This window comes from Corvus cornix, chromosome 1A, assembly GCF_000738735.6.
Source record: "Corvus cornix cornix isolate S_Up_H32 chromosome 1A, ASM73873v5, whole genome shotgun sequence".
NCBI lineage: Eukaryota > Metazoa > Chordata > Aves > Passeriformes > Corvidae > Corvus > Corvus cornix.
This window is the reverse complement of record NC_047057.1, coordinates 42471525-42682894: the sequence shown is the minus strand read 5'-3', so window position 1 is coordinate 42682894 and position 211370 is coordinate 42471525. Positions and strand designations below refer to the sequence as shown.

The 211370-nt window shown below is 39.0% G+C and overlaps 3 protein-coding genes across 13 annotated transcripts; all 3 read left to right on the top strand.

Annotated features, from left to right (window-relative positions):
- Positions 1 to 64060: 64060 nt before the first annotated feature.
- On the top strand, positions 64061 to 124934 carry ATP2B1 (ATPase plasma membrane Ca2+ transporting 1). Of its 8 annotated transcripts, none has more exons than XM_039570225.1 (22): positions 64061 to 64078; positions 90057 to 90468; positions 95302 to 95499; positions 96362 to 96616; positions 96697 to 96822; positions 97185 to 97328; positions 100160 to 100198; positions 100547 to 100708; positions 102059 to 102273; positions 103451 to 103693; positions 106037 to 106278; positions 108823 to 109060; positions 109944 to 110123; positions 110210 to 110297; positions 110591 to 110697; positions 112589 to 112780; positions 112974 to 113187; positions 113320 to 113531; positions 115315 to 115422; positions 117258 to 117440; positions 117671 to 117829; positions 122023 to 124934. In XM_039570225.1, the coding sequence occupies exons 2-22, from the start codon at positions 90264 to 90266 to the stop codon at positions 122332 to 122334; spliced, it is 3822 nt and encodes a 1273-aa protein (XP_039426159.1). In that variant the 5' UTR covers positions 64061 to 64078; positions 90057 to 90263; the 3' UTR covers positions 122335 to 124934. The 8 variants fall into 8 exon arrangements, with proteins under 8 accessions (XP_039426159.1, XP_039426157.1, XP_039426160.1 ...); XM_039570223.1 differs by lacking the exon at positions 64061 to 64078 and adding an exon at positions 64094 to 64182; XM_039570226.1 differs by lacking the exon at positions 64061 to 64078 and adding an exon at positions 64431 to 64515 and having other exon boundaries at positions 117743 to 117829.
- A 14578-nt stretch (positions 124935 to 139512) lies between these two features.
- On the top strand, positions 139513 to 191770 carry POC1B (POC1 centriolar protein B). Of its 4 annotated transcripts, none has more exons than XM_039571056.1 (12): positions 139513 to 139636; positions 139866 to 139950; positions 148646 to 148817; positions 149582 to 149761; positions 151022 to 151129; positions 152000 to 152115; positions 152474 to 152607; positions 153356 to 153424; positions 157516 to 157668; positions 164598 to 164684; positions 186442 to 186624; positions 187830 to 191770. In XM_039571056.1, the coding sequence occupies exons 1-12, from the start codon at positions 139622 to 139624 to the stop codon at positions 187932 to 187934; spliced, it is 1407 nt and encodes a 468-aa protein (XP_039426990.1). In that variant the 5' UTR covers positions 139513 to 139621; the 3' UTR covers positions 187935 to 191770. The 4 variants fall into 4 exon arrangements, 3 of the variants coding, with proteins under 3 accessions (XP_039426990.1, XP_039426988.1, XP_039426989.1); XR_005604489.1 differs by lacking the exon at positions 187830 to 191770 and adding an exon at positions 170812 to 171003 and having other exon boundaries at positions 139527 to 139636; positions 186442 to 186524; XM_039571054.1 differs by lacking the exon at positions 164598 to 164684 and having other exon boundaries at positions 139527 to 139636.
- Positions 140421 to 145068, top strand: GALNT4 (polypeptide N-acetylgalactosaminyltransferase 4). The gene has a single exon (XM_010413803.4). The coding sequence runs from the start codon at positions 140438 to 140440 to the stop codon at positions 142187 to 142189; it is 1752 nt and encodes a 583-aa protein (XP_010412105.1). The 5' UTR covers positions 140421 to 140437; the 3' UTR covers positions 142190 to 145068.
- Positions 191771 to 211370: the final 19600 nt, after the last annotated feature.

Below are 211370 nucleotides of genomic sequence, written 5' to 3'. Positions count from 1 at the left end.
AGCTAATTTTTCTCTTTAAAATGAGCAGCACTAGAGTGTTTCCTTTCTTCACAGGTATGCCATGATTTGGGTGATAGAAATAGCAGTAGCCATGCTAGAAAAACAGGAGGCCAGGTGGGTTGATTTTTCTCAGGAAGAAATTGTGGGAAACAAAGAGATCTAAAAAAATAAGTAGTAGTGTTGCCATAGAAAATGACAAGCTAATAGAAAGTTAAGCATAAATCATAACATGGCACAGAGTGCTTTACGTTTACAGTTGCAGGGGTGCAATGCAGCCCTTGCAGACACACCTAGTGTAAATTTTAAATTTTATTTCAGGTCCTGATCTCAGCGGTAGAAGAGGCAGTCACCAGCTCAAAGGAAGCTGCAAAATATGCCCCAGAAGCAGACCAATACAAGGGCAGCTAACTTGAGCCGTCATGATGATGATAGCAGGTCCTGAATTAGCCAGCTTACAGGAAGATCAGTTGTTTGGCCACAGCAACTATATCTGAGCATTTGAAAAGGCCAATGCAGCTGTGACTCAAAGCCCACCAGGCTACAAAACAATTCCTCTCTCAACTAAGTACTGTTTTTACGTTTTGTTCAGCTGTTGGGTTTTCATAATGTTATGTATGAGGAAAAGGGAATAAAAAAAGTCAACTTGAGGAAGTAACCAGTTATGAAGGATTAAAGACCTGATACTGTAACGTTTTAAGTCAAAAATGTTTGCTTCTTTGGGTTTCAATAAGTAGCAGCTCCTAGGCACATGAGTCAGCATGTACCTTTGCCTTGTGCAGTCCTGTATTTCAGTGTCCCCAGGATAAATGGCAGAACAACGGCAAGGCGAATGATCTGCAACTATTCCATAGGTTGTACCAGGCACAAGAATCCAAAGCAGAGTTTCAATGTGATACAGTATGGCAATGCCAGAATTTCTGCATCTTCTAAGCCCTACATCAGATCTGGGCCAGCATGATTTGCAAGAAAAAGCAGCTGCAGAATATGTGCTCTCCTACACTGTTAAGTTTATTCTGAAAAATACTCTATTCTTTTTTTTTCCCAAAATGAAAAACAGCAACAACAAAAAAAAACCACCAAAAAACCAAAAAATCAATCAAACAAACAAACAAAAAACATCACAAAGTGGTGAGGTATAGGAAGAGAACATGCATGTCTCAGGAATGATCAGTTTACAAACAGGAAGAACAAAGAACCAGTCTTACTTATACAGCTTTAACAAGCAGACTCCAATTCACATAGTTAATCTAGACTTGTCAGTGTACTTTAATTCTTGAATAGAAGTCTCAGCTCTCTAGAATCACAGGTCCTGACTTAGTGGGTTTGAAAATTAACACTAAAGCACTCAGCTAACCTTCTTTTCCCTGTTTTTAAGAAACTTTCAGTTCTACATCTCCAGGAAATGTGACCAGATATCTTGAAATGAACATAATTCTTAATTATTGCACTGACAAGTTGCCATTTTTAATGAGTTTGATATTTCATTTCCATGAGCCTGATGTGCTGAGAGAGGCTATGTCTTGTCTTTATTTCAGAGAGCAGGGGTCATCATCCAATCACCAATACATCCCACACATAGTTAAATAAGTCCACCACAGATCTTTCTCCTATAATTATAATGCAAGGTAACTATGGTAACGATAGTTGGCAAATCTTGCCTTTTAAATGGCTTCTGTTGCACAGGTTTTTATATCTTCTTCCCCCTCCCCCTTCCTACACACATTTTCTTATTATAACAAGAAGATATGGGTAACTATTATGAGATCTATGGATTCCTGTCCTCAGCACTACTGAAGATCATGGCTTCATCAAGATTGACAATTGCATTGAACCCAGTCAGCTTAGATTGCTTTCATATTTTCTGTATTCAAAATTCCTACATCTAAGATTCCTGCTTATTAATACCTTCACTACATCAATTTGTATTCCCCTTTTTTACCAAGTTCTAACATTACTGAGCTGAATCAGCTTCAAAAAAGATTAAAATCATGACATTTCATGAATGTTTGGCATCTCCATTTAGAATTAGAATGCATAGAAATTTTCCTCTTTATGTAATTATGGGTGCTCATACTCTGTCTGAGCTAAGAAGAACTTAAAAGAAGGCTACTCAGATTCTGTAGAGAGTGTTGTCACTTACTAGTATTTTGACCTGAAGGGAAGACTGTGGTAAAACGCTGCTGCACCCAAAGGTCTGTGTTGCCTGTGAGCTCACTGGCTGCATCTCCTGTCTTAAACTTTTTTCCACTGACTCACCTTTGATTTTTGGCAGATTCTGAACACACTATTCATTATAACACTGGTGATGTGATCATAGTATATACAGCACTACTTGCTTTTTAGAACAAAAGAGTACTTTGTTCTTCTGACTAGTTTAAGATGCATTATGCTTCTTCTATCCATCAAATCACTTCATTTTAAACCTGTACATGATGTCAAATTGTGCTTAAAAATTTTGGCTGCACGTTACTTGTAGTCAAAAGTACAAAAATTCAAGGGCAGACTTAAAGGGCTAAGAAGAAAGCCATTGATCTTCTAATTATAAAATGCATTGCTATCAGTTATCAGTACAATGTTATCAGTTCCCTGATTATTGGAGGAGTAAAGCTGAAAAACATAAAAATAAAACTAGAGCTCCAGTGTGAGAAGAGATATGGAAAAAAACATAGGTACACAACCTGATCTATTAAATTATCTCTATATTTGGGGTTTTAAAAGGCTTAAAATTACAATGATAAAATTCCAGTGGGTTAAAAAATGAAATCTATGGACTAAATTCAGCTGTGATATAAATCTAGAGTAATTCAACTGTAAGCAGTGGTGATGTTCCAGATTTACACCAGTGTAATTGAAACCAGAATCAGCATCATTTATTAAACTCTAGAGGCCATGTTCGTCTCTCAGTATGTTTATTTAAGTCTCATTAGCTACTGAGAAGGAACAGTATACCTAATGGCATGCAATGGATAGCAGACATAGAAGCAGGGAAGGCAGAGGGATTTTCAGGGCTCAAGAAAGGCGGTCTGTTCCCCAGGAAAGGGATAGTTGTCCCTCTCTAATTCAGTCATGTTATTTATTGCCATGGTTTTGTTTGGAGTAGAGTTAAAGCTGGTAGAGTGTGGTGATTTGGATTTAGTATGAGAATAATATTGATAACACAGTGATGTTTTTAGTTTTTGCCAAGCAGTGTTTAGACTAAGTCAAGGACTGTTCAGCTTCTCACGCTCTGCCAGTAAGAAGCTGGAGGGGCACAAGAAGCTGGGAGGGGACATGGCCAGGACAGGTGACCCAAACTGGCCAAAGGGATATTCCATATCATATGGCATCATGCTCACCATATAAACTGGGGGAAAAGCTGCATTGTGCATCACTAGTTTTATATATTACTATTATTATTAATTTTATCAATATTTTATCTTCTTCCTGTTCTGTCCCTTTAAACTATCTTTACCTCAATCCACAGTTTTTCTCACTTTTGCTCTGCCACTTCTCTCCCCCATCTCACTGGGGAGGGCAATGACTGAGTAGCTGTTTGGGGATTATTTGTCAACTGGGCTTAAACCACAACATTTACAGAGCCATAGAAAAATAGCAATGACAACATACAGGGAGATAATAAAGTTACAATTATTATATCTGCATCTATCACATTAAAGTGTAGCTAAAGAGTTCTAGTTTACTTTGATAGAACACTGCCAGTGAAAAGTGCAGCCTTTTGAGAGGATTTTGGTCTCTTCTCCTACCTATGCCTCTTTTATTCAGACCTGTAGACACCTATGTTTGAGGGCCTATGTTGAGAACAGGTTCTTCTGGGAACGGGACAAAAGATGCAATTTAACAGTTGCTAGATAGGCTCTGTGCTCTTGGATCTTGCTGCTAGAATCATCGCTCTCAATAAAAGAAATAGAAATCATTTGATATCTGTACTAGTTACAAATACAGCTACAGTAAAAAGTAGAGAACCCAAGAAAAGAAGAGAGAACCCAGGGAAATGCAAAATTAACAAGCCTATGTGGCTAAAGAAAGACTCAAATTTATCATAAGAAATATTTCACAGCAATTCCAGAGTTTCTTATTTTATGGACTCAGAGACTTCAATTCCTGTATTTCTGAAGTAGATCTCCCTACATTGAAAATCATTCTCTCTGAATTTTGTAAATATGCACACATTTTATAGCACAATCTGAGCACTAAATTGGAGAAATAGAGAAGCCTTACATACCCATCTCCTTCATCCTGGGATTGTCTTGTCAGTCTGAGTTAACCTAAAGATACCCTGATGTTGTTGCAGAAGATAGTTCAGCCTTGCTCTTTCTATTACACTAGCCAAAAGATCACTCTTATCTGAAGATTTGGAAACCTCTGAGGTCTAAGTTTTTCATTTGTTTTATGTGAAACTCCATGCTTCATTGTAACAAAAATCACAATAGATGTGTCTCAGCAATGCACTTTCCTTTCCTTGGCTTAGGTTACTTTCACCTTCCTAGTACTAGCCATTCAAGAAGACCCCTAGTTTATTTTACTCTTAAGTCATAATTTGCAGCACCAAACTGAGGGTTTTAGTATATATTCCTTGAGCACATATAATTCCTTATGCATGAAAATTACATGCAGTCACAGAAACTAAAATGTAGTCTTGCAGATGTAAATTCCTTAAGGAAGGCATTTTACTTTGCTTTTTGTACAGGCCAGAAAGTAAAGCCCTAGTTCTTCTATGAACCACTCATATTGGTGAAAGGTCTCAGAAATTACAAAATATATACATAAAAAGGTATTTTAAATCTTTCCTTCCCTCCACCCTCTCTAAAAATTATGTTTCTGAGCAGTTAAATCTTGTTGGCCAATGGTGGAAGAGCTGCATTTTGAGTTGCCTTCTGGCAAGGCCCAATGAGCAGAGAAGTTCTAGAAAGACCATCTTAATTGGCCCAGCTCAGGAGAGCCTTTGGTTCATTTTAATCCTGAGATCAATGGAAAACTTTTCTTATTTCAGTTTCTGCAACAAGTATAATTCAGCTAAAATGAGAGTCTGGCCAAGCAAGAAAAATAAAGGCTTAAAAGTACAATTCCTCTGCCACATTGTTTGTCAGAGAAAAATCATTTTATAGGAGATTCAAAATCAGCATCATGCTTAATCCAAGGTTCTTTCTAGATTTTTAAAAGCTGAAATAATATATAACAAAGAGAAAGACTATGGATCTCTGTACAACATGTAAAAATGTCAAAGCTGGTATTTTGGTTTTGAAATAACAGCATATCTTAGCATAAAGCTGGTGAGTTATCCACATGCTAAGCATTTGGAAAGTCCAGATGCTCTTGAGAAATTTGTTTTTAATAACAGGAAAGATTTTGATTCCTTTAATTTTTTTAGAAGTGGAAATAAGAATTATTCCTTCTACTCCATGTTCTGAACCTGGTTCACTGAGTTGCTATTTTTTTCTGAGGTATCCTAAGCACCTTCTTCCAACACTTGAGCAGAAACTGAAGCCATACTAAAGTCTGCCTACGAAATGGATTTTTTCACACTCACTTTGACAAGAATAACGTCAGCAACCAGATTGAACTAGAACAACATAATTATTTTGCTGTTCTTTAGACAGTATTCCCACTTAATAATAGGGAGTCCTAAAGATAAAATTATTCCTGGGGAATGTATCTTCTGGTGCTACGTGCAGCACTCTTACTTCAGCAATCACATTGATGACTTACATACATCTTTTCATTGCCAAAAATGCAATTGGAATATTGCAGGACTCATGGGTTTTGGATTATACTCACCCAATTTTTGATTTGGCAGTTTATCCAAGTAATAACAGAGATGTACAGATAAGGGATGGTGAGAAATAAGATAAACTTGTTAACCTCAGTACCTACACTGTACTTCTGTTACGTTGATCATTAATTATTTCCACCTTCATTAATTAATTACTTGAGACAGAAACATAACATCCAGTGTTTCTGGTGTGTAGGCTTCATGCAGGAAGGTAGGCACAGCCTCCCAGGGCTCTGCTCAAGGCCTTACACAACCAGCCCAAGGCTTCCTCAAGCAACTCCCATTCTGCTGCATGGCACAACACTATACCATGTTCCATGGCTGGTGTGTGCCTGGCACTGCCAGGAAGATAAATAGATTTGGAATTTAAACATTTTCCTATTGCATTTATCGTGGAAAGTTTATCGTCTCTAGGATAAACTATTTCTTAGATTACAAGAAAGTAGAAAATAATCAAGGAAGGAGATACCTTCTGAGTGGCATGGACACAGAACACAAGTTGTCTGGATTAAGGAGGTATATCGAGTTGTTATTCAGGCACATTTTTCACTCACTCATAACCAAGCCTTGATTAACATTAACTTTTAAAATGGATGCCTTGCAGCCATAGGTCCGAGAAATGCTTCAAATTGTATGTCAGGATTTACAGTCATTTTATACTATTGGAGAACTCACATACAGCACATGAAGACTTCCTCCAATCCATTTGGAAAAAAAATGCACCGGTCTTTCAAATAACAGTTATACTTTCTCAGATTCTAACAACTATTTTGGTTAATGCTCCAGGACTTAACTCAGCCACCTATTCATTAAGAAGTCAAGCCAAAATTTTCTACTAATGGTAGATGAATGAACAACTTTCAGAATTTCATCACCATTCACCTTTTGCATTACCAAATTAAAAGAGATCACCATTTTTGTACAGTGTTTTTTGACTTAGCATCTCCAAATGCCAAAGATGAAAATGAAACCTTATCTCCCAGAATACACAGTAAAATATTTCAGTATCTCTCCTGTACCTTTAGGATACAGATAGAGGGAATTGTTTTCCCTGCTAAGTATGAAACACAGTAAAGGTTAAATTGGCTAGTGGCTTGAGGTGACACATTTTTCAGATGTTCTGGATGAGATCGTCCCTGAAATTCTATTCTAGAGGTCAAAGTCCTTTTTTTGCTCATGGTAAATAGGCAGTGACTAACTGAAGAACAAGGATAACGCTCAGGTTTATTAGGTGTTCCACAACTACTTGGAAAATGTTTACATCTTTACTTTAAGTGAGTTTGATGGTGACTGAAGCCAGTGATCAAGCAGAGGGTTTGGTAATGCAGAGTGCACTCTGAAAGAAGAGCAGCACTGACTGGAACATAAGTGATCGCTTGTGATTCTAGCAGAGGAACTGCAGTCATCATTTAGTCAATGATGTTTATTATTAACTGTGAAGAATGAGCTTTAGGCAGCAGAGTGGGAAATCACTGTGGGTGCAGTGGAAGTAAATGAAGATTTTTGTCCACTCAAGATAGGTTCTTAGATATTTCTGTTAGATATTGATTTTAAGCCTGAATAGAATAAATTATGTTAAATTCACCCTGGCTTCCTATAAATATCATAGCTGCTGTATGGTTCTGTTCCTTTCTTCTACCAGCCCTTTATTGCTCACAAACCTACATGCAAAATAGCATTGATAAATGAAGTATAGCAATTATGAAACAGTAAAATGGGAAAAATTTTCCTGAATGTTACTGTTAAGATAAGAGAACACAAGACGGTCTCTGCTTTGGTGACACTGTCAGCAATTTACTGTAGGATAAATAAGTTTTGGGAAGGTACCATAGTTTTTTACATCTTTCTTAAGCCATATACTATTTACATCTAATCCACTCAAGTGCATTCCATGAGTGCTGGGAGACTTCTAGATGACTCCAGCAGGTAAAAGCAAACCAACAAAGATGATGTTATGTACTTTCCTTGAGCTTCTGTCCTTAGGAAGCATGAAAGTCAACTTGTGCCTGTGCCTCGTTCAGAATCATTTTTCTTTTATGCTCCACTGTACTCTCAGCAATTTCAGTTATAATGTGATACATTTTCTCAAAGTCAAGGTGACATAAAACAGTAAGTGTGTTTCATAACAGATAATTCCTGTCCACTGTAATGTCATATTAACATTTTGGTTATCTACCTGAAGTTCAGGGACCCATTTAAATTGAAATGATCCACCTAACAAGATATTAATCAGTGGAGAAGAGATACCAGGGTCTAATATCATTCCAATGATTTTATGTTATAGCAGCTTTATTACAAGAAATATTTTAACTGTAAATGTTATGCTCTCAACTAAAATTTTGTAGAAAAGCTTTTCTGTTTATATTTCAAACATTATAAATAAATAAACATTATAAACAATATAACTCATTTTACAACAAAAGTGATTGATAGCATTATAGCTTCACAATTACTAAACTGCCATGGTGGCAGATACTCTAGAGATATATAAAACCCACAGAAATGTAAAAAATTATAAGATTCAGCCTTAGTATTTCTCAATTATTCATCAAAAAATCAAAGCTACCTCCTCTTCAGGTTTGTGTAAAGAAATACTGCCCTAACAGGAGTCACGGAGTTTGCTGTGGAGCACTGTAAGTGTACCTTAAAACAGATGGCTTCTATAAGTTGCTCCCAAAATCATATGAGTTCTCATGCTGGCATGTGATTCTCTCACAAAAGAACAAAGCTGGATATTTATACAAAACTTGGGAATTACTTAAGGCTACAGTCTCAGGACTTAACAAATCTCAATCATTATACCAAACACATGATCCAAATAAAAATATATCAGATGTTTCTTAAGCACATGGTTGGCAGGCACCATATGGGAAGTGGGCTTGCCCATGTTCCCATTAGTTTCAATGGGCGTTTTGTCCCTTGGTTTCAACTGCAGCAGGGGGAGAGCCTGCTCCAACCAGCATGAGGAGCACAGACACAGCACATGTCCTTGGGACACTTGTTGGTGCTGCCTGGAGTTAGGAAACAGTGACCCCAAAGTGATGTCTAAAGCAGGAGCCTGAGGTTTCTCAGCCACTGCAGCTGCACATGAAGTGCCACAGCGAAGTAATGACGGTAAGCCATGACAGCGTCTGGCAGACATGTCTCACTTCACACACTGCACAAGTTTTGTGACTGACTCCTGCCTAGCAGCATGATCTGCACTGCTCCATTTATGCAGCACAAAGCCAAGGTCTCTGTCCCACTCCATCACTCTGTGCCGCTGCAGGTCAGTCTAGTCTGCAGCAGCTGACCAGCTGCTGGCATCACTGAGCAGAAGCAGATGTGCTGACCTGTTTAGTACATGCATACTTAGGAAATCAACAAGGTCAAGTGCAAGCCCCTGCATGTGAGTTGGGACAACCCCAAGCACAAATACAGGCTGGGTTGACAATGGATTGAGACCAGAAGAGAAGGACTTGTTGATGTTGGTGCATCAATGAGAAGCTCAGACCTGTCAATGTGCACTGGCAGCCCGGAAAGCCAACCATGTCCTGGCCAGGTAGCAAAAGAATTGTAACCAGCAGTTTGAGGGAGGTGTTTTTCACCTTCTACTTCGCTCCCATGAGTCCCTACTTGGAATACTACATCCAGCTCTGTGGCCTCCAACATAAGAAAGACATCAACCTGCTGGAGTAAGTCCAGAAGAGGGCCATGAAGATAATCAGAGGGCTGGAGCACCTCTCCTATGAAAACAGGTTGGAAGAGTTGGGGTTCCAACCCCTGGAACAGGGGTTGCTCAGTCTGGAGAGGAATAGGCTCCAAGATAACCTCATAGCAGCATTACAGCACCTGAAGGAGGCCTACAAGAAGGCTGGAGAAGGGCGTTTGACAAGCATGTAGTAACAAGACAAAGGGAAATGGCTTTACACTGAAAGAAGGCAGGTTTAGATCAGGTATTAGACATTCTCGACTTTCTGAGGATGGTGAGACACTGGTTGCCCAGAGGAACTGTGGATGCCCCATCCCTGGAAGTGCTCAAGCCAAGTTGAAAGGGGTTTTGAGCAACCTGGGCCTGTGGCAGCATTCCTGCCCATGGCAGAGGGGCTGGAACTAAGTGATCCTTGAAGTCCTTTCCAACCCAAACCATTCTATGATTCTGTGCCTGGACACCTGTGCAGAGTGTGGATGCCACCTTACCTGTGGCTGCCCATTTAATATGCAGCTGAGGTTTTCCATACCATTGAGGCAGAACCAGGTTTTTTTCCAGGATGTACCAGTGTGGCAAGAGCCCTGGATGCAAACTCTTGAAATGTGCCTTGAAATGCCAGCTTTCACTTCATCCGTCAAAACAGTACATATAAACAACTTCATGATTGCTCAAGATGCATAGCTGCAATAAGCAGAACTTGCTCGATTTGCCAGGAAACAGCTCAAAGCAATGAGAGCAAATGTGACAAAATATGTTTGGCACAAAGAGCAAAGTCAAAGACTAGAGACCCTATAACAGACCTACCCCTTTTTCTCAAAGTGAGAAAAACACTTTGAGTTCTTGTTTGAGAGTTGTAAAACACTTTGCCTTGTTTTATAAATTCATTCAAGTATCAGAAATGTTTTTCCTTTCCAGAAACAATGCTGTTGAACATATAGCCGTCGAGCATGTTTTGCCTTCAGTATGGTTTCTGAGAAATATTGCTTTAAATATGAGGGCTAGACTAAAAAGACAGGCATTTGTATAGGCAGCTATTGCTTCTCTCCATCTTTTGAAGAATTGCCTGTTGAAAATACATTGGGCCTCTATTTGCTTGCACCTTGAGTCATCATAGAGGAAGCTCAAGTTTTATTGGGCAGGTTCATGTAGGAAATATGTTGGCACAACAGAGGTAGAAGGTGATAGTAGGAAAGGGACAGATTTTATAGCATTTTAAGAGAACTGAGACAGACAGTGAATATCAGAGACTTCTACTGGTGGGTTAATTTCCATCTTTGCCAGCTCAGGTTGTTAAAAGCCCTTCTGAAGCTGAACTCCCTCAGCTTCTGACCTGCCCTTCTATTCTCCTTTCTTGATGTCATACGAATGTGATACCTGGTGAGGGGATGTTGGCCTACAGGCTGTTCTGACATATCTGACTGAGATGAGTCAAGGCACATGGGCCAGACAGCAGCCACGCCACTCTTCAACCTCATCTGAGTTTTACTTGGAGTAGTGTACTGAGGGCAAGGCACAGCAAATAGAGCTTCTGCTCATCAACAGTTGTCTGCATGCCATGCGGCTTCAAGGCTGAAGCAGGAGAAAAAAAGCTTATATAAACCTTTCTGGGTTTGGTCCCTTCTTAAGAATACTGAGGTAGGTACCACCATGGTCCACAGGAGCTGATCTCTTCAGCACAGGGAGATTCCTCAGGAGACTGATAGCAGTGATTCTTGCCAGCATATTTTTCATTCACAACATGTGGTATCTTCACAACACACACGTGTACATCTCATGCTTCACTGGTTTAAATAATTTTTTTTTTTTTTTTTTTACCATTTGGCATTAATGTACAATGTCTACCCTCAGAAGTCCTCATAGGGCTGGAAGAAAATCTTTAACCAGATGGCAAACTCTGTGGGTAGCAGACAAGCAGTTACAGTGAAAAGGAGGTTTCTAGAAGGCTGCCAGCAAAATAACACTGAAGCTTCTTCCTCGGCATGTGCTTAGATTTGCTTCCCACAAGGCAGTACAAGCAGTGGTGGAGTGGGCTGGATTAAGAATGAGCAACAGTGAGTCACTAATCATTGTCAATTCACTGATAATCACCAGAGCACCACTCCACAATGACAACCTGGCACTGCCATTGATGTCTTACTGTTGTTGAGGGGATCCTTCACAGGACTGCAAGCAGGTTTACTGCAAAAATCAGGTAGCTGCATAGTAAGATTAAAAAAAAGACCGGCACTTTTTCTAGCCAAATACAATTCAATTATAATGAGTTCACTTTGTGTGTCATTGCTAAAGGAAGGAACAGTCTGCAATGTGACACGTGCTGTATCCTACTTAGCAGCCTAAAATTTCTGGCTAGTCTTCCCTTCTGATTTTTTTTCCTGTTGTTTACTCTGGTTTTACAGTAAGTGCATGATGAATATACCCCCAATTAAGTACTTTTTAACTGCCCCACAAAAAATTAACCACTCTTTAAAAAAGATTTTCCTGGAATCCTAGCCTTTATCCATTCTGAATTTAACATAAACACCAGTATCTCTGATGTCATCTTCTAAACAGTGTCAGACTGGGGCAATGCTTTAGTGAGAAACTTCCAAGAAAAATCTAAGCGCTGCAGTGACTCATTCTCTTCCCTCTGACTCAGTACTAGATTGCTTTCCTAAGATGCTCTCCTGGAGGTGTTATCTTTCAGATGAGATAAAAAACTCAGAATCTGACCACATACAGGATTTTTTTTTAAATAGGGGGAGGAGATGTATGCTGCATTTTGCTATATATCCCCCATATCCCAACGGAAATTAACTCAGAAACTGTCTGGAGTGGATAAGGCACTAACACTCCCACCTCAGATGTTTGTTCCCACTCTCCCGTTGGAGGGTTAGAGGACAGAGGGATAGCGCACATACTGCTTAATCTCCTTCAGCCAGAGGCAATTTTAAAAAACAAGAGTAGGTGATTGTTAGCTATTCCAGCTTCCTTCGGGTGAGTCAGATAGGGAGAGAATTCACAAGTCCTCCCACAAAGAGAGACCGGGGCAGGATGACCCTCAGTGCTACTGAGCACTGATAATGGTGCAGAACAGTGATGTGAGAATGAATGTCACTCTGGAGTCTCCTGGATGTATCCCAGAGGAGAGTTTCTATTATTTTTGATTTCTTTGTGATAGTACGTCACACCATTCACATAATTTCTTTCCACAGGCAATCAGGGAGTGAGGAGTTGCCTGATCAGCTAAATCATAATAACTAAATAGATTTCATTTTTACCTTCTCAACCCATATGCCTTTCTTCCTTACCATTTCTAATTTGCTTTTTACCCAAGCCCCCACAAAGTATCTTGCTATGAGCTTAAGGCTTCCAGACGATACCTAATGAGCCAGATCACAAAACATCAATGAGCTGCAGTTCAATGAAGATTCCATTCCATGGTCCCAGATATTTTCCAAAAAAAAAAAAAAAAAATCACAAACAACCTTTTCTCCTCCACCATCCCAGAGAAACTGAATAAACCTCCAGCCCTCTGAATTATGGAAAAAAAAACCCTCATGGTCATTTTAGAAGTCAACTGATAAAGTGATACCTTTAATTGCTGCTAATAGGCTGAAAAAAAACCCACTCTGAAAATGGAATTAGCTACTCAAGCTGTGACAATAGGTGATGATGATGATGATAATGTCTTGACTTTTCAGTCTGTGTTTGCTAATCATTGTACATGCATGTACATGGGAAGAAAAAAAGAAAAAAACAAACCCCAGAGGTGTGCACAGGTTTTGGCACTTCCCAGAATTTTTCTGCTTGGGCAAGCACTACTATTTTCCTTTACTGCCTCAAAATTTTACCCAGGACAGCAATGCAAGAGGAGACCCTGGTTCACGGGTGCTGCAGCACCCTAGAGAAGGGAACAGTGCTGACGAATCCCCTTCCCCGTCAGTGCCTCAGGGATCAGTCTCTGCCCTACTGAAAAGCAGCCAGAGTATCTATTCACCCCGCTGCGTGTGACTCCTCAAACAGGCAGAAAAGAAAGAACAAGCAGAGTTTGGCAGGGTAACCTTGCCATTTGCACCTCTCCCAGTTCAAACTTAGTAACTATGAAGGCTGCATTTCTGCAATGAGTAAGGAAGACTGTGCTGTACACGATGATTCATTTCTTAAGTCTGCCTGCAACTTTGAAGTCTTTCATTAACTATGTAATATGCATTCAACAGATTAGCTAAATGATCTAAGTATTATATAATTAATCAGCAGGGTGCAGGATTCCCCATCTGACATTTAGTTGGGAGCATAGAGGTGCTTGTACTTTATGGCCTTGTACAGGCAACTCAAAGCAAATATTCACTAAGTGAATAAAATACCTTGCCTAATTAAAACAGCTCTGGTAGAACTCCTAATGTACCACATTGCATCAGTCTGATGTCAGGCACAAGGCTAATGTGATGTAATGGTATGCCACGGAACACCTTAGGTGCAAAATAATTAATTGTATCCAAGGCAAATAATAGGAATACTTTCAGATAAATACAGCTACACTGTGTGGGTAGGCAGAACCCTTTTCCAGTTCTGCATTAAAGCAAGCTACTAGCAGCTTCACTGGTCTCCAAGGAGCCTGGAGGAAAAGTGTTTCTCTCATCTGCCTCCAGTTTTTCTAAGTACAATTTTATGAATAATGGCCTTTTAGGTTTCATGAAAAAGATTGGTTCAGACTGGTTCAGAAAGCAAATATGTTTATGTTCTTGTTTGTGGAATCTCTTTTCTTTGAGTAAAAAAATCTTTAAAATAAAATAATTGCAAAATGTAAAGATTTCCTGACTAGAAAGGTATACATAATTCTTTAACTATTGAAACAAGTATTTTGGGCTTTTCTGTCCCCTCTGAGACTCTTCTGTGAATTTGACCCATAATTTAATTCCCACCAACATTCCCATAGTGTTTTTTCCTTGTCATAGAGTACAAAAAAGTAATAATTCCTCTCCTGCATTAGTTTTGTGAGGCTTAACACGACCTCTTAAAAATATATATATATATATAAAAAATATAATCCTTAATATTCACTATTATATTATATTCAGGCATCTTTGAGAGAGTGAAAGAGAGATTGAGGAAAAAGAGAACCATGAAGGATTTACTCTTCACAAGGAGCAAGTGGCAGTCAGAAATTAACTCTTCCCATAACCCTCAAGCCACATCCCACCTCCTGAGATTAGTTATTGAAATGACAGGAAGGCCTTTAAGTACAATTAAGTTTCTGACGGAAGCAAATTCCTTCACCGTATTTTGTTCCCTCTGTTCCTAAGGGAGGCAGATGCCTACTTGTACTACCTTCTACTAATTGCTACTTATCACAGTCTTTCAAGTAAGTGGCAAATAAAAACTACAACTGGACAGATGAACAAGGAAAGAGGATTTATCCCTGAGAACACCTGGTCTGGAAGCAGGTGTTCCTTGTTTTTTTCTTGGGTCAAAGCTAGCTCATGTCAGAGACACCAGAAGCAGCAACCAGCAGAGGTGTCAGAAAGGCCACAGGCTCAGAGCATGGATTCCCTGTGCCAGAGGGCTGGAGACCAGGCTGCCTGCTGCAGCCAAGGGAGGTGTCACAGGATGGGGTGACAGCTGACAGGAGTGAAATGGTGAGACAATTAAGCCAAGTCCTCTAAATTTTCTGACCCTGCCTTGTTCCTTCTTGTGCTGCAGACCCTGCTCTGACTGTTCTTCCCATTACACAGAAATTTTCAGTTTTGCCTCAAACTCAGAAGCTGTGGTCCAAGTGCCCAGCTCTGGTCCAAGCCTGGCACACAGAAGGAGCAATTTATGCATATTGAGTGAGGCCTTTCAGAAGGTGCATTTTCTTCAATCCTTACAGACCTGACACTAAAAAATAGGACGGAGTTGACAAAATGCAAATATCTATAATATGCACATCTCCATCTGTAAGAGACGGTCCGAAAATCCCTCATCTGCCTCACGATCATCGCCGAAGACAGAGACTGAACACAGCAGTCCTGGCCTGGCTGAGGTGGGATTGTCTGCCAAGTGTGGCCTACAGGTGTGCCCACTGGGAACTGGTACGCATTCCTGAGGAAAATTAGTGCAGGTCACAATGGACTGCGCCGTTCTTGCTGCCCAGGCGGGAAGGACTGCGCCGAAGCGGAAAGGAACGACCTGTCCTATACACCTCTCCGGTACACCTGTCTTGTACGTCTGTCCTGTACCTGTTTCCCAAAGCAACGGACCCCATAACAATGGCTGTAGATTTCCCAACCTCTTGGCCAGTTGCCCCTCGCTTCTGAAAAGGACTATAAAGGGACCTTCTGAAATAACCGAGTCGGAGATCTCCCCACGGAAAGAAGACGAATCTATTGGCGGAAGACCACGAGGACTTCGTCTCATCCGTTGGTAGCTATTGCCCCTCTTTTTCCCCCTCTCTACTTTGTTTTTCTCTCTCTCTCTCTCTCTTACTCTTACTCTCTTCTATTGCATTACTGTGTTGTGGGCACTTAATAAAGGTGCACTGTTTTGATTAAAACTGAAATCTCTTGTGTCCTTTTACACTCTGAGATCGATAAACGAACCATCACGACCCCCGCTTGCATTAGCGGATCGTGACACCATCTGAGCTTGTAGGCTAAATGGGCTCTAGAGTTAAGAAGGAGAAACAGGCACTTACAGGGCATAATCTCTCCCGTCTGAAAGAAAATGGCTAAAATAGGGCAGTTCTTTTCATTGACTATAAAAGGAGTAGCATAACTTGGTCAAAGGAGATATCTACAGCGTGGGTGTTTACAGTTAGGTGAGATGTCTCATATCTCCATCTAATAAAGAAAGATAGCAGAGTAGCATTGATTTTAGCTGCAAAAATCATCCACACTTACATTCCCTTTCCATGTGAATGAGTATTCTAGCATTTCAAATTTATGTGTTTCTCTAATGGTGTTGCCCAGGCTAAAGATTTCCACAAAAAAATTTACAGTCAGGAGAACAGTAGCAACCTACTGGTATATGCACCAAAAAACAAAAATCTTCTCTGACATCTCCCAGCCCATATAAAACCCTTAGAAAAAGCTGTTATTGCTGTATGAAAGTAGTGTCCCATGTAAAGACAGAAAAGTAGATGCTAAAAAGAATGAAAACAAACAAACAAACAAACAACAACAAAAAATGGCAAAAAAACCACAGAAAAATTAACTACCTTGCCTCCAGAAAGTTACATTGTAAATTTGTAGTATTCTGTTTTTAAACTATTCCTTCATGTGATATGTCATCTCAAACATTAATCTAATTGTTTGATATGCTTCTTTTGTCATTTCTGTCATGAGTCCTGCAAGGGCACAACTTGCCACATTAGAATGATACTTTTTGCTTGGTTTCATGACGATATTTAGCTCTTGTTAAAAAGGTATATTTTGTAAGGAAAATAAGTGGGTGGTAGACAGCAGAAAGCAATGAAATAGCAGGACTGTGCTGAAGCATTGTTCGTAATGAGTGTTCTGGTCTCTCTTTGCTTTGTTTGTGTTGGTAGGACCCAGGAAAGACAATCTCTCATTAAGAACAGGCACATTTTTACAATACTGCACTTAATTGGAATGCCTTTCTTATTATGGTAATGCCTGAGGACAAACCAAGATTAAGTCTCCATTATTTGTACAGCACTTAGCTGAAAACACTGCTCACAGTGTACGGTCCAAGTAGACAATACAAAGGAGAGGAAAAGCATGAGGTATGTAAGCAGAGTTAGCAGCAGTACCAACATCAGGCCAGGTGTTTGGTTTTTTTTTTAATTTTTTCCTTTTTTCCTTTTTTTCTTTTTTCCTTTTTCTTTTGTGGTAATGATAAACAAAATGAAAATTTATTCAAGAACTGAAGAGACCAAGGAAATATGGCAGGTCAAGAAGGAAAAAGTGAGGACTGCGAGGATAATAGTCGGGGAAGTTTGGATCACAACATCTTTCAGCACAGGGCACAGCAGGACAAGGTCTCAGCAAGCCTTCAGCTTCCTTCTTCAATTGCTCCTCCTGCACATTGCTGGTATCTAGAGTACTCTGCCTTCACATTTCCATCTGAGGCTTTACTGTCAGGGGGACCCTAGTGCCGCTGATGGTGAAGGGAGGGATGGACTTGAACTGAGTAACCCTTCCACATCTAATGGAGTGGTTGCTGCTTTAATTGTTTCTGAGCAACTCCAGCAGGTTAAACATACCTATTTAACCAGGTGCCTGTTGGCAGGTTCGAATACTTTAGCAAGCATAAATTAGCATAACCTTAATGACATTAACAAGATGGGACTGATTTACAGTCACTAAGGAGTCTCAGCTTTGTATCCAAGTAGCCAGTAACACTCCTGCACCTTTCCATAGGAAAAGAAAGCTTCTCTGCAGGAACTCCTTCAGACAGCATTTGTCAGTAAAGAATTGTTTTGAATGTTAAAAAGTCTAATTTGTTGTTCAGGGCTGCAGGGAAGAGTGATTAATCAAGGAGATGTACAGCATTTTTTTAATTCTCATTGTTCTGTTGTCTCACTTTGTATAAAATATGTAGGTGATGGGGTTACAATATCTCCATTGTCATGTGGGTTTGAATTAAAGATACTTCCATTTTTTTCCAAACATATGACTCTTTTTTCATAAATTTTGTGAACACTCTAAAAACAATAGCAATTTCTGTCCCTCCGCTCACCCTCTCACCATACATTTAGCACAGAGAAGAGCTGGAGCATGTCTCTGCCCGTGCGCTTATTTCAACAGATGAAGTGTAATAACAGGCCAGTTGCACAGCAAATTTACTATTGCCAGGATAAATGCAATGCTTTCAGAACCATCAGATGGTGAGGCTCAACGAGCAAGTAGCCATCTATAGGTACAATACAAGGGGAGTTGTACAAGCACCCCTATGCTCACCTGCAGTAGCCTCCCAACGTGGACTAGGCAGCAATGTCTCTGGAAGGAGAAAAACACCATCAGACAAGGAGTCCCTTCTTGCATTTTGCACAGGTATGAAGTTTGTGTGGGTGTGTATGCCACTTAGTAGTTTGCAAGTCCCAGAGATAAGCTAAAGCCAGGACATTTTAGAATCTACTGCTATTATTGTGTCATTGTTTTTTATTTGACAGTCACAGCAGTTTCCTATCTCTCTGTCAATTAGTAGTTAGCATCTGAAAACTCTTGAACACTGAGTCTGAGTGTCTGTATGATTCTGAAGAGACAGGAACAAGACTGTCATTGACAGACTCTGGTTCCTCTTAATTCATTCCTGGGAGCTGATGGATTCCTGTGGTTATGGATAGGAGAGGTTAGCATTAAAGTTATGGCAGCCACTGTGTGTGTCAGAGCCCACCTTGTGCCTCTGTGCTGCCGGTTTTCAGTCTAGCCTGTAATCATTTGGCACTTTAATCACAGCACACATGAGTTCCTCTCACTTTGGAGTCCATTCAAGTTATCTAAGGGTGCTCGGTGCTACGGATGCACATGTGCTTCTCGGTCTCACACGGCTTCAGTTTTATCTCTGGTACTTTGAGACACATTTTATATGTGAGCACAAAAGGGATCAGAGCAGCCCTGCAAGTGAAGCACAAAATTCAGTGGTTCACACATACCTCAAGCACATTGCTGCTCGGAGGTCTTGGCAGCCAGCCGGCTCCTTCCACGGCAGTCCCATGTCATGCAGCTGCCTTCACTCCTGACATCTGCCATTCAGGACTTGTCTTATCTCACTTGTGTGAGCTTGGCCAGCCACTGCAGAGTCTTAGCCAAGAGTGCTGCTTGAGAAAAGGCATTCATGATAATAGGATATTCATGCAGGAATAAATGAAATTCTTTTACCAGACCTTCATCATTAAACAAGGTCTATGCAAACATGACATTTCATGGCCTGTAACAAAGTAGATGCATGAGCATTTTGGTTTGTGGTCAGTAGCCTAAAGTAGTGTTGGAAAGCTCAATCAGTTCACTGGCTGGGTTTGTAAAATACTCCCTTATTGATTTACTTACAAAAAAAAAGGGAGAGTTTCTTTTCCACTTCCATCCCTTTAGCCCTTGCCACTTTCTCTGTAATGATGAGCATTTTATACATATATGTAAAATATATAATTTCTTTCTTCCTACATATAGAATAAATTATTCTTGTATGTTTGTACTTCCTAAAGGACATTTTTACATATTTTAGGACACTTCTGCAGTTAAGACTCCTGAACCATATAGAACTTATTGCCAGAAACCTGTAAATGGTCAGTCAGTACTCACTCGACTGCATCTAGAATGCAAGGTGCTTGTGATTTCTTGCTTCAGCCATTGCATTATTTGAAATTTTTGCAGCCCACATTAGTCAAACAAAACTGTGTACCCATACAATTTGAAATTAAAGGGGGAACTGTATTTAAGGCTGCCATTATTTTATCTGATTGGGATAAACCATGGAAACTTCTTATCTCTATATATCAACGTTCTCCAGTAGACTGATAACATTATACAGCCACAACAAACTGGCAAGTTAGCAGTAAAGGAGAAGACTGACAATTTATATCAGCCCACAACATTTTGGTTCATTAGAGGATCCTTGACTACACAGTCCTGAGTGATGGATTTTGAAGAATCATTTTGTCCATCTGCTCATCACCTTTTTTTAAGGTGTTCATTGAGGGGAAAATAGCTTTCGGTGACCTGGAACATTATAAGCAGAGTTCTCAGCTATCACTTTGCTAACAGCAAAGGGAAAGTACTTATCTCCTAGGCTATTCCAGGCTATCCCAGGTGAATTGTGATTACAGTTCACACACTTCCATGACATTATTAACAATGATGTCTCTGTATCTAGAAGGCCTCAGTCTTTCCTATGTGAAGTGATCTAGCCCGATGAAGTGTCAACCCATGATCTTCCCTACCCTCCAGATCCATCTTGTCTGGAAGAGTGTCAGGGGTACCTGTACTTCATGTGAGAATCCCAAAAGCAGTTTTCTATTACCTCTTTCACTAAAAAAAAACTTCTAACATCACATGGTCAGACGTTGATTATTTGCTACTCCAAGAGCTTGATGCCTGTGAATGAAGTCCAGCATAGGACACAGGATGAAATTTCAGTAAGATGCCTAGTAGATATCTAAAATCTACTTTACTGCCAGCTTTCAGTGTCACAGGTTGTAATTTGGTTGTAATAAGGACTAGGAAATACCTTGTTGCCAAAATCAAGTTTGATTTGTTCATTCATTTTATAGCAGTGACTATCTTTTGGAACAAGCTGCACAGCACTGCAAACTGAAAAGCCAGCAAAGATCTCTAGCTTCAAAGCCAGCTAATGAAGGAAGAAAAGCATGGTTTAGAAAGGAATTTTGTCTGGATAAAGTCTAGGAAAGTTTGTAACCTTCCAGATCTATCATCCTCCTTAATTGCTTATCTTCTGACTTGATTACAAATGGATCCATTATCTACAGGTTTTAGCTCCCAGACTCACTGTCAGGGATTGCAGTTGTGGTTTGCAGACATTGAGGCAAAAGGTATATTAGTAATTTTGGCTTTCAAAGTGTGTGCTTTATCAGAAATATAGTTTGATTGACTGATTTCAATACCGTCATCACATAAACTCATGAAAATAAGATTCCCAAGATTTCACTTCATGTCCCTGGAGTTCTTCAGTAGGCTCTTAGTGGCCCAAAATCCAAGTCTGATTTTCATAAATTACAGTAAAATGAAGATCATTTAATTCCAATAAGATTATAAAAGACGTGTTTCTAACTCCAGCATCCATCTGACATCCATCCTTGACTATAAGTCTCAGGTATGCAACAGGTACTAAGAGCATTGGTGCACCACTGGTCTCACCTTGGAAGGAGAAATGAACAAGTCACTTTGTAGACCTAGATAGGAAGCTTTTGGACCATTCCTCATGAAAGCACACCAATTAACACTACCTAATCTTCAAATGGTACAAGAAAATTCTTCTTCTTAACCACTTGGTGTTGGTTAAATGGCTCTTTCCTTTTAGCTGTACTTAAACTTTATTTATGGAATAAGACCTCAAAAGGTAACCAATCCCTAGTCACACTAGATCAGCACAGATGTTGAAATCCTGGCATATCATTCAACAACTGCAACATTAAATATATTACATTCCATATTTATAGAAAAGAACAGTCACACAGACCTCTTTTGTAAAATGCTTTGAGGACAACTTTGCATGAGTACCAGGTATTGTGCTTTTAGTAATAGATAACCTGTATAACAGGTAACCATATGAAACAGAATAAATTATTCTTTTCGTTAGACCACCTCATTGAAAAACTTGACAAACCACATGTTGATGACACACCTATGTTTTAGTTGTTCTCCAGTAGTGCTCACCCTAAGTCAAGGGATTTTCAGTTTCCTGTGCTCTCACAATGAGCAGGTGCATAAGATGCCAGGAGAGAGCATGGTCAGAACAGCTGGCCTGAACTAGCCAGAGGGATATTCCATACCACAGAACACCAAACTCAGTATATAAACTGCGGGGAGTTGGCAGGAGGGGCTGATCACTGCTCCGGGACTGGCTGGATATCAGTCACCAGGCAGTGAGAAATTGTACTGTGCATCATTTTTTTTTCTTGGGGTTTATTCCTCTCTTTTTGTTATCTCCCTTTTCATTACTATTATTATTAGTTGCAGGAGCTTCAGTGGGTTGGACGGTCGGGACGGACGGAGATGAGAGATCTCTGAAGTCAGATCTTGGAACATGCGGTTTATTGCAAAGGGCGTGGGTACAGGGGCACTGCTTAGAGCTGCCAGACTCAGCTCGGAGCAGGCCCAAGAGAGCAAGAGTGTAAAAGTCAGAGCAAGTAGGTAAGAGCGGAGGAAGAGTGAGTGACGAGGAGGTAAGTAAGAGAGTAAGGGCAGAAGTCCTCGTTACAATACAATAAATCATCTTCTGTACTGAATATTGTAATTTTCACTAGCCAATCTTGTACAAGATACAAATCCTATAGCATTTATCTACAGCCTGTAAGAATTATTATATTACCATAGAGTGTTACATTTTAACTCCTAAAAACTACTCTTTGGACCCCTTCTGCTGAGCTAGTAGGGTCTGCTCTGACCCTTGGACCTGCCTGCAAGCAGAGGGTATTGTTCAATCAAGAGGGGATTACCTTCAGTCGGCCATACCATTGTTTTCCAGTTGTTCAGTAACTAAGACTTGGTATCTCAAAGGTGGCCTTCATTTCGATGTTGCTTATAGTTTTCATATTCCCAAAATCTTTTGTCAGGGAATCATATTTATAAGGCTTTCCTGTTTCATCTTCCCCAACAACTAGTATTACTAGTATTATTTTTGTTGTTATTATCGTTATTATCAGTATTAGTATTATTTATATATATAGTTTTATTTAAATGTTTAAGCTGTTCTTAACTCGCGGATTTTACCTTTTCCCAATTCTCCTCCCCATCCCACTGTGAGGTAGGGGAGTGAGCAAACAGCTGTGCAGTGGTTGATTGCCAGCTGGAGTTAAGCCATGACACCATATTTTATTATTATGATTATAAGAAATACATACTTTTACTGCAAAAATCATTTCTTTCGTTATATTAACCATCTCAAAAAGCACAGGGTTGTTTAAATCATCTAATCATCTTGTCATACTTTCCAAACTGAAGCATTAGTAGCTTGATCAAGGGTCTGAATGCAGCTGAGACCTTCAGCCTTGATTTAATCTGACTCCCTGCTGACATTGAATGGAAACACATAAATCTTATTAGGCTTACAGTGATTTCCTTCAATCATTAATTTAATAAAGCAGGTTGGTTTCTTCTGGTGTGCCAAAAACTGTAAAGTTCCAAAAGCTAAGTACCTTTCTATTAAGTAAACACAAAGTCAGTCTGAAGGAGTATATATAAAAGTACAGTATACAGCACCAAGACTGGAACTTGAGGCATCATTTGCAAAAATCTGAACCTATTATGAATTTCACTTCTTGAAGGCAAATACTTGTGCATTGGCAATAAAATCCTGTTATCATATCTGGAAAGATATGAATTTTTTATTAACTGTGCCAAGTTAGGTTAGTATTAAAATATAGTCTAACCTACACAGTTGTGTGCACCATTAGAACAGGCACACAAATGTTTCATACTCATCTACGATGTAGGAAATAGCAGAAGAAGTTGTGCATTCAGTGATCCCAACCCACTCTGCTATAATGTGGGATAGGTTTTCCTTCTGCTCAATGCCCCTGTAACTTAGAAGATCATGTAAAGACACAAGATGCTTGCTTGACTGGAGCTGAAATTTCTTATGGAAAACCAAAGCCAATCTTACAAACGCAGACGTGAGGAGATAGAAAAATTGCTTTATATCTTTTCCCCTTTAACCTCAGAAGAGAGTTGCCATGTGTGTATCTGCAACTGCTATACCAGGTGACAAAAGAGACTGATGCCTTTCTGCTGCTTGGTCTGTTACTATAAATGATTCTGTATTTGAACTTTTAACTGGAACAGTTAAAGTTAACCTAAAAATCCTTACAATTAATTATTAGAGGACTCATTTAATCCTCAGGTGAGCTTCATAAGCCCCACTGAAATCAGATGAAGTGGTATGTGCATGTCCCAGAGGGAAGCTGTATCCTTCGCTAAATACTGCTTTTATTTTCCAGAAGAGCAGACCTACTGACAGCCAGAAGGAACAAATTCTTCACAGTTCATGACCCCTGAAAAAATGTCTGATAGATTTACCATTAAAACTTCTGACCTATTTGAACGGACGCTTTAGCAGAAGTTTTATCAAATCTGACATAAACGCCCTGAGCAGTTTTCTTCATCATGAGTTGCTGGAGCCACTGTGGATCTAAGTGGGTGAATCCTATGATGTCTAGTTAGGTTAGAAGATTGCTTCCATATTCTGGCTGCATCAAAATTACCATGGCCAGCAGGTCAAGGAAGGTGTTTTTGCCCCTCTATTCTGCTCCTCTGAGATCCCACCTGGAATATTGCATCCAACTCCAGGGTGCTACACACAGGAAAGACATGGACCTGTTGGATTCACAAAAATTGTTAGAGGGATGCAGCATGACTCCTATGAGTAAAGTCTGACAGAGTTTGAGTTGTTCAGCCTGAGGATGAGGAGATTCCAGGGAGACCTCATTGCAGCCTGTCAATATTTACAGGGGGCACATAAGAAGGATGGGTGCAGACATTTTAGTAGGGCCTGTAGCACTAGAAGAAGGGATAATGGTTTTAAGCTAAAGGAGGGTTGATGCAGACTAGATATCAGGAAAAACTTTATATTGTGAGGGAGGTGAAATAGTGGAACAAGTTGCCCAGAGAGGTAGATTTATCCTAAACTTTTTCCTATAAAATATCTTAGAAGATACATTTATTGCAAACATATGTAAAAACAGGCCTGCATAAAACATGAGAATACATATTTGTGAGTGCTGAAATCTTGAATTCAATATAGAGTGCATTAGATACATTCAAAATGACCACATATATTACATTGGAACACAATTTATAAAACCTTGCACACAATTAAGTGTATATGAAAGTATGATTGCATTGTTAAAATGAGGGTACAATGTTATTGATGACCAGTTACTGTCATCAATTACTGTTATTTTCAGTGAAAAGAAGGGGCATATATTGCAGAAGCTACCTACGAGTGTGGGTAGAACCTGATGAAAAATGTTAGATAAAAATATAAATAGAGTTTTTTAAAAGCCAAAAGATTTCTGAAATTTTTATTTTGGAAAGGTCAGAATTATTTCTTTGCTTTCTATGCTTTCAAAATAGAAGAATTTCATAGTAGATTAAAATGAGGAAGAAAGGGTTAGAACTCTTAAATAGCCCACAACCAAATGATATTTTATTTTATATTAAGATTGTTTTTTGACTGATATGAAAATGAAGCAGCATGGGATTTCCTTTCATTTTGCAGAAATCCTCTCTTATCATGCCAAATTTATTTTGACTTGAACTGGCTTAATTTTTTCAATGTTGATGTTTCAATGACTGTATATATTCATAAGAGTAGGTCATATCACATTACCATTACAAGACAACCATGAGTAGTAAATTTCATATCTTTGAGAGTCTAAAGATTAAGGAACTACATATTCTTCATTCTCTTTTCTACTGAGTGTTTTCCTTGGACCACAGATATTTGCTTTTTGTCTTATTTGCTGTTTTACAACATAAGTGAGAAATAAGTAGCTCAGACACTTCTTCAGAACATTATCTGTTTTAAAATATATATGTATTAGTTTTCATGATGTGCTAAGCCCACTGCCATCATCCAGAAATAGTTGAATGCTATTCCAAGATGCTCAAAATCTAACAGCCAAAAAGACAGAGAGAAGGACGGGAAAAAGAAAGGCTGCTTTAAAAGGAAACTTAGTGGACATATTAAAAGTGAAAATATAAATTGCCTTATCTAAAGACTTCCTCACTTTACACATGGATGTCAGAACATCTAGTGTCAGTGAAAAGGTATCACTGAACATGTAGGCATAAAAGAATCCAAGATGTTACACAGGCAAAACTGCCTTCAAGTTGGAACAAAGGAAAATAAGAATAATCTCACTATTCTGCTGTGAGGATTATGCAAGTTGCGCTGTTAGAGAGCTACAGCCAGATTCAGGCCCACAGCTCCTCTGGCACAATTTGACAGACTGAGGAAGGAAAGTAGCAAGTGCAATGGGAGCTGTGCTTGTGAGCATGAGCGATACAGTGCCTCAGTGATTCACACGTACACCATGTGCGCGCACACACACGCAGAGCATGAAAGTCCCTGGCCAGATCCAACTGCAGCAGCCATGTGCATGCCTCAGTCACAGCACCATTTTATTCCCAAGGCATTTCACAAACTGTGCCCATCAGATCTGTGTGGGTAGTACATGTGGAGGAGGTTCTTTTTCTTCCCAGTTATTGGTATGGCAACGGTTAGTTATGTCTTGGTTGCATTCAGAAAATGATAGAAATTCTTTGGCTGGATCACAAACAGGCAAAAAAATGTGACAAATGTTAAAAAGTGTTTTTATCAGATCATTTTTAATTGGATAATAGCCTACTGCATTATGGCAGGGAACTGGTTTTTTTCCCCAAATGTGTTTAACTGCTTGCTGAATAGTGTCACCCCTGTGATAGAAAAAGACATGTCAACCATGTACTGTCTGAGTTTCTATTGATAGATTAGGTTTACTCCATACAGATAGTTTTTAAGATTCACAGAAAAAAAAAATTAGATAACTTTTCTGCTTTGAACTTTGGCACCTCTTGGAAACCATGGAAGAGAGCATCCAAGCAGAGTGAAACCTGAGTTTCAGCTTCCTCCCCTCCTCACATAGTGCTAATGAATTGAAGCAGATCCAAACGTTCTAATGTTATAAGAAACTGAGCATTTTTTTTAGGCCAGAAGTAGCATAAAAATCCTCACAGAATCATAGCAGATATATAGTTTAGGAATAAAGTCTCATAAAGGACCGTGTTGTACATCTTGCTTTCTGCAGATTCAATTTTCTGGAATGTCTCTTCTCAAGAAGTCTCTTGACCATCCCAGTCTGAGATAACAACTTGAAATACGTGACTGTAGTCAACCCTGACGGAGCTGAAACAGAACATCCATGAACTCTGTGGAGGGTTGGGTCCAGGTATAAATGCTATCACTGGGAGACACTATGCTAATTATTGCCCAGACATGCCCTGATAGCCACAGTGCTGTAAACTGCAAAGCTCATGCAAGGCTACCTTCCCTCGACCATCAGGGCATTTATCTACTTCCATCTTATAACACTTTGGGAAAGCTGACTCTTTTCCAGTGATTACATCCTGAATCTTGGGATATATCCAAAATGCATGGGCATGTATGTGTGTATAAGACATTTAATCTTAGTCCCACAAGCTGTTCCAAAAATCCTTTCTTAAGAGAATGTTCTATCTGCAAGGAATCATCTTGCTTTCTGATTCATTCTGTGAAGCACAGATTGGCTAATCAAACTGTAGATTTTTATTTTATGATTAAGGAAGCAGTCCCTTGTTATTTATGCCTAATAACACCCTTTTTAGATGATACAGTAAAGTCTACCTTCAGAATGAATTAGGAAAGAATGAGGAAAATACCACATATCTTCTGCAATGAAAATTCTTGTTCTGATACAAGCTGTTTATAGTATTATACATCTTTTTAATTATATGGCCTTCAGAAACAAACACAGATTTATTTTCTTCTCCAATACCATCCAGCACTCCACAGCACTGGTTAAATTCCAGGCTTACTGATACTGTTTCTGGCATCACTTCTGCACTGCAAAATATATCTGTTAGATGTTATTTCCTAGACAAAATGGTGCTGATCTGCTACAACCAGTCAAAATCATAAACTATGACATAATTAGTTGAATGCACAAGTTTTGCTGATTAATCTTCCCAAAATATGTGAGATGGATGTATTATTTTTAGATAATCACTTTTCAGCATATCTAGATACTCAAAACATCAGAGACTAAAACTCAAGTGAAAAATAATTCCATATTTCTGGAAGCCAGAGAGTGAAGTCTAGATAGCAGTGATCAGGACTAGCAAAATCTGTGTTTAGAGAATCCTTTACTTCCTACAGAACTCTTGATCACCTCTAGTTATAGCAGTAAATCAACTGGCCCTCTGCAGTGTTCTTCAGGCATGGTTTACAATTTTTTTCTTGAGTAAAACATTGCTTATAATAGACAACAAAGGGTGTTTGTGAAGGGCGTGTGGTGAACAAAAGTTACTTCCTAAGCAAAGTGGAAATCAAGAGAGAGGTCATTCCTCAGATATGATTTTTCATATTGTTAGATCCTTGATTACACATGCTAACAAATACAGTTTCGTAAAACAAGAAGACAATACCAGACTATATGATAATGGGCACCGATCATGCAGGATGGTGTTAGTTTTGTAACAAAAAGGGTTGGTGAGGTCTTTACATCCTTCTCACACGGAAAAATTGTCCCCATTTCTCACAGACCTTAGTGACAGACCTGAGGAAGGTTTCTGAAGTGATTGAAAACCAGGTATTTTCTGAAGAACTTGTCTGTGTAACTCAGACAAAGGAAAATCTAAAACAGCTTCCCATGTGTAGTGTTGCTTGTAAGGGTTCTCTGAGGAGCACAAACTCTGAGGTACAGCACAGCTGATAATGACATCGTTTTCTCCTGAGCTATTTCAAAACAGCTTAGGAGATCAGTCAGGTAACTGTAACTGACATACATATGTTTGTAAAGTATTCCTCCCTTATTCCTATCAAAAACCTTCACTGATTCGTCTCCTGCAGAACTGGTTGAGAAACAAAATTTTCTTCCATGGTAAATTAGTTTCTACTTCAAAACAGGATGAAAAAAACAAAGTATGAAAAAAAAAACAACCTAGGATGAAAAACTATAAGAAGTTTCAAAATGAAAATGTCAAAGTGAAACATTACCACACCTCTGATTGGAATAAATGTTCCTGAGCAACTTGACCTGGTTTTTTGTTTGTTTGTTTTTAATTCAAGCAATTATTTGGAAGAAAAGTATCTTTGTTTCAAACTTTCACTTTGAAATGTGGAGGGTTTTGTTTTGATTACCCAAATTGTAATATAAAAAAATATGCATTGAAATTGACGTTTTCTCACAGAAAGTTCTTATTTCAGCAAAGCCACATTTTCCAAGAGGAAAATTTTTCAACCTGCTTTACTTGCTTGCCAAGAAATATGAAGCTGTCTAAAATCAGCATCTTACTAAAATTTTTCCAACATGAAAGCTGCTGCAATTTTTCAGTTGAAACTTTTAAAATGTTCTGTTGATGAAGAGAATTTGGCCATGAAACAGAACAGTGGTTATTATAGCACCAATGCACGGAAGTCAGTTTGCACACTTCATGGCTATCACATGTTCAATTACAGTGGCAAATTCTAAGCATGGGTCAAACGCAAATAAACCCAAGCATTTAAATTCCTGCTTCTTTAAACATTCCAGATGTAGGGGTTTTCCATTTACTTCACCTCAGTCAGCCGAGTTCAGTACGGTGGGATAATTAATTCCCTCAAGTGTTCTGCAAATATTTCAGTCCAGATATAGTTTTACCTCTTTGTGAAAGTGGATATACTTTCTAACAAAGGTATAAGAATAAAGTGACCTAAATCCAATTGACAGATTAGGATCAATACAAAATCTTACCAAAAAGTCTGCAAAAAAGCAGAATATAAATAACATGCTTTAGAAATGTTTGTTGTTACTACAAAATGCAATGCTACCTAAGCAAGATTGTTATATAGTCTTATTTGTAATAATTTTCTGGGCACTAGTTGTAATCAAGCAGAACTAGATGCTTTGGTACACCTCAATGTTTTGATATCCACACTGATAATTTTACAGATGTTAGTTTTCCATAAAGTGATGAAGATCTACTCTCAAAAAAATAGGTCTATTCAAGGATCTGAAAGTAGTTACGTCGAAATTACAAACAGCATCATTCTTCCAATTTCACAGTTTTGTTTGTTCTTAGTACTTTAGCTCCATATAAATGACTGACCAATACTGTCACAAAGGACTTAATTTTAAAAACTAGGCTAATATTGGAAAATTTACTTTCTGAATTAAATGTTTCAGTAGTTACTTAGGTACACCGAGATTCATTAGCCTCCTTTGTATCAAGGTTTATGATTCCACCACTACTCAGAAGCATGTGAATATCTTAATATGCACATACACACATTTACAAACCTCAAAAATTCTACCAGTATGAATTCCAAATCCAGCACTTAAGACACCAGTATAGGAAAGAAATACATATTGCAAAATAAAGCTTTGACATTTCTGGATAGAAGCTCGAGTGTCTTCTACATTAAAAGGCTGCCTTTATGCCATGTTAACATACAACGTTAAAGAAGGACTTCTCACAGTCCTTTAACATTTTTCTTGTGGTCAGAGCACAATTATATGGGCAATTCAATCATATAATCCTGGGAACACCATGAGTGATGAAGTGAGATCCTGCCTTGGAAGAGATCTTAAAACAAGAATCCTATGCAGTATAGGATATTTTGTCTCCAGGATACTGAGATTTCTCACTCTGAACCAATTCTTCCCACACAGTTACCTTAATTCTCTCTCCTGTGAAGTCACTAGGTTAACCTTTACAACATGAATAGAAGAAGAGGTGATCTTTGTTTGACAGCAATAATAAGCACAGACCCTTAATTTCAATTATGCTGAGAAAACCGTAGAAACAGCGGAATGAAGCAACCTTAGTCTAGGTAATATCAGGGTCAGTTGGTACCAAAAACATTCAATTTCTGCTTCCATAAAATTAAAAACTTGATGAGGAAAAGGCTGGAAAATTAATAGCAATGGAGTATGGAATACTAGGGGAATGCTGACTACTTTCTCAACTGGTCTAGAATTACTTAAAGAATTAGAATATATTCAATTGCACTATAGTTGGGGCAAGTTCTACATAAAGGTAAAGGAGTAACTTGTCCACAGTAGTAGAGCCAGGGACAACAGAGGAGTATTAAAGTCACAGAAAGGCAGGTCTGCAGCAGTTGCTAAGAAGGAAGCATCAGAGTATGCTGGTCAACTGTGGTTGCAATCATGAAAGGACGGGAGAATCTGGGATTAGGAACAGAAATGTTTGTGGCACCTTTTCCAGGCAGAAGCAGATGCTGGCAAAACGGACACTTTATAATACTCCTTGCATTAAAAAAAGGTGCACTGACTTCAAAGCTCTCCTCTGGCATCTTCCCTTTACATGGAAGAACTGTCCAAGTCTGAATGCTTCCAGGGGATGCAATTCAGATATTTCCACATTCCTGAAGAACTTTGAGCTATTTGTGATCATGGTTTACACAAGAACAGGCTCTTAAATCTCCTTTTTGATCTTCCTCAGTCTGGGGTCACTTTGGGAATAACATTTCTCTGGCTGCCCAAGACTACAGCAGATTCACGAGGACCACTCCACCAGCCCAGAATAGGATGAATCCATAAGGCTGGGGCTCAGATTTCCTCATAATCCAAACTGTCAATTAAGACAGTTCCTTTAGGCAGAATCATGGGGATGAATGCTGTAAAAGCTGTCTATTCCTGATTTAGCATTTTGCAGCTGTAAGGAGAAGGGAGTAGGAGTCTGTAAAAACAGGGATTAGATTGTACTAAGAGCAGATTCCTCATTGTCTTGCTCTGCTTGAAAACCTTGGGGCGACTGGACGTGAGGCCAGGGACCTGACCTTTAAGCACGATGGAATATTATATAATTATTTCTCTGTGTAAGTCCACTGCTTCTCTCCTCCCAGCTTTTCCACAAGCTTGGCTGACTAAGGATCTACTTTGAGATTTAACATATTTAAAAAATATTGTATTGTACCTTACACAGAAGTTGATTTACTCACTTTGACTAACTCATGTTCATACTATCAATTTGCAGGTCCAAAGCTATCTTCTAGTCAGGCTGCTTTTTAGGGATCACCCATTTCCAGTTGGAATATAAACTAGTTTTCGATTACTAACTAATGATTTTTTATATAGATTTATTTTTATATCTATATATATGAAAGTAATGTTAGAAAATAAATTGTTCAGACTTTGCTAGCTCTGAGCATACAACTATGTACAACTCTGAGTATATCAAGATAGAGCCTGCCCACAGTGGATGAGAATTAAAAATGTCTACTCAAACAAAACAAGCATACAAATAACTCCAAAACATTCAGAAAAACATTTGGAAATTAACAAGTCAGAAAAGTAAAATTGAATTAAATTGCTATCCCTTCCTAAAAAAAAAAATTCTTTGAAATATCTTAAATTTTTAAAATTACATATTTAATATCCAAAGACAATAAAGAGAAATAAAAAAGAAACAACAACATATGAAATTATTATTATGAGTTATACAACATTAAAACTCAGTGCATTGTCACCTCAGTGAGTTAAGATACGGAATATTTTCTCTAAGAATAGCAAAGGACCAAATAAAGTACTCGTGGTTCAGATCTCATCATTAGTTTATCTTGATTATTAATTAAGGACACATACACCTCGTAGGTCCCTAACTCATCTGAGGAGCCTACATTCCAAAGAACTGGCTCCTTGTTAAATCACTAAACAGCCTTAGGAAGCCATTGCCTTAGTTTATGGGTCCAGGTTGGAGCATAAGAAGCAAACATGCAGTGAAAATTTTTGGACCCAGTCAGACTTGCTGTTATGCAAGTTTTTATTGCAAGCCCTAGGTGAAGTCAACACCATTAAGGACAGATGGTGGTGTAAGGCAGCAGGCGGTGTTGGAAGGAGCCTATTCCTTCTGTTAGAATCTGTCCTTTGTCTCCTACTGTTATTGGCTACTTGCAGCCTCAACATGATTTAAAAACTTTGTTTCGAGCCTTTCACTGTAATTCACAACTGCATGACTTTCACAGGCATTAAAAAAAAAAAACCAACAAAAAAACCAGACAAACAAAAAAGCAACAACAACAAAAAAAACAACAACAAAACCAAAAACCTCTACTACCAATCTTAAGTGGTTTCAGGATTAATGGCTACTTTGTTGACCCGCAGCCATGTCCTGCTCATGTCATCTGAACTGGGTGGCATCAGTTCTTTTCCACATTCTCCGCAGATGAAGAAGCATGTGTCTAGAGTACCCAGATCAGTGAATTAATCAAGTGTGTTAGTGACAGCACTACCAACCTCAAGCATGTAAAATTTATGAATCGCTTCTCTCAAAAAAAAACCTCAACTATTTTTTTCTTAATTATGTTTGTGCATACTTTTATCTCTCACTTTCTGAGCCTTCAGGGTGAAACTGTGCATTGTTTTCAAGTTTCTCTTTGAAAGGAGAAGGTTAGGAAGATTAGGAAGGATTTTCTGTTTTAAGAAAAGTTAAAAATTCCAATCATTGGTTTTCAAGAATTTTGCTTCTGAGAAAAATACATGCAATGTCACTCAGACCCATGATGAAATATTAATACTTGCCATTGCTTTTGTAGCAATAGAAATTAGTGGCTGATCTCCTTATTCATCAGATCCATCACCCCTGTGAGCTGAACAGGAACAGGATTAACATCCCTCTCTACCCCCACATTTCTCCTTAGTATTATTAGGAGTTATGCAGGCTAGGAATTGTCTAGCAGTCTGCTAAGTGTAATGACTGATACTTCTGATCCCTGCTAGGCTACAGGACTTTTCTCGAATTGTTCCTGTTTGAATTACAGCATGTTTAAAAGCAAAAATCAAACCAAGCAAACCTTCTCAAAAACTATCTAATATTTAAGCTTTTGTGAAGAAGAATCCACCTTGGTAAATAATTCTGATATCTAATTATCTTTTCTGAAAAAAACCAAAACAAAACCAAAAAAAACCCACAAAAAAACCCCAAACCCAACATGTTCATTAATTCAGAACATGTTTTACTTCAAATGCAGACAAGGTGTCTGCTGAAAAATGCTTTGCTAACACATTTATCATCCTCTCAATAACTATTCCTTTCATTTGTTCTCAGTTTCCAATACTTCTCTTGACTTCTGAACACATGAAATGGATACATGATTCCAGTAGAAGTTGCTTGCACCAGCACCAAGGTGATAGAGCCTCCATGGCAATGGGATCTATTTCTACTGTTAAGAGCCACACCACAGCTTTTAGCTACACTGTCACATTGGGGGTTTCTTCAATGCCTATAACTCCATGTAAAGAAAGCCCCTCTCCCTCTTCTCCATTCCTTCCCTCTCTCCACCCAGGATATCAAAGTAATCTCCAGGACCATTCGAATAATTTCTTACTTTCCTTGGTCTTTAAACAGAGTATGATTCTGTTACACATTACCTTTAATTTGAATTTCAAGTGGAGGTCTTCAATAACAAAATCAAGAAAACAATATCATTCCTGTCATGAAAAAGTCCATATTTACAAAAAACTACCACTAAATAGCAAGTTTTATTTTGCCTAAACACTCATTTCATGAGTGGTTAATCTAATCAACCAGTTTGCAAATGAAATTGCAACTTTGAACTTATCTTACACTGAAAGCAAAGTACATGGTGAAATTCTTTAGCATAGCTCTCCATAATGACTTCATAAACTTCTGAGACAGAAGCCATGAAGTGTTGTAACAAATGTAATTATTATCACAGTTCTCTTCAGTTTGGGTAGCAACCATTCTTGAAATCAAAAAAGAAAAGAAAGATCACATCAGGTATCTCGGAAGCAGAATGATGTAACATATATTAGCAGAACACCTCTATTGCACTGTAAAAACTTGTGTTTAAGCCAGCATTAACCTACTACCTATTTTAGTTGACAGTAGTCGCCTCAATAGAGGGGCATAGGGCTCAACATGGTACTCTTGATAAGGTAATTAGATTATTCTGAGCTCTGTGCTTCTGTGATAGGTCTTACAAGAATAGGACCAAATACCTGATGAGACAAATAGAAGAAAACTCATTCTGTGGCACTGAACAGGACAATAGAAGAGAAGGTGTTATGGATCAGCTGTAATGAGAAGAAGAAGAAGAAACTATGACAAACTATAGTTTTCTTCATCTCAGCAGGCAAACCATTTGAGAGGAGGAGGTTCTACAGATTCCAGGCAGAATAGAAACATGCTATCAATGCTATCTCTTATTTCTCTGATGAAAGTAAAATGGACAGGAATAGTTGTCAGGTAATCAGGCACTGACATGAGGATAGCTGAAAGAAGAAACTAATTCCATACCAGAATGGGTAAATTGCAAGACTTTGAGTATTACTGGAGATTTGGTGAAGAGACAGGTGGTTCACATCACTGAAGAGGACTCAGTCAACAAACAAGGAACAATTGCACTCTGTTTTGTGGCATTTTTTACATATGGCTTTCAGAGGGTGTGAGGTGAAGAGAGTTTTTTTCAGTGAGTTTTGACTGTAAACAGAGTTTAGCATGTATGAACCCAAAGGTCTCTGTGTAGAGCCACTTCTAAGGAATGTCGGCTTATGAATTTAAAAGCTTGGCTTAGTTGAAATATGGATGTCATATGTCTCTAATAACCAGACATCTAGCTAATCACAAAAACTTTCCACAGGCAGAACAGTCTTTTCTACACATTTGCACCCACAATGAATGAGACACCAGTCCTGTTTGGAGTGCATATACTATTCTAATAACTAACCATAAATAAATGTGATTCTCACCTAGAGCTACAATAAATTGAAAGCAAGTTTTTGATGACATGCCTATCACAGATGAGGGTATATAAATGATTGGCACAGTAAGTTAGCCCTTCTCTAAGATAGAATATGATTTGATCCTATTGCTGAATCAGTCTATGTATTAAAAAAAAGAAATGAAGGCCTTTTCTATTAAAAGAACAGATTTAGTTAAAGATGATTTTTTTCAATGGGGCATTTTGAGCACAAGTGTGTATATTATAGAATAAGTGAATTGAAAACCTGTGAGGACCATGTCTTCACAACTAAATTCAAAATAGAGTGTGGCCCAAGAGATTTGAGCTAACTCACTCTGCCACAGATTAATTGAACAACCTTGAGCATTTAATATCACTCTTACCTGTTTAATGGTGCAAGAAGCACACAGATATAGATGTTTGTTCAGAGAGAAATTTCCTCTGAGAAACATCATAACTATTGTAATCACAGCCAGAGCACAAGTAATGGCAGAATAGTCTCCCATTTTTCCTTTGTTTAAGTTGGGCTTAATTTAGAGTTCAGTGTAGGAAATGTGTTCATCCATGTAGAATCAAAGAATCATAAAATCACAGAATAATTCCAGTTGAAAGGCATCTCAGGAAGTCTATAGTCCAAACTCTCACTCAAAAAGGATTCACCTTTGAGATCAGACTGTGTTACTCAGAGCCTTATATCCAGTCAGGCCTTGGAAACCTCACAGGATGGAGACTGCACAACCTCTGTAGGCAAATGCTGCTTGACTGTCCTCATGGTAAAAAAAATATTTATTAGGTAGAAACCTTTGATAAATTGCCACTGTTTTTTGTCCTCCCACCATGCACCACCATGTAGGGCCTGGCTCGGTCTTCTAGATACTTTGTAGGTACTGAGCATTGTGGGAGAGGAGGCAGCTATTAGGTCTCCCTGAAACCTTCTTTTGAAGCAGCTGAACTAGCCTTGGTTCTTTGGGCTCTCCTCACAGGCCAGGTGCTCCAGCCCCAACCAACTTGGTGGTCCTCTGCTGAAATTGCTCATGATGTCTTTCCTGTATTGGAAGGCCTAAAACTGGATGAAATATCTAGATGTTGTCTCACAAGTAAGGGAAGTAAAGTAAAGGAAATAATCAGTTCCATCTACTGCCTGTGCTCCTGTTAGCACAACCCAGGATGCTGATGGCCTTCCTTGCAAGCAGGGCATTCCACTGGCTCATCCTCAATCCTGAACCGTTTGATGCTAAATCTGTTTTCATCTGTCAGCCTGGTACATCTTCTCATACATGCCAGGACGTAAATGCAAGTGTGAAAACAGGTATGCATATACAGGTTTAAAAGCACAGGTTTCCATCTTTCTGGTTCTTCCAATACTGCCTCCCTCAGTAGCATTAGTAGTGCCAGTGGAGGCCCGTGGGATTACACAAGGAAAATGTGAAGCAGTTTCTGCTTGTATATCTTGAGTATCTGATATAAGACAGGGTAGAGATAGTAAATATAATCAACTGTTCTTAGGTAAGGACAGCAATGTGGCAGCAACAGGATTTCATTATTCCTTTGGCTGGCTACGGGTATCATCAGCCAAGCTAGAAGCATGTAAGCCAAACATGATATGGTTGAATCAGTGTCCATCTTCAGTTGGATGATGGTTTTGTTAAACTTCATGGTTGACCATTTAACATCCAACTGCTCGCTGTCAACCCAATCCAGTGATAATCTAGTACAACATTTTTTGTTCCTCTGGATTCATTCTTTAGGCATGAGTGTTCATACATCCTTTTAGCATAGTTCAAATGAACTCAGCTACCAGCTGGGCTTGAGGAATTTCTGTTCACAAGTTTAAAGATTGTATACACTTCTGAGTAGTTCAAGATGCTGACTATTGCAAAAATAATTTTAAAAAATCAGTAAGGGGAATTACAACTTCATATGAAACTCCAGTTCTCATGCCTGTCTCATCCATAGACAATGCTGTTGATGTTAACAGGAAAAATAAACAAGGAAGTAAAGATGAGAATAAGAGGAAGAGAATGTTGGGTAAAAACGAGATAAGTATTGAACTACTTTGTAAACACATGGGCCATATGGTGCAGACATAAACAGTGTGAGCTTTCTTTACCAACATTATGCAGTCTGTAACCTCCCTTTCAGATAACTCCTCTCTGCCAAATGTTTTTCGTCTTTAATACTGCAGACTCTACAGACATGCATGCTTATATATACCAGAGCTAGATTAAGCAGACAAACTTTCCTAAACTACATCCATTTTCTGTTGAGTACCAGTAACAGCTGGATTGCCTCAAAAAACAAACAACCAAGCAAACAAAATGCTTCTGCCACTTTAAAAACAAACTAAAACATTAACTTTTACTGAACTGTGCAATGTCTACTAAAGGTATAGATTTTTTGCATAGATTTCAATTGTAGTATAACCATTGCCAGGTCTGATGTTTGCCATGGCTTGCAATTGCAGGGACACATTAAGATTTTTATCTGGTTTTACTGTACCTATGGGTTTGAAAATCCATGCCCAGCTATTTGGCAGCCTATTTTTGATCTCTATACTTCTGTGGCTAATTTGCTTTAATGGCTTTTGAAGACCCAAGGATTGCAGGAGAGTACTTTCAGAAGCAAATTGCATGCCTCTCAGTCACTATGCTGATAAATATATAGATGATGATGTTGAAATATCAAGTGTTCTTAATGTAGCAAGCACCTGGTTTTAATTTCATCATCTAATATATCATTTTGTCATTAGCCCATCTTTTACAACTCATTTTAGCAGTATGTACATGGATACTTTGCAAAATTAATGTAATAATCTTAAAATGTTTTGGCTTTTTTTTCTATTGGCCCGCCTGCATTTTTTCCCAAGAGTTTTGCAGCAATGCAGACTTCTGCAAGGTTTTCTTTTTCAAATGACACCTTCTGCATAAATCAGCCTATTTCTATTTCAGTCAACGAGTGTTATACCAGTTTGCACAGTACAATGGCCTGCTGCAAAAATGCAGCAGTCCCTTTTAGGACTGTCTGAGAAGTCTAATGCTCCATTTACTGTGCTAGTAAGAATGAGAGGACAGTTCTAGAGTAGTGCCATGTTATTACTGTCTCTCTACAGACAGATAGAATAGATAGATACCTTCATCCCAAGTCTGGTAGCTGTATGGTTGAACACATTACAACAACTGGATAATAAGTCAATGTTTTCCCTGCTAGCAAGCAAATTTTAGGGATCTAGTCAGGCTTTGTATAGTTCAAACCCTCATAAATCAAAGCCAATGTAGAAGTAAGGTTTTGTTAGACAGGTTCTGTACTTAAACACCTTCTGAGAGCAGCCAACAAACTTATCAGTGACTGCAATGAGGGTGAGAGCAATCTGGGAATACCATTAGGATTTACACAACAGTGTTTGTGACATTTTGTCCTGTTGCCTCACTTTCATTTCAGCAGCTGCTCCATTTTGTTTCTAAGTCAACAGCGTATTGTTTGAAGGATTACAATATCATCTGTTTCCAGGAAACTTTCTGAATTTTACATTACTTTTTATTCCTGCAATGTACCCAACAGGGAACTGAAGCTGAGTAGCCCCTTCCCCCTCACAGGATATTGTGTTAACTACCAAACTGCATGTCCCTGCATGGGACTTTTTCCAGGAAACTTAGGTTCATTAATAACTTGAGGACCCTGTTCAGGTAATACAGGTCTATTTCTATATTATTTATTTTAATTTATTCTATTTACTATAGATACCTGAGCCTAGACTGCATTTCAAGTGCCAGACTTCTGATATTGCTCTTTGTGCCCATTTTTTTGAAGTTACTTACTTTATTTTCAGACTGTGAAATACTTTTAAGTGGAAGCTGCTGTATCATGTATACTGAATGCTAAGCACATCCAAACCGGGTTAACCTAAAGGGCAGGTATACTTTAAAGATATGGTGACTCTACCCTGTTATCAGGGTTCAAGATACTAAGAATATCCAGGGACAGTTCTGCACAGTTTATGTTCTGCAATTGCTATTTTAAGACATCTTTCATTCCCTTTTTCCCCTCAAAAATGGAGACCCAAATCCCATTAATGCCCCAATTACATCTTACATTAGTAAGATGTAAATATTATTCTCATTTCCAGCATATAGAACTTACTATTTCAGTCATTCCTTTTCATTTTTGATCAAACTCAGCAGTTGTTCAGCAAAACACTAATTGTAGTTTAAATCTCTCTTCACCTGCACAACAGTTTCTAGAAACTGTACCTAGAAACAACCTCACAAGACACTGAGAGCTGGTAATAATGTAAATCCTTTTACCCTAGCAGACATTAAATGCTCACAGCCTGTAACCATGCAACCAAATAAGTGTTGTCAGTTTCTAACCACAATTCCTCGTTTGTATTTTTAGCTTTTTTTAGAAGACAGGAAAGGTGCGGTCAAAACTGATCAAACAGCATTTTGCAGAAAAGAGTTCACACATCTGCAAAATGAATCCTCAGTCAATGCATGTTTTCTCTATTCTTTCTAGCACCAGTGCTCAGGACTAAAGAAACCATTAAAGCCAATGAAGTCTTAGTAACTTGAATTTTTTTGCTTATGAGCATGCACTGGGTCTTATTTTATACCCAGCTCCCTCTCCTGCATGCTGCGCTGGAGAGGCCACAAACTGTGGACTTTATGTCTGAGGGTAGAGATCACAGAACTTACTGCAATCAAGAAATCATACTAATTTATATATGACTTACTGTATACTGTTGTAGACAAAGCCATATTGAACATTCAGAGGTGACTCAAACTCACAATTCTGTGTCAGCTCAAGTCTCACTTCTTTCTTCATAGCTTTTATTATGAGAAGTAAATCATGCCAGAAAAGAGGAGTGCTCCCCTTGGGCATTGATCAATTATACAGTTTATGCCAGCAAATATAACTGCTACAAATATATTTTTCAAAATCTCTTGAATCTAACACTGCTTTCTGACTACTTTTTTCTCTCAAGTCTAAACAAAATTGTGTGATCTCTTCAGTAATACACACAGTAACTGAAATTCCTTTGCTATCATATGGTTAGGATGCATTTCTAAGAGTAGGGAAATATGCAGACAATCTGATAATGCAGGAAATATACAGATAATAACAGGAAAATGTGCCCTGCTATAACTTTTAAATTATTATCTGATATATTAGTTTTTATCAAATCTAGCTTTATTTTATTTAGCAATATGAAGCCATGTAAACCCAGATTAATCAAACAGTTTTGCATTGTTGAAGAGCAGTGGTCAAGCTGGCTTTGCACATTAATTACCATACGTTACTTCTGTCAGGGTGGCACAATTCACATACACTTACAGAAACATGGTTTAATTCACGGTTAAAAGTGACCAAACACATAGTCACTCAGCTGAAAAGAAACTAGAACTGCATCTCTTTTCAAGCTGATTCCTGCCCTGTCATTTTACAAATCTGAATGCTGCTGTGTGACATTTCAGGAGAGCATGAGAAGAAGAAAAGCTGAGCTGCTGAGTTTGCACGTTACATGCAGCCAGAGAGGATTCTCTCACCGCAAAACATTCAGCTTAAGAAACAGATGCAAGATATCTCTCAGCAGTGTCAAACAAAATGGGGGAAAACCCCAAAACACCTAGAGCTGAAGGCTAACATGCAAATAAACCAAGAACATGGAATTGATGACAGACAAGCTAGATTTGTCTGCTCTGTGCATGATACCACCCAACTCTCACCCTGCCTTTCCCTCTCTCCCTGTCAGACACATGCCAAGCGGAAGGGATGGTAGTGGTCTTCAGGGCATTAGCTGTACCAGTTATTTAGTCCAGTGGAAAACTGACCCAACAACCCATTCCCTTTTTGTTTGGAAGCCCAGAATTCTGTGACTCCGGTGCAAGATAATTCCTTTATTGCCCATTTTTCCTAGTACAGGATATCCAGGCTTCACTCAGCCTCCTTTCTCTTGCTTTTCTCAGATCTGCTGACTGACGCAATTGGCATTCAAATGTTAGGCTTTCGTTAGCACTGACAAACAGATTTGGTGCTGGTGATGGGTCCTAAGGTCCAATCTGGAGCCCAGGGCAGGAGCACCCCCCTGGACAGCGGGGTGTCCTGGCATCCCACCTTGCATGGCAGCCCCACAGAGCTCAGCCCCAGGCAGCAGCAGGTACACAGCTACCTCTGCCCCGAGCCTGCCAGTGGCATGCAATCTCAGAAACCATTTTACAACTCATTGCATCTTCAATTGCAATGTGTGGGCATAAAAGATACAATGGAAAAACTTACTCATGAGAAGCTATCAAGTAATTTTTTCCCTCCATAGCCAGTGATTGCTGTGGTAAACAAAATGAGCTGGTAACCTTTACTCCTTGCTTTTGATATCAATATTCCATATGACTTATTTCTTTTTGAAACAGTGTTTATGACTTGCTTGTGATTCACTGCAAACCTGTGCCAGTTTACATCAGAATAGGTGTACTGACTTCAGGGATGATTTTTGCAGTTTGCATTTATGTTTAGATTTATTTTATTTAAACTACGTTGATGCCTGCCTATTCTTTGCAGCTAGATATAAGCAGATTAGTGCATGGACTCTGTTTACAAAACAAATATATTCTCAGTGATAATCTAGGTCAATTTTAATCCAACTAATTTCTGGATAGAGCATCTGATTGAACTACAGTATCTATGAAATAGAAAAACAGTCTGTAAGAGCTGAACAAAAAATCCACTGTCTCTTTTGATAAATTATTCTAATAGTCCATCAAGCTTGCTTAACATGTATCTCTGTATCTTGGATTAGTTTTGCCCTCTTAGGGAAAGCGAGTGGATCCAGTCCAGCAGAGTGCAGAAGATGATGGCCGGAGCAATTCAAGTGCCTTCTGAAAGGAGGGTGGTAGGAGGCTGTGGTTGTATAATCTGTATGTTTCTCAGTTGTATAATCTGTGTGTTTCTCAGTAACTTGAAACTGCATCAGATTCAAGAAGCTTCCTTTTAGTAAGTGGATAACATCTGCCAGGATCTTCTATATATAAGAAGTGGTTATATGTGATATGACATAGGTGTCTCTAGTGCTGCAGATGACAACAGGGTAAGCCAAAATTACTGTATGCACACAGTAGAAGCAAGTAGAGCTCCGAGTGGGTGGCTATGGGAAGATGTAAAATGAAGTTACATATGCCTATGCATTCTAACATGCTTTTGGTGTCATAGACCCTTGCAGTAGGTATTCATGATACAGCTTCATGCTCTCATCTGTGTAGCAGTCAGAACCACGCAAATCTACGCTGATTTAGCAACATGCAAACTTTATCACCATGACACATGCGCCGCCTCTCGAATCGCTGTCTGTGTAGGCACCCTGAAATTTACATTCCCATGAACTCGCAGCATACTGATATCACTGAGAAGTAAAAAAGTGCTGATTTAATTCTCTCTCTCATGATTTCATTAGAAGAAACATGGGGAAGTAAAATGGAGGCAGCTCTTCCCCTTTCCACTATACCCCAAGTGAAATCTGCTTGCGGTCATGTTACAAGTGACTTCAGTTGTGCAGTTCCTGCACATCCATCTGTGGGGCAGCAATAGCCAACAGCAGCCAACTTACCTGTTGTAACAACCTCAAGACAGGATCTGACCCTGATTTGGGAACCTAAATACACGAGCAGGACCTTGCTTATCTTCACAATAGCTAAAAATGGTACTTCTAAACACCTTAAAATTGCTTCCTCTCAGCCTTCCTTCTGCCTTTCCCTAGACTCTGATACAAATACAAAAGAAAGTTTATTAATTTATTGGAAACAGGAAAATCAAACCTAAGAACTGTACACACAAGAAATTTTTTTTCATTTAAATCACCAGAATATGTTTCACTAGAAAGCAAACATAATGCAAACAACTGGAACAAGACTGCAGATTAAATCCATGTCAAATGTTGATGTCCTCAGTGTTCATATCCTAATGCATTGACCACACCTAGCATGACATTTATGCAGATAATTTATTAGACTATGATTTAATTTAAAGCATCTCTAAAGAGACTGGAACAACAAATCTGATATCAAAAACCCCACAGCTTTTAAGCATCATTAACAGTACCAGAATATATCCATATTGTTCCAAACACACTGACAAACTCCTATCACATATAAACAAGCTGTTATGAACTTCTGACTTCAACACTATCTGCAAAAAATTCTCCCTGTTTAAAACCTAGAGGAAGCAGCATGCAGTGTAAACAAAGATGATGTCTGAGTATCAATATTTAATTAAAATGTAAAACCCGCCAAGCCAAGTCTCAGATCAATGCATTTTTTTTTCCCAGCTAAAAAGGAGTTGCTATTCAGGTTCTGAGTCACAAGTCTCAGATCTCAGCCTTGTTCATTTTGGCTTCATGAACAGACAGAGAAAATTGCTTTTAAGTTCTCTTCCACTATCGAAATAAGGAAAAGAGGGAGTAGAATTGGTACATCCTCTTGGCTTTAAACACAAATATATTGAAATTAATTTTTAGTACATAATTCATTCCAAAAGGAAATGAAAGTGGAGAAAGACAGTGAAAAGTTTGATAACTGAAGAGATGGAGATTCTGACAGGGTAAAAAACATGAATATTAAGTGTAATAGAACTGTAAAACTTCAAGTGACCCTTTGTGTCCCTATACTTTGGCTTCTTTCTTCATTTCTTTTATCTTTGTGCCTCTTTCAACTTTAAAATTCTGTAATGTTGTTTTGTACTTCACTCACTGTCAGCCAAGCATCTTTCTTTGATTTCAAGCCCTATTTAAAACTCAATACCTCACTGCACCTTTACTACCCTACCCAGTTTTTGTTCACGCCTTCCCCTTCCTGAAATTATTCCACAATCTGTGCTTTTCAAATCTCACCTTTGGAAGATCTCTGTGTTTGGAACCATGCTCAGGGTTTTTTTTTTTTCTTTTTTTTTTTAATTTATTTTTTACAAAGCATGGAAGAACAAACCAGTTACTCAACCGTCTGGGTGCTCGAGGGTTTTTGTGGAAGCATTCTGCTACTCACAGCATATTCCTGAGATAAGTTGCTGTGTCAATAAAGGGGGAGGGGAAGTCAACTGGTGCACATTTTTGCAGGTAAAATATCCATTCATCAGACCAGCTAGTGACCTTTTTTCCCACTTCTCCATTGTTTTCCAACATCTATTTCAGGATGAGCAAATTGACGGCAGCTACACTGAGGTCTTACCAAAATCTTTGCACAGGCTATAAAAGAGATGTAATTTGCTCCTTCCACATCCTTGTCTGTCTTCTACAACCATGTAAGGGAGAGCAAGACTGCCTCTTTCTCATCTTCCTTCCTCCTACCCATATTAAGTATTTTTGCAACACAGCTGAGATAATACCTACAATATGTTGCCAGAAATTAAATACTGTTTAGTACTCCACAAAGCATGCTTAGAACTATTCTGTTTTCAATCATTGCACTAAATCTAGTCAGAACACAAAAGTACATAGAATAAGTGAAACAATGACACCATATACGGTGGTGGGAACTTAGCAACAAATTAAACTTGAAGAGAAAAAAGAGACAACTCTGCAGTACTTTGAACTTGGCAGAGTAGCAATACAAAAGGTCAGTGAAAAATAATTTCTGCCTAGACTAAATCTCCATTTTTAGGAATGTTATCCTAAACTTGAAAGAGAAATGCCAGTTGAAGTGAACTGAGAGTTTCCCCAAGGATCTCACTTAACACACTAGAAAGGATTCCAATCAAGATTTGAAAGTTTACACTCAAGCCTTTAAAGTTTACACTCTGATGATACTGTGACAAAATATAGTGTGAAAGACATACAAATAACATAAAGGAAACTAGAGCTTAAAATTAATTAATATATTAATATTAAAAAAAATAATAAATATGCAGTAAAAGTAAGACAACCCAAAGCAAACATAGCAAGTCAGTCAAGGTACTACCAAGGGCCTTCACCAAGCTTTCTGTCTTTATTACCCTACATTAAAATATATTTTTATGTCATGTAAGGCACAACAGAAGGCACCATGCAGTTTTCCAGCTGTGCTCTATAACAATAGTTTTTCCTTATCTCTGACTCTTAAATAGATTTTTTCTACTTTGCAGTACAATGCATATTGAAAAAAAAGTGGTTTACAGTGCAAAGCACCATGTGTGAGGACTTACACATCAAAATATGATTTATGTCACAGAAGCTAAGACTTTGACACATGGAACACAAACAAAAAGTTTTAATAAAGTCATCTATAGTTTAAAACTGTGAAAGTTTGTGTGTTCTGACCCAGCTGAAATCCACAAGGCTGTATGTATGCAGTCTGGTTCATTATCTAGCTTAAGGTTAGGAAGAGCAGTTAATTTACTAACTTTTAATTAAAAATATATATATAATCATTTTTATTCTGCTATGACAGAAGATTTGTGTTACATCACTGGTGATGATTGATAGCAATTCTCAAATAGCAGCCTCCTGCCTAGATAAATACTATGATCAGGTTTTCTACAGGGCTTACCACATGACACCCCTTGCATTCCTTCCAAACCTCCTATGCTTCTCGCCATCATCCCGGTTCTTAAGGAGCAGCTAAATGTGTTACTACACTCTGTAAGCTGCAAAGGCTCTAAACCATGTCAAAACCTAAAATCTTGACTGATTTGTCTACGCAGAAAGCTGGGAGCTGTAGCACAAACAGAGCACAGAGGGCCTCTGGCATTTTAAGCAGTGTTGATTAGGTCTGGTCTAAGTAGATAAGTGTTGAAAATACTGGCAGCTTTGTTTACCCCAAGGCCTCTAAATGCTGCCAACACCTGAGGACCAAAACAATTGTTAGCAGCACTTGGGACCAGTTTGAAGCATTTGCCTGTGCTGAGGAGAGCTAGATCTCTAAAAATGTTTGACCCACCTCTCTCAAGCAACATCTGCACCACCTTGGAGGAGAGTTAAGAGTGCCTGCAATCCTTTCATTTAGATTGGATTGTGTCTTCTCTCAACTTTATTTTGGTTTTGAATGAAACACTGACCACTTATTTATATAAACATAAGGAAATAAAACAACCTATCCCAAAAAGAGTAATATTCCAGAATACTTTAAAAGCAAATTTAAAATCCTCTCATCATTACAAGAACTGAAGAAAGCCACTTTTGGGAAACAGGACAAGGAAAATCTCATATCTTTTCTGAGAAAAATGGATGAGTTCAAAAACTGAAGCACCCCAAGTAGAAGGAGCCCCCCTTATCAGCCTGGGAGGAGAGTCACAACATATGTTCAGCCATCCACCAGTGCTGCTGGCACCCTGGATGCGGCCTCACCTAGGTGAATGCTGTGTTTCCACAGAATGACTTTTCGTTCTTATTTTGCGTCTGAAGAGGCTATGAGGACCCAACACCAAATATCTTAGTGGTTGATCTTTCACCAGGAAGTAGCAGGTTGAAATCTCCTGCAAATGGAAACCAGGGTCACGTGCCCTATCTAGCAGGTAAGGGGTTTAACCATCAGGTTAGCAGTTAAAGGGGACCCTTTCATCATCACAGCTGGGGTTTAGAGTAGGTTTTCCTCAGTAGCGTTCTCTGAACAGGTGCAGTGGGTTAGATGATTTGGGGGCCAATTCCTAATTTATGCATTCCAGTGACTCTTTCAGTGCTGTGAGTCTGTCAGTACCTCTGAGCACACTCAGGTCAGACCTATGCCCACTACCAGAACTCTGCTGGTAAGAACAGACAACACAGGTGACAGGCAACGGCAAGTTTGAATTTCCATATTTTAGAATTAACTACCTACACTTGCAGCCTATAAATAGCACTTCTGCATTGATCCACTTTCCAAACTCCACAGGAACAAGGTCAGCCCTTGGGAAGGACATTCACATCCTACAGAATGAATCTAGACTCTGCTAGAGTAAACCTTAGGTATATGTAATGTAAATGGCCAGCAGATCTTAGCTGGGGGTCACCAGCGGGGTTAAAAAAACTATCAGTGAAGACACACATAAATACATGATTTCTGGATCTAGGGTCAGGTAATGCAAAGAAAGGGATCTAGTTAAGATAATTATTGCATAAGATGCTCATTACTGCAAGCCCATTTCAAGTCTGTCATGCTACATACTATTTAATATGTCATATAAGGTAACTATCATGTAACAGTTTCTTAAATTGAAGGTTTCCAAGTTATGGTCTACATATTCTTCTTAAGCTGATGCCAGTATCTTTAACAGCAGCAAACTGCTTATTGACAGTCAGCTTAAATCAACTGTGCAAGACCTACACTGCCAGCAGAGCCAAGAGCACAAACAAATAGGGGCTGAAAATCTTTCACATGAGTGACTGCTTTGGATCACAGGCAGGAGGGTATGTTCAATATGACATTCCAAAATCTGTTTAAAAGGAGTTCTGACTGCAAATGCTGAAGCTCAGGGTATTTGTTATACTCACTGTGCAGAGAAGATGATCTACTAAAAGAAAGTGCTTTTAAGCCTGATCACCAATGAGATTGCCACAAAACTTCAAAGCACAAAGAAATTAAAGTCATTTAATTGATGCAGATATACCTAATTAGAACACATTTACATCAAACCAACCTGCATATTAAGACTATTATTTAAAAGAATTGACTCTTACAGAAAGGCTGCTAGTAGACTAAAGGCATTTCAGACTGTCAAGATGGATGGGTCCTAACCCTGTCTATTTTGTCAGCCACAAAACCCTGTGCAGTATGGATAACAAGGTTTCATGCTGTCCTTACCTAACCTAAAAATTCCATTTAAAACTGGTTTCATTTTCTTTTCACTTCTCTATTGGCCATTTTCAATGATCTCAGCTCTTGTACTCACTTCATTCTGTCTGAAAGTTGAAAATAAGAGTATGTATTCCCCCTCCGATCTGTTATTTCAGAGTTCTATCTCAATTTCTTCTTCAGGATACAAATTTTAGGTATTTTCTTTCCCACTAGTACACAAATATGTCACAGATATTCAACTTTCAGTTGCACTGATCTAAAAGTAAGTGTTACTACATAGATGGCGAAAACTTTGAAGAAAAATGCATTGATTGTAGAATCATTTTTTTATCAATATGACAAAGCCACCATTATTTTATTATTGCATGTCCCATCTTATATCTCAAACTATTTTTTTCCATAATTTCATGTTTAAAAGAAAATTAAATTTGCTTTACCATCATATGACTGGAGGAGACTATGTAATCTTGGTCTATTAACCCTAAGTGCCTAAAGGTTTTGTTCGTGTTTAAGTATTTACATGTTTGAATTGTGATAGTTTCCCTAATTTTCTGCAGGTCCTGTCTTAAGGCACTTAAGCTGGTAACATGCTTCTTCAAGTACAACCATACAACCCTTACAGACAAAACAGAATTGCAGTCTGCAACCCAGTTGTGTACAGCTTGCAGTATTAGAGGCACAAATCACAGATACATGCTTTTATATTTGTACTTGAAAATTAAATGCAGGAAAAAAACAAAAAAACCAAAACAAAAACCAAGAATGTACATGATTATTGGAGATATTAACATAAAACTGAGATCCCAAAGGGAATTTCATAAGCCCAATGATAGAAGTAACAGAATATATGGTACAATGAGAGTTCTCACAAAGGACTGCTTATCCAATTTAACTGCTCTATTGTACCTTGTAGAGGAACTGTCAATCAACCTTTCTTTCCATGAAAACTCTAAGTAGGGTAAAAGAAGACATAGATTCCTTGCAATAGCAAAGAATGTGCAGATACAAGCTGCTTGCTCTTTTCCAAGGAAATTGGTCTTAAGATTGCTGTGAAAGAACAATGCAGAATTTGGGAAGTGGCAAGCAACCAAGAACACATTGTAGCCCACTTTGCTTTGTAATCCCTCTGTCTAGATGAACAGGAATAACTAACACCAGAATAGGCTTTAAAAAGCAGGTTGGGAAATGCAAAGTTATCCTATTAAAGAATTAGTGATGCAGAACTCAGAATGAGGTGTATTATCCTCCAGATGAAAAGTACAATGTTTTTTCCTGCCATGCTGTCAATAAAAAAATTGTCCAATTTATGAAGTTATTTGTGAAATTATTTTTAGAGCGTTGTGGTGAGAAATATTTTTCATTGCACTGAAATATTGTTTCCATGGAAATTTTCTCACTAAATGTCTTTTTTATTTGCCCTGACACAGAAGAACTATTATTTTAATGTCTAGTTATATAGTTACAATCAATTCAGAAATCTTACTGAATTCCTTAGTGGTTCTACAGACAGGGAAGTAGAGAAGAAAAAAAAAAGAAGAGAGGAAGGGAGGAAGTGTGGGACAAAAGGGAGAAAGAAGGAGAAGAAGGAGGAGGAGAAGGGGAAGAAGAAGGAGAAGGAGAAGGAGAAGGAGAAGGAGAAGGAGAAGGAGAAGGAGAAGGAGAAGGAGAAGGAGAAGGAGAAGGAGAAGGAGAAGGAGAAGGAGAAGGAGAAGGAGAAGGAGAAGGAAAAGGGAAAGGAGGAGGAGGAGAAGGAGAGGAGAAGGAGAAGGAGAAGGAGAAGGAGAAGGAGAAGGAGAAGGAGAAGGAAAAGGAAAGGGAAAGGAGAAGGAGAAGGAGAAGGAGAAGGAGAAGGAGAAGGAGAAGGAGAAGGAGAAGGAGAAGGAGAAGGAGAAGGAGAAGGAGAAGGAGAAGGAGAAGGAAAAGGGAAAGGAGAAGGAGGAGAAGGAGAAGGAGAAGGAGAAGGAGAAGGAGAAGGAGAAGGAGAAGGAGAAGGAGAAGGAAGGGAAGGAGGGAGGCCTGCTTTTAGACACAACTGATTGAATTCCAACATCCTTCTTCAATCTCTAAAAATGAAAAGGAAAAAATACAAAAGCACAGGTGTGGCTACAAGTAAACAGTGTTCTCTGTCATAATGGTCCTAATGCTATGCCTGATGAATGAGCCGGTTGGAAATAAAAATGCAAGAAAATAGTGGCTTGAAGAAAACATTAAACTAAATAAGAAATAAGATCACAAGACTTAAGAAAATGCAGAAATTAAAAATGAAACCTGAAAGATGGGAAAGTCACTGAACTTTCCTGTCACAGATAAGGCATATCAAACAGAACTTTATGTAAAGCCTTGAACTCTTTCCTCCTTACTGTGGTTCTGTTTACTGAAACTATAAAATCCTGCAGGTCAACAAGTTCATATAGGGTTCATTGGAGTACTTGAAACAATGGGTTTCAAGTACCTACTATGCACTGAAGTGCTGCAGAGCAAAGAATGAACCAGCATGGTTCAACTGCCTCTAAAGAATTTTAGGATTCATTTGTCATACTTCTTTCCAAGGGCTGGGAGAAGAAAATGCCTTATCACAGCCAGACCTGTATAGTAAGCATCCTAAACACACGTGTGCACCAGCCTAGAAGGAGAGCTGTCTGTGACTTGCTAGCTGGGCAGCCCTGGGTGAAAGATTTGTGTCTGGTTCTGGTGAGTTGACCCCAGCTGGATGACAGGTGCCCATCAAGTCACTCTATCACTCCCTTTCCTCAGCAAGGCAGGGTAGGAATTAAAAAAAAAAAAAAAAAAAAAAAGTGGAAAAAACAGGTCAGAAGAACTCGGTTTATCACAGAATATTCTGAGTTGGAAGGGTCCCAAAAGTATCACTGAGTCCAACTTTTAAGTAAATGGCCCATACAGGGATCAAATCCACAAAATCCACAACCTTAACATTATTAGCACCATGCCCTAACCAACTGAGCTAATCTCAGGGTTGATAAAGCAAAAGTAAAGGCCATGAACAGAACCAAGGGAATACAAAATATTTCTTCTCTACTTCCCATCAGTAGGAGATGTCCAGTCACTTCCTGGGAAGTAGGGCTTCATATGTGTAGCAGTTGCTCCAAAAGACAAACCTCATAATAAATGCCTCCATCCCCTTTCCCTTAGTTTTCATTGCTGAGCAGATGCCACAAGTTATGGAATATCCCTTTGGTCAGCTTGGGCCAGCTGTCCTGGCTGCGTCCCCTCCCAAGAACTGGCCCACCCTCAGCCTGCTGGTGAGGGGGAACGCTGGAGAGACAGCCTTGGTGCTGTGCCAGCACGGCTCTGCAGTAGCCAAACACTGGTGTGTTATCAACACCTTTCCAGCCCCAACACAGAGCACAGCACCAGGGGAGCTGCCATGGGGAAAAGTAACTCCATCCCAGCCTGACCCCATGCAACCATAAATTCTGTCCCCTCATATGTACTGATCGGCCAGACTGAGTCTTGTGCAATTGAAACACTGTAGGCAAGGCTGGGGACTTCTGCCTGGGAACACTTTTAATGCCTTAAAACACAGGAATGTTGCATAAAGAAAATAAATGTATCAGGCCAAGGATACATAAGCACAGATTAATATTGCTACATTTCACTAGTTGCAAGTTCTTAACATTTCCTGTGTTTAAGTGTTTCAGTAGTTCAGTTGTGCTTTTTGTGGGGTTTTTTTTTCCACTGTAGTCCACCCATCACACAAGACACTTACTTAAAAAGTGATCTAAAAGGGTCTCCAACAACACCAACAACACCTATTAGAACTTTGGCAATTCTGGAAAATTACCAAGCAAGTATGGATTTTGTTTTCCAAATTAGCAAGGAAATGAAACAAGAAGTTAAATGAACCAAAGACAATATATCACAGGACAAGTAACTTGAGAAGTACTATTTAAATCAAAAGTAGTATTTCATGCTAAATAGTAACTTTCCTAAACTGCATGGAATAAAAGTACTAAAATCTCATCAGTGACGCTTCTTTTTCCACACACCCCCTCCCGCCGCCCCCCCCCCATTTTAAATATATGATGAAAAGTGACAGAGCCATTGTTTGTGTGGAAATTGTGAAGTGTGCTAATTAGCTAAGCACGTAATAAAGAGGTTATGAATTCCCAGCAAGCTGACAGAAATTTAGGTGTCTGAAAAATACATTGCAGACTTGTCGCTATGAGTTTTCATTTCCGTTTCTTATTTCTTTTTTTTTTTCCCCTATGATAACTGAACATATGGAGATTAATTTAAGTGTGGGAGTGACAGTGTAGATGCTTAATGAATTACCCTAGAAAATAAAAAATGTTTCTGCCTTACCCATAGAGGCAATTTGCTCAAAGTAGTGTCTTACATTATCAAAATCTGGATGCAATATGCAGTACTTTATGTAAAAACTGGGCAAAAGGCAGGAAAATGTAGTTAAGAACCCATCCTAGCCATTTGCAAACATTTCAAGTTGAGGTAGGTAAACTGTGCTGACATATAAGTGGTTTGATTACTGCTTGTTGGCTACTGAAGAACTATGAATATGAATAGGTACAAGTAAAATAGCAATGAATTTATAAATAACAAATATTATGATCAAACGGACATGTAGGTGAGTTTTCCTTCTCAGCTTCAGCAGAGGATGTTCTCAGGAGAGATAAGGGTGAAACAGAATGTGGTTTGCTACCCTCATATAGCTCTGGTAGACATCGGGTTTACATTTTCAAGATTTAGGTCTTTATGCTTTGTCAGTTCTTGCCTTATTCTTTCTGTAACATTTTTTCCCCCATAGCATAAACAATCTGGCAGATAGTTTTTAGTAAAGAATTTCCTGAAAGCTCTTCGGTGTGATGTTACCTACACTATGGAGTCTGTTGTGGTTTTTTTTTTTCTGAAGAGGAGCTGATGGATGTTGTCATCACACTGTACAAGTCCCCTCTCCTAAGGGGAATACTCTGTAAAGATTTTCAAGCTGCTAGGGGAGAAAAAGGTTTTTCATGGATAAAGCAGCTCTGACAACACACAAGGGGAGAGTGTCTGAAAAACCTCAGAAATGTGCAGTGGTCTCTGTCAGATAGGCTGTAAGGCTGATGTGACACCGCTCTCCAAACCATTATACAAGTGGTGGTGATTACAGATTTCATGAGTAGATATTGCTCTACAGACAGGACACTTGAATGAATACCTAAGTTTGTAAAACTTACAAAACTTAGTAGTAAAAGACCACATAACTTATTTTATAAGACAGGTGCAATTAAAGGAAGACAACCATCCATCATCAAAAATAGAAACTTGAATTATTGTACTATAAAGCATCTCCTCATTATCCTGCAGAGGCATAGCCCTCATATGTTTATATTGGTTATGAAAGACAACTTATATTTGATTCAGTCTTCAGAGACAACATTATTTTTTCTTATGTGTTTTCCATTTCCAAAGGGCAGCGCCCAATGAATCAAATGTTTCAAACCTTGCAAACCTGTCATCCAATGTCCAAAGTCTGGGAGAATGCTTAAATCGGCACTAAAGAAAAGGATAAGAGAGTGATGAAAAAACAAATAGTTTCACCTAAAATTTGGCAGCAATTCAGTGGACTAAAAAAAAAAAAAAAAAAGAAATCATGGAAACCTTTTGTGGGTAAAGCAAATTGTTTAATTGCAAGGTTATGCTATCATTAAATAGGGAGTAGCAATTATATCAAACTATATTAATAAAAATACAACAATGTTATTAACTTGAAAAATTAATGAGTGAACAACATATGAAACTTAAAGTGTAACAAAGAATAATGAATATCTCTTTGGAGATTAGATTTCATCTTTAGGAAAAAGGATTTTAAACTTTATTAAGGACACTTGAATTTTATAATTTAGAGAAAAAAACTGATATTATAAATGGTTGATACATATTTTCTTTCATTATATCTTCTCTTTGTCAAAGCAATATGAAACCCATTGTTAAGATAAATATTAACTATGAAGAACAGCAAATATCAGAGGAGACAATAATAAAATGTGGATATTTTCTCCCCAGCATTTCAGACTGTAGGAAGCTTGACTCTGCCATGTTCATTCTGGTGAATATTGCTTTATTTATTTACCCCCTAAACTGGTATTATCTAGCATTTAGTGAATTAGCTTTTTTAAAAGCTCTTGCACAGACAATCCATTAGAAGGCTCTTGCCTTTTCAACCACAATAAGAAGCATATTGTCTTTTCAATGTACACAAACATTATTTAAGCTCATCTGAATTCTCATGAAACTTTGCTATGTCTTCCACAATTTTCACAAATATCACCTTTTATTCCTTCTTGCATTTGATTTTGACAATATAAAGTTCCTCCTTATTATATTTTGACACCTAATTATATTTTGAATTTTTTTTGCTTTGTAATCAGATTTATACATAACAGATATCATAATATAAGAACACTGTAGAAGAATAAAATTAAAGCATCAAATAATAAAAATTATTTCTCCTAAGACATTTAATGTACAGCAAAATATGGCAACTATTCTTTAATCATTGTATTAATTAAACAGATCCTCCAGTCATCAGCTAAATGTACAAAATTTAGAAATAACAATAGAAAAGCAAGCCAAAAGTAGAGAACAGATAGTCACTATCAGGAAGGAAGGAACATTGTCTAAGCAGCATACAGAAACCTTATGAGTAGTGTGTAAAACCAAAAAAAAACCAAAAAAACCCCAAAAAACAAACAAAAAAACCCCAACCCAAACCAAACCCCAACAACAATACCCCAAAACATGTGTCACTAAAGCCAAGTGGAAACATATCATACCATACAGATTATGGCATAAAAATGAAACATTTTTCTTAAACACTAATAAAATATTTTTGACATATAATTTAGATACGTTTGGATGTACTATACCTCTTATTTCACTGCTGGTTCAAAATACAATCTAAAGGAATTGTAACACAGGTGAATGTGTTTTATATGATTAATTATTTGTACTTTTTGCTCAGTTAGTTTTTAATTCCTGTAGACTAATAGAGTTCCTTTAAATACAGCCCTGAAAAATAGGAAATGGCTGGATTGCAGCAGTCCACTAATGAATATCTAAGATACAATGACTCAGGATCTGCTTGAGATACATTACCACTCTAATTTCTCCTTACTCTGAAAAATTAGTAAATGTCTTTCTAAATCCCTATATTCCAATAGGTCAACATACACAAAGTGCTAACTGAGTAAGGGTGTGTGGAACCAGGACTTCGTTATTTAATTATCTTTCTTCCTCCCTCCCTTCTTCCTACCACTTCGGGAAAGAGGTGAGCACTCAGCAAAGTTGTTCAGCCTTTCCACCCAGTGAGCCATAGGTAAAAAGTGAGGAAGTTGAACAACAAAATAAGTTGGACCTGATTGGTGATTTCTATTTTAAAAAATACTTGCTGATTCTTGTAACCCTGCTGAAAATGACACACACTTATGAGGCTTCAGATCAGATGCTTCTTCAATGTATTTCAGAATTGCAATAAAGTTGAAATATATTAAGAGAAAAACCCCAACAAATATTCCTTTTTCTTGTAAGGATGGCAAATAAGTGCACTTGTTTAAATTTTCAAAGGACAGACTGGAGTTCTGGTAAATGCTTTTTAATATTGCACATGGAAGACAATGTCTATACTGAGAGAGAAAAAGAAGCTCCCTGACACAAGTAGTATAATTTCATGAGTTCCTTTAGGCAGTTTATGTCCTAAACCTGCACAGTCATGTACAAGTTAATCTACATACCTGTTCTGTTTGGAGTTTGCAACACAATGATTTTTAAAAAAGCCCCATCTAATACAAGTATAATATATATATTATATTCATTGATTTTTCTCACATCATTGTATTTAATTTTGTCAACCATAAAACCAAAAATATTATAAGAATATATCCCAATGTGCACATTGCAGGAGAAAATAGAAGTGTTGTAGTAAACTATTAAAAAACTCTACCCCTCAGCCTCAAAACAAAAATTTTTGAAGGGAGGCAAAAAGTTGTTTTTTTTATCTGTCTCAGTCAACAGTGGGAAACTCCACACAGCAAAAGTACTGCAGTATGGGATAAGAGTATTATTATAGCTACATCTCTGAATTTCCTGGCATTAAGGGTTTAAGAGAGGTACTTTATCTTAGCTTTACTTGCCTGCCAATTTAATGTTTCATGGAGTTCTTTATCTAATTTAGAAAAGAGGAATAGATCAGAGGAAAAGAAAAAAAAACCCAAACAAACTTTATCTGTACAATACTATCTTTTTTCTGGCTCTAGAGGTCTTAATTAACTCCTGCTGATTTCACTTCTTATGGTTAGCATCCATGGTTTACCATAAAAGTTCTGGTTCCTTTTTAAAAACAAACAAACAAAACCACAAACAAACAAACAAAACTCAACAACATTTTGTATGGATCCCATCTAAAACCATCAGATTTCCTAACTTTTTTTCTAAAATGGATATTTTTGCTTAACTTCACAACAAAATTAAAATGGATAGGGATATGCATGAGGAAAGAAACATAATAAGGAAAGGAACAATTTTTGGTTTAGGTAACAAGGTGGATTTTCTAATGCTGACAGAATTTGTGGTCATTTTACTGTTGTCTCACAATTTAATTTTTTTTTTTTTTTTTGCAAATTATAATACTGTTCTAGAGTTTCAGCTGGACATCTTTTTAGATTGGTTTCCTTCTTAAGCAACATCTCTATATGTATTTGTATATTTTTATATTTGTTTATACATGCCAACACTATTTTTGAGGGGGATTCTTGACCTTTTTCCAAGTGCTTACATTTCCCTGTACTTTGACAGAGCATCACAAGCTTAAACAGAGCCACATAAAGGTCGGGGGCAGATAAATATACGGTGATTACAAAGATCAGAGCTTAGGTCTCAGTGTCATTTTCAAAACATGTTGTGAGAGTCCTGTCACTTGGACCCTGCAACTCAAACTGTATTCCTAAGAAACTCCATGCACCGCATCCATTGCAGGACCCACAGTTATTTTCTTCCTATGGCCTGCTGGTCTTGCAGCACTTTTAAAGGCCACTTACCTATGCTGTCAAGGACGTCCCGTACAATCACTCCTATCTGTAGTTTCACAGAGCAGCTGTGGGCCCTTTCTGCTGTCCTGGGGGCCATTCTGGGTATATGGCTTGGTAAAAAAGGCACTGCCCGGGCTTGGGGGCTTGAACGTGAAAGGCACTGAGAATTAGTTGAACAGTGAAAATGGCCTGGTTGTTTTTAACATCAAGCTGAGTGAAACACAATAAATAAACAAATTTAAGTTTTACTGTAAATCTAATATTGAATAGATCTGAACACCTTTTACATGCATTCACTTTAAAATACCTTCTAATAATCCAAGATATTTTAACTAAAATAGGCATCAGCTTTAGTAATTATTAAGTATGTGCAGCTCTCACCGAATCCAGTCAGAACTGAAGATAACAAATTGTCAGTGTTTGGACTGCTGACACGTACAAAATATTTTTCTATTTTTTAATCCACTTCTCTCCTAAAACAAACTGCCTTTACTGCTACCTAACATGTTGTAGCCTGAAGATATCCTACAGCAGTACTATTACTAGATGTACCCATAACATGATATATTCAAGCTTCAGTAGCTCAAGACAAGGCTGCCGTGTTATCATATTGAGAAAAGAGAACTTAAAGGAAAATTCTATTGATCTTTTCTACTAGAACATAATAGAAATGTAGTTTATGTTATAAGAACTTAGTAAACTTTCCTCATTTTTATGAGTTGGCAAGCAACATTCTGAATTATTTTTAAAAGTTTGTTTCCACTTACCTTAATATTTATGATTCTATTATTACCTAATAATAGAGACAACACCCAAGGCAAGATTCATCTTTTGACTGCTCATAGTCTACATATAAACACTGTAAGCATACTTGATTTTATGTAGACAGAAGTATAAACATTTTTTTAAATACTTTTGCTACAATTTATACTACTGTGGAGAGTGATTTTTTTTTAAGCTTTGATACTAGATATTTTATATCCTCACCTTTTCATAGATATCCAAATTTTGACCTTGAAAATCTTCAGATCTGTATTTGTAATCTGAAAAAGATTATTTCTGAATAAATCTTACAAGGCTGAGCCCAGAGGTTGAAACTATTTAAAAATGCATGTGAAGTAGGTCATTAGTAATATTCTTTAAATGCAATTTTAGGTAGGTGGAATAATTTTCTTAGTATCTTAAACCTAGACAAGATGATTTAGAGCTGTATGTGATTAACAAAATAAACAATTTATTCCACTGTGTTCTGGTCATCATTTATCATTTGAATGATTAATTCTTGACTAAGGTAGTAGAAATAAGGTAGTGCTCTTTTCTGTTACTCCTCCTTAAAAGAAATGCAGAATGGGAACTGTTACCTCTAATGACTCTTAAATGTTTCAAACCTGTCTTGAGCAATCACCAAGGGGGAGAAATGCTAAGGTTGGCTGAAGGAACCCAAAGCGTAATTGAGTTATCTATTTTCTTATCCAAAGGACTTTGAACTAGCATTGTTAAGAGACATTTTGCTCCTTAAGAAAATTTCCCAGCACTGATGAGATCAGGGAGGGGCTACTCTTTATAAGACCAATTTTTGTGAGTCAGGAGTGTGACTCAGACTGGTCAGTGATGTTGATTTTAGTTAGCATCAGAGAGAGATAGCTTGGTTACCCCTTTTGCTTCTTATCTCGTGGAGAGGAGGAAAAACAAATAACTCCCTTGTCTCTTAATCACATTGGAGAGGAACACAACAATTTACAAACCAAATATTCAGTCAGCATGAACTGGAATAGGTCACAAAAAGAAGTGAAATCAATGAAGCCTCACTAACATCAGCTGAAAAGAGGGTCTCAAAGGTAAGGCCACAACTTCATCAGACAAGTTAGAAGGCTTAAAAAGCAACACATCTAAAAGCACACACAGTATCATAAATCTAATGAACTAACATTTTTATTTCGGTCCAGAATTGTACATACCATGAACCCCCAAAAGGTCCTCTGTAGTTTGGTAAGTAAAATAGTCACTCCTACATTTTGAGTCTTGGGGTGATAGGTGAGCAGCAAGAGCAATGCATGTCCACACCGAGGAGTTGATGTCTAACAGCAGCTCCTGGGAAATGGAAACAGTAGCTTATTTTTAACAAACCCTTCTAGTCAACTGGACAAAACTGCCTCCAGGACAGCCTTGCTTGAAACTTTGGCCATCCTTTAGGGATTCAACAGTGAATTTGCCTTGGGGGAGAAAGTATCAGCTCCAAACTGGGGAAGTACTACATAGGAAGTCACTTCCATGGAGGTAGCTGGATGCTCTCTAGATGCATTTTTGGTAGTTATTAACTGAGTGATAGCATACATCCATTTCCCAGTCATTTCTCACTTTCTAAGAGGCAGCCATGGTCATACTATGTCATCACCATCCATACTTGGTTCTAATGATTTATGTTTTCTCATGAAAGGCTTCCCAAATGGTTTTATTTTTTCCTGCTCTTTATAAATGTGTCAGTTATTGCTATCCCACCCTGCTCTATTTTCCCCTTCTCTCTCATGCCTGCTCAAATTCCTTTAACTGGTCAAATTCTTCATCAATTTCAGGATTTATGCTTTGTTGGTTTTTTTTTTTTTATATTTGCATGTAGACATTGTGCCCTTGTTCATGAAATACCTTTCCACTCTTTCATCTGCTCTGGGACTGTAATGTTGCTGGGCTGCAGAGGTGCCTGAAAAGAACATAAAAAGAAGAAACAGTTAATATATTAAGTCCAGTGTATCTTTTTTTTTTATATATTTAATATGCAATATCCATGAAAACCAGTTTGTGCAATAACTGTTACTCCTCACATTGCCGTGTTTATTCTTTTAATCTTTCACCCTCCTGATCCTGCAGTATCACAGTAAAACATAAAACTGAATGAAAAAAAAAATTATCCAAAATTGTTGAGGGGGAAAAATAGAGAAAATAAAATCAACTATTTGAAATTATCATATGCATTCTCGAGGGGAAGCACATTATGCACAAATCCTGAGCTCCAGAACAGTCAAGAGAAAGAATTTTGAGCTCATAAAAATGCAAATGTTTACAGATAGTCATCTTTCCTAAGGGCGGGGTGGAGTATTTCAAGATTAAATGGTGATACTGTTTTGTTACACAAGGTCATTGCTAGGCTGCAGGGGTGAATAATAGAACAATTTGGTCATTGTGCCACCTACAAGATGAGTGAGTGGTCTACTGTTTGCCTATCTAGATGGCTGTTTAGTCTTTTAGGCAACGATTGATCTTTTAGGATGCAGGATACTGGAATAATCACAAGATGCAGCCTCCAGGGCCTGTCAGGAATGAGCTCAAGGCATCAGCCAAGAGCATGGAAAACAGGAATCTTCTCCGCGGTGGACTGAAGAGATTGGTCAAACAGCAGTATTGGACTGAGAAAGGCAACTGGGAGAAGTGTACCTGGCACAGAAACATTTGGTTCTGCAAAACCCGTGGAAGTTTTAGACACTCGTATCTCCTTGCTCACACACAATTATTCCCCTAACTTGGCATGCTTATTCTGTGCTCTCCACTTCCATCCAATTTAATAAACTGACTGAGTTTGAACAGAATTAACACTAACAGAATAGTCAAGAAAACAGTTTCAAAAAAGTTAAGATGTAGACACATATTATGAAAAGCCTGTTTTCACTCTTCTCCGATCAAACCCACCATGAGATTTTGCCAAAAGTCCCCTAGTTGATACAGGATGGTGAGGTGGGCACTCAGACCTTGGTCACCTTATTAATTTTTGACCAAATATTGTAACGATCCAAATACCCTAATTCTTACTCTTATGTTAAAAGTCTCATAGTAAGGAGATTAGATACAGGCAATCCACTTAAATTTTCTGTGACACATTTTCTGTGTCTATTAAAATGTGTGATGCTTGTGTCATTAGCATGTTGGTCATGGAACTGAGCTGAAGTACTGGCACTGATTTGTCAAATCTGGCCTTTCCAAATGGTCTGCAAACCAGTCTGAATTTTCCTGAAATGGTACTGTTTCCTCAAAAGTTAAATGAAAGGTCTCCAGAAATATTTCTTTGTGCATCTTGGTTTTGCTTGCTTTACACCATTAGTGACCTACATTATATGGAATGTTTTCTGTTTGTCAATTATATACACTAACCCTTAGAAACAGCAGAAGCACCTATTTTCTCACAGAAGAAAAAAAATTATGAAATCTGTTGGATATTGAGGATTAATTTGGAAAATTTTTAAATCCTCAGGGAGAAGATTCTGTGGAGATATAAGAAATTTCTCCTTATTTTCAGTCAATGTGTTGCATGTTTTTGTGCTATCCCTGTGTATCAATGCAAGAGGAACATTGACTATTGTGTGCCTTGAAAAATGTATCCACTTAGAGAATTCTACCATAAAAGATAATGATTATATGTACCCCTCCCACCTTTGCTTCCTTTCTGTGAAGAAAATAGGACATTATTCCAATTTCATAGAAAAAGTACTGAAGCACAACCTACCTACCTTCCCTCAAGACAAACGGAAGCAGGTACAGATATGTACCCAAACTGCAGTGCTTTAAACACATCATCTCCTTCTTAGCTGTACCAAAGCTAATTTTATCTGCCCGAGAGCGAGGAGATATGACAGAACTGTGCAGAACACATCTGCCAGGCTTATAAAGCTGTACTGAGAAATGCAATTTCCAAGTGCCTGGGGAAAGGAAGCCTCACTGAACTACAGCCATAAGTACAGAGGAGGATGCTGAACTGCAAACAGAATGCAAGAGAATTTGTTTTATGTATGTTCAGGTAGTTTTATATTCTCCTTCTGGGAAGAAATGCAAGAAATGTCCTCAACAGAACAGTCTGCAGGATTGCTTACCTCATTATTTTGATTTTTCAATTGACCTCTAGATACGGAGAGGTAAGGTAGTATTTTTAGCAACATCCAAAATGGGCAGGAGCCATTTACTGCTCACAGTCTCTTTTGATTGCTTCTCTTGAACAAGGAGAAAAATGTAACAGACATTCAGGTAAGAAAGAAAGAGACAATGAACCTCAGGCAAGCCATAATAATAGCGTAGTTAGGATGATTTATTTATTTCCCAGTCCTTGTGGGCTGCTTTGTGCTGACTTCATCCTGTTGCTTTAACCCTCTAGGCTCTGCATCATCTCGGGTACAGCTGCATAAGCTTCTCCATTCATTTCCTTTGCAGCACTGGGATTTGAACGATAGCGAAGGTGAAGCAGGATATTTATGGCAGGCTCAAAGAACCTGACAGCTTGGGACACAGCTGGCCAGTCACTCCAGCGAGATGTCCAACAGGGGAGAGGGGAGGATGTCAAAACACAGCTCAAAAACCCACACAAATAGGTTATAGAATGGCATACAGTTTACGGATGGGTATTTTTCATTGGGCGGGGGCGGGGGAGCGGGAGCGGTGAGAGATCTACTGCACTGGAAAAGAACAGACATCAGGGTTTTCATTTCCAGTTTAATTCCCAGTCCTGTTATTCATTTCCAGCATCTCCCCGGACAACTCACTTGGGCTCAAACGTTGATAAACCCATTTGTTTTTCTTTCTCCAATCGAAGAGCCTTCGGCTGGGCACTGGGAAGCGCTGAACACCTGCGGCCCCCCCACACACCCCGTTCTCCAGAGGGAGCTGCCAGGGTTCTCCGAGAGGCGGACACGCCTGACGGGAGGCTGGACCCGGAGCTCCCTGATCCCCACCGTCGGCAGCGAGCGACACGCTCGTTCCTGCCGCTCCGGACCCGCCAGCGGCCCCACGCAACAGGGACCTCCTGCCGCAGCGCACCCCGGCAGACACAACGGAGCCTCGCCCGGGCTCCACCGCACTCCCCGCGCCCTGTGCTCAGCGTCGCCAGCGCGGCTCCCACCGGCTGCTCTCGGAGGGGGAGGCCGTGGGGGGACAGCGCCCCGGGCCCCGGCGGGCACGGCACTGCACGGCGCCCCCGCGCCCCCTGGGGCAGGGGAGGACCGCGCCCGGGGCGCCCGGCGGTCCCTTAGGGAGCCTCCCCCGACGGCGTCGCCCCCGCCTCCGGGACGGCTCCGGCCCCACGCACGGCCCCCGCCCACCGGGGCAACAGACGCGTCCCGGTCCGGACGGTGGCCGTCCCTCCCTCGTGGGACCGCGGCCTCTCCCGCCGCCGGGGGATCCCCGCCCCTTCGAGGCAGCCCGCGTCCCCGCTGGCGGCGGCCCGCGACCCACAGGCGGAGGAACGCGACACGACAGCCCGCCTCGCCCCGCCCCCGTCCCGCCCCGCCGGAGCCGCTCGTGGCAAAGTCACCGACCCCCGAAGCCCGCCGGGCTCCATCAAACGCCGCGGCCCCGCCCGCCGACGTCATGGAAACAAGCGCGTCAGCCTCCCGCCCGCCAGTGGCGGCGGCGGCGGCGGGCGGGCATCCGCGCGGGGCCCCGCCCCCGCGGGCGCCGTGCCTACCGGGGCCCCGCCTCCGCCTCCCCCATTGAAGACTCCGCACGTCGGGTCCCCCCTTCCTCGGTCGAGAGAGGGGCCCCGTCACGTGGCCCGCACTCCGCAGGCGGCGAGGGAGGCGGCGGGGACCGGCGGCCGCGGCGCCGGGAGAGGAGGGGGCGGTGGGCGCGGGCAAGTGAGTGACCGCGGCGGGCGGGCGGAGGCGGGAGGCGGGCGGATCGCCGCGCTCCGCCCCGCCCCGCCCTGCCCGGTGGCGCCCGGCTCCTGTAGCGGTTGCTCTGCGGCGCAGGGGCTCGGCGGCGCGCTCGGCGCTGCCCGGTGCGTGCGGGGGAAAGGAGGCGGGCGGGCCCCGGGGAGCAGCGGCGGCGGTGGCGGCGGCGGTGGGAGCGCCCGCGAGGAGGGCGAATCGCTGATTCCTGCCGGTGAGGCGACGGGGGCGGGGCGGGCGGTCCGCGCCCCCCTCCCTCCCTCCTTCCTTCTCCTCCCCCGGCTCTCCCCGCACCGGTGCCCCCTCCCTCCTTCCCTCCCTCCTTCCCTCCCCAATTCGGTCGCCGCTTCACCCCCCCCGCCCCCTCTCCCGCCCTCCTCGCGCGGCCGCAGGGCGGGGGCGGCGCGGCGGGGCCGGCCGGCCGTGGGCAGGGCGGGGAGCGCGGGGACCTTGTGCGCTCGGCGAGCGAACGAGCGGGCGGCGTCAGGTTCACGGGCGCCTCGTCCTGGCCCCCGGCTGGCGGCTGTGTCGGCCCCACGGCGCAGAGGTAAGCTCGGCGGCGGCGGCGGCTCGGGGCGGCTCTCCTCCCGGCTGGCCGACCGGGGTGGGCAACAGCGTAGCGGCAGGTGCAGCGCTGCTCCGCTCCCGCCGCGGGGCTGCGAGCAGTGGCTCGGGGGGCGGCGCGGCCGGAGGGGCTGGGTGCCGCGCTTCCGGCTTTCGCCGGTTCTCCCCGCAGGTAACCGGAGCGTGCACCTGGCCGCCACCGTGCAGCCGGGGCACGGCGTGACCTTGAGGGCAGCAGATGCGGGGCTGAGCCGCCGCGGGAGCGCACCGCCATACCGTCGGGGACCCCGCGGCTGGACACGGGCGGCACGCCACGGTCCCGCAGCTGCCGGCGGGCGGGCGCGCACACGCCGTGGATTAAGGTGGTGCTCAGCCCTCGCCGCCCGCCGGGTTAAGTAGCTGGGATTAGCCCGCTGCGGCAGCACGACACCGACATCCCGGGCGCTTCGCCGCCCCGCGGGGGCTGGGAGCCCGGCACCCGCACCCGCGCAGCCTCCCCCGCCGCTTGCCTCCCTACCTCCCTCGCCCGCCCGCCGCGCCCCCAGGGCGGTGTTTTTGGCCGCGGCTGAGTCGTACGCAGCTTTCCGTCGGAGCGGGCGGGCTGCTTTGATTTATCGATGCCTGGCCGGGCTGCTCATCGACCGGCGCGGACGAGGAGGGGATGCGGCACCACTTCGGGTGCCGGGAGAGCGAAGCCCTTGCGGGCGTTTCGCCGCGGGTGAGCCTGGCCCCGCGCGGGTCCGCTCCGCGGTGGGAAGCGCCTCTAACGGCGGTGTCATCCTCGTCCCAGGGGTGCGTGTAACCTTTGGCTGTCGCACCACGTGAGTTTGGGAGCGGACTGGAGCCTCCGCCGGGGATGGCTGGCCGCTGCGAGCGCGGGAGGCAGCGCTCGCGGTGGGGAGAAATGGGGTGGGTGTCCGCGCCGCCGTCTGCCCGGGCTTCCGGCCGAGCCTCTCGGTCGGTTGGTAAAGGCTGAAGTCGGAAGGGACTTAGGATTTCGAGAAGAAGATCTCATGAGAAGCTGTCGGGCTGAAGTGGTCTGTGGTCCTGAGGAGCGTTTCCTTTAGAGCGGCCGTGCGAGTGGTGTTTACCGGGGGCAGGAGGGGGCTCAGCCGGGGAAACGTTCAGAAACCGAGAGCTGTGGTCGAGTCCGTCCCAGGGTTCGCAGCCTGGGGGGCAGTGTATTAGTTCAGCTGTAATAGGCGTTTATGTAGTACTGTGCATGTTCCATACTCCACAAAAATCTTTTTTACGTTTGACTTTTTAAACGGTCGCGGGTGGTGACGAGAGACACGAACAGTAACAAAATTTCGGGGGCTTTTTTTTCTCGTGATTTTGAGATCCACATTACAGAAATCCGTAAATATCTGTTATATACGGCATTCGTAAATTTGTAACTCCAGATGCGGGGGCTTTCTTCTCAAGGTCCGTTCAGAAGGAACTGGTGATAGTACCTTATGCTGTGTCTGAAACCGTCATTCTGAGAATGTTTGCTGGTATCTTGCCTCACAGTGCTTGAGAGGTGACTACCTAGGTGGCCATTCAAATCATATCCCTTCTTAGAAGTCAAGTTCCAAGCCCACTTGTGAAATATCTTCCATCATTAGTGGCTGGCAATCTTGACTTCCTGGGGAATGAAGTGGGTGTGCCTTTGGAAAACCACTGCCTGTAGAAAAGCTGCTGCATCTCTGAAACATTCCTGGGTCCTAATGAATTTGAGTTAAAATAAAGGGTTTAGGTGCTTGAAAAGGTGTTGGTTAGATAACTTGCTAATTCCTTGGTTCACCATACAGTGTGTTCAGAAGGTGGTAGCTGTAGCTATAGCTAGGGCCATTTTTTCCCCCGTTTGTTGGTGCTTTTCAAGGATTTCTTCCAAACACCACAAATCGTGAATTCCAATAGAAGTAAACTTGTGTATCTTTAAACTATTGGCTCTTCTGGCAGGAATAGCTTCCAATGTACTAGGACTTTAATACTTATGGCATAATGAATGGAAACTCTCGGTGTCAGTGGAAAAAGTGGTCACTGAATTCAGTGAGGGAAAAAAACTCATACACTTAAATGTGAATTTTCGGTCTGGAACAGCATCCCTGTGTGGTTCGGTTAATTGCTGCTCCCACTGTTGATTATGGTAACTGACCCAGGTTGGGTTAGCTGAAGGAAATGTGAATCCTGAGTTGTGTACAGACACTTGCAGGTTTTCCCAATCAATGTTCCTATGTCAGTGCTAAATTGCCACATTATTACTTCTATCCACTCAAAGAAAAACGCTGCTTTCCATGTGGATCATTAAAATGATACAAGTCAAAAATAATTTTAAAGGGAATTGTGGATGTACTCTTTGTAAGAACACATACTGTTACTACTGCATATTAACCAAAAGTGTTTGGGAATTCAAAGCAGAAAACAAGACTTCTGTCACATTAGCATTGAGTAAACTGTGTATCGATTTCTTACACAAAGTTGCATTACATACAGATAGTGGTACAAGGAAAGGATCCCCATTCATGTAATATATATTCAGCTAATAATCTGGGGGTAATCCTGCAAATTAAAATCCACTGTTGTCTAAAATTAGAGTGTCATTTAGAAAGTCAAAGTGTCCTGTAGCAAAGGCACAAAGGTCTATCACTACTATTATCTTTAACTGCTTGAATTTATTTGGAAAGAAGAATATGATAAATGAGGGGCAATCATGAGATGATACTAAGAAGGAAGAAACATAGGCTGGATCTGCTAAAGCCACCTCAAAAACAGATGCTTTGGGAGAATTAACTTCACCAACATTTAAGATTTTAGAGCTGGGAGCTTGCTATTAACTGCCAAGTTCAAAATGGACCTGCTGAAACAATCAATAACATGCCATAGCAAGCAAGTCTCCCTTGACATGAGGGTGGACAAGATAACCTAAAGTATCTTCTAACTCGAATTTCTTCCATTAAGGTAGACTAAATATTAATGGCATTCTTTACCACTGAAATATGACCCCAGTAATGTCTTTTAGTGTTTGAACTGTTTATTTTAATATATGTTCTCTTCTATTTTTAAAGAGAAAATAATACTAGTGCCACAAGGGATTCACATTTTGCTCAAAGTCAGGTTTCAGTTAGCAAAATTTAATGCAGAATAACAAACAGCTATGATTAGTCCTGGGCATTTAAAGGTAAATATCTTTTGAGAAACAAGGGAGACTGCTTGAATCTCTAAGAGATCTCTGTTATAGAAGTTCATGCTTATTTTATTACAAAAGGATCAATACAATTGCAGTAATAGTCTTAAATTTGTATTCTCTAGTATTCTCTACTTGTCTTAAAATGAGTAATAATAATAAGACTTGTTAAAAGTTGCAGTACAGGTGATAAGGATCTTTCTCTATAAGGTATTTTAATTAAAAGCTAGATAAAATCTAGGAGTTGCAGTATTGTGTCTAAAAAGCTAAGATTAGCTCTGCCTACTGCCTTTCTAGAGTGTGTGCAATGGTCTCAAGCAGGTTTTTGGGGTTTTTTTATTCAAACCTGTTAAGTTTTTTCTGAAGACATTTTTATTTCTTCTTGCAAAATTTAACAGATTGAAGAACAAGGGAGGCAGGAGAGAGGAGGTGATACTCTTGCTGATTTGAAAAAGAAAAGTGAGCCTATGATGCTTTATGTAGAGGATGGGTATTTCTCACAAGCATTAAGATTTACTAATTTAATTCAAAATAGCTTGCCTTTATAAATGTTGGATTCCTTCACTTTTCACTAACTAATGTTAGTGTTCTCCTAACTTAGGTTTCAATTAGCTGAAATGACCATGTTCATTAATTGAACAGCAGAGTGATAAAAAAGTGAGAATTTTTTGTTAGTGAAGCCCCCCAAACATCTGTTATTGCATGTAAAAAATAAAAATGTGTTCAGCAGTTTCACACAGATGATGTAAGCAGTGATAATGAGCAGTAGAGAAGGAGGATTTCCAGGAGGTGACATGTACAATGAAATCAACAGGCAAAATATTAGACTAACCCATCTTGAAACAGTTGCACCTACTCACACTGAATGTAATTTCTGCACAAATACATGGTATTGTCCGGTTTGTCTTTTATTTTTAAATTATCAGGCGTTCAAATACAGTTAATTAAAATGAATTTCTAGTTTTCATGACAGATTTCACTTGATATGAGCAGTATCTTTGAAGGATCTGTCTGTTCAAGCTATTCATATTCCAATACATGTTATGAAAATTATTTCTGCTGCCACTTATAAGTCTTACTCTAACTGACAGATGACAGCAGGAGGTGTTATTAGTTTAATTTTGGTGAATTGCAAAGTAGGAATGAGGCTTTCTCCATTGGTATTGCAAAGGTCTGCTGGGAGAAGAAATCTAAGGAAAATGTAGGAGGCATTTAAAAAAAAAAAAATCAGAAATAGCTCTGAAAATAATTTTTTTTTTTTTTTCCAGTAAGAGATAAAATGTAATTGCTGTTACAAAGCAGACAAATAACATCTGCCTTGCCTTTGAAGGGTAATGGACTGAGAATATATTCCTCCTTACTGGTGTTTGCAACAGTACTGTGCAGTTAAAGAGTGCATGGATGCATTTGGAGGATGACATTTGATAAACTTTGTTGCTGGCTGCTAAGTCTGGCTGGTTCTGCCACTTACAGCATAACTTCTCTCAGCACTAGGGGTAGCCCTGGCTTATTGCTGGCCATAATCTGATGCTGCTTTGGAGAAGAGAGTTAGGTAAGTTTCTGCATGGCCTCCTATTTACAGTGGACTTCAGTGGTTTGTATGTCCAGTTTTCTTAATATTGTGTATGAGCTGGATGTCGCCTTAATTCCCAGTGAGCACAGGAAACACCATGTTCTTAAAACACACTTCGGGGAGCCTATCACTTGTAATCTGCTACCCTTACTTGTGCCCTTATATTCACAGAAAGATAAGGTAGCAGCAGGGAAAACAACACTATTGGGTTCTCACCACTTGGTGTACAGTGTCTGGTCAGAGGAGCCCCAGGATGTACCATGCTCTGCATAGTTGATAGCAATAAACCCCAACTCAAGGCAGGAAAGATGATTCAGCCCACTCTGCTTTAAGCAACTATCTAACTTCTGGGGCTCAGCCCAAGGGTCATAGTGGTGTGCTCTTTTTCTGCTTATGTCTGCATTAAAACTTAAACTTTAATATTGACTTTAAGATTTTGAATCAAAGATGAACTTAATCACCTTTACATTAAATACACCAGGGAAAGAAAAATCAAGTGCTGTTTGCTGGAGTGTTACAGATGTGCCCTTATGTAGAAATCACATAACTTTTCTTCCACTTGTTGTTTGACCAGTGACTGGTGGCTTGTCTGCATGGCTCTTTCAGGATTGCCCCTGTGTCTCTGCAAATACAAGGATGTGTTGCTTGTGGTGTGTATTTTGGCTTCTGTCTGGATTTTAAATAAATCAAAACAACTGGTGGCTCCTTATGGGGATAGGAGGAAGAGTCACTCGCTGTGTTTGATGGAGTTTTTCCACTGTAGAAAGAAATAACCATAGTGCTATGGTCTTTATTGAAATAAGTAGCTTAGGCCACTCGCAATAAAAAAGTCTTGTAGTTACAGCACAGTTTTTTTTTTTTTTTAAAATACTTGTAGAGTGTTCTAAAAAGTTTAAAGGTGTTCACTGTGACTCTCCAAAAGCTTGGAAAACGTTTGGTTTTATATGGTAGGCGTTTCAAGAGACAGGAGTCTTAAATCCCTATCAAATGATTGGTTAGTAATTTCTGTTAATATGCTTGATGCTTTTTTAATATTCCAAAGTTTTGTCAGGCTTTTATGAAGACCTTCTAAAGCTGCCTATTGATCAGCATAATCCAAGTGACTGAGGACAGAGAGAGCATCATTTGTAATTGCCTATTTGGCTTGTCACTGTGAGTGTGTCATGGGCTGGCTGAGGTGGCCTCATGGCTACTTTCATTTCCCCCTTAGACTAACTGCAATAATTCCCCCCTCCTTTGTGCTATCTCTGCCACTTTGAGTCGACTCAGTGCACCACTAGATGATCTTTTACACAATCTTTGTGCACAAAGTCTCTTCAAGGTGAGGAGTGAGGCTCACGTGAGGGAAGCAACATGAATCTTTGGATTGGTGGTTGGGAATGTTCCTCCTTGTGTCACATGAAACGATTCCCCGGAGAGTATTAACCTTTTCACATAGGAGAACTTGAGGTTATTGTTCTGACAGTAGATGGGAGAGTGGTTTGAGTGCCAGTCTTTAACTAATGGTGTTCCAGAAGAGTATATTTGGGTTAAGACACATGAATTATATTCCTAGGTGGTTTCTGATACTACAGTGGAGGAAAAGATAATGTGCTTATTGTGTTGTGCATCCAGACTTTCTTTCAGATGTTTTTACACAGACAAACCTGAGTAGATAGTAATAAGAAATGAGTAGAAAAGGTGGCAGGTATGGTTAGCCCTTAAACTATCTGAGAAAGGGTGGTATTTTTGAATCTCTTCTGGTTATTTAGATGTAGTAGAGAGTAGATCAGTATCTTAATATGTACGTTGAACAGGAGTTTTTTCATTTCCATCTAGGTGCTGCTGCTATCGGTGCAGACATTGCACTTCATATTACTTTACATTGCTTGGGTTTGCCAATTTTTCTCTAGGGAATGAAGCTGGTGCAGAACTTCATGAAGCCTATGGAATACAGTGCAAATCAATACTTAAATTAGAGCAGTGTCTAGCAGCCTCACTCTGTTGAGGTTGTATGAAATGTGAAATGATTTAAACTGGCTGCCAGGGTCTGTGCCAGATGGCTTTCAAATATGCATAGCTGAGAATGACAGCTGGAGAGGGTAGGGAAGGTTCTTTACCACCGCTAGCACAACTGCTTTACTTCTGCTTTATTAATAACGCAAATCATTTCAGCTTGTGTTCACCTACTTCTGCTCCGAAATCCATGTAGTTAACAGTGATGGTGATTTTTCATATTCTGCAATGAACTTGCTTTGTACAGTGAAACATCTTGACGTCTTCACAAGAGTCTGCTTTCAGATGCATTTTGATAATAGGCAGATCTTGTTGTGGTGATTGCAGATCTAAGGATTTGTTCCTGAACTAGAGCTGTGTTTCTAAAGTGAGTTGAAAGAGATTTGGGAATAAAGGACTAAATTCTCTAGGATTTGAGGAAAGCATGGCCTCTTTTTTTCCTGGATTTGTGTGTACGTGTGTTGTTTACTGGTAGTAGAGGCACTTACAGTGGAGTTATCCTTCATATAGAGTCAGCCACTCTGCAACACATACCAGGTTATGGGAACCATTTGGAAGAACTTTAGTACAAATACACATATCAAAAAAAAACCCCAAAAACCAGCATATACAGCAGTGGTACATACTAAGTCTTGCTTGTGAGTGATCAATTTGTGTATGGCTTTCTTTTTTTCTTATTGATCCTGGTGTTGCTGGGCACTGGACAGCAGCTCCTCAAATTATATTAGTAAAATAGTTTAGAAAAAGTCTTGGTTGTGTGAAGTCTGACACCCTAAAGCTGTGTTGTGCTACCTTCTAACACAGAAAATTGGTTACCAGATGGAAAAATACAACGGATGCGTGCTTGAGGGGAGTACTTCATGTTTTCTGGGAAGATAGTAATAACATTTTTGATAGGTGGACCTCTCATTTCAAAACTGCAATGCTGAATTTGCATAGGCTCAAAACTTTATATTTACCTTCTATTGATAGTCAAAACTAAGGCTACAGAAATGAATATGGAGAATAAGGTTATATACATAAACCCTGGGCAAAATGCTTTGAACTGGACAAAGTAAATACATGTTACCTTAAGGCAGTGATTGTAAAACAGGCCAATTTCAAGCTCCTGATGGGGAGCTGCCAAAGGCTCCTCCTGAGCATTACTGAGCTGACAAAGTAAAAACACTTCTGACCCGCTTTCCTCTTCACTGTCACAGCTGACAGTAGCTGAAAGTGGTGCCGTGGTGGTAGGGCTACTGCATGGCCTTAGATTCCTGGAGTGAGGGTGAACAGGAGACCTGAGGCTGCCTGGCATCTGTACCCTGCTGTGGGGAGGAGGATGCCTGTAGGAAAGGTCTTGGCCATCCTGCAGACAGAAAGCCTGAGCCAGCTGCAGGGCTGTCCTGTGCTGGCAAAGACTGGCCCATGCTGGGGGCAGCATGAGCAAGAGCGTGACCAATGGGTTTTAGTCATGCTTGTGAGGCCACATCCAAAAATGGTGCCTTGTTTTGCACCTCTCCTGACAGTTGATGAGGGGCCATCCTGCAGTGTGTGGGGAGAAGTAGACTGAGGTGGCTTTGCTTGACCTGGAAGGGGGAAAGCTAAAGAGGGACCCTGGTGATGGTCTGTAGTGGGGCCTTGCAGGGAAGGTGCAGCTAGGCTCATCTTTTTCCCAGGATGAGCGTGGGGGTGTGGAGAAGAGCTTCCATGATTGACTTGAGCTGGTGAGGCCTGTGCTGGCTGGAAGGGGCAGTCCCAACACCGTGTGACCTTCAGGAGGAACCGCTGGTGTTGCTGCTGTCTTCCTTGTCACCAGTTCTCATCTAGGCTGTCCCCTGACCTTGAGGTCAGGTGAGCGGTGGTGCTGGCGCAGGGCTGTACCTTCTGGCAGTGGCACAGGCTTGGGTATTCCTAAACTAACTGTGAAGCCACATCCTTCCTCTTGCTCTGACATGGTAGTGCAGCTGCTTGATATGTGAGTTCAGCCCAGCCAACTGTGCTTAACTTTGGCAGAGCAATCCTGGCCACTTACATAAGCATCTTAAAAAACTGAAACTAGTCACTCTGGGCTGCTTCTGTTGCCGAAGCGACACAAGCGCATCTAAGATGAGATTCATGTGACTATTTTAGATCATGTCCTAGGTAGCTAAATTCAATGTTTTGATAATTATGTTTGAATTTATCCATTGCCTATTTACAAAAAGCGCCTGAAGTGCCTACCTGAGAGGTAGGTGTTCCCATTTGGTCACGTGAATCTTTCATATGATGGGAGGAATGTAAAGTTTTAACCCATTAAATGCACACAGGCTTCAGAACTTGTGATAGACCCTTCAGGTGGTGAAAATAGGTGATGGGGAAGAGCACAATTTCAACACTGACTTTTAAAAAAACTCTTACATCAGCTGCATGCTGTCTATTACCAATTATTGAAGTACTAAATCTTGGGGAGTGATTAATGCTAGAATCAGTAGTTGTTCAGCTGTGTACTAAATAGAAAGTTTTCAGGTTAAAAACTGAGATAACAACAAGCCTCTGTAGATCCTTAAAGACAGCTGTAGTAATTCTAAAGTGTAAAATTCTGTGGAATTTGCTGTAGAAACTTAACCAAGAGGAAGGATGCTCATGTTTCAAGGGGCTTTTCAGCCCTTTCCCCTGCACCCTACTTACTTTATATAAATGGATCATGTGTCTTAACTTGCTGATTAGAAGCCTAATGTCAGCCTCTCAAATGTAAAGTGTGTTATAAACATAGTTATTTGGGAGCTTAGCAAGGGTTCAGTTGTGGAATGAATTAGAATTTGTGGTATATTTCTTGTGAGTATGGTTTCATATTTGCTTAACTCAGGCAGGTTCAGTGTAGTTCTGTGCTGTGTTTTGAACTGGCACTGGTAATGGATTATCTGTATGGTGAGTCTGGTTAGATAACCAGTCTGCCTGAAAAAAAAAGCATTTTTCCTATCTGTATAAGCTTTTCATGTATTTGCAGGAAGTTCACTGTTGTCACAAGAGACTGCAATAACCTGGGGAAGGAAAGGATGATCAGAGTGGTTGGGATGCATCCTGATACTTGATCATCACCATGTTTGTGATGGAAGAAGCATGGCTTTCCTTGCTGTGCTTGCTCTGCATAGAACATAGCTGGGGTCCTGGGAACCACCCAGGCACAGCACACAAATAGTGAATACTGCAGGAGCCCTGGTTTTCAACAGCAAAACCGTGAGATGGCCTTGTTGCATGATGGGGATAAAACTTTTTAGTCAGCTATAAAATATCATGTAAGCTCTGTAAGATGGCAACCAGTTCAGCCCCCTCTGACTTACTAATTTTGTGAATCTGCCACGTGAAAATGAAGCTGAGAAGTGAACACCACTTTCTTGTAGATGGGGAAAAGAAACAGCTATCTAACTTGCTGAAGGGTGGTTCTTCTATTTTTAAAACTTGAAACAAGTGAAGGCTAAATTATGTAGCTATAGGCGCATTCTTCTTTGGTAGGTAGTAATCAAAATCTAATGATTCAAGCTGTCAAAGCTTTTTAAAGTTCATGTGAAGTTTAAAATGATGGGAATTTATCTTTTCTTTGGGAGGAGGAGTGTTTTGCTGCTCTTCTAGAGGAAACTTTGAGACAAAGGCATTTATTGCACTTGCGTGAGTTTCTCATATACAGACTTCTAAAGAGTGAAACCTAGAAATAGCCACCCAAAAAATTATTTGATAAATGCTTAAGATTGGAAAGAATTTCATATTAGCTTAGCCTCTTACCAACAAGTTAAGAATTGCTGACTTTATTTAAGAAAAAAAATCCAGTCAATTTTGTAGACTAAAAAAGCAAGTGGATGTCTGTCTGTGGAGTTTTTGCAAGGAAAGTATGTTGTCTCATGTTGGCCTAGAGTTTTGGGTTCACCTCCCTGAGGTGGCAACAGAATATCAATCTGCCTGCTCAAAGTCTATTCCTCTTTCCAAAACTATTTCCACAGCCACCTCTGTGTCAACACGGTTCAGTCATAATTGTCAACTCCAAAGCAAGCTGATCAATGGAAATGCTAAATAAAGCACCAGAGCTCTTGCCTCAGAGGCTGTGTAAAACCAGATTTGCTGGTAGGTGTGTGCCTCCGTGAATGCCAGCAGAAAGGTTTGCTGTTTGTTACCTTCTAGTCCAACGCTGCTACCTGCCTTCCTGGCTCCTTTGCTTGTGGTCGTCTTGAACTCTGAGTTTTTCAGCCTGTTTTCCATGTGAAGTTGTTTTTTAAGAACTGGAAAACCAAAAGGTTTTAGCTTTTCTGGAACTGAGAAACAGCAGAATCCATAGGAATAAAAACTTGAATTGCAGCTCTATAATGGTTTTGGTTGTTGAGTATTTTGGTTGGTTTTTTTCTCTTTTTTTACACATATGAAGCATCAGGCCTTATGGTACTTGTTAGTACTGTTAAAGTTGCTCCTGCCATTTGTCAGGTATGAGACTTTTAAGATGTGACAGCTGGTTGAGGATCAGAAACAAAACACCAACTCTACTGCCCATTGACATACGTGTCTATGAAAGACCGAGGAAGTTCTTGGCATGCTTTAAACCAAGTGCATTAGATTTGCAGGCACAGCTCTTTTTGTGCTTTCTTACAAGGTATCTTTTTCACAGCTGATAAGTGAAATGATGTTTGTACTCCCTCTGCTGGCTCTGCAAATGTAGCTTTCATGAGCTTAAATAGCTGAGTAGCACCTCTTACATATATGCCTGTGTGAAATTCTGAGTTAAGAACAGTGTAATGAATGGAAGAGGGATTTTCCTGAAAAATGGGTCAACAAATAGTTGCTGAAAGCTAATCAGGTGTCTCAGATGCTATCTCCTGCTATAAGGGTAAACACCGGTGTTGTATATACCTTTGTAATTGTAGTCTGATCTGGTTTTGTGTATCAACAACTGGATGGGGCTATCCATTAAAATATTTGTACATCTAGTCATACACATAAGCCCTACTTCTGTAGGTATTGTGTGCTATATGTACTTGAAGAGCTATGATTAGAAGCCTCGCGTGGGGGAAGAACACTTATCTGCTTCCATAAATTAGAGTGCCATATGCATTTATTTGCTTATTCTGAGACTACTTGTTTCTTTCTATGTGCACAGATATTCAATATAAAAATTCTCTGGCACAATGGAAGAAGTTTGGGCTTGAACAAAGTCTTGGTATAGATAGGTATTATGTACATAATCAAAACCATTGCACTTGGAAGTCAATAGACATCTTTACATGCCAATGTGGTTCATTCTGTTATCTTGTTTTCTGATATTATTATTCTATTATACTATTGCTCTAGTTATTTTTAGTCTGTGGAATTCAGTGACAGTTTAACAGTTTTAGAGAACCAAAGGGATAACCCACACTAACATACTGGTCAGTAACCGAATAAGTGGAGAAATAAGCCAAACTGGCTTTTTACCATTTTCTAGTTCAAAATATCTCTGAACAAGAGCCCTTGAGCCTTGTAATGTGCAGTCTGGATCCTTGTTGTGAAGTCTGAGGATATTTTGTGGATTTTTGACCCTGCAAGGTGCATTTCCTGGAAAGCAGTCTTTTGTCCAGATGCTTTACTTGTATAATTCAAGACTGTCAAATATTTGAGAACAGTAAAACTCAATTAGGAATTCAGGGCAGCCACTGTAGTTTCTCCTGAGGAATTTCTCTTTGGGTGTACCTGTGGCTGTCTGCAGATGTCTTCAGGCGTTGCTGTACTGAGAAGGGACTGTTTGGCTGCAAAAAAACAGGCAGTTGACCAGGTCTTCACACAGAGGTCAGAACAAGTAGTTTTCTCCTAGCAAGTGTGTTCCCCCTACTTAATATCCTCCTCTTCCCCCTGCTATTGTGGATTGAGTTTTTGAAGTTTATCCCTGTGACTTGGCTTATGATCAGAATTCAGAGTTTTACTGCCATGCTCAATATTTTTTTTTTAATGTCCAAAGTACTATTTTAATAAGCATGTAAATTGACAAGTAAACCAAAAATTGTGGACCTCCATAATATAGGCCATTACATTTAACTTAGCAATGTCTGCCTTCAACCCTGGTCTTGTCAAACAAGAACGATGGAGGATTCTCAGTGCACAGGGAAATGCATCAATTTTTTTGGGACATCTAATAGTAATGTTTCAGAAATCTCCACATTAAGGAGTCAGAGATTCCTGATCTTAAAATAATAAAATAACTTGGTTTAGGCTTCCTGTGGGTAATTTTACCATGATGCAATTGTTTAAATACTTGAAAATATTTGCTCTGTGAAAAGTACTTTGTGACAGGTAATGGCTTATTTTAATAATAATTGCTCAACAACAAGGTAATGTTTTAGTAACTACCTGCTTTTTCAGTTTTAAGGAAGAAAGCTGTCTTGAACGCTATTTAGTTTAATTATGTGCCTGAGGCATCACACATCAAACTAGATTGTGACTTTGACAGACAGCTGTGTAGCTGCCTAAAATTGTTTGTTCCTTTATACTTAGTTTGATTCTGGATTCTGACTCTACTCTTTGATCACATTGCTGAGTTCCTTTATAAGATAACTGCTCTACACTGTTCAAATACTAACAAAATTAGTTATTGCACCACCACCCCACCCCTACCCCCTCCCTCCCCAAAAAAAACTCAAACAGAACCCCAAACAAACCAACCTCTACCCTAATTTCATGCTGTATTGGCTAGAGCAAAAGATTTCAAAGGCAATGGATACATTTGCAGAAATCTGACTCTTGTAGCAGGAATATGACACACTAAGTAGCAACTTGCTATTAGTAATCTAGAGCAAGCTATGAGCCACTGGTAACAAGTCTGAGTGCAAGAAACAAAACTACATCTAAATGTTCAGTATAATGCATGGATTTTTTTCTGAAGGTGAGCTGGGAACATTGTTAATGAGCTGTGCTGCTATGTCTGAATAAACATGAAGGAGATTTAGGCATCCGTTGGTATAAATTTTTGTCTCTCTTAAAGCACCCCTTTCCTTGAGAAAAGGAGGAAATGGAAAACAAATGTTGTAAAACAATGGAAGTAAAATCAAACTAAGAAGTTAATAGGTTAGAGACCATTGTAGAACCTGGCTGTCCGTCTGCTTGTCATGGTGTACAGATCTGAACATGTGTGTAACTTAAATGAGCCAAATTCATAACACCTTTGAAATAAGGTGTGTGCTTGGTTTTCCTGTGTAGGACTGTTCAATAAGTTTCACTTCATCTGCCTTACCAGTGTTTTCCTTACCTCAGATCTGAAAGTGTGAATAAGAAGTCTGCCACTTGTTACTAGCAGACTTCATGCTTGCACCAGTTTTTTCTAAGTCTTGTCTACCTCAGGTAGATGTTTTTTTTTTTTGGAAAGGCTACTAAAATAGTGCTTAATTATTGAGGTTTTTGGATGGCTTTTTCTATACTCCCCTTGACAAACTAATTAGAATAAATCATCCTTAATGGGACTGAAAAGCTAGGAGAGCAGTCCTAGCACAGCTGCTTCCTAGTAGTCTGCTTTCTCTTCTCCTAATGCTAGATGTCCTTCAAGCTTAAGGGTCTACTGAAAGTGCTGAGAAACCAGTTGATGGCATCCTTTGAGGAAAACAGGGATACAGGAGTTTGCTTAGGAAAGTCTAGCAATAGGAACAGAGAAGGAATCTCCCAAAATTACCTTCAGAAAGACTGAGTCCCTAACTGTGGGAGATTGGGTAACTCATGTTACATTTTGCTTCATGGTGTAGCATAATTTTTTGTTTATTTCATGGTACTTTATCTTCTCTGTCACTTCCCTCCACTGGGGAAACAGGCATTTCCCTGAGTGTTACTAACCTCAGGCTAGAGAAAGCTTTTGTCTTCCTTACTCTGCTTTACCTGCATGCTGCATAAGAGAAATTTGTGAGTTGCAGGGTTAAGATTAAAAATATAGTTGCTTTCTGACTTAACAAGGGTTTGTCTGTGAGCCCCTACTCAGCTGTTTGGTCAAAGAAACTCGTGCTGAGCTGAGGCATGCTACAGTCAGACGTGCAATGGTGCTGGTCCTTTGAGGAAGTTGTTGGAAGCCATGAGCTGAACATACAAATTTAGTTTATTTAAAGAGTTTGTGCCATGAGCAGTGATGGCATGCACAAATACAAGCAGGATGCTTGAAGTTTGTCACCTAAATGGAGAAGCTGATACTCCTTTCCCAGTTCCCTTTCTTCAGAGACACTGTATGCTTTTGGTATTGCTAGAAACAGAATGACTGCGAAAGTTGCACACCGTTACAATGTGCCACTGTAAAACAAACACTTGTGGGAAGTAGCTTTATGCAGAAGGAACAAAGTATGTCTGACTTTGCTGAGTCAGAATAATGATCTGTAGTCTTCATGGGTGGATAGACTCTTGGCCCTGAGGGTCAGCTGCAGCTGAACTATGAGCATTTAGCTGAGCTAAATTCACTTGGCTCTCAATCTAGACACCATCTTTTGGAAGGAGAAATACTAAGCTTATCAAATCCACTAGCAATTGCTGCTGAGGATTCAGAGCTACCTTAGCAGAAGACTGACACCTCGCTGTGTTTGCCAATGGTGTTATGCTCCAGGCATGTCAGTGGCTGCTGGTTTACCACATCAGTTCTGCTAGCCTTGTGCTTTGATAGGGCGGGGGAGTGAAGGGAGTCTAATAGCTGATCCTCAGCACTGAATAGGTTCAGCTGGTTGCGAGGAAGTTCTTCAAGGCATGGCATTTCCCTACCTAGGGCAGTGGTGCCAGAGCTAAATTAGACACCTAGCTCACCTCATAAGTTGAATGCTTACTGATTAGACTTGAAGCACAGCTGTTTGCAAAGTCCATTAGGATCCATTGATGCTGGTGAAGACTTAAGACCTTTGGTTTATGGGAAACTGGAGAAGGGATTTCCTTTACTGGGTGGCATAGGACTTTTAAATATTATCATGGAGCATGGTCTCATTTGCATTTTTCCTGAGGGTTTGTTTTTTTTTTTCTAATTAATTAATCAATCATGCACTGATGTCTTTGTAATCTCAGAAGCCTAAAGAGCCATGCACAATAAAGATCTTCACACCTGAAAACTTCAGAAATGAGTATTGTTAATTGCACATAGCCAGTTTGTATAGCAATTTTATATAGCCTACCAAAATGGAGAAATTAATTAAATTTTCTAAATCTGCTTGAGCCATTGTCTGACAGTCAGGTGAATTTGCTGTTCAGTTCAAACAAAGTGTCTGCCTTTCACCAAAAAGTGATGCATCATGCTATTTGTTTAGTGGCAAGTCACTTGACAACAGAAGGGAGATGAACCTTTCCTTGAGGGGAAATTTAATGCCATCTTAATGGTGGCAGCCACATAGTTCCATGATAAAGATGGTTCTAGCATTAGCTGAATGTGTGTCCTGTCCCTTAAGCTGGCATATGCACACTGCTTGTATGACTTCTACAAATAAATGAGCCTTTCTGGTATCTTGTGGAAAAACTTGTTCAGACAGTAGAAATGCTGCTATTTAAATTTTTTCACGGGGGAGGGGGGAGATCCTTTTTGGATGACAGCTTTCTGCACCACACAGCTACAAGTAGCCCACTCACAGATGTAGATGATGTAGATGATACAAAATGCATGGCTACCATCACATCTAGTGGAAGGATGGAGGCTTAGGAACATGGCATGGTGCTTTCTTGCTCCTTGGATCCTGCAGGGGGGCAGATTTCATGGCTAAGAAAAAACTATGTTTTTAAGGATCATAGAAGTACATGGAGAAAGCAAGGCCAGTGAAAAAAAAACCAAACCAACATTAGTGAAGGAAGAAGTGCCAAAACCATTGGAGTACTGTATAATGCATGAGAGATGGACTTAGAGCAGACCCAAAATGAAGCACCTTCTCTCAGTGGCTGAAGTGCTGTAAAGAAGAGTAGAAAAGCACACAAGAAGTTACTGTTCTGGGCCTGGGGTTGCCTGTGTGTCTGTTCCAACAGCAGACTTCCCATACTCTATTACTTCATTAATGCTGCTGGCAGAGTCAATGGCTTTTCCCAGTGCAAAAGGATAAGGGTGGCAGGTGTAAGTTGCAGTGTGGTTAGTGTCAAATAGTGAGAGCTGCTTCAGGACCCCTGTGAGTGGGAGTGTTCTGCCTAGTGGGAGTGTGCTACCTACTGTAGCACAGCCGTGCCTTTGGTCACCTGAGGATGTGATGGAATTGCTGCTTTGCTAGATTTACTAAGTGCTGCTAAAATCTCAGCTTTGTGCTTTCTGTCTACTAACACTGCTTATACATTCCCTGTCTTTGTTAAAGAAACAAACTGCTGAGAGAAGTGTTTATTACCTTATATTAAATGATGGACCAGGGATTATCATGTGTGTGCTGATCACAGAGCAGTTAATTTACCATCATTCTACAGGCAGGTGCTGATAGCTATATTGCAGTAATGCCTCAACGTGTGTAAAACAATCCCAGACCAGCAACCAACCCCGCATAAATGAGGAAGTTTGGAGTAGCTAGAAGTGTCTGACAGTGCAGGGTGCATGACAATTTAGCCTTGAAGTGGGTGTCAGACTTCAGAAAGATGGAAGAGTATTATCATGAGGAAAGACTAGTTTTGAAACCGGAGAAGTCCCTGAAGTATAAAGCAGTATGTAGCCTCACTAAATGGTAAAATGTGTCAGATAATACCATGAGATGAAACCTACTGAACATGCTTCTTACCCTGTACCAGAAAGAGGAGGCCAGTATCTAATCCAGTAGAATGGATTAGTGAGCTAAGCTGTCGAAACTTATCAAAAAGAGCTAAAGGGATGACCAGTATAATCATAATGAAGAATTTTGCAAGAGATTTCACACTTGCATTTCTGCAAAGCCACACACTGAATTCTCAAATTCAAGTATTGAGGTAAAAGAAACATAAAAAGGACCCCTGAACTTCTTGCCAGAACCAGCAGGAGCAGCAAACTTGTGAAGTATTTCTCAAAGTGCTGCTCAAGTGTGAGCTAGTTATGATATTTGAATTAAAAACCCCTCCATCTCCTTGGAAAGAGAAGATGGCAAACATAACTGCAGTTTTTGAAAGGGATTTTCTCAGAATGACTCTTTAGCCAGGTTATTTGGTGTGTTTCTGGCAGGCAGGAATTAATGACATTCAGGGGAAGCTAGCACAGCTTTCAAAATATGGGTTTCTGAACAAGTAAGGCTCTTTGAGGGTTTGAGGATAAAGGTATACTGTGGTCTGCTATTTCCACAAGACTTGTGAAAAATCTGAAGATGAAGGTTCTCAAACTGGCTTGTTACAGGATGAGAGGGAAGCTTCTTAAATTTTGGCCACAAGAGGACAAAACATATATATAAGACTAATTTTAAATTTCCCTTGAAGTTTTCTGAATACAAGAAAAATTGGGTAAGAATGGACTTTTGCTTTAGCCTGAAAACTCATAAATCTAAAACCTCTTGATATCATAACGCATGGTCACAGTCAAAAGCATACTGCTCTGCTTAAATGGACACAAGCATAAAAATACTTTCTGAAAGGAAGAAACGGGGAGTGTTCAAATCAGGATGAAATGGTAAATATAAGTTCTGTGAAAACAAGGTAAAAAGATTTCTCAAGACAAGTCATATACCTGTAGCTGATAAAGTCAGCTGCTGTTTGCTGACATTATTGTCAGAACTGACCAGCTGGATGCATTGCACTGAGCTTTAAATGCAACAAGTAACTGAAATCCAGGAATCCATTCCATCTCTGTTGGATGAAATTTGGTGCCATCTCACTTCACCTTTACTTGAAACTTAGTTGCATATAGTGATGTCATGTGCCTCATTTAACACATACCTGTCAGGGTTTGTGACCAGAACACTTTTTGCATTTTGGGAATGTCAGTAAACTCTGTTGTAGTCTTACGATGCATCATTTTAGTGAGTAGGTTGCCATGCTACCATCCTATCTTTTTTTTTTTTTTAAGAATTTCAGCTTTGTCTTGTAATTTTTGTCTATGGATTTGATAAATGTTGATGAGAAAAGCGCGGTAAGTTGTTAATGAACTTAGTAATGTTAATGGATGACTTTACTACATTTAAAAAAAAAGCACTTTTAGGTTTATATATTATTAATATGACAGATCTGATAATAGCACTTAGTTTACAGCATAATTATCCCAAACTGTGCAGGATTAAGAGACTTGAAATCCTCAGTCATTTATTTAGGACTCAGTGGATCTGAAGGGAAGGAAAATATTGATGGCCATTGGGCAAACATTTTTTTCTTGCATTTTGAACCAACAGCAGGTTTGCCTTCAGCCATCAGCTGCCTTAGTCCAAATTTTGGCAGCTTCACTCACCTCAAGTTAGATGAGGAAGCTGACACACACAGTAAATGCATTCTAGGTACTTGAACACATTCAAAATTACTCTGGAAGGGACTGAGTCCTATTTAGAGGTTAAAACTTTTTTTTTCCACTGGGATTATAGTCTTAAACTGGAATAAGCTTGTATCGCAAACAGTTCTTTTGAATGTAGCCTTCAGTTTATGGTGTCATGGAGCAGAAAGTAGATGAACCTAGGAAAAGGAAGTACAGAGAAGGAAGCTGCAGGGCCTGTGGGTGGAGAAGAGAGAAGCTGCCTGAGTGTTGGTCAGAGCTGTGCACTGCAGGAAAGTTTTAAGTGGTTACGCTTTTGCAATGTTGTCTCTTAAAGTGTTTGTCGTCTTGTGGACAAACCAGCAATGTAATATGAAATAGGACACTATAAAAGCCTAGTATTCTAAACACATGGGATACTTGATGCTTTCTTTAATGATGATCACAGTGGTTTTGTCCTCTGGGGTTTTCCAGTATGTCTCAAAGTCTGATGCTACTTGAAAATGTTCATAGGTTTTCCTGAAGCCCTTCTTGTTGTATCAGTCTGTCTGTTTTTGGATCAGTAATATCTATTTAGTTCCCTCGGAAAGCTAATAATTAGTTATAACTTTGGATAAAATAGTTTCCTACTCAGACTATTCTATACAGCACTTTCTCATCTTTTTTCTTAATCCAGCTGTCACTACAGCTGGAGTTGAGTTGTGTGGTGAGTGTGGAGAGGCCATGGCTTGGACAAGGCAGGGCAATACAGGCCTGTGCAGATGGTCGATGGCATATCACCATGTCTGCTTGCTTGCTGGGCTCCTGGCAGAGGCTGTGGACCAAGCTGCTTTGTAAGAGGAGCTCATGTCCTTCATGCCATAATAACTCACCTTCAAGATTTGTACAATTTTTCCTTCCTGCTACCAGAATAGGAGGGAAATGATGCAGAAACCTGTGTGTGAACACTGCTAATTTGTACTACTACCAAACTGACTTCAGACTACTGAAGTCCTAATTTATTAGCTATCATTTCAATACGAAATAAATTAGGGGTCTCAAAGGAAAGGAACCACCAATGGATGAAACTGTTACTACAAGTGTCAATCACAGTAGGCAGCAGCAATCCCTTAGATTAAGTGCCATAAATCACAGAATCACAGAATAACTTGGGCTGGAAAAGACCTTTAAATGTCATCCTGTCCAGCTTCCCTGCAACGAGCAGGGACAATACCAGTGTTGAGACCCAATGCAGAATCTAGGCCAGTTTTTATTTCAGATAGGTAAGTACATCTGCTTCCCAAGAGATTAAGCTTCAGGATGAAATCAGATTTCTCTTTGAAAATGAAGCAGAAGTCGTGACCTTTGATGAATTTACCATTTATAGCACATAAGCTGTGATAGCTGAAACTTGTCATTACAACACTGTTGGGCATATTTAAGGCTGAAGATGATATGCTAAAAACTTTGTGCCCTTTCTCTCTTAGTTCTTCAGTCTACTTGTACTCATCTCTTCATAAACCAGGCTGAGATGTTTGCGCTAAAACAATAGCGTGGCACAGAAATGATTTAGCTCCTATTTGTTCAGTTAGGCACAGTTTAACTTATGGAATAGTGACTTGTAAATGCATGCTGTTCTGTGTTAGTATTTTGCTTTATCAGCATTTATTCCTTTTTCTTGTGAAACAGCTGGTGAGTTTCTGTCTCCTGTCAAGTAGATGGGAGGGTCTGTCTTACAGTAAGAAGGCTGACCCTGCAGAACAGACCTGAGTCAATTGCAGCGTGATTTCCAGGTTACTTTCTCAATTACAGCTACTTTCCATTGTAATAACATTCCATTATAATAATATTACAGACAGCTTCCCTTTCTTTCTTCCCCCCACCCCTGCAATGTCATGTGATGACGTGAAGCTGTGGATCATACCCAAACTAAAGTACGCAAAAGCATATTATATTTTTTCAGTATATTCAAAGCTGCAAGCAGGTTAAAAGGCATGACAACTGAAACATATGGGGACAGTTATTATCACAGCCACCTCTTGGTATGCAGATCTGTCTGGTATTCATTGAACTAATTAGATTAAACAAAGGCTTTCCTGAGATAATCACTTTGCAAGCCCTTTCCTATATTACAGTGTCCAGTTCTAGTGTGTTGTTGGAGGTCAAATGCTAGTACCAGTTAATGCTCAATATTTGAATGCATACTGTTGTATAAATTAAAGATGTATAAGTTAAATTGTATAAAGATGTATAAAATAAATTGAATGACACAAGATTTATATTTGCTGGAGCTTTGACTCTTAAAGTATGAGTTTACTTAAGTGTTTTAATGTTGATTAAGAAAATTGCATTTCCTTGTAGGTTAGTGAAGCAAGTATTAAACGTAAATGTAATCATAGGAAAGGCTTGGATAGGGGTCTAAGGTATGCTAGGTCCTGTGCATCTGCGAAATAGTAATTGTGCCACTTTTAAGCTCTGCTGTTCACCCTTGTCAGTGCATAGCCTCTGTAAACTATCTCTTCAAGGCAGCCTTAATTTTAATGACTGTAGAACACAGATTATAGCTTTCTTTAAATAGAGGGAATCTCTACTAAACACTAAATCACTAATTATGAAATACTTTCAACTGTGAAGGATGTTTTCTGGAGGCCTTGCTGAAGCATAATTAATGTTCAAGACTGCCTCTATAGTAGCAGCTTTTTGGGGCAGGAGGTTAATGTGGGTCTGTGTCTAAAGTGTGGTCACAGGAACACTTCAAGAAACATGTCACAGCTTCTAGTTTGGTCAGCAAAGAATGTTCTGGTAGCACTAAATAGACAAGTAATCTATAGTCTCTCCATGCTTTGGTAAGCATCTCTACATGTAGACTTCTGTTTAGAGCTTTTCCTTTCTCCAGTCCAACTACAGAAGCTTATGAGGTTGTTGAACTTCCAGCATTGGCAAAATTATTTAACCTTTGTTTCATGGGTGATGAGTTTGAATTAGTGTCTTTGTCTGGTAACAAAGCACACTCCCATAGCAATCAACAGTAATTTGATTTGGGTAAGGAAGTTACTCCTCATAAGCAGCTACAATGAGGTGATGTGTCAGTGAAGTTACTACAGCCAAAGAGCAGCAAGGTCTTCTTGAGGGGATTTACACAAGTATCCGAATCCTACCTATGAGATTATGTGCTGCTACTGAAAGGTGCCTCTGCAGTTCAAGTTTTTTTGTCACTTGAGTGTGACAGAGAATAGCTTTTAAAGTTATTCCTAGTCTCAGTGATATAAGTGATAAACAAAAGTGTCATTGGTAAAGGATTATCCAAAAGTTGATGTGTCTAATGAAAGATAGACGTCTTAATTATTTTGTGTGCAGATTGTTTAAGCTGGACACTAACATAAAACTTCAACTGAATTAAACTTTAAATAGGCTGGAACTTCAGCAGTGTGTATAAATGAGTTTTAGCTTGATCAACTATTTCTTTAATTTAAAATTTTAGATATTAACAGATTGGAAGTTGGAGGTGAGGTACTTTAAACTGTAGTGCTTCAGAGCTCATGCTATTCAGTTATTTCAAATGGCTGATGCAATAATTGAGAACTGGAACATTGGTAAAAACAAAATATTTCATTAATTGGGAAGATCAATACTATTAGATGGTCTGTGTAGCTTAAAAGTGCACTTTTTTATGCTACCGAATTTCACTGTTGATAGTTTCATTATGCATCGCCACTAATGTTACAGAAGTGGACTGTTGGAACTTGCTGTAACAGGAAGTGATTGGATGTTGCGAGATTTGACATCAAAACTGCATTAAGAATATTTCTTAAAGGAAATTTCTTTGCTGATTCCTACAGAAAAATCTCTGTTAAACTAAGTCCATCCTGTACCTGTATGACAAGAAGCTATTGTGCCCTCTGTTGAAATGTCTGGTAAAAATGGGCTACTGAAGCAGATTCTGGTCTGATTTTGTGTAACAACTGATAACGTTTAATCGAGTTTTTATGATCTGGAGCAAAACTGCACTCATGCAGTATTCAGAATTTGAAGTCTTCACACTGTTCCTTTCAATTTTCCTCAGTTCTTTCCTAAAATGGATGCGCCAAACAGTTCGTATCACTACTAGAGCTGCTCTGTAGAACTGCACTGTTTTTGTAGTGTTAGTGCATGCTTATTGAATTTGCCTGTGAACCCTAGGGGCCCATTGGTATGTTAGCATGTCATTTGGAGCATATGAGAACCCCCTTCAGTATAAACTTAGTAATGACCAATCACTGGATTATTATTTATTAGTAAAAATTGATATAGATGCATAAAGATGCTAAAACTGGAGTGCAAAGCACATTGAGTTATATTAAGCAGTGTTACTACTCTTAAGTTTACTTACATATGAAAGCAAGTCTTGCTCACTCTACACATATATATGGAGAGAAAGTCTTAAAATGTTTGATGTCAACTGAACAGTGACTAGAGGTGTAGTTTTCCTATTCTTTTCTCTTGGATTTGGGTGTATTTGGGCATTAAGTACAGAGCTCCTGCTAGAGGCTTGAACAGAGCTTTTCTTAATTAAAATTGAATCAAGTTTGATGTAATTGGTTGTGGGGCCTTCTGCTTGGTCTATTTTTGCCTAATTAGCAGCTGCAGCATCTTCTCCATAGCTATACAAACTCATTTGCCTGATCTGCTTCTTGTTATACTGTCATAGCTTATGATCAGATGCCAGCTGATAAATCCTCCTAGGCTACCAGCTGGACAACAACATCCAGCTTTTGGGCATTAGATAACAATGTGGCATGTCTTTCATACATGGTTTGCATGAATTTCTTCACTTGCAGGATACTCTTAACAGAACACATTACAGTCTTAATCATAACTACATCCTAGCATGCAGGCTAACAATATCATCATGAACTCTTCAGCTGTTGTGACATTTCCTTGCAAGTAACAGAGAAAACAATGAAGATTTAAAATTAATTTTTAAATTAAATGCTTTGTTGATGTTACAGAATGTTGGAAGATTTATGCATGTGAATATTGATTGCTTTATGCGTTTTGTCTCTGGAAAACAGTGGCTTTCTCAGAATCTCCTGTGATGGAAAGAGAAGAGCAGTTGTAGTTGCAGAAATTGTAGTTCTGCCAGTGATGGGACTGTCACTTGTGATTCTGTGGCATCGGTTAAGGGACTTAGTGTCAGTGGTTGTTCTCAGTGCAAATGAAGTACTGTGGCATGGTGCTTTAAATGGTGGATTTAGTATAGCTGAAACTGATTATTTCCAGAGCAGAAATCTGAGTCCTTCCTGGAACTAGGACCTCAAATTTCTGGTAATTGGGTGCTTATACCTTTACTTCAACATAGACTCAGCAGTTCAGCCAAACAGTCCTCTAACCTGTCAGGGCAGTAGCTAGAAATCTTTTGTTTCCTGATGCTTTCCCTTTGTATTTTTGCCTTTGCTAGGCATATGACACCTGAGGGTCTTGTTGACCTGGAAATGTCCAAGTTATTGTTCCTCTGAGACTGGAAGTCATAATGTTTTGTGGGGGCATATATTGTTACACATGCTCATTGCACTCTATTATGTCAATAAAGCTGACTTACATGATCAGATGTCTGTTTTTGGCACACAGCAAATCTTCACATAGGCATGAGGAGTTTGTGTGTGCACTTCACTGTTGTGTGGGTACATGTGTATGTGCAAAATGCGTCACCTGAGCAGGGATTATGTATAGAATGCCTGTGCAAGTTCAGAGTCCTGTGGCTAGATGGTAATTTCTCAGCTACAGTGCATTGATCATCAGATGGAAGAGCTGCTCTCAGTCTCCTTATCCCTTCTGTAAGAAGGTGGTATTGTGCAATTTTCCCCTCTCTTCGAAGACTTAAATGGAGATACTGTGGGAGGCTTGAGTTGTGATGAAATAGGCTGGAGCAGGGCTAAAACTGTATGGATGTGATAAATTTATTAAGCGCTAGGTCTGCCTGAAAATATAATCCTCCTTGGAGTGCAAAAGTACTTCATGTGTGGGCTAGCTTAGTGTTGAAGTGTTTTTTCTTGAGGTTTGCACAAATGAATTAATGAGAACACACAAAAGCCTGCTCTTCCCAAACTCTGTGGTGAGAGTGTCATTGGAAAGTGGGGATTTTTAACTTAAACATGTTCCTTTCCCCATGTGACACCACTTGTGGATGTTACAAGCTCCATTTCCCTGGAAACAGATTTAATTTTAGGTATTTTTAAAGGTTCCTGCTTGATGATGAACCATATGGGCATGTGAAGGAAAATGCCAGTGTTAAAGGCAACAGCTGTTAAAAAGTTAATGACTTAAGGAAATCCAATAATGCAAGGTTGTTTTGAGATGGGAAACATCCATTTTTTCCCTTGTCACTCTTGCCTGCAGAATGCAAACTAAAAATATTATAGGAAATTAAGAAATTTGTTCTGTAACCTCAGTACAAAGAATTAGGGTTGTCTTGCAATGCATTTCAGTATAGCTGTTATGTAACTGAATGTGTGTTTATTCTCTCCCTAGATTGTACATGCCTTTTGGCTTTGGGGAACAGAACGCGCCATGGGACAACCTCAAAGATATCTCTCCAGACGGGGTCTCTTGCTTGGGTGATGTGTCTGCTCTCCTGACTGTCTTCATACCCAAAGGATTTATTTTCCTCTTGGAAATATTTTAAGTTGAAATCTTGTTCCGTGCTGGAAACTGTCTGCACTAAAGACTGCATGCATCATGGGTGACATGGCAAACAACTCAGTTGCATATAGCGGCGTAAAAAACGCAGTAAAAGAAGCTAATCATGGAGATTTTGGAGTTACTCTTGCAGAGCTCCGTTCTCTTATGGAACTTCGAGCTGCAGATGCACTGCATAAAATACAGGAATGCTATGGTGATGTACATGGCATCTGTACAAAGTTGAAAACTTCACCAAATGAAGGTAAGTCAATTTTAACGCTTATTGAGGAAACTCCATTTAGGAAAAGCCTTAGTCAGCAAACTGCTTTTTTTAATAGAATAAAGTTTGTAAAAGTATTTTAGTTACCATAACAAAATATTGCTTCTTGTTCCTCTAAGATAGAGGTATTCCATGGTAATAAGTAATCTAGAGCTTTTTTCAGTTGGTCTAACTGCATGTGAGATGATGTACCAATGAAGTTGCACTTTGAAACACACTTCATTGATGTAGGCACCCATATACGAAACAGCAGTGCGACATAGCAGTGTTCAGCTCACTGTGAAAGCTGTGTGAAAGCTGATGGGAAAGCATCAATTTTGTGAACACTTCATCTGACAGATAGTTCACAATTCAGATCATGCTGTTGTAGACCCCAAGGTTTTAGTAATCTAATGCAGGGCTTATTAATGCTTCTGTGTGGCTGCTTAGTTCTTGCATTTGCTAATGCAGCAACTTTTAAAGCTGGTTATGTGTTTTCTATTTGTGCTACATTGAATTCTTAATAGCAGGATCTAGTTTTTAAACCTACAGTATTTCTGTAGATTCCGTTTAAGCGATGTAAAATAACTATGAATATGACTTGAAGCATTAACATATACTCTTAGTGGAAGGTTTGCAAAGTGACTACAGGATCTTATTCTGTAGAAATAAGTATCTTTTGTGGAGTCATTGCCATGTTGGTTTTAGTGGCATTCTGTAAAGTGTGGCTACATGATGCTTTTGTTATCTAGAGTTATTACTCCAAGATAGACAGTACAAATGTGAAGAAATAAGTAAATAAATTTGTTAAGTCTCCTTCTTGAGAACATTCCAGAAGTTCTCCTTAAGACTTGGCTGTTTCTTACTGCTTTCTTCCAATGTAAATGAAAGCTATTAAGTGTATTTGTGAAAGATGGAATAATGTACTGTAGTATCTACATACTGTAGTATTTACAGTAAACTGTACTTAGATAAAAATATGTAAAAACATTAACTGAAACTTATTGTGAAGTCCTGCTGTTATGAGTAATTGAGAATTACCAAAATCAAGATTCTGGCAAATTGTAGTGTCTCTGCATTTAAGGACTCACATAGCTCTTAAACAATGTGGTGTCATGTTGGTGGCAGTAAAGTACCTGCTGTCTTAATCCTGGAGAGCCGTTGCTTTCTGTTCTTCAGAAATGCTATGGAAAGATTTGTCTTCTTGGACCAAGAGCAGCCTACTAATGCCGTAAGGTACCTCTGGGTACATCTGCATTTAGCATGTTTTGACTTGATCTGCTTTTAAAGCCAGACTCTTGATTTCCAGACTCCTGAAATTATCAGTACATGAACTGGGCTCCTCTTACCAAACTGAAAGTAGCCAGCTGACATAGCTGAACTACCAGTGAATGGGAGTAGACCAATTTCAGGATGAAGAAGTTTGTAAAACATAAAGAGTACAAACCTCTGTTCCTTGGCAATTGTAAAGTACAGTGCATGTGTGTGAAGCACACAGTGTAACACATCTCAGATAGGAGCAATAGGCTCTCATTACCCTGTTGACCTGTTGCATAATATTGAAAGGCAGTTTCCTTTCTCCGTGAAAAGGGATATATATTTGTACAACTGGGAATTGAACCAAGAGTTGAATCTGTTGTACAGTGATCTCCAAAGTTAAAGGTCCATTATTACTGCAAGCTAGGTGGGCATACGATTTTAGATAGCCACAATGCACTAAGCACCAAGTTCCTCATATACTGCAGGATTCACTTTGTCTCTTAATGTAACAAACACACAGGCTAACACATGGGAGTGATGAGTGTCAGTGTATTAAAACTCAAAAAGGTTGGATGCCCTTTCCTGCAGATTTATTGTGTTGTACTGAGGGCTGTGTGATCAGGGCCTCTCCCTTTCAAAAGGATTTGACATTGAGATGTACACTGCAATCAGTTAAATGCAGTTGCTGACTTGATAAAAGGGCACTATTTTTTTAAAGTGTGAAAGAAGCTCATAAACACACCAAAGCCTCAACAGTTGAACATGGTAACTGGCTCAGAAAAGGCTAATTAAGATGAGTTGGAACAACATCCAACAGAGGTGTCATTTTGGCTGTAAATCACAACATTAAATTTTAGAGAATCAGGTAACCTGCTATAAATTTTTCAGAGGTAGTTCTGGAGAGCTCTTGTAAAGGTAGAACTAGGTCTCTGCTTTTGTCAAATTCAAATCTTAGGTATAGAAAGGGAGGCAATACTAATGGAAAGAAAATCTAGGCAAGATCTTGCAGGAAACTGTTATGTGTTACACTAGTACTAGCTCTCTAAAATCTTGTGGCCCTATGACACTTTTTCCTAATCAGATGCTTTCTTTATGACATGACACTCTTGCCATTATGCAATTACCAGGAGCTTCACAGGAAAAGTACAGGTACTTCTGACATGGTACTCAGTGAATGAGTTCAGCTTGTTCTTTGCTGTGAAGTTGTTTACAATGTAAGGCAATGTCTGTTTTCAGGCAAAATTTGAATCAAACTTATCTGATTTGAAATGAGAAATGGGAACAGTCCTTTACCAGTATTACTTAAAAAAAGGACACCGAGCAGACTTTACTGCTTACATTTATACAAATGTGCAAAATGAATGTTAGACATATTGTTAGTAGCAAAAGTCTGTCTTACGTTCTGGAGAGATACAGATATTTCCATAAGTCTACATAATTTTGATTGTCTAGTAACTTATTTCTAATAAAATTTGTATATGAAGCATAAATAGTCCCTTGTCTAATATTTTTCGAGCTTAACCCCAAGTAACATAAATTACCCTAGTTAAGACACATAATGAAGAATATAATGACAGTAGTTTTGACCTCAGGACTGTAGATTGTGAACTGTGAAATTGCCAGCTGTGTGGTAAATGTAGCAAGTTCAGTAATGGTGCATGGTGTATTATGGTGTATACTAAAAATACAAATGGTTTTTGTCTTTGCTAGGCTTATTTACTAATCTTCACTAAGTGGTTCTGATAGTAGCTTGACTTTATATAGCCTCATTGGGAAACACTTTTCATTCTTCAAAGACCTTTGCTGTGTACTTCTGATGTTCTGCACTGTGGTACCCTGTGAAGGGAGGAAAAAAGTGATGTTGCTATGCTAACATTACGTAAATAAATTTCCAAACTCTGCTGTGTTAAAAGAATAGAGAAGTGGTATCTATTGCACAATAGCAGTATGGCCCAGCCTTTTGGAATGACCACACTGTCCTGAGTTTCTCTAGATCCAAGTAATGGATAGCTTGATTTTGAAAACAGTCTTGCAGTGCTCTTTGAGTTGAGAATGAAAGTAAGCACCTTAAAGCTTGAACTGCAAGAAGTGTAGGGTTATGGCTAATGAGTACAATGGCTCCTTTGTATTAAACATGAATTCAAGGTGAATTGAAGAGTGTTAGAATAAATGTAATTCATTATATACACAGAGTATGTTTAATTTGTTTCACTTTTGAAAAGATCTGCTCATAATTTGCTTTTCGGTTACGTGATTATATAGCAGTTGTTAGCATATAAAATTGAGCTTTGCAGTTCAGTAGTCTTTTCAAAGTGTCTTGAAATATGTGATGATTCTAGGAAATGTCTGTTAGAGGTGTTAAATAGCTCCCTTGTTATGAAAGCCAGCTGCAGTGACTGCTGTTCATATTTATTACCTAGTATGTTTGCAATGCCTTTATCACTAAGCAGTTGGGTTAGCTACTAAAAAAATTTCAACTAAGAAAATAGTTGTCTTTAAGCAGGGGTTGATCACAACCTTGGGCAATATGGTTGAAGTATCCAGACCTTTGCTCTGAACATGCCTTGAAGTTTGGCAATTTTGCTTTGAAAAATGAGCTAGTAGCTTAATTCTGAATGGTGGGTTAGTTAACTGGAAACTTTCAGAGGAATAAACAGGAGGTGTGCTCACAGAAGACCTTGAGTGCATGACCTTGCACTGAAAATACTTGGTATTCCTTTATTTTTAAGATCTTGGCAAGTTCTTGAAACATGCTGTAGCCTTTGGTGTAGACCCCTCACTCTTGTCTGCCTTGTTTCCCTTAAGGATGGTACAAGAATTGAGACAGAGGAGGACTCAAATATGCCATATAAGAAAAAAGATAGATACAAAACTGAGGTGACAGACCCTGCATAGTTCTAAACATGGGCTTCTCTCTGTGTGAGAGGAGATAGAAAGTGAAGCTTCAGAAGAGCAAATAACTACCACCAATCCAGGTGGAAGCAGCATCTTTCCACATGATGCCTGCAGAGCTTCAACAACTTTTAATAGTACTTTATATAAAAATTAATATGGAAATATAATAATTATAATAGTTACATTATTAATTATAATAAATATCTCATTATAAATATTACATTACTTTTAGGATCCTAGGATGTTGTCTCTGAATACAGAATCCCTACACTGGGAACCAGAGCTGCCTTCACGGGCTGTGGTCTTGCTAAAGCTTTATGGTGCTACTCAGTCTCAATAGTAGTAACTCTACTAATGATCTTGTCTTGCAAACTTGTTTACTTTGAACGAAGGTATGTGTGTTATTATTACTCTGTTCCTATGTCATATTAAGTGACATATTAAGCAGGTAGACCATCAGCTTTATTTTGGCAAGGTGAGAATTATAAAATATAGCTGGCATTCTATAGTGATTCTGATTTAAGGATATTACTTATGTTATTACATTTGAGATATGGCTTTTTGGTATTGTTACTGAAATATGGAGTGGGACTTGATTCCATGAGTGGGAAACCTCAGTCACTTCTAATGTGAGGGTGAAATGCATGTAAGTGTCACTAACTTTGTCTTATTGTTAAATAGGTTTAAGTGGAAATCCAGCAGATATAGAAAGGAGAGAAGCAGTTTTTGGGAAAAACTTTATCCCTCCTAAAAAGCCAAAAACATTTCTTCAGTTAGTATGGGAAGCACTACAGGACGTTACACTAATTATATTAGAAATTGCAGCCGTAGTATCCTTGGGCCTTTCTTTTTACCAGCCTCCAGGAGGAAATGAATCATGTAAGTAAACTTCTTAAAAAGTAGGTATCTACCTTTATTATACTACTGACTTTCCTGGTTCAACATGTCTATACTGTAAATCTGATGGGAGACAGTAAGTCAGTGGAAAAGCAGCTTATTGTTCCTTATTGAGAGCACATTATTAAAATTCTAGCTTGCCTTAAAAGGGCAACATGAGATTTCCTTGGTCATGATCTGGTATTATTCTGACCAAAATAATGCCAAAGGTAAATTGCAAGCAGGAGGAACAAGGGGACTTGTTTGAAATCCAGTCTCTGTGCAAGTGGTTTGTTTTTGTTTTTTTTTTTTTTTTTTTAGCTTTGCCTCAAATATTTAAGCAATTTATAATTTGAAGTCATGGGCTTTCTTTGTGGAGTCAGCAAGTCCTTAAATTTTCCTTGATTTGCAATATGACACTGGTAACTTTCTAATTTAAGAAATGAAGCTATGTTTATACTCTAAACAAAAAATAGAGGGATTGGGCCTTCATTTAACTGAATTTTTGCAATAGCGTCTGGCTTGCTAAGACAAACGTAAAGTGGGATATGTTGAGAAAGCAGAAGGTTGTTAACCAGTCTGGCATTCTTATGCCATCATTTAACAAAATAAGGACAGGTAACTTTCTCTATATCAACTTCTTATGTGTTCAGATAAGCAGGGTGGTTTAACTTCCTCAAGTTGCTCTAGCTTTCAGGTTCTTTAGCTTCTTTGTGTGCTACCCTTATGGAAAATGAAGGTAAAATTGCAAAGAAGGGTAGCATGGAAAGTGTTTAGCAACTATTAGTTTTTTCTGTTTGCTAAAACTTTTCATTGTTGAAATATCTTTGTGAACTTTCTTAAATCTATAACCTGTTTTCTGCAGTATGTGGATCAGTAAATGTTGGTGAAGAAGAGGAGGAATCTGAAGCAGGTTGGATTGAAGGAGCAGCAATCCTCCTATCTGTAGTTTGTGTGGTATTAGTAACAGCTTTCAATGACTGGAGTAAAGAGAAACAATTTCGGGGATTGCAGAGCCGGATTGAACAAGAACAGAAATTCACAGTCATCAGAGGTGGCCAAGTCATCCAAATACCAGTAGCTGACATAATTGTTGGAGATATTGCACAAGTGAAATATGGTAAACATATTTTTAAAGTTGAACTTTCTTTTATTTTTAAAAAAGGAACTGCAGTCAACATACCCAGTGATCTCTCGTAGGTGACCTTTTACCAGCTGATGGTGTACTCATTCAAGGGAATGACCTCAAAATTGATGAAAGCTCACTGACTGGGGAATCTGACCACGTTAAGAAATCTCTGGACAGAGATCCTATGCTGCTGTCAGGTGTGTAGTGTTTGTCAATTTTTCAATAAGGTAGTTTGTTTCTGAAGTAGGCTGATTATTTAAAATTCTGAGGTTAAAACTAGCAAATTGGTTTTTTGTCTAGGTTGACTCCTAAAAGTATCCCAAACCAGTACAACAAGTACAAAACTTTGTTGGAGTGATCAGACCCATAAAACTGTCTTTTGTGTAGTTGCTTATGGGTTTACTTTCCAAATAGCTTTGGCAGCTAAAGCTTTAGGGGAGCACATGTACATATACACATCTCAAGGTTTCATCAAAGTCAAGTTTGGAAACTTATTTCCTTGTGTGCTCTACCATATAACTGCTCAAGTCTCAGTGGAAAACCGGATTCAATCTTTCAGGTACACATGTGATGGAAGGCTCTGGAAGAATGGTGGTTACTGCTGTAGGTGTGAACTCTCAGACTGGAATCATCTTTACCTTACTTGGGGCTGGAGGAGATGAAGAGGAGAAGGAGAAGGAAAAAGAAAAGAAGGAAAAGAAAAGTAGGCATAATAATCTTGAATACCTTGGCGGGCGAGTGGGGATGGTGGTGAACTTTTGAATGGTACTGGATAAAGGCATGTTCCAGTCATCCAAAGCCAGAAATCTTTTTATAAAACTCATACCTTCTGTAGGTTTCACAGGAAAAAAAACCAATGCAGGTCCAGTGACCTGAGAGTGCACCACTACTACTAACTTTTATCACATGGAATTTAATTAAACTTCAGATCTCATTGATCAATCAGAGTTTGGAAAGTTTGCAATTCCTAACCAGCCATACATACCATGTATAAATAGTTAAAACTGTAATCTTGTGTAACTTCAAGGTGCACTGATGCCTAATAGCAAATACTTGTTTATGGAAAACAAGTTATGTAGTTCAACCTAATAAGTATCTAGTTCTGCATTTGACAGATAGAAAATGCCCCTTATAGGGAGTTTTTCCATAACACCTGAAGGCGAGAAGCTTAGGTCTTTCATACTGCTGAGCTTGTGGGTAACTTAGACATGTCTGACTGATGTTAAAAAATGAGCACACAGCTTCTTCTGCCATTTCTTTTCTTCAGAGTAGAAATTTTAAATGCTCAGAGATATATGCAAGGCAAATTCCTAGTGGCACTTTCATGTAATCTTTATTTTTGGAAGGATGAGACGCTTGTAACTGAGCATTTTGGAGCCCTTCTGTGAAGAGTGAAATGGGCTGTCTTCCTTATTATAAGGTCACTTATCTAACCTTAGCCTTTATCCTGAGAATCAAAGCTTAGAAATGTTATGCAGTAATGTTTTGGTACTAGCGCTCACAAGGCATGTTCAGGACTGAACTTCATGGTGAAAATTTTTCATGAAACAGTCATGAAGTGTTCTGGATGGAACTGAGTCTGCGGCTTCTTGGCACTAGAACCAAAAAAATAAATATAAACCAAAGTATACTATTTTTTATCAGAGAGATATGAGACAATAATGGAAAATTCATACAGAAATGTGTTTAAAGATCTCAGGACCCTTCAAACTCAACAGGCAATTGTTAAAATGTGTGCTCTGTGCAGGAATTGGGACTAAAGTTTTTTTTGTCTTGTCCTAATCCACAAATACTTTACAATTCTGACCCTTCTTGAAACTTGAAAAAAAGTAGTGAGTTTCTTCACAAGTTAGAAAAAGTGTTACAAGAAGAATTGAAAATTCTAAGTTAGTTTCAAGCGCAAGTGTGATAATGAAGAGTAAAAGCTGACCTGCAGTGCTTGCAGGCATTAGTGTGAAACAGTTGGCATCCTGTGCTCTTCCCCATACAGAGGAAGGAGAAGGAAACAAACAACAGTACCAGCTGCTACGGGAGATATGGAGAGGACTATAGCTTTTATTAATACTCTGTCAGTTTTTATTGAATAGTAAAAGCAGAAGTCTCTTTGACAAGTAGTGTTTTGATGTATCCTAGGACCCAAACACTTGTGGGGGTTTTTTTTGTCTCCCAAGATAGACAGCTTCCTCTTTCCCTTAGGTTAGGTGCCTAATAAGATTCTCCGTGATAAAACTCAGGTTAAACTAAATTACCTTCTCTGTGAATGTTAAGGAGATTAAAGGGACTATATTTAGCTGGCTATGCACGGCCTGGTTCAGAGTGAAAGCAAATGTATGTACAAGGAGTTACAAGTAACTCAAATGTAGAACTTCACTCTTGTAAGAGGAAGAGGGGAACTAGGGGAAAACAAGTACAAGATTAGGAAACAATGGTGAGTGCTTAAGAAGTCTGAGGTGTCATCTTCTGGAGAAAGTGAACATGCTTTTTCTTCTGTTCAGCTGTTGTGAGAACGCTGGGAGAAATCTTATGTATAGAAATCAGACTGTGTCTACAGCAATACTGTAGTGGGCATATTAAGTGTCATGCCAGACCAGGCTGCTTGATAATTTGATCTTCTTCTACCTGAATACTCTTGTAAATTTCAGTCTACATAGCCTAAGGCCAAAGACTTGGTGAATTACTAGTGATACTGAAAATGTCTGGGTTTTGTTCTAAGTTCCTCAATTTTGTGCTTTCATTTCAGGTTATCACAAACAGTAATTATAACCCTTGCTCTCTCTACTTAGAAGTAAAGTTTTTCACTTGCTAAGCCCCAAAAAACAACACATGCTGTGTTGGTCTTCTAATTACCTTTAATATTTCACTTGTTAAATTCTTTCATTATTTCACTGTCCTTCTTTATGATCTCTTGTTGAACTCCATTTCTGAACACAGGTAGGAATGATATTTTATATGAACCTGAGCTGTTCTCTCAGTGATATATGGTATGTCGCCTAGAGATTATGCTTATGTTTGTGTAAATAGGGTTAGCATAGATCCAGTAATCCAGTGCTGTACCTCTGCTAAGCTTTGCTGTGGATTTATGAATATTTTATACTACAGTGGCTTCTGCAATGTTGTACAAAAGCACTGATTCCCAAAGTGAGATCCTGCAGTTTATTTACAGAGGTAGTCAGATACTAGTGCACATATTGGAAGAACAGAGCAAGGTGGAGGCCACCAGAATCACTCGGCACAAATATCTTTCCTAGAAAGATGTGTCTTTTGTAACGCTTTCCTCACAAGCCATAAGTGTCAGTATCAGTAATTTGTACAAACTTAACCATGGTAGATTAACACTGCAGCTGTGTTGTATGGGAAAACTAAAGTCCAAAAAGTGACGTGAGCTGTTTCTGTGAGCTGACTTACACATTTTACTTTTTTTTTAATGCAGTTTCTTGTTTTGGCAGAGTAATGTAGTCATTATATAAAAACATATATAAAATAATGAATTCTGCACAGCCAGCTTAAAACACAACTTGTTCCCCTCTCTGACAGGTAAAAAGCAAGATGGAGCTGTTGAAAACCGTAACAAAGGTAAGTGCAGGTGCTCTGACTCTTTCTTGCAAGTCTCTGTTTTCTAAGAGCATAGGTGATGAATACAGATTTTCCTATAAAAATGCATATTGAATCCTTAGATCCAGAGTGCTTATGGTAAAGATGGCATAAGTGAATCTGCCCAAAGCAAATGCTTCACTGACCCTGGTATTCAAGCACCTATACACAATACACTTCTTTAAATATTCATGTGCAATATGGCCTCTTTGGATACAAGACAATATTCAGTACTATTATATTTAGCGGAGCTGGGTATTAAGCTCTTTAGGTATCCTTGATTTGTGAGATTCACCAATGACTAAACTTTTTTTTGATCTTAATTTCTAGCTAAAGCTCAGGATGGTGCAGCCATGGAAATGCAGCCACTGAAGAGTGAGGATGGTGGAGATGGAGATGAGAAAGATAAGAAGAAAGCAAACTTGCCAAAGAAGGAAAAGTCAGTTCTCCAAGGCAAACTCACAAAGCTCGCAGTTCAGATTGGCAAAGCAGGTACAATGTCTCAGTACTCTCCTTATGCTGATGTCATGTTAAAAAATGTTGGAACATGCATAGTTTGCAAGGACATAAAATTATCAAACCACTCAAGGCTGACTACTTAAGTGCAAAATCCTAATGCATGCAAGTATGCTATTGTGCCTGAGTATGCTGATGGCCTCTCAGGCTATGTCATGTGGATGGCTTTTATTTTTCCTTAATTTAAATAGATTTAGGCTTTCAAGTGTCAGCTTCTAGGAGAGGAAATTCCAGCTTCATAACATTTGACAACTGTTACGAAAGACCTTTTTAGGTCAGATATAGTATTTAGCAACGTACCAAGAGAACCGTAAGTTGAGTGAAGTTTGGAAAATGTGGTACTGTTCACCAGGTTATCTCTAGTACTTTCAGAGGCTTAGAATTTTCCACTTAACATGTGCCTTGCTGATATGTAACATTTTTATTGACTTCCTACATTTCTATCAGCTAATTTTCAGCTGCTTTGTCAAAATATTTGATAGGTTGAAAGTAGACTAAAACAGCAATGAAGTTCAGTGTAAATTTTAGGCTATATTATCTAGTGTGTAGTGGTTTAATTCAAATATTTCAGGATTTATTTTGGTCCATGTAAAATTGATGAAAGATTCAGGCTGGAAGAATTTCAGGAAGATTTGGAGCCCAGCCCCCACAGCTCAAGAAGGGCTGGCTTTAGCACTTGCATCATTAGACAGTTACAGCCTGAAACGGAGCAATTGAACTTTTAGCTGTAGCACTCTGCACTTGTGTATGGCAGCGGTAATTTTTCAGTGAGATTAACAAATTCCATTATATGTTTACTGTAAAGTACTCTCCTTGTCAAACATTATTTTTTTTTCCCATATCTTCCAAGAGGTCTTGCTTTCCTTTATGTACCTTTTGACCCATTGCAGTTCCCCACACAGCTTTAATACTCATCTACTTCATGCATTTATTTTCCTGTCCCTCTGCTTTGAGACCACACTGAAGCACTCTACTGAATCAGTCAGCATAAAACTGGTGAAGGACTCCTGAATTTTTTCACTTCTTACTCTGCTTAGTCAATTGACTTTACCTATTGGTCTGTCCTGTTACTAATTAACTCTATGCTCTTCAATTGAATTGAAGAAAAAAAGATTTCTGGAAATTTCTAGGTGAAATGCATGAGGAAATACTTGCATTGGAACCTGGAACACCTCTGAGTACTACCTCAATGTTTCGACTTGCCTGTTTAAAACCTTAGTTCTAAACTATCTTCTATAATGGCAGAAGTATCTGCATGTATCCCCAGTCTGTATTGCCAAATATTCGAGATAATTTCTTAAAACTGTTTATTCTCTTTTTAACAAGGTTTGTTGATGTCTGCAATCACGGTCATTATCCTTGTGTTATACTTTGTAATTGATACATTCTGGGTTCAGAAGAGACCATGGCTTGCTGAATGTACCCCAATTTATATTCAGTATTTTGTGAAGTTCTTCATTATTGGAGTTACAGTCTTGGTGGTGGCAGTACCAGAAGGTCTTCCACTTGCAGTCACTATATCTCTGGCTTACTCTGTTAAGGTAAGTGGGTAGAGGGCAAGTAGATTTTAAAGGCAGGTGGGTGTATTGATCACCTGTTTAATGCAAACTGAGTTATGCTGCATCACAGATATATACATATATAAATAACAGACTGGAAAGAAGCTTTTCATGTTTCCGTGAGCTGCATGAGAATTCTCCTGTAGTACTTTTCTTCATCTTTGAATGAATTCACACTAACAAGAACAGTGAGCACTGCCCGCCTATTGTCACCAACTAAAGATGAATGGGTTCAGTATGTAGCATTGTACTATTTGTTTACAATAAATAGATGTCTTAGAGTTTGTAAATAACAAATGCCTCTGTAAATCTGAACTTCTACCTAGCTGATGTGTTAAGCAACTGCTGCGAAAGCTTCCAGATTGTTTTTTTGAAGACTGGATAGTGTAAAACATTTAGCTTTCTGTTTACTACACAGTATGTTTTTTAACTTAAGCTCTTTGTGTTCTTAATTTTCTTACTGCTTCATCATGCTGAGACTGATTATTTATCTAAAATCTAATTGTAAAGGCAATGGATGCTTAGGCTGTGTTCTAAATTCTTAACTTACAGCACTTACTAGGAGTGGCCTTATGGTGGTATTATTTGAACTTCATCTTCCTCTTAGAGGTGAAAATACTATACAAGTCTGTTAAGAAAAGAATTCAAAGTGATATTTAACCTATGAAACGCGTGTATTTTAGTTGAAACATTAGGCTTCCAGTTGGTATTTGATAAGTCTGAATCTAGGATCTTTGAAATCTGTATTATCTGATTGTCAGATAGATCAGATAAGCTGTGTTAGACTTTTCTTGTAAGCATAAAAATTTTCTGAACTTGTGTCTGGTAAAGCTCAAACCTTACCTCTCCTCCATTTCTAAATATCACCATAAACTGTTTGGTCCTAACAGTCTGAATAGTATCGGTAGTCAGTGTGACATGCAGTTTCAGGAGATTCAGGCTGTATTTATGTACCTTGTTCAAAATTAAGTTGACAGCAATTTAATAGACTTAAGGGAATCTATATTGAAAGTGGCAGCTGCAAGTTCTTCCTCTGCAATATGCCAGATGACTTCATGACTGAGTATTTTCTGAAACTGCTGTGTAAGACTGGACTCCATAAATGAGAATTTCTGAAGTAATGGTCATGGATTGCTGTTAACTGCTTTTATTTCCTTAGAAAATGATGAAAGATAATAACTTGGTGAGACATCTGGATGCATGTGAAACTATGGGCAATGCAACAGCTATTTGCTCAGATAAAACGGGAACATTGACTATGAACAGAATGACAGTGGTCCAAGCCTACATCAATGAAAAACATTATAAAAAAATTCCAGAACCAGAAGCTATTCCAGAGAAAACTATGGCTTATCTTGTGACAGGAATTTCTGTTAATTGTGCTTATACTTCCAAAATACTGGTGAGTGGATTTCTTCATTCCAATCAAGATAACTGAAAAACTTCCTCAAAAGATAGCCACATAGCAGTTTCAGTGTAAATGTGTGGCACAATGCAGCGTAAAGTATTTCGTACCTGCTCTAAATTGCTCAACCATTCATTTGAAACTCAATGGAAAAAATAGCTTATTTCAATTAGAACTGATAATTCAAAGATACAATCTCAAGATAATTTCCTTTTAAGTTCACAGTTGTTTGTTTTTGTAAGTGAGGCTGTTTACCCCACTTAGAGAGTGTCTTGGCTGGCTTTAAGTGCTACTTGAAAATAAACATTAAACAATAAATATTTAAGAGTAGTACACTAAATAGAATATAATGAAAAAATGTAAGTACAGGTAAGGATTTTAAAGGATTTTTATTCCAGATGCTGTTGTATAAGTTTGTAAGCTTTAGAATTGTAACATATTTGCTAAAATCTTGTTTGAAGCTTGCAAAATATTTTGAAATAAAAAGAATAATGAACTGTTAAACATTTAAAATAGTGGATTATTTAACATTTTTTGTGCGTTATTTTTTAAAACTCTAAATATAGCTTCCTTGCTGTAGTTATTCCAACATGTTGTATAACTTTCATTCTTTAAGGCAGTAAAAATAATAAGTAGGATTTAGTAAATGAATTAGCATTTCAAGGTTTTGTAGAAGCCTCCACTATGGATGCTTTGTACACAAATAGCAGTGAAAACTCAGTTCAAAAGCTACTTATCAGCCAATAAAAATGGTACCTCTGCAAGAATTTCCACAATAGCAGTACTTGAGGCAGCACATAAAGTTTGATTTCTCTGAAACAAGATGGAAATACTCTAATGAGTTACAGTGTGCGAGGAGGTTCACAGTGTATTTTCTAAAGCTCTTTCTATATCAAGAAAAAGGTAGCTGCATGTAAACTGACCAAGTCCCTTATTACTACAATTTTAATTGAATTATGTCCACTGCAGTAGAGTTAGTCTGCTTTACAGAATCAGAGAGGGCTTCTCTTGAGAGAACCTCTGATCCACTCCTCCTGATCAAAGCAGGGTCGTCCAGAGCACGTTGCTCTGTACTATGTGTACTCAGGCTTCAGAATCAAGAAGTATGGAGCCTTTGCAACCTTTGGGCAGCCTGATCAAGTATTTGATCACCCTTTGAGTGATAGGTGTTTCCTTATCTTAAAATGGAATTTCAAAAGCTTCAGTATGTATCCATTGCCTGTTGTCCTCTCACTGGGCACCACTAGGAAGTCCGGCTAGACAGTCTTTGCCATTGTTCTACCCGCCTGCCTTATTCAGGCATTTAAAAGCTTCTCTCCCAGAGTGTTGTCTTCTCCTGACTGAAAGGCTTCCCTTTTAGCTTCTCCTCATATGTCAGGTGCTTGAGTCTCTATTATCTTTGTGTGCCATGGATGTACTTACTCCTGGATGTTGATATCTCTCCTACTGGGGAGCCCAGAACTGGACATCTTAAACTGCATGTTAAAGGGAACATTTTGAAAGTGCAAGTATTCAGTGCAGCCAAATTCAAAATCTTGCAGCTCTGAACAATGAAAATGGACCACTGTCTTATGATTAATGTAGTTCAGCTCTAGCCACCTGAGACATATCAGTTTGAGTAAGTGCTTCTCCCTATTTTGCCGCAAAAAAACCTGCAGTGTTATAGCTAAATAAACTCAAATATTTTGAGAGAAATACTCCTTTACTTCTAGGACCAGTATGTGCATATCCCACATTGTTGAGATAAGAAACCTTTTCTGGTATTAAAGGGTTGGAAACTTGTTTCTGAACTCTTTTCAGTTAAATAGGCCATGGCCTGGGAAACAGAACTTGTAGTGAGACTTAAGAAGCTTAAAGACTTAGTTTGTTCAGAAGAAGGCTAACAGGTGATGTGATCATAGTCTAAGTCATTGAAGAATTATTACAGGAGAGGATACTTTAATTTAGCAGAAATAATGCCATTAAGCTTGCTAAAGTCAGTATATGCGAACTTATCTGTACTTTTAAAATCCAAAATAATTGTTCAGGGTCTACACTCAATTGATCAGATAAATATTTCAAGTAATGGAAAATGACTTTTAGAAAGGTCATGTTGGGATTGATACTAACTTAATGGGTGATTTCCGAAGGACTGAAAGATCCTAAATAGGTACAGAAGTTACTTTAAAAAAGCAGCGGTATGACTTTGGATCGTGACTCATAGGAATTTATAAAGTAATTACTGAAAAAATGAAACTTCCCCACCCCAGAACTAAGCTTGTCCTTCCTTGTTTTCTAAGTGCTGTGCTTCAGTGGTTTATAAGTTAAGCTAATCAGTGATGGTTCTTATTCTTCTTGCAGCCTCCTGAAAAAGAAGGTGGCCTACCACGTCATGTTGGAAATAAAACTGAATGTGCCTTGCTGGGATTGCTCTTGGATTTAAAACGTGATTATCAGGATGTAAGAAATGAGATACCAGAAGAGGATTTGTACAAAGTGTACACCTTCAACTCTGTTAGAAAATCGATGAGTACTGTGTTAAAAAACTCTGATGGCAGTTTCCGGATATTCAGTAAAGGTGCCTCTGAGATAGTTCTTAAAAAGTAAGAACGACTACTATTGTAATTCATCTCTTAAGTCTGGCTAAATGTCGTGACACATGGGGAGACTGACATGCTGAACAGCATTGCGACATAATCTGTGAAATACTTGTCTCTCTAATCACAGATAAGTGCAGCAGTCCTACCCTTGTGATTGCAGCTTCGAAGCTTGTCTCCTTCAGTTGTTTGACTTTCTACAGAAAGATGGGCCATCAGCACTTTAGTTACTTTACTTCAGCCCTACCCCTCACAAAAAAAGAGATGGTCTCATACTTGAGTTAAACTATTCTGCTTTTAGGTGTGGTTGGTCAAAATGCTCACCTGTCTCCTAGTAAAATCCCATCAGTTGATATGCCTAAATTCCAGGAAGGGCTTGTACCTTCCACAAGTGATAACTTTTAGCATATGACTGCTTAAACTGTGCAACTTTATGTTCAAGTTGATCATTTTAACAGGAGGTTGAACTTGAATGTTCGAGCAACTTGAGGGGTTTTAATGTGACAAAGCAAATGCTTCCTTATCCATCTGCCCATCTATAAAGGATTTATTACAATGAGATTAGGCTTAGTGAGTGATTAGGCACCACTGGGACAAACCTTTATAAGTGTGAAGTCAGCTGTGGTAACTCCTAACTAGGTGAGGAGAGACGTCAAACATGTATGCATCATGTTCTCTAGGAACAGCTGTTGGTAGCCAGACCCATTTTGGTTCTAATGTCGAACTGGTTTTAGTCGGAGTGGCACATAGATTATATTCATCAGTTTAACTTACTTTTTTGCTTGCTAATAGCTCCCCAAATCATTATCTAGGAAAGTACTAATGTACTAAAGAAAAAAGATTAGATCTTCCTTCTCCTCAACTTTTGTGCTGAGAGCAAAAAGTCAGTCTTTAAAGAGCTCTTGTTCTTCTTGGTATGGAACTTAAAATATGTACTTTTTTTGTGTAGCTAAATTTTTGAGCAAACCTCATTAATGAGGTTGACTTAATAACTGAGATAAGAAAATAAATGTTAAGGACATTTGGCAAAGAACAAGAAAACCTAGACTGACTTGGATATTATTGTAATACAATCCAAATAGGAAACTACTTCAGAGTATGCACTGAATAGGGAAAACACTTAGCCATCAAAAGCTGCTTCCTATGCAGTACTTGTAACCTGGTTTTTCTGTTGTGCTGCTCCTTCTCTATTATAACATATATAACTACACTTGAATACTGAAACTTAAACATGAACATTTATAAGACATAAATGAGTCACTAAGAAGTGTAGAAGAAACTTTGCAAGTAGAGCAGTTTCTTTTTTTTTTCCTTATCACTATGTCAAATATTTGAAGTGTTTCAATGCAGTCTTTGCATAGAACTTATTTACATGTACTTAGTCATTTTAGAATGTTTGAATTTGTCACCAAGCTTTATGATTGCAGCTAACACTAGATATCCTTAATGATTGCTGACATTTGAACAGATAACCAGAATCAGAAAATTCACATGGACTTCAAACTTCAGTTATGGCATAAATTTTGAAGCTCTAAGGGACTGCTTCATTTCAATTTTCTGTATGAGGTGGAAGCTTTTAGGAAACTCCCTAAGTCCTTGCACTAAACACTTAACTGTAACAGTAGTCATCTTTGCAGATCTGCAAGGTGTGAACTTGATATTTAATAAAAGTCATGAATGTTTTTTTTTTTTTTTTCTGGTGCTGTATTAGTACTAATTTGTAAAACTAATGCATAATGGTGTTACTTTATGGCAAAACTTTGTCTAGGACACACAAACAAGACTAAATTTCTTGTTCAAAATCATCTGTAGTGTTATATTCAATATTGGTAAAGTATATATGCTGTCTGTGAAAGCAGTGGCATCTTTGGCGTGAAGAAACGTAACTAAGAGAGCCTGTATTGAAATGCTAGAGTGCATAGTGGTGCATCTAGTCTCTTATACAAACATTTTATTCAGTTTAAGTATCTGGTTTTAATTTAATATTTCACATTGTCTCACATATCAGATCCTCTCTGAATTCTCTGCACTTCGATTGCAGGGGGTAGGGGAAAGGCTGCAAACCCTTCTGTTCTGAAGGGCAGCAGTCCTTGAGGTTTGTTTATTGTGCTGCAAGTTTAGTGCTTGCAGCTGTTTAAGCAGCATGTGCATGTTCTGAAAGTGTACTTAGTTCTGAGACTGTTGCTGTTAACAAGGTGGGATTATTTTGTCAAACTTGAAACTGGATTGCCTGACCCAACCAGTGCAGACACCAGTCTGTTTATGTACAATGGAGAAATGGATACTTCTGGGATGTTTGTATGTGAAATTCATTGGGCATTACTTTCATCCTAGGATGACTGGCTCAGCTAACTTTCTACAGAAAGTATGTTTTGCAACTGAAGAAATAAGGTATATGGAGAAGATTACCTTAGAGATGCCACTACTGGCTTTTTGTGTGTGTGTAGCAAAAACAAAGGTTATAGAAACTTATTGGAGTTCACTAATAAGCCAAAGAGTGGGTTGAACTTCTGGTTAAAACTGGATAACTCTTTAAACCTTTCTTTCCAGGTGCTTCAAAATACTGAGTGCTAATGGAGAACCAAAGGTATTTAGACCTAGGGACCGTGATGATATTGTGAAAACTGTAATTGAGCCAATGGCTTCTGAAGGTCTCAGAACCATCTGCCTGGCATTCAGAGACTTCCCAGCAGGGGAGCCTGAGCCGGAGTGGGACAACGAAAATGATATCATTACTGGTCTGACATGCATTGCTGTTGTTGGGATTGAAGATCCTGTGAGACCTGAGGTAGGGTCACCAGCTAAGCTGCAGTGATTCTGTTACATGGGATTCGTGTTTTTCATCATGCAGAGTACAAGAAGCTGAACTGCTATTGTATGCCTTAAGCATAGTTAATAAATGAAAATCTAATTTCTTGAAGGGAAAGTTAATGGAGCTATAAAAGCTGATTAAAACTACTTAATGTCACTTATGCTGTGTTACTGAAGCTCTGTACAAAGTAATAACTTAAGGTGCTTACTATGCAGGGTCTCAGCAAATGAAACAACTTGTTATGTTTTTACCACTTGAAATATTAGGACTTTTGGCTTGGATAAGATTAGCCATTGTGCTTTTTACCAGCTTCTCATAGGGAATGATGGAGGAAGGTGAGCTTGTCACCTGAGAACTGAGGGCAAGGAGTTTGGCTTGTGGTTGAGGCGTAAGGCTTTTCAATAGCGAAAGCTTTAATGTCCCGTGTACGAGGAAATCAGGGCTGATCTGCACTATTGTCACTTCACAGTAAAGGTCATGGGTGAAGCAGTGGAGTATGAGCTGTAGTTTATTTCACATAATCATAAATAAAATGGCAGTATTCAGTACAGTCTAATATGTTATGAGGATTTTTGTAGTATTTTTGAGTACTGCAGTATTTGAAAAATTGCAGAAGGGAGGGGAACTGACAAAACAGAGACACGAAACCTCTTGCCAGAATTGCCAGTTGTGTGGCTTTTATGAAAAGAATTGTGGTCTGTTACTTAATTTTTTTTTTAAATATTCCATAACAACAGTTTTTATTTTAAAATAGCAGTTATCCTGTACTGAGCCATAAAGATTCCTTTCACTCACGTGTCTAGATTTATTTAACTAATGTACAGTCTCTGAGCCTGTGGGGTTTTTTTCTTGCTTACAGGTACCTGATGCAATAAAAAAGTGTCAACGTGCAGGCATAACTGTACGTATGGTCACTGGTGATAACATCAACACTGCTCGTGCTATTGCATTAAAATGTGGTATTCTGAATCCTGGTGAAGACTTCCTGTGCTTAGAGGGCAAAGACTTTAACAGGAGAATACGCAATGAAAAAGGAGAGGTAAGCATACTGACTGTGTCATCAAGTGGATCAACAGATATTCTGTCTCCTAGCTGTGTGAAATACAACCAATGTTCTTTCTGCAGATAGAGCAAGAGCGAATAGATAAAATTTGGCCAAAGCTTCGTGTTCTTGCAAGATCTTCACCCACTGACAAACACACTCTAGTAAAAGGTAGGTAAAAATTCTCTGAGCTTCTAAGTAAAGCTAGATTTTTTTTTCTTGTGCTTCTAGGAAAAAAAATTAGGACTGAACCATAAGAAATGTCTATGAAGTTGTTTCCAACAGATTTTTTTCTTCCTGCTTGAGAAATGGAGCCAATGAGACCTTTTTTTGGTGACTGTTGGTTTTGTTTGTTTGTTTTTGTTTTATGACTGACAAAGACAAAAACTGGGTTTCTCTTTCAGGTTAAGTCTTTGCTGTGCTTCAATTTAGAACTGTAACACTTCTATGGCATTTTATTTTAGGTATAATTGACAGCACTGTCTTTGACCAGAGGCAAGTTGTAGCAGTAACTGGTGATGGTACTAACGATGGTCCAGCTTTGAAGAAGGCAGATGTTGGATTTGCTATGGTATGATTTTTTTTTTTCAGTCTTCAATATTTTATCAATAACTTATCAAATCACTTAAGATTAAAGAACCTTATTTCATGAGGCTTATATACAACTGTGTCAATTAAGTCAAGATTCCAACCTAATAATGTTTTTATTTGATGGAAAATAAATATGAATGGTGAATGTCCTTGTGGCATTCACCATTGAATAAAACTTTGAAAAATGCAGATTGCCTATTACTTGCAAATTAAAAATCTTTTACTCAAAACCTTGTTGCAAAGTATTGGAACAGAATACTGAAGATTTCTGAAACATTTTCAACATAAAACAAAGTCACTTTAGGCAGTAAATAGCATACTATGTTTTGACTTTGAGCAAAGCTTATATGCAGTATGGAATGAGCTTAATCATCTGTTTCCCCTTAAAGGATACATAGGTACAGGGGGACCATAGTGAAAGGGACTGCCAGTTGATGTTTAAAATGGCTTTGGAGGCCATATCTAGTACATCTGAAGTACAACTGAAGCAACAGAATTTTATGACAGTGTAGGATCTGCACTTGTCTGGATGATTCGTTAGATTACATGGCTTTCTCAGCTACCCTTTCCCGTGGCTGCCAAGCCATGTCCTGGTTTTAAAGTGCTAATACTGGATGGCCTCATGCCTTAAGTATGTGGGTTTCAGCTTTCTTTCAAGACACACGGTAGGACAGAGTCCTCAAGCTTCTTTTTGTCACAGGATTCCTCCTCAGCCTTAAATGTAATAAGTACACTTTGGTCTTGGCAGGTAACCGTAGCCTTAAAGCATTTGAAGGGAAAGAAAAAATGAAGACCACACTCTTCCTATGCCACATGCAGAAAAAGAAACACTGAGTCAGATTCTGCTCCTGAGAGAAAAAATGGGAAAGAGATTTCACATCATTCTCAAGGAGCTTTCTTCAAAAACATAATTTAAAAATTTGACAGCTGCATATGAAATGTTTTCTAGACTATAGCAATCTTGTCTTAGCAAGTATTCTGTGCTCTGGTATGGTATACCTGCTGTAGTTGCCACTGTCAGGGGCAGATTTGTTTATCTGTTTTAAATGTTTCCTGCAGTTGCTGTGTTCATCCGTGTAAGGAACTATCTTCTCCAACTGCTTATCTAAATAGCACTTAAAATATACCACCCAGTATATGATATCTAAAGGTACTTTTTAAGGTGTACAAATAGCTATGCAGGTGACTCATTTCCTTGACAAAATAATATATCAAGAATAAGAATTATTAAATTTGCTACTGATTTAGTGGGTTTGGAATGCCAAAAGAAAAAGAAAATCTTTGAAGTAGCTGTCTTCAAGCGTCATTACGCAGAACACAACACTTTGGATACTGTAGGAGACTAGAGGTGCTTAAAATTTAAGAATGTCTTGTTGCATTGCAATGCCTATGCAATGACATTGCATATTCTACTGTGCAGTGCCAATGCCCTTCTGCAAAAGGTTTTCGGTAATGTTTATCTTTCTACTGTGTTGCAAGCACAAGTGTTGCCTGCTGCTGGAATCCATACAACAAATGGATTTGGGCAGAGCCTGAGCTGTTGCACTGCACCATCTGGTGGCCTTCAGCTTGAACAGGGTTCAGTAACATTTCTTCGGGAGAACTTAATATGTCTTTACTGTCAACTCTCAAATTCATATTATGGTCTTTATTTTAAAGACAACTTAATTTTGTTTGCTAGTTTACATTTTCCCATGCTTGAGCAGAACTTGCAAGTAGAACTTGTTTCAGTAGGCTTTTAGATGCTTACATTAAAGGAGTCCTTCAGATGTGGTGCATCCAAGTGAATGCTGATTAAGGACATGATAGCTTTTGTCATAAGAAGTCAGTGCATCCTGTTATATTTCGTAATGTTTTTCCTTTTCTACCAGGGTATTGCTGGAACAGACGTAGCTAAAGAAGCTTCTGATATTATCCTTACAGACGACAACTTCACCAGTATTGTTAAAGCAGTTATGTGGGGACGAAACGTCTATGACAGTATCTCCAAATTTCTTCAGTTCCAACTTACTGTCAATGTGGTAGCAGTAATTGTTGCTTTCACAGGAGCTTGCATAACACAAGTACGTACCAGTGGGGGATGGGTTCAGCTAATAAAGTTTTAAAAAGTCATGATTGATTTGAGTTCAAACTTCCAGTTCAATTGTACCAAAGAACATAATGCTCTTCAGAACATGCCAATATTGTACAATAAATGCCTTTAATAGCTGTATCCTGTGCACTTCTATTGGAGAGTTTATGTATCTATCTTTATAGGATTCTCCACTTAAAGCCGTGCAGATGCTGTGGGTAAATCTCATAATGGACACATTAGCTTCTCTTGCCCTGGCAACAGAACCACCCACTGAAGCTCTTCTGCTGAGGAAGCCTTATGGTAGAAACAAACCTTTGATTTCTCGTACAATGATGAAGAACATTTTGGGTCATGCATTCTACCAACTTGTAGTGGTCTTCACGCTCCTGTTTGCCGGTAAGAACACTGAGGCTTTACAGAGTTATTCTGAATGCTGTAGAGAGATGAGATCTTAAAATTATTTTTTTGTTGTAGTGTGTGTGTATAAAGACACTAATTAAGCTGTTCACAAATGCCTTTTATATACAGGTGAGAAAATTTTTGATATCGATAGTGGAAGAAATGCGCCTCTGCACGCTCCTCCTTCAGAACATTATACTATAGTATTTAATACATTCGTGATGATGCAGCTTTTTAATGAAATTAACGCCCGAAAAATTCATGGTGAAAGAAACGTTTTTGAAGGAATCTTTAACAATGCTATCTTCTGTTCTATTGTGCTGGGGACGTTTGTTGTGCAGGTAAGCAGATTCTTGGAGGGGGGGGAACTGCATTTAGTACACTGATGTACTTGCTTACCTGGGAAATGCCAATCAGCTAGCACCAGAGATCTAATTTCTGCAATGTGGAAAACCTTCAGGGTCAAGCACACAATAAGTTAGTTGTAAGTGCAGCTTGATGGGGTTTTCGGGTAAGAACTCTTTAAAATTGGTAATGCTGGAATGTAGTATCTGTAGTTACCTTTTGAATTTTCTAGTTCTTCAATTTTATCTTAGTCTTCTAGTCTCTTGGCAAAATACGAAGACATTATATGTGACAGCTGTTCATTCATCCCTTGCCCCTAAATCTTCCTTATAGTATTTGCCTATGTATCTGAATGAGAGTCCATTTAAGCAATTACAGAAAAGGTAAAATTTCTTGTATTTTTTTAATGAGGTTAGGACATGAATAAGCTTTAGAAATTTAAGTATGAGTTTTTACCTTACTGGCACAGGAATCAGTGATACCTACTGTTAAATATTGTAGAGGTGCTGTTTTAAGTGAAAAAAACCTGATGCCCAGGGACATTCTGTTGGGGCATGTAGGGGAATTCATAAAAGCTAGTTAGTTAACTAAGTATATGCTAACAAAGCAAATGAAATTATCTTCCGTTGATGGGTTCACATGCTGGTGTTTAGAAACACCAAGTTAAAACTGAATCTACAGAAAATCATTTACAAGAAATGTTTTCACTCTCTAAATAGCCTTTGCTTTAATTAATCAGAAGAAATAACAAACAAATCAGTATACCCATTTTCATTTTGGATTAAGTTATTTGGGACATATAACCTAAACATTAAGCTACTCCTTAGACTTGATAATTCATGAAGCTGATGGAAATCATTTCAGTTCAGACATTGGAAATGTATGCACTGCTGCTCCACATTAAGTAAGTCAGGGCACTTTCTCAGGTTTAGATTTTTATAGATGACACTTCTTCAGAAAGCTACTCTTGTTTTTGGGGTTACATATGCAGCAGATTGACCATTGTTGTGCAACACTGTGTTCCCTTTATAAATTTGGCAGACTGAATGCATTCCCAACTCCTGATTTGTCATTTCAGTGTTTTATTCTGAGTTAATAACAGGAGATACTCTTTGCCTTTTCAGCTGGCAGGTGTCCTACTTAATGGTCAATACTGTCTCCTTTTCATGCCTGCCCTGCTACTTTGAATTGTTGATTCTCCAGGGCAGACTTTCATGCATATAATTCCCATGCAGAGAGACACCTTGCTCATTAGGGCCCATACAGCTTGTTGTAACAGCTAAGTCAGTAGGACCTCATTTAATTTAGGTTTTGAGATCTCTGCCCCCTTGCCCCAAGGTTTACTACACTTGGTGATTTAAAGTCTGATATTTAACACTGATGTGATACCTAGTAATATCCTGTAGAATTACTTCTGAGATATTTCGTGTCTTATGGATCTGTGAATTCTATTAATACAAGTTTGTGAATCGACTTAGTTCCCCGATGGGTGTTCATAGCAAAAGTAATCACTGTACATTTGTAGCACCGAATACATGCTTTAATTGCAAAATCAAGGGGAAAACACTGCAAGCAAAATTAAAGAGTCAACAGGTTTTCATGAGTGTGACATTTGAAGAATAAATGGGTAGTTCTTGAAATACTGAAAAGCATAAGATTATGGCTTAGGTTTGGAAACTTGCTCAAACTGCTGAGGCAGTGAAAGAGTATGCTTAAAGCATTAGGGAAATTTCTAGTAACAGGTCACTGATGCATGTTTAATTGTGTTGTTCTTCACAGATAGTTATTGTGCAGTTTGGTGGAAAGCCTTTCAGTTGCTCAGAACTCTCAATTGAACAGTGGCTGTGGTCCATTTTCCTGGGCATGGGCACACTACTTTGGGGCCAGGTAAACTAACATTTTTCAAAATGCCAAATATCTACTTGCAATAGTATACTTTAAATGGAAAATGCAAATACACTATCTTTAGCATTCAGATCTTTCAACTGGACTATATGAATATATGGAGCCTAACAGTAAATATTAATTAAAATTGACTCGTTCAACAGCTAGAAAGTCCTTAGGTGAATATTCTTTCCTCAGAGTTGGTCAATTATTTATATTTCATAACTAGATGCTGTGGCTGGTTTGTTTAGCAATTTTTAACTAGAACCAGCTGTAGTTACCTTTTAAATATGAAATTATGTCTTCAGCCAGATAGGAGTACCAGAAAACATTGTAAGAATACATGATGCAATGAACATGCTAATGTTAAATATATTTTAACTTGGCGCTTAATGGTTTTCTTGAAAAATCAGAATTGTTACACTTGCCAGTATTTTCTTGATTTAAGAGCCTCCTGGAGTAGCAAGAAATTCAGCAAAACTCAAACCAACTTTCTCTTTAATCTTCATTTGCATAATTGTGATATAATTGAAAAGTCCTCCCACCTATTAAGCCATTACATTTGGACTTTTATTTCCTTCCCCCTCCCCCCCAGAGTGTCATTACTATTGCATGCACAACAGTGCTTGTAAGCAGCGAGCTTATTTACGTGAAACTTTAGAGCTACAGAGTTTTCTATTATTTAATGACATAGTTGTCTAAACTTTTCATACCACATGAAGAGTTTTCCATTACAGTTTCTTTCCTTCCACTAAGTAAAAGACACTTCATGTTTCACCATCAAATTGGTAGGATGAATTTTAGCTGTAAATAGCTACACAGGCATATATTCTAAAAGTGACTAAGCTTTTTAACAAGGTTCTCTGGAAAATTAATTATTTAAAAAAATCAAATAGAGTCACTCTGAGGTTTAAAAGCAGCCTAGAAGAGAATCGAGATGGCTTGAAATACCTTTGACCCAAAGTGTCTTGCAAGGGCAAAGCTTCCCTGCTGCAGTTCATGCTGCTCTAGCATCTCATTAAAGTTGAAGAGCTTCAATTTTCTGAGAATAATAGAAACTGAAGGGTGAGCTGGGAGCATTCATAGTAGCAGTTACAGCATAAAGGGCTGTTTATCTTGCTTTTGGAGCAGTCTTTTTTCCTCTCAGCTGCAGAAATGGTCGTCTAGGTTTGTGATGATCAAGCAAAGCAGTCTTGGAATTGATCTGGATCTCCTAGATATAATGTATTAAAAGATGACCCCCCCTTAACCACATGTAGCTATTGTTTAATTTAACATACATAAACTGCTAGACATCAAGTAGCAAAGTAACAGCTTGAGATGCATACAATTTTGGAAACATCACTCACCTTGCAAATAGATTGATTATCTTGCAGGTCAAAAATAAATGAATGTCTCTTCTGTATTTCTGAATTAATTGTGGTTACTTTAGGTGATGGAGGCCCCATGTGAGGTGACACATCATGATCATCAAACTGATGAAACTCTAAAAGCTCTAGACACAAGTATAATCTACAGGACTGATGGCTTTTGTAGCTTCAGTACTTCTCCTTCCTGGCATTTTCAAGTAATGTTAATGTGGAATTCTTTGTCCCTGGCAAGGTTGTTTTGTAGCCCAAGTTTAATTTCACACCTTGGTTGAGGTAGTAAGTATATTCACAGCTATTCAGCTGGAGTGATTGTTTTACATTGATACACTCATCCTGTCTATGTAATTAGTTTTTTCAACTTTGCTAATTGTATGCAGGATATCATGTTAAGCCTTAAGACTGGTATTACCCTTTTTTTTATTGCTAAAAAAAGAATAATCCTGATTTATATATTTCATTCACTGTTAGTTGATTTCAACAATTCCAACCAGCCGTCTGAAATTCCTTAAAGAAGCTGGTCATGGAACACAAAAGGAAGAGATTCCTGAAGAAGAACTAGCAGAAGATGTAGAGGAGATTGATCATGCTGAGAGAGAATTGCGTCGTGGTCAGATCTTGTGGTTTAGGGGCCTAAACAGGATACAAACTCAGGTATGGCCTTCAAAAAGGTAGGATGCAGTGGGTGTTATGAGGGAAATCTCTCCATTTCTGACTAAGGTGGCCATTCTAACTGGTGTGACTGAGCCTGTCAAAAGGGGGTATGGATGGATGTGTAATCCCTCAGGGTCCTCTGTTTTCTTCAGCTTTAAATGCGACTCTTGCCTGTGTATCTGCTCTGTTTTTAAAAAGTGCCTTTTTTCTTTACTTTTTGTGTGTTATAGATGGGATGGTCCTTTCTCTTGTTCTCTCTCTCTCTTGCTGAGCAAGCTGTCACAATCTCTGATTCCTTGCAGATGGATGTAGTGAATGCTTTCCAGAGTGGAAGTACCATTCAGGGGGCTCTAAGGCGGCAACCCTCCATCGCCAGCCAGCACCATGATGTAACAAATATTTCTACCCCTACACATGTAGTGTTTTCCTCTACTACTGCTTCTACTACTGTGGGGTGTGAGTGTGTGTTCCTAAAGTGCATGAAATTAACATTTCCTAATTCACGTACCTAACGTTTCTCATTTTCTCCTTAGTACTTAAAATCATCGTTCAGGCTTTTATAGAGCTCTTCCACAAAGTGGAGTCCTCAAGACTTTTTTTTCTTAGAGGGCTGAGAACAGGTGGAACAGTTTCAACAAAAGACTTTAATGCGAAAGCTGTGAGCCTGCACATCCTGTGCCTTCATCCATTTGTGTACAGAGGGACTATTAAGATAAAATGGGAAAACTGTTGTAAATTTTCGAGTATATGCCTCTTAGGGTGACTTGCATTGAATAAGTGACTTAACTGCAAAATCATGGACCCAGGTCAACAAAAATAGATCTCTTGCACTTCAGCACAAACAATACTTAAGTAAGCAAGCTGATTTGAAAGCAAATGGTATGTTGAAAATATGAATGTAGGTAGAACACTGAGCACTAAATGCATTTTCTTTGTAGCCTGTAAGGAACTTTAAGAATCTCTGCTTTCCTTGGACCCTATTTACTGAATAACGACTTTTTCAACATCAGGATTCGGGTGGTGAAACAAGGCTTCTAAAATGCATACAAGTCAGAAGAAATATGAATTAGCTAATATGAAAAGGAAAAAAGCTTTAAGCAATAAATGGTGAAACTTTCATTCGAATCTGAAGGGTTCTTTTTCCTCTCTAGGTTCTTCTGGGAGCAGTTCATAAGCCGTCAGTGAAAGAGAAGTTTGCCTCACCTCAATTCTACCCTCTCTATATTGTGCTCTAAGTGGCATTTCAGTTTCAGCCTTCCTCTCTGTAGAGGCTAGAGATTTATTTACTCTTGGATGTAGGCCTAAACTATGGAACCAGAAGATGCATAGTAGTTGTAGTTGAATACTGATAGCCAATATCTTTGTTCAGAGTTTTCCATCTTAATACATGTTTAACTTTCTTCTCTAACTTCCTAGGGAGTTCCTAGGTTTTTAAAAATAACTCTGAGAGGGCTGCTGCTCCCCCTTCCCCTCCCTGCTTAAACTTTCAGATTACCAGATGGATGAAGACCCTTAATTTCAGGAGCTGTCTTAAGTGAAATGGTCTCTTCAGATTTTATTTTTTTAATTTATTTTTTATTTTTGGGCTTGGTCAGAATTCATGTGTGAGCTTGCATAAGTATTTACCTCTGTATTTGTTCCATTGGTGAGACAGGTATTTCCCTACCTTGCAGTAGTACTGAGAAGCTCAGCTCACAAATTTGCATACCTCAAGAACACAAAATGAAAAATAGATTTAACACTTAAGGATGCACAGGATTGCATCTCCTAGTTAAAATGCTAATTAGTAACCTGTATCCCTAACTACACTCCAGAACATTAATTAGACATTCAGAATTCTCTAGAGAGCAATGTCATTCCATGCTGCTATTTGAGCAGAACCTACCGGGCACTGCAGCATCTCATTGCATCAAATGACCAATGCAGATACAGAGCTACCATAGCAGAGAACTAGTTTTTTTATCCTCACTATTACAGCCTTCTGCTGCACCCTCCAGAAGAGCAACTTTTGAGAACTAATATGGATTAATGGGAAGCAGATGTGTTATTGTCTCTTTTTTGGAGCTGTTTGTTGGAAAATAGTTCCTATGAAGTAAGGTTGCAACTCTTAAGCAGCCATCTGTTTAGGAGGATTTGGAGTGCCAACTGCATTCCTTGCTATTCTGGTATTAATATGAGGAAGGCCTGATGACAGTATGAATTACGCTTAACAAATTGTCTTGTTTGCACCTCAGTTACATGATTTATTTATAGTTATCCCTCTAGTTTAATTATCTTGAGTGGTTGAAAATAGAGCTTTCAAAACACTAGATTTTCCCATTTAAAGCGCTGTAAGTTTGATTTCTGCCTTTGTGGTTGGACTCTGAGGGTCCTGGTCTTGCTGGAGTGTCTAGTCCACTTGTGTGGTATGCATTCTGCATGGGAACCAAGCCTTTATTGTGGGTATGCTTATAGTCCATGATAATTACAGCTGTCCTCTTAAGCCAGAATTGTTTTTCATTGCTGCTGATGTTCTGAATTCTCATCTGTAGGCAATGAAAAACCAGTCCCATGAGACATTCATATTTCATTTTGCCACATAAATGGCACAGTGGGATGCAACATGCCAAATAAAGTCACTGCGAACTTTCAGTCTGGCATTGTCACTGCTAATTTTCTTGGTAAGTGCCAAGACAGTTTAGGCAGCTGGCTGGACTTATTTAAACCTCATAGAACTCGCCAATGCCTTGACAGCGTGCTCAGTTTTTTCATGTGATGAGCAGTAAAGCACTAGCTGCTGTTGTAATCTTTTCTCCAGCACATTCACTCTGCTTCTTGTCCTCCCCTTACTGGTAGTTACATCCTTCCCCTTGAGTGCGTGCCCCATCCCTGTGTCCCCTTATCCCCTGTGCCCTCTTCGCTTGCCTCCACGGTTAATTGGGCTCAGCATGTACCTGTAGTATTAAAATGGGGACATTATAGCTTTGGAGTAAAATTCTTTGTGCAAGTAGTCTGAGGGAACAGAGGTGGGAAAACAGTGCTATTTCTAGAGGTCAAAGAACACAGTCAGGACATAAGACTTTATCATGTGTGGTGGTTCTATTTAACCAATTTGATTTAACACATTGCTTTTGGGAAGCCCTTCTCTGTTTACAGTTAACTTCCCTGGTGTATCTTAGCTGTTTTGAAGTCTCTGCTTTTGATCTGCTGACCTTCCAGCTTCATTCCTTTACCTGGAAGTCACTTTATTTTTTCTGTCAGGGAACTCCGGGAGCACTAGTCATGATGTATTTCTCAGTTTGAAACAAGTAATCTTGGATGCACTAAAAAAAGCTTTAAATTTGACTAGCTGTTTGTAACAGCAAGTTCTTGTTTACTACAGAATTCCTCTGCTGCTTACTATTTAACACTATTTCACACTGCTTTGTTGGAGACATGCTCAGGGTAGGGATGTTGAGAATTGAGCAGGGAGTCAACAGTAGGGGGAAACTATCTCTGGAAAAGTGTTGGACAAATGGGTCAATGACTTCTGCCTCACCTTACTTGTTTTATCAGTTCAAGAATGAATCCTGAATTTCTCTAGTTGGTCAGGGAAACATGGGGTATGGGAGAGGGGGGGTGTGGGCAGCTGGTTTCATCATTCAAATAATAGTTTGGAAGGCTTAAATTCAAGTCAGCCTGGACAAGCACAATTTGCAAAACAAAGCTGTAATTTTTTTCGATCTAATTTAACTATGAAAGTTTTATTTATGAATTCTGTTAGCTTAGCTTTCTTATTCAAAAAATATTTAACAACAAAAAGACACAAAACAGTCCTCAGCCTGGGAATTTTGTCCATGAATTCAATGTGAATTGAAGACTCGCGCAAAGGCTGATCATCCTGCTTTTCTCATACTTGGCGCTACTTAAGTACTCTCTTCAAAGTTACAACCTGTCCTGGCTACTAAACTGTACAATACAGTATTCAATTTCCTAGTTCTGGTCTTAAGTTTCCAAAGCACATTCACTAAGGAGCTTTCTCTAGCATGGTAAATGGCTATATACTCGAATATTTACAGCTGTTACAGCGGTATCCTTTTTTTGCATGACTTTGTAAATGTTCGTTCATTGTGACATTGGCTTACAACTTGCTTGGCTTTTTCATAGTCAGTTGACATCCTAATTCCTAGCATGAGAATTAGTGACCCTTTTATCCCCTAACTTATTTTCAGCCTCTCCCCTCCTTCCCTCCCTCCAATCTCACACAAATATTCAATAAAAATCACTCATTGAGATATATTTAATTTGTGAATAAGTAAATATTTGTTGGCCTTACTTCTGAAAAATGCTTAGCCCATGTTACATAATTAAACAATTCTAGTGCCATGTCTGAATTTTTAGGGCCCTTCAGCTTTTTGCAGTACTTTCACAATTTTTATTCCTACTGTGTACTGGCAGTGCTCTACTGAAATGCTCTTCATTTTTTACAGTTTATTGCAAGTTCCACTGCATCATACAAATTTGATTCACTCATGTCTAGCTGTTTGTGGATTCAAACTCATAAGAACCATGCCATTATCAGTAAATCTGCAGCATTTTAACAACATTTTTTCTTTGTTTACAGATCCGAGTGGTGAATGCATTTCGTAGCTCCTTGTACGAGGGGCTAGAGAAACCTGAGACGCGAAGTTCAATTCACAATTTTATGACGCATCCTGAGTTTAGAATAGAAGACTCCGAGCCTCATATTCCCCTTATTGATGATACTGATGCTGAAGATGATGCTCCAACAAAACGCAACTCTAGTCCCCCTCCCTCTCCCAATAGAAATAACAATGCGGTTGACAGTGGAATTCACCTTACAACAGACAAGAACAAGTCTGCTACCTCTTCATCCCCAGGGAGCCCACTACATAGTTTGGAAACATCACTCTGATTGTAAGCTGAATGTTAACACACTAGCTGCATTGTAAAGAAATTGAAACTGGGTCTCTTCACACATTATGATGGACAAGATGATATTCTTGTCTTGGACTTCAACAGAAGAAACACTTGTACGAATGTAGATTTATTTTTTTAAAAAAAGCTTTCTGCCAGACTGGAGGGTGCTTTTCTGGGGGTGGGAGTAATAATGAACTCTGACAGATAAACAGTAACTCAGCATAAGTGACCTGTGGATCATCTCTTGTACTAAGAATGGTCCTGAACAGTGTGTTAGCAGAGCTTTAGTTTATCATGATCCTTTTCTGAGGGGAAAGCTGGGAAGGGCAAGGAGGCCCTGGATCATTGAATTGATACTTTAATTTCTGCTGTTGGCTGTTAATAATTTGGATTATTTATGTTTATAAATGATACAGATCTGTTTACAAGGTTTGTAGATACTTTTTTGTTCCTGTTCATAGATGGGAAGCTTCCTTATAAATGATGCAGAGAAGAAAAAAACAAAAACAAAAAAACCAAAAAAACTAGTCCTTCAAATACTGCTGTATTTTCAGGAAAAGGGTGTTTCTATTGAAACTGTACTAAATTTTGCCTGCAATTTACCTTGTTAAATATTGTAGATAAATTGCTACTACTAATAGCCAAATAGATAACACTAATGCTTTGTAAAAACATGAGCAGTGGTGTTCTAATGAAGTTATGGCCTCTGTCCTAATTAGTTTCTTAAACACATTTACTACTTAATGGTTTTGAAACAACTGTTTAATTTTTAAAAATTTTGAGAAACTTAATGAATAACTTTTGTTCAGAACTTAGTAGGATTGTTTAATGCAGGACATCGATACGTGATGGAACTTGCTTGAAATATTTCTGTTATCTCGGGCAAAATGGATTAAATCAAAATACATCAGAATCTTAGTCCTTTGTTTTTGTCTAATCATGTTAGTTTAGTGCTGTCTTGGTGAACTGTGAGTGGAACTGTGATTTTTTTCTAATCTATAGAATCCTTCATGCAGCATGAGGGCTGTTGGCATTTTGAAAGGTTGTTAGTGGGTAGCATATGTGTTCTCCTTTTTGTTTTTGAAACTTGTTTGTAAACATGAATAAATCTGCCCTTTTGTTAAAATAAAATTGCAGCAATGGTTTCTTACAGATTTTTTTTTTCTCAGCTGCTTCACTGGAAATACAGAAAGTACTCTTGTGTTACCGGTTACCTTTAAACTGCAATTTCAAGATGGTAACAGCCCCACTCCAAATAGCTCTTTGCATAAATGGAATCATGGTGGCTGCCTCCAGAATGAATGTAAGTTAAGGTTCTCAAAAGCCTTCACTGAGCCAAAAGGATACTCCTGGGGAATTAATAGGTCTGCCTGTAATTCTGAGACTTACTGTGAGTACTGTGTAATAAATGTCTCCCTGATTGCTTAAGTGAGGGAGACTGAGAACTGACATAAAGCACAGGTGAAATGCACCAGAACTGACCGACTAGAGATGGACTGAAGAAGTTATGGTCTGCCTCTGCTGTATTGCTCAAACAGCGAAGGACAATGAAACAGTACTTGGTCTGGTACTTCCTCATGTTTTCTAGGTACAATACTACTTAAAAGAGCAAGAGAAGACATGAGTTGTAAGATCTTCTTTTTCCAGCTCTGTACTCTTTAAAATAGCAAGTGAATCTTTTTGTCAAGTAATCCGGAATTATGGACATTTTTAAAGTGGTCCCTTCAAAGGACTGCAAGGATTAAGTTGGTAATGAGGAAGGAGATGATACTAGAGCAAACTGCAGAAATGAGCAGGTTGGGAAGCTCAAGCACATCTTTCTTTTGTGGTGGGATACATGCATGCTTGGGGTTGTCCTTTAGTGGATATTGTTCAACCTGTAGCACTGTATCCCACTGTCAACCACTCCAGAATTCCATCTTTTCTATTGTACTTCAGTAAATACACTGAATTCTAGGCAAGGGGGTCGAGGGTGGGGGGTTGCACTTGACACTTTGTATAGTAATTTCTCCCACATGTTTCTAGCACTTTTCTTACATCATAGTTCTTATCTAGAGCGCTTGGTAGGGGGGTCGATTTTTATGTAAGCTATTTTCTCTTTACTACAAAAGTCAGATGAGCATTGGCTTAAAATAAGGGGAGTTTTCTTTACCTGTGAAGTACACTGCCATGTGAAAAAGTATCTTCATTTAACTTCATTAATAAGTAATAATTTGACTTCATTTCAGAACAGACTTTAATTTTCCCCTCTTCTCTAGGTGTGATCATGACTGCATGTTATCTTTTTTGGAATAAAATCTACACTTAAGCCTTTTGTGGGGGGTGGGAGGGTGAATGTAGGCTTTGTACATCGGTGGTCCCTCTTGATTCTGTTAACATCAGTGTGCTGTTCTTATAGGAAACTTCCTTACAGAAAAAAGGAAAAGTTGTTTAAGAGGGGGGTATGCTTTCTTTGTGATCTCAAGAAATCATAACGTTGCCTAGATAATGAAATGGTTTTCACTAAGCTCATGAGGCCTTCATTGCCTTGCTGGTTGTAAGGTTTACTTGTCTTTCTTCTTGTAACTGAAATAAATAAAAGTGCTGTTCATCTCAGTCTGTATGGGGACTGAAATTCTTGTATATGTCAGTACAGTACTGATTTAAACCTGAAATGCATGCCAGTTCTATAAAATAGCTCTTACTACAATTTTACTCTCATTAGCTTTCAAGAGGTCATGGTATATAGTGTACGTGGTGGAGCAAGAGTGACTTTGAACGGAAACTCATTTCTAGATTGACTACTATTTGGACTGGCTTAAAATGTGGTTTCCTGGGTGGGATGTCTACTGTAGTTGTGTATATGTTAGGGCACCTCATCTTGGCCCTGAAGGAGGGGTGAAAATGGTAATACAAGAGGACTCATTTTTTTTCTTCTGTATTGGCCTTAACAGGAAGAGGAAAATGCTGCATCATGGAGTAGTCTGGAGAGAATAATGGAAACAAATGCCTTAATGCTAAATCAGTGGGTAAATGCAGGGGTCTGTAGCAAGTACAATCAGCCAAAAAATATGAAATAACATACTTGGAGGCTTTCTTAGAATAACAGCAAATTTTCCAATGTGCTTTGAAGTAAGCAAGCAAATGTAATATTCGTGGAAGGATAACTTGTGTATGGCTGAGTATTGGAAAGTGATTCCAAAGGTTTGATAAGTTCGATTTTTACTCCTAGTAGTTCTAGCTTCTGCAGAGCTTTAAAACAATCCAGATCATAAATTTATAAATTATAAATCATAAATTAAAGTAGAATATCTTAATGTCTGTACTACTTTTCTGATGCAAATACTTGGTTTTAAAGTGCTCCTGTTTTTTTCCACCTGCACCGTCTCCCCCAGCAGTGCATCTCTTCTGATGTTACAGATTTCAAGCCCTCACTGAAGTACCTTAATTTTGTTGGATGAGCCTGGCCAGCATGGAGGGTCCAGCTCCAACTTATCTCCAGAGTGATTAGGCCTGCTTATTCAGGGCCATATCATGAGAAATTCTGGGCCAGAATAAAGAGCCTTAGAGCTGTTTCTGCCATCTTCTCCCCTGAACTGTATACAGAAATACCTAACCACCTTCCTCAAGAGTTTGCAGCATCCATCAAGGAGGTGTGACTTAGTGTCTAAAACAGAAGCCTTCTACAGGTACTACTTGTCCATTTTGCTCCAAGATGCGGGTTTGCTTAGAAAATGATGGGATGGGCTTAGACAACTGAAAAAAGACAGCGTTTAGAAGGTAGTCACTGGATGGTGACTCTTTACTTCTGTTATGGGCACCTAATGTAGAGTTTTCTACAAAATCTATACAATTATTAGTTTGAAAAGGGTTCCTTGACTTGCCCCAAACGGAAGACAGTGGGACTTAAAGCTTGGAAAAAAAACTAACAGGAGTATTTCTGGGAATTCCGGAATAGCTTTTGATGGAAGTGTACATTCTGGAGCACTGGAACATCATCTCACATTCTCGTGTAATGACAAGTGTCAATCCAAACCCAAAGCAGCAGCTGCTCACTAAAATGGAAATCTGCATTCTGGATCCCTTTAAGCCCTTGCACAGGTAGTAGCATCTAACTATTCTGAACATCTTCATCTGCTTTCCTAGGCTGCCTCTCTTGCAGGGCATGAAGCTGAAGTATGCTGCAAGACTGTAAGTATGATCATACAGTAAACTTTTCTATGGCTTCCTCCTTAGCAAAGGCATGGTCTTGGATTCACTCTATGGTAACTGCTCAGGCACCAAGTGAATACTGGCTTTTCCTGTTTTAAAGCTTTCAGTCTCTTGTAGAGAATCAGGGTGTACAGTTCAAATGCTTTGTGTGAAAAGCCTCCCAAAGCTTTTGATTTAAGCTACAATGAAAACCACAAAGCCACTCTACAAATAAACCCTAGGAGATATGTTTGTTATCTTTGACAATTCCAGTTTTACAAATATAGGATTTAACTTGACATTCTCGGTTTTCCACAAGTTATTTGCTCTGATGGCTCTTGGGTACAAAACCTGTTCAGCTATGACCTAAGGTAGTGGCAAGATCTCCTGAAGGTAAGCCTGTATTTGGCAGATGTTTGTGGGGAAATACTTAGCTTATTTTGAATATGGTGCTGGCAGCTAGTGCATAGTGGTTTGTGCTATGCATTTTAGGACAGAATCTGCAAAATGAACAATTTACAAAATTCAGATCCTTGTCATAGGATCTGTCAAAGGATACATGAGTCAGGCACAGAATGCATGAAATAGGAAATTCTCTGAACCAATACTTTGGTAGAAATGGGGATTTGGTTTTGGACAACACTGCTTTAGAGATGGGAAGATCTGTCTTTAATCACTTGCCATGTATTGGTCATTAATATTCTGATCAGTGCAACAGTTTAATTCATTGAGGACCATCATCTAAAAAGCACTTGAATAAACAAGTGTTTTTAAATAAAAAGAAAATTCTGGAAAAGGTACCTTTGGTCATATTTTAATTTCCGCAAAAGATGAGTCATTCTTAGCTTCTTTCCTTTTGCCAAATCAACTAGGCTCTGTTCTAATAAATCTGGCAGTATATAGACATGATTTACAACTTGGTATCTTCTTCCTGTCTTCCCCCTTCCAGTCTGTGAAGGAGGATTTTAGGGAATCAGTGAAGCACAGATGGGATAAGACATGCAGTTGTGGATTTATCTCCTTTATCATACTTCTATCTTGCCTTTTGATCTTCTCTTCTGCTTTCTTCTTCAAGATCTCACCCACTATCAGTAAATTTTGGGAGTGCTTTTTATATGGTAGCATCTTTCAGTGCTGTAGCCCAGAGCAACTCATAGGAGAGCTCTTTCAACAAGATGTATGGAAAGAACTAGCTTTGGGAAAAGGAAGAATTAAAGAGAGAAGGACAGCTTTTTTCCCAATTAGAAAAACAACAGTATGAGTTTTGTTAAAAATTTTTAAGCCCAAAAGAATTTGAAGCCCAAATAACACCAGAATGGCTTGGCTGGTTACTTAGCACATGAAGAGTCTAGAAAGCCCTTCATGTCTTAGCAGAACATAGCTAAGTTGATGCCATTATAAGAAATCAGTTTTCTGATTTTCCCAGCTGGGCACAAGTGACAGCACATGAAACACTGCCTGAACACAAGGAAACACACAGAGTTTATGGAGTCTTCATCCTTGGAGACACTCGGAACTTAGCTAGACACAGCCCTGAGCAACCTGCTGTAGGCAATGCTGCTTTTAGCAGGGGTTTGGACTAGATAACCTGCAGAAGCCCCTGTCAACCTCAGTAATTCTCTGATTCTGAAATTCTTGGGCAGGAGGTGTACTTCTATAGGGTTTCTCATTATCCTCATGGATATTATTTCTATACATAGATGGAATTCAACAAAGAAACCGGTCACTGGAATGATCAAATCTGAGGCAAAGCAAGAAAGCCACTGACTATTTTCCTTCTCTTATCTTAAACTGGCCTGACCAAAAGGCTTGCTGATATTTGCCTGCTGTAATGCTTACTGTGATAGCAGAGCTTGAATCACTTCTGCTCTAGTAAACCTTTTTGAACAATGACTGGCTATCTGTAGTTCATAGAAAAGCCCACAGATTTTAACATGATCTCCAAAAGCTGCAGACCTGTGGAAATCAGCTGCTTGTCAAGAAGGGGGTTTCTCATTCTGTTATTTGACTCTTTCAGGTGTATAAAAAAAAAAATTGTAGCTGTTTCTAAGAAAAATGAAACTCTGGTTTATTTGAAGATTTGTGTTGTTTCATTGCCCTGCTCTCTACTTAGGACTCTCTTAAAAAAACCTGATTTTTTCCTGGTTTTAAGTGTTTAAGATCAGCTTCTAAAAAAAAAGAAGGTTCTCTTGCAGGCATATAAAGTTAATGAATTCAATATTATTCTAATGGATCATAAGAACAAAGAGCACTGAAACGTATGTTTTCAGCCATGGAAGACTATAATTTACACGGGATTGAGAAGCTGACTTTTCTTCTTATTTTAGTTCATGGACTGGTGGTGTTACAGGCTTCTATTTAATTGAGCAAAGTATTGGTGAAATTAAATGAAATGCCATATCAGTTCTTATGTTGCATACAAATGCTCCCTTCTTCTGCCTTGAGTTGCAGAAATACTTTGCTACACTTAAAGAACTTAGTGTAATATCAGGGGTGGATTCTCTTTTTATTGGTTCTCACATAATTCCCTATAAAACTTTAAATGCTAATGTAGGAAGACTGACATTACAAAACTGCCATTTTGATCTTAAAAATGTTGCAGTGGAAAAAGTTTCAAAGAGTCCACATATAGGCTGCATAGTAAAACTACTGGCTGGCTGATCAAATGTTATAGTAATGAGATGATTCAAACTGAAATTTGACATTCTAACTGTTGAAAAAATAGCTGAGTTTCAGCAAAATGGAAACATGGTCTTTCTTTTTGTTAGAAATAACACGTTGCTTTTGAAACTAAAACACATTTCACACAAGTATGTTTAGAGGATACGGGGGAGTGCCTACAACACTAAGTTCCAATATGCTGTGTAATGGCTCTACCTTAAAGGTGCAGAAATTTTCTGAATTTTCATCTGTAGAGTCAATATATTGAAGCATGTTTCATTTCAGAAGTATTAATGATTCAATAAAAGATAACTCTACAGCAGGAGGTTAAAAGTATTCTGAACTGCTGCTTTTTAAAGAGCTTGGGCTAGCAGGGGTGCCCAGCCAATTCTGTAGGTATGTCAGTATTTGAATACATTTATTATAGCTTTAAATCTCACTGACTTCAGTCTTTTTCAAAAGGGCCATAAACAGTCCAAGACTGAATATCAACTAAATGATCAAGTGTCAGCTTGCTACCAATCAACACAATCAGCATTTTATATGTTTGACTTGAAGAAGTGCTACAGGTTTTTTGATCACTGGATGAGGAGTGCGAGCTGATAAAATACCACTTGAGAACACTATTTAACATTGGTTTTCTTCATTACTGTCCCCAAAGGCAATCAGCACAACCAATAGACCCCTCAGTGTCTGTTTTCCAAAGTCACTGCTTCATCTCTGACAACCATTGTCAGACACTTAAATGCTGGGACACACTCATGTGTGCTATCATAAACCCAATTTGAAACATTGCACTTGGAATCAGTCCAAGTCCAGCAGTTAAGCCATAGATAGCTGTTTCCAAACTGACTACATTTGGGATGTTGCCAAATACAACAGAAGTGCTCCTGTGGCTTTCTTGCCTTGTTTTAGTCCTGTAAGGCTTGATGATTGTGCTGTAACTCAGAAATCAGGCCTTAGAGGAAACTTCATGGAAAAATTTATTTAAGTACTAAGCATCCCAATAAATATATACTATAAATAAATAAATATATAAGGCTCAAGAGGTTTGCTTTTGTGTTATGAAATGAAAGGATTAGCCATTTCGAAGAACGAAAATCGTTATTTTTCTGTTCATGCCTATTGCTGTTGATACTCTGCCATCTCCAATCTTTTGAACAAGCTTTGACACCTGTCAAGGAGGATCTCCTGGTGTTGGGGATCTCTTTTGCTATCCCAGCAGAGACCATAGACAATTTCAACTTATAAGTATCTATACAGTCAGCCTCATCAGCTTTCAAACAAAACTGCAGCTTTTCTAAGCAAACTGCTCTGCCACATTGCAGGGATGCGATTGGGTTGCAGCTGAGCCTTTTACACAAGTGGGGTTTGTAGTATGTGATGCTGGCCCAGGTTACAACTCCTCTCTTCCTGCAGTGTTCCCTCCATTGTGCCATTTCAACAGCTTCTGTGACAGTGTGGTCAGCCACACTGGAACCACTTCTGGGTAGATTGCTGCTGCAGGCTGGTGTTGGGAGCTGTTCTCTGCACAGCAAAAGCTCCAGCACAGAAGTGCTCCCTCTGTGACTCCTGCTGCCCCAGTCTAGAGCCACCACAGTACTGTAGATGAAGCAAGTAGGAGTTGAAAGGTGAGAGTGGAATGAAATATATGAGCAACGAGAAGGTTGCTGAAAACTTTGGGGGAAGAAAACTAGGGTAACAGGATAGGAGTAAGAGGAGCAAAAGGCATGAATATAAAAGTTGAAAAGCTTGTGTTTTAAAGCAGATTTATTCAGGTTGAGGCACTAATGTCAGGAGCACTACAAACTATGCCCTCTATCAGTTCATACTTATGCTATGTACTTATTTCAGTCACCTTTACTTCTTGTTTCGGTTGGGAGAAGAACCTACTATGATCGGTGCTGGGAATCTGAATACCGAAATTTCATAACTACTATGGATCATTCTAGGATTTCACTTAAGGGATGAAAGGTTTGAGGGAGCATAACAAAACTAGAACACCAGCTGTTCTAGGTAAACTGATGTAAGAAACTTAATCTAATGATTTTTATTTAAAATACAAAATTAAACATGGATAACATAATTAAGTGGTGTGTCACAGTAAAATGTGCCTATCTGCAAGTGTTCTATATTTTTGGTGAAGACATAAAGTTTCACAATTGTATTAAATACTAAGGCAGGAAAATGTCCTTGCAGCAGGAGTGATCTTGAAGGCAGCTCTTGTAGCAAGCATGTAGAACCCTTTTCTGGCAACAGCTGGGAAGTTCAAATAACAGTGTCTGTTTTATGGATGCAAGAACAAGCTGCTTACACTAACAACAGGCTACGTTCCTCAAAACAAAAACCTAGTTAAAGATGAATTCTCTTAAACTAGAGTAAAAGTAGCTAGCAAACAATTTCTAAGTAAGAATTAGGGAAAAAAATGTACAGAGTGCACAGAGTAAGTCAGTGCTATTATCTCCAACAGGCTTCCTTCTGATCATTTTAGCCTGAATTTAGTATTTTGTCTCCATCAGAAAGATTGTGTGGTGTGAAAGCACTTTTTAGGCTGCAGCCTCACCGCATATTGATGGAAAACTGCCTGGGTCAGTTCTGAACAGGCAGAAGCCACCAGACCACGCTCCCTGGGTAATTCATGCTACTGCACCTGCAAAAGCTGTGTCACCCAGGTATTCCTTTTAACTTTGGATGGGAATTGCAGGGATTTGCTGCATATCTCATCTACTATGTGGCCCTGTTGACTCTCCCTGCAGCTGGGACCAGTCTCCATGGTACCTGTATTGCTAATTGCCACTGTAAAACACCCTGTGGAATTGCAATTGGATTGTGATGGAGATTCTGCATATAGTGTGTCTGTATGCTGCAGCCTTGCAATTAGTAATGTGCAAGATGACAAAATCAGGTAACGTTCCGTGATACAACAGAATGCTACTGGGAGCCTGAGGGGGTTCTTCGTAAACTTGTTCTAATGAGAAAATTTGGGGCATTCTTCCTGGCTGCATTTTGTGATACTAAGCAGATCCCTCCTTCTGCTTCACTCCACTCTATGGTACATGGCTTATTCAGTCATTCAGAAGTTGTCCTTCTCTGAAACAAAACCTGTCATTATGCTCAGATCAGCATAAAATTTCATAATATTAGAGTCCCTGCAAGAAGGCGTTGACACAAGCTGACACACATCCAGCTATGTATGTATGCAGCCTTCCTGCAAGAGAGGAAAGGGAGTTTAAAAAAAGAATGTGTGGAATGGGGAAGGTATTGGCAGTTTAGACTTTCTACCCCCAAAATGACCCACTATATGTGCATAGGTGGAATAGGGCCTATTGATTAGATTTTAACCATTTTATAAGCATAATTCGACAAGATGTAACAACACCACTCATTTTGGAATCAGACAAGTGTCTCATCTATGGTGGCAGCTTTTGTACTTGATACAGGCACACAAGCAGAACAATGTATTTAATAATAAAACGAGAGAGTCTGAAACTACTACCACTCCATTTTTATCTGTGCATCAGCCACACAAGTAATATTTAAGAGAAAATCTATATGGTAGCAGCAGGAAGCATCTGTGGTAGTCTGTCATGTTGTGGGTTTTCCAACTGTCATGCTGGAAAATTCTTCCTGCCCAAGCAGCCAGCACTGCAACAGAAAAAAAGAAGCAAAAAAAAATGAGTACAGATGAAGGCTTTCCTTGTCCAGACACAAGTCCCTGCCCTGCTCTGGTAAAGCAGTGATGAACGCAGATGTAATTTGTAATATTGTCTCTCTCTCATGTCTTCTCTGCAACTATCCTGAACTGAAGCAGCTGTCACTGCTGCCTAGAAACACCTTGCCTGACTCCTGTCCTGCTGGACGGGTAGCTAACTTAAGAGAATCCAGTTCTCCTAGTTCATTTAAACATACTAACAAAAATCTAGGTAAAATAAACTGGTGGCTCAGTCCTTAAATAGATGCCACAAAGCAGCAGCAGAGGAGTGAGCAGTGACACATCTAAATCAGCGTCCAAGTTATGTCTGGGCCAGTCATGAGATACAGAGTCAAGGATCCTTTTAGAGGATGCATGGATGGTGTGGAGCTGGGAGACTTACATTATGACATTGCCAAACAAATGCATAGAGCACAGCTCTGTGCTATGCACCTGGAGTCTGGTGGGTCAGACCTTGCCCTTCAGAAAGCACTTAGCAGAAAAAATTGACATCATGGATCACATGTGATAGCACCAGGCTGTGCAGCTGTTCTTCAACTTTCTGGACACCATGTTTCCCCTCCTTTGCCACCATAAAAAGACCTGTTAAACTGGAAGGCATAGTGGAGGACCCAGAAGATACTTGGCCCACTGATTTCCTGTTGTGATTTTTTACAGTTACATACTCTCTTCCTCCTCTTGTAGCTGCAGTTGTTCAAGAACCTTATTTTTCAATAATTGTGGCATATAGTTTTTCCTCACTTGTCTTTGTAATTACAATTGTTATAATTTGTCTTATTTTGTACCTGACATTTGTAGACATTGGTTTCAAGCACTTGCTTTGCCTTTACTACTATTGGAAGACTGCTGTTGAAAACGTACCCTCTAAAGAAACTAGTTTTATGGAGCATTATAGAAAAATCAGAAACAGGATTAATGTCTAACTCATAATTCTCATTTCAGTGCTCCAAGAAATTACTAGTGGGCTCCCAGGGAATACTTACCCCAAAAATTATGTATAAATAAAATCCAGAGTTATAAGAGTTGGTTTTTTTTTAAAAGGCCGCTTGCTAAAATTACATATAAATGTGCATAACATAATTCCACTTGGCCAATTACATTTTTTTCCTGAAAATTTAAGTGAGCTCTGATATCAAGAGCTCATTTTTCTAGTTAGATTTCTTATTTTAGATTCCTTGTTCCTGTTTATTTTATCCCCTGGATCATTCTCCTTTAGGTGAAATGTCGCCTTGTAGTACATACCTAAACAGCTACTTTACCAAACTAGGCATCTCCATACAATTCACCAGTTTTCATTGACTCACCCCTCACCCTTGCAGTTAACATCCACATTGTAGTAGATGAATGATGCTGTTATAAGATGTACTAAATGAAGAGGCTCTAAATCATTCTATATAGCACGTGCTGAAGGATTAATAAATTTGTACTAACCTTTGCTACAGTGTACTAAATTCTTCCAAACTTGTTCTAGTTCTCATGAACCCGGTAAGACACAGGGCTAGTTCTTGATTTTTAAGCACACATTACCAAACAATTTGCTAAAGTAATTTGATTCCAATACATTGAATTTTGCAACATGACAGAATTTCAGGTACTGTATGGCATGCTACATACAAAAACCATGCTACACATCTGCTTAGAAAAAAACTGCTTTACTTATTTTTAGAAAAGTTGGATGCAAGTGCATTAAAATAAAAGTATATTTACCAACATACCAACTGACAACACGTGAACCTTACTGGTATTGATCATCCATTAAAACATTAGGGAAAAAAAAAGGAAGACGTTCTTTAATTTGGAATTGCCTGTGGGTATTCATCCAGATAGTGATGCTACTGATACCAAACACCATAATAGGATTATCCCAGAAAATTTCATAGTAAAACCCATTCAATTATCTGAAAACAATCCGTGACTGCAAACTTTCTGAGATTCAAATAATGCACATACATTATAGAGGGCAAGAGTTATAGTCTGACATTTAAGGCAATACTAAGACAGACTTACATGCAGCTCAGCACATGCTGCGTATTACTCTGTTAGTGTTTTTATTGTGCTGTTTGGGTATTAAGGGAGGAACACTAGGGATTTAATCCCCACAGTCATTATAAAGATATGTATCTGTTGCACAAAAGCATCTAATTAAAAGGAACAAACAAAAAAGACCTTTGGATAACACACCCACTTTTATACGAATTCTAATGACTTTAAATTCTTTGGTAGAGTAATTGTCACTCTCTGCTTCTAATCCAGATGGTTATTTGTTTTAAAGTGCCGGTTCTGATTTATGCAGTTTTCTTTCACACGTATTTCCCTTCAGGCATCAGTAATAAGAGATAAGTTCTCTTATTTATCCTTCAGTACAGATACAATCCCTACACTGAATAAGGAAAAATCTCAAACATCTACCAGCTTCAATAGCCTACTCATCATTATTGTGGCCCTCCTCTGGACCTGCTCCAACAGGTCCATGTCCTTCTTATGTTGGGTGTCCTAGAGCTGGACACAGCACTCCAGGAGGGGTCTCATGAGAGCAGAGCAGAGGCGGAGAGTCACCCTGCTTGATCCAGTGGTCATGTTACTTTTGATGCAGCCCAGGATACATTTGGCTTTCTGGGCTGGGAGTGCACATTGCTGGGTGATGTCCAGATTTCATCCATGGGCATTCCCAGTACCTTCTCCACTGCTTTCAATCCATTCATCCCTCAGTCTATTTGGATATTGGGCATTGCCTCAAGCCAGGTGCAGGACCTTGTACTTGGCACTATTGAAATTCATGATGTTTGTACAGGCCAACTCCTCAAGCCTGTCAACATTCTCTGTATGGCATCCCTTCCCCAGTATCAACTGAATCACTCAGCTTGGTGTCACCCACAAACTTCCTGAAGGTCCATCAATCCCACTATCTATGTCATTAATAAAGATGTTAAATACTATAGGCCTCAAAGCAGACCCGTGGGGGAGATACCACTCAGCACTGGTAGCTCTTTGGTTGCAGTCATACAATTCCTTGCCATCTAATAGTCCATCCATCAAATCCACATCAATTTAGAGGCAAAAGTATTGGGAGGAACAGTATTAAAGGTTTTACAGAAGTTAAATGATATCACTTACCTTTCCTTTGTCTCCTGATGCAGTCACTCCATCATAGGAGGGCACTAGATTAGTCGGGCATGATTTGCTCTTGCTGTAGCTGTGTTAGCTGTCTAATCATCTTCACACAATCACTTCTCAGATGCTTTGACATAACTTCCAGGGGGACCTGATCCATGATGTTGTCAGGCACAAAGGTGAGGCTGACTGGTCAGCAGTTCCCAGGGTCTGGGTGTGATAATCCCTTTCCTCCAGTGCCTGAGAGAGTTACAGGTAGTCAGCGTCACTCCAGTCACTGAACGGTAGTTACAGCCTGATTATTATGACTTTTCAAATATGATGGAGACATGGCTCAGCAATTACACCTGCCAATTCCCTCAGAAGCCCAAGATTTTTCTTAGACTAAAAGTAATATTATATGTATTCCAAATTGCCCTTGTATTTCAAATCGTTATGCACCTAGTTGATATTCTTTTCTTCTCCATTTTCTTGCTGCTGTTGGCAAACAGACTTTAATGGGATTTTGACAGGAAAATTTCAACAGAAGCAAAAAACCAACACTACTCCGCAAGTTATTTTATAGGTTTAATATTTATTTTATTTTCATAACCATTTTGATGGAGGAGAAAAATTTGTAGGATCAGAGGTTGGAAAGATGCCGGGTGCATAAGGTACAATGGTTCTACAACAGCAAGAGAGCCTGCAATTAAATCTTTGTGCCCTTGGACTACATTCTCTTCCTGCATGTAGGCGGATGAATGCCCAACACCACACTGGCAAATCAGATCTCACACTCCCCTCTAGTGACAGAGTACCACCTCCTGCCAACAGCCCAAGGGCCAGAGGCCTCTTGGCAGCCTGGACGGCTCTGCTGCTAACACAGCTGCTCCCAATAGGATCCCACATAATCACAGTTGGGGCTCTTAGTTTTATTTTAAAGTAGGATTAACACTAAGTTAAATGACTCATTTTAGACATAAAACAATTTTTGGTGGGCTAGTATATTACTAATATATTTGCTCCTTGTGCTCATGTATTGTTTTACATCAATTATTATGAAATCATATGTGATCAGTGTAACTAATGTGTGCATTGCAGCATACATGCTCTGAGTTTACCAAGTATGTCCATGTGTCCTTGAATTCTACACACCTTTTCCTTCAATGACCATGCAGTCAGCACAAGCCTGGAATTACCATCTTAAAGTGTTCTTCTTTAGACACAATTTTTGTTTGGACATATACTACCTAAACACAGTGTCTGAGGAAAAAAAACCTCCATAGCTGCTGAAGCAACAGCCTGCTGACACATGATGCTTGGAACATATTTTCTGAGGCACCATTTATCATTGTCATCACAGTGCACAGCAACTTATTACAGTAAATTGCTCCTACATATCACAACCTTAAAAAGACAATGCCAACTCACAATTTTATTATTAGGAGTTACAATAATCTTAAAATAATTTAAAAAATAAAATTATACACACTAATGAGGGAACATAATCATCATAAAAACTATTATCTTCCAGCTTTATAACTGCAGTCACTATAGCTAATCACATGTCTGCAGTAAAGGAATACTTTGCTTCCTAAGAGCCTTTGGGAGTCCTCAAAGCACTCTCGGGGGGAGAAATGGCAGGGAACAAACTAACTTTGTAAGCCCTACAATTTGAGAAACACTCGTCTATCAATTTGTAGAAAGAGAGATGCCACCCCCCTTCTATCTAAAATCACAGCCCTTCCTTTGCTTTATGCCTATCACCTGGAAATTTATAATCCAGGAATTTTGTGGGCAGCTAGAGATTCCAGTCTATTGCTAGCATCCCAAAATTAGTAAAATATACTGAGCTGCTGGAAGAATAGCAGCTCTAAAGAAGGCAAGAAAAGGATTCTGTAGGACTGGGAATTGTCTTTCAGCTCAGTTTCTAAAAAAAATAACATGTTTCTGACCACTGGGTTTTAAGGAGCTTCCAGAACAGATCCAAACCTGAAAAGACAAGGTACAAGAAATACCAAAATACCGCAGCACACTTTCTCTCATTCAGGAGATGAGAAAACACAGAATAAATTAAGATCACACAAAGTTTGGTACTAACCCAGAGGGATAGAATCTAAATGTAGTCTCCCTGAGGAAAGAAATCATTCTCAGCTGATAAAACCTGGGTTAGAAAGAGGATAGTTGGAAAAAAGGTTGAGAAAGGCTGGAAGACTTTAATAGTGGTGAAGAGGTCAGTTTAAGTTTAACTAGTTAACTTACTGTTCCTGCAGTGGGGTAGAGTGCAGAACATTTAAATCTTATCATTACCAACTTTCTTTAATGCTACATTTTACTTTGTGATCTAAACCATGGGGAATAAAATGAAAGGATGGGAGGGTGTAGAAGGGGAAAAAAAAACCCAAAACAAAACTCCACCAGCAAACCAGACCAAAAACCAAATAATGGCAAAAAACTGTAGCTTTTGCTAGGTCCAAGTCAATGTGTCTTGTCCCACAAAGGGTTTCATTTTGTGAAGTCAAAATGGCAAATTATCAGCCTACATAACCTCAATGCAAGGAGTGCTAATAGATTTTCATGGAAACTGCCTTATATACTTGTGATAATCCTGCTTTTTTCACCACTTGCAAAATTATTATTTCAAGTGTGCATTTCCTGGTTAAACACAATTTATTTGGAACTGTCCTGTAAGTGACAATTCTTATATGTTGGCCTAATTACTGACCTGATTCTGTAGATGTGAAAGTTTAATGTCAGAACAACCAGTAAAAGGCAGACTGGATTTAAAAAAGAAAAAAGGGTAATTGCAGTATGAATTACTTCTTCAGGAACACTTGCATATCGAATGACAGCTTTGCCATCACAGCCCTTCTTTTTGCTAATTGCTGTCAACTGTGGTTTTACTAGCATAGCTATGGGAGCAGCGAGGTTGGTTCCCTCGTCTAGCTTTCCATGAAGCTGCATAAACATTCACAGCACTACTAACACTAACGTTGCAGCGCTGGGGTTTTTGGAATGTTTTTTAAGGTAGGTGTAGGTTTTTAGAGCATTGAAGGTCTGTTTAAAGACCACTCTGTATAACACAAACGTGTGTGCCAACTTAGGAATCTAGAAAGTCTTACCAAAATAAGAAACAACTGAAGAAAAAAAAAAAAGACAAGAGGCCAAGCTACCTAAAGGGGCTTAATACAAAACCAGTCTGACATTTTAAACGCAGCTGTCGTGTATGAATTTGTAAGCCACAAAATCGAGGTATCATGGGCCAGACCTCCCGCTAGTCGAACGTTCCACCTACGTCTGCGGCGCTCCGCAGGCTCCAACACCCGCACCTCGCGCTGAGAGCAGAGCCCTCCACAGCCACTAAGCCGCCGTGTCCCGATTACTGGACAAACTCGGAGGGTTTAATTTCCCCGTCTTGGCCGGGGCAGCCGCCCGCTCTGGCCCCGCCGAGCCGGAGCACGCGGGGGCGCTGCGGCTTTCAGGGCGATCCGCGCACCGGCCCCGCGCTGCGGCCCCGCCCCGCCCCGCGCAGCGCGGCCGCGCATGGGCGGATGGGGAGCCGCGTCTTGGCGCGGCGGATGAATCCGGCGCTCGGCCGCCCGCGCCTGGAGCGCGGAGCTCTGACGGGCCGCTCCTCCCCGCTCCGCCCATGGCCTCCCCGCTGGTAAGGGCTCGGCCCCGGCAGCCAGGGCGGCGGGCGGGCGAGCCGCGGCCGGCGGGTATCGCCCCGGCGCCGAGGGCTCCCCGGCCGCCGCCCCCGCTGGTGGAAGCGCTCCGAACGTCGGGACCGGCGGCTCCCGCCGCGCGCGGGGCGTTAGCGGCGCCTGAGGGGCGGGGGAGGGTGAGCGGGGCCGCCCCCGCCCGCAGCCTGACGGTGCGCACCCTCTCCCCAGGAGGACCCCGTCCTGATCCGGTCCTTCCGCGGCCACACGGCGGCGGTGACGGGCGTCGCCTTCAACGCGGACACGGCGGGGCTGGGTGAGTGCGGGGCCGGGCGCCGTTTGCTTTCCGGGCGGGGCGGTCCGCTCCCTCCTCCCTCTTTCCCTCCCTGGAGCCGCCGGGCGGTTCCGGGCGCAGGTCCGGGTGCGGAGGCGGGGCGGGCTCCCGCGCCTTCGGGCGGACTGAGGAGTCTCTGCCCCTTCCTTAAGCGACAACTTTTTGAGCAAACCACAAGGCGGGAGGAGGGGTTTGTCCCGCGGAGAGAGAGGAGGAGGAGGAAGTAAGTGAGGGGAGCGCCGAGGCCGGAGGGGTGGGGGGCTGCTCCGTGCCTCCCCTGCCGCCCCGCTCCCCCGCGGTCCCCCTGGAATCTACCGGGCCCGCCACGGAGGGCTGGCTGCAAACTCTGCCGGCGGCCCGAGCCCGAGGCTGGGAGTGCCTGCAGCTCCCTCCGCCCCGGGGGCGCGGGGAGAGCCGGCAGGAGTTCACGGAGCCCCTCTCTGCTAGGAGCTGCTTTTAACTACCCACGATGAGGATCCGTCTGGCGAGAAGATGGACGTGGGTCCGCAAAAGCTGCGTGTTCCTCGGCTTTTTGATGATCGCTTACTTTGTGGTCGAGCTGTCGGTTTCATCCTTCGGTGCCTCCCTCGCCGGCGAGAGCATCACTAAAGGGAAATGGGAGAGGCGCTTTTCTGACGGAGCAGAAAAAGCTGTCGATTTGGCTCGTCCAGTTTATGACAAACCCCCGCCTGATCCTTATGCCCCAGGAGAATGGGGTAAACCCTCTCGCCCACAGCTGAGTCCTGAGGAAAAGAAACAGGAAGAAGAGCTGATTGAGAAGTATGCAATAAATATTTATTTAAGTGATAGAATTTCTCTCCACCGGCACATTGAAGATAATCGACTGAGTGGTTGTAAAACTAAATCTTACAACTACAGAAGACTGCCCACGACATCTGTTATAATTGCTTTCTACAATGAAGCCTGGTCAACACTGCTAAGGACGATACATAGTGTTCTTGAAACATCACCTTCAGTGCTTCTGAAAGAAATTATACTGGTGGATGACCTGAGTGATAAAGTGTATTTGAAGGCTGAACTCGAAAAATACATAAGCAGTCTGAAAAGAGTTCGTTTGATAAGAACCAACAAACGAGAAGGATTAGTTCGTGCACGCTTGATTGGTGCTACTTTTGCTACCGGTGATGTTCTCACATTCCTAGATTGTCACTGTGAGTGTGTTTCTGGCTGGCTGGAACCACTGCTCGAGAGGATTGCTGAGAATGAGACTGTTATTGTTTGTCCCGTCATTGACACCATTGACTGGAAAACATTTGAATACTACATGCAAACGGCAGAGCCCATGATTGGAGGGTTTGACTGGCGGCTGACATTTCAGTGGCACTCAGTGCCTAAACACGAACGTCTCAGGCGCAAATCTGAAACCGACCCAATTAGATCCCCAACTATGGCTGGTGGCTTGTTTGCTGTCAGCAAGAAGTATTTTGAGTACCTGGGAACCTATGATACAGGAATGGATGTTTGGGGAGGGGAGAACTTAGAATTATCATTTAGGGTTTGGCAGTGTGGGGGCATGTTGGAAATTCATCCGTGCTCCCACGTGGGCCATGTGTTTCCAAAGCGTGCGCCCTATGCTAGACCAAATTTCCTTCAGAACACCGCACGTGCTGCTGAGGTGTGGATGGATGAGTTCAAAGATCACTTTTACAACAGAAATCCTTCAGCAAGGAAAGAAAACTATGGAGATATTTCTGAAAGAAAGATACTTAGAGAGCGTTTGAAATGCAAGAGTTTTCAGTGGTATTTAAAAAATGTATTTGCTGAGTTACATGTACCAGAAGATCGTCCTGGCTGGCACGGTGCTATCCGCAGCACAGGAATACCTTCAGAGTGCCTTGACTATGTCTTGCAAGAACATAATCCTACCGGGTCTCACCTTTCTCTCTTTGGCTGTCATGGTCAGGGAGGCAACCAATTTTTTGAATATACGTCAAATCAGGAGATTAGATTTAACTCTGTAACTGAGCTATGTGCTGAAGTCCCTGAGCGGGAAGACTTCATAGGTATGAGGAGCTGCCCAAAAGATGGATCTCCTATCCCAGAAATTATTATCTGGCACTTCAAAGAAGATGGGACTATTTATCATCCTCACTCGGGGAAGTGCCTTACTGCTTATCGTACGACTGAGGGGCATGCTGATGTGCAAATGAGAACTTGCAATGCTGGAGATAAAAATCAGATTTGGAAATTTGAGAAATAATCACTGCTGGTAGTATGAATCGAATGGACTGTGTGTGATATTCAAGCTTTTTACACGTGTGAGCAGATAGCAATGTTTGATTGAATACCTTGGAATGTTTTCAGATGTGTCTGTAGTGGTGTAGAAACTGTCTACTGTGATGAACTGTATGGAAAGCAAAAGTAAATAGTGGGGTTTGGTTTCTAAAACATGGATTAGAACATCTAATGCCTTTTATTTTTGTAAAATTTTGATCCATTATTACTTTGTTCTGTCTTGATTATGATAAAACAATGGCTTCTGAGTGGATTGAGGAGGGATTTTTTCATCTTAAAATTATGCAATAATCCTGCAAGATAATGTTACATGTAAACAAAGAATTTTTACTTACAGAAGTTAAAGCTAAGGTTCTTGCAGTGGTATTAGCTGACCCATGTCCCAGATACATTATAAAATATGTATCTAAAACCCTAAGTAATGCTACAGTAGCATGTGATTGAATGGACATTGATGTGGGAAGCCGAATCTAAGCCTTGTAATAGTCTGCATTTTTCTGGGAATGTACATGCTGTTAAGGGTACTATATTATATAGAAGAACAGGAAGTTTATTTAATTAGAAGGACTTTGGCACTGCTTTGCAGTGTTGTACTATTGTAAAAATCTTACCCCATGGGGGGTTAGTCAGGAGCTCTCATGCATTTAGAGGAGAGTGTGGTGGCATTGGAACCAAGGACATGCTGGTGATACCACAAGTGGAAGAAATAGGGATGGCTACAAGTAAGAATTCTGTTTAAAGGTAACTGAGAAGGAAAGGAACCACAAAATTGCAGTTACTGCTGTTTCTTAGCTGTATATTTAATGTATACATTGTCTCTGTGTAAGCTTTTCCACGTTCAGCCCCACATCCTAGGGACACAAAAGTTATGTAATCTAGAGCGTGTTTGGGTTGTTTGTTTCTTGTGGGTTTTCTTCATGTGGTCTGTCATCAGGGTAGAGGAAAATAACACAGAGGAACATTTGGGCTGTTTTATTTTGCTTTTTGTGTTTTGGCAACAGCTGGCATGGGTCAGCCCTAGGTAGAGTTTTGAAATAATACAGCATAAGCTGCCTCTTTCTAGTCAAAACAGTACCACGGGAGACCTTGGGTAAGGCTGGGAAGCTGAAGCTCCTGACATGAGGGGAGTTGAAAAGGCAAAGGACAGCTTGGAGGAAACCAAGATTTGTTGGTAAGGTGGTTCACAGAATTACTTATTTAGACTGTTTTCTCTTTTCTGTTATGCTGAGGTTTGAAGAATACTGATTCTTGAATCATGTCACTAATCTGTTTTGATTGTGATTATAGATGGTAGATGTGATAGATATATTGTGTACTTGAAAAAAAATCTTGTGTTAGTGTTTGTATTTTAGCTTCATATGATTTAAGTTGAACACTTTTTCTTAATGTTTTGGGCATTCCAGCTTTTTTGATTACTTTCACTGAAGTGATAAATGTTCTTCAGTAGCCACAGCGTAGTAAGTCTTGACATAGGCCTGGTAGGTACAAACTTAAGCTAGCGAGCAATAGGAATCTGGATACTTGAGGAATGTAGTAGATGTACATTTGCTACAGGTGTTAGTAGGTAGAAGGGTTAAAAAGGGACACGTGAGACCTGATGTAGTGGAAGTTTTGCCAAAAATAAAGTAAGAGTAAGTTAGAACATATTCTTAAGTCTTAGTGGCTTGAAAGTTTTGAGAGGTTTGGGTGGAAGCAGGCTAAGATAGAAGATGAACAGAAGAAGAAAATTTGGAGCTTGGAATGCAGCATTGAATCACGCGAAAAATGCTTGCCACTGTGTGGCATGGGTTCTTTTAAGTCTTTAATTTATTTTTAGGTAGTTACTTGCAATATGATTTTTTCCCCTTTTTTATCTTCTATTTTTCCCCTAAGTTTTTTTTTTTGTTGTTGTTTTTGGTTTTTTGTTTGCTTAAAAAAAAAAGAAAGGGAACTTTTTACTATGTAAGGAAAACATTCATGAAAAATTCCATTCCACTTTCCAGCAGGAATTCTTTTGTGGACCTTCAAGTTATGAACCATTTATCAAATTTTAAAGGGCAACCAGTCATTATGTACTGGGGCAATAAATTATATAAAGTATGTGCTTTTGTGAAAAGCTTGCTGTAGGCTGTTACATTCAATGGAAATGACAGGAAAAAGGCCTAGGTTGTCCTATATGGCAGATCATAAATAGTATGTGCAATGCATGTTTCTAAAGATGAAAGTAATTAAATGGTGTGAATATAGACTATGCAACTTTTATACAGTTAATTTTTTAGCACTTGGCAAAAACTGCTTTTCATATAAAGAAATACCTTCAAGTTAAACCTGACATTAAAGTGTTCCTTATCTATGTAAGCAATAATTATAAGTGAATCTGCCTCTTAGTTTGAAAAGTTATTCTCTCTGTATGTATCTGAACCCTTCCTTCTCCCCATGACCTCCCTTTCTATTTTTGGAATTATTTATAAACAAACTGGGAAGAACAAAAAAAACCAAATAACCTGTCCCTAAAAAAAAATTTAAAAATATTCCCAATGGGAATAAAAAACATCTGAATAAAAGGAAGAGGGACTAGAGAAAGAGAAAGAAAGAAGGAAAAAACAAACAAACAACACCTTGCCATTTCAATACTCCTATCCAATTATTTTTCGGTATGTACAGATTTCTGAAAAATCTGAAACTGAATGGTTTTCTATTCTGTTAGACTTTGAAGATTTGATGAACACTTGTATATATTTTAAACTACTGATTCTAAGTGACTTAAAAGAAATTGAATGTAAACTTAACACTGAATAAATGTGGAGGGTTTTGGGATTTCTTTTGAAAAAATAAAAACCAGAAAATTAAATGTTGGCTAGTGTACTGACTCTTCTCAGTTCTTTTCCTCTTGTGTACATGCATACAGAATGCAACAAAAACTGCCATGAACTTGAACTTATGGGAGTTATTAAAAGTTCTTCATATTTTATCCATTGTGCTTAGAATTCCAGATTGGCTTTCTTGACAGAGGTTCAATTAATAATAATTTTTCTCCAAGTAGGAAATCTTGCAATTCATTGCAAAATGTGTTTGTATTGTAACATTGCACCTTATCATTGAGAGCTGCAGGGTTCCTGTGAAGTGTTTTTGGTGGGTTTGTTTTGGGGGTTTGTTGACAGTGGTGGGGTTTGAATATTCACACACCCATCATGTGCACTGTATTCCATCTGCCCTGTAATTCTTGCACTGAGTGATTAATTATATTGGGGATGCTTCAGTATTTTGAGAGATGTACATCACACTGTTAAAGCCTGCCTCTGTCTCTTCTGAACTTTGCACAACTTTCTTAGTCACCACTTTGTTATTGTGGGAAATGAGAGTGAAATGGTAATTCCGTATTATAGCGACTTGTGTTCATGTATTTGTGTGTGTATATATAAAACTGTGTACCATAAATAATCAAAATTCATAAATGGAACTTTGTTTCATTGCAAATACCATGAAATCTTTTTCATGGCATATGTGAAGCTCAGGTATCTGTTTACACACCACTTTGCTGTAGATCTCTCAACCTGGCCTTTGCATAAAGGCAAGTCTTTATTCTTTGGTGTTCAGTCCTGTAATGACTCATCAGCAGAGAAGCAAATTACCCAGTGATGTACCTGCTATATGTAGGTGTGTATAGAAGCATTGATGTTTAAAAAAAAAAAGCACTCAGGTTATAAACTGGAGTAAGTTGTGTATTGGAGTCAGCTCAGTGTGAATTTTCAGCTTTCTACATTTTTAGTTACATTTTTCAGTTGATCAAATGTTTTCATAGCAAGGACAAATTGTCTTTTCACCTCTAAATATGGTTCTGGTTATGTCATGTATTCTCTGAGGAGCAACGGGCCTGTTTGTGCTATGGCACATCCTTTTTTGTTTCTGATCCAATACTTCAGCGTTGGAGATCTGTTGTGAGCTATTTACTGGTGATCTGGTAATTGAAAGTCCAACTGTAGTGTGCTGGTATACTTAGTAAGTGCTGTCAGAATGCATCATCTGTGTCTGGTCTGCATTCCTGTAGAATCTCATGTGTAGTCCATCCTGGAAGGTTCTTGCTTCCCTCTTTTTGAATGGAGAGACCTTGGGGATAAAAATGCATAAAGGATTAAGAAGTAATCCTTAAAGTACTGTGCTAGAGTAAACCGAAGAAGCAGCATTGTTATAAAGTAGGCAAAAGCCCTTAGAATGGAATAAAAAGAAATAGTGAAGTTTACTTGATAATAGTACATTGTCATGAACAAAGCTGTTTTTAAGATTAGTATTTCTGGCAACACAGTTACCCTATGGTTTCTTGTATTTTCTGCTTGTGGTTTGCTAAGGTAAAGCAGTTACTATTACAGTGAAATGCTTGGGTGCTAGCTTAATGCACCAAAATTGTTTTCAGCTTGCTTGAAGAGGGAATAGCTTGGCTTAACTGAGCCTCATTAATGGTAAAGGATAAGGGCCAAAGCTCAATATAGATGCAAAATTTAGGCTTAGAGTTTCTTTTTGTTTGCCTCTCCCGTGCTGTTCAAACATAGTTACGTCAGCCTGTGTGCCTTAGGAAAATATTTCTACAACAGGTCTGTCGGTTACTCACCCTTTCCTGTGCAAATTTTGAACTTCTTCCCTCCATCACCCCTAGGGTGGTGTTGGCTGGGCTGGAACTGCGGCATTGGAGATGGAAATAGACTTCGTGTGTCGAGGTAGTGGGCTGGTGGCTTCAAGAGAGAAACGTACTTAAGGATGGAGAGAGGATGCTGTGGAGCATAGGCAGCAGGGAGTCCAAAGGGAAAACAAGGAAGATGGTCATGAATGTCCCACAGAAAGGAGAACTTCAGGTCACTGCTTGTGTCTCATTTACCTTGGGATAGCCTATCTATGAGAGAGCAAGCTACAAGAAACCAGGCTTTGAATGTATTGTGCTGTCATCTTTCAAAGAATGTTTCCCTCAGTTTTTAGAACTGAAAGCAAAGGCAGCTTGGTAATGCACAGCCTTCTTGCAGTTCTTAAGATACCACAGGTAGTTCGTCAATGATTTGTTTTAGAAACCATAAATCTTGTCTGTTTCACATTTCCAGCCTGATGCCTTCAAATTATATTTTAGCTTATGTTTCACTTTTTCCTTTTAGTTTTATTCCACTGTAGGTCACATTTTTCAGAATCAAAGGGAAAAAAGAATTCTTTCAAGTACAATTAGAAAGAGCCTGCTGTAAACCTGGGTTTTGAAAAGTTGAAGTGGAGGGAAAATATCCTGTATTTCTTTGTCAAATATAGACCTATTAAGGTGGGCATAGAAATAGTCTGGTCTCACATCTTTTAGCAGAAGCTAGTCTTTTGGGAATAAAAATAATATCTTTGTATTAAATTAATTAAGGGAATTTAATAGTTAATATTTAGTATTCTAATATGCTAATATTTTGTTTGAGGCTTGCCTTGACATGTGATAAATAAGGAGACTCAATTTCTTTGTGCTATGTTGGGGCTTGAAAGAGACTGGGAAGAGAAAAGCCATTCTCTTCATGTACTCTTCCAGCTTCCAGGAGGCCCCTGTTCTTCCTCTCCCTTCTTTTCTCTACTAGGGTTAGGAATTTGACAACTGAGAGATGGGAGTGTGAATACCTTGTTTTATTTATGTCTGCATACTAGCATTTAGCAGAGATGAAGATGATAGGGCACGTAGGAATATCACATGTACCAGTTTAATTCAACTGCTTATTGTCTTTGCTTCTTATAGGTTCCTGAAAATGATCAAGCTCTGTTAAAAGAGCCTTTTTGAGTGTAGATAGTGTAGTTCATCTGTAAAGTGACTGCAAAAAACTCACCCTCTAACATGCTCTTTCTATTTTCAGACTGACAACTTTATGTTCTCTTTTGTACTAGACAAATGTTAGTATTATAAAGTCAGTACTTAAATAGGATTACAGAATTATCGTATGTCGATATCTTCACTCAAATGTAGATATCTGAAGTGTTAGAAATCATGTCTTGAGTTTAAGTTGGCTTGTTTTTTCAGAGTTAAACACTTGATGCTTGAAACAAATTCCATCTCAGAGATCAAAATGAGATTACTGAAGAATTTGTCTGTTGTTCTTAGGATTTGGTAAAACTGAATCTGGATTCATACTTAACTGATGTGCGTGGTGTTTGGCTTTGAAATTTTTGCTCTATGTCTTCAGTTGGCTTAGTATGTAGGAGAGCTACCTGTTAAGAATTATCCTTTACTCCTCCCAGTCTTGTGACATCCCTCCAAAAGCCTGGTGTTGGCATTACTTGCTACCAGGCTTCTGCTCAGGCCAAGTATCCATTAAAATCTAATAACTCCTCCCTCCCCGTAATGTTCATTAAGTTCTCTGTGAATCCAAATCAGTAGTCATTAGCTCTGACTTTCATAAGAACAGTGAGCAGACTCCTAATATCTTTTACTTCTTGCCAGCTACCTGCTCTGTGGATAGGTTTCTTATGTTGTGGAAGCTGAAGAATCAGCGCAGAGCTTACAGATTTGCGGGCCACGCAGAAGCGGTGACCAGTGTAGAGTTCTCACCCGATGGGCAGGTGCTGGCTTCAGCTTCTCAAGATCACACAGTCAGGCTATGGATTCCTTGCATGTGAGTATAACTGGGCAGTGCTGGCTACGTGTTTTGTAATTGTGCAATGTGAATATTGGAGGCTTTACTCAAATTTCTTTTTCCTTCCCACATGCCTGGGCTTTGACAAAACAGACTGGGGAGCACAAGCAACACAGTTCTTTACTGTATTACTTTGTTCTTTTCTGAATATTCTGTAGTTTCAAAAGAAAAACAGAACAATTCAGAGGTCACAATTTCATGTGTGTACAACTATGCTTCGTAATATTTCTCTGGCTTATATTTTAGTAAGTACTGCATGGCTGCACTTCATTTGGGGGAGACAAGTGATGGTGCAAACAAAAAATAGTTTTTTGGGAAAAAAAATTTAATCGACTTGCCTTATTAGACTGTTCTTGAGTAGTAGTGATTATAAGTTATTCAAAGTGATCTTAGACTGATGTTACTTGAACTTTCAAGCATTTTGTAGATTACTATATTAAAAAAATAAGTTCTCTTTCAAATACTGGTGCTAATGGGCCTAAAGCTGCTACTTAACTGCACTGTTCTCTAAAACTGGTCATGTTAAACACAACTGGAGAAGTGTTATTCTAATAATATTTAAGTAAGTAAAAAAAGTAGTGGTGGCATTACGATTTGGCCTCTACTATGCTGCTTTTTTGTTTGGGTAAGATTCTAAATATTCTAACATTGAGTTTTATGGATTTAAACTCTTTACGTCTAATGTAATTGTGATTTATGACTTGATATTTGGAATGTTGTTTCATTTTCTTTACCCCCCTTAGTCACGGAGAATCATCAGTACTGAAAGGTCATACAGCATCTGTTCGGAGTGTGAGCTTTTCCCATGATGGCTACTCTATAGTTTCAGCATCCAATGACAAGTCAATAAAAATATGGAGTGTTTGCTATCAGCGCCTTTTGTTTACCCTATTCCAACACACTCGCTGGGTTCGCTGTGCCAAGTAAGTGTTTTTATTCTCCTGGTAAAGTAGAATTCCTAACAAAGGGAATTTTATATCTCAGGGTAGAACTAAGAGAAGAAAAGTCTGTGAATAACAAATTATGATCTCTCAGTAATAATTAAATTTTATTAAATGAATCTTACGCACACAAGTTTTGTATTTATCTCCTAGCTGAAGTATGAAAGCTTGCTTTGTGGTAATATATGTACATATTAAATCAGTTGCTGTGTGTTCATTCTATTACATTAAAGGACAAATGGGTTCTTCTGTGTTTATTTTCAGTCAATATCCTGTCTTTCCTCAGTTTTGTTTGGTTATTTCTTTGTATTAACTTATTTCCCAGCATTTTCCCAGAGGTATCATGCATTGTAGGGGTTTTCTGAACTGTTCTTGGAATAGTAGTGGCATAAAAGAATGGTCATGAATCCAGATGAGTTAAGCTTACACAATTGGAAAAGGTGAAATAAGTGGCCTTTGGACTGCAAGTTAGGATTCATGCTCTTTAAAGACAGGACAGCTCTTCAAAGACAAGAAAAGATTGTTTGCCGATTTTTTTTTTTTTTTTAATTTTTCCTTTCCTCCATATTAATGGAAAATCTGCAGCTAAGAGAGGCCTGATATAAACCTCTTGAGAAAGAAATTTCACACTGGTGAAGTGCAGAGCCCTACAAAGTTTCGAAGTATCTAATTGTTGAAAAGAAAAAGCCCTAGGAAATCACATGTGAAAGTTCTTGAACAGTTTTCTAATGTTGTTGTGCAGTTGCTCAAGAAGTGAAATAATAATGCTCAAGGAAGCTATAGACAAGTCATTTTTCTTGTTTAAAAACCTAGTCTGCTAGTCTAGGAATAATTGCGAATGCTTTGCCCACTATTTGTAAGTCTAGAGAGAACTCAGAGAACATAAATATAGGTTAAGATTGAACACAAGATTCTACTGTGTCCTGTCTTTTTACCTATAGTTTTCTGTAATATCTGTCATCCTTAGGTTGCTGATACCTTCCCCCCCAACTCCCTCTCTTTCTCTTGCTTGATTTTTAATTCTAGTGTATTGTGAAATGAGGCAGAGTGGAATAGGGGGAGAAGCTTTTCTTTTCAATTTTATTACTCCATGAGAAATACTAGAAGTTCAAATGTCCTTTAAATGTTACGCATCCGTATTTCAAACAGGCTCTCTTGGTTCTGGTGTTTTGCTACTTATGTCTCTAATGCTAATCTAGGCAGTATCAGTTTTTTGGTAATGTATACACTTGTGTGTTCCAGATTTTCGCCTGATGGAAGAATAATAGTATCTTGTGGTGAGGACAACTCTGTTAACATCTGGGATACAAGAAGTAAAACTTGTGTTAATAGCTTCTCAGATTATGAAGGGTAAGTTTTACTAGAAAAAAAGGTGAAATGTAATAGAGTAATTTTATTTACATTAATTTAATGTTCTGTGGTATTAACATCTATTGTGTTAAATCTGAAAACAGATCAAAATTCTACCACCCATGTGAAGTAAAATGATTCATATAATGTTTTTCTAAAGAGGTTAACTGTCTGCACTTATCCAGATGTTTTCCAGCAATCAAGAGCTAATCCAAACAGAAGTGAGATTATTCTTAGATTTTGGAATGTTTCCATGTTTTTCCTCAATTTTGATAATATTATTTCGTATTGAATGCTTCAACAAGAAGAAAGCTTGAAGGCTTTTCCACTTGTTGATTAAAACAATGTTTTGTTACCTTCAGTGGTCTGCCTTATTTAAATTTAAAAAATATTTGCTTTTATTTATATGCAGTTTTCTTGAACATCTTGGATTCAGAGTTTTAGTTAACAAGTCAGTGGAGTATTTATCTTGCATATGTGCTTTGCTGATTTCATGGCTGCCTTCATCCTTTTTTGAGTCCCAAATGTTGTTATAGCTAGATACTTGGTTCTTAGACAAAATTATTTTACTTGTTGCTTACAAACTTTGTAGCACTATCTTCTAGGAACTTTGTACTCTAGCACAAACTCTGAAGATTTGACTTGGATCAATTATACTGTATTTTCAACAAAAGTGAGATTATGATTTATCATGTACATCTTGTTTTCTTATGCTTATTTCAGTTACTTGAAATGCCTTATTTGAGTTTCCATACATGTGGATTCCACACAAGCAGCTCAGTGTTGATATTGTGGGCTTTATATATATACACACACCTAAATATTTCTGTGGAAACATATTTTAAATCAGTTTTCATTAATTATATTTAGATATGCAAATTTTGTGGCTTTCAACCCAAGTGGAACATGTATAGCTTCTGCTGGTTCCAATCACACAGTGAAGCTATGGGATATTCGAACGAACAAGCTACTGCAGCATTTCAGAGGTAAAAAAAATGTAGTTTGTTTTATTTTCTTTACAATGGGACTCTTTACAATTAAATGTGATTTATCAAGAGTATGTTATTTCATTCCTTACTGGGGAAAGTGAACAAACAAGTCATATTGACATGTTGTAAGTATCTTTTTGTAGTCTAGCAACCCTAAAAATCCAATCTGAATCCTTTTTATTTCTTTGCTTCTCTTAAGCAAATACTTTGAAGAGTCTTTTATGCCCCAGAACTTTGGTTGTTTTTCCCTTAAATGAAGTAGTTCTTTGGGAAGTAGAAAAGAGCAAAGAAATAAAGTGCACATTTCCTCTTAGTAGATATCTACAGTCTTTGAATATTGTCTTCTGTAAATTAGTTCACAGAGCAGGGGTTAATTGTATATCATTCCATCCTTCTGATAACTACCTCATCACTGCTTCTTCTGACGGTACCCTTAAGATTCTGGACCTCTTAGGAGAAAGACTTATTTACACTCTTCATGGACACCAGGTATACACAATAATCCTCTTTAAATGGAGATCTTATTAGGTTGTTATCTTTACAAAGGGAAAGTAACATTTATGCCATTGTCTTTTATCTTGCAACTTGCAGATAAAATTTAGTGGACAGCAAGGTGTTGTATTAATGCACCTTGTCACAAGTGGTTAAGGAAATTCATCAGTTTTACCTGTAACCATGCTTTTTAGCTGTCAGTGTTACATGCTTGATGTTAAGTAATAGCTCATGTTCTGAATTCATTAATAATTCACTTGATTTTCCAGATCATGTTATTTGGCACTTTAGTGTTTTTGTCTATTGAAAAACAGTGTCTTCTAAGGAGGGGGAAGCTTACAGAAGATAACTTTTGTGAAAAATGGCAGACATGTCCTCTTTTTCCTGTTAATGCCAAACAAACCCTGTTTTTGATAATAAATCATTCAAACATATTGCCTTGAGTAATGCAATATATATTTTGTAATCTTTCATTGTAGAACTAAATATAAGATCTAAGGATAATACCCCTATTTTCCTAGTATAGATTGTTGTAATTGTAATGCAGCATTATACGAAAATGTGCAGTATTAACTCTTCAATCAAGTTTTGCTGAAATTCCACTGTAGTAAAATAGTTACTTATTTTATTAAAATTGAAAAATCTATTTTATTTGGTAACGGCATCAGTGTTTTTCTCTTTGCACTAAAATACCATGCTTACAGTAATAGCCTAACTTTACTGTATGCTATTTTTTTTTTGCCAGGGACCTGTACTTTGTGTGGCTTTTTCAAAAGGTGGTGAAAAATTTGCTTCAGGTGGAGCAGATGCTCAGGTTTGTGGTATTATCTCTTTAAATTAAATGTCTTAGTGTTTGTTACAGTGGAGGGGAGTTAAATATAGTATGTCACTGTAACATGCTAATTACTCACATGCATTCTGTCTACTAGTGTGTTATATAGACTTTCCATTGGATGCTACGATGAGGAGGCCACAATACTAGCCACTTCTATTTTACATATTAAAATAAAGGAATGATTTTTAACTTAAAATATTTAAAGTGTTGCAATTCAGTGTCAATGAAGTTGTTGTGTTGCAATTGAAATTAAGGTTCAGCTGCTTTGTTAGGTTTTCACTTATTTTAAAGTCCTTACTCTGTAACTGTAGAAATTAAGGTGTATTACTGGGAAAACGATGGCTAGAATTGGGAAAAAAACTCTTGTGTTACCTTTACTAATTTACTTTGGTGAAATAGTAAAGTACTGGATTTTATAAAGGGAAGAATCATTTGAACATTAAAAAAAAAGTTAAACAGTAATTCTTGTAATTAATCTCCATCTACTGTAATAAATCTCATAATTAAGAAAAACTACTATCAAGCTTGGAATCATTTCTTTAAATTTTCCAAAAAGAATGAACTTTTATAGTACAAGGTTTAAATTTTCAGTCTGAAATGTTCCTTAATATTAGTTGTCTTTTTCACTGTCTCCTGTTACAAAAAGCTAAAATTAGCTCAATGTAGATATAAAAAGCTGTGGTGTAGAAATTCAGATCTTTTGAGTTTACCATAAGTCATGGTTATATTCTGTTTTGTGGAGTTTGAAATAAATTTCAGCTGGTAGCAGAGATGGTCTTGGGAAATAATAAAAAAATTACTTTCTATCACAAAGTGTTAGGTAAGAAGCACTGCCAAGACTGTTATCAAACATCCAATAGTAATTTTACAAGCAGGGAAAAAACCCACAAAAACCAACCAAGAAAGGGGGAAAGATATTTATTTCTTGACCCACTAGTATGATCTTTTATTTTCCATACTAAAGTTTTAAATAAGATTTTAAGTTCCAAAATGCGACTTAGGTCCTAAGTAATTCTGAATTGTTGGCCTTACCTTCCATGACTATTTTATTTTGAGTTTTATGACTGTTGGTATATTATTCTTAACTTGAGAGGAACTGAAGTGTGTATATTAACTAGGTCACATGACACAAGATTAGTCTGAGAAGCCCTGATGGGGGCAAGGACCTACTGAATTAAGCCTAACACAGCCTCCCACTTGAATGCCTGTCTTACTTCAAAGTTCCTTTGAATTTGGGGCCTCCTGAATGACACGTGTGTTCAACGCAGTCATGTCATTGCCTTTTTCCTGCCCTGATTTAATGTAGAGCTGCTGGGGCATGAGAGCATGGAGAAAGTAGGTAAAATCTATGTCTCGTGTTCCTCAGCAGTTTGATAGAGTGGGTTCATGCTGAATACATGAGAGGGAAGATGCAGTTTCATCAGGAAGCACTTTCTTAGTTAAATGTTGAATTTAAAAAGTAGTCATAGCAGGTCTCGTAACTGTTTAAGTTACCTTAAAAATGGGCCTTCCTGTGTTTGTTGAAGTTTTTCTCTTTGCTTTATCAAAGTTTTGGTGGGAGAGGAGTACTTATTTTGCTGCAACTTTTACTTTTCTAAGTTTTAAAATGTGCAGTGCTAACCACTGTTGGGTAACTACCAAGGTGTACTCTTCATCTATAGTAAACATAAGAACTTTATTTTTCAGTGTCCATTTTCTGTTGGTGCATACACACATGTACTTCTGAAATATCCTGTTTTGCTGACCTGTCCACAGCCTTCTTTCAGGTGTGCTAGGAGGATGGTTGTGGGATTTCTTCTCAACTCACTGTGATTGTTGGTTTACTGTAATCGTAGTGTGTATTTGTAGGAAAAGTTCTGCTGGCAGATCACCCATGTCATGTTTATGGGCAGAGGCTGGCCATAAAAGTATCATCTTCTATCCCTCATTCAGTATCCAAAATATATTGTCTGTTGACAGCATGAGTTGGAGGCAGCTGATACATTCTAAGTTTATGGAAGACTGCTTCTTTCATGCACATATTATTTCAAGGCTATTACGTTTTCAAAGAAGAGATCCTTCTGTACCTTCCCATCAAAGAAGGAAAACCAGTATCTGCTTCTTGTATCAAGTTTCTGGTTGGTGCTGAACCAGCTGACAGCTTTGTTCAGAAGCACATTAAATATTTGAAACAAACACTGGCTACTTTTGTTTCTTTCTATTTGCTTCTTTCCTCAAACAAAAAAAAAATCTCAGTATGTAGTGTTCTGAAGTTCACGTTCCTCACATTTTTTGCTATATGTGCATGTGGTAATTTATTTCATTAACCTTCTGCCATGGAAAACATAAGACCTTTTATGTGAAAGGAAAATTATACCTATTCATTTGGAAAGTAGTAGCCTGTGCTGTTAATTCAGTTACCATATAGAAGAGACAACTCATTGTGTCTGATGAAGGCCTTGATGTGAAGGTAACTACTTCTTTATGAAATACCTTTCTTCTAGGGTTGTGCATATTTGCATTTGCACTTTCGCATTGCAGTTGAGATACTCAAGGCATATATGGATGTTTCCATTCTGGTTTTATTCTTACTAATTTTTTTTTATCTGTAATGATCAAGCTGCAGGAACATGGCCCTTCACTTTAGAACAAAATTAAATATATTTAGAGCTTGAGCAACTCAAAAGCTCACCACTGTTGAAAGGTGAGCTGCCTCCTGCCTATACTGTTGTTTACACTCGGTGCTGAAACACTTCAAAGTACTAAATCAGCAGAAAATTAGACTGAAAAAAAATGAAGGGAAACTACTAAAAAAATGTGAGTAACTATTCTGGACTGAATAATGGAAGTAGTAGAACCTACACAGCTGAGGAAGGAGAGAAAGTAGGAGCTGCTGTGAATCAACTAATCTATCACCTAGCAGTCCTGCAAGTGCCAGGTTTTAAGGAAGGTTTAAGTAGTTTGACTGAGATCTGTGCATCCTCTTTTACTGTTACTAATGTCTGAGTTAGTTTGGGTTCACCTTTATTGGTGCACTGTCTCCCAGTGCATATTCAGGGTCTTTGACTCAAGGGAGTCATGAAAGACGTTGAACCTGAAATGAACTTGTAGCAGTGCAGGTCTTCAGAAATATATTAAAAATATGATTTAGTGCACTTGAAATTTCTATGAACAAATCTATGATTTGTGTTGCTTAATAATTATTAATATATAAAAAATACTTTTAATGTCTGTCACAAATATTATTGGCTGGACAGGGAAGTAATTTTAAGTCAGATTATGGTCCCCTCTTTGTTTTCTTTAATTTAGCTAGCAGCTGTAGATATCAACATTGGACTTTTGGTAACTTCCAAGTGTCTCAAACTTTTTCTCTTCTCTTCTCTTCTCTTCTCTTCTCTTCTCTTCTCTTCTCTTCTCTTCTCTTCTCTTCTAGTACAAAAGAGCTCACAGATCATGTAAACTTAATTAAATTAAATATGCAATTATTTTGTGACAGGAGAGATTATAACATTGTGTGCTATAATTTCATTTCCCAGAATATTCATAAGACTGGGTAGAATACCTTTGGACTACCTCTACATCCTATGACCTTCTGCATTAGTGTGACTGTTGTTTATTGTTTCTACCTAGAATATAATTGGACAAAGTTCTGAAAAGAGATTCCTGTTGCTAAAACACTGGAACTGGAAGGTGTTTTAGAGTTCTGTGGAACTCTCTCATTTCTCTTATTTCTTCAAATTTTCTTGTTAGACCTGCAAGCCTTTTTAGGGGGCAGGAACTTAACGGTATATGATCCCTTGATCTGGCAGAAAAGTAACTTGGGACAGTTCAGTGGGACAGGAGTTTGCTTTGTTTTATGATTGTAGATGTATTGTAGAGGTTATTTTTTTAATAGATTGAACCACATCTTTTAGATTTGAAGTACAAATACTCTGGGGAAGTGCCTGTGTTGCAGTAGACATCAGACTAAGACATCACTGCAGTCTCATAATGATGCAGTGATCTACTAGTAATAACAGACTTTACTGAATAGTTATGTTTTGAGCACTGAATAGCCTTCAAGTAGTTACTGAGGTGAGGATTTCTTACAGGTATTACTATGGAAAACCAACTTTGATACTTTGGATTATAAAGAAGTTCTCAAACACAATTTTAGAAGAACACATATTGATGATCCTCCTCATCTGCTTGATATTTACCCAAGGTCACCTCATCTCCATGATGGAAAACTTGAGTCAGTTGAGGTGAGTGCAATAAATTGTCTAATATAGGAAACAAGAAGCTTCTGTGAACACTGTCTGGCATTTATAGTTAGATATGTTTTATGTATACCAGAGAGCTTTTTACTGTTTTATATAATACTTTGAAAGCAACCATAATTTATGAATCCACACACCTGCAAGCTGGTGCTGGCAGGTTTATGCTGAAATTACTTTCATGCCTCTTGTATGTCTGTACTCTACATCTGATTTAAGCAAAACATAGGTGATAATCTGGTCTCTGAAATAATGCTGCAAGTGTTGCAGAAGGCATCTGAATCTTCAATGAGCTTTAGAATACTAATCAAAAGACTTCATTATAAGCAGGACAAAGTGGTGTTATTACTGAAAGTTTAATACTTGGTTCTCACAAGCTGTCCCTCTTTCCAAGACCTTTAGGTATTGTGAGGAGATCTTGATATCTATCTAAAAGTTTAGGAAGACTTTCTAGGCTAGCAGTGTGTTTTATGTCACTATGTAGTCTGATTTCTTGATATTTCATTCTTGAACTTCTTTACTGTCAAACTGTCTATTGGCATCCCTTGAAAGCGTCAGAAATTAGGGAACCAAAGGACAATGTCAAATGTTCTGTGTCAGTATTAGGAAAAATCCTGTGTTTGTCAAGTTGTCTGGAAGTTATGCTCAATAGGTAAACAGTGCTATGTCGTCGATGAGGCCATTGTTTACGCTTTATCTGTGATGGTTTGTGATAGAGCTGGCTAGCTTCTGCATGGTGATTACCTATATTTTTTTCTCTTTTTTGATATTCTCCAGGTTCCTCTAGTGTTGAAGAACTGTATCTGAGATAAATCTGGGAACATTCTGATTACTGATATATGCTATCAGAGTACTGTAGAAATTCACCACTGCCTGGGTGTGTCCATAGAAAACATAGATATTGCTGCCATGGCATTTGTTTCCTGCTCAGTTTTAAAACATTGACTTTTGTGGATTTTGAGCTTTTTTTTTTTGGTGGATGGGTGTGTATGCAATATTAATATATGCAACATGAATATATGTAACATGAGTAGTATAAAGATTGAAAACATTTGCTGGAGGCAGGGAACGCTGATAAAATCCATGAGTAAGACTTCTTTTGTGCCTGGTTCTATTGTAAAGTTGGATGTGCAGCTTTCTGATGCTTAGCATTTTGGTCAGAACAGGATGACTGCATCTATGACAAGGTTCATAAATAAGCTTCCCTACTGGAATTTCATACTTGTTGTAACATAAATGAAGAACTTGTTTACTGATACTAGCCTTCAGTGTAGTTGGTCAGTGCCAGAACAAACTCAATCACAGCATTTGCCAGCAAATTTAAGCCACTCTTGCTGCAGCAACATTTTGCTTCAAGACCATTCAAATTGCAATAGTTGTAACATCTGCTAAACAAACACAGTAGCTTATAGCTGTAGGGTTCCATTGCTTGCTTTTCAGGTCAACATTTCCAGACCCCTCTGCTGCTTACATGCCTGGCAAAGATGGGAATATACTCTAAAGCAATTTTTCAGCATTTTATTTTTTTCCTGGTCCTGAGTAATGAGAAGCTTTGGAAAAGCATTAGTGAGTTCAGGCGAAAGTTAAACTAAGGCTAGGAAGCACCTCATTATCAATACTGAAAGGGCTCATCAAGTAAATCAATAGTTGAATGTCAAGAAATTATTTAATAGTTAGCTTTGACAGGTTTAATTTAGCCAAATGTCTGCATTTATTCATGGCTGCAGTATTTGTAGCAGCTTATAGGCTCCTGGGTTAGCTGCTCCATTGTAGTGAAAGGGCTCTATGGCTTTCTCATAGCAAAGTTTTGGACTCTTTGTGGTATATTTACTGGCCTGATTTCAGGATTTTAAGAATAGAGTTGCTGTAACCTCTTTCTAAGCCAGAGGCAATAGAGAGAATTCTAGCATTAGGCTGTTCCACTGCAATCCCACCCTCATCTTTCAATGGTTCATCATGTTTCTAATATATAAGGGAAAGGAGGAACAGAATTAGGCATGTCAAAGGGAGCTTTTGGAGGTCATCTATTCTTCTCATCAGTGGTGCATCAGTTCAGCTGTGTCTGGTTAGGGTGCCTTGAAGAAGGATGGAGATTCCCCTATCTTTCTGTGTGATCTATTCCACTACAGCACAGTGGTTTTAATATTTTCCTAATATCTCATCTACACCTCAGATAATAAGCAGAACTGCTTCCTTTCTCGTTATTGTGTTCCTCTCTCTTCATATTTCTATGGGAACAGGGTAAGGTGATTGATCTTAACAGAAGTAACACTATTCTAAGAGACTTGGTAACATATGCAAGAGTTACACGCACACAGAGGAGGCAGTTCAGCTGTGGGATTTTTAAAAGTATCAGTGACTGCTTAAGGTTTGCTACAAGCCACTACAATGTCATCTAAATGTATCAGTGGCTGCTGGAGGTTTGCTACAAGCCGCTACAATGTCATCTAAATTCTTGAGCTGTGTTGTAATACATTGCCTTCAGTTATGCTTAGCTGGTTTAGTCACCTCTGTAACAGGAATGAAGATGGATTGCCTTAGGATAAAATCAAAGGTGATAGTACACAAAAAGTTCAACAGATGTGCAGGCAGAACTCAAGAGGAAAGTAATTATCTCCCTATTTTTTAAAATTCCTAATGTTTCACACCTTCACACCTCCCCTTTTTTTTTTTTTTTTTTTTTAATGCTTTTGGTTAGCTATTGCTTCTCTATCCCTGCTTGTCTCAGTATGGCAAAGTCCCTGCAATTCCAGAACTTGATTCTGGGGAAGTAGTATACACAGAAATTGAGCTGGCTTAGAACTTACTCATCTGGGATCAGAGGCACAATTGCAGTATTTTCACACATCACCTGTTAGAAATGCTGCTTTGAATAAAGCAGCTTGCATAAGGGCATTAAGAATTGCAGGTGTCACCTGCTGTTTTCCCTTCAGGATAGTGACAGAAAGATGGAGCTTGACTGTATTTTGCCTTTTCTCATAACTTTTAGTTATTCACTCTTCAAAGCTAACATTTCAGATACTTTTTTCTCTCTACTGACCTATTTTTTTGAGACATAATCAATTTTTACAAGAAAATTATTAGTTGTGTCTCCTCTTCAGCCCAGCAGTAGCCTGAATTTTAATGCAGCGTTGAATTTCATGTTCTTGACTTACAAATCTTTACAACTGTTCTTCAACTGCACTGATCAATGTGATTATTGAATATTCCAGTAAGTAGAGATTTAATGCTTATAATCATTGCAATTTTTCAGACAACTTGGAAATGTAAGTAAATTATTTGTTCTCTAAAGACACCTACTTTTTTCTGTTGATCACAGAGGTAATCTTGGGTGATAATCAGCTCAAATACAGGTGTCTAGCAGTATGTCTAAATTTAACTGAGATAAATCCTAGTTATTGTCACTGTTTGACATAAGGACCTTGTGGAGTTATTTGAAAACAGTATGTTTAATCAGTTATGCAGTTTTAGTAAAATATAATAAAAAATGCATTCCACTTGAGAGCTGTATTTCTGAATTTACGATGTTTGTACACAATTGACCTTTTCATATGCTAGAGACTTCTTTAAAATAAATGGAAGATTAGGAATAAGTTTCTTTCAAAACATAGGTTTGAGGTTTGAGCATATTAAGGTGCACAGAGTTTGTATCTTGTGCACAAATAGCTTCTGTTGATTTAATTTCATCTTAAAATTTTCAGTGTAATTTCAGTTGTAAATATTTTCTTAGATGAAGGAAATTTAAATTACACTAGGTGGCAGTAGAAAAAAGAATATATGGCTTGCTTGGCTTGAGGGCCCTAGTCTAGAACAAAGAAGAGCATTTAATCAAATGGAAAGCTAATTTTCTCTTGCTATGTTTGGAGAGACTATTTCACAAGTAGCTACATCACTTTCCTAGGAAATACTTTGTGTCAGTCATTTAAAACTTCTTCTTTTAATTTTATTAACTTAATTTTTCTAATTCATGAAAGATTCTGTACAAACCTCCCCTTCAAATATATTTTGTTGTACTATGGATCAAAATGTGATAATTATATTATTGTATTAGAAGATGATAATGAAAATACTTATGTATCAGTTTACCAAAGCAAGGCTTTGAAAGAGTGTTTTTGAAAACCTGTAGTACATGACAGCACTGCTGACCTTGCTTTTTCATGTTCTGGTTTTTCTGTCTTGTTTCTTAAAGCTAAGTCTTTCCAAAGACTTACCTTTAAGACTTACCGTGGTAAGATTATTTTACAGCTAACTACATCACCTTGTCAGGAAATGTCAAGTAATTTGAAACGTTTTTACATTTAGCTTCATTCCGTTATGTCATTCATTTTTAGTGCAATATTAAAACTAATATTTGTATGGAGGACTTAGATACAGCCTTTATATTTTTGTGCATTTCTTTAGACACTTTTTAGATGCTATTTCTGACTACTTGCTTAATAATTTTATATTTAATTTTTTTTAGTATGGCTTATGACAGTTCCTTCACTCCTAGTCAGTGTTTACAGTTCTCCTCATCCTCCCCTTATCTCCCCTGAAAAAGGAGTAAGCAGAAGTATAGACAGAGGAACTTCCATTATAGCTCCAGGATGTGACACTTCCACAAAAAGAGCACATTTTTTAGACTTATACCATGTATATATTTACCAACCTGTATCAAGAATTTGACTCATTCTGCAATATCTCTGATGTATATAACAAAGAGATGCTATCTCAAAGATGTTTCAAGAGCTATTAGTAATAATACTGCAGTAGTTCCTCCACATTAGAGTATTGATAGGTAGTAGGCACCTACTGTTCCTCTTGTGCAGACTCCTGCAGGTGCATTGTCCTCTCTTCGGTACCCAAATGATTCAGGTCAGAAAATTACTTTAGTCTTACCTGCCCATAGTATGGTTGGCACTTGGAAAATGCATTGATTGTGTTTATTGTAGGGCTGACAATGTCAGAAGCAACTGACTGGTTATGCTGGGCACTGAACAAATGTAAGCCCTTTGGGACAGTTGCCTGTTTAGTCTCAATAGACATGGTATATATCGAGGCGAAACAGTAAAATTTGCAGTTCCTCTCTTCCTCACCTTAGCAGTGAAGAAGTGGTAAGATATACTCTATTCAGAGGAGATTTTGATTAGTTGTTTGCAGGGAAGATGCTAAAGGAGAAGCCCAGTTAAAATGGTAGAATTTTCAGCTAAATAGAAGGTTATTACATAGACTTGTGTTACCTGGCTTTGGTTGTCCTCTCCCCCTTTCTTTTCTCCAAGTCTATTTGACAAAATTGGAAGAAAGGAAGACTTGATCCTAATATCTACAAATGAGGGAGAATTTTAAGTGTTCAGCTGTGATGACTGTGTAGCAGAATGTGTTTTCTTGATTGTCCCTGAGTCCCTGCTCATTCTTGATTGATGCACCTGTAATCTGAAGACAGAAAAAAAAGAGATCATATATGAAGAATGGCTTATTGAAACTGAATAAAAGAAAGAGCTAAGCACTGCTAGTCAGAGAACTGAACAAGCTTAAAATCAGTGTTGAGATCTCCCCTTAAGGAAGGTTTGTCATCTCTGATTTGTAAGTGCTGCAAAGTGTGAGAACCACTTTCACTTTGAATAATCAGGTAATGTTTTTAAATGTTTCTTTACCTTCTAGCTTGCTAGTAAACTTTGGTCATTTTCTTCCACTTCTATTTACTGATGAAGATCCTGCTTCTATTAATTTTAACCTAAATTTCTGCATGTAAGTTATGGAAATCTAAATAAACTGAATGAAAAGGCTTCAGGCAGTACAAGGTACTGTTGCCCTCCTTCCTTGGCTACTAATTCCAGATACAAGATTGTATTCTAGCTGCTTAACAAACATGTCTCTGGCCTAAAGGTTTTTATACCAATGTATGGACCCTACTAGCATCAGGGATTTTTCCTTGTGGAAATAGCACTGAAGCAGTTACTGAGTGAACAGCTCTGGCTGAGCCAGAATTTTGATGGTCTTCAGGTGAAATAATAGGATCTTCCTCTTGAAAAATCAACATAAAGTGACCCTTGTATCTAAGAAACGTTTAGTGACTAAACTTGATCCTGTCACTAGGCAAGTGTGAGATTTGGGGTGTCTGTTATTCTTTTGCACTTTCAATAAGGTGTTTGGAATGAATACTGTCTCCGGATTACTGATAAAAAGTTGGAAGGAGAAAAGTGAATTTCTCTTTATTACATCAGACTTCTTGGTGATTTGAAAGTCATCTAGTCTTTCTGTAAATTTTGTCAGTTCATAAAATAATAAGAATAGTACTTCCATGCATCGTGCTGAGAGGGCAAACATCTTAGGCTGTGATACACCTAGATAACATAATGGTAGGGATAATATGCACACAGATTTTTATAGGGAGGTTATTCTGATCCTTATGTGAAACATAAGATAAAAGCAGCAGCTTTCTCAAACTTCATATTCTCTAATACTTTCTTAATGCTTCACTTTCAGGAAAGGACATTAGCAAAGTGTTGCTGAAGTTACAGACTAAGTCCTATAGCCAAAAATAAGCAAGTAGTAGGTGTGATACTAAGAGCAAAATTTCAGATATTGTGATGACATATCTGATCACTCAGCCTCTGACATTATTTGAGTATAAAGCAGTTCTTCCTGTGGTTTCAGGAGCAACATAGTTTGTGTTTGGTCTGTTAACTTATCACAGATTTCAGTGTTACCTCCTACCTGTTTTCCACAAAAGTGCTTTTCAAGTTATTTGGCAATCAGAGTTGGTACAGAAGTGAGCATATCAACAGTCTGTTAGTGGTAGATGGCTTGAGGAACTTGAATGGGGGTTGGGAACCGATCAATCTGGGCTGCTAAGTGTGTTGTCACTTTTTATTTCAGTCTTATTTCCCTTTCTATGTTGGTGCTGAAATAATAATATCATAATTCATTTTCAACAGGTCAACCCTACCTTTGATGTGCCTGATACGCTAACACCTGATCCAATTATCATAGGGATTAGACCCTCTTCAACTATCAGTACTCCTGTAAGTTGCTTCGAAAAAAAGAAAAAGGGTAGGATATAGCTAACATGTTACAGAAATGTGCTTTTACTATCCATATAAATGAAATAGATTTTTTTAACAATTGTCAAGTGCTCAGAGCTCAATATTCTACATTCTCAACGTAAACTTTCTATCACAATTCCCAAGTCTAACCAGAAGATGGTGTAATAGCAAAGCTTTCATTTTATACCTGTAATTTTACCACTATACTAAGCACAAATTCTATTTATAAGCCCATGCTGAATACATCTAAATATTACTGTTAAAATTTGTGGCTTATTCTCAAGCACTTCTTGTAACTCTGTCTTTATCTGCAAATAATGGGAAACCTAAAGAATCATTGTCTCACTGATACTATTCTAAAAGTGATGTTTTATGTTTTCTCTTTTTAAGGTATTTAATAGTTTCCTAGAAGAAAAAAAAAGTAATACATTTTAAGACAGATTAATAGGATTAGAGTCTTCTGGTGTTAGCTTTACATGTGACATTGGTATGGCATGTGGGAGGAGAGGAAGGCAATGTTTTAGCAGTAGTTTCGTAGGAGGAGAAATATGCTCTCCTGGTATGAAATCTAAAAGACATGCTGTTCTAGAATTAGGTTAAAATGAGAATTTTTCTTTTAGCTCTGAATCTGCTCCAGTGAAGGCACAGATTGTGTCTTGAGCAATTTTATTTACCATAAAGAATTTGTGTGGTTGAAGGGTTAATATTTATGAAAAGGCAGCAGGTGTGGTTTCTGCTGTTCTATTTTGCATGAATGCTTTATGAAAGCTATGTTGTGAAGGTACTGTGTAAAGTTCTTTAAGATCATTTATCGAAGACCATGATACACAGGTTGATGAGAAACCTTTACTTCAAAACAAATAATCGTAACTTGTATTTGAGAGGTGATAATGTTATATATTTTAAGGTTTATCAGTTGTGTCATGTTTTCACAATGGAAATATGGTTTTTCGTAGACTTACATCTGTTTAGTAGGCTTCACAGATAGTGGATTGTGGTAGATATAATTTATTGACTATCTATCAGTTTTAAATACTCTGTGTTCATTACTTACTGCTCATCACAGAGTTCAAACGTATGGTTGCACTGTAATTCTGTATTACATGCATACAAATTAGTTTCCACTAATTCTTTTGATATGAAAGCAGCTTATAAAATGTTATGCCCAGAACTCGGAGGAATACATTGACCCAAGAGATACAGCGTTGTTTTGACTGCTGTCTGGCTGGCTTTACAATGTTCGTTATAAAAATTACAATGTTGCTTCAGAGTTTATGCTTTTTGACTGTGTCAGTAACCACTACTCTTTTTTTTTCCCCAGTATCTTAATCTACCATTTATCACTGATTCTCATCACTGTTGCATTTCAGCATTCTCCATCTGCATATTTTTCCATCTAGAAACATTTTTATACCCTTGTGACTTGGACTGTAGCCTTAAGGGCAACTGTCCTGTTCGACACACCACTGTCCGCACAAATTCAGGAATCATTTTTCCTATTTTCTTTGCCACTAATATCTTTCCTCTCCAACTTTGCCAGCCTATCTGGTGCTCCCTGCTTTTTAATGTCACCTCATCCTTTAGTATCACCTTCTTGTCCAGTGTCTGCTGCATTACCAGCTTCTGTCATTTGTGGAATGAACACCTGTTTCTTAATCAGGCCAGGCACCTAGACTCTTTGTGTCTTGCTTCTAGAGAGTTCTGGATCTCAGTGACTTGGTCCTTTTCATCTGAAGCTGTCTCAATTTCCCTAATGTATGGAGACTATGTCTAACAGAGGCTTGATGTGTTCTTCATAAGAAACAAGGGGAAAAGGGCAGATGCTGGCTTTATTCCCATCACACCTTCACTGACAGATTTCCTCTTGATACAGTTTGTCCTCAATTGAATGATACTGCTTTTATGCATTATTTGTATTTTTTTTTTCTTAATCCTTCTCCAACTTGAGGTTGCCAACCTCTAGTCCTAGTCTAATTCATCATCCTATCTCATACATATCCCTGATTCCAGCCCCAATGGGTTGCTCTTTTTCTACTGATTATCAAAGACGTTACCACTGTGCACTTTTTTTTTCCCTGCAAACATGTCAAGACCCATTTTAAAACTGTTTATGGCTTTTTGGCACTACTTCTACTGAAAGATCGCTGTTCAAATGACAAAAATTTTTGATCAGATTGTTGGGTTAATTTATGCATGTCCTGTCTATACCTACTTACTCTTTTTGAAGTGTTTTGCTCTGCCTTAAGGAGGTCCTCTCTCCTTCTGACATGTGCAGAGAGAAAAATGCACTCTGCACTTAGGTATCTTTATGCGTTCTTGTTCAATGCATTTATCACGCACGTTACACAGCAGGATCTTAAGGGTTATTTATGAAACATATTGGCAAGTCCCTAGACCACTGGAAGTAGCTAATCCACGTATTTAATTTTTCTACTGAAGGAGAGAGATACTTGAGACAGTGGTCTGAGAAAAAGCAAGTTTTTATATACAGCCTTCCTCTGGGATGAGTAACAACACTGAAGCTTTTGTAGGATCTCTGGTGAGTTCCTTAAAGCTCCCTGAAATGTCTTCAGGAAGACTGGAAGTCTATGCAAAAGCTTGTAATGTTTTGTTGAATAACTACCAAAATTCCTGACAGTAAGTGGTCAAAAACTTCTGTAGGTCTCAAGCTGGTCCAGGAGAAAGGAGAATAGGATAAAGTGCTCTTCTTATTGAGAATTTTTTCTTCAGCTGTAATTGTGTTCTGTCCTACTCCTTTATGGGAAATACATTATTACTGCCCCTAAGGTGATTTCTGACAGAGCAAGAAGTTATTTCTTTTTCCTTCCTTCTGTGAAGTTTTGTTATAGAGTGGTATCGGTTGAGAAGGATGTCTGGAGTAATTTCATCTAACCTTCCCCTTAAAGCAAGGCCAACTTGGATCAGGTTCTTCAAGGCCTTGTCCAGTTCATTTGTTAATAGTGTGTAAGCATAGAGATTCCACCACCTTTCTGGGCAGCTTGCTCTAGTGTTTGATTGATGAAAGTATTTTTTTTTTCATAATATGTAGCTAAAATATCCTATGTTCCAACATGTCTGTTGCCTTCAATTCACAGTGGTCCTCTAATATGTGTGTGTGTCTTCTTTCTATCTACCCATTAGATATCTGAGATGGCAGCAAGATCTCCCTGTGTCTTTTCTTCCTTAAGGCTGTACAAACGTAGTCCTCTGCCTTTTCTTGATATCTCTGCCTAGAGAAGATTTTAAAAGCAAATACTTAAAAATATAACACTCTTGATTCTTTAGTGTGAATTTAAAATATATGTTTAGATATTTTCTTAGCAGTTCATTTATTTTGAGCTGTAGCTAAGAAAATGCTAGTATTATCTCTTCCTCCCACTCTTCCTTCTCTTTTCAAGGAATTTTAATTTCTTGCTTCATCAAAACCAACAATCCATCACAGCTTCCACACTTAAAATGCCTGCGTTTGTGTGTGCTTTTTTTTTTTTTTTTTTTAATTTAGTTGTATTTTCTTGCTTCAGAGGTTAAGCTAAGATATGCAGATATGAATGTTCTTATAGGGATTTTGCTAAAAGCACTTACATTATTAAACTACCTGAATTGTAAACACCTTATCTTTTCAGCTTCTGTTCTATCTTCATACTAAGGCCAGTTGTTTTGAACATGGTGAAAAATCTGTTTTCATCTAAGGTTCATACTAATGCAACTTTTGTAAACTCAGTGAAGGGAGTGTGATCGTTGTGTCAGTGGAAAAATTTCAGTGTAATCTTCAGTGTGGAGTTGCTTTCTTTTGGACTACAGTTACAAAACCATTAAGAGCTCCTGTGTATTATTATGGTTAGGAAATAGCTTTGGATTTGATGATTAATTTATTCAGTTCTCCTGTGTATTATTGAAAGCACCGTAAAGATTATCTGTGTATGCCTAACAAACTGCTACTTGTGTAATGTCCTAACTTTTTCAATGCTAAGAGTCCTCACAGTTACTAGAAATTAGGTGTGTTCTAGCCTTTTGCACTCTGAAAATATTCACTAAATTGAGGTCAAATTTGGGGGCTGTGGGTGATATTTTTTTCTCCTTCCTATTTCATTGAAGACTCTGGAAGCATTAATGCCTCTTTCCTGCCCCTTCTTCTCCATGTATCAAGCAGCTTAACATTGCCTTTGTTTTCTGAACTATTGAAAAGGAAAAATTGATAGTTTTGTTTCCCTTTGGGACTACTTCCTTCTATTTTATCTTCTGACTTTAGTTTTAGTCATGAGGGAGGTTGGGCCTTTTGAATTCTGTAAGGCAATATACTAGTAACCTCCGGTCCCTGATAAGCTGTTGGAAACTAGGGAAAGTTGATGGTGGCTCTGTAGTTTTTACTGACAGCAGCAGGAAATCACTGTAGAGGCTCTCTAATGTTTCATCCCCTGACCTTGCTCATGTAAACAGGATTTGGAGGAAGCAAAGCAATGTACTGTAATCTGGAAGTCAGAATGTCTGCGCTGGCTGGGAGATGTTTGCTGTTCTTTCTCTTCCAGTGCCATTTAACACTAAAACCAAAACACTCTTAATGTTTGTTTACAGTACAATTTCTACAAAGTTAAGATTGGGTTAATTACTGAGTGAGGAAAGATAGGGATTGTTTCTGTTTAAAGCAAAAAGAACATAGTTTTAAAATAGAAAGTTTATCTGTACTGCATTTGTAGTAGGTGTCTAGAGGCAAAAAGTAGAAGTATCTATACTCTCAATTTGTTCTGTGCACATTGTTTTCACAGTTTGTATTTCAGGGTTTAGATATTTTTGATACACTTTTCTCTGCCTTTGTTTTGAATACAAAAAAAACCCCCCAAGCTCCGCAATCAAAAAAACATGCCATGTATTTAGAAAGACAGCAATTATGAATGAAAAATTCGCATCTATTCTTCCATTTCTGCATACATGAAGGCTTAGTCAACTATTCTTCTTCATGGAAACTTACTTTGAAAAGATCTTGGAGTAATGTCTCTTCTTGCATGGCTTAACGTAACTCCAGGATCCAGTAGGAGAGGATGACAATAGAAATTATATCTTAAAAACTAATTTTTCAAACACTTGATATTTTTCTTACCATGCAACTTCAAATTTATTCTGATTTGTCCTTTCCTGGCTTCAGCCTTATGTGGAAATAAACACCAACCATCTTCAGGGAGGTTAAGGATAGGGTAAAAGGAAGAAAGGAAATAATGGCAATTTTATACATAGATCATCTCCTCCGGGGCCTATGTCCAATTCAGAAGGGAACAGCTGGTAGAACAAAACTCACATGACACTTCATTGTGCAGAGTAGTTACCTTTGCTGTTTGTTATAGTTCATTTGAAAGCACAACACCTTTCTGTAGTTCATGGATATCAACTTTCCTAAACATCCTCAGATGTTTAAGCTTTCACTTAAATTCTGTTCATTGCATGATATGCATGTATTTTCTCTGCCAAAGACAAGTTCCAGCAGTATTCCCTTTGAAAGAAAGACTGGAATCACTGCTCTGCTTGTGTTCCTTGTCCAAAACTCAGTTGCCGGGTAAACTGAGGTCTGCACTGAGGAGTGATCCCACCGGTAAAACAGCTTTGATAAGAATTGACAGTTCCCAGCCTCTTCCATCACCTTAGCTTCTTTGTTTCCAGACAGAGAAATAAGAAAGGCCACTCTCTGAATAGCGATGAATTTTCTTCATATACTGCCATTCTACTGATTACTGGTAAATGCTTATTTGAACTGTCAACTCCCTGAGCTCCCAATGACAAATACAGAATTAAATTAGGAAATAGTGTGAAGCGATCCTGTGTCTCCAAAGTTTTGAGGTAAAGCCATCTGCACCTTTTTCATAGATGAGCATACCAAAAAACTCTCAAACAGGCTCTGAATCTCTCATGCTAAGTCTTATATAAACAGAGAATAAATACTGTAAATGGAGGAAGTCTGAAGTGTTCAGTGCAGCAGAATAAAAATAAGAATTGTGCTTTTGTGTCTTTGCGAATGAATCCCGTTCTCTGTCCAATCTTGCTTTTAGACAGGCAGTTTTTAGTGTCCTCTTGGCTTGTAGTACAGTCTAGACAGACCTTTTTACTCTTTGTTATGCAGGTACAATATGTGGGGCTGGTGCAAGAGGATAGGCTGCCTTCTCCCTAAACTCTGCAGCTAAACATGTTCAGCTGCTCTCACGGAAGGAATGTCTCCCATTCCCCCCAAATGCTACCCCTAATCCATCTGGAACAACCATGAAGCAGTAGAGACAGCTTTTTCTGTTGCCCAGCTGAGAGCCTTCTAAAGAAGGTATGGTGTATATGAACAAAATGACTCATCACAAGTGCCGAAAAGATGAAGTGTTCTGCATGTTGAACAGTGAATTTCTAAACTTGAATTTTGACCTGCTGTAGCTGTCTAGGCATGTTTAAAAAGATTTGTGTATGTAATCTTAAAAGCAGTGTGCTTTGATACCACTAGCATCAAATAAAGCTTGAAGATCAAATGCTTGTAGGTGAACTCAACGCATGTAATAAAAGAGGAATATGATCCAAATGGTCCTTGCATTTTGCCAGTGATGTTTTCTAACACAGCATGTAACTGCTGGTTTACAAGGAGAGAACAGGAAATATGTTGTGCCTCTACATAATTAAGTAATAATACATGTCCTGATGTTCCTTAATTGTCTTCATTATATACTCCAAGTGAACTGGAGCTGGAGAGAAAGTCAGGTTTTTATCGGAGACTGAGTTCTGAATTTGGGCACTAGAGAGTGCAAGAATATAATATTTCCTATGCTGTTTTTAGCCTGCTTTCCTGAGAAAATGTACTTTATGAGATTGTACTGTTTATTTGTCTGTCACTGTTCTGTCTCCCTAATAATCTTATAATCAAATAATTGGTGGATTGGTTTTTTAATGAAGCTTGGAAATAAGCAGTTAGAATAAGGAAACGTAGTGCTATCACTAAAGAAAAAGCCAGTGGGATGTGAACTGATACTGGAATAGGTATGGACTAGCTACTGGTGACCCACCCCATAACGGTGTGTCAACACATACGAAGGGAGCTTGAGTTCCTGTAGAACAGGAAGCCTAGAAGAGGGACCTAACAGGAAAAAATTGTACACATGCATGCATACACAAGCATTTTGTAAGATAACGGGCCTTTTAAAACTGGCAAAGTTTTTCTTTGTGTAGGGTCTTACTCAGGGTAGCTGTGTTTCAGGAATGCTTTTCAAGTTGATCTGTGTCTGTATATTGTTCCTTTAGCACATCAGCACATTTCTGGGAACTAGAGGGATGGAAGTTCCAGGTATTATTTCTCTCTCCATTTCCTGAGATACTGTACATGTACGCTCTGACCTTGTCTGCTCAAGCAGTGTTTTCCTCTGCTTTGACTGGAAATTCAAGTTGTGTTCACAGTTCTCACAGCTGATTCTGCAGCATGCAGAAAATGCCCGACAGCTATCAGCCCACACATCCAGTAACAACTGGTTCCTTCCTCTTCCTGGGGAAGAGTAACATCCTCTGAGAAGAAGTGTCCCCCGAGGAATGCAGGAACAGCAGCAAGCCTTTCACACAGGAAATTGCTACTATAGCACTTGTAGAAAAGTGTTTCTGTCACTTGGATTGTCAGTCTGTAATGAGCTTCCTGCTGACCTAGATGATGATTTACTACTGATCTAAATGCCATTTGTGAGTCATTTAGCTTAATGGAAGTTAATGAAATTATCATTCAGTGGCTCTGTTACCCTGTAAGCACCTGGTTTAACTTTTTTTATGCAGTAGTACAAATAAAGTTTCCAACTTCTTAGTACTCACAGGACTTCAATAATTCTGAGATGGCACATTTTATGGGACTAAGAAGCAAAGGGAATGCTTAGTTTAGCTCATAATCCATGTCTCTTAGAGAAGGTTGCAAGATTTATTTTTGTTTATCTTAAGTTGCATAATAAAGCTGAGCTACAGATCAAGTATGCCAGAAAATAAGATTGTATAGCTAAAATACTGCCCTTGAATTACCCTTTATTCTTAAATACAACTGGAGTATAAGTTAAGCACAGCATGCTTGCAACTTTGTGGTAGAAACTTGACTATAAAATGAAATTTATTTATATATAAAACCCAGATGTTAATCAAAATTGTTAATGCAAGTTTGTTATAAAAGCAAACACTGGAATACTGCTTCAATATTTTCTTTTTTTTTCCTGAATGACAGTGCTTAAACAAGTGCTAGCAAATTCTATTTATCGCTTAGATTAGAGTGGTATCTAAGCCCAGAGGATACTTTCTGCCTAAAGGCTTGTTTGAGTGTTTCCCATATATATCAGCTGTTCCAATACAACTCATCTCTCCTTGAAGCTGTGCTGCAGTACTGTGTAGTTTGCAGTAAGAGATGTAGTTACTTGCTTAATGTGTGATGGTGGAAACACTGACTCACGTCCAAAAATTACATAGGTTGCTTAAAACAAGAGTGAAAAAATGAGATTTTTCAAATGAAATTCAGCAGCTAGAGTGAAAAATTTTCCTTCAGCAGATAGGTGTTTGATGTAGAAAAACATCTTGGCTTGTATCTCCCACCAAAACAGTTTGGGGGTCAGAAATTAGATAGAACAATTCTAAAGAATGATTTCACAGTCATTGTAACTTAACAACTGTTTTTATCTGGTTAATTCCATCCAAGTCAATTACCTGACATGTTCAGCTCTCCTAACACTAATACGAGCACAAGGGAAATAATGAGAAAAAATTATTTAGAGATGAAGGAGTAGATCAGAGCTGTCTGTAGCTTAACTGAATTGACGGATGTCTATGGAGCCATGTATCCAATGTGATTGTGTTATAATACATACAGGTGTGTTACATGCGTGCCACAGCTGAACATCTTTCTTAAGTTGCAATGGAAAAAACTAGGGGGAAAGGAGGTGATAGTAATGGTTTCCTTTTGTTCAGGCAGTACATATGTTGGATTCAGGTTTGGTTTTTTTTCAACCTAAGAGGATTCAAATTTCTTCTGTCTGCAATGGCAGGTAAAAGACTGAATGGAGGCAGCTCTGTCCTTTTTGCTTGAATTTGAAGCATTGTAAAGTAAAAGCTGAGAGTATATGACATCAGAGGAAAGCAAGTGAGAAACATTCCATGGTTAGTTATTAGGGTGCTCTGGAAGAGGAACACTGGATTCTGTTGCATTTTGCAATAAAATCTATTTGGGGGGGAAAAAAAGAAAAAAAAGGAGTAGCTCTGTGAGTGACACCATCAGTGGAGATACGTGGCATTGCTGCTTTGAAAAGTTGGTTGGTTGGGTTTGTTCTTTTTTTCTCTGTATCCCCTGACATATGGTACTCTGGTTGTAACAATTTGGGTTGGTTGAATGAGGGAGGTGGAGAGGGGAGAGATGCTGTCCTGTGGCATGTTCTAATTGCATGGATATTTCCTGTACACCAAGGTGTGAGTTCCACTCTGCATGTCAGATACCCGAAGTGAAGGCATTGCAGTGCAACTCAGTTTAATATTGCAGTATTTTTATTGTAAAGGAAGACTCCTTACTTGCAACAGAGATTTAAAAGAATTGCTTTATCCTTAACCTATTCTCAGGTTAACCAGTATCAAGTGTTCCTTGCTGAAAAGATTACTCTTCCAAGATGTTTCCTCCTTACTTATATCTCTTGGGAAAGGAATTCAGTGTCCATACTTCCAATTTTTGCCAGTGTAGTGAAATAGTACAATACTATTTGCTTAGTATTTTCAGTTAGTTGCAAGTAAGATACTGTAAGTCTTCACTCAGTAACCTTATCATAAAATTTTATCATTTTATCCAGTTATGTGACATTGTAGATCTTTTCAACACCTCTGCTTTCTGTAGTGTATTCTTCTCTGATGTCTTGCATGTGTACATAAAGTTGCATTTTGACAGCTGAATGAAGTCAGAATGCTAAGTAACCCTGACTGTTTTAATAGTTTACAGGATGCCTTTTTTGTCACCTGTAAACTTGATTTTCCAGATTGCTGGTACGTTTTGTATGGGACTCAAACAAGAGCAGATTTCAGTGGAATCACTAAAACCAGCATAATTATGTAGTGTCTTTCTGATTTAGCTGTTTTTGAAGAAACACTAGCTAGATTATTGAGTTCATGCTGCATTACAACCTAAAATGCATTAATAAAATTGTAGCATGCATATTATGGATTTTTAAACAAAGATGCATTTATCAGTAACAGTTTGACTAAATATTTCATTAGAGAGGTCTTCAGTTTGAAAGACCATTTCTTTTTTGTCCCCTCAAACTGTATTGACATTAGGCATTAAATATTTGCTCTATATGTCCTAAGTCAGCTTTTTAGTTGATTTTTTGACTTTTTCCCTGACACAGTTCTCAAGCTGTCTGTGACCTATGACCACACAATTATCCTGTTTACCCTTTCTGATTACTGATGGAATTTCAGCTTCCCCACTCCCCTGGTATTTTCTCCATTATTGCAGGATATATTGAAAATCAGTATAATTACCTGACTTGTTAAGTTATTTCAAAGCCAATAGTTGTTTTTGCTGTGGTTGGAATAGAAAGTATTTTGCCAGAAATACAATTACAGCATTTATTATCTTCTGAAACAGAAGATAAAGATACCTCATTAAACACATTAAAAAATATGCATAATGCTTTAATATCTCTAGCTAATAAGTATGCTGTTGCTGGGACTTCTTTTGTTTCTGATACTTGTACAAATAATCCTTGAGTTATAGAAATTACGTTTCCTTGCTTCCTATAAATCTGTGTTTCACAGATAACTATAAGGTTTTATTTGAAACTGTTCTCTTTCCTTGAAGTAATTCTAAGTTCTGTTTCTTTCATGCAGTCTCTGGGCTCCAATAGTGTGTAAACTTATGCCAGAGCCTTTTTCCCCATGGGATTACTTACTGATTTCTCTCTGTTAGCTGGCAGTCTAGTCTCAGGGAGCTTATATGAAATCAGCTCCCTCTAGGGTATCTCTTCCTCCACCATACTTTCTTACATCTGCAACAAGTTCAAAACCTGTAAGTGAGGTGAGGTGAAGTGGGGACAAGCAGACAGAAATGATAGCCTCAGTATTGCTTCCTTAGGGCTAAAATGTCCTTTTTATTGGTGCTAATTCTAAGGGCTATAGAGCTTTTGCTGAGACCGTCAACTACCCCAGTCAGCTGTGTTTCATCACTCCTCGTTTATGGTCATTTGTATTATTCTGCCTTTTATAGTTGTAAAAAGCAGCAGTATATTTTGTCTGTGAAGGCTCTAAATCCCCAACAGGAATTTGACATTTAGGACTGGAATGCCAGCTGTTGATCTGGGATTATAGTGCCAACTGCTTTTGTTTTATTGTCATTTTAACATCAAGTATGGAGTGCAGCACGCAGTCAGGATGTACATTCTTCCATGTCCCACTGAATGTGGCATCTCCATGTCTTGACTAGGCCACTGCCTGTCACAATGATACTGTACAATTGATTGTCTGGTGTTTAACTCTTCTGTGCCGTTACAAGAGCAGAGTCAGCCTAAATCAAATGGAATTAATAAAGGGGGTGGAATTCTATTTTACATACCTTTTAGCATAGTTGTATTTATATTTCTTATCTGTACTCAAGTGGATAGTATTTAATGCAGTATTCCATTAATGCTAATTTAGTGAATATTTATTTTTATATCTTTATATATCTTTCTTTCAATTCAGTAATATCCATTGTCCAATTCTAACCCATACAACCAAGCTATGTAGAGAAACATGCTCTGCTTTCAAAGAAAGTGTCATGTGGCCATGAGTATAAGGAAGTGCAAGCGCATTTAAAATCTGAGCTGTTGTTCTTAGCAGGAGTGTCTTACATGTAAGTGTTATGCACTTAGCGTTTGATTGATGTCTACAAAATACTTATGTTAATGTTGTCCCTTATAATTATAAATTACTTAAGTTGCAGGGACATAGATGACTGGGAGTGCCAGTGATGCTGTGTTTTTATTAGAGTGTGAGAAATGATGCATCCTCTTGTACCTTGCATGGACACACAGTTTCATAAGATTCTTGCTATCACCACGGTGCTGCTGGTGATAATAAAAATTATCACCGAAGTGATCCTGCTTTTAAAAGTTTTAAAAGATTATAGTATTAACATGAATAGGGGAGTTTTTCCTAAAACCAGAAAAGATGTAGGGAGACTGCAACTTAGTCTTCATTACAAAGCAAGTGAACTTTAATTTGAAATGCATGGTGTTCATGGACAAAATTTCTGTCCTGTTGCTCAGTAAAGCATCAGACCTCAATGCCAAAGAAATGGCAAGCAGGAATAGAATAAAAGTTTCTTGTTTTTCTTTGTCCTGGTCTTACAAGAGGACCAGATTTCAACAACAGACATGTGGCAGTTTATTGAAATACAGTGGCACAAGCAAGTTCTACTTGTGTGCTTCAGCTCCAAGTTGTACATGTTCCCATGGCTTCCAGTCCTGTGTGTGGAACATACTGCTGCTCCTGGTTTGGTCTGCCAGTGTGAGTAGTCATGTTGAAGAATGCTCCTTAACACCAGAAAGAAGCCATTAGCAATGTAGATTAATTTGGTTTTTGGTCAGGACTTTGGTAAAGCATTCATAATGAATATATTGAGTTACATAGACCTATATAAAGACAATTGATATTGAATGTTGTTTTAGATTGTGATGGTTTTGATTGGGATGTTACTAATACAAATATAACTCCAAGACACATTTTGTATGCTAGAGCAATAGGAAGAGAAGTTAAACAATGACTTAGTGTGTGTGTATGTGTATATATATATATATAGTTGTCATATGTTTTGAATGCATAGAGAATACTAATGTTAATCAGTGTTTTAAGTGTGGCTGTTAAAAACAAACAGAAAGTTCCAAACACACCACAAGTGCTAACAAGGTAACAGCAAGCATAATTAAATATGGAATGGATGCAGAAGAATTGCACAAGCATTTAATGAATTAGTATAAACCTGGATGGATATATGAATAAAATAATGCACGGAGACCAGTGGAATTTATTTATTCAAAACGGTAAACCCTTTATTTACTGTTTTTCAATTATTTTCCTAATATACACAGTTTTTGGGCTTTGCATATTATAGGGGACAGACCCCCACAATCTGCTACTTGGAGTACAGGGAGTTTGCCCACATGCTAGGAAAGTCCTAGGGCTTTTATACTTTTGTTTTTATTCATTAACATTTGTAATATCAAAAATAGCAGAATATTTTATTTATGGTGGTAGAAAGGAGGCCTTGTCCACATAGGGTTATTAATTTTCATTACTTCATTCAAGTAAGTGTTTCATTATGTTTCCAGTTTCTGTTACAAGTATTCCTCCTGCCCTCTTTAGCTTTTCCCTGCCCTGGAATGGATAAGAAGTTCAAGCAGTGTCTGCAATATAATTTTTATTAGGACTCTATGTAGGTAAAAAGAAGCTATCATGGAAACTTTTTATTTCAGCCATAAGATGTTCTCTTGGGTATGCAAAGTATATAAAATGGTCCAAAGTAATTTGCCTAAATTAAACTTGGCTACCTTATTTCATAACTGTAGATGGTAGAAAATGCTTCTACAGTGTCATGTTATCTCTCCTTAGCATTGCAGAACTTCTTGCTGAAGAGATATTGGAGGTAATTGATTACCTTTCTTTGCCTTTTTTCCACAGGGTACATTTTTATATTTTAGTGCCTGTGGAAGTGTGCAAGTATTTTTATAACTTATGAAAGTGTTTGAATATAGTCTTCCTGAACTGTTATTTTAGAATTGACTTCCTGACTGGGGATTCTCACCTTTGGAAATTGAACCTCCAATGATTTCTGCTTGGTTTGTGTTGTATGTTCATGACATGCTCTGGGGTTTTTTTATTTGGTTGTTTGGTTGGGGGCTTTTGTTTCTTTGTTTGTTGTTTTGGGTTTTTTTTTTGTTTTGTTTTTGGTTTTGGTTTTTTTTGATTATTTTTTTTTTTAATTACCAATTCCTAACTTTTCAGCAGTATTGCTTGTTTTTTGGAGGGAAATCCTTAGTTTTTTCTAAAAGTTTAAACTGATGCAGGCTCTGTGCAGGGTACTATTAATGTTAGAAACTAACATCAATGAGCAAATTAGAAAGAAAAAATCACCTGGTTTTAAGTGAAGTTTATTACTGATGATCTGAGAGTTTAGAAAAAAGTATTTCAGGAATATTATTTATTTCTAACTGGATGCACCCAAATATTTGTGGACTTCTGTGAGTTTTTATTAGGGAAATAGAAACAATTTTTTAATGTTTCTTGGAGAAAACAAGGCTTACTTTACATTCTTCTTGCATGCTTTCTTGACATGGATGGAATATGGAGAAAATATTTTTGTTCTATATTAGATTCTGTATATGTAAAATACTCAGTGCATTGCATATACTCTGTTTTACAGTGTTTTCTCAAACCAGAAGCAGCACTCTGGGAAAAAGATGACATAAGAAAACCATGTAGTTAGTTTCTCATTATGTGTGTGAAAGAACGTTTGTAAAGTATGATATAATTTCTTTGCACAGAACTATCAGGATATCTTTAGATGTGCCTGTGGACAGGAGAGTTTATTATTTCATGCCATCACAGAAATGCCAAATTCAATATAGCCGTCATCCTTATAGAAATAAATAAATCAGATTAATCAGACCATAGCTGTAAGTGCATCAGGATTTCAGTTAATTTTGTACAGATAATAAAATAAAAAACCCCACCAAATTAAGCTACTAGTTTTCCTTGTTTTGTACTGGCCTTCTGGCCTCTATAAACTCAGTTAGCTTCAGGCTGAATTTTCTATTTTCGAGACTTAAAGTGTTATGCTCTTCCATCTTAGGTGAAAATGCCTGTTTTGAGAAAGAATACAGTCTGATAGTCTGGCCTCTTATATTGGCTGTGAGTTTGTAACCTGGTGCCACTGCTCGTGATCAGGCTCTAAACTGGAGGGTGTGCTACCTTCAGTGGTGCTTCAAGGTGTTTCCGTGTCAGACTGGATGGGATGCACTTCTGTTAAGGGCTTTAAATTTTTTATTTTAGCTTGGGCATCTTTTTAAGAGCTGGAGAACACTCTGATGTGTAAGATGACATGAACGACTTTGATTGAAGTGTGACATTCTGTGTTACAAGTTCTGAAAGCGGACCGCCTGAGCTAGAAATGCTTAGTAGAACTTTGTTCTGGATGTGCCACATAGTTTATCTGACTTTTACTGCTTGAATGCAAAACATCATTGAAGTTTGCAAATGAATGATTCTGGATAACACGGAGCAGAAAGCCACAGTTGGCACATGGCAAGTTGTTGCTGTGCTGATTCATGTGTGTGCAAGAGGAGAGGAAATGAAGAGTGCTGTAATCAGCTGAAACTGCAGGGAAGTTTCCTTTAGTGGAACTGATAAAACAGAATGTCATTTAACATACTCAGTGTTAGCCTAATGTATCAGAGAGCTGTTTTATGTGTATCACTCATTGACTGAAAAAAATAATTTCAAAGCAGAAGAAGCAATCTGTGAATAATTATGGCCTACAAAAAACCCCAACCCAACCCAAAAAAAAAAACCTGAGAAAAAACAACTCTTGAATGGCTAAATTTAGCATTTCCACAGTGAACCATTTTTATTTGAGGGTAGGTTCACAAGAGGAGGAAAAAAACAGTGATAATGATAGTACTCCCAAGAAATTCCCATGATTTCAAATAACCAAAAGACACAGGAATTCAGTGTCTGGTAAGGTGGGAGACTACTCTGTTATTCCTTTGCTCTTTGGTCTGTTTGAGATTAATGCCTTACTTATGACTAATTATATGTAGTTGTTTTAATCACAGTATCAGAAATATTTTACTATTAGTAGGCAAATGTACCATGTGTTCAAAATTTAAAGGATTATTTTTAAAAAGCCGACCATGCCAATTTTTGTGATTCATTAGGAAGCTTACCAATGTCACTTTTTTATAAGCCCATCTTAATTATGAAATCTCTAAGATATGCTTTTAGAAACTGTGGTCTGTAGTTTCTGAATTTGGAGCTCATAGAAGATTGAAGACTGTTGATATCCAATTGAGTGACAGAGACTTGTATTTTTTCTTTTTTTCTTTTTTTTTTTCCCTTGAGGGAATTTTTTATTTCTATAAAAAAATCTGCTCAGGCATCCTTATATATGGATGCATTTTACTCAGATTCTATTCTTAACCATCATGAAGCAAAGGGAGCCTGGGCTGCAGTGCTTGTTTATATCTGCTCTGTGAATGTTTCATGGGAAAACATTTGGGAACAGGCAGAGGTGATAAGGTTATGTGTAAGGATTTTTCACAAATTGATCAAGTACCACCCACAGAGTTTTGGCTATTTTGCTTGACGGCAAACAAAGATGAGCAATTATGGTTTGCTGTTTGTGACATCATTTTATAAGCTAAATTTAATTTTCTGCTCAACATCTGCTGGTAATGTCATCGTAATAACTTCCTATTGATTAATTAAATCTGTTCCTTCTCCTCCTTACTTGTAACTTGCATGAAGTTGCCCAAATGTGCGTTCATGTTATTACTAATGGGCTGTGAATGGAAACGCTGTACACATTTTAATTTTCTTCTTTGCTTTGCTCAGAAGTAACAATTTAAAATTGATTGCCTTATTAAAATTTATTCTCTCAAAATAAGATGTAGCTCTGATGACTGTCAGAATAGTTTGGTTTTTTTGAATTATGAGACATTTTTACTACATTGCTGGTGACATATATAATTGTTGTTTACGAATTGGTAGTATTTCAAGTACTTTACAAAGGGGCTAATTTGAAGGAAAGGTAACATCTAATTCTTGAAACACTTCATGTGAAATAGACTGTAAGTAGAAAGACTTTCTTTAAAAAGAACTTTTTTTAAAAGTAATATATTATGCTGAATGAGAGTGTTGTACATGAACTGATTAGTATCTAAAAGTAAAGGAAATCTATTAAGACTCATGTCACTGCTTTACAGCATGGTTTTGGCAATTGAGTGTTGTGTTAGATTTCAGCAGTTTTGGACCCTTTGCTGAGCTGGAGGAGATTGTAAAGTTAAATATTAGGAAAGGTTAAAATGTAAAGCAGGTAACCTTAGAGATACAGCAACATACTTGATGTCTGACACTGTTTAAAAAAATCTCTACAAATTTCACGAATATGATAAAAATAATCATTTTGGATACAAGTTAGATAAGTTAAAAATTTGAAATGGTATTGTTTCATTTCTCTCTTACAAATTTTGAAAGTTCAATTATTTGCTAATCTGTGTTTGAGTTTTGACAAACATCAAGGTCTTTGCCTTACTTCTGCAAGTGCTTTCTTGTTGCATTGTGCTCCTAAGTCTTTAAATATACAACAGAAAAATCTCAATTTCCTGCTTAACACCCTGTAAATTACAAGAAGACTTTTCCACTACTATGACTTGCAATGCTGGTGGCAGTTTGCTGAGATACAAAAGATTTTTTCATGACCTGTTTGTCTGATATATTGAACTTTGGATCACTTTTACTGTAGGAAAGAAGTGTGAGATTTTTAGTAGCTCAGCATTTGCGCTCTTTACTGAATTGACAGGTTTCTTCCTTGGGTTGAAAGAATCTCTTTAGGTTGGGTTTAAGAGCAAAATTTGTAATCACTTTGTGGGAGCTTAAACTGAAATTTGTACTTAATTTTCAGTCTGAAGTGCAGTCATCTTGTTTGAAAAGAAACTGAGAAACACCACCCTCAGAGTAGAACTGTTCTTAGAACTTGGCAGTGTCTAATAACCTCAGATTGTTTTCCTCTCTTGCTCCATTCATTTAAATTAATTTTAAATCATAATAGTTCAAGACACAGACAGCAATTTTTAAGTATCATTGAATATTAAATCTATTTTTTATTAATAGATTTTCCTTGGGACACTGAACTTGCAAAACAGAATGCCTTTAAGCAGAGAGTATCAGTTTGAGTTTACAATTACATCTGTTTTGGCTGTGCTAATGAGTTGCTTTTATCATTCAAAGGCAAGAAAATGAATGTACTTCCCAGAACATTAGTACAAGTAGCTTTGTGAACATTAGGCAAACAATACTAAGTTTATTTTACAGCGAGCCTGTTGTTGTTGGTGTCTGGGAAGACATGGATTCCAGACTGGGTCTTATTCACACTTTCTTATTTCCTTCAGAGTTAAGGAGTGTGAATTTGCAGAGCTGTGTTAACCTGAGGTGGGAAATTCTGGCAAATGGTTTCCTGAAGCTTTCAGGAACTGAATTACTGAATTACTTCTGAGAACCCTACCTCTTCCTCAGGTTTGATTAAAATCATCAATGGATGCTATAATTTTCAGAGAACACTTACAGGTGTCTACAAAATATAATTATGTAAGATTTAAAATTATCCCGGCACCAAGTGATTTTCTCTGACCCTTTTAACTTCCTTTATCAATTGCCTGTGTTTTGTAAGGCATGTGATAACTGGGCAGGTTTACTGTTGCCATGCAGAATATATAATGCTTGAGTTCTACCTGGTTTGCCTGCACCATGTTCCATCTACCAGGCCTCTGATTGTCCTAAAATTTGTTACAACTTAATCAGTGAGTTCTTTGTGTCTCTGTCAAATTTAGCTAATCCTGGTTGAGGTTTAAAATCTTCTGGGCAAACAGTCAAGATTTACAGACAAAAGCAAGGTTTTTGTAAGCTCCCTATCTTTCTGTTTTTCTAGAAATACCACTAAGAAGTCTATTCTAACAGACTCTCGCATCGTAATTAAATATGAGAGTGTTCTTCGTTGTAAGACAGGAATTCTTTAAAGTATGGCAATATTTTGTCTTTAGCATTTGAATGCCAAATTGAACTTACTCTTCTCCTTGTTAATCAGCATTTGAGATTCATCTCGTGATTTAGTAAACATGTCAAAGCCTTCCATTATTACTGTTTCCCAAGAACCTCAGATATATCTTCATAATTTGGAAATAACACAGTGAATATGAGTTCTTCTAGGGTTGAATTAACAGTATCTCATATTACAAAATTTTTGTAAAGGAAAGATATGGACAGTCTTAAGATGCAACAATCCTATAATATACTTCATGTTCATCTAAAAGTACATAGGATACTTTGAGAGCCAGAATATTCCAAGATACTTGAAATGCTTTGTTTTGAAGACTTCTAAAACTTTAAAGCAAGGATCTAAAGCAAAGTAAAATTAAATGAGAAATTTATTTTCTGCCTATCTTGTCCAAAAATCAAGCTATTTGTATTCTATTTCATTTTGTGCTAGCAAGTTACTCCTTCAGAGTATACAAGTCTTTGGAATAATTTGAAGTTGACATAACAAAAATTTTCATATTGAGAAGAAAATTGAATTAATGGTATTGGAGAGAGAGATATAATTAAACCATCTAGTTAGGAGTGGGAAAGTTCTGGGTTCATATCCTTTCTCTTTTGGGGTTTTTATTAATTTTATTCCCTTATATATAAAATATAAAGCCTCTCATGGGAACAAGACTTACCTGCTCCTGGCTGAGTATTCTAACCACTGAATTAAAGCTTTCTGTTGGCCAGTGACATAACTTGAACAGCATGGCTGGAGAGAGTACCCCTTCTTCCACAGTTTTGTGCATTTAAGAGGCAGCAGCCTGGCTGACAAAGCATTGCTCAGAGTCAGGAGTTTAAGTAGACTTGAACTAAGAAGGCCAGTTCTCTTAGTCCAGTGCAAATGTTATGACCCCCTGTCTTTCTGTAGAACAGCTTTGTATGCTTAATGTTTGAAATCCCTAGTTTGATGTCTAGTACAGTTTTATTTTTGCCACACCCTGGTATCAATATGCATCCATGATAGATTTCAGTATTAGTTGCATTGGCCATTTATTATTTGGCATGACTAGTTCCTAAGTCAGTTACTTAGGCACAGAAAGGAGGGCTGAAAGGAAACTGGAAGTATCTTGCTGTGAATTTGTCTGTTTCTTTTTTCATAAAGATATCAGTGAAAGTGATATCAGCAAGTACCATGGTACTATCAAACCTTGAGATGGGTTCCCTCTAGTTTTCTAACATTGTCAGTTAAGGTCTGAAGTACATGCCCCTGGGTATCTGCCCCTGTCTCTATCAGCCTCATGCTCTGCACTTCATGGGTTCTTGCTTGAGGGCTTGAGACCTGTCCTTACAGAATGTAACTGCACAATGGAACTTCTAACTGAGACAGGATGGTAATACTTTCTTCTTTGCTCTCTTACCTCACCACAGTCTCTGCTTTCAGCCATTTCCCACCACACGGGACTGTGCAGGATGGCACCAAAGACACAGGAATGTTATTGTGGATAATCAGCAGTATAAGTTCACAATAATATTGATATGATTTAGTATTACTTCAATTTGAAATAGTTACATTATCGTAGTGGCAGTAGTTCATCCATCAGTCTCTGATCCTACTTGATTCAAAGGCAGGGTCAACTGCATGTAAATCATTCTTGACAGAAGCTCATCAGCATGCCTGGGTAATCTTGTGAAAGTCTGCCAATAATTCTGCCTAGCAATTTACATTCTATAAGATTATTTTAGAGACTTAGGAGATTTTTTTTTTTAATGTTTGACAATAATTTTAAGACTCTCTTTTGAAAATCTCTTCAGCCTTACAACATAAATATATTTTGGGTACACTGTAAATATTGTGTATTTTAAATACATCAAGTGAGATTAAAATATCACCCCTTTGCATAGCTAATGGATATTTTCACAGGCTGTCAATAAATTCCAGAGAAACAGTTTAATTGTAACAGTTTAAAAGGTTTATTTTGTCAATGTAGATCTATCAAATGTAATTAGAAATAGTAAAACTTAACTACCACAATTTATTTTAGTGTAAAAATAAACTAAAATTGTCTGAAGATGTAAGAAGTTTTCATCTAAAATTGTGTGAAGATATAAGAAGTTTTCAAAGAAATCTCAATAAGTCATTAATCAATCAGATAAAGTTGTTGTGAAGGACTTGCTAATGAATTAGTGATGATTTAACCTTTCATGACTCAAAAATACTCTTAAGAACTTCAAGACACAGACAAAACCAAATTGATGGGGAAGATCGTGCTCTCTCACTTAGCCTGGAGCAATGTTTATATATCAAAGTTATTTCTCTCAACTTTGCATTGTGTGGGTCCTTTCTATTGTTTCCTTCTCCCATTTTCTGAAGGAATCAGTTTCTCAGAAAGTACTATCACTGAACAAACAACTAAAAACCACTTTTTTTTTAATGCTGAAATAAGAGGTTAATTAATACTAAACAAAGGTTCCATACTATGAAGTTGGAAGGAGCCCTTGTGATCCATCTAGTCACATACGGATTTTTCATCCATACGACTACTCTGGGTGAATGTCTTTGTCAACCAGAGCTATCTTTTTGAAGAAAATGCCCCTCATTAATAGTATTTATTCAAGCTTTAATTCAATCCCTAGTGGTACAGCACATAGCTCCTCAATCTTATGTACTTGAAACATATACCTAAAGACTGCTGAGATTTCCCTTATTGCCTCATCCATCACAGCTGGAATTCTCTCTTAGGTCAGAACCTAAGTGTTGAAGTGTTATTGAAGTGTTATGAATTGGATCTGGTACAAAAACCAAATCTGAAGGTCCTTGTGTGTATACATATATGTGTAAATAGATTTTTTTTTAATTGGAAGCCTGAATTTTCTACCTATCTTATGGTATGGTTCCACTTAAAGGAAGACAAAGGCAGCTGAATCTTCAAATGGTGTTTCTGTGTTCAAGGTTAGTAGCAAAAGTGAAGAGCTGCAGAGTCCCTCTGCTTTTCCCTCTGCAAGACGTTCAAAAAGGAAGGCAGAGAACGAGAGCGGGTCAGCTGTGCGTAGTGGGGAGAAGCACAGAGACATCTCCTCCGCCGTGGACAGTGCTTTGGACCACATTGTGGGGCAGCTGGATATGTTAACTCTAGTAAGTATGCAATAACAGATGACACTTGCATTGCAAAATGACAGTACTGTCAAAGGGCAACAATACCTCAGAGTCATGTTCGTAAATCAGAACATTAAAGACTATGCAGTTCTTTTGAATAGTTGTCAAGTGACTATTTTGGTGTTTTCCTTTCAGAAAGTATTGATTGCATGTATTGTGTTTGCTAAAGTGAAAGCTTCCTGATAAATAATCATAAAGGATGTTGCTGTATTTTTAACTCTGGGTGAAGAGAATCACTGTTTTCAGTAGTGAGATCTAGGGTAGTTTTGTCAGAAGCCAGTTGTTTAGCAGGCACTGTTGGATTCCAGCTGGAACAATCATGCACTAGCAGGGGATGAACAAAGTAAATTGGCAATGTGCTGTTAAATCCGTTTTCCAACTTAGTGTGCGAGGTGTTGGCTTAGGTAGGAATCTAAGCCATGGAGTAAGTCCTAGTGTCAGTGAAACTGCACAAATAGTCAGTGACTCTGAGTCATTTGTTTGCAAATGCTCAATACTTCTTCGTAGTAATCCAGATTTATCTTATGTTTTAAGATACTGCTTTCTAGTCTGTAATATATTAACATTAAATCACATCAAAATGGAGCGACTCAGGGTTTTTTTCTGTGTTCTTTTGCAATATGTACGTTGGAAGAAAAAGGTTTTGGGAAGTATGGAATCAAGCCGTGAGTTGAAAATTATTTGTGTAGTAAGTTGGATGAAAAAGAAACTGCCAGCCTGGGTCCAAAAAACTACTTTTTCTGATGAAGATAATCTCGTAGATAATGAATGCCTTATAAGAGTGTATTTTTTTTTCTCACTTCCTTTTCTTGGGAATGCCTTAAAAGTTTCTTTTAGGTTTTTGAAAGACATCATTTGTGGTCACAGTGATGGCTTTTTTCTATTGAAATATGGATGCAACTTTCACATAGTATTTCAGAGTAATTTACATTATTCATGTATGTATTTCTCTCTCTCAGCGAAAATGTTCTGTGAAAACAATTGAAAACCTTTAGACAATCTCCATGGATACTAGGCCATAATTTTTGAATATAGTTGTAAATAGTGGAATAGCTAAAGAGAAGCCATCTTATAGTATTTTTTTCCTGTTGAGTTAAAATTACTTTTCCTATGTTACTATGTTGCACACTTTTATAATACTGTGTAATACAAAACCAATTGAAATTATTCTCTTCTTCATGCAGACTATTTCACTCCTAGAACATCGTCTGACTTGTACTGAAGATAAATTGAAAGAATGCATAAAAGAGCAGCAAAAAATGTTACTTAAGGAAAACCAGAACAAATAAAATATGAAAATGAACTATGTTGATGAATAAGTTTCATAAAGTCACACGGAATGTTTCTCCACTGAATTTTGATGTAAGCAGGAGCATCAAATCAAAGTAATAAAAACTGAAGAAATGAAAAAAAAGTTTCAAACATTGGTAGCAAGCAGATATTCTGTTTATATATTTAATGAAGTGTAGCCCAATCAAAACTAGTATTTTCTAAATCATTTCCATTGAGCATTCCAGGACTCTTATTTCAACCTAAGAAGATCTGTGAATATAACTAAGCCACTAACTACGTATTTTTAGATGAATAGCAGTTATTATGCAGGTTATCACTATGCAGATTTTTAAACTCGGGCAAGGATTGTGAAAATAATGTTCTTTGTGCTAAGACAATATTACTTAAACACCTAAATTAAATAAAACATAATACCAAAAATGCCAGAGGTTTTCTTTGTCCCTTACATATTCTCAAGTATTTTACCAAAAAGTAGTGAGTTATTCTATATCTTCTCATCATTTTAGTAATGATTGTAAGAAGATGTAGTGTGAAAACTTCTAGTTACAAATACAAAAATTAAGTCACTTAAACTTTGATGCTATAATTGCATCTATGTGAATTTGGCTGCAAGACTGATGCATTTGAACACTTCTGCTTATCTCATCCCCATCAAAATTATTTTTTATATTTAGAAAAATAAAAATCAGCTATATACTTCTGAGGAATATATTTGAACCAAACACAAAATGATGCAAAATCTAGGTCATAAATACAAAAGATTCTTATTGTATGAGAATGCCCACATGTGCTGTGTCTTTGCATGCTATGAATGCACCCCATCAGGTAATGCATTGTGAATGCTGACGTAAGTCAGGAAAGACTTTGCAGTGTATGATGATTCTGATTTTATTTTTAATAAAAATGCAATTCTTAGAGAGATGATTTTAGGTCTTGTTCTTTAATGGAAAATATCTATTTTCTTTATGTCTATCTATTATTGTTTTAAATGGCAATTGCAGAACACGTGTTGTAAATCCATAGTCAAAACTAGGTAATTATCCATTTCTGTAACTTTACATGTATGTTGAAAAATAGGACACTTGAAATGGGGGAGTGTTTTAATCCAATTCTGCAACTGACTGTATATAGATAAAGCCCATTTCCCAGGCTGAACCTCATTAACATCAACAGAGTTCAGCTTAAGTACAGAAGCTCACTGTACAGATACGATTCCAGTTCAAGCCACAGAAATGTGCAGTCAATTTTTCTTGCATAACTTATTTTCTCTCTCAGCAACCACCTTCAGATAGCCAGAAATCACCTCACTCCCTTGGTTAACTCTGATTTTTACCAATAGGTACTCCATATTTGCAGCTCAATCTTAAGTACTACTGTTTATGGCAAAGAAGCAGTCTCTTGTAAAATTTTTGGATGCAACTGTTTCTAGGCAGCATCTTAGCCACAGATTTTTTGTCAAAGAATGGTCTTACGTATTCCAGCCTGACCTTTGATTATGCAATTGTTAATACTACTATCTAACACAAAGTTATGTAAATGCTCTCTTTTAGATCAAATGTACTTCACTTTATGAATTTGCAAATACTCTTGTGGTTTTTGCCTTTTCTTGTCTCCATTAGAAGACACAAAACCATGTAGCTATTAAAATTTTGGCTTATTTTTTGTTTTCTCTTAGTGGACTATATATATATATGTCTTAAATCTGCAGATTTTTCTAAGTTTTTTCAGGATTATTGATCAACAAGATTTGGATATTTCTTTTACTTCCATATTTTTAAATAAAATCTCTGCTGAAATTTTCCCTTCTGCCTTAGCTCCTATCACTAATCCCTCTTCCTTTTCCGTACCTATTATCTGGAGCATTTACTACTTAATCCAGTTTATTCCTCTGCTGTTTGTGAATCTGGTGAATCGACATAACATTTCCAAATTAAGACATGTAATTGTCATTTTGTCGGGTGTTCTGTTGATACTGAAACTCAACATGATGACACTTGGGAGGATGTCTGCTCAAGGTTGGTTGAAAACAGGATTGATGCATTTTCCTCAGGCTGTGATGGCTCTCCTTAAACACAGCCACAACCATCTAATATGATGTTTCTTTTAAGAGAGCATTGATGTAGGCAAGTTATCTTATTTTTGATCCATATAATTTCTAATAAAGTTATGGAATGGAAAATCTTCCTTTAAAAGCACCTGCCAAGGTTGTTAAACTCTCAGAAGCATTTGTTTTAGGGTTTGTACGCTGTCAAATGACTAATTTGAATTATAAAACTAGAGGAAAATGACTGCTGTTTAGTCTTAGTTGTGCTTTTGCACCATGTGAAAAAATAATTGCATGGGTCTTTAAATTATGAAAATTATATCTGTACTGGAGACTGCAGTGAAGTACTGAGAGCCCATACTTATTCTGAACAAGCTGAACAATGTACCTGATGCAGTACAGCTTTCCTCAGGCTAAATTATCCCTCTGATACTAAATATAAATAGGCCACCCTGTTGGAGAACAACTGCTTCCAACATTCAGGGCAGCTACTGCAAAAATGGCTCAATTACTTATTAAAAAGAATGACATGTAGTAGATCCCCAAGGTTTGTGTGTCGAGAGAGAGAAGGTGGTGGCAGGAATAGTTGTTGCTGGGAGACTGTCTCTGGAGAAACCCAACTTCAAATTCCTCAAGTGTCAAAGCGCTGTGCAGTAGCTCAGCAGCTCATTGCAACATGCAGACATTTGAAACCAAAAATGCTCTTCCAAATTGAAAGAAATGCTACTTCAGCATTTACTTTTTGCTATTGTTGACATATTTTTTATAAACTTAGTGTTTTGGAAAACCGATTCCCAGAGGTGAACATATCTGAACAATTCCCTTGTCTTTGGGGGATTGTTGTTTCTTGCTTTTACACATGTAAGATAATAATTAGTTTTTTCTTCGTCATCATCATGGTGAGAAATCTAAATTGTAGTTTTAAATTTTTATTATATAAATCTTCTAGCTGGAAAAGTGGTGGTAGAATAGGTTCTCATTGCCATTTTAGGATGTCCTGAACAGATCCATATAGCATGAGGCATTTGAAAAATACAACTTATCAACTTATAATCTTTATTTATATTTATTTAAGTAAATAAATGTGCTGTACTATTTTTAGGGTAAACAATATTCTTTTTTTATTCCTAGAAGTCTTATTACAGTGTTGCTGAATTACTTTCATTCCATATCACAGCATAAAATCACTCGATTTTTTCCACTGAGCGACAGTAGCCAGGATGTGATGATTTCCAGGGATGTAGCTTTATGTAACCTGTTTAACTTGTAAGACTTGTAAAAATCAGAAATTCTGTACTCATTGCCCCAAACAATTAATGAATATGTATGTTCACACTGGCTCCAGGAACAGTATGTTTTAGTCAGAGTACCCCCTCAGGGACTTTTGCACGCTTCGGATGCATAATACAATTGAAGCCGCTTCGGATGCATAATACAATTGAAGCCGTTTCTTTGTGAGAAAATAGGTTAATGACTTGCCAAAAGGCAGATGTTAATTGGAAGAAGTGCATACAAGTCCTTTTCTTTACAATGTATAGGGGTTGCATTTGTTATGACTTGCATCCAAGAACAGGTGCAATTTCAATTGACTCAGCTAACAGGATGTGCTGAATGCACTCCTCACCAATTTCACCAGAAATTTTAAATCCAGCAGAAAAAAAGAATTTCTAGACTAGTCAGTGAATGATAAGCTGCTTTTATTATCTGTTATAGAGCATATTTATAACTTAATATTGTACTTACGATTAAACATCTTAATAACATGAAAATAAAATCTTTGATTGTTTATTGGTATTGTCAGATTTTACTGGTGAGCACTGAGGAACCTTACATGGGACAAAATGTGTCAACCTTTCCAAATTATTTCTTTTTAAGACAGTCATCAGTTCCAGACAAGGTACCACCCATGTATTTGTAAATAAAACTTAAAGCAGAAAAATTGTCTTTTTTGCTAACACATTTCCTGCCATGAAGCTACACAATCAGGTCAAGGCCTTCGCCATGCCTTGCTTCATTTTCCCACAGTTCAGAAGCAAAAGTTAATGAAAGAGGTGGTAAAAATCTATCTGGGTGTGTCAGGGTCAGAAGAGCTGCTATTGGATAGTTTAATAGTTCTGTTCAGAGGGCTCTGGGAATTTCTAGGCTACTCGTACAAGTCCACTGCAACACGAACTTCAGTTTGGATCCACATGCCTAGCCTAACCTCACCCTTCAAAGGTCTGAAGAGGGCTGGATGTGAAATTCCTCGGCCTGGGATGCAGCAACAGTCTAAACCAGTGCAGGAAAATCTAGTTCAAGATGGAGCATTGGCATTAATGAGGGTACTGAGACTGCTGGTTGACTGGCATTATAGGATTTTCCCATGCCTGTAGCAAGGGCCTGCTCAGTGCACTTGCAGAAGCAGGAGTGGACTGAGAAGAAATACTGAGAGTCTCAATGCCATATAAATGTAGAATTCTGCAGCTCCCAGTAGCCATTAGGTTTGTAAGTCCATAGCCTATGTCCTTACAGACCTGGGTAAAAGAGAAGGACTCGGTTTCTCTTCAGAGCTGCTGAAGAGGAATCTATTGCCAGAGGAGAAGGAAAGACAACTACTGACTGTCTTTTTTATCCATTTGTGCTTTGTATTGTAATTAAGTAGTAGCTCTGTCTTGGGTTTTTATCTCCTCCTAATCCCCAGAGGAAATCCCTGCTCCTTTTAGAGAGATAAAACCTTAGGACACAGAAGGTAGCAAGAGCTGGGAATCTCTGTGGTAAAAGGTGTCACTGAACCCTCTTCTGGCCACAGCAGTGAAAGCCAAAGGCCTGCAGTGCTTATTCCAATACCTGTATCAAATGTCAATTCTCTCTTCAGATTCAGAAAAAGATTTATAACATTCATAAACAAAGCATGTTTGTGTAAATCTGCTGTTTATTGGGACTTCGTGAACAAGTGTCAGAGAGATGCAAGTCTGGGAAGGTCAAAGCAGTAAAATTCTCCTATTTTTTCTAAGATTCAGGTGAGCCATATGCAAAAGATCCTGCTGCTTCATGCTACCTGCATCTTGCACATCTCAATTAGAAACATTTAAGATGAAATGTGCTTGGGTGGTAAAAATAACAGCTGCAATGCTTTCTCATGAGTGCACTGGTTGAACATTTCTAAATTAATGTTTTCACCTCATGACACATGCTGGGACCACAAGACCCAGGATGTTTCCTAAAGCCTAAAAAGAGTAATTTGAAAGAGAAAGATGAGATGATTTGTGATGGTTTCTGACAATGTCCAATTTCTACACTGACTACTGGGGGTATTCTGTTAAACTTCAGTGATGCCACACCTAAAATTTGTTGTTGTGAGCAAAAGCAGGGCTTAGCCTTTAGTCTATGACTTGAAAATTCTTGTAATTTACAAAAACATTAATTTCTAAGAAAATTATATAAATGTGTTAATATGCCATTAACTTTTCAGTTAAGCAGTGGATCTAATCATGCAAAACATAGATTATAATATTTGATTGTATGTAACCATACTGAGTGATTTCAGCCTGCTCTGATGTCTCTCTGCAGCTTCATTGCTGAAACACTGTGAGCTTTTGTGCAGCTTCTGCAATCTATTCAGTATAGACCTAGCCTATAAATAGCTGCATTATTGAATGACTGTGAGAGGTTCATTAGAGAAGTTGTGAAAGTCTCCTTCGAGCCAGGGCCGATGTAGTACCACTCCAATTTACCAAAGAGTTTCAGCATGTGGATAAGACTAAGCATGAAGCTGGGCTTTTGGCTATGCAGCAGCAGCAATGCCCCCAAGCATCCCCCCAGTCAGCCCGGCTGCAGACTCTCACAAAGCCCAGTGCACTTCTTGCTGGCTCTGGGCACAGGGATGAAAGCACGGCGTGTGGGAACTCGTGGTCACACCAATCTTGACCTAAACCAGAGGCAGGACGTAGCCAGGGCGTCTGCTGGGGACCAGAGCCGCAGGACATCCTGCTGATGCACCTCCCCACCAGCGCGGGCGCAGCCAGGGAGATTAGTCATTTTACAATCACACGCAGGCATAAGTACTTTGCTGACTCAATAGGAAGTCACTGGCTGAAATCAGTGGGACTTCTCAAATGATTGAATTTACATGTTGGAAATGTCTTAATCTTGTGCACTGTGTTCACATCACTGGGGGGCAAAGAAGGAAAATTTGAATTGCAGCTGATGTCTGTTTCCTTTAAAGGTACATGAAAAACAAATACAGCCATTTAACTTGAGCTTCTGGTTAGTTTAAAAGGGTACTTTGCTATTTATTTCAAAGCTATCTGAATTAGAGCTGCCCAGGTCTGGCTCTGGTTCTCAGGTAAATGAAGAGAATGTGAGGAAATGAGAGGACAAGGTCCCCAGTTTGTCTGCACACCTTCTGCAGCCTTTTGGGTACTCCTTTGGAAGAGATGCTAAAACAAGAAAGGTTTCCAGTATCATTCAAAACCATAAAAGAGGAAATATGACTCATCTTGTCTTTTTTTATTTTATTAAGAAAAATGGTGTCAGATATCCAGGTATTCTAAGTTGTGTATATGTTTTCTACATTTCTCTCTTTTCTCTAAATGCTCTAGATAGTAATTTCAAAGTGAGAGAGTTATGCCCTTGTTACAGAATCTGAGTTTTCAGGAGAAATTATCGATATTTTCCTATCTAATGGATTTGGTAGGAACAAAGAGGAATTCAGAACTAACAACCTGTAATATCTGCAAAATGCTATTCAGAATACAATAAAATTGCTCCATCTTCACCCAAAATCTCACCATTACTTCGATGTTTGTGTACATTGTAGGGCAAAAGAGCTGAGCCTTCAGCACTTGTGGAAAATCAGACTGAAATGCCTGAGGGCTCAGTTTTAAGATTTGTTCCATATGAGGAGTCCCTTACAAAACTATGTATAATGTGGCCCGTTAACGTTAGCTGTGACACACCCAGTTTCTCTCTTTTTTTTTTTTTTTTTCTTTTTTATTATGTAAGGAACGATTATGCTATCAGGAGCAGGGGCTGGGAGGTTTCCGTCAGCCCAGGTTTTTGTCAGAGAATGCCGATTTGTTGTAAGCAAAATGTTGTGCAGAAGCGTCTCTGTTTGAATGAACTTCCGATGAAACACAGGGCAGGTTTCCATCACAAGCCCGCCTGACTTCCTGCCAGCTTGCCTGGCAGCTCTCCAGGCTCCACGGCTCCAGGATGGCTCTGGACTGAACCTGTGATTCTTCCTGACTTCTTTTACTTCTTTTTTTTTTTTTTTTTTTTTTTTTTTTTTTTTTTTTTTTTTTTTCAATTAGAGGGAAAAGGTCTCGACAGAAATATACATTGGCTCTGCTTGGCTTTTTCTGATTGTCCTGAATTAGACATTTTGATAGTAAGGACCTTGCATGGCCCAGTCCCATGTTTTTTATGTGGGAGAGCCAGGGCAACTTTCCTCCCTTCCTGGAGGATGGTTTAACCAGAAGGCTGCTCCAGTTAAACTGCCCTGGATGTGAAATATTTTTCATATCACACTGAACTTCATTTCTGAGCATTTTCAGGATACCTCCCAGTGCCCATACTGTCTCTTCTATTTTCTAAGATGCCCAGTTGCGCTGTGCTTTCTCCATGCTAGCAGTGCCCTTCAGCACTGTCTCCTTCACTCCTTCCAGGCCAGTTTCTGGGACAAAGGCTGACTGTTTTCTGGTCACTCTGGCTGCTAGAATTGTGGACATGAGGTGGTTTCTTGGGACACAGAGATATATTCTGGAAAGCCACCTTGGTGGCCAGATGCAGGTGGTTTGGCTGCTGCTCCCTGGTTTATCTGCTCCATCTTCCCTTGGAGCCAGAGATGTTTCTCTGCAATGCAGTCTGAATCACCTGGGGGGTGATTTCGTTCCTTCTCTTTAATGTGGGGTGGTCTGAGGGCAGGGTCTTGTGCAGGCATGTGCTGGGATCCTGGGGGCTCAATGGGTGAAGCAAGCTGTGGAAGGCAGATAACTTCCCTTCCACCTCACAGCTCATGCCATAGGCAGTCACCTTTATCTGCCTTTGTACTCCAAACTCTTAGCCTCTAACAACATCCTGTACTTATTTCTTAACTTCAGTCCATGACCATCAGTATGTTAATTGTGTCAGTGTACTTGGGTTAACTTGGCTTTGAAAAGCATTTGACTGAGAAGAAGCATTTGGCCAACATCAAGAAGATCTGGTGATTTAACCTCTGAAGTTGGTTTGGTGTTGGTGTTGCCAAACAACAAAATCCAGCTGTAAGCATCATTTTAATATTCTCTTTAAGCATTAGAATATCTCATTTTTTCCAGACCTCTCAGTTTTAGTTTCTCAATCAGTGACCCATTACATCCAAAAGTGGATTGCTCAAGAAGCTGGCAGAGCCAACAGGATCAGCCTGTATTGCTGTTACAGCATGACCAGGAGCTATAGAAAGAATTGGGAAAGAAAGTGATGTACCCCAGTGTCATTTTCTAGGCGATGTTGTAAGTCCTGCCAGACCCTGAAACTTCCAAGAAGAAGAGGCTTCAAGTTTTCAGGGTGTGAGAGAGGAAGAGACAATGCCAGCAGAGGCTGAATGCAGGCAGAGAGAGAGATAGGGAGAGGACAGATATGAACCCCATTCTGCTTAAGTGCAGCCTCTGAGAATTTGGTTGTACAGTCTTCACAAATGGACCAACAAGCTCTGCCTCCTTCTGCACTAATATTTGTCATGCCTATATTGTCTGTCCTACTGTAGCCCATCAGTTCTTTGCTTATCTCTTCCCCAGTGTGTTTTCACCCTCCCTTCTTTCCCATCCTTTTCCTCTGAAAAACTGTAGAATTGCTGCGCTTGGCTGAAGTCTTGTCAGGCATATCAGGAAGTTTTCTAGATCGCTCATGGGTGGAGTTTCCCAAAAGCATCAATTTGGTATTAATGCTGTATAAACAATGGGCCTGTCAAACCCTGAATAGTGTGAGGCAACCTCAGAATGTTGTGCCTTCTTGCAGATTTCCCTCATGATTATCTCACGTGACAGAGCCAGCATGGTCTCCACAGTCACACAGCAAAAAGTGACCACAGGCATAACCTCAGCACATGCCAGGAGAAACCTGCCTCATGCTCATGTGTTTCTTTCCATTGGCCTGAAGCATCAGTACCAATCCTGTTCAGTAGATGCCTGTCCAAGCAGACATTAAGAAGTTATGGTGGGTGACAGAGTTAAAAGTGCAGGCACGTTTTCAAAGTTGCACATGAATTACCAAGCTCACTTCTGCCAGCTGTCATGGTATAACATGCTGTATAAAATGACATTGTTTGCAGCAGCTATGGGATCCAGTTTAAATCAGGACATTGTCTGTAAGAGGGTTTTAAGTAAATATTACGGTTCATACAACACTAATATGGCTTGACATAGAAAATCACTTGGGAGCTCTTACTCCTGGTTAGGAAAGCAGTGGGCAAGAGCATGTATAATTAATTCAATCACAGACTTGGGGGTGCCACAGATAGCCCTCCTTTCCTGTGTTTCCTTTTGTAAGAGGCTGTTTGCACACATTTCCCAACATTTGAATGAAATTTTCAATGCTAGGTATCCTTTTCAGGATGAAATTTTCTAGAAATTCTCTGCCTTTTTAAAGAATAAGATGTGACCTCCCCCTTTAGACTTTTGCTGGAGCCTTTCTAGCATCAGAAAGCCTTAAGACAGCTGATGGGAACTGACTGGTGCAGGAGATGTATCTTCTGAGGAGACAGGCAGGCAGCTCACTGAAAGCTCTCACAGCAAATGAGCCAGGCCAGACCAAATGTGAATACAGTGGGACCAAGACTAGCTCAGCATGGAGGGGAGACCAAGGTAAGGAGATGAAAGAGTAAATCTGAGAACCACAGAGTGGCTGGGGACTGGACAAGACACTGAGAAGTCTGGAGAAGGACTGAGGAGATTTTTATGTTGGGAGAGGTCAAGCTTGGGGCAAAGAGAAGAAATGGCTCTGGTCCATTAGATCCCGTTTCCTGGCACTTTGCAGAGCAGCCCCTTGCTTGACATTTTCCCCAACTGCTCACTTTCTCTGTATCACAAGCAAGCACGGAGGTTAACATCCTGATTTTGTTGTTGATTTCTTCACCTGTTCAAGAGGCAAAGATTGATGCGGTGAATCTAAAAGCATAAAGAAAATGCATACAGAGAAAACTATCTGGAACTGTATGTTTAAATCTTTCTTCTGAGGCAACTTTTGAGAATTGAATTTTATCTCTGCATCTGTATCATCAGCCTGGCAGCTGTACTCTGTGTAGGAAGCAGTGGGATGGAGATCTGAAAAGGCTGGCAAGGAGCGGGATGTAAAACCCAAAACCTGGCGACTGCAAAGTTATTAGGAAGTGTTTTGAATTCTTATTGAGATCTGGGATACCCTACAAGGGAGAAAGCACGAGAGTTTAAATCAAGAGACAGTGAAAAGCAATGCTGTGCTTATGGGTCCAGTCAATACCTTTTATGTCAATAGGAAGATGAAGAGGACAAGGAAGGACCTTTAAAAGGAAGTAATTACTTCTGCATTAAAACTGTGAAAAGTAGGAATGAGAAAAGCTGCAGATAAAGTTGCCTGTTCTCCTGCCTGAGAAAAGGATTCTGCTACCTAACAATGGTTTTATGAATTGTATACCATGTTTATTTGTTGGTCTTCCTATTTGATTTTATAATGGCAAGTGCATCTTTTTGCATTTTTCAAAACAATTTTGGTACTTGTAGATTGATTTGCCACACTAATATTCTCTCTCTTTCTCTATCCATTCAGCCTCTAATAAACAGCTCCTACTGCCTTCATCTCATGTGTTCATGTCACTACTGACTCCAAGGTATTTTCCAGTCTTCTAAGTACCCTGCAGCATTTTCCACCTTCCGCCTTCCTGCCAGTGGCACTGAGAAGGTCTCACCTTGGCTGCCGTGCCTGCTTCTCCCTGCCTGTTGAAGGCAGAAGGTCCTGCTCACCTTCTCAATGCTTCTCCTGCTGTATTGCTCAAGCACAGGAAGCTCCATGCCTGGGAAACATTCTAAGCTAAGCACAGCATCATCAAGGAGCCTAAAAGGTTTGATTTCCGACAAAGCCCAGCATGGCCACTGAGAATTCTTAACCTCAAGCTGTGTCTGCTGCTTCCCATTTTGCTCCCTTGGAGTCCCTGGCAATGTGTGCAATGCCTGGCTGTATGGTAAGGGGAGACAGGGCTTTCTTTAAAGTGCATGGTGAGGGTTTGGAGCTACAGCCTCAGGTAGATGCAGGGGCAAAGAGAACGGAAATCTGCTCAGTGAACTAGAAATTCCCACACTCTGTTGTCAAACATGCTTGTTCACTGGTGTGGAAAAGGGAAGCTGAGGAAAAGAGAAATGAATTTTAATACATTTTAATTGGGATTACTGGCATATGGTGTGGTGCCATTTGTTTTCCTCTTCCTGCTTTGCAGGGGGGCTCTAATACCTTTACACGTTTGCCTTTATTTACTATGTCAAAAGAGAAGACAGCAAGTGGCTTTTTTCTCCCCTCTTTTGGGGCCACACTAAAAGCTCTCACTTTACACCGAACTTTGCCAAAGGAACAATCATGATTTTCAGAAAAAGTGCAGCCAGATCACAAAAACAGATTAGGCAGCTCTGACTTACTTTTATTAAACTTTTCAGCTGCTCCTTGGAGGACTTTTGCTATTTTCCAGCAGCAGAAAGGGATGGATTAAAGGCGGGAGAGGAGACATGATGGACACAGTACCACATGTACATAATTCACCAGCAGCTGGATAGTTAGGTTTTATTGTTATGATAGTATATTTAGTGTTTTGTAAAAAGCTACTTAGGGAGCTGTTTCCCTTGTTGTACAGCAGTTTGATAGATGTAAGATTCAGACATAAGCCTTTAATTATGCCCAGCATCACCGCAAAAGCAATTTCAGCTCTCTCCCCTGTCTCATGCAGCATCTTGGGATGCTCTGCATTTGAACGTGAAGAAGCTATTGTTTAACATGGCTTTAAATCATTACAGAAATATCCTGCAGCATCCACTGGGAAAGGCTGCTTCCATCTGTCCTGTTCATTTCTCACAGTTGCTTTGGGAACCAGGGCCAGCAATCACAGAAATTTTGTTTAAAGGTTAAGCACAGAGTAGCATGATCTTTATACACTGTGCAAGCTAATAACAGGTGAAGGTGTTGCTCAGAAACATTTAAAGAGGAATGCAAAGCTTAAGATCAAGCATCTTTCCCAACCTTTACATAAGTGTCTTTCCACTTATTTTCCAGAACTGTGTGTTACACAGTATAGGATTTGCAAGGGGCTTACAAGCCAATGCCCACTTAAAATAAAATGTCTTTAGCAGAGTTGTAGGCAATCAGTCTCCTCCTGGCACCCCTGACACAACTGCTCTGCAGTAGACTTTGGCCAGCTCAGTGCCATGGCATCACAGCCTGACTAAAACTCGAAGTCTGTAGCTCCTGGAAAAATGTCAAAGTTATTATTTTTCTTCTGAAAAATATGTATTTTTTATTATGGCTTAGACTTGCAGAAGAAGTATAACACACTGCCTAATGTTTTTCCATACATCCAATATTTGATGCTCCTATTGTCCCAGAGTTTCTGTTTCAAATAATGGCAGAGGGGAAAAAAAAAAAGTTGTATTAAATTTACATCAAAGGAAAGCTGGGGAAGCAGAAACATGAATAACAAACACATGCATAATGTGATTCTGAACAAAGAAACCTGTGCCGCCAGTGCAGGGATGGGCTGGGTGGGAACACGTGTGTGTCATTGCAGTGTATTGCTAACACATGTGAGGGCATCCAGACATGCTTGGGGGCAGCTGACATCACTGTTTGAAGGTAAATTTGATAGAATATAGTTTGTAGGTACTGTGGCACTGCCTGCAATTTACATCGTTATAGAGTGGTCACCACAATCCTTCACGCATTATCCTGTACAAGCTTCCCTATATAGGGTGAGCCAAGGGGAGAGTGTATAGAATATGAAAAAAAATTAAAAAACAGATGATAATGACATTCTGAAAGTAGTTCATGCACGTCTTTAAAATGAATGGAAAAAAGATCATTAAATTGTAATAAATTTCACCCACTAAGAGCTCCAAAACGGTTCAGCAGTTTTTCTTCTTCATCAGCTTGCAATATTACCAGCTTTTCCAGTGAAATGCAGAGCATGGCCAAGGCAGCACAGCTCTGCATGGAAGCGAGGATGCGTTTGCCCAGAGCAACTGGAAGGTTCTTGGTTCAAAACTCTTCCACAAGAACTGAGGACATGCTAGTCTCAAAGGTGCCTCAGATTGTTGTGGAAGTGATTTAGTACTTTATACTTGCTACGCAAAAATAGGTATGCTTGACATTTTTCAGTAATATTCCTGTTTTGGTTTGGTTTCACCAGATATTTGGAATGTTGAACACTATTACTCTGAGCACATTTTTGCTTTCCTTTACAAGCAGCTTTGGCCCCTGTTCTGCTGTCCTTCACATCACCCTCAAACCGAGGCAGCACTGCACTGCCTGGCTGGCCTTTATCTTGGGATTGTCCAAATGTTCAGCACCCGTAACATTGCAGCAGATTTTCAGCAGCAGGCAGCCATCAGTCATGGTAATTACAGCTTAGGCCAAATTCTCAAAAGAGCTTGGCATACTGCCCCAGATCTGGTCCCAGACATGGATACATAATGCTTTCCTGCAGGAATCACAGCTCTGATTTTGGGAGCCACCTAATTCCATGCTCCAAGAGCTGGAATGTGCAGTCAGGATGAAGGTGGCAGCTAAGTGCCTGTCACACGTGGTAATGCTGGCCTGTGGTACTTGTGGTGCAATAGAAGGATGGAAAAATGAGAATCCAGCTATTAGAAAATGATAGTTATGAATGCTCATTTTCTGTTACTAAAATCAGGTGGCTGGCCCACTGCATGCAGGGATTGAGGTGAAAATAGGCACTTAAGTTTTGGCACACTGTAGCTAAACATACCAGAGCAGGTCTTTAAACCTTGGTGCCCTAAATTTCTTTTAATGGATCTCCAACTAGTACCTAAGGAAACCCAGATTTATATTCATTATGTTGGTATCTTAAATTTCCATCTATATTATCACTGAAAGATGCTTAGAGCAGCAAAAATTCAAAACAGTTGAAAAAAATTCACTGGGACAGAATTATAATCAACCTTAAAATAGTAGTTTCCAAGACAGTAACCACTAAAGTCAGTTGTAATTTTCTTGAATTTCTGCCTCCGCAAGGTCAGACTCAAGATAAAATAAGCTAGACGAAATCAATGAATGGAGTATCAGGGTTATCCAAGGGCTTGTTGGCCTTTCTAATTGACCCTCAAAAACTATTCTACCTATTTTGGGAACAGACTAAATGAAGGCAGTTCACCAACTTTTAGATTAATCCAAACACATGTTAAAAGACAGACAACGAGGGAAAAAAACCTCAAAGAAAAAGTCCCCAAGGCAAAACCAAACAGGCAACAAAAGTTCCCTGCCAGTGCGTTGAGGTGGGCAAGGTCACTCTCTGGCAGTGCTCCCGTGACTTTTGGGCAGTCAAAGCTGCCCCAGCCCAGATGTGAGGCAGGAAGCCGTGCCAGCTGGGTGATGAAGTGTGGGGCTTGGCTTGAGGACAGGCCCTTCTGCCCCAGCTGTGCTTCAGTGCACTGCCAGAATGGCCCAGGTGCCACCCCCCAGTACTACAGTGAGTAAATGTGCTCAGTGTGCCTGCCTGAGTGCTTGCACAAGGTCCCACCACATGCACAGAGAGCTGCTGAAGCTCTGCTCTGCCAGGGTCAGTGGGAATTTGTTCACTGAGTGGTGCAGGCAGGATTTCCCCCCACGGACACACACCTCCTCCCGGATGCGTGTGCATGTGAGTGTTTGTATATGTACATACACTTTACACTACAAAGTACTTACAGGAAGGCATCTTCTCTCTTTAAATATTTTTCTTCAACTTCATATTGCATGAAGTCAGGTCCTCACTGTCACAGTTTCTCACAGCTTAATGGTGTTAAAGAGCCCTTTTTGCTCCCGACTGCTGCAATAACAATCAGGGTGGGAGGAAGGGGAAATGAGCATGCAGCACATGCTGTACCTTCCAGCCACCAGCTATTGTTAAGAGCACGTTGCTCCAGACAGAGTGGCAGCAAGGCATGGGGTGGGAAGCAGGTGTAACCTGCCAGGAACACCAGTCTAGCAAAAGTTGATTTTCAATTCAGATGAGTACTCCTACTTCCCAGATGCCTCTTGTCACCAAACTGAAAGAGGTTTTGCATTCCTGTTGCTCAACACATGAAAGTTTAACAAACACCTCTATGGCAAACCAAGAGCTCATTTTCTCATGCTGGCACTTTGGTCATTCACCTGCGAAGTCAACAGTAATTTTTTTCTTCAACTCCCTATCATAGCACAGCATTTCACGTGCAACAGTTTGCTCTCTGGAAGCTTGTTTCCAGGCACTTTGCCATCGTTGGGTTCTTTACAGAATAGTCTTCAATCTCTCCTCCTTGCTTGCCCTGCTTGTCCAGCTTAGTATTCTTCCATTCTCTTCAGAACATCCCACCAGCAAAGGCTGCCCAGGCTGTGGTAGCCCCAGTGCAGTACTTTGCCCAAGATAAGTCTGCACAGATGTTTAGCCTGGACTGCTGCTGGTTGGCCCAAGCCCAGTTCAGGTCCGTCACTCCCTGAATTCAAATGCAGTGTGTTGGAGAGCTAGTCAGCCCTTGCTGAGCCCCTGTGCTATTCACAGATGCTCTTTAGGATGTTTTATAAACATCAGTGTGTAGGTCCTTACCACAGTGCATGAAGCCAGCAGCCCTCATGTTCAAATCTCCTCTTTGCTTCAGTGTGGGAGTTACTGTCCTGCAGTGCAATACCGAAGCCTATTTGTGACCATGTTTAGGTCATTCTGCTCCTGATCTCCGTGAATACCTTGATTTCAGACACCTGCCTGTGTTTGCTAAGCACTCACACACTGTGCAATGCAATACAAATGAACGTGTTCAGCCCAGGTCCCTCACCACAAAAAAGTATAATGAAAGAACATCCCATCTACGCCTGCAACTACCCATCAGGATACTCTTTCTGCTTCCTTTCCTCCACCAAAGCCTGGAGATGAAGTACTGACATCATATACACCCTGCTCTTGAAATGCCTTCCATGGCTAGCTATACTCTGTGCAGGGTTATCCTTCTGCAGTAGGACACAGCTGCTTGGCAAGGGAGTCAGTGGGCCATGGGAAGGCCTGGAATTTCCTGTGCCTTACTAAGAATTTTCTTCACTTGTCCTTATATTTCTTTTTTCCTCATGGTTATTGGTCCTCTTTTACCAGAGGATCATTTTTGGGAAAGAGAATCCACCCCAGTCTCTTGTCCCTCACGCAGCAGCTCTCAACTCCAGCTGAACATTGCTTGGTTGTCTTCAGGAGCTAGCTCAATACCCTGCCAAAACACTGCAGCAACTGATCCCTGTCTTCCTCTCCTTCCCCAGCTGCTTTTGCATCACTTAGAGGTGATATTGCCCTGTTCCTGGTAGCTTGGCTTACTTGACTGGCTGAAATGATGCTGAAAAATAATGGAAAAAAATGCTCAGAAATGGTCGTTCCCCCAAGGAAAATTCTCTTTAAATAGTCCACTTGCATTTTGGAGGAAAAATAAAATTTTTATCTAATTAACATGAGTTATCTGCACTTCTGAGCTCTGTACCTAATTTATGTTCATTCCTAACACATATGATTTAACCTGGAGCTATAATGTACAGATTCAGACTATGAGGAAATGGCTAGAGACTCAGTATTAGTAATCAGTTCAGCTTTATTCCACTCAGCAGTGACTCTGGATGACTTACCAGCAATTTCGGACTGGACAAAATACATCTGTCCTGCACTGCAGTGGAGTGCATCTGTCTGCACTGCCAACACACCTTGAAAACGTTCTGAATTTCATACCAGGAAAGGCCACAAGATGCACTTCCTATGTCAAATGCCTCAGAAACTGTTCCTGTGCTACCATAAAATCTTATCCAAAATACATGGGGATAAAGTTCTATGCTGTTTGTAGTTTTTGCTGCATTGTTTTTAAGTACTGGTATAATATACCCTAATAAATCTTCTTATGTTTTGCTTTGCAACTTTAGCATTGCTTCTGTCTCATTAAGAAATGAAGATGGGAAGGGTAAGATCCATCCCCATGTGGGACTGGGCTGCTGCAGTACAGGCCACAGCATGTAAACACAGTGATGCAAAGTCCAATCTCCCGTGTACTGTAAGTGCCCCTGTAAGAATAACCAATCTGTCTAATTCTTACAGGGGTATGATGATGACAGCTGGTCTCAAATCTGTTTCCACCCCAGTGTCCAGGCTGCTGAGCTGTCTGGGGGACAAACAGTGCCATTGGGATGATGGCTCAAAGCAGCCAGGAGTCCTGGCTTGCAGGAAGCGCAACAGAGCCATGCCTGTACTGCTGCCAGAGATTAGGCAAGAAGTAGGATGGCTGTGTACCCATGGGGCTACGCCCAAACCCATCAGCTCACACAGAGCTGGCTGGGACATGAGAGTACCACCTCCCAAGACAGAAAAGAGAGGCTTGGGCTGTCTCCAGTGTGGCTCCATTGGAGCATGAACCCTACACCCATGCCAGCTCTTCTTCAAGCCACTGAAGTGCCAGCTCACTGCGTTGTGCTACTGGCCTAGTTCCCAAAGGATTTATTAGCTGGAGCAGAGAACCTGCCCACAGACCACTGGCTCACTGCCACCACAGCCACCCCATTTCTTCAGAAACCAGAGTGCTGGGAAGCCCTCTGTGGGAATTAGGTATAACCTGTATTATTTCCATTACCAGGAGTAGCAAAGGAAACCCATGTCATTTTATAATGTTAGGAAAACAGCACAGCAACCCTTGCACTGGCTCCTCCATCACCACACCTCGCTACTCAGGTGTAGCTGATCATGGAATCATTGAGGCTGGAAAAGACCTCTAAGATTCAAGTCCAACCATTAATGCAGAACCCCTGTTCACCACTAAACCATAGCATAGATGATCCCTGTCACTGGAGAGATGCTTACCCACAGCTCCCACCTTCACAGCATTTCCTTTTTAACTCCTTGTGCTAAATAGCATCCTTCAACGTTGGCTTTGCTAAAAGCACTCATATTCTTGTCATGTTCTGTACCCAGAAGTCAAGGAAGACTTCAGAGGGAGCAGTAATGCCAACTCTGAGACTCTTTACTCACTGAATATTTTCAGCATCTAGATGGCCAAAAAAATCAAATTTGACTTTTATGAATTGAAATATCTAAAATAATAAAAGGAAATTATCAGTTAATATCTTAATTTTAAGCAGTTTTTATAAAGACTAATAAAACATATATTATAGAAATCCATTTCTGACAAGATTTCTAATTTTTAGGAGAACTTGACACTACTGTAGCTTGCTAGATTGAAAGGAAAATGAAATCCAACATGTTGAAAATCCCCCTAAAGTGGAAATTCCCAGTTTCAATCTACTCTGAAGATCACACAAACAGCATTTCATATTTTTATGGCAGCAGATCAGAACAGCACCATTCCTTTCTTCCATATGGCAAGGATGATGCAAAACAATATCTGGAGCAAGAAGAAAAAAATAAAATGTGACTGGTTGGAATACAAAGAAAAATAACTTCATTGGAATGATCTTTTTAGAGCATTATCCCACATAGCTCAGAACCTATCAGCACGAGTCTGGCATAAGCTGTGCTATGCTAAACTTCTCCTTCAAGGCTTCCAACTTCAGACTGAGAGCTAAAGGTGCAGAATCGGGCTCTGGGCATCTGGCTGACCCTGCTCTGAGCAGGGGATTTGGACTGGATGGGCTCCAGAGGTCCCTGCAAGCCTTGTCCCATTGCTCAAATAGCCCCTTTTTCTCCAAACCTTAATCACAGACTGCAATCCCCATTGCTCACTTCCCTGCTGTCTTCTCTCCAGAAGTTTCCTCCCTGCAGCCAGCTCAGGTGAACATAGGAGCCACCACTGCCATGGAGGCCTGCACTGGGCTGCTCCTCTCTCTGACCAGCACAACCCTTGAGCTGCCTGGCCACCCTCGCAATGGCATTGTCTCCCTGGGGAGAGGGTGGTATTGCAACGAGGCTGTGTTTTCACTACCCAAAACAGTGAGCTTTTTTCACAGAAAAACGGCTGGTTTGGATGGCTTTTTTTGTCAGTCTGTGCTTCTGAGAATTTGTGGGGTGCAGGCATGGCAGCTGCTGAGGGAGCAAGACTGGGCTGAGCCAGAAACCCTGCTGGGCAGCACCGAAATAGCCACTTACTTCATAGACCATTAAAGAGTGAATAGCCTAAAAATTATCTTTCACTAATGGCATCACTCTTCTATGACTCCCTTCCAAGAGGCTGAGATGAACCACTCATTTGCAAGAGTTAAAATGTCCTCAGATGGAAACACCAAAAACCAAAAAAGCTCAAAACATCCAATTTTCAAATAAAAAGTGACAAGCTAGTAGCTCTTACTTAGAACAGAGCTATGGAAAAAAAAAATAATTTGCAGAAAGTAGCTGCCCTGAACTCACCATTTTTTAACAGAAATGAGACATCTGTTGCCATGTTAGATCTTCAGTGATGCTCCTTCTGCTGTGCTCTTTTGGCAATTTGTGAGTTGAATTTGGAACCTGGGACATCGCACTCAATTTGGATTCCTTTTAGGGAAGAGTTTAAGTATCTCTTGCTTGTGGAGAAGGAATTAACTTTTTTTGTCTTCCCTAATGATGTAGTTCAGTATCTTGCACACTAATTTTACAATCTCTTGTAAATCAAGCTGTCACAATGTTGGCATGTCTACTTAGAATTATTTTTTCTTAGGCCAATACAAATGATACAAAGTCTTTGCTTGTCTGAGGAGGACAAGAATGTCTTGTAAGAATAAAATTCTCAAAATTCTTATACAGACATGCTTGTCTACACCCTGCAAGTAGATTTTTGTATTCTGTATTCATTGTGAATTTGGAAGTTAGAGAGGCAAACTGAAGTATGCTGCTATAGCTATGTTCCTGTGAGCATGTGTATGAGTATCCAATAATTAGGTAATCAGTAGACTAAGCAGCTGGTATTTCTATTCATTTTGATGAGATAAAAATTTATTTGGCTTTAATTTCATTTCTTGGAAATTGGAAATTTCTCTGATCACTGTTTCTACTATGTAACTCGGTCTCAAGTAGTGCAGTGCTGGAGGGTGCAGGTTACAGATAAGTGTTTGATCTATGGGCAGCCACATACATTAACAGCAGCAAACCACCTTTCATTTATACTAAAGCAAAGAAAAAAGAACCCAAGTCCATTATGTAATAAAAAAGTGAGTGGATAAAAACCGCTGCCCAAGGCACCGGGCTGCTTGAGAAGGCCGGTGCAAAACCAAATGCTGCAGGTGAACCAAACTGAAACCAAACAACTCCAGAGCAGGAGGTGTTCGGCATCAGCCGCAGGGGATGAAGAGGCGTGTAGGGATAGCTGTCACCCCTGTGACCGGCTGCAGAGTGGCCCCAGTCCGAGATGCCCAGCTTCAGGGCGGCCCCTGCGCCTAGCGCTCCCCGTGCCTGTTCTCCTCCAGGGCGAGGAGAAGCTGTTGTCTGCCTTAAAGCAATACCCAGAAAAGGGTGGAGACGCATGTATTTTCCATTATCAGAAAAGCTCACAAGCAAGTGTTGCTTCCCTGCTCCCTGCCACTCAAAAAGGCTGGAGCCTCTCTGGAAGGCTGCCTCGTACAGAGGAACACGGAGGCACTCCCAGGCCAGGGCTGGTAAACACCCGCAGGGAGACAAGGGAGCGCCAGAGGACCTGATATTCATCACCGGGAATTTAGGGCTGCATCCAGGGAAGGTGATCCAAAAGCCTCTCTGCAGCTCCCATCAGTGCCTGTAAGGTCACAGGCATTTGTCTGAACTGCAGTGTTTTCCATGGGACCCAATGAAAGAGAAAAGCTGCGCTCTTTCAGCAAGGGTAGGAGCACGGCTGTTGGGGCTGATCTGTGTCAAATCTCTGGTGCTCAGAGGGGAGCAGCTTCCATCCTAACAGCCCCAATGTGAAACCAAACCATGGGCACCAGCCCAAACCACTCGCATTTTGGTAGGGACTGGGACCTACATTTCAGAGGATGAATCTTTTACTGTCAGTGTGTTTTATGTCCCGCTGAATCCTCCTTTGGCCACTAAGGTGTTATTTCAATTCTGAGGAAGTGTTTGACTTTGGAGCAGCACTGAGGAGAAACCTGTTGCAAACGATTTTGGCATTCATTGTGGCCATCCAGTACTTACAGGGGCTTATAAAACAGAGGGAGAGTGACTTTTTATATGGACAGATAGTGATAGGACCAGGGGAAACAGCTTTAAACTAAAAGAGCAGAGATTTAAATTAGATATGAGGAAGAAATTCTTTACTCAATGGGTGGTGATGCACTGGAGCAGATTGCCCAGAGAAATTGTTGATGCCCCATCCCTGCAAGAGTCCAAGCCCAAGTTGGATGGCGCCCTGGGCAACCTAATCTAGTCAGTGGCATCTCTGCCCATGGCAGGGATATTGGAACTAGATAGTATTTAAGGTCAATTCCAACTCAAACCATCCTATGATTCTGATATACCTGGGCCTGTACCTGATGCTGCATACTTATCCCATCACCTTTATAGGTATCTCACTAACAGTATGCTGGTTCTAATGGAAAACCTGCTTAGTATTTGAGTCTGAAAATTCTGCCAAAAAGCAGAAGTGGTAATGTGATCAAGCCCAAATATCAATATACTAATTCCTCAAAATAGTATTTGATTTTAAAATCACCATGCAAAACATAACAATAATAAGGCTTTTGTTTTACACATTATGCTACACTGCCTTTGATTTCAAGATTTCTCTTTCTAAGACATGAAGGCTAGAAAGACTGGATTCAGATTCATGAAAGGTGAGATTATCATGAAACTGCAAAACTTGAGGAGCTAGAGCTTAGCAGAAAACAATGTATATCATGAGATTCACACTAAAATTAGAAAAGTGAGTTGTACTGCAGTATAACTGCACAGGTGTGCAGAACTGCAGTCACTTCATTGTCAGGAAATACAGTTACGCAGTAGAACTGTCCCTTAAGCCTGTATTTCAAGCAAGTCAGAACCAACACTTCTTTATGGACACGGAATCCAGCCAACAAAACCTGTGGAGCATGTGCTACCCTCCCACACCCTCTGCAGTACCAGAACAAAGGCACACAGGAACTAGTGGGCAGCGGCCACTCCAAACTACGTCGAGGCTTTTACAGGGAGTTTGTCCTGAGGAATATTAAGAAATCTTTCCCTTTAGTTTCCATATCAGGTTTTCAGATCAGCACTCTTCCCAGCCTCTCCTCCTCTAGGCTGCTCACAGTGTGGAGTGCTCTTTTCCTGTTTACCCTCACATCCCTTTTTATTACTAGGCAGGATTTTTTTTTAAAGCAGACTCAGGCGCCTGCTTGTTTTTTCTAAAGCTCTACAGGGATTTGTCGGCGTCTTTTGCAGCAGGTCATCCTGTTTTCAGACAAAGTTCCTGTCTTGTTAAAAACAATAATTTCTGGATGTCTCTGCAGGTCTCCTGCTTTTAATCATCCTGAGTCCTTGAGCCATGCAATCCGCACTCCAAATATTTAGTGTTTGTTTGTAGCTAAAAACAAAAAGGAAAATAAAGGAAAAGCCCAGAGAATATTTCCTTCTGCAAGACAGAAGACCCCTGAGCACTGCAGTAGCACAGGTCAGCTGAGCACAGGCTGTGGCACACTCAGGACAAAGGCTGTGACTATCAGACTAAACAGTGGCAGCAGCAACTTAACCATCACTCAAAATGCCTTGCTGCTCAGAAGCAAGTTGCCTGCAGGTGCCTGAGTCACAGGTAAGTGCCAGCCAGCAGGACTCTGACAGCCACACTCAGCCCTGGAACAGACCTGCAGGGCGCAGAGGATGTGCTGGGCCAAAGTAGGGCTGGCTCATCTTTTGGGCCCAGTCTGCACTCTGAGCACCTAGAGAAAAAAAGAGTAACACTGTCTTGTGCAACAGCAATAATTTTCAGACTGATCAAAGCTCTACATGGCTTTGAAACCCACTGATAGACAGCAATAGGGCCAGTATAATGCTGTATTATTTATTGGGCTTTAATTTTATGTTGAGAGAAAAACTCAGGCAACCATCTGTCATTTTCATCTATTTTAATTCTGTACACGCCCCCTACTACTGCATTAAGGACAACTATTCTAAGACTACATCCATGCTGACAACACCTCTTGTGGTGAGGGGACCGCTATGGTTTCATGTACATTTAGGCTAGGACAGATATTTTGCATGGCATCATTTGAGACAGAGGCAGGAGATTACTTTTCATGGCTCCCTTTACAGCCAGCAGTAGAAGGTATTCTC

Excerpts from the sequence above, each read along its gene's own strand:
- POC1B (XM_039571056.1), top strand. Across the intron at positions 152,116-152,473 it reads GCTACTGCAGCATTTCAGAG|TTCACAGAGCAGGGGTTAAT; the intron begins GTAAAAAAAATG and ends TCTGTAAATTAG. Across the intron at positions 152,608-153,355 it reads ACACTCTTCATGGACACCAG|GGACCTGTACTTTGTGTGGC; the intron begins GTATACACAATA and ends TTTTTTTGCCAG.
- GALNT4 (XM_010413803.4), top strand. The coding sequence starts at position 140,438 with ATGAGGATCCGTCTGGCGAGAAGATGGACGTGGGTCCGCAAAAGCTGC.
- ATP2B1 (XM_039570225.1), top strand. The coding sequence starts at position 90,264 with ATGGGTGACATGGCAAACAACTCAGTTGCATATAGCGGCGTAAAAAAC. Across the intron at positions 109,061-109,943 it reads AAGATCCTGTGAGACCTGAG|GTACCTGATGCAATAAAAAA; the intron begins GTAGGGTCACCA and ends TCTTGCTTACAG. Across the intron at positions 112,781-112,973 it reads CAGGAGCTTGCATAACACAA|GATTCTCCACTTAAAGCCGT; the intron begins GTACGTACCAGT and ends CTATCTTTATAG.